The sequence below is a fragment of the Pinus tabuliformis genome, chromosome 8, assembly GCF_031772625.1.
Source record: "Pinus tabuliformis cultivar Carrire ecotype Pingquan chromosome 8, CPIR1, whole genome shotgun sequence".
NCBI classification, from domain to species: Eukaryota; Viridiplantae; Streptophyta; class Pinopsida; order Pinales; family Pinaceae; genus Pinus; species Pinus tabuliformis.
In genome coordinates, this window is record NC_142294.1 from 1,951,531,247 (window position 1) to 1,951,819,604 (window position 288,358).

General features: G+C 40.3%; 2 protein-coding genes across 3 annotated transcripts; both read right to left on the reverse strand.

Annotated features, from left to right (window-relative positions):
- Positions 1 to 5,056: 5,056 nt before the first annotated feature.
- Positions 5,057 to 230,880, reverse strand: LOC149244273 (preprotein translocase subunit SCY1, chloroplastic-like). 2 transcript variants are annotated; one of them, XM_089374782.1, is made up of 8 exons: positions 230,409 to 230,880; positions 165,413 to 165,582; positions 118,769 to 119,154; positions 77,987 to 78,290; positions 77,815 to 77,900; positions 6,187 to 6,310; positions 5,653 to 5,816; positions 5,057 to 5,318 (listed from the first exon to the last, which is right to left on the reverse strand). In XM_089374782.1, the coding sequence occupies exons 1-8, from the start codon at positions 230,594 to 230,596 to the stop codon at positions 5,082 to 5,084; spliced, it is 1,659 nt and encodes a 552-aa protein (XP_089230908.1). In that variant the 5' UTR covers positions 230,597 to 230,880; the 3' UTR covers positions 5,057 to 5,081. The 2 variants fall into 2 exon arrangements, with proteins under 2 accessions (XP_089230908.1, XP_089230907.1); XM_089374781.1 differs by having other exon boundaries at positions 77,815 to 77,904; positions 77,991 to 78,290; positions 230,409 to 230,875.
- A 39,684-nt stretch (positions 230,881 to 270,564) lies between these two features.
- Positions 270,565 to 273,995, reverse strand: LOC149244274 (uncharacterized). Its single transcript, XM_089371489.1, has 3 exons — positions 273,648 to 273,995; positions 272,272 to 273,515; positions 270,565 to 272,101 (listed from the first exon to the last, which is right to left on the reverse strand). The coding sequence occupies exons 1-3, from the start codon at positions 273,993 to 273,995 to the stop codon at positions 270,565 to 270,567; spliced, it is 3,129 nt and encodes a 1,042-aa protein (XP_089227615.1).
- Between the last annotated feature and the right edge of the window lie 14,363 nt (positions 273,996 to 288,358).

A 288,358-nucleotide genomic window follows, 5' to 3' on the forward strand; every position in this document is an offset into this window, starting at 1 on the left:
GCACCTCACGCACATGAAAATGGATACAAATATATGCCCTATATTAGTTCATTTAAATGTGTGAAGATTTATATTTTAATTATTTTTATATTTGAAATAAGCTAATTTAATTTAATTTATTAAATTAGAACAAATATATTATATTTTCTATTAAATTATAATAATATTAAAACAAATAATTTTAAAATATTTTCTCCCAACTTTATAACAAAAAAAATGTGAAAATAATGTACTAATCTCAAGGAATCTCGGGAATGTTCTAATCTCATATAATATACCTGATGTCATAGAATGTTTTTAATCCAACGGAAAGGTTTTGATCTTAGGGAGGTTATATATTTGTCACAGATATGATTAGTTAGAAAGATAATGTTTCAATTATATATTGGTCATAGATATGATTAGTTAGAAAGATAATGTTTCAATCTAGCAGAAGTTCTCATTTTCTGGAGTTCGCAAACCCTCAAAAGATTATCTAAGATTTGAGTTTTCCCCAGGGTATTGATCTCATAGAGATTTTGACTTGGCATCTTCAACAATCTTATAACTGTTATCTACAATTAATTTTAATCTCACAGAGATTCTAACTTCATATTTCTGTGATCTTATAACTGGTATCTACAGTGAATTTTAATCTATGGTTGACTTAAAATCGCAGGTTATCATTGTTTTTATTTATTTTTCAAGTATGAGTAGTTTGTTATATATGTCAAAACATGAAGTTATATATAAAAAATTTTGCATCTTCCAGTATGAAAAAACCCAGAGTTAAGATGGATCTAGGGTGGTATGTAATTTGATCGAGTCAAATTGTTTGATAGAATAAGACAGGGCATTACAATATCTCTTCCATAATGGTTGGAGAGTGCCTCTAGGTGCAATCATTTTTAATTTTATTATTTTAATTTAATTTTTTAATTCTATTTAATTTTTATGTCATTTGACTGAGTCAAAATGTTTGATAGGACAGGACAGTACAACATCTCTTCTATAATGGGTTGGACAACGCCTCTTAGCACAATTACCTAATTTTTATTATTTTTATGAAGCTTCAAAATAAATGCTCCTAGCTTCTTGAAAAACCTGTCGCTAAATAGATTATCCCAAGAGCTAATTGCCAACATATCTGCGTAACTTTCCGTGTTGTCTTTGAAGGCCTCACATTCTAAAATGAAATGTTTTTATGTTTCCACTTTTCCGGAAGAACAAAAAATGCATACTCTTTCCTCCCACACTTCCTTTGGCCTTTTACAGTGCCCTGTTTCACAACAGAGTTGATGAGAATTAGTCCTTAACTAACCAATAAGAATTTTGGCTCTCCAAGAGATATTGGCCTCTATGTATGCTTTTGGTTGATGACTATGAGTGGGATTAAACATTTCAATATAGTAATTTTTCTTTCTTCCTAGCTCCTTATCCCAAGTACACTTGTGGAACTTTTCCATAACAAAAGGGTTTATCTTTTTGTTGTTTATGGGACACACATTCAAGCAAATACCCCATTTACTAAATCATTTGTTATTTTGTTGCATCCAAGTTTTTTTGCTCTTGCACAATCTATCATTAAAGACAACCTTAGGCCATCTACCCTCTTCCATTTGCTCAATTTTTTTTAAATACCTTATGACTCACACCATAGCAATTGCTTCAATAGGAGCAGTCCCTGTTTCACTTAACAAGATATCATAAGGAACTGCACTTTTAATCTTAAATTTGTTTGTAATCAAACGCTTCTGAATTTTCTCAGTTTGTCTCCACTGCATGTCAGATGTACTGCTAGCCCATAGTTCACAAGCATAGAGAATCACCAGAATCACTAAAAATCCAAAAAGAGTTTGAATGGTTTTCCAGTCCCATAACTCTACCTCTCTACCCCTATTTTGAAAAGCATAAAATGCTTTCCAACCCCCCAAAGTTATTTTCTTTCTACAACCATTCCAGCTTATATTTTTGTTGAAGTCAATTCCGAGGTATTTGTAATATGCAACTTCTTCCAGAATGTTGCCTTCAAAGTAGAACTTATTCTGGTTATGTTTTCCTTTTTTAGAGAAGACCACTACTTTCGTTTTGCTAATATTGACTTGCATCCCCACACTTTTACAAAAATGCTCAAGGGATACTAAGTGCTCTTGCAAACCAAGAGTCGATTTAGCAATCAAAATAAGGTCATCTGCATACAAAAGAAGCCTCGTAACAAACTTTCCCAAATAGATACCATCAGCCATTTGCGAATTTAACCACTCTTCAAGCTTGTCGATATATAAACCAAAAAAGGTAGGAGAGAGTGGGCAACCTTGCTTGACCCCGATATCGCTTCTAAAACTTTCAGAAATATCTGTTGAAGTTATAATTTCGACTTTCACCTCTTCATACATCCTATGCACAATTGCTCTCAAATGTTTAGGAACCCCAAGTTCCTCCATTCCATGCCAAATTTTATCCCTAGGAACCAAGTCAAACACTTTTCTGAAATCAACAAAGCAACATAAGACTTCTTCCTTTTTCTCCCAAACTTTTTCAATGATGTACCTTAAAGTTATACAATGATCAACTGTGAAATGTTTAGGTCTAAAACTTGCTTGCCCTTTAGCATGTTTATCTCTTTCTTCTGCCCACTTGCTAATTTTGTTTTCTAGCATGCTTCCAAATAGCTTTGCAAACAAAGGGTTTATCATGATGGTCCTACAATTGGAGAGATTATTGACATCACCGCTCTTGAAAAGAGGTATTGCCAGACTAGTTGTCCAATCTATGGGGAGCCCTTGTTGTATGATGTTGTTGAAGATTTTTGTAATGTGAGGTGCAATAATCTTTGAGCCCCACTTTAGATATTCTGCTTGGAGTTTAGTTAAGGCTTTTGCTTTTCCAACACCTAACTTCTTGATACCCATCTCTACCTCTTGTACCGTGAAAAATTCAGTATCAGTGTTGACCAAGGGGGGAAGGTCAACCTTCGGAACCTGCTCATAGAGTTGTCTTGCATAGTCAAACCATTTAGAAGCCGTAATATTATTTCCAATTTGTATCTTTTTCGGTTGGAGCTCCTTCCAAAATAATTTGGGATTATTTTTCCCAAGGAAGATTAGTTCTTCCCTCCTTGAAACCATGAAATCGACCTTTTTCTTGCTTAATAACTGCTTGTAAGCTTTACGCTTTATGTTACCCTTGTTTGACTCTTTCCACATTCTCCTTGCCTTTTTGCATTCCTCGTCAAACCAAGCATTAACCGGAAAGCAATTTGTTTCAGAATTTTTAATTTTTGCTCTTTTGCACTTTGAAAGTGCGCGTTGAATTAAATGTGTTAATTCATGACTATGAAGGCTGTGAATTGTACTTTTTTCCTTCTCGAAGAACCTCTTTAGCATCATTTTGAAGGTATTGCAATTTTCTGGGGTCAAAAGAATTCTGCCCTGTGGGAGATTTTGTTGGACAAGCTACATTTTTTACTCTAATTATTTCTTTCCAATCCAAGAGAAACATAAATAAATTGGCTTGTGATCTGCTTTCAAGTCCCACAGCTGATCTCCAATCAAAACTTCCTCCATTTTCTCACACAAACCATGTGAGCAAATTACATAATCTACCACACTTGCTCTATTGTAAGTATTGCAAGTGAAATTACCGGACTTTCCCCATCTAGTCAAGCCATTACAAATGACTAAATCAGAGGCCCCACATAGAGTAAACAATTGTTCACCAAAGAGATTGCAGCCCTGGTCCTCTAAAATTCTTTCCCACTGATGATTACTTTCTTCTGTAAGCCAAATAAGGTCACAATCATCTTTACAACAAAGAATGCTAGCTTGCTCACCTACAGTCCTAGCATTGAAATCACCCACTATAAGGACTTCACCTAGATGTGAATATGTTGCAATATCTGTTTTTAAGGATGCAAATGGATCTTTATGGTCAAGCCTTCCACCTTTGTAGTTTTTTGAAACCTGCGGTGCAAAATAGCATGTTGCAATTCTAATGTGGTTTCCATTTTCTGATATTTTAAACCAAATGAATTCCTTATTTGAGTTTTCTTTTTCTAACTGAATGAGACGAACTTCTTTCTCCCTTACTAAAACCATGATACCCCCATGCCCTTTGCCATTCCCTGCTGCCTTGTTCCACACTGCCATCTTCCAGTATTCTTCAAATAGAGGTGTCTTGCACCCTTCATGCTTATGTGTTTCTATGAGGCAAATTATGTCTCTATCTTCCGCAATAGGCTCCAACCCTAGTCCTCGTCTCCATGGGTAACCTCTGCAGTTCCAACAAACTAATTTTAAAGAAACCTGGGTATGACTTGATTGTTATTTATATTGACATGCAAGATTCACATTTAAAACTTTGTCCCTGCTTTCCCATACTGACCTTGCTTTCTGATTTCCTTTTGAAGAGTTTGTTGCTTCACTAGTTTACTAGTATCAACACCCTGCCAAAATGACCTGCTATCTATTTATACATTGCTTATATTAGCTGTCAGTTTAGAATAAATGCATTTTACCATCAGATATTCCCAAGACATTAACATGCAATCCTTCCAAATAAATAGTCATGAAACAAACAGATCCTTGGGCAACAAACATGCTACAATGGTTAGTACAAAGGTATCAATTTCAATCTATGTTGCTAATTTTACATAAGATCTAAGGTATATTGTTTATGATGATGTGTTTCTGCACATCCATACACACCTAACCCCACAACTAGCTACGTTGGTAAATTATCAAATTTTCTGTCCATTAAAATGGGACTGGTGACTTCAGAACTTTCTGCAATTTAAGAAATGCATCAACAGTTTCTCTGAAACTAGTCAGGCAGAGTCGTCAAAAATAATATACATAAATTTACAATGTGAGATTCCTCTCAACGCTAATGTAGATAATAACACTTAAAACCTTTTACATCATAAACCAAATATTGGCCTTTGCTATCTTAAGATTACAATTAGACTATATTTTGAGACTATCAGCTACCCTTTCTCCATATAAATTCAAAGTGAAAATAATATTTTGAAACCCTGAAATGTTAGCATTATTTTACAGTTGGAAAAAATCACAGAAAATTATCTTCAAAATTCATGTTGCAGATTATCTGAACCCACCATCATCATCAATGTTATAGAACTCTATATTCTTGTACTTTTGCGATATTATTTCAGCCTGAACTTTTCGTGCTGTATCCGTAGCACAACCAACAAGGATGAGAACAGATGTGCCAGCAAACCCACGAAATGCAGTCAGGTGTGTCACTTGTTCAACTACAGCAGGGCCTGCTGCCATTACTGCCAGAAAAGCAGAGCCCAAGACAGATATGCGGGCAAGCACCTGAAGAACAATATTTGAATCAGTGTTCTTGGATAAGACATTGTCAAAAGTCAAAGCCACAAGACAATACGTTAATTTCTCCCAGATATCACAAATTTTACATTGCATTGACTGCATATATATAATTTTTAAATTATGCTATTACTTTTCTAACATAAAAAGAAGACATTTTATCGCTTTCTTGATATAGCTATATTGTATTATGTTGAGCAAATCGTATCATCTGAAATGAGAAAGGCAAGTATTCTTTTCAATCTGGAGCACATGTTCTAATGAACCTTGAAGACCTACTAGAGTGACAATTTTATCTCTACAAGTTTCTTACGCTGCTTACATTTTGTAGGAACATTGCAGTGGTTTTCCCAGGACGAATTGAAGCAATGGAGGCACCTTGGCGCTTTAGCTGTTCACTAACATCATCAGGATCTAGCTGAAGGAAAGTATAATAGTAATTGAAAAATGCAATAAGCAGCACATTTGTTGGGAGATATAATGGACCTGTAAAAAGGTAAATAATATTAGTGGCATGAACATAGTCTCTCTGTTCAACATGAGGATTAATGTAGTACAAAACACTTGGTGGACGACAGAGTGGTGATATCATAGCCTACACGTTTCATCTTTATCTTTCCATAATGTTAAATGTGCCATGGCTTAAAAATATACAACACCCTTTTCCAATTTAGACATTTAGCCTACAAACAATTCATGACAACTCGCCAGGTATTTGATGAATAAAATCATGTTCTAATCTCAAAATGATTAATTTGATTTTTAAAAAAGGCATAATAATTTTGAACAGAACTACAATAACAAGATGCAAGATAACCCAAAAAAAACTTGAGTGATTAAATTTGGCAGACTATACCTCCAGGAGCTAAAGCAGTGGCAGCATTTTTCAGAACAGCAAGACCAGTAAAACGTGCTAAAGTTCCTGGAAGGGCCAATGATGAAGTTGAAAAGATTATCGGCATCACTCCTGAACTATTCACCTGTTAACAAAATAGAAATTGAAAAACAAACTGTCAGTGAGGCCTCCTTTTAGTTCTTTCCTTGGATATATTTTAAGGGTTTGTTCTTTCCTCTTAACAGTCGGACCCTCCAGTATGTTTTCTTTTACCACTTGGTGGCACAAGTCGTATATGCATGAGCTTGAAGGCATCGATTTCTTCCATTTCAAATTCACTTTGACACATGTAAATGAAATCAAACTTCACATTCTCTTTGATATGGGCATCTCAACATTTTCATTTGTTTCTCATAAACATATGGGAGAAAGAACTCAGATAAGGTATGTTAATACAGAATCCTATGCAAGAATTAAGATCCAGAGAAAATAAGCTATAAACCAACCAATGAAAAAATTGTTGCAATACGTCTCTCTCTCTCTCTCTCTCTCTCTCTCTATATATATATATATATATATATATATTGCTCAGAAATTCACTTACATAATGGCTACCCAGTGGTTATTTCTTCTCGATGACGTCTTGATGGTGTATATTTACTGTATGGTCCATATATGATTGTGCTATTTTGTTCTACTGAGGGTATCACTCATCTGTCCCAAGTTCTTGAGTAATGGAATTAATAGAAAAGAATAGCTGAATGAAGGCTCGCTATATGACGGTGATATGCTGTAATTCCTCAAAACAACACAATTCCCTTCTGTTAATATTTTCTCCCCTTTCATGCCAATGAGTTGTGTAACTTCAATACAGTGCTAATAGTGGAGTTCAATACTAGATTTGGTGAAACTGTATAAATTGATCCTAGTATAGATTCTCCAGGCCCCTGGGATCATTACTATAGAACTAAAGTATGTTGCTTCATTGTACGTGTAGAAATTTTCATTCTATCCAAGTACAGATCCATCAAGACAGAAAAATTAATTTTCAAACCCTATTATCAAAATATTCACTTCTTGTTGTTTCATAGGTAAAAGTCAAATAATGTGATGAACCTGTTGAACCTCAACATCCTCCCCTTAAAATTTTATACAAATTTTTGGTGATCTCACTTTTCAATTTTATTTTCATCAAGTTATAATATTTAACTTGCAATTGATTGTATTTTTTAACATTTCTAGATTTATTAATAATCAAAATTGTAAATGTTTTCTTTTAAAATGTATTAAAATACCAAAAAAAAATAGCACCAAAATTTGCACATATCAGGTATCAGTTTCCCAACTTAAACTTGTTCTTTTTCCTTGCAAATATTCAATATCCAATAAAGCAATAAACAGAAATTCAACGTTAATAAACAGAAAGTTTTCCATCATCACCAATATCATTTTGCTTGTATCGGCTCAATCATGAGCTATCCACTCTTGGATTCTCAGGACATTGATTCTTGTAATGACCCATCTTATGACAGTTGTAACATTCAATTTTGGATAGGTCAAATTTCTTATTTCATCCTTTGAACTTCTTGAAGGATCCTTTTTTTTTTGTGATGAGCAAAATAGGCATTAGAGGTATTTTCTTCTTCATCTTCCTTCTTGTTGTTTACTAATGATATTCAAGCTTCTTCTTGACTGCATGCATTCCACATTTGTTCAAATGTTGGAGTATCCTTCCAACTGTTAATTCTTGATGCAAAAGCACTCCAAGATTTTGGTAGTCCTAGAAGAGCAGTAATTACGAGCTCTTTTTCTGGTACAACTTCATCTATTGCTTGGAGTTCATCTCTGATTCTAGATATCCTTATAAAGTAGGATGATACAGTATCATCTTTCGTCATCTTAATAGTTCTTAATTCATTCTTGAGGCTTGCTATTTGACCAATGTTCTTGATGGTGAATAATTTGGAGAGAGCCTCATACATTTCTTGAGCGAAATCTATGTTGGATATGTATGGAATTAGGTTGTCCTTTACTCCATCCACTATTAGGTTCATGGCCAAGATTTCAGTTTCTCTAAACTTCTCTTTCTCTGCTTCATCAATAAGCTTCTTGAATTTTCCTTGAACAAGATTCAAAAACTTTGTTTTTTTTTTAGGATAAGATCTATCCTCTTTTTCCATGTCCTATATTTGGAAGCTCCTTCTAGCTTGTTTTCTCCCCTCATTGAAGTTGACATAGTTCCTGTAGACAGTAGGCTTCTCTCCTTATATAATCCATTTTCTTAATGACTTTTGTTTGTCCCCTTTTCTTCAATAGATCTTCAGTGTGCCTTTTTCCTTCTTCTTCACCTTAGCCCTGATACCATGTCAAAAAATCGGAAAGGCAGAAAGATTTTCTTAGGTTGATAATTACTTGTGTATTATGCTCTTATTAACTTCTTTATATTCTTCTCTTATCTTCTTCTCATCAAAGCAAAAAAGTGAAGATCAGGGACACCAAGAGTAGGCAGTCAGCCAAGGCTAAAACCCCTATATAGAGGAAAACTCAGTCAAACTCTTCCACTAACAAATTCAAGTTGAGATAGACCAAGAACCTAGAGTCATCAACCACCATGGTCCAAAGGGTCATTTTCTTTTAAAACATTAACTTTTCCCTTGCTAGAGGACCTCATAAAATTGATTTTTTTTGGACCAATGAAACTTTTATTAATTTTGATGATTTTCCACTTGGAGGGTAATTAATTTTCCCTTCATTTTATTTTTTGGATAATTTCTGGTTTAATTTTAATTTTATTTTTGCCAGAAATTAAAATTAAAAAGACTCAAGATGGGATTAATTATTTTTCCACCCTCTAAAAATATTTTTAGCAATGGAGTCTAAATATGAATAATCATTCACCCAAAAAAAGTATTACATCAAGATATTACAAATTCAACCCTTAGAAGGGGAATACACATAGACATAGACCCTTGAGACTTAACCAAATTCTGCGACGAGACACGGTTGATTTGTGTAGCTTGGGAGGTACTCCAAGCCCTAGGGTTCAGGGTTTGGAGGGAAAATCATCACAAGGCAAGCTTGTGGGCTTGGAACCCAAGTGTTGGGTTTTTCACCCATCGATGTTTGAGCCAAAACCATGAAGGATTTGTGACATGTGATGGATGACAATGACAGTGCTCAGCAATATGAGTCTAACGCATCGAGAATCGTCCAAATCCAAGTTGTCATTAGAGAGAAATGAATTTTTGAAGTTGACAAGGTAATTGTTGGTTACCAAGTCATGTAGGCTTGGTGTAAAACAACTCCAATAGATGTGTCTCTTCAAGATTCGTTGGAGCCCTTGTATGTGTATAAAGACAAGGTGTATTAGAGTCATTTTCATCATCCAAGTGTGGGCAATACATCTCATAAAGAGTTCTGAAATTTCGTGGAGGAAGTCGCAGTGGATTAGGAGGCCAAGGAGACTTAAGGACAGTGTGGTACATCTGTACATCTACTACAGGAGTTCGCCGAGAAAGAGATCAAGAAGCCAATTGACCCTAAGGAGCTGGAAATATATGAATATTTGGATGCGAGGACGAGATTGATCATCCTAGATGGTGTGAAGGATGCCCTAATACCTCATTTTTCCGAGAAGAACAATGCACATGAGATGTGGATGGCTCTTCAGAATTTGTTCCAGAATAAGAACGAGAACCGGGTATTGGTATTGGAGGATAAGTTGAAGTCCACCAAGATGATAAAGGGTGAAAGCGTGACCTCGTATCTGACGAGATTGTCTGAGGTCAAAGATGAGATTGTTGCCATCAATGTGTTTACCTCAGATGGAGATATGGTAAGGATTGATTTGAAAGGGTTCACCAAGGATTGGAAGCTCTTCATCAAAGGGATCATTGCCAAAGAGACGCTGCCAAACTGGGATAGGCTGTGGGATGACTCCATTCAGGAAGAGTTGTAAGATAAGGATCTTCATCCCAAGAAGAAAGCTTCAGATGATTGCATGGAATTTGCATCGTGAATGAAGGGTAAGCAAAAGAAGGACTTGAGTGCTGGAAATAATGAGAGGGGGGTGAATCAGTATTTCTTTTCAATTGTTATTTTTACCAATTAGATCACTTATAATTAGAACACAAAATGAACAATGATAGAATAAATAATTTTATTAATCATATATATCGAGTACAATAATAGTGTAGGGCTCCAACCCTAGATGTAGACATCAATCTTCAATCCTTTCAAGCACCAACCTGTACTTTTCCAAGCACTAACTTGGACTTCACAAGGCTCCAACCTCTAGGGCTCCAACCCTATCTTCCCAAGGCTCCAACCTTGTCACTTTGAGGCACCAACCTCTAGGGCTCCAACCCTATCTTCCCAAGGCTCCAACCTTGTCACTTTGAGGCACCAACCTCTAGGGCTCCAACCCTATCTCCAGTACAAGCTCCAACCTAGTTTTCTTGAGGACTCCTATCCTCTAGGGCTCCAACCCACTACTTCAATTCGTCGAGATAAGTTTAACAGTTCTGCAAGGCTTCCAATATCCTCTGCAATAAGCCTTCATAATATCTTTGCTAACACTGCCCTTAATTGATCTCCAAAGCACTTAGCTCATCAATGACAATTTTGTCTTCTCATGAAGGTGTCTCCACAACTCTTCATGGTACCCAAAGAGAAGCTTCGGTCACCTCATGATGGCTTCAATAATGTATCATGGTCTCCAAGGGTGTCTCAAAGATCAGCTTCTACACTGCTTCCCAACAAGATGTCTTCAAGTCTACAGGGGTCTGTCCAAAACTGCTCCAAGTCTACTCCAACAGCGTTCAATAATTCTTCTCAAAGGCTGCTCTAAAAGGGTTCAATTAATATTCCTCAAGGGATGCTCAAACCTTATGTTCTTCAAGTCTTCAAGGGTTGAATAACCACAGGTTTGAGAGTTTATGTTAATGTGGTTTCAAGCCTCCTTACTTATCCTTCCGCAGGCCTAACAAATACTGCTCCAAAGTCTGCAGTTCCACAGGTCACTGTGGTATCCTAGCTGTAGTGATAATTATCACTGGTCCGAGCTCCTTTGCACAAGTCTGCAATGTAGTCTGAGCTTGAGACTGAGGTGAGGTGAGGTACCTAGCTTACTGTCCTTGATGTTTGCTTCTCAAAACTTCAACAATACTGTTACAAAGAATTCTGTGTGTCAAATCCAACTGATGCTATTCCAAAAGAACTGTCTCAAGACTCCAAGTAGCCACAAACGAATTGCCCAAGTCCAATTTTTTATGCTTTTATAATCTGAATTTAATTGTCTCCACAGTCAAGATTAAGATGCCTCAAAACTTCTTAATGTCAAGACTTCAAACTGCTCTAATGATGTTTGAACAAGTCTTTAACATGTCTTCAAAGACTGCTTCAACAAGGGGCCTTCAATTGTTTCAAAGACTTCCAATACTACTTCAAGACATCATCCAAATATCTTCAATCACAAACTGCTCCAAAGATCTCCACAGGCTCAGAAATGCAGTCATAGGTCTGAGATGTTTTTCCTTAAGGTAATCCAAGCTTCACAAATGTCACAGTCACAATAGATCTACTGCAAAGGTAGTATGTCCTCAGAACACTGATCTCCAAATGATGAATTTGTCACAGTCGCAATTCTTTTCCACAGATCAACCTTCTAACAGGTCTGAGGTACTGAGGTCTGAGTCTTGTTTTACCACAGGTTACTGTCCATAGATGCAGATGAGCCTCTCCACAGGTGGCTGTTCGAGCCTCAAAAAGGTCGAAATTGCAGTGGCTAGAGGGCCGAAATTTCAGGCCTGAAATAGGCCGAAATTACAGTGGCCACAGGGCCGAAATTTCAGGCCTGAAATAGGCCGAAATTGCAGATGTTACAGAGGCTGGAATTCAGAAATTAATGCACAGAAAATTCCTTAATAAATTTGTCCTTGTCTCCTTGTTCTGTGATTTCTTTTTGTCTCTGCGTTCTGCACTATAACTCTGGTTGTCTCAACCGAATTCTGATAGTCAAAATGGGGAGTACGGACTTATATTTATACTGATTTTGACTTTTGACAAAGAGACATGTCTCTTGGTAGTGAGGCCGACACATACAGGTAGGCTTTGGTCAGCTAAAAAAGAAAATACATTATTCCAACTTGTAAGTTCGTTTTCTCTCAATCTATAAGGAGTTAGAGGGCGAGTGGCAGCTCATTGGAAAGAGAAAAATATTCTCAATAAAATTAATTTTGTGAAAATGTCATCATGGTAGCCTATAAAATTTTATGTCTTTGGCATTTAAGGTAAAGGTTCCTTCATTAAGGCATCATCCAACAAGGCTAGGGCTTAGGTCATCCTATTTGCCAATCAAAATTTATTCATGCATCATATAAGGACAAGGACTTTCATCAATGAGTAGAAGGGTTTCATGGTAAGGGTTTCTTCATTCATCATTAGATCATGCATCAACAATTGATCATGTATCATTAGATCATGCATTGACTATTTAGGGCTTGTCATCATATAGATAGAGATATATAGCTAGGGAATTTACATCATCTCATGCTTAGGGTTTTCTCTAGGGTTTGCACGAGGTTAGGGAAACAAGGTTATTCATGTATCACAAGAATATTTGCCATCTCCAACAATGCCATATTGACATCAATGACAACCTTGATTAACATTGAGAAAAGTCAAGCACTTTAACTGTGGCGATGTTGTAACATATTTTGGTACACTGAAAATTACAAATTTTAAGTGATAAATTGCCAATTTCTTTCTTGGCCAAATGCTAAGATATATTTTGATTAAATACTTTTGAATGATTTAGAATTTTTTAATTTTAAAGTACCATGATATTTTTATAAAAATATATTTGAATATTTTTATATAAATATCTCTTTAAAATAAAAGTTGTATTTTTAATCATAAGTCCTATACTAATCAAAGCAAGGGAGGAGCACGCCTTTACAAATATTGAAATACAATAACACATGGGATAAATATGGAGCAGTTTTTAATGGTCAATATTAGCTCTTATAAGTTCAGCGGCTTTCATTTCACTTCGGACCCCCCAAGGTCATCCAAGCTTTAGCAGCTAGGGGGGTCCGAAGTCTTGTTTTGAAAAATAAACCACTTTTCCACATGACATATTCCAGTGCATTTCGGACCCCCCAGATCCAAAACCATTTACCAGTAGAGACCCCCTCCGAAATCCGCTGGTGGTTTCAATGACAGCGCAAGGTTAAAGGTGGCAGCAAGGTTAATAAGTGGCATGTCTCAGATGCACAACGTCTATCTTCTCCACGAGAATGATAACTACTACAAAAAAAGATGTTTGTAATAAAATTGGGATGGCCTATACTCAATTTATATCTGGTTATGTGAGCGAAGGACTGTATTCATGTAATGGTGGCATTTATTTCTTTCCCTCTAGCACTCTTTGGAATGGTTGTTGAAAGGAATTGGAGCAGGCCTCCAAATAATTCTTACAATGTAAAGACCCTTCCTAGCTCAATCCCAGTGATGATACTTAGTCTTTATTAATTGAGACATCTGAGTTACGATCAGGTGCAAAGTTAAACCACCTTCCAGTCCTTTTTGAGCACATTAGCAGGAGAATTGATGTTTGTAAAGGGAGTTGAACAAATGATACAGAGATGCTCAACTATGAATCAAAATTTGTAATCCTTTTCAGGCAGCGGATTTCGGGTACAGTTTCTGAACAATTGAAGTCGAATTTCAAAAATCCAGAACATGGGTTTTGTGCACAACGACATCAATTAGATTCCCTGGGGGAATTTCTGTCAACTTTTGGGCATTTTGGGAGATTTTCTCGGATCTCTGAAGGGTATACATCCAGATTTCTTGATGAAAAAAAACACACTGAAAACTACTTTCATGTGTCCTGGAATCGTTTTCTGCATTTTCTTTGTATTGAATGCATGAATTGGGGTGAGAATTTTTCTGGTGCTGTACCTTTTAGGACTATGTTTGCCTTGGTATTTTTATGGTTTGGAATTTCCCTGTCCTTGGTTTTTATTGGCAGCTACTTTGGTTACAAGAAGCTTGCAATTCAAGATATAGTGAAAGCAAACAAATTCCCAGGTAAATTCCTGAATAAGCTCCACACATACAAAGAAATTGTTTACAAATGGAGATGCTGCAAATGAAACTAACGTTGCTGAAGCTGACGTTATTAAAATAAATAAAGGATGCTGAGGAACGATTGTTTGGGAAGAATTCCATGACAGCTATGCAGGTTTCGAGCATTTCTTCTTTAAATACACAAAATTTTAAAGGCTAGAAGTGATGGCACCAGCTGGAGAGTAAAGGGATAATGTTATTGGATGAATAGTGAGTGGTGAGGATTGCTTCAGCTTGTGTGGATCGGGGTTCCATGGCGATTCTATGCAGAGGCAAAAAGTCAAGAGGAAGAGGCAGAAAACAGTGGCTAGGACATTTTGTCCAATGTCGAGAAGTTGAGGAATGCTAGCACATTCAACAGAAATCAATGGTATGGCTGCTGGTAAGGTATATGGGGAGAGACTAATTTTAGCTATAGGATTTTCATGGAAGAAAGAGATTTCAATCTACTAGGAACATTCTTCTACTCATTATCTATGAGTAACATGCACAAACTTGCAATCTAAGAATCTTCAACAATGATATTCAATAATTAGGGCATGAAAACTATAGCCAGTTGCATAATTTCCACATATAGACATTATTCATAAGCAATTTAACAAAATTCACTTACAAGATATCAAGAGACATATCCAATCCAATGTCAAGATAATCGCTCCAAGAAGAAAACCAAACTAGCCTTCAAAGATATCGAAATGCATGAAAGAGTCTCCAATAGTCATCCAAGAAGAAATGTGAATTACTCAAGAAGAGCTAATCCAAGAATGATGATGATCCAATACAATGAGGCTCTCCTTTATTTGCATGAGCCATAAGGAGTTTGATTTAGTCTAATTAGCCTAATGAGCCCCTAAAAATAACTTTAATGAGAAAAATAACAATCCTATTGGTGACAAACCCACCAAATAGTTCAAAAATATAAAATAAGCCTTCCTAGTGAGGCCGAAATGATAAAATAGTGGTGTAAAGGGCCACTGGAAGGCCAAGATAAGTCCTCAGTGTGCCATGATAAACAGGAGGGCTCCTAAATTGATCAACAAGGGGGTGGCCCCTTGGTTTCCAATCAAAACATTTGTGGTGCTCCCAAGTAGCTGAGGGGCACAATGAATGGTCTCATAGGTCTCCAACTGGATCACAAATGTCGTTGCTCCATCAATAAAGGCTAGAATGATGATACAAGCCCTCCCATGTCTCTCCGGATGAGACAACACCCCATTTGGGCCTTGGATCAGCTGCCATGTGTAATGTGTACATGTGTGGGCGGCTGGGCAATGCGGTCCAAGTGCATCATCATCTTTGTATGGTTGGGGAACAAACAAGTAATGTGGGGTACTGAAGATGCCCATGGCATTGCCATAAATGCTTTGCTGTGGTGGAGGCCCATGGCTCTCAATGCTCACCTTACAAGTGCCATTATGACCCTCTAAAGGGCTTGGAACCCGTATAGGGAGGCCAAACCCAAGATGAAGACCCACCTGCAATCTTATATAAGATCCAATGTGTCTCATCACCTTCTAGCACAACAAGTCATTAGAGCAATTGAGTAAATAATCTTGTTAATCAGGGGCAAAAGTGCACTCTTCATAGTGGCATGCCCTTCCAAATGGGCTTTAGAGTGCACATGTGTCGCTAAGCTCAAGAGAGAGGTTAATAAAGGACCCTATTAGGTGGTATCAACCTTTAAGGGAGTAACAGGTCCATGGTACATCTGTCAAATGGTAGGTGTTATGTGAAATGATGGCGGAACGAAGTAGGGCAACCAGGAAGGCTCCAAGCGACATGCCATGGTACAAGGGTAGCTATGATAAGGGAAGTCCACACACTGGGCGTATAGATGTAGGAGGGAGCAATCGTGGTACATGAGTTACCCTGGCCTTTGTTTTTCCACCCTTCTTCATATGCCTTTTTCCGTTTATTAATTTTCTTTCTTTTAACTGCTCAAGGCTCCAGGGGATGAGAGCATGATGTGTACGGTACAGCAGTGAATACACCCTTAAGGTTGGGCAATTCGTCGCCCACCAAAGGTTGGGACAATCATGGGTTCTTTAATGATGCAGGGGGCTCACATAGGGGCCCTAAGAACCAGGGTGATGGCCATAATGATAAGGGATAGACCTCATGTTCGTCTTTTGTCTGCGTGTTAAATTCCTATGTGCTAGCCATTTTTTGCATTTTGTGGTACATTTCATGTTGTAAGTGACCAAATTATGCTTGTAACTTTCTTTTTATCTGCATCAACCTCTGGGGCATCGTTTCGGGCCCGACCCAAAGTGTGGACAAGGGGAGGGGGAGGCTAACTCCTTGTTGACCCAATGGGAAAATGTGGACCCGGATGGGAAAAGTGTGAAACAAAGTTATAATGAGAGGAGGGGAGTGAGACATATGGTGTTGGGAATGTGAAAATCCGAAAATTTCAAATTCTACTTCAGCAACTGATAATATTTCTTCTATTTGTTAATTTACTAAACAAATTATTTGCAGTGGTCTACGGCAAATATTGAAATACATACACTGCAATATTCACAAATTAATTACTGCGAAAAATAAATGTAAGGAAAATACTAGCACAACAATAACACATTAACACAATTATTTTTGGACAATTGTCCCCGGAAAAACCCAATGTGGGAAAACCAGTGCAGCAGATGAGGGTTTCTTTTATTATTCTTCAACAAAATCTCATGTACAATCTACGGATAGCAGAATAGAAGAAGAATCACTGAGAGAAATTTTACAAACAAATTTCTCCACTCCACAGTGAATTTCTAACACCTGAGAGGACCTGCTGCCCTCACGCTAGCCACATTGCGTCACCCTCTGTGTTGTCCTTGTGTCACTGCCTCTGTGTTGTCCCTGTGTCACTGCCTCTGCGTAGTCCTGGCATCACTACCTCTGCGCTAGCGATCTACGTCCCTCTTCTGCGCTGCCTCTTCCTATCATTTCCTGCACTCTCGACTATTGCTAATACCCTCTCTCTCTCTCACCTGCAACTCACCCTCTGATTCGATTTCCTCTTGCCGAACTTCAGCCAGTGAGAAAATCGATCTACTTGGGCAACTGAGTATCTGCCTAGTGTATTTTCCAAATGCCCATCGAAGTCCTTCTTATAATCTTCTCATTGAATAATCAACGACCCAGATTAAATTCTAATCAATGGCTCAGATCATATTGACTCGATCTTCGTCTTTTTCTAGAAGATTCACACCCAGTTTTATTAATACCCTTTAATTATTTTAATTTCCTAAGTTTAGACTTAGGCATCCATTAAAAATAATTAATTATTTTAATAAAATTGTCTCCGGGTGGAATTTCCCAAAATGATTTATGGGTATTCTGGAATACATGTGTCCTAGCCTCCCTACAAATTTTGAGGCTTAAAGCACATTCGATGCTACCCAAAATCAACACTCCCTCTTAGCGATGAATGTGCTCTAGTAATGCAACCCGCTGAAGCATCACTCTAACTCTATATCATCTCCCTCTTTGTTGTTGATGTCTGACATCACTATCCACCCACTACTACGCAAATGTTGCATCTGTGTTGCTGCTATCCCTGCATATTACTACCATCTACTACAACTCCCTCTCATCTGGTGCTGCTGCAAATGAGAAACCATCTGTTTTTGCTAATGAAACGTGTTAATTTTAGGTATCTTCTATGCTAGAGCAATTTATTTAAATTTTCACAGTTAGCAATCTCATCAACATTAAAGTAAACTGCAGATAGAACATAAATATAAATCGCAAAAGACAAGCGAAGACAAGAGGACACAAGATGTGGCGCCAGTAAGGGACAAACCCCAATGTGGGGAAACCCTTGATCAATTCTTCTTTTATGTTCTTCAAAGTTCAGTAGAGAAAGTGAGAGAGATAGTACATTTACAATAGAAGTCAATATTTTGACTTTTGATATCGCATGAGATCAGTTGAAGACATATTGCTTCAACTGATTCTCTAAGGTGACTCCTTCACCTATCAGAGAGTTGCCTTTCGTCCATTTGTTGTACCATACACGTTGTGCCTCTCCAAGACCAAGATATCAATCCTCCTTTCTGTTGCTGCTGAGGTCATCCTCATTGCTGCACCATTGAAGCTATTACATCATCACTGAGATCCTCACTGTTGCTTCTTTATCATATCCATGAGATCTACCTGAAAGTTTGATCTCCATGACTATACTTTAACTAAACTGTAACAGTGGAACCTTATTCCGATATAGTGAGGGTTCTGGGCTTCTTTTCATCATATATGTACAAGGACTATTGAGAGATAAGTCCACTAAGACCATGGTAACGTTCCTTTTTATGTTGGGATTGTCTCTAGGATCATGATACCCATCGAGAGACAACAAGTTACAGTTCTCACTGAGGTTTCATATTACTGTACTTCTACTTAACCACAAGTGCTTGAGCCATTGTACTTATCACTGAGACTATTATAATGATACCATCTAGATCTTCTCCATGACTGGTATGCCGAGACTGTAGTATGCTGGGAGAGAATGTTGAGACAGAGATAGTGACATGCCCAGACTACAACCATTCTTTGTTGCCATTCTTTATGCGAGAATGTCGAGACTCCAACTCACTGCGGTGACACCATCCACTGCTCCATGAGGTTGTGACTGCACCTTAAACCCAAACTAGGTGCAGTCAAACCCTACTACGGCTCCTTTCTTCGTGATTGTGGCTCCTGCGGCTTCCCTCTTTATGACTGTGGCTCAGTGCGATTCACTGTGGCTCCTCCATTTACTGAATGCAGCTTACTACAGCGCCTTAATACAACTTCATTTGCGTCAGTATTCAAAAGAATAACTTGATGAATTTAAAATCAAGTAGGTGAAGTAGATTCAGATTTGCTGCAGTAGGGGTTCCTTCAAGGTGTAGGAATTTTCACATGGTATCAAAGCGTTGATTTTGAAACAGGAAGAGCAGATCAAGTGCTGAGCAGTGAGGCGAGACGTTGCACTTGGCAACAATTAGAATCTCCTTGAAGGGATTGTGCAGTCCTTGTTGGGAAGCAGATCCGAGGAAATCTCTCTCTGAGTGAGACGACAAAGAGGTACAATTTCCAGTTCATGAGTTTGCATAGGTAGAGGGAGTGACACAGAGCCTCCGCGTAGTGCTTGAAGGGCGCAATTTCTGTCGGGGTAGAAATCCAATGGAAAAGAAGGAAGACACGTAGAAGGGGAATTTTCTCCTTAGAGAACTTTCTGTTGGAATTTCTAAGTCTAACTATTAGAAATCCTTCCTGTAGTTTCTGATTTATTTCTTCCTACTTGTTCTGTTAATTAACAAGTTATTTACCATGTAAATACTGAAAATAAATACAAGTACAATCTCAACCAATACAGATCATCAACTGAAGGAAAAACAAGCACACAAGTGACACCGTTATTTTGGACTAATGTCCCCGGAAAAACCCAATGCGGGAAAAACGATGCAGCTATCTGAGTGTTTTATTATTAAGCAGTTTCAGAATACAATATGGGTGCCAAAAATGGCTCACCCAACAGAGAATGCCCTCGGATGTAGTACCTCTCAGTCAGAGATAGATATCTGCCCCACGAAATCTCCCAGTGTCAACCTCTAGGGTCTACGTCAGCCTCTCTGGCCTAGCGTCTGCCCAACGTCAACCTCTCTGGCCCAGCGTCTGCCCAATGTTAGCCTCTCTGGCCTAGTGTCAACCTCTCTGGCTCTACATCATCCTCTGGAGCCTCTACATCTCCCACGTTGGCCCTCCTCAGGCTCTACGCAGCTCCTCGCTGCCTATATGTGGCCTCTAGCTGCTTCTGCGTGGCCTCTAGGTAGCTCTGCGTCAACCCTCTCCCGGCTTCTACGTTGATGCTCCCGGTACTATCTTTTCCTCTCTGCTACTGCATTCACTGCCCCTCAGCTACAACTCTGATCACTCTTTCGATTTCCTCAGTAAGCCTTGCCCCAAAAAATCGAATTCTTGATCAACTCGGTGTGTTCTCCAAGTGACCCTCAAGCCTCCTCTTATACTTTTCTCGTTGACAATTCAACGGCTAAGATTAAATCCCTAATCAACGGCTAAGATTAGATCTGGCTTGATCCATGACTTTTGAACCATTCTAACTCAGTTTTCAATTAATTCACATTAATATTTTATTTTCCCTAAGTTTAGACTTGGGGACTTCATTAAAAATATTAATTATTTTAATATCTCCCAAACTGGTTAGATTCCGCCCAAACCATTTTTGGGTATTGGAGATCTCATGTGCTTTAGCCTCTCCACCAATTTTTGTGGCTAGAGCACATTCGATGCTACCCCAAATCAACACTCCCTCTTAGCCAGGACTGTGCTCTAGTAATACTCCTCACTGAGCATCATCCTGATCATTTGGCATCAATCCCTGTGCTGATGCTAGGCCTGTTGCCCAACATCCTCTGCACTGCTGCATCATGTATTGCTACCCATGGCCCTGCCACTGCCATTGCTGCATCTGTATGACAACTCCCTCTGCATCCATGCTGCTGCCCATGGCCCTGCCACTGCCACTGCTGCATTTGCACTGCAACCCCTCTCATCATGCTGCATCGTGTTGCCCATAGCACTGCCACTACTAACTGTTGCACTGCAACTCAGTTACTAAGAAGTAAGTAACTGATCTCCCAACTCTGACATCTCCGTCAGGCAAAAAACAATCCCGATGTTGAAGCTCCCTCTGTCATTGACAAGTGCTCTCTCTCTGACCTCTGCACTACTGCAACAACTCTGTGCATCTCGCACTATTGCCTCACGTTGTCCTGGGACTCCTGCATTGTAGCTCCCTTTTTCGCTCCATCTGCATCCGTCTCTACCGACATCTACTAGTCCTGCTACTCCTCTTCGAGGCTCTCGTAGCAAGGTATAATCCAAGAGGTTCGGTACCTCGACGATCCTGCCCCTCATCCCCTGTAGTCTGTTTGACTACAGCTCGATGTCTCCCCACTTCCTCTCAAGTGGCGCATGAGCACTCATGGCACAATCATCATTTGTCTCCACTTCTTTCTCCGCCCTTGCTGGAAAAGCCTTGGTCTCAGAAGCCTCTCCGTTGCTCTTCTTCCTCGGGCACTGGCTCGCATAGTGACCCAGTTCCCCACAGTGGAAGCATTTGACCTTGGAGAGGTCGTTCTTCTTCCGTTTCTCCTGCTTTCCCTCAGATGCTAGGGAAGCATCCTCCTCTTCCTCCTTCTTGATTCTAACCCCCTTGTCGCTGCTTCCCGCCTTGGTTAGCCTTATGATCTCTTCTTGATGAAGAGCTGCCCATAGTTCCTCCCAATCTAGAAGGGTCGACCTGCCCAGTATGCTCTGGACAAATACCTCCCAATCCTCTGAGACTGCGTTCAATGCGATTCTCACTAACATCTCCTCATCTGGCGTTGCCCCTATGGAAGTCAATTGATCCCGGATCTCCTTCAATCGACTGAGGAAGGTGTTTATCTATTCTCCCTTTTGCATCTAGTATGACCACAACTGATTTTCTAGTAGCATCTTCCTCTGCACAGAAGTATGCTGATACAATTTCGTCAGGGCCTCCCACATCGCATTTGCTGTGTCCTTTTCGGCAATATGTGGTACTACATGGTCCTTGACCTCGTCAAGGATGATGCTCTTGGCCCTCGCCATTGCCTCCTCATACTTTTCGTTCTCAGCCAGGTCAACTAGGATCATTATCAAGTTCAAGGCGAAGTGCTTGAGACAATTCTTGTCTAGAACAGACAAGATCATGGCCTTCTAGACTACGAAGTTTGAAGTTCCGTCCAGTCTGTCCTGATCTCTTACCCCATTCACTGCCATTTCGCTGCTCCTCTTTCGACTCTTCTGAGTCTCTCTATTTCCCTCCTGGAAGTTCTCAATGTGACTCCCTCTGAGCCTTGATTTCCCTCCTGGAAAATCCTCTGCCAATGTCAAGATGCCCCCACTCCAATCGTTAGTGCAGCTGCACCACTAATCCGGATTTCTTGGCTAGAAATCCTCAACAGCAACTCCCTCCTCCTTGGTCTTGCCCTGTTAGGTACTTTTCTAACCACAGTACCCCACCAACTTCACTCCGCAACTTACCCACAGCCTCCTATGCCCCAGCGAACTAAAGGTTAGAGCCTCTAGGCTCTGCGCAATCTCGGCACCACCAAAATCTGCACGTCTTGGCCACGAGCGTCAATTCTTCCAGACTGAGAAAGATGTCCGAGCACTGCGTAGGTCAGGTATGCTCCTCTCTACCACTGCGTTGATGCTCTTCCCGGCTCGAACTGATGATGCAAGCACTGTGTTGCCCCTTCCTTGCTACTTTTCCGCTAGGAATAGCTTTTGTCACTCGGGACAGTTGTTTCTGTTGTTGCTGCTCTGCTCAGTTGATGCCCTCAGTTATCCTATGATCTACAACCTTCCTCTGATACCATGTTGGAATTTCTAAGTCTAATTGTTACAAATCCTTCCTGTACTTTCTAATTTATTTCTTCCTACTTGTTCTGTTAATTAACAAGTTATTTACCATGTAAATACTGAAAATAAATACAAGTACAGTCCCAACACATACAAATCATCAACTGAAGGAAAACACAAGCACACAAGTGACACCATTATTTTTGGACTAATGTCCCTGGAGAAACCCAATGCGGGAAAACCGTGTAGCTATCTGAGGGTTTTATTATTAAGCAATTTCATAATACAATCTAGGTGCCAGAAATTGCTCACCCAACGGAGAATGCCCTCGGATGTAGTACCCCTAAGTCCAAAACAAATATCAGCCCCAATCTGCCCCACAAAATCTCCCAGCGTCAACCTCTAGGGTCTGCGTCAACTTCTTTGGCCCAGCGTCAGCCTCTCTGGGCTTTATGTCAGCCTCTGGAGCCTCTGTGTCTCCCACGTTTGCCCTCCTCAGGCTCTGCGCAGACCCTGGTTGCCTCTGTGTGGCCTCTGGCTGCTTCTGCGTGGCCTCTAGGCTCTGCATCAACCCTCTCCCAACTTCTGCGCTAATGCTCTCGATACTATCTCTGCCTCTCTGCTACTGCATTCACTGCCCCTCAGCTACAACTCTGATCACTCCTTCGATTTCCTCAGCAAGCCCTGCCCCAGAAAATCGAATTCTTGATCAACTCGGTGTGTTCTCCAAGTGACCCTCAAGCCTCCTCTTATACTTTTCTTGTTGACAATTCAACGGCCGAGATTAAATCCCTAATCAACGGATAAGATTAGATCTAGCTTGATCCATGACTTTTGGACCATTCTAACTCAGTTTTATATTAATTCACATTAATATTTTATTTTCCCTAAGTTTAGACTTAGGGACTTCATTAAAAATATTAATTATTTTAATATCTCCCAAACTAGTTAGATTCTTCCCAAACCATTTCTGGGTATTGGAGATCTCATGTGCTTTAGCCTCTCCACCAATTTTCGTGGCTAGAGCACATCCGATGCTACCCCAAATCAACACTTTCCACTAGAAAGTTCGAATTTCTCACTTGTTGAGCAGCTGAGCAAGTACTAAGCAGTGACTAGAGGAGTCAGTTTGATAGTTGGGTGAGATGGCATCGCATGGGCTCAGAGATCAGGACAAGTTGGAAGGTGCTTCCAACTATGTCATATGGAAGACCATAATCTTAGTTGTTCTAGAGGAGTATCATCTCGAAGCCTACGTCAAAAGTGTTGTGGTTGTTCCTGTTGACAACGATCAAAAAAAGAAGTGCAAGGTCGAGCAGGGGAAGGCAAAGAGGCTCATTCTCGACGGAGTTCGAAATCATGTGGTCTCATCCTTGCAAGGCAAGGATACAGCCCGAGAGATGTGGGAAGCCTTGTCTTCTCTGTATGAAGGCACTTCCGAATAGTGGAAAATGTATTTGGAGCACAAGTTGCAACGAACTTTGATGCAGAAAGGAGAAGGGATGAACCTCTATCTTCAGCGTCTTCAGGACACTAGAGACCAGTTTGTTGCAGGGGGTCCACTCCTCAACCAACCGCGATGGTGAGGATAGCCCTAAATGGAGTCTCAGATGAATGGCAATTTTTCATCCAAAGCATATTGGGCAGAGAAAAACTACCTTCATGGGAGGAGATGTGGGCAGCTCTTCAACAGGAGAAGTTAAGGAGGGACCTAGTCAAAGTCAATCTCAGTGGAAGCAGTGGGAGTGGCAGAAAGACGAAGGAGAATGAGGAAAACGCAGCTCTAACATCGAAGGGACAGCAAAAGACGAAGCGAAAGGAGGACATTTCGAAGGTGAAATGTTTCAGTTATGGCGAGATGGGCCACTATGCATCCTAGTGTCCTTTGAAAAAAAAGGACAAGGATGAGAAACATGATCCTAAGGTTGCTTCAGCAAAGATTGACGAGGTTGAATTTGCCATGAGTGCCCACGCATCTCCAGGTAGGAGATGGGGCAATATTGAGTTATAGTCAGGAAGACTACATGTGGACAAGATCCCTGAGGAATCCACCCCTTGGATCAATTCCTTGCTACATGAGCCCAAGATTCAGCAGTAGCAAGATGGACTTAGTGTCATATGATGCAATGGATTGTTTGGAGGACAAATGCAGTAGCTTGGGACCAGCGACTGATCAACGCAGAGCAAGGTTCGCAGCAGTGCAGTTGGCACAGTGCAGGAGTCAACAGCAGCACAGAAGATTCAGAGGGTTAGAATCAGCAGCAGTCAGATTCCAACATTCATTGTATTATGTTGAACTAAGTTAAGTTAAGCTAATTTTGGATGTTTTTCAGTTGCTTCTCTCAGCAACTGAGTTGTAGTACGGATGTAGTGTTAGCAGTGGCAGTGCTAGCAGCATAGCAAACGCAGCGTTTGAGAGGGAGCTGTAGTACAGATGCAGCAATGGCAGTGTCATGCGCAGCAGTACAATGGCAGCAGCAGCACAGTGTTGGTAGCAGCAACAGTGCAAAAAGGAGGTGCTTCAGAAACAAAGCAGCATGCAAGTGGACATTGTTGCTAGAGCACTTTCCTCGCTAAGAGGGAGTGTTAGTTTTTGGTAGCATTGGAAGTGCTCTAGCCTTGAAAATTGGAGGAGATGCTAAGGTACATGAGTTCTAAAGAACCCAGAAACCGTTTGGTGAAATTCCACCCAAATTGTATTTTATTAAAATAATTAATATTTTTAATGGAGTTCCTAAGTATAAACTTACGAAAATTAAAATATTAATGGGTATTAATCATATTTTTAATGGGGTTCTTAAGTCTAAACTTAGTTAAATTAAAATATTAATGGGTATTAATCAAAATATGGGTGAGAATGATCTAGAAGGCGAATCAAGTCATGTTTTAATCTTAGTCGTTGATTAGAAACTTAATCTCGGTCGTTGAAGACTCAATAGGAAAAGTATAAAATGGACTCTGGAGGCTTGGGGTTCATTTGGAAATACACACACAGAAAGAGAGAATTGATCTGGAGTTTGATTTCTTGGGCTACGAAGCTGAGAAATTCGAACTAAGTGATCATTTAGCAGCAGGGGGGTAGTGAGAATTCGGGAGGAGGACTTTCGGGAGAATACTGACAAAGAGGCGGAGAGAGCTTGCAGAGAGGTAGCGCAATAGCCGAGAAAGGCCGACGCAGTCCTGACGCAGAGCCAGAAGGGCCAGCGCAGAGGCAAAAAGTTCTCTGTCACGCAGAATCCAGAACTGTTGGAACAAGCTAAAACTGATGGGAACTACCGGAACAGCCGGGAGAGCTGACGCAGAGGGCAGAGAAGCTGACGCAGAGCCTGAAAGGCTAAGGCAGGGCCAGCGCAGAAATAGCGGGGGCCAGCCAGCCTTGTGCTGAATCAGCCGGAATTTTGTCAGGTGAAGTGACGTAAAACTCACTCAGATTTTCCGCCAGTAATTTCTCTGTAAAGGATTGCTAGATGAGCATCCAAGAATTGTATTCAGATATTTCTCCTACATAGTAATAAAGTTATAAACCCTCAGAATTGTTGCACTGGTCTTCCCACATTGGGTTTTTCGGGGGAATATTGTGTCCAAAAATAAGTGTCCTATGTATATTGTTCTTTGCTCTGTTTTCTATTTCATGAGATCAAATAATTAATTAGTGTAGTTGCAAAAGTAATTTGCTTCAATATTCAGAAGAATAACTTGATGAATTTAAAATCAAGTAGGTGAAGGAGATTTAGATTTGCTGCAGTAGGGGTTTCTTCAGAGTGTAAGAATTTTCACAGATATCCATCTGGTGAATCTCCCATCCCATTTGAGCTGCTAGGGATATAACGGATCTGATAAAGGTATATCTAGCTACTGGGACGAAGGTCCCCTCATAGTCTATTTCTTCCTATTATGCGTACCCCTTTGCCACAAACCTAGCCTTATACTTCTCTATACTGCCATCTGCAGTGTACTTGATCTTGTAGATCCACCTTGATCCTACAACTGATCTATCCTCTGGTCTAGGTACCACTTCCCAGACATCATTCGTCATGATAGAACTGTACTCTTCTACCATGGCATCCACCCAAACTTGGTGTTGTACGGCTTCCTGAAAACTGGAGGGTTCTTCAACCTGTGCTACCAAGGCTTGGTACCTTTCAAGCTGTCTACGACTCTACACTAGGGTTGCGGGGGAGTAACCCCCCACGATCCCACTCCCAATTCGTGCTTCGGGTGGGAGCAGGTCAGGAGCGGGCTCCCGACAAAAAAAATTTGCTCCTTGTTTTTTTCGGGAGCATTTCTCCTGCCGCTCCTTGAGCGATTTTTTCAATGGGGAAGCAGTCGAGGAGTGACCGTTCCTTACTACCCCATTGAAAAAATCGCTTCCATCCGACAGAAAGGAAGCCCACGCGGCTGAGAGGGAGGGCGATGTGTGAAAATTTCTGAATCTAATACATCAGAAACCCCTACTGCAATATCTGGTTTATTATCTCCTACTTATCTTTTACATTAACAAGTTATTTATATGCGTATATCGAAATAAACACAATTGCAACTTTCACAAACATACAGATCAACAACTGAAATAAACTAAGACAACACAAGGGACACCATTATTTTTAGACAATTGTCCCCGGAGAAACCCAATGGAGAAAACTGGTGCAGCAGATAGAGGGTTTTATTATTAAGCAGATTCTAAATACAACTAGGGTGCCAGAAATGGCTCACCCTTCAGAGAATTTCCTTGGTAGCAATACCCCTATCTGGAGACAGATATTCCGATTGATCATCAACCGAATGAACGATCCCCACCGCGACTCCAGCTGTTCCTTATGCTAGACAAGCGAAATCTGCTCCACGCACTCTCTAGAACTGCGTCACCCTCTTAGGGACTGTGTCACCCTCTCTGGCTCTGCGTCAGCCAGTCAACTCTCAGTGTGTCCCAATAGATCACCTCAGCGCAACCTCTGAAGCCCTCTGTGTCAACTACATCAGCCTCTACGGCCTCTGTGTCAGCTCCTTTGGCCCTCTGCGTCCTCTGCGCTAGCCTCCTTAGCCTCTACGTCAACCCTTGTTGCCTCTGCATCAGCCTTCCTAGGCTCTGTGTTGCCTCTTCCAGCACTCTGCTACCTCTCTGATATGTATTCCTCGGCCTCCTGCCGAGCTGCCCCTCACTGCAACTGATCACTTGTTCGATTTCCTTAGCAAACCTCGCCCCAGAAAATCGAACTGACTAATCTCTCTTGGTGTCTTGGTGTGTCTCCAATTGACCCTCAAGCCTCCTCTTATACTTTTCCTGTTGACAATTCAACAGCAAAGATTAAGTCCCTAATCGATGGCTAAGATTAGATCTTGCTTGATCCTTGTTATTTAGAACTTTCTCACCCATATTATATTAATACACATTAATATTTTAATTTTCCTAAGTTTAGACTTAGGGTCTCATTAAAAATATTAATTATTTTAATATCTCTCCATCCGGGTGGAATTTCCCCAAACAATTTCTGGGTCTTGGAGATCTCATGTGCCTTAGCCTCTCCACCAATTTTCATGGCTAAAGCACATCCAATGCTACCAAAAATCAACACTCCCTCTTAGCGAGGAATGTGCTCTAGTAATGCTTCATCATAGAAACATCACACTAATCCTCCACATCGGTACCTATGTTGATGTTTGGCCTGCTGCCTCACATCCACTGCACCACTGCTCCCTGTACTGTTGCCCATGACACTACCACTGCCACTGCTACATCTGTATTGCAGCTCCCTCTCAACATGCTGCATCATGTTGCCCATAGCACTACCAGTGCTAACTATTGCACTGCAACTTAATTATCGAGAAGTAACTGACTTCACCCAAATACTGACATCCCGGTCAGTCTGGAAGCCTCATGATGCTGAAGCTACCTCTGCTACTATCCTATGCTCCCTTTGTTGCCACTGCATTGTTGCAAACACCTTTGTGCCTCTCGCACCGCTACAACCTCCATTGCGCTGCTACAGACTTTTGCACTCTAGCACTACCTTGCCGCTCCACCACACTTTGCTCCACCTGACACCTATCATCATGCTACTGTCGTTAAGGGCTCTCGTAGCCGAATGTGATCCAAGAGTTTGAGCACCTCAAGGATCCTTCCCCTGCATGTAGTCCTCTCGACTACAACTCGATGTCTCCCCACCTCTTCTCTAAAGGCACATGAGCACTCATGGCACAATCGTCATCAGTCTTGACATCTTTCTCCGCCTTAGCTGGAGCTGCCTTTGAATCGGAAGCTTCTCCCTTGCCTTTCTTCCTAAGGCACTGAGATGCTTAATGTCCCAGCTCTCCAAAGTTGAAGCATTTGACCTTGGAGATGTCCTTCTTCTTCCTCTTCCCTTGCTGTCCAGATGCTAAAGCCGCATCCTCCTCCTCCTCTTTCTTGACCTGAACTCCCTTACCACTACTCCCCGCCTTGGTCAGCCTCCTGATCTCTCCCTTTCAAAGAGCTGCCCACATCTCTTCCCAACTGAGGAGAGTCGCTCTGCCCAAGATTCTTTGGACAAACGTTTCCCAGTCCTCGAAGATTGCATTCAAGTAGTCCTAACCATAAACTCTAGATCCGGTGTAGACCCTACGGAAGTAAGTTGGTCGCGAATTCCTTGCAACTAGAGGAGGAAGTGATCTATCTCCTCTCCTTTCTGTATCTAATATGACCTCAGCTGATTCTCCAATAGCATCTTCCGCTGCACGAAAGAGCCCTGGTATAAGGTGGTCAGGGCCTCCCACATCTCCCTTGTTGTGTTCTTCTCAGCAATATGTGGTATGACGTGATCTTTGACCCCGTCTAGGATCATGCATTTCGCCTTCGTCTTGACCTCCTCATACTTCTCATTAGCATTCGGGTCAACTGGGACAACTACAGTTTTCAAGGCATAGTCCTTGATGCGATGTTTATCTAGGATTGCCAGGATCCTGGCCTTCTAGATGACAAAATTGGAAGCCTCATCCAATCTGTCCTGATCCCTTAATCCGTTCACTGCCACATCTGCTCTTCTTCTAGACTCCCTCTGAGTCTCGACTTCCCTCTTCGAAATCGGCCAACTGTCGAATCACTCCTCTCCAATCTTCCTTTGCTGTTGCAACTCGGATCTGGATTTCTTGGCTAGAAATCCGTCGAGGTAGTGCTTCCCTCTACCTTCGTTCCGTCTATTTAGACATTGTCCTGCTCAAACAGAAACAGCATCCCACCAGCTCCTCAAATCACAATCTGCACAGCTCCCTTAGCCCTAGCAATTGAAGAATCTAAGCCCTTCAGGCTCTTCGCAGTCACAACGAAGGTTGAATCTGCTCCTCTGGCCAGCTGCGCCAATCCTACCTGGCTGAGTAGGTTGGCGTGGCTCTGTGTGAGCCTCTTCTACCTCTCTCTGCCTTTGCATTGGCCCTTCCCTTGGCTCAAAATGTTGACGCAGGCTCTGCATGAGCCTCTGCATCACTGCATCCCCTCTTTTCTTGTTGCTTCAGCTCTGGAATAGCGCTATCTCTCGGGACAGTTGCTTCTGCTACAAATTTTCAGATTTCTTCTGCTGGCGTCTTCAGTCATCCTATGATCTGCAATCCCTCTGATACCATCTGATAATTTATGAATCTAATACACCAGAAACCCGTACTCCAATATCTGGTTTATTATCTCCTACTTGTCTTTTACATTAACAAGCTATTTATATACATAAATATCGAAATAAACACAATTGCAGCTTTCACAAACATACAGATCAGCAACTGAAAAATAAACTGAGACAACACAAGGGACACCATTATTTTTGGACAATCATCCTCGAAAAAACCCAATGCGAGAACGCCGGTGCAGCGGATACAGGGTTTTATTACTAAGCAGATTCTGAATACAATTGGGGTGCTAGAAATGGCTCACCCTTCAGAGAATTTGCTTGGCAACAATACCTCTATCCGGAGACAGATATCCCGGCTCATCAGCAACCAGATGAACGATCCCCACAGCGACTCTGGTTGTTCCTTATGTTGGACAGCGAACGCTACTCCACGCACTCTCTGGAACTGCATCACCCTCTTAGGGATTGTGTCACCCTCTCTGGCTCTGCATCAGCCAATCAACTCTCAGTCTGTCCCACTAGATCACCTCAGGGTAGCCTCTCAAACCCGTGTCAACTGCGTCAGACTCTAGGCCTCTGAGTCAGCTCCTTTGGCCCTCTGTGTCTTCTACGTTGGCCTCCTTAGCCTATGCATCCTCCGTGCCGGCACCCTTAGCCTCTGTGTCAACCTTACTAGGCTCTGCGTTGCCTCTTCTGGCACTCTACTGCCTCTCTGATATGTATTCCTTGGCCTCCTACCAAGCTGCCCCTCACTGCAACTGATCACTTGTTCAATTTCCTCAGCAAACCTCACCCCAGAAAATCGAACTGACTGATCTCTCTTGGTGTCTTGGTGTGTCTCCAACTAACCCTCAAGCCTCCTCTTATACTTTTCCTGTTGACGATTCAACGGCCGAGATTAAGTCCCTAATCAACGGCTAAGATTAGATCTGGCTTGATCCTCTTTATTTAGAACTTTCTCACCCATATTATATTAATACACATTAATATTTTAATTTTCCTAAGTTTAGATTTAGGTCTCATTAGAAATATTAATATTTTAATATCTCTCCATCTAGGTGGAATTTCCCCAAACGATTTATGGATCTTGGAGATCTCATGTACCTTAGCCTTTCCACCAATTTTCATGGCTAGAGCACATCTGATTGAAGGCCAAAGAGGTAGGATCTACACTCTAATCTAACAAGTTTTTTTATGTTCATTGCTAAATAAATAAATAAATAATCTCTATTTCCCATTCTCATTCATCCATTTTTTTGCAAATTCAAAACTTCAAATTTCAAACATCATGTTTATATGGCTCGACATTTTCTTCTTCTTGGTTCCTTTTTTGGTTATTATGGTGTTGGAGAGTAGAAAAAGGAGGGTTGAACATGAAGAAGAGGATACAGAAGTGGGTTATAGTGGATTTGATGAAAACCCCGAAGAGTAATTTGGTGAGGAGGAAGAGAGTGAACATGATTCAACCCAAAAAACTAAACAAGACCAAAACCCATTGTGGAAATAAGTTTCTAGGCCTAAAACAGGGAAAGGGGGTGGAACCACTAAATTTCACTACCCCCATTGCAACAATACTTACACAGGTTCATACACCCATGCCAAAAGGCACCTCTGTGGGAAAAGGCCATGGGATGGAGATAAACAAATAGGAATCAAAACTTGTGCAAGTGTGTCAACAGCAAATAGAGCCAAATACATAAGGGAAGAGGAGGAAGCCCAATACAAATCTAACAAATCAAAGGGTTTCTTTGAACATAGCTCACAATCACATCAACATGCACAAAGAACTCCTTCAGCATCCTCCCATGGCAGTGGATATGGAGGCACAGGGTCACCAAACATCTCTTTAAGGCGTAGAACCATATCAAATTTCCTTGATGAAGGGTGTAAGAATGATGTAGATTCAAAAGTTTACCGGTTTCTCTATGCATGTGGGATACCATTCAATGTTCTTCAATCACCTTATTGGCATGAAATGGTTTCTGCCATAAATGATGCCCCTAAAGGATACAAGAGCCCTGGTATGACAAGGCTAGAACCGTTGGACTTGATCACAAAAAAGCAAAAATATCACAAAATTTGGGTAGAATGACAAGTTCTTGGACTAGCATGGGTTGTCCATTGTATCTAATGGATGGACAAATGTAAAAGGCAAGCCATTGATAAGTGTTCTGTTGTGTTTGTTAGTCGTGCCATCTTGCTTTTAGCATATGATTATTCAGATAAGTTCAAGACCGCCATCAACATTGCAGAACCTCTACTTGAAACAATTGAATGTATTGGGCCATACAATGTCATCGAAGTCATCACTGATAATGTCACTGATTGTAAGGCAACGGGAGAAATTATTGAGGATAAATACTCCAACATATTTTGGTTTAGGTGTTTGGTTCACACAATGAACCTTTTGTTGCATGATATTATTAAGAGAAAAAACCAACAATACAAATAAATTGGTGATTTGTACAAGAGAGGCAAACAAATGATAAAATTTATTACAAATCATAGCAATACCCATGGGCTTTTCCGCAGTCACTCAAGATTGGAGTTGTTGAAGATTGCGAAGACTAGATTTGCTAGCTATTACCTCACCTTCAAATGCCTTTTGAAGGTAAGAGAGTCATTGGCTAGCATGGTGTCAAGTCCACACTGGTAGGTATTAAAGGACAGGGCTACAAATGCAGCTGACAAGCGAGGTTTTGAACAGGTGGAGGAGGTCGCTCTTGATGGTCTGTTTTGGGCATGTGTGAGGCGAATAATGGAATTCACCAAGCCCATTTATCACATGATTCGTTTTGCTGATATAGATAAGCAAGTAATTGGAGAGGTGTATGAGCAAATGGATACCATGTTGGGGCAAATAAAAGATATTCTTCAGAAACATGATCCCAACTTGTATACACTAATTCACAATTGTGTGTGTACACGGTGGAATAAACTTAATGTTCCACTACATGCTTTGGCGTATATCCTTACGCCAAAATAATACTCTCCATCTTGGTTGGGCCAACCTGCACCTAGGGGTGGGACTAGGGTCAAACCCCATATAGATGAAGAGGTATCTACAGAATATTTGAAAGCATTAGACAAGTTGGTACCTGACAGGGTGGAGTGTTCTAATGTGCGTCTCGAATTAGGCAGATACTTCAGTTGCACTGGTTTGTTTGGTTTTTTGCATGCAATGGAAGATAGAGACAGATTTGATGCTCTCACATGGTGGGAAGCATATGGTGGCATGGGACTTTTGCCAAAATTGGCAAAAAAAGTTTTCTCACAGGTTGTAAATACTTCTTCTGCAGAGAGGTGTTGGAGCACCTACAGCTTCATAGATAATGTGAGAAGAAACAGACTCAATGAAAATCAGGTAGAAAGTTTGGTTTATGTGCATAATTTAGAGGATGGAACTATACATCTTGAAGAATTGGAAGAAGAGCTTATGAGAGATGAAGATGAAAGAACAACAACCATGCCACCCCCACCATCTAGTAGTAGTGTCAGTGCTCGAGTTCCAAGTATTGTTCCTTTGCTTCCACTGCCTCCTCCATCTACATCCTCACATGGAGGGCATGTGGCTTCTGGTTTAGACATTTCTCGTGGCGACAAGAGGGCGCTGTAGATAATAGATTTACTTGTCTTTTGAATTTTCTAGTTTCTAGTAGTTTTAATAATTGTTGACTCTTTCATATTTATTATGATATTTTTTGTAAACAATTTATGATTATGACAATTTAAGTTTGAAGTTGGCAATTATAACTCATTGGTAGTGAATTATGAATATGATGCTTCGTGAAAGTTGAAAGTTATTTCATTTCATTTTAGATATTCTTTGTTGTAATGGTTACACTTACAAGTACAACTTTGGTGATCAATTATGATAAATGTTATATATTGAATTTTGAAAGCTTGAAACTTTAAGATTGATGAATCATGAGACTCAATATGTTGTATGTTACTAACTTGTGGACGTGGTTGATGAAGATTATAACTTCTAGATGATTGTTGTTATATGGTTCAATCTATGTTTTTTATATCTAATTCATCATTCTACATGCTTTTGTTGACATATATGCATCAAAATATATAAAATATAAAAATATATATATTATATAAAAAATCGCTCCCCGAATCGCTCCCAAACCGGGAGCTTCTGAAAATGTCATTCCCGCTCCCGCTCCCAAGTAACCTTGGTCTACACTACCTCTTGTCGGTTCTAGGAGCTCCGACAAACTCCTCTGCGTCCCTCAGAATCTGTCGTACTTCCCTACTTGTTCTACCACTGGTGATGGGAGGCTCAATCAAATCCTCCCCCTATTCCATCGCTGAGAACTACCTAGATCTCCTACTGCTAAGGAAACACTAGTGTTGGTTATGATACTCGATCTTGATATTTATCCTCCTACTTGTCCTTCCTGCTACCCCTGCTGCTATTGGACTAATGGAACATCTGCTGGCATCTCTCGAGATTTCCTGAAAGCTCTATCTTCCATGAACTTTGCATCTCATCTTACTACAATTTTCCTACTGCTTGGAATGTAGATTTTGTATGCTTTTGAGGTCTCGCTATACCCTACGAGGTACCCCTTTTCTGCAGTTTGATCCAGCTTACTACGCTTCTCGTCTGGAATGTGACAATATGCCACACTTCTGAATATCCTAAGATGACTCACCTCCGACTTTTTCCCTGTGAAGACTCCTTCAGGCGTTTTCTTCCCCAATGCTCTGTGAGGAGTTCTATTCTGGATATACACCATTGTGTTGCATGCCTCTACCCATAAGAATCTAGGCAAGTCCTGGTCATATAACATAGCCTTTGTTGCCCCGACGATTGTTTTGTTCTTCCGCTCTGCTACTCTATTCTGTTGTGGATTGTATGGAGTTGTCCACTCTCTTTTGATGCCCTCCTTTGCGCAAAAATCTGTAAATTTTTATCTGTATATTCTCCACCATTATCTGAACGCAATACCTTTATCTTTTTCCCTATCATGTTTTCTACGAGAGCCTTAAACTCTCTAAACTGATCAAAGACCTCATCCTTGGTCTTTAAGAAATAGATCCAAGTTTTTCTAGAGTGATCATCAATAAGGTGACAAAGTACTCGCCACCGCTAAGAGCTTTCGTGGACATCAGGCCACAAATATCTGAGTGTATCAATCCCAACATGCCTCTTGCTTTGTTGTCACTCTTGGAAAATATGCCTTAGCGTATTTCCCTAGTACGCGTCCTCTGCATACACCATCATGCTCAATACTGAGGACTAGAACTCCTGTAATAGCCTCTCTAAGCATCCTCAGTGCTCCATGGTGTAAGTGTCCCATTCACCTGTGCCATAGTTCATTCAGTTCTTTTTCACCATTATGATTACTCCCTATCAATGCCATTGGAGATTCGAGCTGCAATCTATACAATCTGTTGCTTCGACCTCCAATTTGTCTCATCTTCTTCCAACTGGGATGTTTGACATACACCTTCCTTCCAATGAAGTATACATCATACCCTTTGTCCTGTAATTGGAACACTGAAATCAGAGTACACTTTGTTCTGTTTCCCATAGTGATATGGAAGTCCATCTGCTCTTCTTGATAGCTAGAGAAGTACTCTCGTACTCCATTCATGTGAATTGAAGCCCCACTATCAATATACCAAACACTGACTAATGTTGAACTTCACAAACATGCGAATTCTTATTCCAATCTGAAAGATAATACATCTTGACTATCCATGTTGTTCTGTGCTACTCTCCTTCTCAAAGTTGTACTTACTACTGCAAGACACTGCGTTTTAGCTAGAGATCTGCTCTGCAAAAGAACCACAGTTGCTCCCTCTGCCTCTGACAACCCTTCGATCTGGAGATTGATTCTCTGCCGACTCACTCAGAGAATTAACTCTCCCTCGAAATCTTACCTGCCTGGCCCAAGGACTACACAACCTTCTGGGGACTTCAAGCAACTGCTTACGCAGTGCTACGCTGCTCCCTTTTCTTTTGCACTAGATCTCTCCTACCTCCTGTCTATGCTCTGATACCATGTGAAAATCCGTAAATTCCAAATCCTACTTCAGCAACTGATAATATTTCTTCTATCTGTTAATTTACTAAACAAATTATTTGCAATTGTCTAAGGTAAATATCAAAATACATACGCTGCAGTCTTCACAAATTAATTACTGCGGAAAATAAATGCAAAGAAAATACTAGGACAACAATAACACATTAACATAGTTATTTTTGGACAATTCTCCCCGGAAAAACCCAATGTGGGAAAACCAGTGCAGCAGATGAGGGTTTCTTTTATTATAATTCAGAAAAATCTCATGTACAATCTACGGATAGCAGAATAGAGGAAGAATCATTGAGAGAAATTTTACAAAAAAAATTCTCCACTCCACAGTGAATTTATGACACCTGAGAGAACCTGCTGCCCTCATGCTAGTCACCCTCTGTGCTATCCCTGCGTCACTGCCTCTGCGTTGGTGATCTGCATCCCTCTTCTACGCTGCCTCTTCCTACCATTTCCTGCACTCTCGACTATTGTTGAAACCCTCTCTCTCTCTCAACTGCAACTCACCTTCTCAATTCGATTTCCACTTGCCAAACTTTAGCCAGTGAGAAAATCGATCTACTTAGGCAACTGAGTATCTGCCTGGTGTATGTTCCAAATGCCTATCAAAGTCCTTATAATCTTCTCGTTGACTAATCAACATCCCAGATTAAATTCTAATCAATGGCTCATATCATATTGACTTGATCTCTGTCTTTTTCTAGAAGATTCACACTCAGTTTTATTAATAACCTTTAATTATTTTAATTTCCTAAGTTTAGACTTAGGCATTCATTAAAAATAATTAATTAATTTAATAAAACTGTCTCCGTGTGGAATTTCCCAAAACAATTTCTGGGTATTCTGGAAACAATGTGTCCTAGCCTCCTTACAAATTTTGAGGCTTAAAGCGCATCCAATGCCACCAGAAATCAACAGGGAAGCGAGACTTTGCAACCAAAATCAAGGTTTCCCATGCAATGCCTCTCCTAAAGCTAGTAGCCAATAGAGGAGATCCCACGGGACTATGATACAAGATTAACCACCAAGTTGGGACAAGGGAACAAGAGCCAAGCCCATTCTTTCCATTGAATCCCCCCACTAATTCATGTCCAAATGTGTCCAAGAAAAGCAAGCAAATATACCCAATTACATAATGAAAGTCATACCTTCGGGGTTGGAAGGCCCACCTTCAAACATACGATCATAACAGATAGGCGAGGGCACATAATGGCTAGCTTAAGTCGCAGAGAATGGTGGCACATCGAGCTCTCTAGTGGCTGCAAGAGGTTATTGACTATCGGTTGAAGACAACTCTAGGAGAAAAATTCTCCTATAGGGTTCACCCACTAGTGGTGGGTAACATTTGGCTCCAACTAGGACATGAACTCTCAGTAGAGTGTGCTGAATTTCCACGATCTTAGGTCTAGGATAGAATCTTGGAATCTCTGACGCTACCAAACCAAGAATCTCAACAGAACTACTTTGCACAGCGGAACAATATAAAGCAGTAAATCACACATGCACAAGTATAGACACGTTTTTTTAAAATATTGTACAAATATGTACAACAACCCAATCTTCGTTATATTAAGCCAACTGAGTAATTCAACAGTCTAGGGCTCCCATACAAGGGATACAAGATACAATGGCAATCTTATTGCAACCTCTATGTCGTATCTCGTCCTACCGGTCCTTCTCTTTCGTTCTACTCTCTAGCTACCCCTTAGTCCATCAAAGGACAACACATAGAGTCTCCAGGAGGGTTGTCACCTATCACTGCTGCAAGTCACTTCCGCTACAATGAACACAGACTAATCCAATTTTCTCTTCTAGGTTGGCCAACACTTGAGCTCCAATCTACCAATCTAGTAGCCTCTTCCGTCCATCAGAGATCTACACATTAGGCTCCAAACTTCACCCAACCTTCAGTTGTCAAGTTCTTGTTATGACTGCTTGTTAAGGGCTACTTTGGGCCATCAACACACTTCCCTCCACCAATCCAATGATGCCCAATACTCCACGGTGAAATCTGCTCCTAGGAGGGGCTTTCAACCATCAAGACAAGTACTCCAAATGGCTCCCACAGGCTACACATAAAACTGATCCACAAAATAGGATCCAACACTAGCAAACATACCCAAGTCTGATGTACATATTGTTGTATGATTGTTTCCTAGTTAGGGCATGACTGTGACCCACCTCAGCCCTACTACACACCCTAACACTCCCTTTTCCAGCTGTGGACTTCCTCCACAAGTATTCCCTACCCACTTGCTGTTGTTATCGGCACAAACCAGCCCTTTACAGGCCCAAGCTGCCACTTGTGCAAGGCTTTAAGGCCTACGGCCTATTATGTCCCACAAAACAGCCTCTCGACCCCCTGTCCCAATCAGAAATAGGCCTGTAGCCTCTCCACAGAAGTCTCCAAGGGTTGCAGCATGCTCTTTGTAGGAAAACCACACCCTAAAAATGCCACAACTGACCCAGAACTTGGCTCTTCTTACTCAGCCTTCCTGCAAGATAGTTTTGGTCCCCAAACAGTCATGAAAAGGAACCTCTCCAACCCTTTTTTCTCTTCGTTGGTCCTCCACTTCCTATTTGCAGCCAAACAGAAATATTCTCCTCTTCAACAAGTTCCTTCTTGTTATGTGTTGCACTCTTAGATGTGCTCAAATGAAACACAATCACCTTCTATTTATATGCATAAGAAGGGCTCCACTAAATTCTTGAAGAGACACATCTTTTCGACATTTCCACTTCAAGCCTACATGACTTAGTGCCCAAAAATTCATTGTCAACTTCAAAAATTCATATCTCATCAAGGACATCTCGAAATTCAACGATTCTCGAAGCGTTGAATTCTCCCCATCGTCCTCTATCATCTCCATCCATCACATGTCCAAAATGCATCATGGTTTTGGCCCAAACAACGATGGGTGCAAAACCCCAACATTGGGTTTCAAGCCCATAAGTGACTCTTATGGTGCTCCACCCTCCAAACCCCGAAACCTAGGGCTTGCAGTACCTCCCAAGTTACTCAAAAATCAACACTCCCTCTTAGCGATGGAGGTACTTCCAAGACTAGGAAGTAACTCATCATCATCATCACTACTCGCAACACTCACCCAACTCTTGGCGCTCTCGAAAGTGTCGCTATCATTGGAAGCATCTTGCTTCTTATTCTTCTCCTGTATTGCTTTCCAATCCCTCCATGATTCCTTCTTAGCAAATGTGGAAGCACCCTTGCTCCCCACTGACCACGCGCTCTTCTTGGGCTGCAAAGTCTCCCTCTGAATCATGTAGCTCCCGCTAGAACTCGACTCCCTCCGAGTCTCTGGAACCTATACCTGCACCCGTAACTGCTACACTGGAACCTACACCTGGTCCACCTGCCTCTTCTTTCCATATCTATAAGCTTGTCAGTCAGCCTGTATAGACCATGCTCTCTAACTCCAAGTACAATACCTACAGAGCTAGAGCCTCTGGGTCTAAGTCTTGCCTTCCCATCCTGGAACAAGACCTCAAATCTCTTCTTCTCAATCATCGAAACAAATATCACACTATATCTGAGTCCTGATACAAATAGTACATCCTGGACCCGCATCACCCATCCTATCTCCATCCTGAATGGCATAACTCCCAATCCTCGAATCTCCTTCTAACTCTTGTCGCCCAACACCATGTGCAACTTCGAGTCCCATTCAGCTAGAGTCTCAAAAACCTCCTGTGACCCTGTCATATGTTTCGACACACCACTGTCCACATACCATCCATCCTCATCGATAGTACACTGCGAGAAATGAGAGATCATAACAAAGTGCTCCTCCTCCATTCTCCTAGTGACAGCGTCTATCTCAGCAGAAGTGGCAACATCGACGACCTGCTTCTCTTTCTTCTTCTCGTCATCTCCCTTCTTCTTCATCGGACATCGACAAAAAATGACCGATCTTGCCACAATTGAAACACTTGACTTTACTCAAGTCCTTTTGCTTACCCTTCATTCGTGCTGCAAGTGCCATGTTATCATCTTAAGCCCTCTTCTTCAGATGAAGATCCTTGTCTCGCAACTCCTCCTAAATGAAGTCGTCCCACAACCTATGCTAGTCTAGAAACTTCTCTCTGGCAATGATCCCCTTTATGAAGGGCTTCCATTCCTCAGTGAACCATTAGAAGCAATCCTCACCATATCATAATCTAAAATAGTCACATTGACGACAGCAACCTCATCTTTGACCTAAGACAATCTCGTCAGATACGAAGTCACTCCTTCACCCTGTATCATCTTAGTGGACTTCAACTTATCCTCCAATACCAATACCCGGTTCTCGTTCTTATTCTGGAACAAATTCTGAAGAGTCATCCACATCTCATGTGCAATGTTCTTCACGGACAAATGAGGTATTAGGGGATCCTTCACACCATCTAGGATGATCAATCTTGCCCTCGTATTTAAATCCTCGTACACTTCCAACTCCTTTGGGTCAGTTGGCTTCTTGATGGCTTTCTCAGCGAACTCCCAGATCTTGTTGACCTGCAAGACCAACTTGATCCTTTCCTTCCATGGACTATAGTTGGACAATCCTTCCAACCTGTCCTCATACCAGAGACCAACCTGCAACTTCGACATTGTAGTGAGCCCTTCACCTACAATGTGACCAACTCCCTCTTAAGTTGTACTTTGTTATGTACACTCTGATTCACTGTCTTCCAAAGTAGCTCAGACACACTCTGATACCATGTTGAATTTCCATGATCTTGGGTCTACGATAGAATCTTAGAATCCCTGACACTACCAAACCAAGAATCTCAACAGAACTACTTTGCACAGTGGAACAATATAAAGCAGTAAATCACACATGCACGAGTATAGAACACTTTTCACAAAATAATGTACAAATATGTACATAACTCAATCTACATTATATTAAACCAATTGAGTAATACAATAGTCGAGGGCTCCCATACAAGGGATACAAGATACAATGACAATCTCACTACAGTCTTTATGTCATATCTCGTCTTGTCAGTCCTTCGCTTTTGTTCTTCTCTCTAGCTGCTTCTTAGTCCATCAAAGGACAACACATCAAGTCTCTAGGAGGGCTACCACCTATCACTGCTGCAAGTCACTTCTGCTACAAGTCGCTTCTGCTAAAATGAACACGGGCTAATCCAATCTACTCTTCTAGGTTGGCCAACACCTGACCTCTAATTTGCCAATCTAGTAGCCTCTTTCATCCATCAAAGAGCTACACATTAGGCTCCAAAATTCACCCAACCTTCAGATGTCAAGTTCTTGTTATGATTGCTTGTGAGGGGCTACTTTGGGCCATCAACATGCTGCCCTCCACCAGTCCAACGATGCCCAGTACTCCACTGTGAAATCTGCTCCACGGAAGGGCTTTCAACCATTAAGACAACTCCTCCAAATGGCTCCCACAGGTTGCTCATAAAATTGATGCAAAACTGATCCACAAACAAGGATCCAACACTAGCAAACATACACAAGTCTGATGTACACACTGCTATATGACTGTGTCCTAGTTAGGGCATGACTGTGACCCACGTCAGCCCTACTACACACCCTCACAGTCCCTTTTCTAGTTGCGGCCTTCCTCCACAAGTATTCTCTACCCACTTGTTGTTGTTTTGGGCACAAACTATCCCTTTATAGGCCCACGCTACCACCTGTGCAAGGCTTTATGACGCATAGCCTATTCTATCCCATATAACAGCCTCTCGGCCCCCTATCCCAGTCACAAATAGACCTGCGGCCTCTCCACAGAAATCTCCAAGGACTGCGGCCTGCTCTTTGTAGGAAAACCACACCCCAAATATGCCACAACTGACCCAGAACTTGGCTCTTCTTAGTTGGCCTTCCTGCAAGATAGTTTTGGTCCCCAAATAGTGATGAAAAGAGCCTCTCCAATCTTTTTTCCCTTTCGTTGGCTCTCTTCCTATCTGCGGCCAAACAAAGATACTCTCCTCTTCAACGAGTTCCTTCTTGCTATGTGTTGCACTCTTGGATGTGCTCAAATGAAACACAATCACCTTCTATTTATATGCATAAGAAGGGATCCACCGAATTCTTGAAGGGACACATCTTTTGGACATTTCCAATTCAAGCCTACATGACTTGAGTGCCCAAAAATTCATTGTCAACTTCAAAAATTCATATCTCATCAAGGACATCTCAGAATTCAACGATTCTCGAAGCATTGGATTCTCCTCGTCATCCTCTATCATCTCCATCCATCACATGTCCAAAATGCCTCATGGTTTTGGCCCAAACAACGATGGGTGCAAAACCCCAACCTTGGGTTCCAAGCCCACAAGTGACTGTTGTGGTGCTCCATCCTCCAAACCCCGAACCCTAGGACTTGGAGTACCTCCTAAGCTACTCAAAAAGCAATAGAGTGCACGACCATGTACTCGGACAGGGAGGTCATGAGAACACCAGCAATCTCTTGGTACTGCAAACCTATTACCTACACATCAAAGACTAACCATGTTGTTTTTCCACGATCTTGATGTCTGGGATAGAATCTTAAATCTCTTACGCTACCAAACCAAGAATCACAACAATACTACTTTGCACGGCGGAATATAAACAACAGTGAATTTACTAGTGCACAAAATATGGACAATATTTTACAATTTTCAACCCAACTTCGTGATATTAATCAACATAAAATACAACAGTCTAGGGCTCCCGTACCAAGGATAATGGCCCTCATACATCCAGTAGTACAAGAATACAAAACTAGGGCTTGGTGTCAATCATTGACAACCAATCTACCCTCAACAAGATATTTTGACCATCCGGTTCATGTAGTCGACTCTCTCAACTCCTCTTGGTCATACCCTGTACCGGCCTAATCCTTCGGCTCTCGATTCGCAACTCCTACCTCTATCAATGCTCCAAGTTCATCTAGCCACTAAACCTCAGCTATCAATTGTGCCTTAGTTCATCAACGGCACAACACATCGAGACTTTTGTCGAGTTGTTCACAACTCCGTTTGTGAATAACTCTCAATCTGCCCACTACTGCTACTTAGCTACTCAGGGACTTCAACCCACAATGGTCTCCCTGTATTTGCTTTAATGAAGACCAACATAGGGAACACTAATACTATCACTACACCTATCACCACAAGATGTCCATATCTCACAATGAACATGAGCTAGGAGGACTACCCATCATCTGTTGTAGAAGTCCTTCTCCACACACAAGTCTAGGGTTGCTCAACTACTCCTCTGGCTTATCAAACCTTGAGCTCAACAACTGCCACTCTAGCAACCACCTAGGTCCATGAAGATGGTGCACACCAGGCACCAACTTGGCCACTATCACACTGTCCTCCAACAGACCATACATGCCCAATCATTATCCACATTTGGTCAACTCTCATGTTGCCCTCCAACATACCATGAGTGACCAATCTTGTTGTAGCCATAATTTTAAAATTCGGCCGATTCGAAACGGAAACGGCCGAGTTGATCAGTTTCATTGCCCAGAAATGTGACTCGGCCAACTCGGCCGTTTCCGTATTGACTCGGCCGAGTCATAACCAGTGGCCTATAATCCCATCAAAACAGCGATTTGACATTTTTTTAATGAAATTTTGAAGTGTTTGCTGATTGGTTTGGACTCCAATGTGTTTTATGAATTAGTTAAATGTTATTTGGAGTCCATTTCCCCCTCCCAAACCCTATTTACACACTCAAATGCTCTCTACTATTGATATGCTATTCAAATTTCATGGTAATGTTAAATTCTTAAAGTAAAAGTGACATTCTCTTTAATCTTCATTTTCATCCTTTTACTTAAATTTTTAACATTACCATGAAATGACTCAGGATGTTTGAGAGTGGTTTCAGCCTCATTGGATTTCATATGGAGAAAGTAGAATTTTAGATTTCATTCAAAATCCAGCAGACTTATCAGTTTTTCAGGATTTTAGGATTGGAGGATTGCAATGTTTCCATCGAATTTGGTCATGTATTAGGGTATGGAACTCGTATTTAATCAAGAGTACCAATCCCTCTATGTACCTTGATGTTAGTGACATTGGTTGTCGAACTCCTCTGGGATTCGCTCCCAAACCAGGAGCTTCTGAAAATGTTGCTCCCGCTCTCGTTTTCGCTCTCGCTCCCCACTTTCGCTCCTGCTCCCAAGTAACACTGAGCCAGATGATGTTGGCAACTCTAGCAGTAGCCAGGGCCCAGTAGTACTGGTCACAGACTTTTGTTGTAGAGGCCATTTATAGCCTCCTTGGTTATGTGTTTTTGTTTTGATCTTTATATCATCATCGTGTATGTATTGGACAATGCACTGGGTGCCATTTTGATATAATGGATATATTCATGAGCCTACTTTGATCATATGTTGTCTTCTATTTATATTCTAATGTTGTGTGTTTGGAAACATGAATGAAAATCTTTAAAATTATGTGTTTTTATAAAAAATAAATATTTAATGTATTTTTTACAATGACCGAGTCATTGGAATTGAGCCGGCCGAGTCGATACTGAGTCGGAGTCGGAGTCGGAGTCGACCCTCGACCGAGTCGGAGTCGGATTCGGAGTTTTAAAACATTGGTTGTAGCATCTGCTCCTAGTTAGGGCATCCAATACCTATGGAGACCTTTCCACATGGCGGCTCACAGACTCCTATAATTTGTCCTTTCCTTGGACACCCATCTCATGAGCTGATGTGTCACCGCTGCTAGGTCTGCAATCTGGTTAGGGCTAATAACAGTCCACATCAGCCCTAAATCCTTGCCTCTAGACCTCCTCTACAGTTGTGGTTGTCTTCTCACTGTAAGTTGATCCCTTTGCTGCCACAAGGGGCAAGTTTGGTGGTTTTGGCTACTCCAAATAGCCACTACAACTTTTGTCCTCTCTACAATTTGGTTGCCCACAAATCTGAGACAAAACCACACCATACATCAGCACAGAATTGCCTAATACTTGGGATCTCCAACCTGCATCTCTTCTCCATAAACTGCTCTTCCAATTCCTTGAAATCTAAGTTGTCTCTTCTGAAGAACTCGGCCCTGGTTAGGGCACCTATTCCTGCACAAAACCACCCTTCCTCCCACCTGTAAGCCTTCTCCTTGTTTCGTTCTTGCTTGAGACAGTTGTGGCTTTGTTTAGGGAGCCTAGTAGACTACTCGGCCTCCGTAAGCAGGCCCTCCTTCCCACCTACGGTCACACAGAGGCACACGGCCTAATACAAGGACACAATATGTAGGTTGTTGTGCCTAGAACAACCCTTAAACATCCACAGCCAAGTCTCGTCTTCAATGTTGCCATCCCCTGCAAACACCACAGCCCTAAACTAGACCCAAATCTATCTTGACCTCCTCCTTTTCTTGGCTGCGGTGACATCAGGGAATTCGGCCTCCATTTCAGACCTTTGCATGAGAGAGAGAGAGATATTTTGGATGATCTAATGAGGCTCCTCCTCATCTTAATTTATATGACTCTTTTGGCAACGTCTAGCCCTCTTCGAGGGGCACCTCATGTAAAGGTTGACTTGACTTCTCTAAACAATTTTCCCACACTTAACTTCAAAAATTAATATCTATTCAACCACAACTCGAAATTGGATGATTTTTGATGTGTTGGATTCATCTCAACGTGCGCTATCATCCTCATCCATCAGATGTCGAAATATCTCCATGGTATTGGCCCCAACATCAATGGGTCCAAAACCCCAAGCTTGGGTTTCAAGCCCACAAGGCCACTTGTGAAACTCATTCCTCCAAACCCTCGATCCTCAAGGCTTGGAGTACCTCCCAAGCTACAAAAATCAACACTCCCTCTTAGAGAGGGAGGTACTTCCAAGACTAGGAAGTAACCATCATCATCCGGCGACATTAGCCTATCTAGCGTCCATCACTGCAGCATACCCTGTGTTGACCACTACGTGTCAACTACCCATAGCAGTACACCCCCTTTTTCGCAAAAAGGGACAACGCTGGATCGACATGTCCGTGCCATTCGATTGTCATCATCAGCCCAATCATGTTATATTGTAAACTCAGTCTGCTTGTGTAAATTGTAAATAATCTTAGCAGATCTGAGTCATGTATGTAAATTGCCTAGGTAAACCTAATTTTCTAGTGATAATCTACGTTCCGGAAGGTTTTTTGTCTCACCGATCCATGATCAGCAGAGTTTTCCTTCAGCCTAACCCCAAAGCCAGAATGAATTTTGTCATTAGAATCTTAGGGGAATCCCAATGTGCTTAGAGTCTATGTAAAAGTAATTTGGAAATAACTCTAACTATTTGGTTAGGTTATTACAAATTGCTTGATCTGCTAGATTATAGTTGTGTCGCAAAACTGGGTGGTCTATGAGGGTCTATGTCAAATGGGTTTTCCCCCTTAGATGTAAAGTTGTAAAAGTCATGATGTAAAGTGTCTTGAGGGTTAGAAAATGTTTTAATCCCCTCATAAGTCCTAAGTCCTAGGTCCTAGGTGATTTTTCCAAAGGGCTAAGTTCGAGGATCCAAAAATAAAAAAATAATAAAAAGATATAAATAATAAAAAATAAAATTAAAAAAATTAGAAAAAAAAAAATAAAAATTTAAAAAATAGATAAAAAAAAATAATAAAATTAAAAAAAAAAATTGAAAAAAAAAAATAAAATAATAATAAATCAAAGTTTTGAGTAAGTAAATGCAGAATTTCATTTTTTTAATAGATTAAAATGCATTTAAAAATTCAACGGATGAGATTAAAAAGGATTTTGATCCTCATCGACGGTCGAGATAATTTTAACATGGATCACTCAAACTAGTGGTTGGGAAATTTTCCTTTAAATAGGGTGTTAGTGGTCATTTGAGATCAGATTTGATCTGAGAGTCTGGTGCTAAAGAAAGCTCTCTTGTAGTCATTTTTTGCAGTGTTGATAATATCGGTATCGGGAAAATATCGGCGAGGGTCCAGAAAATATCTTATCGACAATATCGGCGAAAATATCGGCAAATATCGGCAAGCATAAAAAATGCATAATATATTCATTTTTTTCAGATTTCTAAACATATGAAGCAATAACAACATGGACTAAACACATTGGCACATAAATATGAAGAAGGCACTGATATATATGATGTCAAATAGAAATGATACATCAAACTTCAAAGGCGATACCAAATCCTGTTGATCCCTGATAATTGTCCAATCAAGGACTCAAACAAAATAAGTTCACATATATAAAACTTTAAAAGTATTTCATCATCATGAGTTATAAACTTATATGTAGCAAAAGTTGCAAAACAAATAAAACTAGCAGCTATCTATCTGAGACCATTGGCCTCTCCCTAGCAACTTTCTTTCTGTCTTGTTCAGCAATTGCTTCACGAGCTTTTTGTGTAACCTCTGCACTAGAAACCATACAAGGCATTACATTTGCATCATATGCAGAGAGTCTAGCCAGATGGTATTTCAATCGTGTAACCCCTCCTGACATCTTGGTCCCACACAAGTTGCATGATATATGTGCCTGATTTGCCCCACCAACAGCGTCCCCATACTCCCAAAATGGATCCAAGGCTTTTGGCATATTTGACATTTGTAGTGAACTAATTCAAACCTAGGGCACAAAAAAAACAAAAAATTAGCATTAAACCCCCCAACTCAAAATGAAAAAATAATAAGTAATAACCACCTCATTCAAAAAAAATTACTACATTATTTGCATTTTGCAATGTGAATGAAAAATGGCAATAAGAGGGTGCATAAGAAAGTCGAAAAAAAAAATGAAGCTTGCTATCCAAATATGGAGAAAACCCTTGCATTGGTTCATGGGCATGAAAATCATAGCAAATGGAAAAAAACAAAGAAACAAAATGTTGTTAGGCAAAGAGGCAAGCAAGCATAACTCTAAATCTATGAAAAAATCATTAACATAAGGGTTTATAAGAACATACCTGTTAATGGAAGAAATGAAGTTTGTCTCACTATTCTTCAATCTTTGATCCTCAAAAAAATCTTAATTGGTGGTGATAATCGTTGTTTGATCCTCAAACCCTCCTTGACAAGCACCACAAAACTCTTTCCCTTCCTTCTCCAACACTCAGAAACAGAAATGAAGAGAAAAAAAACCAATTTTTCCTTTTTGTAGCCGCGGAAAAACACGCCCGACGATATTTTATATCGTCGCGCGATATTTTGCCGAAATATCGCCGATATTTCGGAAATATCGCGATATTTTCGGGAGCTGAAAATATCGCGATATTTTCTCGGCGATATTTCGGCTCGCCGAAAATATCGCGATATTTACGCTATTCGGCGATATTTCGCCGATACTATCTACACTGTTTTTTTGTGCAATAAAGAAAGACTTTGGGGTTAAAAAATCTTGTTGGTGTTACTCTTCTGGAAATGCTATAAGATCTTTTATTTTTCTGCATAATTTTATTTTCAGTCATCGATAATAGCTTGATGAAGATTGATTCAGGCACAGGTATCTTGTCTGATCTCTGGGGTTTGACTGATAGTTTAGATTCTGAAACATAATGGCAGGTATCTCCATTTGATCTGGATTTCACTATCGTTTTTTTCCTCTATGTTAATGGTTGATTTTAAGTTGTGCAGGAAATCTTAGTTTTGAGTTTACCGGGCGTTAGGGGAAGTTCTCGGCTGAACCAGCCAACTCCCGGATTGTGTTTTCTGAAAAAGCCTAGCCAGTTCTTGATCACGGGCTTATCATTTGAAATTTTTTATGAATGCATGAAGGGTTTTTTGAAGTATCTCACATTAAAATTATATTTTGAAAATATTACTGTGGATTATTGACAAATCTAGCTGCTTAAGAGTCGAAAATTTGTAAATATTGTAAATTTTTAGCTAGTTTTAGGGTTTTCAGTTTGTTTTTTGGCACATTTTACTTCTGGGTTTTCTATTTTTACCATTGCAAGTCGCAGGTACAGATCTTGAAAATTTTCGGGGTTTTCATTAGGCAGATCTAAATGTAGGGCAAATTTAAAATTTACTGGAGAATTTGCAGGGTTTTTCTGGAAAATTCGAGGGTTTGATTAGCTACCTGATGTTGCTCAGGGATTTATTGTATTACAGGAGCATTTTGAAATTTTTTTAGGGCAAACTGCGTTCATAACCACGCAGCCCTCATCAGCAGCTCCAAATCTACACTCTGTTTTGCATATTTCCGCAGCCATCCACTTCTCCCATCGTTTCTCCTCTTTCCTCCACGTATTCCTTCACCTGCAGCAGAACTCACTTCCTATCGCCCTTCGAACGTGGTTTGGCCATCACACAACAAACTTGTTTCCTACCTATCGAGCATCGAAGCCTACTCCAGCCTCCCGCATCCCGCAGCAGCACGTAGTCACCATTTTTTCTTGTGTATCTCCTCTCTGCCTTACGCCCCTCTCTACACGCTCGTCCAAACCTGCAATTGCAAACAAAAATCAAAATATATATATACGTATAAATAAATAAAAAACGCAGTTCCCTTCCCAAGCCACCATTCTTCCTGTGTGTTGCCTCCTTTCTTGCGCGTCTAATCCCATACCGCTGCCATTATTGCATTTCCCTACTCGAGCTTCATAACTTGCGTAAATCTTCCGCCCCTGCGTCTGCCGCTGTCTACTATCGAACTTTCAACCCCTGCAAAACGCATGAGCTCTTATTCAAACTCCATGCAATCCATCGAGCCCTCAACATCTACAAAACCTGCATTCCTATGTCAAACCCTCCACCATCGAGCTCCTTACGTCATGCCTTTGCCGCCGTCGAGAACCTACATTTGCCCAGCATAACCAAACATTCGATATTTTTAATTTTATTATGATTTCTCGGGTTTTCATGGTTAGAGTTAATTTTATTTCAGCGTAACTTTTTTTTGATTTCATATGTATAATGCTTTTCCTATTTAGCTTAGGTTAGTCTGTAAAAATTTCAATGTTGGTTTAGTTTTAGGCTTTATATCATATTTGATTTAGATTTAAGTTTAGATCATTTTTAGATTTATTTAATAATAAAAAATGATAAAAATCATAAATCATAAAAAAATATAAAATATAAAAAGTCATAAATCGTTTAAAGAATTAAATGGTTCCTTTTCATTTTTAGAACTTTAGTTTAGAATAGATTCTGATTTTAAATTTTAAAATATAAAAAATTATTTCATGGTTTTAGATCAGACTGTAATTTAGGATTTTGTTCTATTTTGATTTTTTTTTTTTAGGCTTAGAATCATAAAAAATATATAAAAATTAAAAAAATTTGAAAAAGGCTAATCAAAAATTGGAAATTCTTTTTAAAGTCTTTTTTCTGTTGTGTTGAAGTTAAATGTGCTTAAAATGTTTATATCTAGAGAGTAACTATTTGAAATCTGGTCAGCATTTAAATTTCGTGGTTGTTTAAAGCATTAAATCTTTAGAAATTTAATTGTTGGATCATTATTAAAGCATTGTGTGTTTATTGAACATCTTGCATTGCTTGGGTTTGATGATAAATGATTGTTTTATAAGGTTCATACTTCTGCAACATTTAATCATTAGCTCCATCAGGCACTAGTACATTAACTTCTAAAATCAATCAAGTGCTATTTTGCCTTGTTGTGTCTCCCAACCCAACTGGTCCACAGTTGGTCATCCTTTGTCCCATAATGTCTACCGCCCTTAGCCGCGGGAGATGGCTTAAACGGAGAGATCGGGGATCAAGGTGATAGCCCCTGGTCTGAGCGTTGTCGTGACAATATGTGCGACAACATCTTTTGGCGCCGTTGCCGGAGACATTGTATTCTCCGCATTTCAATGACATTCATCCTTCTCATTTCTCATCTTTCTCATCTCTCATTTGAGCTGGCAGATTCAATATTTTTTGGCATCATTTGGATCTTTTCATCACCTTATCTTTTGTCATATCAGCAACTACTCTTTGTTTCATTTCTTGTTTGGGTGGCAACTCCATTTCTTTTATTTTTCGCAGGCAAGAAGCCTCTCTCATATCAGCTTGTTTGTTGCTTTTTGGATCCTAGAATTAGATTATTTGTTCAAGTGGCGACTCCACTTCTTTCATCTATTGATTTTCTTGAGCAGAGATCTCGTTCTATCATCCATTTGGTCCCTTGTTATTCATCATGGATTATTCATTTAAACCATGTCATTTTATTGATAATCTCCATGATTTTCCGGAAGAGACCATTTCTAAATTATTTTTGTTCTCAAGTGGTGATTCAGTCGTTGTTATAAAGCATTTAAACAGGTTTACTTGTGTAATGATCATATATTGTAGATTTCCTCAATATAATCATGAAGATGTCAAAATGTGTCTATTTGTCCGTTCTTTAGAGGATGATGCTTTGAATTGGTTTAATAATTGCCCTGAAGATTCTTTCACTTCTTTACAAGACACTATCGATGCTTTTAAAGATAGATATGGTGATCCAGATAGCTCGCCTTATGCCCCTAAAATTGTGCAACGGAATGAAAGTAATCTTATGAAAGGTTCATCTGTCGATAAAAGATTTCAAGACAATTCTTCATATCAGAATGTGCCATCCACCTGTACCATTGTAGATCAAATCCATGATAGTGGAAAAGCAGGGACAAATTGTAAAATCAGTGTCGACAATGAAAAGGAAAATCAGAAGCAAATTATACAATAACTAATGCGGCTAGTAAAAAATATGGAGATCAATCAAACTAATTACGCCAATGATGTGAGAACTTTATGCACCCACTTGGAAAAACGTAATAAGGAGATGGAGATCATGAAAATTAAACACTCTGATTACATAACCGACATGCAAAATCAACATGCTAAGGAAATTGAGGCCATGAAAACTAATCATGACACAGAAATTAGTTTTATGCAAAGCAATTTATTAGGCTTGGAGGAAAATATGATGACCATGAAGGCTAATCATGATAAGGAAATTAATTCTATGCAAAATAAATTATTGACCATGGAAGAAGACCATGCCAGGGAAATCAGTGCTATGAAGGTTGAACACTCTAGTCATATGGATGCCATTAAAATACAGGTTCAGAAATTTCAACAGTTGTAAGAGGATGAAAGAAACCAGGGAACGTCAATCGATCAGGAGCCTCCTTATCTGTTACAGCAAGCTCCATCTTATTATGAGGTCCTTTGTTCCATTAAAAAATGGATAATTGAAAGTGACCTGGATAAAAGGGAAATTAATAACAAGGTTGATGCTCACACGGTTAATCCACCAGTCATTGAAGATCAAGTTATAACTCATGGCACCTGTGAGATTGATCCATCATCCTTCACAGGGCAGATATAGAATGAAGAAAGACATGTCATGCATATCTTACATACTTCATCTAAGAGCTTTGAAGCAAAAAGTTCCATGTCATCAGTGATACAGCCTGCCACGAAGAAAAAGCGCAAGTAAAAGAGAACGAGAAGAAGATTTGATGCATCAGACGTCCATGAGCAGCTTGATTTTTGGATAGGAAAAAGTCCTACCATATGCAGAATTGGACATGGCACATCTGACAAGCAGCCGACAGATTTGCCTGAAAGCAGTGAAATGCTCAGTATACACTACATTGAACACATCTGATGCCATGGGGCATCCTTTGTATTTCTATCCTTACTCCTTGTTTTTTCAGCATTTTCATTTCTGTTATAGGATTAGATTTACTTTTCCAGATAGTTAATGAAGAGCTTATATCTTTCATGTGCTTAATGTTATATGATGATTTTTGAATGGACGCTACTTATGTTTTATTGTGTTGCATGGATGCAGATTCTGGATTCTCACATTCCTATAGTGCAGCAATGTATCCCCAAGTAGAGCCAGATGTTGACCACTACGTGTCAACTACCCATAGCAGTACACCCCCTTTTCCACAAAAGGGGACAACGCTGGATCGACATGTCCGTGCCATTCGATTGTCATCATCAGCCCGATCATGTTATATTGTAAACCTAGTCTGCTTGTGTAAATTGTAAATAATCTTAGCAGATCTGAGTTATGTATGTAAATTGCCTAGGTAAACCTAATTTTCTAGTGATAATCTATGTTCCGGAAGTTTTTTTGTCTCACCGGTCCATGATCGGCAGAGTTTTCCTTCAGCCTAACCCCAAAGCCGAAATGAATTTTGTCATTAGAATCTTAGGAGAATCCTAGTGTGCTTAGAGTCTATGTAAAAGTAAATGGAAATAACTCTAACTATTTGGTTAGGTTATTACAAATTGCTTGATCTGCTAGATTATAGTTGTGTCGCAAAAATGGGTGGTCTATGAGGGTCTATGTCAAATGGGTTTCCCCCCTCAAGATGTAAAATTGTAAAAGTCATAATGTAAAGTGTCTTGAGGGTTAGAAAATGTTTTAATCCCCTCATAAGTCCTAAGTCCTAAGTCCTAGGTCCTAGGTGATTTTTCCAAAGGGCTAAGTTCGAGGATACAAAAATTAAAAAAATAATAATAAAAAGATATAAATAATGAAAAATAAAATTAGAAAAAGATTAGAAATCTAAAAAATAGATAAAAATATAATAAAATTTTAAAAAATAATTAAAAATAAAAAAATTTTGAAAAAAATAAAATAACAATAACAATAAATCAAAGTTTTGAGTAAATAAATGCAGAATTTCAATTTTTTAATAGATTAAAATGCATTTAAAAATTCGACGGATGAGATTAAAAGGGATTTTGATCCTTATCGACGGTCGAGATCATTTTAACATGGATCACTCAAACTAGCCATTGGAAAATTTTCCTTTAAATAGGGTGTTAGGGGTCATTTGAGATCAGATTTGATCTGAGAGTCTAGTGCTAAAGAAAGCTCTCTTGTAGTCATTTTTTGTGCAATAAAGAAAGACTTTGGGGTTAAAAAATCCAATGTTCCACCAAGTCTCCGGGACGGGGAGACGCGGGTGCGGGGAGACGCACAAAGGGGACGTGTGGGAGAACCCTGAAATTTTAGGGAAATTTAGGGGAGACGGGGAGACGTCGAGGTATATATAATATAATTTTTAATTATATATATTATAAATTTATATATATGTATATAATTTTGAAATTTTCATGTTCATATTCATTGTTCAATAATGTTAATTCATCAAGATTCAATACCATAAGATTCAATAATAAAATTCAATATGAAATTCAAATATTCAAATACAATGTACATTGATCCATATCAATTATCATTCATCAATCATCATTCTATAATTTACATTGAAAACCAAAATAATAACTGAAACTAACATATATTCCAAACAGTTGTTTCTATATGATTAAATCAAAAAGTTATAAATAAATTAACTTCTAATATATCTGACCAACCTCTGCTATTTCGCTTTGGTTTTCACTAAAAGAATGACGATAGATGAACCACATACCTGTAATCTTACAATGCTCTTAATTTGTTCACGGTCTAGAGGTTGGAAAACAATATACTCATCAATGCGATTCATGAACTCAGGGCGGAATGTCGTTTGAGCCACTTCCATAACCCTGTTCTTCATTCTCTCATACAGTTCCTCTTTTGAGCCAGGTTCATCATCAAGCCTACTTAGAATGTACTGAGAACCAATGTTTGAAGTCACAATAATGACAATGTTGGTGAAGCTTACAGTTCGACCCTGAGAATCAGTGACCCTTCTGTCATCTAAAATCTGAAGTAGAATATTGAAGGCATCTGTATGTGCCTTCTCAATTTCATCAAACAGAATAACTACATAAGGCCTTCTACATATAGACTCAGTCAATTGTCCCCCTTCTTCATAACCTACATACCCTGGTGGTGCTCTAATCAGCCTTGAAACTGCATGCTTCTCCATGTATTCACTCATGTCAATCCTCACTAGAGCTTCATCAGTATTAAATAAATAGGATGCAAGAGCCTTAGCTAATTCTGTTTTGCCAACACCTGTTGGGCAACGATTGCTAAGTGCTAAAAGCAAGCCGCTGCGTGGAGAAGAGTGAGGATGCGCTGAAGTTCTCATGGGCGCAGTGAGAGCAGATGGAAGAAAAAAATGCGTTGAGGTAAGAGCATAATGAATGGCGGCAGAATGAAAACTTGAAAAGTGGAGTTAACCCTAACTTGTTCATGTAATTTTTTATTTGTAATTGTTAATTTAGTTTATTTTTATTTTTTATGTTTTTTTAATAAATTAATTTTCATTTTTTTTTTATTTTTTTTCGTTTATAAAGGGTAATTAGACAAAAATGAAGGGGGGACGCCCAGAAGAACCCCATTTTCGGGGGGACGCCCAGAAGAACCCCATTTTGGGGGGGACGCCCAGAAGTACCCCTTTCGGGGAGTCGAGTCTCCCACATTGGGGAAACGCACCCCCTTGCGTCTCCCCGAGTCTCCCCAAAAGGGGGACGTGGGGAAACGCACCCCCGAGAGTCTCCCCGTGCCGGGTGCGTGGGGTGCGAGGGGTGCGCGCACCCCACCCTGGGGGACGCGTCCCCGTGGAACACTGAAAAAATCTTGCTGGTGTTACTCTTTTGGAAATGCTGTAAGATCTTTTATTTTTCTGCATAATTTTATTTTCAGTCATCGATAATAGCTTAATGAAGATTGATTCAGGCACAGGTATCTTGTCTGATATCTGGGGTTTCAATGATAGTTTAGATTCTGAAATATAACGGCAGGTATCTCCATTTGATCTAGATTTCACTATCGTTTTTCCCTCTATGTTAATGGTTGATTTTAAGCTGTGTAGGAAATCTTAGTTTTGAGTTTACTGGGCGTTAGGGGAAGTTCTCGGCTGAACTAGCCAACTCCCGAATTGTGTTTTCTGAAAAAGCCCAGCCAGTTCTTGATCCCGGGCTTATCATTTGAAATTTTTTATGAATGCATGAAGGGTTTTCTGAAGTATCTCACATTAAAATTAAATTCTGAAAATATTACTGTGGATTATTGACAAATCTGGCTGCTTAAGAGTCGAAAATTTGTAAATATTGTAAATTTTTAGCTGGTTTTAGGGTTTTCAGTTTGTTTTTTGGCACATTTTACTTCTGGGTTTTATGTTTTTTCCATTGCAGGTTGCAGGTACAGATCTTGAAAATTTTCGAGGTTTTCATTAGGCAAATCTGAATGCAGGGCAAATCTAAAATTTACTGGAGAATTTGCAAGGTTTTTCTGAAAAATTTCGAGGGTTTGATCAGCTATCTGATGTTGCTCAGGGATTTATTGTATTACAGGAGCATTTTGAAATTTTTTTAGGGCAAACTGCGTTCATAACCACGTAGCCCTCATCAACTACTCCAAATTTGTGCTCTGTTTTGCATATTTCCGCAGCCATCCACTTCTCCCATCATTTCTCCTCTTTCCTCCACGTATTCCTTCACCTGCAGCAAAACTCATTTCCCATTGCCCTTCGAACGTGGTTTGGCCATCACGCAGCAAACTTGTTTCCTACCTATTGAGCATTGAAGCCTGCTCCAGCCTCCCGCAGCAGCACGCAGTCACCATTTTTTCCTGCGTATCTCCTCTCTACCTTACGCCCCTCTCTACACGCTCGTCCAAACCTGCAATTGCAAACAAAACTCAAAATATATATATATATATATATATAAAACGCAGTTCCCTTCCCAAGCCACCATTCTTCTTGTGCGTTGCCTCCTTTCTTGCGTGTCTAATCTCATACCACTGCGATTATTGTGTTTCCCTGCTCGAGCTTCATAACCTGCGTAAATCTTCCGCCCCTGCGTCTTCCGCTGTCTACTGTTGAACTTTCAACTCCTGCAAAATGCATGAGCTCTTATTCAAACTCCATGCAATCCATCGAGCCCTTGACATCTACAAAACCTGCATTCTTGTGTCAAACCCTCCACCATCGAGCTCCTTACGTCGTGCCTTTGCCGCTGTCGAGAACCTGCACCTGCCCAGCATAACCAAACATTCGATATTTTTAATTTTATTATGACTTCTTGGGTTTTCATGGTTAGAGTTAATTTTATTTCAGCGTAACTTTTTTTTGATTTCATATGTATAATGCTTTTCCTATTTAGCTTAGGTTAGTTTGTAAAAATTTCAATGTTGGTTTAGTTTTAGGCTTTAGATCATATTTGAATTAGATTTAAGTTTAGATCATTTTTAGATCTATTTAATAATAAAAAATCATAAAAAAAAAATATAAAATATAAAAAGTCATAAATCGTTTAAAGAATGAAATGGTTCCTTTTCATTTTTAGAACTTTAGTTTAGAATAGATTTTGATTTTAAATTTTAAAATATAAAAAATTATTTTATGGTTTTAGATCAGACTTTAATTTAGGAATTTGTTCCATTTTGATTTTTTTTTTAGGCTTAGAATCATAAAAAATATATAAAATTAAAAAATTTTGAAAAAGGCTAATTAAAAATTGGAAATTCTTTTTAAAGTCTTTTTTTTGTTGTGCTGAAGTTAAATGTGCTTAAAATGTTTATATCTGGAGAGTAACTATTTGAAATCTGGCCAGCATTTAAATTTCGTGGTATTTAAAGCATTAAATCTTTAGAAATTTAATTGTTGGATCATTATTAAAGCATTGTGCGTTTATTTAACATCTTGCATTGCTTGGGTTTGATGATAAATGATTGTTTTATAAGGTTCATACTTCTGCAACATTTAATAAATAATCATTTAATCATTAGCTCCATCAAGCACTGGTACATTAACTTCTAAAGTCAATCAAGTGCTATTTTGCCTTGTTGTGTCTCCCAACCCAACTGGTCCACAGTTGGTCATCCTTTGTCCCATAGGGTCTACCCCCCTTAGCCGCGGGAGACGGCTTAAACGAAGAGATCGGGGATCAAGGTGACAGCCCCCAGTCTGAGCATTGTCATGACAATCTGTGTGACAACACCCTGTAGAATGAACCGAGCAATCTCGATAGTGCCTCTGCCTCATCACATTTGAACCTGAAGATCCCAAACCTCCATAGGGTTGCTCCCTCTGAGGCTAGACTCCCTCTGAGCCTACACGATCTCCACTGGCTTTCCTGCAAGCACTCATCATCCAGGATCAAATACCATATGTGCAAATCCCTCCTATCTCGAATATGCAACATCACGATCCAATGAAGACTCTAGCCTGCCAATATCCAGCCCATCATACTGATCTTGTCCATATCAAAGTAATCCTTGAGTTGTCCCAACCATCCATGATAAATCAATGGAAGTCCATGATCAGCGATCTGGAATACAACAAACTGTTGTTTACCAGGCTCTCCACCAATCCACCAGAACTCCCAGCCAATCTCGCTGCCAAGCCAGTCAAGACCACATCTCCATATCTTCAATTGAACCATTTGCTACATGATCTAGACACCCACAACTCCCTCTGAGTTGCTTTGTTTTGCACATTCTGATTCAGTGTCCCTCAAAGGAGCTCAAATATTCTCTAATACCATGTTTTTCCACGATCCTGCTATCTGGGATAGAATCTTAAATCTCTGACGCTATCAAACCAAGAATCACAATGATACTCTTTGCACAATGAAATATAAATAGCAGTAAATCTACTAGTGCACAAAATATGGACAACTTTTTACAATTTTCAACCCAACTTCATTACATTAATCAACATATAATACAACATTCTAGGGCTCCGATACCAGGGATAATGGCCCGCATACATCCACTAGTACAAGAATACAAAATTAAGGCTTGGTGTCAAACCATCGACAACCAATCTACCCTCAACAAGATGTTTTGACCATGAGGCTGATGTAGTCGACTCTCCCAACTCCTCTTGGTCGTACCCTGTACCTGTCCAGTCCTTCGGCTCCCGATCTACAACTCCTGCCTCTATCAACGCTCCAAGTCCATCTGGCCACTCAATCTACTCACTAATTGTTCCTTAGTCCATCAAGGGCACAACACGTTGAGTTGTTCACAACTCCATTTGTGAACAACTCTCAATCTACCCACTACTACTACTCAGCTACTCAGGGACTTTAAACCACTATGGTCTTCCTGCGTTGCTCCAGTGAAGACGAACATAGGGCGCGGAGGGCTGCCACCTATCACTACAAGATGTCCATCTCCCACAATGAACACGGGCTAGAAGGATTGCCCATCATTTGCTGTAGAAGTCCTTCTCCACACATAAGTCTAGGGCTGCTCAACTGCTCTTTTGGCTGATCAAACCTTGAGCTCAACAATTGCCACTCTAGCAACCACCTAGGTCCATGAACATGATGCACACCGGGCTCCAACTTGGGCACTATCACACTATCCTCCAGCAGACCATAAATGCCCCATCACTATCCACATTTGGTCCACTCTCACGTTGCCCTCCAACAGACCACGAGTGACCAATCCTGTTGTAGCATTTTCTCCTAGTAGGGCATGCAATAGCTATGGAGACTCTTCCACATGGCTGCTCACAAACTCCTACAATCTGTCCTTTCCTTGGACACCCATCTCATGAGCTGATATGTCACTGCTGCTAGATCTGCAATCTGGTTAGGGCTAATAATAGTCCACATCAGCCCTAAATCCTTGCTTGTAGACCTCCTCTACGGTTGTGGTTGTATTCTCACTATAACTTGATCCCTTTGCTGCCATATGGGACAAGTCTGTGGTGGTTTTGGCTCCTCCAAACAGCCACTACAACTTTTGTCCTCTCTGCAATTTCGTTGCCCACAAATATGAGACAAACCCTACATACATCAGCCCAAAATTGCCCTATACTTAGGACCTCCAACCTACATCTCTTCTCCATAAACTGCTCTTCCAATTCCTTGAAATTTGAGTTGTCTTTTCTGAAGAACTCGGCCCTGGTTAGGGCACCTATCCTTGCACAAAACCACCCTTCCTCCCACCTATAAGCCTTCTCCTTGTTGCGTTCTTGCTGGAGACAGTTGGGGCTTTGTTTAGGGAGCCTAGTAGACTACTCTACCTCCCTAAACAGGCCCTCCTTCCCACTTGCGATCACACAAAGGCACACGGCCTGCTACAGGGAGACAATTTGTAGGTTGTTGTGCCTAGAACAGGCCTTAAACATCCACGGCCAGGTCTCATCTTCAATGTTGCCTTCACCTACAAACACCATAGCCCTAAACTAGACCCAAAACTATCTCGACCTCCTCCTTTTCTTGGCTACGGCTACCTCAAGGAACTCGGCTTCCATTTCAAACCTTTGCATGAGAGAGAGAGAGAGAGCTATGTTGGATAATCTAATGAGGCTCCTCCTCATCTTAATTTATATGACTCTTGTGGCAACGTCTAGCCCTCTTCTAGGGTCACCTCATGTCAAGGTCGACTTGACTTCTCTAGACAATTTTCCCATGCTTAACTTCAAAAATTAATATCTCTTCAACCACAACTCAGAATCGGATGATTTTTGATGCGTTGTATTCGTCTCGACGTGCACTATCATCCTCATCCATCACATGTCGAAATATCTCCATGGTTTCGGCACCAACATCGATGGGTACAAAACCCCAAGCTTGGGTTTCAAGCCCACAAGGCCACTTGTGGAAATCATTCCTCCAAACCCTTGATCCTCAAGGCTTGGAGTACCTCCCAAGCTACAAAAATCAACAAAGCACACAAGGCAACATGTTTTTATGGCGTCGTTTAATCACCCATGCTTTTATTAGTCCATAAAAATCAATAGGAAACAAAATCTAATTCTATATGCAATTTTAATTTAAATGCATCTAATCTAGCATGATAACATAATATGTTGTTAGTTCTAATGCAAAAATCAATATGTGGTGCATCCTACTCTAACATGCATATGATACAATGTCAAGTATGAAGGAAAGGGGTGATACGACTTATTTTGACTGGCTCCGGCCAAATTTCGCCATCAAGTATAGCAATGCAATAATATCCCTCACAAACCTTACCATGAATCTTGACAAGGATAGGGCTTTTGTCAACCAACACAACATCCTCAACCTTGAATTCCTTTCTAGGTTTTTGCACCCACTTCTTACTTTGTTTTTGAATAAGTTGTTGGAGGATGCAGACTTCTTGAGAGGGAAGAAAAGGGGAGGGGTCCTTAGCCTTAGGCATTTTATAATATGGGATAGGGCCAGGCTTTACCACATGAGTCGGATATAGAGGCTCCCTATAAAGAATGAAAGGGGTTTCATCGGGCTACAGGATGGTGGCATAAGATAGATCCATTTGGAATTGATCTCCCATAGTGGCACCCCACTTTTTAGACAATAACATCCCCCACACATCAGCTATATCAATGACCACAACATCCATGAGTAATGATATGCCCTTGTTCATGGCTAATGATACCTCAAGGTCCTTGATAAGACCTTCAACCTCAACGGATTTAGAATCAAAACCACATATGTTCTTATATTTGCGAGTGATGTTGAGATTAAGTTGCTTCATGACTTTTAATGGTATGATATTTGCAGAAGCCCCAGAATCTAGCATGCAGTTATGAAGAAAGAAGTCATTAATGGCTAAGGTGAGAAAGAATGGCTCATGACCAAGATTAGTGTTAGAGAGGTGTATATTTTGTAATGTGATAGGTGGGTCCTCTTCAATTCCTAAAGCTTTCTTTAAACACCATTGATGGGATGGGAGCTCGACAATTTCTTTGATAGGAACCTACATGGCTTTGAGCTTAGGTTCCCCCTTAGGAGGATCCCTTTTTATCGTATCTTTCTTACTAGGATCCTTCTTCGAGGGCTCCTTTGGAGGTTTCTGAGGAAGAGATTGCTTAGGAGGAGGTTCCTTCTTTTTCGATTCTTCAAAGCTTGTAGAAGGGTTCTTATCATTCTTCCTTGAGTATTGGACCCCTTTGAATCTCCCACTATCATCAGTATTAAGAATAGGCTCATCCTTTTCATCCTTAAGTGTCACTTCACTAATCAGAGGATGGGTGTATGTGTCACCTAACATGATGTTGAAGGCTCAAGTTTCAACTATATTCGCTTGATCACCACCCTCCTCATCTTCACTTTCTTCATCATCACTTTGCTCATCTTTGGAAGATTCTTTTTGTTCCACAACATTGGTTGGGGCCAATGTGTTAGGAACTTGGAGTGGACCCTGCTTGCCTTCATCATTAGCTTTCTTGACAAAAGGCTTATTCTTGGGAACAAAACTTGATTTTTGAGCCTTTTCAAGAGTAGCGAACTTATTCATATATAACCTATCCCTAGATTTCATGTCATCAGGTAACTTGTCAAGCTTCTTAAGGGCGATGACTAGGGTTTCCTCAACCTGATCTTTAGACTTGCTCTTTTTAGTTTCTATCTTAGCCCTAGGATGTTCAAACATCTCAATTTTAGAAGCATTCAAATTTTGCTCGACCTCTATGACAATTCCCTTGGCCTCAGCAAGATTTTTGGCATTTTTATCATTTAATTGATATATTAGGTGTCCTCCAACATCTTTAATGAATTTTTCAAGTATAAGCATTGTTACCGCTCAAACTAGCAGGGATCCTAGAGGGGCACTTGCTAGGTCAAGAGCAACAATGAAGCTAAAGCCCACTATCACCACAACTAAAGCTTCCTACTCTTTACGGACTTTCACCGATGGGAGGAGACCCGATATATAGAGAATCACTTATGAAGGATAGATCAACTAAGATGGATGTGAAGTGATCTCGATGACCCTTTCCTAGGAGAGACTCAAGAGTGGGATTTGCTTGCTTCTTAAGCAAGGTGCAAGGTTCTCTAGGATAGGGGAATAGGGATTTGAGGGATTGGCTTAGGGAATGTGACTTGCAAAGGAGCTTCCTAAACCCTAAAATCCTTGTGGAACTTGGTTTCCCAAGTGGTTTTTGAAGAGTTGACTTTGATAAGATATGGGACCACATGGGACCAAGTGGACCCAGGTTAGGTCAAGAGGAGGGAGTTTAGCAACCAATGATGAGTTTGACCTAAACAAGGAAGAGAAGGGGATCAAAGAAAGGATCTTTACTTAAAGGTGCTAAAATGATCCCTATGAGGTACTAGCCTAGGGAAACCTAGAGCAAAAATCAGTCTCAAGGCTAGGGCTTGGGATATCTCACAATCCCACTGTCGGAATTCCTTCAAATTTGGAGGAGATCTAGGAGACACACTAGCGCAAAAATGCCCAAGAGAGCGAAGCTTTTCTATGGGAAGTTTGTCTGGAAAATAATGCCCTGGGATCCAAAATGTGGCTAGACCTAGAATAAAGAAGGAAAGGTGAAGAAAAATGATTCCTAAAATGATCACCTTATAATAGACCAGTGCCTAATCCTTTGGGGAGATTGGAGTCGAGAAGAATAAGGAGAATGGACTTCGTTTCTAGGTCAAGAAGGCTTCAAGTACTACTTCACTTAGCATTAGGGCAAAAGAGAGTGACCTTAAAGCTTTATACTTTGTTTTGCAAGATGAGATGGCTTATCAAGATGAATTCAACCATAGAATTATCCCCAGGAAAATTCGTTCAATATATATGGCCCATGCATAGAGAGATGCTATCTAGAAACAATAATTCCACAATTTCGCAATAATGCATGTAGCAATTAACCCTAATATAGCAAAAATCCCATTATCAATGCATGTGACAAAGTAAAAGAAAGAATAACATTAAATTTGTACTTACATGTAAGAGAATATATCCAACCATCAACAAATTGCCAATCAAGAAGCTCCAAGACAAGAATAGATAATCCAAACATCAAAATTCATTCCATGCTCCAAAATTTCATCCACCAAGAAGGAATAGCGAAAATCTCTAAAGAGATACAAGTCAAAACCAAGTGATGATGATAAATGAACTCTCATCACTTGTATTTATACACCTCTAAGGAGTTCGATTTAGTTATTTAGGCCTACATTAGCCCCTAGGATAAAATAATGTGCAAATAACTAATTTTTGGTGACATAACACCAAACTAGCTTATAAACATAAGAATAAGTCTCTCAAGAGTTCGAATGATCAATAATACATGCTGTTGGGCCATCTAAGAAGCTTTATGAAGTCCATAAGAGCCATAATGATGAATAGGACTCCCAAAAGTAATGGACAAGGGGTTGGCCCCTTGTTCTCCACATAAGAAACCTGTGGTGCTCCCAATGGGTGTGGGGGCACACAAGTAACCTCATGGGTCTCCAAATAGATCGAAGATGCATGTAGACCATCTGCAAGGGCTTAGATGATGGTGTAAGTGATGCCACATCAGCATACCAACTGCCAACTGCACTGCTGCCCTACGCTGCTCAGTCTCTGGCAATCCTAGCCACTACAACTTCGGCATTCCTCGGCACCAATTGACGCTGGTCCATCCTGCTACTTCTGATATGGGCTCCCGTAGCAAGGTATTGATCCAAGAGGTGGATTCCTCAAAGATCGTGCCCATCTGCAGTTTTTTCGAACTACGGTACTAGATCACCGCACCTCTCCCCTGGAGGTATCTGGGCAATCATGGAAAACTTCTCCTCGATCCTTGTGGTTGCAGCCTGCGGATCATGTTTCTCGTCCTTGTTCCTCTCCTTGAGAGTACACTGCGTAGCGTAGTGACCAAATTCACCACACCGAAAACATTTGATCTTAGAGATGTCCTTCTTGTGCCTCTACTCCTCCTGTTGCCCCTTTGATGCAAGGGTTGCATTCTCCTCCTCCTCCTTTGGCTTCATCCCACTGCTGCTGTTACCATCAAGTTTACACTTGACTAAGTCTCTGTGAAAATTGTATCACTGCAGCAACTGATCTATTTCTCCTACTTATTCCATAATAAGTTATTCATGAAATTACTTCAATAAACATTAAAATAAATACTGTTGCAGATATCACACCGCAATACAGAAACAAACATATGCACAAGACTCAACTCATTGACACAGTTATTTACAATCCTCGGAAAAACCCAATGCGGGAAAACCGGTGCAGCAAGGGAGGTTTTTATTATTCAGCAATTCTTCAGTACAACAAGGCACCAAACTCGCTTATCCATAAAGAGAAATAATTCTCCAGCACTTCTCCATATCCCAACGTCAGCCCGGCTGACCTCTGCGTGGCTCTCCAACCCTCTATGTCAGCCCCTGCTTGACTGCATCAGCCCTGGGTCTCTCTATGTCACCCACGCAGGCCCAGCTAGTGACTGTGCAGTGTTCTGTTGCCTCTGCGTCTACCTGAAAATCCCTGCATCTGCCTCTTCTGCCTCAGCGCTGATCTTCAGTCGTTGATCCCGCCTCTCTGCTCCATATTTGCTGCCTCTTGAATGCTCACCATACCACTGGTTCAATTTCTCAGCTAAACCCGCTCCAGAAATTGAACTGACTGGTCTCCCTCAGTGTGTTCTCCAAGTGACCCTCAAGCCTCCTCTTATACTTTTCTCGTTGACACATCAACAGCCGAGATTAAGTCTCTAATCAATGGCTAAGATTAGAACTGGCTTGATCCATGACTTTTGGACCATTCTAACACAGTTTTATATTAATTCACATTAATATTTTCTTTCCCTAAGTTTAGACTTAGGGACTCCATTAAAATATTAATTATTTTAATATCTCCCAAACTGCTTAGAATCTACCCAAACCCTTTCTGGGTATTGGAAATCTCATGTGCCTTAGCCTCTCCACCAATTTTCGTGGCTAGAGCACATCCGATGCTACACCAAATCAACATTCTTGCCTCATCTCTTCTTATTGAAGAGCGGCCCACATCCCTTCCCAATCTGGCAATTTCTCTCTCCCCAGGATACTCTGGACAAATACTTACCATTCTTCTGATACTGAATTCAGGGCTAACCTCACCATCTCTGTACGCTGAGGCGCTGATCCTACAGCTGCCAACTGGTCTCAAACATCCTGAAGCTTTGATAGGAACGAATCAATGCATTCCCCCTTCTCCATCCTCGTGGATCTCATTTTCTCCTCCAAGTACATCTTCCGCTACTCGGAAGATCCTTGATACAATGTAGCCAAGGCATCCCACATCTCTTTGGTTGTCCCTTTGCCAACAATGTGACATACAACGTGATCCCTCACTCCGTCGAGGATCAACCGCTTGGCTTTCACCATCTCAGCCTTGTACTTCTTGAGTGGATCTGCATTGGCGGGTACAACTACCACACTATCAACATAGGCTTTGAGATCATGCTCATCTAGAAGGTAGGAGATCCTAGCCTTCTAGATCACATAGTTGGATGCTCCATCCAATTGATCTTGATCTCTCAACCCATTAGCTGCCATCTTTGCCAACAAAAGTCGAACTGCTCCCTCTCTCCTTTGCGCAGCTACTAGGCTGGCCTACGCACTCCCTGCTGGAGTTAGTAGATTTGCTCCTCGCTATTGCTGCTCAGCAACTGAGAAATAGAATTCCTTGGCTCAGAATTCACTAAGGAAGAAATTCCCTCAAAAAGTGTCTTCTTCCTTCTTCTGACACTTTTCTGACCCATCAAACGCTGTAGGAAACTGCGTCCCACCTAAAGACTACTCTGCTTTGAATCTGTTGCTCCCTCTGCCACTGACAAATCATGAACTAGAAATCTTACCTCTCTATCAACTCACTCAGAGAGAGATTTTCCTTGACAATCTTGCCCTCCTGGCCTGGACTGCACAATCCCTCTGGGGATTCGATCTGCTGCCTACGCAGCACTTCGATCTCCCTCCTCCTCTTCAACGTTGGGCTCTTCCGGTCTGCTCTCTTGCTTCACCTACGCTCTAATACCATGTGAAAATTTGGAGACCCAAATCCCTACTGCAACAAACTAATATTACTTCTCCTACTTGTTAATTCATGCAAGTTATTTATTGTGTTACACTGTAAATATCAAAGAAAATACAACTGCAACCTTCACTAATTAAATTATATGCGGAAACAAGCACTGAGCAAGAAGAAACAACCACACAGACAATTGACACCGTTGTTTTTGGAAAACGTCCCCGAAAAAACTCAATGCGGGAATGTTGATTTGGGATAGCATCGGATGTGCTCTAGCCACGAAACTTGGTGGAGAGGCTAAGGCACATGAGATCTCCAATACCCAGAAAGGGTTTGGGCAGATTCTAAACAATTTGGGAGATATTAAAATAATTTGTGTAGATTTTCTTCCGGCTCCATCGCATTCAATTTCTTTTTAGATCGACGTTTCGAACCAGCGACGGTGGTTCATCTTTAGGATGTGAAAGAATTAATTGAAACACTGGTCTTATTTGTCAAATATATATAGAGATGCAAGAGATGCTTAGCCGACAAATCTTTAAATTATTTTTAATTGTTCTATTTAATTGTATTATTGTTAATTTTATTAATATTAATTATTTCATGTTTTAATTCTATCTATTTTAATTATATTTGCTTTAATTAATTTAATTATATTTGTTTCTAAATTAATTGTTTCTTTTAATTATTTTAATTTTAATTAATTTATTAATTAAAATTAAAATACATATTCATGTTTATTTATTAATTAATTAAAATTTAATATGTATATGTACATATACATATTAGTTTATTAATTAAAATTAAATATGTATATGTATTTAATTAATTTATTAATTAAAATCAAAATACATATATATGGGTTATACTTGTATTTATTTATTTTATTATTTTAATTTATTATTAATTTTAATTGTTTATTAATTTTAATTGTTATGATCCTATTTGTTTATGTTTTAATTTTAATATGTCTCAAGATGCGTTGTCTTATTCTAATGAATTATTATTTTAATTATTTTAATTATTTTAATTTCAATTAATTTATAAATTAAAATTAAAATACATATCCTTATTCTAGTTAATCAATTCTTTAGTTGATTCAAATTATTTTAAGTTTAATTAATTTCTTAATTAAAATTTAAATACATGTCCATGTTTATTTATTAATTAACCCTTAAGTTATTATGTTCGATGAATTATTATTTAATTATTTTAATCCTGGTTAATTTATTGATTAAAATTATTATAATTCTAATTAATTTATTAATTAAAATTAAAATACATATCCATGTTAATTTATTAATTAAAATTAAATATGTCTATGTACATATACATATTTATTTATTAATTAAAATTAAATATGTATATGTATTTTAGTTAATTTATTAATTAAAATTAAAATTAAAATACATATGTAACGGTTATATTTATATTTATTTCATTATATTTATTTATTTTATTATTTTAATTAATTATTAATTATTAATTATTATGATTCTACTTGTTTATGTTTTAATTTTTAATTTGTTTTAGGAGGTGATGTTCTATTCTAATTGTGTTTCTTCTTGTCCAAAGGGTTAATTAACACAATTAGAATAGGACATCACCTCCTAAAACAAATTAAAAATTAAAACATAAACAAGTAGAATCATAACAATTAAAATTAACACAAATAGAATAGGACATCACCTCCTAAAACAAATTAAAAATCAAAACATAGACAAGTAGAATCATAACAATTAAAATTAATAATTAAATAAAATAAATAAATATAATGAAATAAATATAAATATAACCCTTACATATGTATTTTAATTTTAATTTTAATTAATAAATTAACTAAAATACATATATATATTTAATTTTAATTAATAAATAAATATGTATATGTACATAGACATATTCTCCTTATAGAAGCAGGTCTTTCTCCTATTGAGAGCCTAGCTATGCTCAGGTTTCTGTTGTACAAGCACAAGTTCAATAACATAGACAATCATAGACTTCCTAAGCTAGCTTTAAATTCCAGCCAAAACCACCTAAGGCTTAACCGAGGATGGCATAAGGACACAAGGGCCTGGCTAAACTATTGGGAGATCAATGAGAATGATGCTTTGCAAAACATAAATAACATTAAAGATATTGTTACTTCTAAGTTCAAAGAAAAATTGTGGTGCGAGAAAGATTTAGCGTCTAAAAGAAAATTAAGTTATTATAAGAAGGTCATCAACCCCACCCTTGAAGATCAAAAGTATCTCTCTATTCTAACTAGCTCAAAGAAGAAAATTAATATAGCAAAGATTAGAACGAATTCTCATGAGCTCCATAGTGAAACTGGCCGCTGGGCAGTTCCTAAAACGCCATGGATGGAAAGGATCTGCCATATTTGTGAGAATAGAAGCATCGAGGATGAAAACCACTTCCTCTTAGAGTGCCCTGCATACAACCACATTAGATCTCAATTTCACAACCTTTGTTACAATACTGACCTTCCTAGCCTTTTACAATGCCAAAATTATAGTGAACTCGGGAGGCTTCTCTCCAAGCTTTTTGAGCATAGGAATAAAATCTTAAATCAAAATAAATAATTTGTCTTTTTAGGTCCGATAGATCATTATTTGGTCTCAGCGGACGTTAACCATCATCATCATCATCATTTAATTTTAATTAATAAATTAACATGGATATGTATTTTAATTTTAATTAATAAATTAAATAGAATTATAATAATTTTAATCAATAAATTAATTAGGATTAAAATAATTAAATAATAATTCATCAAACATAATAACTTAAGGGTTAATTAATAAATAAACATGGACATGTATTTTAATTTTAATTAAGAAATTAATTAAAATTAAAATAATTTGAATCAAATAAAGAATTAATTAACTAGAATAGGGATATGTATTTTAATTTTAATTTATAAATTAATTGAAATTAAAATAATAAGTCATTAGAATAAGACAACTGAGACATATTAAACTTAAAACATAAACAAATAGGATCATAACAATTAAAATTAATAATCAATTAAAATAAATAAATAAATAAATATAAGTATAACCCATATATGTGTATTTTAATTTTAATTAATAAACTAATATGTATATGTACATATTAAATTTTAATTAATTAATAAATAAACATGAATATGTATTTTAATTTTAATTAATAAATCAATTAAAATCAAAATAATTAAAAGAAACAATTAATTTAAGAACAAATATAATTAAATTAATTAAAGAAAATATAATTAAAATAGATAGAATTAAAACATGAAATAATTAATACTAATAAAATTAACAATAATACAATTAAATAGAACAATTAAAAATAATTTAAAGATCTGTCAGCTAAGCATCTCTATATATATTTGATAAATAAGACCAGTCTTTCAATTAATTCTTTCACATCCTGAACATGAACTACTGTTGCTGGTTCGAAACGTCGATCTAAAAAGAAATTGAATGCGATGGATCCGGAAGAAAACCTACACAAACATGTGACTCGCAGAAACCTCAAAGATTAAAATAATTAATATTTTTAATGTAATCCCTAAGTCTAAACTTAGGGAAAATAAAATATTAATGTGAATTAATATAAAACTATGTTAGAATGGTCCAAAAGTCATGGATCAAGCCAGATTTGATCTTAGCCATTGATTAGGGACTTAATCTCGGTTGTTGATTTGTCAACAAAAAAAGTATAAGAGGAGGCTTGAGGGTCACTTGGAGAACACACTAAGGGAGACCAATCAATTCAATTTATGGAGCGGGTTTAGCTGAGAAATTGAACCAGTGGTCTGGTGAGCAGTCAGGAGGCAGCAAGTACAGAACAAAGAGACGGGAGATTAGTGCAGAGGCAGAAAAGGCAGATGCAAGGCCAGAGGGAGCCACGCAGAGGCAACAGAGACTGTGCAGAGCCAACAAGCCTGTGTCATCCACATAGAGGCTACAGGAGTGACGCAGAAGGCCAGAGAGGTTGTGCAGAGTCTCAACAGGCTGACACAGAGGGTTTCAGGCCACGCAGAGGTTAGTGGGGCTGACGTTGGGTTCAGAAGAAGTGCTGGAGAATTTGTCTATCTATGGGTAGGCCAGTTTGGCACCCTGTTGTCCTAGAAAACTGCTGAATAATAAAATCCTCCCTTGTTGCACCAATTTTCCCACATTGGGTTTTTCCGGGGACATTAGTCCAAAATATTTGTGTCAATGTGTTGATTCTTGTGCATATGTTTGTTTTTGTATTACGGTGTGATATTTGCAGCAGTATTTATTTTGATGTTTATTGAAATGATTTCATGAATAACTTATGGTGGAATAAGTAGGAAAAGTAAATCAGTCACTGCAGTGATAGAATTTTCACAGGGAAAACTAGTGCAGCAGCTAAGGGTTTGTATTATTATGCAATAGTTTCTGAATACAAATTTTGGATGCCTTTCTGGCTATCCGATACAGAAAATCTAATTGGCAGAGAAATTGGTGAGAAATACCTCACACTATCACTAGAGAACCGACACTAATCTAGGCCCTAGATGGTTGGCCCCACGCTAGCTCTATGCAGCCTCTACGTCAGCCTACGCAGATCTGCGTCAGCATCTCTGGGGTCTGCATCACCTCTTCCACGGATCTTCTGTTGTCTGGAACTTCATTCCTTTGGCCCTCCGATCTCACACCCTGGCTTTTGGCTCTGGAACGCGACTTCCCAGCTGAATCTTGGACTCCCTCTGAAGCTCTGCGTGGTACTGCGCTACCTCTTTTGGATCTCTCTCTACCTTCTTTGCAATGTATCCCCGGATCAGGAAACTCTCCAACCGGAAAACTATCCCTGCCCCTCACTACAAGAAATCTCCTCAATGACTTCTCCAGCAAATGCTACACTTGTCTCTTGAGAAATCAATCTCTTGATCTCACTCGATGTGTCTTTCAAATGCCCATCAAAGTCTTTCTTATAATCTTCTCATTGAGTAATCAACGGCCCAGATTAAATTCTAATCAATGGCTCAGATCATATTGACTTGATCTTCGTCTTTTTCTAGAAAATTCACACCCAATTTTATTAATACCCTTTAATTATTTTAATTTCCTAAGTTTAGACTTAGGCATCCATTAAAAATAATTAATTATTTTAATAAAAGTGTGTCTGGGTGAAATTTCCCAAAACGATTTCTGGGTGTTCTGGAATACATGTTTCGTAGCCTCCCTGCAAATTTTTAGGCTTAGAGCACATCTGATGCTACCAGAAATCAACACTATAGGCCCTAAATGAGCCTCCTTTATCATTCAGGAACCCATGATTGTCCCAACCCCTTGAAAGCAATGAACCACCCTACCTTAAAGGGGGTATTCACTGCTATACCTTACACATCATGCTCTTATCGCTTGAGCCCCAGGCAGTTAACTAAAGAAAAATCATAAAAGGCAAAAGGCATATAAAAAAGGGTGGAAAAATAATAGAGCACATCTGATGCTACCAGAAATCAACACTATAGGCCCTAAATGAGCCTCCTTTATCATTCAGGAACCCATGATTGTCCCAACCCCTTGAAAGCAATGAACTACCCTACCTTGAAGGGGGTATCCACTGTTATACCTTACACATCATGCTCTTATCGCGTCAGCCCCAAGCAGTTAATTAAAGAAAAATTATAAAAGGCAAAAGGCATATAAAGAAGGGTGGAAAATCAAGGTTGGGGCACCTCATACATCACGATTGCTCCCTCCTTGCATTATATACACAAGTGTGGGCTTCCCTTTTATTAGCTACCCTTGTATTCCAGCACGTGGCCCAGGGATGCCCCTTTCATTCCCTACTCCACTCATTTCTTTATCACATGCCACCACCCTTTGAAGGATGTACCTTGGACATACTATCCCCTTTAAAAGTAGAATTCACCTAATAGGATACTCGGTTAACCCGATATGGAGCTTGGAGACATTAGCACATGCCAAAGCCCATTATGGAAGGGCATGCCATTATGAAGTGCCCACCTGTTGTCCATGGTTTGTAGGCTCTTTGACTCGATTTCCTTAAATAACTTGTTGTACTGGAAGGCTAGGGGACGCATTGGATCTTATGTAGGATTGCACATGGTCTCCATATTGGGTTTGGTCTCCCTATACGGTAACCCTCCAGAGGGCTACATTGGCAAATGTAGGGTGTATGTTGAGAGCCATGGGCCTCCACAGTAGTAGACAGCACTCTATGGATCCCCAGAGATGTTCATAGATTACTCGAGATTCACTTATTGGACGAGGAAGATGCACCTAGTTCACCATGCCCAATCGGCCCCACAGTTGTACCATCCACTTGGTAGATCACCCAGGACCTGTATGTTGATGTGGCATCACTTATACCAACATTTGGGCTCTTACGGATGGTCTACAAGCATCTTCGACCTACTTGTAGACCCATGAGGTTACTTGTGTGCCCTCACACCAATTGGGAGCACCACAGGTTTATTATTTGAAGATCAAGGAGCCAACCACTTGTCCACTACTTTTGGGAGTCCTATTCATCATTGTGGCACTTATGGACTTCATCCGACTTCTTAGAAGGCCCAACGACATGTATTATTGACCATTCGACCTCTTAAGAGGCTTACTCTTTTGTTTATGAGCTAGTTTGGTGGGTTTGTCACCAAAAGTCAGTTATTTTGCACATTTTTTTTATTTTAGTAGCTAATGTAGGCCCAAGTAGCTAAATCAAGCTCATTATAAGTGTATAAGTAGAAGTGATGAGGATTCATTCTTGCATCATCACTTGGATTTGGAACTAGTATCTCATTAGAGATTTTCTCTATCCTTCTTGAAGGACGAATTTTTGGAGCATGGAATGAATTTTGATGTCAGGATAATTTTCATATGTCTTGGAGCTTCTTGATGGCAAGTTTTTTGGATTGCTGGATATATTCTTATACATGTAAGTACATTTTAATGCTATTCTTTCTTTCTAATTTTGTCACATAAATTGTTGCTGGGATTTCGCTATACTAGGGCTTATTTGTCGTATCTCTTATGCAAAGTTGTGGAAATTTTGTTTTTGGATAGTGAATGCTTCATGTATGGGCCATGTATAATGAACAAATGTTCCTAGGGATGTTTCATTACTAAAATTCATCTTGACAAGCCATTTACCTTGCAAAACAAAGTATAAAGTCTTTGAAGTTGCTTTTGTTGCTACCCTAGTGCCAAGCAAAGTTGTCTTTGAGGCCTCCTTGACCTATATTCAAAGGTCCATAGTCATAATTCTACCTGACCCCAATCTCCCCAAAGGATTAGGCATTGCTCCACACAAAGGTGATCACCTTAAACCTATTCTCCTTCTCCCCTTTCCTCTTCTCTAGGTCTAGTCCTCTAGGTCACCTAGGGCATCAATTATATCACGATCTAGCCATCAAAATATTTCGATTTTTGGTCAACAACTGTGCTAGTGTGTCCTCAAGAAGCCCTACAAATTTTATGAGATTCCAACAGTGGGATCTTGAGATATCGCAATCCCTAGCTCGAAGACCAGTTATTGCCCTTGGTTTCCCTTAGGCTATAAATCTCACTGGGATCCTTCCATTGCCTTTTATTGAAAATTCATTCCTTGATCCTTTCCCCTCCCTAACTAAGTTAAGCATATCATTGGTTACCAAATCCCATCCCCTTGACCTAACCTCGGGTCCACTTGGTCCCGTGTGGTCCCATGCACTATCAAGGTTAATTCTTCAAAGATCACCTAGGACCCAAGTTTCCACAAGAATTCTAGGGCTTAAGGATCTCCTTTATAAGGCACATACTCAAAACCTAACCCTTGAAATTCTCCCCAAGCCCTTCCTTGAGAGCCTTCCATCTTGTCTTCCAAGACAAGCGAGCCATATATTTGAGCCTCTCTTGTGAATAGGCTTCTAGGATCACCCCTCACCCTATCATTGGTCCATCCATTTCGTGATCCTTATCATAACGGGTCTCCTCCCATCGATAAAATTTCGTAAAGAATAGGGAGCCTTAGCCGAGGTGACCATGGGCTATTGCTCAATTGTTGCCCTTAGCCTAATAGTAGCCCTTCAAGGATCCCCTTTAGGACCCCTGCTAATTTGAGCAATGACATTTGGCACCATCGTCAAGGACACAAAACATGTGTTTTGTTCCCCATACGACATATTGACATAACATTATTCACAATTCCATTGGAAGAACGAAGTCCTAGTTCTTCATTGAACTTTAATGTCGATGTTTGTAGGGTGAAGCAAGCATTTTTCTAGGCATCTTTAAATTCACCCTGGTGACTCCTACATATTTTTCATGTATATCTCAAATAGGTTGTCCTTTGATAAATTTCCTGCTTTGGACATTGCTAGCACCCCTCGTCACCCTAATCATGTCACGGGAAGAATGGTGATCCACTCTTCGCAATTGACCACGTAGAAAGATTTAATGCACATGCTTCAAGAGAGGAGGTTGTTCACCAAGATGTCCTTATGTTGTTGTTCATGGGATCTCTCAGTGGTCATAACTCATGGTTGTATGATCATGAACCTAAGAGCATCTCATCTATTGAGTTCATTGATGGATTTCTTAGACATTTTCAAGTATGCCCCACATTAAGCATCCAAGAGGAAGCCTTCATTGACCATCATCAAGACATTGAGAATTTAAGAAATGAGCAAGAAGATGAGTCCTCCTCGGGTCCACATGGCGAAAAGGATGATTTTAAGAACACATGCGTTGGGAAGGATGAAGTTCAAACTAACCTTACCTTTCTTGAGGATATTACTCCTGATGACTCTCCTTTTGAGAACCTTATTTTCCCCTTAGAAGACGACATTGGAGATTAGTTCTATATTAAAAAAGAGAAATGGGAAGTTGTTGGTCCTCAATTTGATTGTGCTCCCATTTACGACACCGACAAGGAGGATGAGGCTGAAATCGGTCCTCCCCTTCTCTCAGGTATAAATTTGCTGAAAATAGAGTTGCGAAATATAACTAGTTAAAACTCACATTTCTGCAAATATAATTAATTAAAAATTAGAAATATGTTTAAGTGGATGGTATCTGATGGAATGGTTGTTACAGTTTGCCCAAATAATGTTGTTGGTCTCTTAAAATTAACTAGGAATTGAATTCTTTTTTCTTGTACTAGTCAAAATAGCAAATAAAATTTAATAAATTTCACACATATTTCAATGATAAAGTGCAATTTTAATGCTCATGGTGAATAATATGTCATTAAATGGCTACCTTTCACTCCTGCCAATTTATTACAACAGTATATCATTTATAGTCCTGATGATTTAATTGCAGATTAACGTGTCGAATTTAATATTTTTAAGGTGTGCAATTTATGGACATAAAAACAAACATTTATACACATAATATGGAGCACAATTGAACATTTTAAGTTAAATTTAATTGATGTATTCCAAAACCAACGGGGAACATTCTGTTGTTTTAAAAGACAAATCTAATGATAAATGTTCATACTTAACACATGTAAATCTGTGATTTTTATTGCTGTTACACACTTAGATTTTTCTTAGTTCAGCCAGCATTCTAAATCATAATGATTAGATTTACTTAAACATTGTTCATGGTTAATAATATCACATTTTAAATTGCTGCAAATTCTTAAATGGATCTTGAATACATGTTACGATACATTGAAGAGATTTACATTTACATGTTCATAGTTCATCCAATTTATTTTTTCTCTCATGGTATATACACATAATTGCAAATCTCATTGTGGTATTCATTTTATGTTGAAACTTTGAGCAATTCATTCCTAGTTATGTTATATATGTCTGCTTGTATTTAAGCTAATAATTGGATACACACTTACCACATTAAGTTTCAAATAAATTTAATTTGGGCATTGATCACCTCACATTAAATTTGCATTAGAACCAAGCATAATCTCCAATCTTACCACCTTCCCTTTCCTGAGAGTTCTCTACCATTGCTTCCAAAACTACCCCATTAATCCAAATCAGGTGAACTTGGTCTAGCATTGTCAACATTCAAGTGGGTTGCTTAAATGGGTTGAAAGTGGGTTAGTTAATCCTAGGTTCTTAGATCACCACCTACCTTAACGACAGATCCTAGGATTAGCCAAAGGGATTCCTCCCTTGTATATCCAATTCTAAAGTGAGGAGTGAACCTTTCCGGTGACAGTGTTGCTTCACTTGATAGTTGCCTTAGGCATTTCCGTTTGATGAGGCTAGACTTTTCCTCGAAGGAGTGTCCGAGAGCTAACAGGAGGAAAAGTAAAACAAGACAGTGGAATTGGTGTATTTTTCAACAGAAGACCAACTTGTAGATATATGTACTAAAGCATTGATCAAGGAAAAGATCAAGAGATTTATAGAACTTCTTGGAGTTCAAGATAATAAATTGAACATTATGAGGGGGGTTGTTGGAAATAATGTTTAATTTACTGAACATTATGACATTTTGTTGTCATGGTGTAATGCAGATGTAGATTTTATACTTTTTAACTCACAGTAATGCAATTCCTCAATGAATGCAATTGAGTTAAATAAATGGGGATACCATGCAACTGCAATTATGAGCCACTGAGTGGGTGGTCCATCACTTGTTTAAATATATGTAATGTTTTGTATTGCTTTTATGTAGTTTAATAGACTGTGCAACTGACTCTTCTTCATAAACTTCATGTCCATAGTGTTTTCTTCTCTGAAAAAGCTTTCAGACCTGAACTACATAGTTTTATTTCTATTTTCTCACACTTTCTAAACTCAAAAGAAAATACTTAAATTAAAATAGAAGAATAAGAATCAGACCAATAAAGCTAATATGAATTTCCTTTCTTTAGAAAACATAACAGAAAAATGTTTAACAATTGTAAACATAGATGTGAAACAACAAAAAATATCGGAAAATCTGAGAGCAGATAATCACCAAGGTTTTATTTAGCCACTAACCTTGAAAGGTAGATAGGCAGATTTCTGAAGCCCTCCACTTTTAACAGTATACCTCGAGGCATAGTTGATTGGAAGTTTTCTCTCAGCTTCCTGCAAGCTAACATTTTATTTGATATTGTACTACAACTAGTAACCTCAAATCATAAACTTAAGAATGTGACAATACAAAAACTTGCCTGAACATAGACTATACCCAGCACGAGCAAGAAGAAAGAAAGGATAACAGCAGCAAGACCAATATAATTCCCATCTTCAAGTGCCTGTGCCACTGTTCTTCCAAATGATGATGGTAAGTATGAAAGAATGCTTGTAAAGATTAAGAGGGAGGTCCCATTTCCAAGCTTCAATTCAGAAATCTTTTCGCCTATATACGTTGTAACAATTGCACCCAGAGTCAGCAATGTGACTGATGAAAGCACCCATTCTGTATTGAAGTCATTTACATAAGGGCGAATGTAGAGTACTTGCCCTATTGCCTGCCATTAAAAATTGACATAAATTGATAAAATAAAATGAGTTCCTAGTAATAATGTTATAGCTGAATATATCGATAACCAGCATAGCATATTCAGTTCAAAGACTTGACCAAAAATAGGAAAAAATAGCATTCATGTGAAGTTATATCCTAGAAATCATTCTTTGACCTCTCTAGCCAGCATGTATACAGGAAATCGAAGATAACCAAAATAATAAGATGATCCATCCATTTAACAACAAAACACAAAAAGAGTTGTAGCATAGAGACAAGTCACAATTGATTGCTCGTCTTGTTTGTAACAGTGTCAGATAAAATTTGGCAAACTATTGATTTCTAAAATTCAGATAAAAATATGAAAATTTTAAAGGATTTGGGGCTATCTTCTTGACTGGTTTACTGAAAGAAATGGGACAAGAAGGAATACCAATCAATTTGAGCTCACCACAAAATAGTAGAGTTATGCCTCTAATTTGAATTGTACATTTTATTAGCCTACAATGAAAGCCATTTTGATTGCAGAAAGATATTCCTAATTTCCTAGAATACTTAGGATTAGAGGGCAGAACTCAGCCAGGAAGGTTGATGACTGAAAGGCTTTCTTACTTGCCTATTGTTAACATGCAAAGAGCCATCCATCTGTATTCAAAATGACTTGAGGCATAAAATCATAGATCTTGCAAACAAACTGCATTGAGAAATCATCAGACTAGGTCATGGCCAAAAAGCAGGTCATTCCTTGACATGCATGGACAAACATTACATCAAACATGATGTAAAGCATGCTCCAAACAAAACCCAAATGCCAACATCCATCAATCAAGCAAGGCATACCTAAGAGTTAACCTCATTTCCAATTCTCACTTGGCAAGAATCAAGTGCGCCTAGAGGTAACGTCCCAGGTCCAAATTGAGCAAGTGATAGCTCATTGGAATCCTTGTGACATGGCCTAACTACCTCAAGCAAAACATTGGACAAAGCTGGTAGGGCGTTTTATCTATAAGGCAGTTTTTGGAGCTAATCAAAACACATGCAAACTGACACACAAGGTCAAAAATGGCAAATTAGGTTCCATACTTGATATGCAGAGACAAATTCTACATCAAAAGGTATGTAATTTTTTCTTGCAGACAAAACCCATGTGTCAAATTCTTCAAATCAGCAAAGGCATTGAAGATCTAGCCAATCACGCATCCATGCAAGTTGACATCCCATCCAAGCCACACGTGTGTATGGAAACTCGCCAGTGGAAAGTCAAAACTAGCTGTTAGTAGTCAAGTAGATGTTGAAGATGATCAAAAAAGTCAAGGAACGTTGAATCTTCAAGTCAAAAAGGTGGAGGACGTTAGAGATCTAGTTACCAAAAGCAAGTCAAACCCCTCAAGTAGTCATTTCCTCCTCCAAAGTGAATGTTGAGGTGGTTAGGGTTAATCAAGTGGAACGTTGGACCAAGACTGCTTGGGAGCAGGAGTGGAAGCGGGGAGCAACATTTTCAAAGCTACCGAGTCGAGAGCGATTTTGGGAGCGATTTTTATATAATATATATTTTGATGCATATATGTCAACAAAAGCATGTAAAATGATGAATTAGTGATAAAAAAACATAAAAACATGGATTAAAACATATAACATCATTCATCAATAGTTATAATCTTCATCAACCACAGGTCCACAAATTACAAGTTCTCATTTATATAGCATGTAAGCGTGCACATAACCAAAATAGCATCGAGTGCAATCCATTTCTAAACCGAAAATGCATCAAAAAATAGGCTCTAGATGGCTTCTAGCAATCAAAAAAATCATGCTACAACAAATACCTACATATCATCAAAATCGTTGCCTATCTTGGGATCTTTGTCATTAATATCACCCTTTAAGCATTAACATAAGAGAGAAAAAACATAGCATGTCAAGTCAAGATTTTGTTTGAGTGATGGGTACAATTTTAGTAGGGTCATGATAGAGGAGTTCGACAACCAAAGTCACTAACAATCAAGGTACATAGAGGACTTGTTGTTCTTGATTAAATACGAGTTCCATACCCTTGTACATGACAAAATCCAATGGAAACATTGCAATCCCCTCAATCTTGAAATCCTGAAAAACTGATAAGTCTGCTAGATTTTTAGTGAGATCTAAAATTCTACTTTCTCCATATGAAATCCAATGAGGTCGGAACCACTCTCAAGCATCCTAAGTCATTTCATGGTAATGTTAAAAACTTAGTAAAAGGATGAGAATCAAAGATAAAGGAGAGTGTCACTTTTACTTTAAGAATTTAACATTAACATGAATTACATATGGCCATAGGCTTGAATATTAGGCTACCCAACTCAAAAATTATAGTTCTCAATCTTCAACAGCTCCCTCTATCGCTCCTGAATTTCTAGGGAGCAAAATCTTTTTTAGGGAGCGCACTCCTGGGGTCACTCCCAATACGCTCCCACTCAGAGCACGCTTCAGGAGCAGATTTGAGGGGGTGGAGGGGCACCATACCTCCTATGGATGCAAACTAGCCATTTGAAGGTGAAGTGAACCCTCATGCAAGGAAATCATTGCTCACCAAATCAAATCAACCCTCATCACTAGCTGCTTTCTCTCATTCATGCATATCAACTCCATCTTGTGGGCAAATTGCAATGCAAACAAATATTTTTTCAAGAAGTGACTTAGTCGTCGAGTTGTCAATGATAAGTCGAATAATTATTTTCTTTGGGAGAGGTTTTTCAACTAGCTTTTATGAGAAAACTATAGAAGGCTAGTCTCTCCTCCCATTATGGTTGTTGTTGAACTATGAGATCATTATGCCATATTAAGAACTTTCATTTCATTTGCAAACATTTTGTGGGTTGATATTTCTATTCTTCTTCCTTTTATTTTTTACAGAAATCGTGCTTTAAAAGATATTTGCGAGTACACCAAGACACGCAAAGCTTCTTGGGTTGATCCATTGAGAGGCTACAAGTCATGTGGAAGGGAAGGCTAGGGCACTAGCCCTTATCTTCTTCTTTGTTGGTGATTAGGTTTATCAAATTCATTTTGTTGGACAAACCCTTATTGAGGGTTCTTTCAATAAGGATAAGATTTCACTCAATTCCATAGTGGACCCAATGGTCTGTTGAAAAGTGTAACTAGATTCGGCCTTCATAATGACATGTAATTATGATTTTATGTAATGAGATGTAAAAAAGAAAAATAAAATTACTATATTAACTTGCTTCACGGGTTTCATGAGCAAGAGATTTTGTTTTTGAGTCAAGACTTCCATTGAGAGTCTTTAGGAATTAATTGTCATTTATTCATAAAATGATAAGAGTCATTGTCATGTAAGGAAGTCATGTTACACTTTGTAAAAGGTCAATATTGTATATGTAAAGTATCCTCCAAGACCTTGTCACTTATCCTCTTCACGTCAGCCTACATCGATGAAAGAACATGCTGAAAGAAGTCGGCCTAGCCTCTAGGGATCATGTTAGCCTAAAGGACATGTGTGGAGGACCGGAGGTGTATATATAGCCACACTCGTCCTCACTTAGAGGCAAGAAACTCGACAAGAAGAAGTGCGAAGTAGAGTCCAAAAAAGAAGTGCAAAGAAGGTATAGCGAAAAAGAGATTCTTCTGGGGTAGTGAAGAAGAGGTTTCTTCTTGGATCAATGAAGAGAGGTTTCTTCTAGGGCAACGAAAAAGAGATTCTTTTGGGGCAGCGAAGAGGAGGTTTCTTCTAGGATAGTGAAGGAGGTTTCTTCTGGGTAACTAAGATAGAGATCTAGAGACCGAGATTCTCTAGAGGAAGCCAGTGAAATATTAGAGACCGAGTTTCTCTAGGAGAAGTTGAGAAGAAGCAGTGTGCAGGATAGAGACTGAGTTTCTCTAGAAGGAGCCGAGGAGAACAGCACTGGATCAAGAAGGAAGTTGAAGAGGCAGAGAATCAAGGATAGTGACAAGGTTCTTAGGACGATACTAGAGTCAAGGGTCTGTGTCATGGTCTTGGTACTCACCAATTGAAGATCTAGAAGACAAATTTTGATCGGGTTTTCCTCTCAAGAGGTGAGAGGTTTTGGCCCTGGCTGACAAGCTTACATACTGTGTCACTTGTCTTTTATAGTGCATATTGGTAATTGTCTTGATGAAAAGAACACAATAATAACATAAAGAAGAAAAGATTATAAGCCAAGAAGTAAAAGTATATCACAAGCAATTATCAAGCAGAGAAATCTTTTAACTATCCATGCCCTAGATTTCTCAACATGGTCGGAGGTACTTCTTATGAAAATTCCTTAAACTCGGAAATTCCTACTGTAGAACTGATGATATTTCTCCTACTTGTAAAATTTACATGAACAAGTTATTTGCAGTTTCCTACTGCAAACATCAAAATACATACACTGCAGCCTACACCAATTAAATTATATGTCGAAACAAGAAACTGGTTACTGAACAATAGAGAAAGATACACACAAATGACAGTTATTTTTGGACAAATGTCCCCTGAAAAACCCAATGCGGGAAAACTGGTGCAGCAGCTCTGAGGGTTTTTAATATTATGCAGTAATTTTCTGAATATAACTCTGGATGCCCTCCCGACAATCCGGTTACAAATAAATGCAACTAGCAGAATAAATTTGTGAGATTACGTCACTCTACCTGGCAAGTCCCGCCTGATCCAGCAGTTGAACCAACGTGTCCCCGACTATTTCTGCGTTGCCCCTGCATCAGCCTCTGAGGCTCTGCGTCAACTCTGCGCTGGGTCGATTTTCTCTCTCAAAGCTCTAACGTCAACCCTCCTGGCTCAGATGTCAAACCCCAGCAATTTTTCGAACTTCTGCTTGGGAAGACTGCGCTGCCTCTGCGTGAGCCCTTCTGGCTCAGCGTCAACCCCTCCTAGGTCCTGCGTTGCCTCCTTCTGGTGTCTCTTTGCCTCTCTACTGCGTATCCTGGCTCAGGAGAAGACTCTCCAACCAAACTATCTCTGCCCCTCACTGCAAAAGCTCACTATCGATATTCTCCCGGCAGCTGCTTTACTTCAGAAAATCAAACTTCTGAACTCACTTTGTATGTTTTTCCAAATGACCTTCAAGCCTCCTTAAATAATCTCCTCGTTGACATTCAATGGCCTAGATTAGAAGCTAATTAATGGCTAAGATCATTTTTGCTTGATCCTCGTCTTCTTCTAGAAGTTACACCGACAGTTAGATTAATACCCATTAATTATTTTATTTTCCTAAGTTTAGACTTAGGGTCCCATAAAAAATAATTAATCATGTTAATAAAACTGTTTCTGGGTGGAAAATCTCAAAACGCTTTCTGAGTTTTGGAATACATTTGCCTAAGCCTCCCTGCAAAATTTGAGACTTAGAGCACATCCAATACTACCAGAAATCAACACTTCTAAGGAAATCGCTCCAAGTTGGATTTGGAGACCAATATTATCTTTGATTGGAGTGGGTGTCATATTCTTTTCAACTCATAATCTCATTTCTTAGTCCAAATCACAAGGATGATCTAAAAGGAATTATGATTGCAATTTGACACTCAAAAAGGTAACTTGAAAGGCCAAGGTAAGCCTCACCACAATAACCAATTTATTTTAAATCAAAAACTTCCTTTAATTTTTTGTTTATAAAAAATAAAATACCAAAAATATTATTACTAGATTGTGGTTTAAATCTATCTTTTAGCTAGTGTAATCAATTTGGTATTGCTAAAATCTGATCCATTAGGCCCAAGGAAAGTATGGATTTCATGTTGTGAAGGGCAACAAATTTAAAGGGATTTCAAAGGGTTGTCCAAGGGTACTGTACTTGGGTATTGTACTCAAATTTGCCATCATGATTGTCAAAACTCAGGGTATTGTACTCAGACTTGCCATCATGATGATTTATATTATTGTATCATGATCAACCAAAAGTGTGACCATTGTATCTTATTGTGCCGAGAAGCGCATTCTATAGCCCAATATGACCCCGATGTGTAAGTATGTCACGTCCTCAAAAAATAATAAAAATAAATTTAGCTAATGTCAGCCAATCTTAAATTATATATAACTTTTTAATCTTATTAATAGACTAAGATTAATTATTAAAATATAACTATGTATTTCAATGGATAGTAAATTATCTCATGCTTTTAATAGTTCCTTTATCATATACGTGAATTTGAATGGATCATAAATTTACCTTTAACAAAAAAAATTACTACATTAAAATTCCAAATTAAGTAAAATTTTAAACAATTTTACTCTTTACTAAAGTCAATATCATTTTTTAAATCAAAGGGAAAAACGTTAATTCAACACAAAGAATCAAAAATCTTGCTCCAAAATCTTTGATCTCACGTAAACATGTAAACATAAATGTGAACATTTAAGATTTGACATTTTTAATCTAATGTCGGCCCTATTTAAAAATCAATCTAATTATTATTGTGTATAACAAAATATAAATTTAAAATATAAAGAGGTTTACGAACACTCAAAAAAGAGATATGGTAAATAAATATATAAATAAATTGGAGGTATGGTAAATAAATAAAACCTCTTTTTATACTTACTCTAGAGGCATGGTAAATAAATAAAAATATAAATAAACTAGAGCTATGGTAAATAAATAAAACCTCTTTATATTTACTCCATAAATCTCTCTATATTTACGAAAACTCAAACAAACGAAAAATTATTTAGGTGAAGCCTATGGGCCAAAACCCATTTTGATACTATGGGCTAAATACCATGGTCCAAATACCATATTTATAAAAGAGGTATGGTAAATAAATAAATAAGTATAAAAGAGGTATGTTAAATAAATAAAAATATATCAAATAGGATTAGAAATCAACATCTAATTATATACTAAGTCAATGGGCCAAATACCATGGTAAATAAAAGAGGTATGGTAAATAAATAAAAATAAAAATAAATCTATTTTTATAATTACTCCATAATCCACTTTATATTTATAAACACTCAAAAAAGATGTTTTATTTAGGTGAAGCCTATGGGCCAAATTATTATTAATACCATGCAAAAAAAAACATTATTAACCCTAATATTAATATTAAAAGATTATTATTATTATTATATCTAATATTCATATTAATATATTATAATATTAATATAATTAAATTTAATAACTTTAAATTAATACAACATTAAATTTGTTATATTATAATATATATTAATATATCATGATATATATTAACTCTATATATATGTGGGAGGGAAGAACAAAGACATAGAGTGATAGAGGTGGAGAGATAGGGAGAGTCACAAGGGAGAGATGGAGATAAACTAAAGGAGAGGGGAGAGGATGAATGAAGAGAGAGAGAGAGGGAGAGGTGTGAGAGAGGTAGAGAAGGGTAAGAGATGGAGAGGGAGACATAAAGATGGAGAGAGGGGGGAGAGAGGAGAGAGGGAGGGAGATAATGAGAGAATTGGAGGGCAGAGAAAGAGAGAGAGATGGGGGGAGAGAGAGGGAAGTAGGAGAGAAAGGGGGAGAGAGGAAGGACAAGAGAGAGGACTTGAGAGACAGAAGGGGAGAGGGAGGGATAGAGAGATGGAGTTGGAGCGGGAGAGAGGGAGGGAAGAATAAAGACAGAGAGTAATGAGTGGAGAGAGAGAGAGAGAGAGAGAGAGAGAGAGAGTGACAAGGGAGAGATGGAGATAGAGTGTATGTTTAGGGGTGAGATAAAGAGACAAAGAAGGAGAGAAGGAGGGATAAAGTAACATAGTTGGAGAGAGAAAGAGAGAGAGCGAGTGATGGGGGAAGAGAAGGATTGGAGGGAAAAGAGAGAGAGAAAGAAAATTGAAGGGAAAAGAGAGAGTGATGGGGGAAGAGAGAGGATTGGAGGACAAAGAGAGAGAGAGAGAGAGTGATGGGGGAAGAGAGAGGGAGGTAGGAGAGAAAGGGAAAGAGAAGGACGACGAGAGAGAGGAGGAGAGAGGGAGCGAGAGAGGAGCAGAAAGGAAGGGACAGAGAGATGGAGTTAGAGGGGGGGGAGGGTAGCGAGAGAAGAAGAAAAACATAGAGAGTGAGAAGTGGAGAGAGAGAGGGAGTGACAAGGGAGAGATGGAGAGAGTGTGTGTATGTTTGGGGGTGAGATAAAGAGACACAGAAGGAGAGATGGAGAGAAGGGGGGAGAAAAGGAGAGAGGGAGGGATATAGTAACAGATTTGGAGGGAAAAGAGATAGAGAGAGGGAGAGAGAGAGGTGGGAGAGAAAGGGAGTGAGAGGAAGGAAGAGAGATGAAAGGGAGATGAAGTTGGAGGGGGAGAGAGAGGGAGGCAAGAAGAAATACATAGAGAGAGAAAGGTGGAGACAGAGAGAGAGGGAGTGATAAGAAAGATGGAGAGAGATCGAGAGAGGACAACAGGAGGAAGGAAAGAGAAGCGGGGGAGAGGGAGAGAAAGAGAGAGAGAGGAGGGAGAGATAGATAGATAGATTGGAGAAAGAGAGTGTATGTTTTGGGGGTGATATAGAGAGACAAAGGGAGATAGAGATATTGATGGAAGGTGAAGAGAGAGATGGAGAGAGGGAGGGACAGAGAGATTGATAAATATGGAGTGAGAAAGTGTGTGTGTTTGGGGGGGTGAGATAGAGAGACAAAGAAGGAGAGATGGAGAGAGATATAGATATAGATGGAGGGGGGGGAGAGGGAAGAATATTTCTTGCACTAGATGCATTGATTTCAGTGTAGATGGTGATTTCTAATCCTATTTGATTGCTTGCACTAGATGCATTGATTTTAGTGTAGATGTTGATTTCTAATGATATTTGATTGCTTGCACTAGATGCATTGATTTCAATGTAGATGATTTCTAATCCTATTTGATTGCTTGCACTAAATGCATAGATTTTAGTGTAGATGGTGATTTATAGTACTATTTGATTGATTGCACTAGATGCATTGATTTCAATGTAGATATTGATTTATAATTGTATTTGATTGCTTGCACTAGATGCATTGATTTCAATGTAAATGATTTCTAATCCTATTTGATTGCTTTCACTAAATGCATTTATTTCAGTGTAGATGGTGATTTCTAATCCTATTTGATTGCTTGCACTAAATGCATTGATTTCAGTGTAGATGTGTTGAGAAATCTAGGGCTTTGATATATTAATGATTTCTTGATCTAGATAACTGCATGTGAAGTATTTTTAACCTTTTTACTTATTCAAACAAGATTTTTCTTATGTGTGTGTTTGTTAACTTCATCAACCAGCTACCATGAACAATAAACAAAAGAACAAACACAAGATATAGACAGCAGCCAGGGCAAAACCTCTCCAACCTGAGAGGAAAACCCACGGTAATTCTTCTTATAGAAACTTCACTTGACAAAATCTCCAGACCTAGACAAAGACCCTTTGACACTTGTGTCTCCAAGATCAAGGCAAGTACCTTTTGCTACTGTTGTCCTCTTACTGTTGTACAATGGACCCAACCTGTCACTGTAGGTGTTGGGATCAGCTTATTTCTGCCTTCTTCATCCCTCCAGATCTTACTTGCATCAAGAGCAATTACTAGACAATTTTGTACACAACATTTGTCCTTAAACAAGGGAGATCTGCCTTCTTGATTAGGACTGTCTTGCTGTTCTAAAGTCAGACCTGCAACAAAGTGTAGATCCTTCTTTTGCACTTGTGGGAAGACTTGAGGTTCTTCTAACCTCCTTTCCTCTTCGCTATACTTGGATCTTCCTTGTAGGTGAAAGATCGAACTTTTAAGCCAAAGATCGAACTCTTTTAAGATGATGAACTTGGACTGTAATGCAGCCCTAATCTGCAGCCCTGTCTTTTCTTGTCTCTTCGCACATGTGAGTGGATCTAGGGCTCTTCTAGCCTCTTATCCCTTAGCTGCACTTGAAGACTCCTTCTAGGTGAAGGACCGAATCTTTTGAGATCAAAACCGAACCCTTTTGAGGTGATGCACTTGCACTGTTATGCAACCCTAAATTTGCAGCCTTGTCTCTTCACACGTGTGGCAAACTTGACCCAAAAACAGATCCAAAGATGCACCGAAATGTTTCTCCTCTTCCTTGCTAGATCAACTCCTCTTCTTCACACTTCTTTTTTGAAGAAATTTCAACCCCCATTCCGATTATCAGTTTTCCTTAGTTTTAAATCCAAGCATGATAAAAATTCTAAAATCTGGAAATGACAATATTTTCTGAAAACACAAATTTAGAGATTTCACAATTGCTGAAATTGCAAAAATAAAACACAGCAAAATTATGACAGCCACACAGAAAATAACACAGTGATTTTTTGTCAATGTGACCTTGGAAAAACCCCCTACAACTCTTGGGGAAAACAAGTTTGAGAGCTCTTCTTTATTTCTGAAAATGTTTTACAGAGAAACTGAAATACACAGTGAAAATTCCACCAACCACAAATTACAACTTATCTCGATTTCCGTGCTTGAACTCCACCTCGAAAATCGTGACAATCAATAAACAGCCGAAACAGAAATTTTTCTAGCAATAAAACAACATTAAATGTTGTACGGATTGCCTCGAAAAACGTGCCCAAAACTTGTTGTATGGACCATATGGCTTTCAGCAGTACGGCTGCCTCAAAATTCATGCCCTTGCTAGTATCCCTCTTCCTCGATTTTTGTGTTGTCCTCTTCCTCGATATCTGTGCCTTTCTCCTGTTGTACGGTTTTGCTTTGGGATGCGTGCCAATAAATGTTGCTGCCCAAATTTGCTAAAATATCTTCCTGTTGCTCTCCTTCACTTCCTCACTACTCAGAAATTTTCTCCTACCTCTCTCTTCTTTTTCTCTCAAATACTCATGAAAGAATGAATTGATCCTTTCGTCTTTTCTTCTCCTTTTATTTTCTAAATGACCCTTTGGGTTACCCTAAAATCTAATGGCTAAAATTCATTTAAATGCAGGGATGAGAATAAATGTGCATTTAATTCTCACTTTCTATTTTTTAACTCACTCACTAAGCCTTTTATTTCCATAGTCACTTTTTCACTTTCTAATTCTTCATTGATTTTAATAAAGTCACATTTAAATTAGAATGTAATTTTACCACTTATAAAGTCACTTTTAAATTAGAATGTAATTTTACCACTTATAAAGTCACTTTTGGAAAAAAGCACAAATAAATTTGGACACTTTTCTCTAGCCCAAAGATCAAAGCCTTAGGGAACCACTTGTCCTTTGGTACCCAAATTTTAACACTCCCTCTTACCGAAGAAAGTGTTCCTCACCACTCCCATCTTGTCTCTGAAGTAGACATGCTTGCCCCGCGGTAAGGCTTTGGTGAAAATGTCCACTACTTGCTCATTTGTGGAAATGTACTCAAACTTGACAGCTCCCTTTTGGACATAGTCTCTAATGAAGTGATACTTGATCTCAATATGCTTTGACCTGTCATGAAAAACTGGATTCTCCGTGAGTTTTATGCAACTCTGGTTATTAGAATAAATTACTGAAGGTCTCAATGCTTGACCAAATAGACCAAACAACATCTTGCGAAGCTATATGGCCTCACAACTAGCCAAACTAGCAACCATATACTCTACCTCAGCTGAGCCCAATGCAACTAACTGTTGTTTCCGGCTGATCCACGACACAACTATCGAACCCAACCCAAAACAGCACCCAGAATTACTCTTCCTATCTGAAGCACACCCTGCCCAATCTAAATCCGTGTACCTTGCTAGTCTCACTCCATCACCCTGTCTATAATCCAAACCAGAATCCACATTCCCCTGCAAGTAACGAAGAATGTGTTTTGCAGCCACCCAGTGCACTCTCCTGGGCTCACACATGAACTTACTCATAGTGTTAACTGCAAAACATATATCTCGTCGAGTGTTGAACAAATACATCAAACAACCAATTAGCTGTCTATATAGAGTAGGATCCACCAACTCGGAATCAGAAGCGTGAAGCTTCTTCTAGTTAGTGATCATAGGTGTAGACATGGGTTTGCAGTCCTCCATGTGAAATCTGCTAAGAATATCCACAATGTACTTTTCTTGTCCAAGGAAGAAATGCCCCTCCTTCTGCCACACCTCCAATCTCAAAAAATAATGCATCAAGCCAATATCCTTCATCTCAAACTCTAAAGCAAGATCTCTCTTGCAGCCCTCAATGAGTCTCTCTGCACCAGTGATGATCAAGTCATCAACATACAACACTAGAATGAGAGGCTCCTCACCCACCACAATGAAGTATAGGTTCAGATCAGCTTCACTCTTTGTGAAACCCAAACACTGCAAGTATGTATCAATCCTCGAGTACCAAGCTCTAGGATCTTGCTTCAGGCCATAGAGTGCCTTTTTCAATCTACATACATGGGAATCCTTCCCATGCACCTCAAAACCATTTGGCTGCTCAATATAAACCTCATTTTGAATGAAGCCATTGAGAAATGCGGTCTTCACATCCATCTGGTGGATCTTACAACCCATCTCTGCTGCAATCGATATAATGGAGTGAAGAGATGTATACCGAGCTACGGGAGTTAAGGTCTCCTCATAGTCAACCCCCTCTACCTGTGAGAACCCTCTCGCCACAAATCGAGCTTTAAACTTCTCGATGTTGCCATCTACAGCATGCTTTATCTTGTAGAGCCATCTGGAAGTAACAACTGATTTACCTTCAGGCCTCGGCACTACCTCCCATACATCGTTCTTCATAATAGAAGAATACTCCTCTATCATGGCCTCTCTCCAAACCTGTTGGCTGGCTGCCTCCTCATAACTAGAAGGCTCGGAGTCAACAATGCTTGTTACCAATTCCATGTAACTACACAACTGCTCAAGTGGTTTACTCTCTATAACCTGTCTCTTTGGCCCAGCAACTGATGTGGCCTCGCGCAAGGTATCTTGAATCCACTTGGGCTTCCTCTTCCCTGAGCATACTTCTCTCACTGGAGTGAAAGAATCCTCATCATCATCAGAATCCTGAACTCCTGAAGGCCTGCCAACTGACCTTATGCCTGAATCTGTGCCTGTAGATGCTGAAGTACCATGCGAAATGTCAATTAGTGGACTACTCTACATGCTACCTGAAGAACCACCCACCTGACTCTAAGAGCCACTGCTAACTGATGGACCTGACACTGTAATCGATGTACCTTTTGATCCTTGACCACTGGATCCCTGTGACTAACTCAGCTACTCCTGAGGGTCTGGTAACTCTAGATACTCTAACTCTCGTGACCTCCTGAAAGCTCTCTCCTCCTCGAACTTCACACCCTACTTGACAACCACTTTCCTCTGTGCATGAATATAAATCCAATAAGCTTTCGAGGTCTCGCTATAACCCACAAAGATGCCCTTGTCTGTCGTAGGTTCTAGCTTGGTCCTGTTCTCCTTGGGGACATAGGAATATGTAAGGCACCAAAAGATACGAAAGTGCCCAACATCAGGCTTCTTCCAAGAAAAAGCCTCCTCCGGAGTCACATTCCCCAAGGCATGATGTAGACTCCTGTTCTGCAAGTACACAACATTGTTGCAGGCCTCTGCCCACAAAAATAAAGGTAACCCCTGGTCATGAAGCATGGCTTTGGCAGCCCCTGCAATGGATCTGTTCTTCCTCTCTGCAACCCCATTCTGCTGGGGCTAGTAAGGAACTGTGAACTCCCTCTTAATGCCTGCCTCAGCACAAAAATCAACAAACTCACCAAGGGTATACTCCCCTCCCTTGTCCGACCTGAGGACCTTGATCTTCCTACTTGTCTAGGTCTCCACAAGAGCTTTGAACTCTTGAAACCGCTTGAAGACCTCACTCTTGGTCTTCAAGAAATAAATCCAGGTCTTCCTGGAGTGGTCATCAATGAATAAAACATAGTACTCATAGCCACTCAAGGATACATGAGACATCCGACCACTCACATCGGTATGAATCAAGTCAAGGATCTTAGTCGCTCTACTGTCACTGCTGGGAAAAGGGGATCTGGCAAACTTCCCCATAGCACATCCTCTGCATACATCAATGTGATCAAAACTGAAATCTGGCACACCAGTGGTGATCTCCCGCAATGTACTCAAGGCCCCATGATATATGTGCCCCATCCTGCGGTGCCAAATCTCACACAACTCTGAACTGCTAGACCTGCTGTCAATCCTGTCTAGGGTGTTGCTACTCAATGCCACCAGGGGCTGGAATGAGAACTTGTACACCTTGGCATGGTGCACACCAATCACTCTAGCTAAAGAAGTTGGAGTTCCCCTAGGATATATAAGCACCTGCCCTCTCCTGAACAGCACATCATCCCTCTGTCCTCGAGTGCTGAGATGGATATCAGCTTCTTCTTCATTCCAGGCACATATAGAACATCTGACACTTTCAAGGGAGGTTTGGGTCCCCTATCAAATGTCAATGTCCCCACGCCGACTGCTCTAACAATGTTGTCATCATCAAGTACTACCTCCATATCAGTATCACCCTCTGAAAGCTCTGAGAAGTACTCTCTGACTCTTGTCATGTGGCGGGAAGTGCCACTGTCAACATACCAAATGCTAGAAGATGCTCTGCAGTACCGGGGAATGCACACTCCCTTTGGACCTGTATGGCAGGTGATCCTGCACTAGGGCCTCACAAGCTATGAACCTAAACTCCCGATCAAAGCTCTCTGAGAAGCTCTCTATCTCCGTAGAAGCTACCATGGGTTTGTCTTTCCCTTTCTCGTTCTTCTTCTCCGGACACACAACAGCATATTGTCCCAACTTTTGACAATTCCAACATTTGACTTTGGAAGAATTTTTCATTGATATCAAAGGGTGAATGGGCCATTAATATAATGATGATATACTTACAAAAAGATAGTGAATTTGGATGCATGTCTATCCTATATTGATAGCCCTCATGTGATAGGTTGCATGCTTTGAGGGTCATCTTCATTGGAAAGATATTAAGGTTTGAAGTTTGATGCCCCAAATGGGTGGGTGTATTTCCAATTCATGCCCCAAGGATCCATGGTCTTAAAAGTTTCATTATTGCCCCTCAAAGAAGGTCCAATTTGTAAATCAATTTGCTCCAAGTCAATTTGTCCAAATCGACCTTGAAAGGAGCCATCTTGAAAGACAAAATTAAGTTTTAAAGAAGCCTAATCCTCCTACTCTGAGTCAGCCCTAATTCGTTTAGGTCGGCTCCAATGAATAGACATGTCTTTTAAAAGAGAAATTTTTTATATTTGGATCAGGTCGGCCCTAGAAATTGTTGGAAATTGTAACTAGGTTCGGTCTTCATAAGGACCTTTTGTAAACATGACATTGTATATTTTGTATAAAGAAAGAAAAAGAATTTTATTTTAATGAAAGCATGGGTTTCATGCTCAAGTCTAGGTCAAAAGCATGTTCTTTGTGCTTATAGGTCTTTCTAGGACAAAAAAGAATTTGTGTCATGTATTATAGTCCCATTAGAACTCTTTGTAACACAAGAAAAGCCATTTATTCCTCCAAGACCACGTCGGCCTAAAGGAGGGCTACTCAGCCCCTCAAGAAGGCTATAAATAGAAAGAGCTTGAATCATTTGAAGCACCATCTCATCTCAAGTTTGATCTGCAATAGCGAAGGAAAAAGAGCAAGAAGGATGAAGAAAGGAAGAAGAAGTCGAAGTCTCTTGGGGATCATCTTTTTTTGTCCACAAATGTAAAGCTGCTAGGATTACTGTGAAGTTGCAAGTTGCAGGAGGCCGAAATTGCAGGGTTGATATTCTGAAGTGAAGCTGCAAGGCCAAAATTCTAGATGTGAAGTTGCAGGGTCGAAGTTTTGAAGTTGCCTTGAAAAAGATCTTGCTGGTGAGCTAACTTGGTGCTTGAGAGGATTTTGGGCTTGGGTCGTTGGGTCATGGAAGTCTCATTGTAAGAAGATTCTATAAGAAGAGAAGCTTTCTTTCTGGATTTTCCCCTTGGAGAGGTTTTGCCCTGGCTTGGAGCCTATATCTTGTGTACTTTGTCTCGTTGTGATCTTCATTATTTTGGTAATTGCTTGATGAACAAGATATAATAAATAAGAAAGACCAACAAATATCACAAGTAATTATCAAGTTAAGGAAAATCATTTATAATCTATAAGTCTCTTGATTTTCCAACATGGTATCAGAGCTAAGGTGCAAGAAAGAGACTACAAATCACATCCTAGTTGGCACTATGGAAAGGGTTATGAAGAAGGGTTTCAAGTTTCTTGGGAATCTAAAATATTTCGAATATGAGAATGCAACCGAGAAGAAAAGGATCAAATTTGCAATGACCAGATTGAAGGGACACTCCTCGGTATGGTGGGATAAATTACAGGCAGAGCAAAGAAGTTGTTGCAAGAATTTGTCATTGATGTCAAAGGGTGAATGGGCCATTAATATAATGATGATATGCTTACAAAAAGATAGTGCATTTGGATGCATGTCTATCCTAGATTGATAGCCCTCATGTGCTAGGTTGCATGCTTTGAGGGTCATCTTCGTTGGAAAGATATTAAGGTTTGAAGGTTGAGGCCCCAAATGGGTAGGTGTATTTCCAGTTCATGCCCCAAGGATCCATGGTCTTAAAAGTTTCATTATTGCCCCTCGAAGAAGGTCCAATTTCTAAATCAATTTGCTCCAAGTCAATTTGTCCAAATTGGCCTTAAAAGGAGCCATCTTCAAGGACAAAATTAAGTTTTAAAGAAGCCTAATCCTCCTACTCTGAGTCAGCCCTAATTGGTTCAGGTCGGCCCTAGTGAATAGACATGTCTTTTAAAAGAGAATTTTTATATTTGGATCAAGTCGGCCCTAGAAATTGTTGGAAAATGTAACTAGGTTCAGTCTTCATAATGACCTTATGTAAACATGACATTGTATATTTTGTATAAAGAAAGAAAAAAAATTAGTCAATGCCTAGGTTTCATGCTCAAGTCTAGGTCAAAAGCATGTTCTTTGTACTTATAGGTCTTTCTAGGTCTTTCTAGGACAAAGAAGAATTTGTGTCATGTATTATAGTCCCATTCGGACTCTTTGTAACACAAGAAAATAATTATTTTGAGCCAAGAAAAGCCATTTATTCCTCCAAGACCAAGTTGGCCTAGTCAAGATGAAGTCGGCCTAAAGGAGGGCTATTCGACCCTTCAAGAAGGCTATAAATAGAAGGATCTGACTTATTTGAAGCACCATCTCATCTCAAGTTTGATCTACAATAGCGAAGGAAAAAGAGCAAGAAGGCTGAAGAAAGGAAGAAGAAGTCAAAGTCTCTTGGGGATCATCATTTTTTGTCCACAAATGTAAAGCTACTAGGGTAATTGTGAAATTGCAAGTTGCAGGAGGCCGAAATTGCAGGGTCGATATTCTAAAGTGAAGCTGCAAGGCCAAAATTCTAGATGTGAAGTTGTGGGGTCGAAGTTTTGAAGTTTCCTTGAAAAAGATCTTGCTGGTGCGCTGACTTGGTGCTTGGGAGGATTTCGGGCTTTGGTCGTTGGGCCTTGTAAGTCTCATTGTAAGAAGATTCCATAAGAAGAGAAGCTTTCTTTCTGGATTTTCCCCTTGGAGGGGTTTTGCCCTGGCTTGGAGCCTATATCTTATGTACTTTGTCTCGCTGTGATCTTCATTATTTTGGTAATTGCTTGATGAACAAGATATAATAAATAAGAAAGACCAACAAATATCACAAGTAATTATCAAGTTAAGGAAACTCATCCATAATCTATAAGTCTCTTTATTTTCCAACATGGTATCAGAGCTAAGGTGCAAGAAGGAGACTACAGATCACATCCTAGTTGGCAATATGGCAAGGGTTGTGAAGAAGGGTTTCAAGTTTCTTGGGAACCTCACTATATCCATCAAGGATCACATATTATAGATCATCTCCAAGCTAGTCAAAGAAGTGATGGATGGAAGTTTATTTTCTGCTTTGTCTAGGACTTTCAAGGACGAGAATGTATGGGTTATTGATAGTGGTGCTTCCAAACATATGATAGTTGAATGCAATCAACTTTAGACTTTATCAAAAGGAACCTCCTCTCATTAGATCGAACTTGGAGACAAGAAGAGCTATCTGGGGAAAGGGATTAGATCTGCTTTGTTGAAGCTCAAGTCCAGTGGAAGTATTCACCTCAACAATATTCTATATGTTCCATGTTTGAAGAAAAACTTACTTTCTATTCTTATCTAGAGGATAAGGGTGATAAAATTGCTTTTGTTGATGGCAAGGTTTCGGTTTGGGGTAAGGACTCTAGTATTGATAATGCTAGGGTAATTGGGATTCGTAAGGGAACATTATACAGAGATTTTAGACCTCGATCCTAAGCCTTAGCTCACCTAAATGTGAGCCCTTCCAAACTATGGCATAGAAAGTATGGACACCTTGTGGAAACAACACTGAGAGGGGGGGTGAATCAATATTTACAATTCAATAACTTTTCATTTCATAATCAGATTTATATACACTACTTCAGTGAAGTGAACTTGTGTGTGCACGCAACTGTTATTAAGGAAACTAGCGTATATCCAATGAACTTATGATTCAGTTAATTCATCATGTGTTGATCTTTAATCAGTGCATCAGTACTTTATTAAACAGTAACTATGTGTAGTAATAACAGAATAAACCATCACACATAAGCAACACACATGAACACCAAGATTTTTAGGGGAAACCCAATGTGGGAGAAAAACCACCTGATGTTGTCGTCTCTATCTTCTTTTTAATACAAAGAAAATATATTTACAATCTTGTACTGGTGCAGACTCATACTAGTATGCACGCACCCACCTGCAGAAGGCTACAACCTTCTCTCGTTCTCCAGCTTCTACTGAAAGGGAGCTACAACCCCCTAGCTCTTGTACTAGCTGATATGTTTACTAGTATGTAGGCATCGGCCTACAGAAGGCTACGACCTTCTCTCTTCCTCCAGGGACCACGTTTCATAAATTTTCAGACTGGATACTCCTAGTACACAACAACACAATATGAAGGCTATGTTTCATCAAATTTTCACACTAGATCCATTAGTAACATTGAAGCTCAAACTCAATAACAATAACTACATCAACCAACAATCAATCAATCTGAACAGTTAGATCATTGTCACCAGAACACTGTGTTGAACCCAGAAACCTGCATCATCATCCAAAACCAACTGCAACTTCAAAAATCATATGTCAGAATGTATACACTACTTTAGTGAAGCCAACCTGCGTGTATACGCTACTTCCTTTAACCAAACCTGCGTATACCTCCAAAATTATTGAATCATAAAAACCTTTGAATCAAAACTGTACCAACCAGTAACATTCTGAAGATCTACTATCAAATTACAGAGATCTAAACAGACAGCAGCAAAGATCACCCTTCTCACTTAATCAATCAATCAATCAGACTCAATCTCCTTATGCATTTAGTTCTACTTTCAGATCTAAGAAGACATCATTGACAGACAGCACTTAAACTGCAGCACTGATCAAATAGATCAGTCATTTTTGAATAACAGGTTTTTATTTTTCATATGCTACTTGGAAGAGTCGAACCAGCGTGTATACGCGCCTTCACCAAGGCGAACCAGCGTATAGATCTGCAAATACTAACTTAAAACTTCACAGCTATTCCAGACTTTAGTCATACCCAGATCATAACATTTATAGGATAAAACATGCGTCAGTATTCAGATCTAGCCCAGCAATTATCAGATCATACAATGATAAGTCATTTCAGGTCTCATGATCCTGATCCAACATTGTATCAAAGGTGCACAAGATATTTCAGATCATATCATATCCATAGTCCTTACAACATAAGATATACTTCAGATAGAAGTATTCATGAAAAACCCTTTCATTTACACACCTGGCCCTTTGATCTTCTCCTCCTTATATAGTTTTAGCCTTTCTCAATACCTCATACCAAAACAACACTTAGAACCTGTGGTATTCTTGGACGGGATCAAATAATTGTTACTCTGCTCAATATTGTGGGCTAATACCATGGTATTGACACTTGGTATTCTTTAATCTTAAATTTCCTTGATTTTCCAATCCATACGCATTTTTCCTCTTGTGAAAGTGCTTGCATACGTGTACGCTCCTTTTATACAGTGAACCCGCTTGTATACGCTACTTTGACAAGGTGAACCTACGCATACAGCTTAAACTACCTTAAAACATCCTTTTCCTTCAACTTCTTGATTCTGATCAGTAGTCCTCTGTTCCAACCTCCTGTTCTTCTGTACCATTGTCTTGTTACCTCTGAATTGACCTGTTATATTGTGAGTTGCCCTTTATCAAATCTGTGTTAACCTTTGAGTGAGTTGCCATCAAGGACAACACCTGTACCATAATGCCAACACACCTTCATTACAGGATTTTTCCATCTCTAAATCAAACAGTCAGTAGCATCCCCAAATTGAGGAAGAACATGAAGGGACCTATAAGGGTTGTGCTCTAGGCAAGAACATGAAAAAGCCATTTGTAAAAGTGATACTAGACTTAAGGACGTTTTAGATCTCATACACTCGAATATATGTGGTCCTATGGCAGTAAAATCTCTTGGTGGGCATCAATATTATGCGACCTTCATTGATGATTTTTCAAGGAAAACGTGATTATATCTCCTCAAGAACAAAGATGAGGTATTCGAGAAGCTTCAAGAATTCAATAATGATGTATAGAATCTGACAGAAAGAATGATCAAAACTCTGAGGTTCGACAATGGTGGAGAGTATACCTCCAAAGAACTTATAGCATTTTGCAAGAGGCAGGGATTAAGAGAGAGCTAATTGTTCCTTATAATCCCTGAACAAAATGTTGAGGTTGAAAGGAAGAACAGAACAATTGAAGAATGTGTCAGAACCATGCTAAATGATTAAGATCTCCCTCAATTCTTATGGGGAGAAGCATGTGTAACAATTGTCAACTTGCAGAACTGAATTCCTCACAAGATTCTCAACAACATGACACCGGAAGAAGCATTTACAAGAGAGAAGCCAAGTGTGGATCATCTTTGAATATTTGGATGTCCTATTTATATGCATATTCCAAAGGACAAAAGAAAGAAATAGGATGTCCTGTTTATATTCATATTCCAAAGGACAAAAAGAAGAAGTTGGATCTTACCAGTCTAAATGTAATGTTCCTTTTTCTGGTGTTCCTCACGACATGGTTAGGATGGACTTCCAGAGCTGGGGAAGACAAGTCACAGGTGTAGATTTACTTCATTAACGGACCCAACGGCTCCATGAGGTGTTTCATGGGGTTTTGAGGAGTTTTTATGAGGTCCGATGGCATCTTCTTGGTATATTCCATCATCCACACAATGTGTCTTTCGTTCCGTTGCATTCCGATAACTTTCTAAAAACTGAGTTATTAATGGGTCTGACTCAAATAATTACGCTTAAGGTGGTATTTCAGGAGGAATACTTGGCAGAACACCTTAGTGTAATAGCTCGTTGGAACCGAAACGAGAAGATCTATAGGATGGGATGGATAGAAGTGATTTTCGGAGGCTTGAATAGGCATAGTGGGCAATTTACCATTTTCCCACATTAAAAAAATATTTTAATTAAGGGAAATGTGCTAAATGATTAAAATAATAATAAAATAGGAGTTTCTAGAGGGATCCATCTAATCTATAATAAGAGGAGGAGGAGGCCATTAGAGGACATCTTGGATTTGATATTTCTTCTTGTATGAGAGGTTGAGAACCCGGTTCTCTACTCTAGCAGTAGCCCCAAGACGAAAACCCTCGGGTGATTCAGTGAGATTGGGCGAATACCCATCTACGCTTGGTGAATTCATCCAGAATTCACAGGAGAGCTCAGCAGTGATATTTCAATTCAATTTTGGAGGGCCAACACAGTATGGGAACAGATTCTTAAGGCCAGTTTCCCCATCTTAGTTATTTTATTGTATCAGCATGTAAACCCAGTTTATATTATAATAAAGCTTAGATTATTTTTTGCCTATTGTTTCATGGAATTGCATGCACTTATCTATTATATTTTACATGGTAATCTTCTGTTAATAGAATGGTGATTTTACAGCAAAACTATGGTTGAGTTAAATTTCTGCATATTTAGTTAAAAACTTGGCAAATTTGGCAAAATACCCGAAAGGGATATTACAGTGGTATCAGAGCTGGTGTTCTTGCCAGCCTGAGGGTTGTAATTGCAGATACATTCGTGGGCTCGAAAATTTATATTAAATGTGCCAAAATTACTGAAGACGTCTTCGTGTAGACCATGTGAAATTATCTTCTGATCAACAATTTCCATTTCAATTGTTGAATTGTTGGCCAGAGTTTATTATACAAAAAAAGGGGGCAAGAATGTCCTTAGTGGAAAGGGCTGACGCCATGATTTTAAAAGGAAGAAATTAACTTTATGAGGACCGAAAATCAAAATGCAGTCGTCCAAATTATTAAAAGAGGTCGATAACGAAATTAAATAAGTGGGCCTACTTTTTTTTAAAGGGAATTAATTTTTTTTAAAGCCAAAGGTGTTGGCATGAAATATTATCAAAAGTCGTGAGTGTTTTTTTTGAAAGAGTCGCATTTGTATTTGGAAGGCCAAATCATTTGTGCCCGGTCAATGAATTCCTGTGGGCCGAGTTTCACCTTCCAGAACAATCAATCTATCTCTGTGGATGGGCGTGGGACATTACAGTGGTAGTTTAAAACACAAATTCTGGAAGCCATTTATTGTTCAAAAATTGGAAGGTCGCATTTCACTGCAATGAGAATGGCCTAAATTTGTGAGGGCCTCAGCTGGAGCCGAATTCATCTGTTAAAAGTCGATTTGCTAGCCAAATCTATTAGCTGAGAGCCATTAACCCAGGAGGCCGAGAGCAAGTTTATTAAAGTCGAATTATATGACCGCATTACTCTAGGAAAGTTTGCGTGGCATTTCAGTTTGGTCAATTTCATCACTGCATAGGGAGCCACGCTGATTGTAATTAGTGAAGGGTTTATGGCTAAATAGAAGTGTTGATATATCATCTCAGAAGGTCGAGACAATCCCGAAAGAAGGACCGAGAATTATTTTTGTTGACAGGATGAATTTATATTCAAAGAAGACCGATTCTGTACTTTGGGCATGAATCTTATACGGCATTGACTGTCATTTGTACGACTCAACCAGTGCAAATAACGACCTGGAAATTAAAGCAGTTGGGAAAATGTTATCAAGTCTTTTTGCAACCAAATTAATCATTTGTTAAACCCGAGTAATATTCTTCTGCTCCAACCGAAATAAATAGCCAATGTATGATGTATCCTTCAGTTTTTGGCCGAGTCACATTAAAATAGGAGGCCGCATTCAGAAAAGGGATTTGATACATTCTTGTTGAAGATTAGTAAAGTTGAGGTCGAATTACTAGATAAAGAACATCAGTAAGCTGAGATCAATTTTCCTGAGGATGAAATAGAGCACAAATTTCCTGGATTGTTTTCACGAGTTCTCTTGTAAACAAAGGGGGGAACTAAATTCCTTTTATTGTTGTTGGACGAACCATCACACGTTGGAGATAAATTGTTGGACTCGTGTCACGGTTTCTGGGTGTACCTAGACAGGTTGTGGGTGAAACAAATATGTTATATTAGTCTCAAAGTAGACCATGAGTTTCCCACATGCTGGACACAAATCTGTAACTTATGGACCACCGGAATCTTACTACGTTGGGAGAAGAACGCATAGTATATCCTTGCTAGAGCTTATCATATATTGATGGTTGCATAGTTGTAGCGGAGATGAAGGGCAGAGAGTTTACACCTGAACAACCAAACACTCTTGCAATGAGCTATTTATAAGCTCCATGTCCTAACTACCTCTAATTATGGATCACTTATTAAATAACAAGTGTCCATTTTGCAAGAGTTTACACCCGAACAACCAAACACTCTTGCAATGAGCTATTTATAAGCTCCATGTCCTAACTACCTCTAATTATGGATCACTTATTAAATAACAAGTGTCCATTTACATTAAATGCTATTCAAACCAACTAGCTAACTAATCTCCTAAAATAGAGCCTAAGATACGACACATTTGGAGAGTCATATCTTGTTACAACAATATACTAATTTCTAATTGTCTCCATTAAATAATTAATCATTCTAGAATAATAATTATTAATTTAATATCTTAAATTAATAATTATTTTATTCTAATTTTATAAAAATTGTACTTTTGGATCATCTAACATTCCCCCCTATGATCCAAAGATACATTACAACAGATACCAAGTTCATCCCTGAACTTAGTAAATTTTATTCTGCCAAGCGGTTTCGTGAAAATGTCGGAGATCTGATCTTCGGAAGGACAATAAACTGGCTTGAGGACATCTTTGGCAATGAGAGATCTGATATGATGATACTTGGTGTCCACATGCTTTGTCTTTGAATGAAAAACTGGGTTCTTGGCAAGTTTGATGGCTGACTGGCTGTCAATGAATAATGATGTAGCTTCTGCCTGAGAAATGCCCAAGTCCTGCAAAATTCGGCGCAACCAAACAATTTCACATGCTGCTTCCCATGTTGAAATGTACTCTGCTTCTGCTGAAGAAGTGGCCACTGTAGCTTGTTTCTTACAACTCCAAGAGACTGCTCCTGACCCCATGTTCATTAAATAACCTGATGTTGATGCTCGATCATCAATACTCCCAGCAAAGTCGGCATTGGAATATCCACCAAGTACAAAATTTTTAGTCTTTGTGTAAAGAAGACCAAAATCTTTTGTTCCTTGGATATATCGAAGAACTCTTTTGGCTGCATTCCAGTGGTTGTCTCATGGTTCTTGCATAAAACGTGAAAGAATACTGACTGCATAAGATAGATCAGGACGAGTATTTATCAAATAAATCAAGCTGCCAATCAACTGTCTGTAAGTTGTACTGTCCACCTTTCCCCCCCTTCAAATTTTGAAAGTTTCAAGTTTTGCTCCATGGGGGTAAGAATGGGCTTGCAATCCTGCATGCCAAATTGCTGAAGAACCTCTGCTGCATACTTACTCTGAGAAATGAAAATATGATGTGGACGTTGGAAGACTTCAACTACAAGATAGTAGTGAAGTAATCCCAAATCTGTCATCTTAAAACCTGCATGTAACTCCTTTTTCACCTGTGCAATATGATCATCATGATTGCCAGTGATGATCAAATCATCTAGATACATAACAAGAATTACCAGATATTTTCCCTGTTGTCGCACATACAAAGTATCATCAGATTCACTTTGTTGAAAACCAACTTTCTTAAGGTATTCATCCATCTTTGCATACCAAGCTCGGGGAGCTTGTTTTAATCCATATAAAGCCTTGATCAATTTGCAGACTTTATGTTCTTGTCCTTCAACTTCAAAACCTGGTGGTTGGGTCATATACACTTCCTCCTGTAAATCCCCGTTGAGAAAAGCACTTTTCACATCCATTTGATGAACTTTCCATCGTTTTTGAGCGGCCAATGCAAGTGTTAATCGGATGGTGTTCCATTTAGCTGTTGGAGCAAAAGTTTCTTCATAATCAATGCCTTCCTGCTGCGCAAAACCCTTTGCGACAAGTCGTGCTTTATACTTTTCAAGTTCACCCTTCTGATTATACTTAATTCTGTAAACCCATTTACATCCTATGGGTTTAACATTTGCTGGACAATCAACAAGTTTCCAAGTGTTGTTATCAATTACTGCTTGATATTCTTCAACCATAGCCTGTTTCCATTCTTTATGTTTTACTGCCTCTTTGTATGTGGAAGGTTCACTAAAATCATTTGCTATCAAGGCAAAATTGCCTTCACTTCTATGTGTCCTTCTGGTGCCAGTTTTATTCTATTCATCAGGCTTTACATCTTTCAAAAGTTGAACTGCCCATTTCGAAAGTTGGTGCTCACTTGCTTGCGCTTCTGTAAAGTCCCCATCATTGTAAAGAGGATTAATATAAACTGATGTTCGTCGTTCAGGTGAAGAATGTGGAGAATCACTGTCAGAAGAACTGTTGCTGCTTGGAGATGCAGATGAACTGCTAGAAGACCCAAATGACGTTATTGATGTAGATGGACTGGAGGACTCATCTTCAGAGGAAGGAAAATCAAGTTCATACCAATTTGGTGAAGTTGGTTGACTTTGCATTTTTCCATTTCTTTTACTTGCCTTAGTTTCTAACTTGTGAAGAAGATTTTCAATTTCTTCAGCACTCTTACTCTCAGTTTCATCAAAAATGACATCCCTGCTCACAATGAATTTTCCATTGGTCAAAAGACGATACCCTTTCTTCTCATCAGAATAGCCAATCATTATGCATTTTAAACTTCTTGAGTCAAGCTTAGTTCGTTTTTCTTTCGGAACTAAGGCATAACACACTGACCCAAAAACTCGAAGATGTTTAACTCGAGGTTTGAAACCAAACCAAGCTTCATAAGGTGTGATTCCGTCTAAAGAAGCAGTTGGAGATCTGTTTCTTAAGTAGACAGCTGTATGGATTGCTTCTGCCCAATATGTTGGACTTAACCTTTTGAAAGTTAACATGGATCTCGCCATTCCTAACAAATTGCGGTTCATTCTTTCGACTACTCCATTTTGCTGTGGAGTGTAAACATTAGTAAGATGTCGTCTTATGCCATTTTCACTGCAATAATTTTTGAATTCATTTGAAGTGAATTCTTCCCCATTATCTGTCCTAAGAGTACCTATCTTTTCTTTGACTTCATTTTCAACAAGTTGGGGAAAAGTTTTAAACTTATCAAATGCTTCTGACTTGTTCTTCAAGAAGTAAACCCAAGTCATTCTGCTGAAATCATCAATGAATAGTAAGAAATATTTGCAACCACCAAATGAAGTTTGTAGTGGTCCACAAACATCACTGTGAACTAGTTGTAGCCACCTGTTTGCACGCCATGAACTTGTTGGAAAACTTTCTCGACTTTGTTTGCCATAAATGCAAGCTTCACATTTTGCATTTTCCCTTTTGAATGTGGGAAGTCCTTTAACCATTCCTTGTTTCTGCAATTGAGAAAGACTGTCAAAATTCAAATGTCCATATCTTACATGCCATATAGGTGAAATACCTGTAGTCACTGCCCCTGCAAAATCAGAATGCCTTGGAATAACTGTCCCTTTCATCCGTAACAGTTTTCCATCTTCATAACGTGTCATAACTGTTTTCAAGTTCTGTTTCACTGAATTAATCTTCACTAAACCATCTTCCATAATCACCTGATGGCCTGCTTGTCGAATCGTGACTAAAGAGAGCAAATTTTTCTTGAAACTGGGTACATACCATACATTGGAAATAATTTTTTATCCAATACCAGGGAGAAAAACTTTTACTACTCCTTTTCCATAAGGAATATGTTTTGTATCAACAGCAAGAAAAATGGAATTAAGTTGGCAATCTTGAAAATTCCAGAAAAAATCACGTCGACAAGTCATGTGCTGAGTTGCCCCGGAATCCAAGATCCAGGCATCTTCGTAGTCACTTCTAAGATAGGATGAAATTTGTGATGCTGGTGAGGATGTAAAAACATATTCGGAGTTATCTTCATCTTGATCATTTGCAAATTGTGCCGAATGCTGCTGAAACTTGGGAATTTTATTAAGTGATGTTCGACAATCTTCAGCATAATGTCCAACTTTGTTACATCTTCGACACACAATTTGACTTAAGTCTCTTCCTCTTCCTGAAGATTGTCCTCTGCCTCTGCTTTGACCTCTATTTTGAGATTGTCCTCTACCTTGATTATTATATCCTTGTCCTTGAAAATTGCCTCTTCCTTGGTTGTTTCCTCTACCTTGAAAATTATTTCTTCCTCCTCTGTTAAAATTGTTTCCTCTGCTTTGGCTTCGACCTCGATTATGTGCTGCTTGATTCTGATTCCATCTGCCTCTGCCTCGAGAACTATCGGCTAATGACTTACTAGTGATGGCCTCTGTGAGAAAAACATCTTCACGAACTTTCTTCTTCTTCCCAAAAGTTTTATCATGTTGACTCAACATTTCACAAAGCTCATCAAACTTTAGTTTCTCTAATTTCCCAGTTACTTGTAGAGTCTCTAAAAAATGCGTATAGGAAGAAGGAAGCCCAGCAATTACAATTGTGACCATAAAGCTATCATCAATTGCGGGAAAACCAGCATTAATAATTTCTTGCCTGATATTCTTAAGTCTTGAGAGATATTCAAGAACATCACCGCCTTCAGTTAATTTTTGTTGCAACAATTTTAATTGTAGATCGACTTTCTTTGATTCAGGCTGAGTATCAAAGAGGTCTTTAAAAGTTTTCAAAGCAGTCCATGCATCTAAAGCATTTTCTATATGGACATACATTTCATCATTCACAGAAGATTTAATAAGAGCTAAGGCTTTAGCATTCTTGACTTCCCATTTGGCTAGTGCAGCTGCATCTGTGGGTTTATTCGGCTTAACATCTCCATCACATATTCCTTGCCATAATTCATTGTAAATGAGTGTGCTTTCGATGAGACGATGCCATGTCTTATAAGATTTGGTGCCTTCAAGTTTGTCGGAATCAGAAAACAAATTAATCAACTTAGACATTTTAGCGTTGAAGCGTCGCACCAAGAATCAGAACAGAAATGACAAGATAGTCAACACAACAGCAACACACGACGCAAAAAACGAACTATCGGGGCTTGGCCTTGACCCTCGAATAGTCGTCAAAACAGGAGAAAATTGACTGAGCTTTGCACTTGGCTCTAGTCAATTTCTCAAATGTTTACAAGGCAACTTTCAAAATTTGATTTTTACAAGGGTGCTTTTGCACAATCTGGTAAAAAAAAAAAAATTTACCCCCCCTCAAAGTAAAAATACTTTGAGTTACAATGTGATGATCCCAATTAAAAAAATAACTCCTTGAAAACAAATTTACCCAACACACCTTATTTCTCCAATTTACAAATTACAAATAAAACTCCTTATTACTCCAAAAAATTACAAATCACCTTATTGCTCCATAAACAATAAATTCCCCAAATAAAATAAAAATCACCATAATTTACAAATTGGATTTCACTTCCATGAGTTCAGCCTTGCACTTTAATTATGGACTGGTCCTCTCGGTTTGAATGACACATAAATGGGTATGTATTACATCGCCAGCGCTGCTTCTGCTTGTCTCTCTTGGTACCAGGAAAACCTCGACATCAAATTTAGTGGCAATATGAAGTAACCTTTTCCTTTGAAGCTTGAGATTTTTCGTGGAACAAAGTACAAAAGAAATTTTTTAATGCCAATTCAAAGCTTGGCATCTTTGCATAGCCTGGAAAATAGTTGTTGTCAATACCAATTTTTAACGCTACTGTCCCGATTGACATCAAAATTGAACAACCACCCGCAGATCATTCGCAACAACGTATATGAATGCTCCTTGACTTGAATTTTTTGTTTGATGTATCATTTTGAGCTCAACTAATATTTAAACACAGTGAGTTCAACACAATTAAAGCCGGTCAATCCATTTCCTTTGTCGCACAATTCTAGAGATTCATTTCAGCAGCTGAAAATATAACTATAACCATGCAATTTTATTGTCGATTCACAGGAACCAGCGAAATTATTTGAGGAATCATGTCCTGATCCAGCCTCCTATGTCTACTAACAGATGAAGCCAACAAGATAATCACGCAGAAAACATTAAGTGGTAGATTTTAGAAACGTCTTCTTCTCTGCCTGATTACGCTATTTGTTTGCACGTTTTAACGTGCCAGAGGTTGGATGTTGGCTGGAATCAGAGCTTAGAGTCCTAGTTCAGAACGATTTAGATGGCTTAAATTGATTGAACCAAGGGCAGGTCACAATATCAAGATTTGTTGATATTTCAGTCAGTGAAATATGGTAAAATACTTGTGCTGGATGGGGTAATTCAAGACAACGATTTTCACACAAGTCGATGTGATTTCAACACATATATTGATCATCTTTGAAAAAATTACGCTTGAAAAAATTCATTATTGCCTATCTTGAAGAAATACGCTTGAAAATCTGGTCCCAATTTTGCTCTTGGGCCCAAAATTCACGCTGATTGACCTCCCAGAAATGTTGGGAATGTAAACGCTTCAGAGGAAAGAGCATTCACATCGGGTTTATGACTATGCGGAATTACAGCAATTTATGAACATCGCAGAGCCTTTTCAGTTCAGCACAATAGCCAAACAGATTTTGCATATTTAATTTTTGATAATAATAAATGATTTTAGGATTTACAAATCTAAAATCAATAATAAAATTTATGTTCCAAAAAACATTGAACAAATTCCATACCAATCATTTGCTGATCAATTCAATGGAGTTGAGTTTTCCACGATCTGATAGAGCTGGAATCTCCTCTTCAAATCAACTGCAGCATTACTGAAGCTCTGATACCACAATAATGGCAGAAGTGTCCTCAGACACGTAATTTTATTAATCAGAAAAAATAATTACATAGTTGATTTTGCAAGAGTTTACACCCGAACAACCAAACACTCTTGCAATGAGCTATTTATAAGCTCCATGTCCTAACTACCTCTAATTATGGATCACTTGTTAAATAACAAGTGTCCATTTACATTAAATGCTATTCAAACCAACTAGCTAACTAATCTCCTAAAATAGAGCCTAAGATACGACACATTTGGAGAGTCATATCTTGTTACAACAATATACTAATTTCTAATTGTCTCCATTAAATAATTAATCATTCTAGAATAATAATTATTAATTTAATATCTTAAATTAATAATTATTTTATTCTAATTTTATAAAAATTGTATTTTTGGATCATCTAACATCTAAGGGTCAGAACGCACTGCTAAAAGGATTGTCCAATATATTGAAGTCTACTGGTTGCTTTATAAGCCAAGTTCCATTTTATATTTCCTGCGTGTATATTTCTTAATATATTGAGGAGGATGCTATGTCTTGTCCAGAATATCATTGTTATGAAGTTTTATCAATGGTTGTGCTAATTTTCTGAGCTTAAAATATAGATATCAGTTGCTGGGAAGAGTTGAATACTTCATGTGCATGCCATTGTTTCTTGGAAATTAGCAACAATAAAATATTTCACCTACAATGGTGTATTTGTGACAAAGGACCACACTGGGAGAGGGAAACAAACTCAGAAAATTATTGGGCATCCTATGGACATTTTGTAGTGGGTCTTGTCAATTTCCAAAGTATGGCATTACTTGAGTCTTGTTCTGGCAATATTGCTAAGTCGAGCTATTGCATAATGTCATTAGTTATATAGTCTGTTGTAATTCTTGTTGCAAGGCTGGTATAATTTTCCAATCACTATTGAGTAGGTGAGAGGTCTATGCATTGAGTCAATTGCTATTTTGTTATTTTGTTGAGCTGCCAGTCAAAGTAATGGATGAGACCTTCAAAAATACCCTTAATAAACTAGCAGCAACAATCAACATAACTTTTTCTAAGGGGATAATTTCTATGCTACAACAAAAACAGCCATAGGAAAAACATGAATTGGGATACAAAACTTATGCACTTGGGTCAGATTTGAGATGCATGGGGGGTACAACAAAAGCCCTTCTCAAACTAGAAGAATTTGTTTCACTCCTCTCCAAGGTGCATCAGTCAGATGGGAAAAACTTAATTTGGTCTCTCAAACTAGCCATGCTTGCCTTAGTACAACACAAGTATTTGGAGCACCCTTGCATAGGAGTTAAACTTCTAGTTGCCTCTTGTCTCAGTAGTATCATGATGTTGACCGCACCTACACCCCCTTACAGTGATGATATTATGAGGAGAGTCTTCAGGCTGATAGTGGAGACCTTTCAGGATTTGGATAACAATGAGGGCCCTACCTTTGGGAAGAGGCTAGAGATTCTAGAAGTCATGGCCTTGGTTAGATCTTATGACCTCATGTTTGAGCTAGGATGTGACGAATTGATCCTACAGATGTTCCAATGCTTCTTCAACATTAGGAAACATCATCCTGATACAGTCATAACACACATGCAATCCATTTTGTCCTCATGTATGGGAGGCCATGATGCCATTTGTAGGACGTTGCAGTCTCAGTTGTTGGCCATTTGGAGGGAGGAACAATTGGTTTCACCTGTTGCTTATGAACTAGCTGAAAGGTTAGTTGAGCAAAACATTGGACTGTTCAGGAGACGGTTGACCCAGGAGGAGTTGCAGTGGATTTATGGTGACCAACCATGCAGCAAGAATGAGCTGAGGAAGAGTCTGTTGTCGCACAGAATGTCTAGGCACCACGACAATGGCTTTGATCGGGGGCTGTCACCCTGATCCCTAATCTCTCCATTTAAGTTGTCACCCTACAGCAAGCTAAGGGGGGTAGACCCTATGAAAATGGAATGAAGGAGAACTAGTTGGAAACTAGCCAGTTTGGGAGACATAGTGAAGCGACCAAGTACTTGATTTAGATTTAGCAAGATTTATAAGATTTGATTAGATTTTAAGCAATTGATGTCAGTGCCTTATGGATTCAACTATATTGCTAGGAAATTTAGGACCAAGTAATTGATTTGCAATTGTTACTTGGATGAATGACTATCTTATATGAAGTGCACATCCTAAAGCTAATATGAGATGCAAGAATCTTGGTTAATTTTAGTTAAATGCCTATCTAAGTTTTAACCCTTCGATCCTTTCTATATTGAGCCTGATTTCGTAGTAATTGGCAGAAAGAAGATAAGGTGAAGCACACTAAGGTGTGATTAACGATACCTCTCCTGAAAATCTAACATACCCGGTGCCTCCGGCACTGCAGAGAGCTATGGCTCTGACGACTACAAGGTCACCGTTTTAAGTACTATTAAAAGCAGGCTTCTCAAGCAAAGATGGATGGATACCTATCTCTCTATCGACCAAGCTTATGCTTGGAAGTAAATTTTAGTTATGCAGAACTAACTTAATATGCAAGCGCGCGAAATGATTAGAAGATGAGATGAAATTAGATTCAAGGATGAAAAGTGCTTATGATACAATCTCATTCAGAGTTATATATCAAAGCCCTTAATTGTCAAAATGAATGTTCACTTCACTAGACAAAGATTGAAAGATAAACTTCTTAGTAATATCATAATTAAACCACAAGCTTACTTCAAATCTTCTAGATTCTTTCAAATGAAATTATAGCTCAAAGAGAACAAAAGCGTCTTCACAAATTAATATTAGATGCTCGAAAAATACTTAGTTTATGAAACAAAAGATATGCATTTTATCACAATTCCATAACAAAGTACTTAATTTTCAAAAATGAGTTTTTAGGACAGCAGTAAGAAAAACTTTATGACAACAGCAATATGACAATGAAAACAGTAAGCTATCAATGATATCTTTATGCCAAAAATTTACCGAAAAGTTTCCAAACTTGCCCACATGAATTATCAAAAAATTTCAGCCTGTTATGATGTGATTTCCATAATTATATCAAATCTGATATACTTATTACAGCCAGCAATTGAAACATAAAATAAACCTAATGATGAATGCCCAACTCAAGAAATTAATTCCTTAATGTATTAGACAACTTAGGAACTGATTTTAGGCTAACCCACATGAAATTTTTCCATTGTTATATTTCAAACTTTAGAAACAGAATTATTCAGAGATAACAGTCACCCAAAATGTAGATCTAGGCCAAATTTTTTATACACATCAAACATAAATGACTTATTAATGTATTTAGCAATTTTTTTAGTTAATTTCAAACCACTTAGATGTGTTTTTCACCACTATTAGAAAGGTATATGACTGTTGTAGAAAACAGTGAGGAAAAAGATGGTTTAGATATCAAACTCTTAGGCCCTCAGCCTTGAAGATCACTTGCCCAAGTTGCCAAAAAAAAAATCAATACCTGAAACACAAATTTTTACCAAATTTTCTCCAAAAACCCACCAATGATTAGCTTCAGAAAATCAAATATTCAAATCAGAAATGGAGGAAGGGGAATCTAGGGCCAATGAGAGCCAGCACTAGGCCCAATAGAACTAGCGTTGGGCTAGGAGAAGGCAGATATGGGCTTAGGAGCCCAAAAACTTGAAACCCATATTCTAAAAAAAAATTATTTTGCTTCAGATCTTCAAATTTATTGCAAAATCTTTAATGGTTGGCATTGCAAAAATATTTGGGACAAGATATTGCCCTCCAGGGCTTAGATCTGTCTCAAACCCCCAGATTTGCTTGAAAAAATCTCAGATTTGAAGATTTACTTGGCTGATTTCCCAGATCTATTCCTGCAAACAAACTTTGAGCCCAAATCTTTCCCTCCAGGGTCTAAATCTAGTTCAAATCTGAAGATTTTCTTAGTTGATTTCTCAGATCTATTCTTGCACAAGTGAAAAGAGAAAAGCCCAATGCCCAATATGTACAAAAATAGAGAAAATCCCAAAAACCCAAGTGTTAAAATTCAAAATTATGTTACAAAATTTCAGATCTACACAAGTAAATAACATATCTATACAAATAATTTACAGATCTATCAGATCTGAGGAGTATGAGTCTAACTCCGCTCCCTAATCTGATAATATAAGACTCTTAATAGCCAAATATATCAAAATTTCAACAAAATATTTAAAAGATTTTGAAATTTTAGAGAGTTACTAGCCCAAAAACACTCTGCAGAACAAACAAACAAACAACAAACAAAAATATCGTTAGATAAATCTTGAACCTTATGTGAAGTAGGCTCTTCAGAAAATATGTGTTGAGAGTTGGTTGGTCCAACCGAAGACTATCCCCAAACGCTCAATGAGAAGCTGAGAAATCTTCTGCAAACACTAGATCAACCATCAAATCAAGTAGAAAAATAGAACAACAATAAAATTCTGAAAAAATAGAGATACCTGCTACTTCAATCAAAATTAAAAATGTTACCCTAGATCCAACAAACTGAATAAGATACATGTATTCAGATTATTCTAAGAGAGCTATTGATTAACAGTTTTCACATAATATTAAGCAGAAACTAAAACAATGTTACCATAAATTCATGAAGAGAAACACTACAACACGTTGAAACCCCAAAGACTTTTGCATTAATTCAAAAAAGTATACAAGAGAGCTTGAGAGCTTAGTACACGATTCAAAGATCGGTTGGATCAACTGACAAATGACCTCCTATTTAAAGATAAATCTTCCAACGGCTAGTTTGAGTGATCTTCGTCAAAACAATCTCGACCGTTGATGAGGATTAAAATTTCTTTTAATCTCATCTGTCAAAATATTAAATTCTTGAGGAAAATCGAATTTTTCAATTAAATGCAATTTAATTAACTCAAAAATAAAAATTTTGAGTTAATTTCTTCAAAAATTTGACTTTGACTTAAACCTCAGGGACCAAAAGCTTAAAATTTAGCAAAATAATTAATTTACCTTAGTCCCAGGACCTTTTAAAATTTGAATTTTAAGGACCGACGAATTTTGCCTTTGAAAAATTTAAATTTACCTAGGACCTAGAATTAATTAAATTTTTGGCTTAAGATTTTAATTAATTTTTTGCCAGAAAATTTAATTAATTAACCTATGAGGGGATAAATGATTTTTCCAACCCTCAAGACACTTTATATCATAATTTTCATATCTTTTACATCATAAGGGGAAAAACCCATCTATAACAGACCCTCACGGACTACCCATTTCTGCGACACAAATATAATCCAGCAGACCAAGCAATTTGTAATAAAATAACCTAACCAAATAGTTAAGATTATTCTCAAATCACTTTTACATAGACTCGATCTATAACACTAGGACTCGCCTAAGATCCCAGCGACAAGATACATTCCGGCTCTAGGGTAAGACTGAAGGAAAACTCTGCCGACCATTTGAGAATGGACTGGTGAGACAAAAAGCCTCCTAGAATGTAGATCATCACCAGAAAAGTAGGTTTACCTAGGCAATTACATACACGACACGGATCTGTGGATATTATTTACATTATATACATGCAGAATGGTTTTACATTATAAGATGATGATCAAGTTGATGATGATAGGTGGATGGCATGAACACATCAATCAGGCGCTATCCCTTTTGCGGAAAAAAGGGGTGTACTGCTATGGGTCATTGACATGTAGTGGTCAATAGGGTCTTTGCTTCGTCTGCAAGGAACCTTGGGGACCTGATCACTCATGCTTGAGTGATGTGGAGGAGACGACAGGGGCAAAGCAGGGGGAGATCCCTTCTGACTTTCAGGGTGCGGATTCTACTTCTATGGTTGAGTCCATGAGTTCATATGAGGATACCCTTGAGGATCATGAGCAGTCATGTGGAGTTGTTGACAACAGGCCAGATCTATATTCCAATTTGTATGCTGAGCAGTCAGTGGACCCTATGGGAGACATTCGGGATGAAGAGTCACCAGCGATGATTCAACAGGAGCAGCATATGGTGGAGCATGAGTCAGCTGAGGAGGATGATATGCATAGTATGCATGATGAGCCCATGATGGAGGACGATGAGCTGCTATCCTTGGGGCCAGCGATCGATGAGGAGTAAACAAATATACAGACAACTCACAGGGTGGTAGTATTTGCAAACAAATGTCCTCGGGAGGTGCAAGGGCTTGACGGGATAGCTTTGCATGAGGTTGGTAGATTGGAGGAGCATGGAGTTTCGAGCCAAATGAGGGTGGATCATTTTGATATGGTGGTGCATCCATCTTTGGGCCGACCCACTGATAAGGTGCAGGCGCTTGCACAAGTAGTGGGCAAAGTTGTAGTACTTTCAGGGAGAAACCCTCTCCAAGGGCACATGGATAGGGCTTGCAACACAGTTTGGCCACTTGTACCCATTACAGGGAGAGAGGCAGGGTTTTCTCGATGGATATTGTTGACTGGCTAGGCAGAGTTGCATGAGTGGGGCACGATGTAGCATAGGGGACTTATCACATATATAGATGTTTGTGCATCTGATCCTTCCCACAGGATGGATTGGCGAGAGATCATGACTTGGTATCCTATTGATGGTGTGATGTCCTTCAGGGGCATAGTAGAGCAGAGACCCCCAGACTTTTCAGAGACTACATGCTTGAGTTGGAAGTGGGATACAAGTTGACAACTCTTCAACATTCCATCCTGACATCAGGAAAGCAGGATTAGCATTGGATTGAGTCAAGGGTTGGACTAGAGAGAGGTGATGAGTTGGTTTACAGTTGGTGGGGCAGCATTCACAGTCAGAGCTATAGCACCACAGGGGTCGTGGTGCATTGATGCTTATTCTTGGTGGCATTGGTATTTAAGAGGGTTTATTGATGACAGGTTCAGGCAGAGATTGGTTTGGGATCTGGGCATTGAGGGATCCGTTCTTGGTGAGTCGACACATAGGCATAGCCTCACCCAGCGATTTGTATGGGATCCGGGCATTGGGTCTCAGTTGCATTGGGCCACTAGACTGGTCCACAAGTTTGGATTGCTTGAGGGCAAGCAATCTTGGGGCGGGAGGACTTGTAATGTTCCTTTTTCTAGTGTTCATCACGACATGGTTAGGATGGACTTTCAGGGCTGGGGAAGACAGGTCACAGGTGTAGATTTACTTCATCAGTGGACCCAAGGGCTCCATGAGGTGTTTCATGGGGTTTTGAGGAGTTTTTATGAGGTCCGATGGCATCCGCTTGGTATATTCCATCATCCGCACAGTGTGCCTTTCGTTCCATTGCATTCCGACAACTTTCAAAAAATTAAGTTATTAATGGACCTGACTCAAATAATTACGCTTAAGGTAGCATTTCAGGAGGAATACTTGGCAGAACACCTTAGTGTAATAGCTCATTGGAACCGAAACAAGAAGATCTATAGGATGGGATGGATAGAAGTGATTTTCAGAGGCTTGAGGAGGCATGGTGGCCAATTTACCATTTTCCCACATTAAAAGAATATTTTAATTAAGGGAAATGTGTTAAATGATTAAAATAATAATAAAATAGGAGTTTCTAGAGGGATTCATCTAATCTATAAAAAGAGGAGGAGGCCATTAGAGGACATCTTGGATTTGATATTTCTTCTTGTATGAGAGGTTGAGAACCCGGTTCTCTACTCCAGCAATAGCCCCAGGACGGAAACCCTTGGGTGATTCAGTGAGACTGGGTGAGTACCCATCTCCCCTTGGTGAATTCATCCAGAATTCACAAGAGAGCTCAACAGTGATATTTCAGTTCAATTTTGGAGGGCCAGCGTAGTATGGAAGCAGATTCTCGAGGCCAATTTCCCCATCTCAGCTATTTTATTGTATCAACATGTAAACCCCAATTCATATTATAATAAAACTGAGATTGTTTTCTACCTATTGTTTCATGGAATTGCATGCACTTATCTATTATATTTTACATGGCAATATTCTGATAATAGAATGGTGATTTTACAGTGAAATCTTGGTTGAGTTAAATTTCTGCATATTTAGTTAAAAATTTGGCAAATTTAGCAAAATATCCCGACGGGGATATTACACTAAAGGGCATCTTTGTTGGGTATAGTGCTTCATCTAAAGCATATAGAATCTACATTAAAGAGGATCATCGTATTGAAGTAAGCTGGGATGTCATCTTTGATGAAAATATGGCTTACAAGAAATCAAAAGATGTTCCAGTTGATTCTGATGAAGAAGAGGTACCCATTTTTTAGGATATCTCTAGGGACAACAATGGTCAAGATTCTACATCAAATCAAGAAGATGTTGAAGGACCTAGTGAACCTGTACAACAAGTTGTTGTTCCTAAAATTTGTAAGAGACCTGCTTGGTTGAGGACAACTCTACAAGAAGCAGAAGGACATACAGCAAAAGGAACAGTCAAAGAAAGTAAAAGACCTAAGAGGTATTTTGGATATGCAACATATATGACGAAGCTCATTGAAGTTGAACCTTCCTCCTATGAAAATGCAGCTAAACATCAAGAGTGGAGGAATGTGATGCAGGAAGAATACCAATCAATTATGAAGAATGATGTCTGGGAAATTGTTCCTAGACCAAGTGACAAATCGATAGTCACTTCAAAATGGATATATAAAATAAAGCATGCTTCAGACATGAGCATTGATAAATACAAGGCAAGGTTTGTAGCAAGGGACTTCTCACAGAAAGAAGGTATTGATTACGAAGAAAATTTTGCTCCTACAACTAGATATACAACAATCAGATCTCTTATCTCTTTGGCTACTATAATGGGATGGAACATCCATAAAATGTATGCTAAGACAGCTTTTCTAAATGGGACTATTGATGAAGAGATTTACATTGAGCACCTCAAGGATTTGAAATAAATTAGAGGGAGACTCATATTTGCAAACTGAAGAAAGCTCTATATGGCTGAAAGCAAGCACCTAGAGCTTAGTATGCAAGAATGGATGCATATCTATTGAGACTTGGTTTTTCCAGGAATTCTGCAGATCCTAACCTCCACATCTGGGCAGTCTAGGATGAACCAGTCATCATACTATTGTATGTGGATGATCTTCTTGTTACATGTGTAGAGCATTGAATTCAGGAATGCAAGAAGCAATTAGTATCCGAGTTTGATATGAAGGATCTAGGGATTATGCATTATTACTTGGGACTCAAAGTTTGGTAGAAGCTAGGCGAAATATATCTTGGTCAAGGAAAATATGTGATCAAGATTCTACAAAAATTTGGCATGATGGACAGCAAGCCTATAACAACTCCTATGATCACCAATCTAAAGAAGTTGAGGAGTTCAGACTCTAATCTGGTGGATCCTACTTGCAATAGGAAATTGATTGGGTCCTTGATGTTTCTCGTAAACAATAGACCTGACATTTGTCTTGCAATAAATGTCCTCAATTCCAGATGGAACTGTTGTCACTCAGATTGTACAGGCACTGCAACAACGACTTAGGTTAGGGTTGTCACTCTGATCCCCAACCTCTTCATTCTAGTTGTCTCCCAACAGCAGGGAATGGGGGGTAGTCCCTATGGAAATCTGAATATGAAGGACAAGTTCGAAACCGATGAGTCCGGGAGACATGACTGAGTGGCCTAGCTACTTGGTTAATTTAACCAAGATTTAAGGATTAGATTAAATTCACTTGTGAGACCAGTGCCTTATGGAGTCAACTTCTTTCTTATTATGAATTAAAGACCCAGTAACCGGATGGACAATCATTGCTTGGATGCTTATAATGGAACATTGAAGTAATTGCTATAAGAATAGAACATACCATTGTTAACTAAAATTAACACCTTGAGTTCAAAGTACTATTTGTTTTCAAATCCACTATGAGCATTGGCTTCCATCTCAACTCAAGGATATTTATATAACAATATGTTATTAAATGATTCATGTGTAAAATGCACATGCATGTTTATGTATTTACCAACAGATGAATGGATGTATGTATGTGCATCTATAGTTTGTACACAAATTGTGTATGGACAGCCAAAGCATTTCATTCTCACATCTTTATTGTATAACATTAAGGAAATCGATCTCCCCTGCATGTTTCTCATATAGTAGCAATAAATGTTATTGACCATGTTCAATAAAACATATCTTTGCAATATGTTTCAAAAGAAAACGTCTATATAGAACTTTCTATTCAAATCATAACAATGGGTTCTCGTAGTGCTTACTTGTACGATAGCAAAACCAACAGAAGCATAGCGGGTCCACTGAAGAACCTTCTTTCTTCCGGCTTCACCCTCTTTCCTCTGAAGTTCCTGCAATTTAGGGATGATCTGACCAAGAAGCTGAAAGACAATCTGTGCATTAATGAAGGGAACAATACCAAGGGAGCATATCCCAAGCCGCCCAATACCGCCTCCTGAAAATGAATCCAGAGTGCTCAACAGACTGTTCTGATCCAAGTTGCCCAAAAAGGCTTCCCTGTTGACTCCACCTAAAGGAATATACGTCCCAACACGGGACAAGGCAAGATATCCTAGAAGCTTCAGGAACTTTCCCGGAAGTGGCCCTTTGAAAAAGTCACCCACATCAATGGAACTGTCTTCAATTGAAGCTGTAAAAATCAAATCATATCTCCCAATAAAGTTAAACTTCAACATGATGTTGCACATTAATAAATAGAAGCCACTTTGCTTCAGAATTCACTAAAAGAAATGTAATATATTGAAATAGCGGATGAGAGACGAAAGTGCAAGGTTGTTGTAAAAATTAGGTTATGTAAACCAAGATAAAAAATCAGAAAACAAAAGTACAAGGGAATGCAATAATTTTATTCATATTTCAACAGAAATATTCCTTGGAAAGTCCTAGAGGAAGATAGCAGCTTTACAAGAAAAATCAAGTGCAGTCAATCAAGTTCTCAAAGGTGTTAGAGGACAAGTTCTTGGTTGACAGAATTGTGGGCCATTTGATCCAAGAAAATGGCACCTAATTAAACTGAAACTAAATGAGTCCTCTGATTTGACAAGTATTATCTATTTGCTACTAAAGAAAATTATTCGTTATTTTAGTAATTCGTATAATTAGCTATCCGCCTTCTTTACTTGAATGTGCTGCCTTCTGACACAGGTTAACAAATAGTAAACAGGGCTGTGAATCGGATGTCTAAAAGTAATTTGAATACTTGATTCCATTCCAAATCTCATAAATTTACCTATATGACTCATGATACCAACATCAACCTTACTGAGGTTATCATAATAGATGTATTTCAGCTCTATTGCAGCCATTGTTACATTTGTCATTATCGGCAATTTATCGCTGGGGGTCAAATTTAAATTATTGGCAATATTGGGGAAAATATCAGAAATTATCGGAAACTTCAAAAAGTACAAAAATAATCATTTTTTCAAATTTGTATTCTTTTAAAGCAACATCAGCATCAAACAAACACATTGTCACACAAATATGAAAATTAAACTACAATATAAAATGTATAAGACGTCAAGTGGTACATCAATCATTGATACTAGATAGTAGATACTAAAATATGATATTTGTTCTGAGCCCTGACATTTTTTCAATTTTTTATTCTTTTAAAGCAAACATCAACATCAAACAATTAACAAACACATTGTCACACAAATATGAAAATAAAACTACAGTATAAAATGTATAAGATGTAGATATTGAAGTCTAAAATATGATATTTGTCATTTTGTCTCGACTCCTCAGTCATAAGTTCTGAGTCCTGACAAGATAAGAGTTAAAACTTGATATAAAATCACATTAAAACAAAAATAATGTATCTCACGAGATGATCATCACGAGTCATCTAGATTCTAGATACTATAATTCTATAACGATAATTCGATAAGCTTGTGGTTCCCATGAAATTCCTTAGTTCCTCCCTCTAATCTCTCTTTCTAGTAGTATCACGCATTGAGTTGTTGGAAATAATACTGAGAGGGGGGGTGAATCAGTATTATCAGATCAATCAAACTTTTTCAATTTCATGCTCAGAAACATATACGCTACTTCAATTAAGTGAACCCGCGTGTACACGCTACTGTGTCTAATGAAACTCGCGTATATCCAGAGATCTTATAATTCAGTTAGCTTAATCTTCAGTAAATGCATCAGATCATTATTAAGCATATTAACAGTAAACAGGTGCAGAATAACAGAACAGAACATCACACAAGAGCCACACACATGAACACCATGATATAAGGTGGAAACCCAATGTGGGTGAAAACCACCTGCTGCAATTCGTCTCTTTCTTCTTTAATAAGAAACTTCTTTTACAATGCACTGGTGCAGTCATTTACCAGCACGCAGGCTGCAACCTGCAGAGGGCTACAACCCTCATAGCTCTTGTACTAGCCGATCCATTTACAAGTACGTAGGTACCAACCCTACAGAAGGCTACAACCTTCATAGCTCTTGTACTAGCCGATCCATTTACTAGTACGTAGGTGCCAACCCTACAGAAGGCTACAACCTTCACTCGTTTTCCAGCTGCTCCTGGAAGGGAGCTACAACCCCCTTGGCTCTTGTACTGGCTGATATGTTTCCCAGTACGTAGGTGCCGGCCTACGATCTTCCCGGGGCCACGTTTCATACATTTTCATACTGGATCCATGAAACAACCATCATTGTAGAACAACCTGCATCATCAAACACTGAAACACCCAATTCTGAATCACTGTAACCCTGTCAACAACAACCAGACAACATAACAACAACCAGATCCAACTTCATCTTCAAATATCATACTTCACATTGTATACGCTACTTGGATGAACCCAACCTGCGTGTATACGCTCTTTTACCAAAGCCAACCCGCGTACAGATCTGCAAATTCTAACTTATAACTCTGCAGCTATATCAGACATCAAAACATATCCAGATCATAATAATAAACATGCGTCAGTAGATCTGATCTATCCACAGGCAAACCATATGAAGATAATCATTCCAAGCCTTGAGATCTCGTTCCATCATTCATCATCCTCCACATGAGTGAAACCTTGGTTCAGATCACCAACCCATAACCAGCACTTGGATCTCACACTTCCTCAGATCTTCATCACTCACACACTCTTGCACCTTGCTTACATACATTTGCCTAATGATCTTCTCCTTATATAGCCTTAGGCCCTTTACAATACCACGGTCCAAAACCATAGTAACACAATACCATCAACTTCAAAACTAGGGATCAACACGTCCGTCGAGACGCCATGGTCCAAAACCATAGGCACAACTTCCAAGGACTAACCGCCATGGACCAAAGGTACGTTTTCACATACACGCGCTTTTACTGAAGCCAACCTGCGTGTACACGCGACTTGGGCTTAACGAACCTGCGTGTATGAATTGTCTTGGCCTGCTATACTCAGATCTGTCCTCTGATTAAGTTGCCATCACCTGTACCACCTGTACCAACCTCTGAGCACCTGTACCAGCCTCTGAGTGAGTTGCCATCAAGGACAACACTTGAATCATAATGCCAACATGAGTTCTTTGCAATAAGGACAATGTTTGGGGTAGCTCTAAGGAAAATATGCACATCATGCCCTGGGATTTTGGCAATGTGGTATTTAAAGCAGGAGATTCCGCCAAACATTTCCATTCCACAAAGCTTGCACCTCAGCTTTGCTCTATTATAATCCTCACATGGCTCCCTCATTTGATCCAATGGTTTTGCCATTTTGTAGAGCTCTGATTAAATTTTCAAGTTTTGGACCTACCACACAAAACAAATGTGCAAATTCAAAAGAGGGTGAGAAGAGGTAGACTCAAAATTATAGTATATACTAATCTTGGAAAACAAAGAGAAGAAAGGCAATTTTTTTTTTACATACATGGAAATAATAAATATGGATATCGTATACTGGAGTAAATCTCCACTCCAAAAATGCTCAGCTGATGGCAAAGAAAACCATGGATTTCCCCCTGTTTGCTTGATGAAAAATGGTCAGGAGACTCACACAACCCACAGAGCTCAATCTTAGCACAAAAAAACAAAAATGACCCAAAAAAAAACCCAAACCACAACTTAAATTCGCGTTTTCTTTCTAGCAAGCCGATAATTCCCCACTGTGTCGCGATAATTTCCAGCAATAATATTGGCAGAGGACCTTTCAGCGATAATATCGCGATAATTATGATATTATCACAATATGTGAAACGCTGTTAATATGCCCTTAACATCCAAGTTTGGTCCACTTAGATGTTTATATGATCTTAGTCTCTAATGAATGGTTGCTTTCACTTGAGTTTATGTCAGTCTTGTCAAGTGGTCCACAGCAGCCCGGGCATTGAGGGCACCCACTCCACAAGTACCTAGGCCTTTTCAGAGAGGTAGATGAATTAGCAAATGCAACGTTGCCTACTTACATCAGAGCGTTGAGTAATATGATGACTTGAGTAGTTGATGCACATCCCAGAGTACCCCCAACACCTAAGACACTGATATTCTTTGGTCCAACACAAAAAATTCTTGATGACTGCACTACTGTTGGTCCTCATAGTGTAACGCAAATGTCCTATTATATTCATAGTGTAACTCAAATGTACTATTAGTCAAAGGGATTGGATCTACCTCCTTGGAGCTGGAATCCAATGGGAATATTCATCTCAACAATACCCTCTATGTTCTAGGTTTGAAAAAGAATTTTCTTTAACAAACCTAAGGCCCATGGTCGTTTGGGGCTTCACGGCCCTGAAACCCTCAATAGAGTTTCGAGGGAAAAACTTTGGTGGAGGTGGCTTAAGGAATCGGCAACCCCTTGGGCCAAACTTTGGAAACAGAAATATGCAAATAATTGGCAGAAGAGGGATCATATCTGAAAGTCTGGGCTTATCAAGGGCTCCCACATTTGGAATCTTCCTTGGGAAAATAGAGCCATTGTCTAGTAGCATAGCTTCTAGGAGATCCAAGTTGGGAACTTGGCAAGATTTTGGGAGGATAACTGGTAGCAGGAACCAAACTTATTTAGGAAAGAACTAACCGCTCTCAAGAATGACACTGACAACAAAGGTTTATGTATGGTAAGTGACTTTTGGGATCAGGCAAGGAAAAATGGTAAATGGAGAATATGGAAGGATCTGGGCTATAGTGAAGAGAGCCCTTTGAAGGCCCGGGCAAGCTCTCTTGCTCTAGACTTGGAACAAAGGAAGATTTTGGTATCATCCTCGTCTGACCAACTGAGATGGGGAAGAAACACAGAAGGTAACTTTAACCTCAAAGAAGCTAAACGATTGGCCCTAGGGTTTGATTATCAAAACCCTGATAAGGTATGGAAAGACCTTTGGCAGAACCTGCATTGGATGAAAATAAAGTTGTTTGCGGTTGGTTCAACAAAAGAAAATTCTAACTTGGGAAAATCTTTTGAAAAGGGGTTTTGTTGGCCCATCCAAATGCCATCTATATGGTTTACAAGAGGAGACAATGGAGCACTTACTCAACCTCTGCCCATTCACTTCAACCTTGTGGGATTGGGTGGCCTCAATCTTCAGGCAAACTGATAGGGACAAACTCAGTATCACCAACACTTTGAAGAATTGGAGAAAAGACTTCTCAGGCAACGAAATCATCAACAAAGCTTGGACTCTGGTTCCAGGCTTTATAATCTAGGATGTCTGGAAAGAACGCAATGGCAGGATTTTCAAGAACAAAACCGGCTCAACCCAGAACATTATTGCACAAATATTACGACAACTCAATGACACTGTTGGAGCCCTTTTGTGGAGACCTCCTGAGGACCCTACTCTGCCCAGGATGCCCGCATACTGCTGCAGTTGGGTCTCCATTTGCTAGTTCCCCAGAGCATAAACAAGGGTGTGAGCCAGATAACTGCTGGTAAAGACTTCTGGCAACCTCCTCCTCATGGTTTCTTGAAAATCAATATAGATGGAGCCTCTAAGGGTAACCTAGGGATGGCTGGATTTGGCGGGGTCATCAGAGATGAGCAGGGGCGCATAAAGGATATCTTTCATAGTCATTTGGGGACTGCCACTAATAACATGGTGGAGCTCATGGCCTTAGAGCAGTGCCTGGAAATACTGATCGAGTCAAATTTACACAATGCCATCATTGAAGCAGACTCTGAATTGGTAATTAATGCGGCCAAGAAGATATGTAATGGAACGACACCTGGAAAAGTTTCAAAACATTGGCGGCTTTTGCAGGTCTTTCAGCGTATTCATTCCCACCTGTGAACCCTGAGAACGGTCAGCTTCGTTCATGTGCGAAGAAAAGCCAATATGCTAACTGATCATCTGGCAAATGGAGTACTTTGCAAGGAAAGTTGTAGTAGGTATGCTTGGGGTTCGACACCCTTGGGGAAATTGTGTGATGATTGCCAAAGGCAGGCGGCCAAAGACATGGAGCACATCGAGACCATGAGGAACAAACAGAAGGAAGACTAGTGGAAGCAAGAAAAGCGGAAGTAGAAGTCAATCATAACTGTTGAGCCCACATAGAATGATTAAAATAGAGTTAATTACAGAAGAGGGACACTTGGTAAATAGCGGGCTTGTTGGAAGGTCGCCAACCACAGATTTTGATGGCCTTCGTCATCAAATGGCTACGAGATGGAAATTGATCGAATGTTAAATCTTCAAGCGGAACTGAAGATTTATAGATCAACGGTTTATAATCCTCATCGGATCCATAAAGAGGGTAAAGATCGTGCTAGTTTCCGTTCTGATATCTCGGAGGACCGTCAGTTCAACAAGTGCTTGATCGTTTGGATATCGGGTTTTCAAAGTGTTCTGAGGTTAAGTCTTAGACCGGACCCGAACTTTTATATACCAGTGGCTTATAATCCTTATCGGATCCGTGAACCAAGTAAAAGGGGCGCATGTTGCCGAGGCGATATCATTAATGACCGTCAGATCTTACGGGATCTTGATCGAAAGGATATCGAGTTTCAACATGGGAGGAGGTTAATTCCAAGAACAGACCCAAAGCTTTTATTCATTGACAGTTTATTTCTCTGTTGATTCTGTTTAGCAGGTAAGGGTCGCGAAAGTCTCCGAAGCAATTTCTTTAAGGAACATTGGATCACTGGGGTCTTCTAGAATAGCCATTGGGCTGGATAATGGGCGGAGGTTTTTGTGTAAGATTATGTGTAAGGTTTCGGGTTTGTTTCGGGTTTTGTTGATGGTTAATCATCAACGAGTTTGCCCTCGTTGGTCTTTAAACTTGTAAAGACATGTAACATATGTAATCTTTCCTGCGGTTAATAGAAGGCCTTACTTGACCAAAAAAGAAAAAGAATTTGCTTTATATTTCTTTTATAGAAGATAAAGGTGATAGGGTAGCATTTGTTGATGGCAAAGTTATTGTTTGGGCAAAGGGATCTAGCATTGAAAATGTAAGGGTTATTGGGATTCAAGAGGGGAGGTTATATAGACTTTTAACTCCTCCTCAAGCTCTAGTACATTTAGATATCAACCCTTGTGAATTATGGTATAGAAGGTATGGTCATCTCCATTACAAGATATTGCCATCATTAAATCAAATGGTCACTAGTATAGCCCAATTAAAAGAAGAGCATGAAGGAGTCTCTGAGGGATGTGCCCTTGGTAAGAATGTAAAGAAACCATTTACTAGCAGTGATACAAGATCCAAGGAAATTTTGGACCTCATACACTCCAATATTTGTGGACCCATCTTAGAGAAGTCACTTGGTGGTCATCAATACTATGTAACATTTATTGATGATCACTCCAAAAAGGTTGGGATATACCTCTTGAAGTTTAAAGATGGAGTCTACTGGTCAACTACCCATGCAGTACCCCCCCCTTTTTCTTTGCAAAAAAGGGGCAGCACCTGAACGACGTGTCCGTGCCAGCCTGCAGTCATCAGCAGCTTAATCATTTTAATTGTAAACCCAGTCTGCATGTATGAATTGTAAATAATCTTAGCAGATATGAGTCGTTTATGTGAATTGCCTAGGTGGACCTAACTTTCTAGTGGTAATCTACGTCCCGGAAGGTTTTTCGTCTCACCGATCCATGGATCAGCAGAGTTTTCCTTCAAACCTGACCCCAAAGCCGGGATGGATTTTGTCATTGGAATTTTAGGAGAATCCTAGTGTGTTGATCTGCTAGATTATAGTTGTGTCGCAGAACTGGGTGATTTGTGAGGGTCTATGTTAAAGGGGTTTTCTCCCTTAAGATGTAAATTGTAAAAGTCATGATGTAATGTGTCCTGAGGGTCGAAAAATGTTTTAAATCCCCTCATGAGTCCTAAGTCCTAGGTCCTAGGTGATGTTTCCGAAGGCTTAGTTCGATGATCCATTTTAAAATGAATTAAAAAATTAAAAAATGAATAAAAATAATAAAATAATAAAATAAAAATTAAAAAATTAAATAAAATAAAAATTAAAAAAATAAAGCAAAAACCCTAACTAATAAAATAATAATATTTTAAGTGAATAAATCGACGGATGAGATCAAGAGATGTCTTGATCCTCATCAACGGTCGAGATCATTTCTACATGGATCACTCGAACTAGCCGTTGGGATCATTTCCTTTAAATAGGGTGCTAGGGGTCAGTTCAGATGAATGGGATCTGTGAGTCTAAGACTGAAGAAGCTCTCTTGTAAATCTGTTTCTGGTTAATAAAAGAAGACTTTGGGGTCCATATCTTGTTGGTGTTACTCTCTTGAAATGCTGTGAGATTGTTTAATTTTCTGCATATGTTATTTTCAGCCGTCAATAATAGCTTTTTGTAGAGTATTGTGAGCACAGGTATCTTGTTCACTTGCTAGGGTTTGGGTGTTGTTAGGGTTTCTGAAGTAATGGCAGGTATCTCCATTACTTTCTGAGATCTAGCAGCATTTTTGCCCTCTTTACTGATGGTTGTTCTGAGCTGTGCAGAAAACATTTTCTGAAGGAATTTTGTGGGCGTTCGGGGAAGTTCTCGGCTGAACCAGCCAACTCCCGCAAGCATTTTTTGCTGAGCCCAGTTGGATTTGATCCTGGGTCTATCATTCGGTTTATTTTTCTAATTTGCATGAGAGATTTTCTGAAGTTCTTCACAGTGAAAATCTGAATGCTTTATTTCTTTAAAATATTCCTGTGCTTATTGCCGAATCTGGCTGTTAAGGGGCCAAGTTTGTACATTAATCAGCTGATCTAGGTTTTTTTAGATTTTTTGCTTTATGCAGTTTTGATTAGGGTTTTGTCTTTTCTGCAATTGCAGGACTACCGTCAAGGTTGACACGCCAACACACTGTGCATAAGCAACAGATTTCAACGAGAGGCATTCCTTGGTTGCTGGTTTATATATGCACGAACACCAGTTTTCCGCTGTCAGCTCCATTGTATCTACACTATCAGGCATTGAAAACTCTGCAGTAAGCCGTCAACAAGTGATTTACTCCAAGCATCGTTTACCAAATTACCACCACCTGACGGTCTTACACTTTCGATCTCGGCTGAAAACGAGTATCTCTGAGGTCAAATCGATCTGGTAAATCAAACTGATGTCAGAGGCATATATCAGGTAACCCTGCAAGTAAAAGCGTTTTTTTGTTGGGACCATCTGCAAACCTGCGTGGGCCTTTTCACGCTGCTTCTCTTTGCTGCTGCCGTCAAAGCTACTGCAGATCCGCATGCACACTCAGAAAACGATTCGAGTGCACCCATCGTCTTCACATATGCCTGCGTGTTATCATTAGCAGATGATTCCCTTCAGAAAAGCTAAGATCTGTATATTGATGCAAGCTTAAAAACGATTTTCCTCCTGCCGCCGTTTCTCTTCTGCGTCCAAGTGTGGCTATTCCGGGTGGAAAGGGTTCAGGAGCTTTGATGCGATTTCGTCATTTTAATCAGGCAACGCAAGCTGTCCAGGTAAATTCTTACACGCCTGCAAAATCGATTGCCGCCCAGCCGCCGTCTGCTATCAAAAAAATGTCCAAGTAATCTGCGGCTCAGACCTCAGGTAAGTATAAACTCGCTTCATTATTTGCTATCGACCGTGTTCAAAATCCGCTGGCGTAGGGTTTTCACGTTTTAGTCACAGGTAAATCGAATGTTTGCTGTATGATACATAAGGGTTCACGCATATTTAAATAAACTTTGATCGTATTTTTTTTAGAGTTTTAGCTGGTTTCGTTTTTCTTTAACTTAGCATAATTTTGTGTAAATAAAATAAAAAGAGTTTTGTATAGTTACGATTCTATAACGTTTTAGATTTTAATTTATTCATTTTTATTTAGATCTTAATTAGATTTGAGTTAGAATTTTTTGATTCTTGTTTTAGTTTGGTTTCAAAATGAAAAAAAAAAAAAAAAAAAAATTAATCTTTGGTTTAAATTTTTTTGCAATTTTTAGATTTTAGTTTTTTTTAGATTTTTCTCTTTTTAGATTTTTATAATATAGAATATAAAAAAAAAAAAAAAGACTTTTGGTTTAGTTTAAATTTTTTTTTATTTATAGTTTAGTTTTAGATTAACTTTTAGATTTTTATTTTTAGATTTTATTTAAAAAATTAAAAATTAAAAAAAAAAAAAAAATCGAAAAAATATAAAAATTTCGTGGAAAATTTATTTTTGCCAGATTCAGTTGTTTTCATGTTATATCTTTCATGCTGAATTTTCAAGTCGAGATGCGAAATTGATATCTGGTTAATGGTTTATGATTCGTGGTGGTTTAGAGCATTCATTTTTTCGGTTGCTGGATATCGTTTTGGTCATTCTAAGAGCATTGTGATTTAGCTGATGATAGATGATTGTTGTTCATGGTTCATGTTTCTATATCATTTAACAAGTAATCGTTTTTACAACAATCTCTTAAGGCACTGGTCTGCTAAATTAATCAAATCCATCGAGTGCTTTTTTATTGTGTCTCGTGTCTCCCAACCAACTGGTCTACAGTTGGTCTCATCATCTCACAGGGACTACCCCCCTTAGCCACGGGAGACAGGCTTAAACGGAGGGATCGGGGATCAGAGTGACAGCCCCCGATCTGAGCGTTTCGTGCCAATCCGTGCGACAACATGGAGTATTCAAGATGTTACAGTAGTTCAAGGCAAAAGTGGGAAATATGACAGAAAAGAAGATCAAAACCCTAAGATTAGATAATGGTGGAGAATATACCTTTAAAAACTTGTGGCCTTTTGCAAAGAAGCATGAATTAAGAGGGAGCTTATAGTCCCCTACAATCCTCAACAGAATCATGTGGTTGAAAGGAAGAATCGATCCATTGAAGAATGTGTAAGAGCTTGTTGGAATTTCTAAGTCTAAATGTTAGAAACCCTTCATGTACTTTCTGATTTATTTATGCCTACTTGTTCTGATTAATTAACAAGTTATTTACCATGTAAATACTAAAAATAAATACAAGTACATGATCAACACATTGCAGATCATCAACTAAAGGAAACAAAACAAGCACACAAGTGACACCGTTGTTTTTGGACAAATGTCCCCAGAAAAACCCAATGCGGAAAAACCATGCAGCTATCTGAGGGTTTTATTATTATGCAGTTCCTGAATACAATCTGGGTGCCAAAACCGGCTCACCCAACAGAAAATAATCTCTACAGTAGTACCTCTCTACTCGGAAGCAGATATTCCCGCTGAAACCCCAGATAAACACTCTGATAGCTCCTAGCTCCAATCTGCCCCACGAAAACCCCAGCGTCTGCCTCTAGGGACTGCGTCTGCCCTTCCTAGCCCAGCGTCAGCCCAATAACCCTTCCGTCAACCTCTGGAGACTGGAGGCACTGCATTAGCCTCTAGAGCCTCTACGTCACCCACGTTGGCTCTCTGAGGCATTGCGCAGCTCCTGGCTGCCTCTGCGCGGGCCCTAGCTGGCTCTGTGTGATCTCTAGCTGGCTCTGCGTCCCTCTCTCTCGGCTTCTGCGCTGATTCTCTCAGTACCATCTCTGCTTCTCTGCTTCTGTAGTCACTACCCCTCGCTGCTGATCACTGATTCTATCTCTCTTAGCAAACCCCACTCTAGAGAATAGAATGATTGATCACTCTGGTGTATCCTCCAAGTGACCCTCAAGCCTCCTTATATACTTTTCTTCCTGACAATTCAATGGCCGAGATTAAGTCCCTAATCAACGGCTAAGATTAATCCTGGCTTGATCCATGACTTTTGGACCATTCTAACACAGTTTTATATTAATACACATTAATATTTTATTTTCCCTAAGTTTAGACTTAGGAACTCCATTAAAAATATTGATTATTTTAATATCTCCCAAACTGTTTAGAATCTGCCCAAACCATTTCTGGGTATTGGAGATCTCATGTGCTTTAGCCTCTCCACCAATTTTCATGGCTAGAGCACATTCGATGCTACCCCAAATCAATAGAGCCATGCTACATGACCAAGACCTTCCCAAGTTTTTATGGGGAGAAGCTTTTGTGACAGCAATCTACATACAAAATAGAATTCCTTACAGAATTCTTGATGACATGAGCCTAGAAGAGACATTTACAAGAAAGAAGTTGAATGTTGATCACCTCATAATCTTTGGATGTCCTGTTTACATTCACATTCCCAAGGAAAAAAGGAAGAAGTTGGACTCGACAGGAATGAAAGGTATCTTTATTGGATATATGTTATGAATAAAATATTCATATATATATATATAATAATTATAAACTAATTAAATTAAGTTGCCCATTAATTATGAAAGGGCACTTATGTCAAAAGACATGTTATTTGATCCTTGTGGCCAATGAAACTCCTATAAAGGAGAACCGCCCAAGGACTTGTAAGGCATCATTTGAATATTGAATAATAAATATATAAATTGTTTATGCACATCAATGTGTCTGCGACTGGCAAATTCTAGTGAACAAAGGTTTAATTTGTTCCAGTGGTATCAGAGCCATTGAATCCTCCCTGTGTTGGTTTCACTCACCATGGAAGGTTCATTGTTCACTCACCCATCTGTCCCTTTTGACGCTCGACCTCCTGTCCATGTCCGTTGTTCGACTCCCTGTCCATACTCCACGACCAACATAACACCGCCACCCTTGTTTTGCGCTACTCTCGGTCCATGTCATGAGTAAAGTGCTCAGTCACGTCCATGATCCTCCAAGTGTTGCTACCTGACAGCCCTGTCACGGCTAGGCATCCGCTGCTCCCTATCCGCTATCGATCTGCACCCTGCTCCGTCGTTCCTACCACCGCATGTAGCCACTCTCCACGACCATGACACCCCACTATCACCTTCATCCGAATTCCGCTCATTTTTGGCTGACAGACCGACACACTCTGACAGCAGTTTTGTCCGCCCCTTTGTTTTTACCGTAGTCAAACCGCTGCAGCACCTGGTCAAAAGATGAACTCTCAAGTCACATCTTCAAAATAAACGATAATCTTACATAGATATATTATTTAAAATATATATATATATATATATTGGGTCTACTAAGAAAAAGAAAAACAAAATGGGGAGTAGCAATGACAATGCGAATTCAAGGAAATTTCAGGAGAAACTCGATAGAATGCGCCAACGTCTTGATAATGTCGAAAAGAAGCAGGATAAATTTGGAAAAGGCCAAGATAGGATAATTAGTACTCAAGACCAAATGGCAAATAATATCAAAAAAATAGAGAACATGATGAGCCAGTTAATGGGAGGAGTCAATCCATCTTTTAATCCCTTAATCACTCAAGAATCGCCACAAAGTCCCAAGACTCCAGAAGGTGAATTTTTTAATAGTCATGAATTTTCGTTGATGCACGAAGTTCCACAAATACCACATCTACAGTTCCGAGGAAGTTAGTACTATACAAAGTTTCACGAAAGAGACTACAAAAAAATTAGAAGGGAATTACTTAAGTACGATGGTAAGGACCATAGAGGCGCCATTGTGTGGGTAAATAAACTAGATGCCATTTTCGGGGCAAACCCACCAATAGGAGAACAAGAGAAGGTCATTAGCGCATCCAACAACCTGGAAGCTGAAGCATACAATTCGTTACTATGGTGGTTCAATAGATGTGAGGCTCATTTGTTCAATTGGAAAAATTTTGTGGAAGCCCTGCCCAAAAAATTCCATGACGAAGAAGAAGACGATGTTTACAAAAAAATCGTTCACCTCAAACAAAAAAGATCTGTAAGTGAATACACCCACGAGTGGGAAGTGTTAGCTATAAGCCAAAGGAGGTTCTCCGACAAAGAATTATTAAAAAAATATAGATGTGGGCTTAAAGGGTATATTCGAGAAGAATTAAAACTATATAACCTAAATCCATTGAAGAAGCTAGACATGCAGCAATAATTATTGAACGAAAGTATAAATTCCATAAAACACCATATGTCAGTAATGAAAAATCAAGCAACTACTCAAAAGGAAAGTCAAGTAAGTCTTCTTCAGAAAACACTGGTAAGTACATTCCACCACCGATGCGTGAAGGAGGAAAACAACAGTCAAATTTCGAAAGAAAAAAAGATGGCAAATGTTGGACATGTGGAGATAAATATTCTCCAGGACACAGATGCACTACGCAAAAACTTTACAACTGTGAAGCAGAGCAAGAAGAGGAATCTTTAGATAGTAACTCTGACGAGGAAACCAACAAAGGAAACGAGACTCCTAATCTAGATCCAAAAGAAGAAAATATGCCAAGAATTTCTCTGGCAGCTATCACAAGGATAGCTCAACCACAAACATTAAAGCTTAAAGGACATATTAAGAAGCAGAACATTATTGTGTTAATAGATTCAGGAAGTACACACAATTTTATAGATGTCAATGTCACAAAAAAGCTAAACATTTTTGCCTATCCTGTAGCAAATTTAAAGTTATGGTGGCAGATGGGAAAATAATAGATGGAGTAGGAAAGTGTCATAAAGTTAAAATGCAACTAAACAACTACGAAATGGAATCCAGTTTTTATACAGTTCCCTTAGGAGGTGTAGATGTCGTCTTAGGAGTACAATGGTTACAAATGCTAGGGACGTATTCTGCAAATCACCAAAAACAATTCATTAAGTTCAAAATGGATGGAAGAAAGTATAAGTTGTTTGGATTCCAAGCCCCTCCTACCCAAATCATTTCTGCTCAGCAAATGAAGAAACTTATTCGCAAAGGAGCTCCGGTATTCGTCACACAATGCCAACAGTTAGAGTTATTATTGATGGAAGGGATTCACCAACAGTCTGAAGTTACATCCCTAATCCAGAAATATGACAAAGTATTTCAAGAATTGCTGATGAAATTACCTCCTAAAAGGAAAATTGAACATATCATTGAAGTCAAACCAAATTCGACATCAGTAAATGTAAAACCATATCGCTACCCCCATCATCATAAAACAGAAATAGAAAGGTTGATACAAGATCTGTTAAAGTGTGGAGTCATTATGAAAAGCAGAAGTCCATATGCTGCACCAGTAGTGTTAGTCAGGAAGAAGGATGGATCCTTCCGGTTATGTATAGATTATCGAGGATTAAACAAAATTACTATTAAACACAAATTTCCCATTCCATTTATTGATGAGTTGCTAGACAAACTCCATGGCACAGAATATTTTTCAAAATTAGATTTGAGGTTAGGCTACTATCAAATTCGAGTAAGATTAGAAGACGTCGAGAAGACTACGTTCAGAACTCATGAAGGGCACTACAAGTTTAAGGTAATGCCATTTGGTTTAACAAATGCACCAGCCACCTTCTAGGCAACCATGAACGAACTCTTCCACCCATACTTGCAAAAATTTGTATTGGTCTTCTTTGATGATATCCTCGTCTACAACAAAACATGGAAGGAGCACCTCAAGCATCTAGAAGAAGTACTTTTTGTATTGGAGAAGAATCAATTTTATGCAAAGTTATCAAAATGTACCTTTGGGCAGAAGGAAGTTGAATACCTAGGACATGTCATATCCAAAGGAGTCAAAGTGGATCCCAGCAAAATTAAAGCGATTAAAGAATGGCCAAAACCCAAGAACATATCAAAACTAAGAGGATTTCTAGGTTTAACTGGGTATTACATAAGGTTCATAAAGAACTATGCACATTTGACTGCGACACTTACAAACTTGTTAAAAAAGAACGTTTTCCAATGGAATAACCAAGCAGACAAATGCTTCGAAAATCTAAAAAATGTAATGTCAACCACAACGATACTAGCAACTCCATATTTCTCCAAACCATTCTTAGTCGAATGTGATGAGTCAGGATTTGGAATTGGAGCAGTATTAATGCAAGACAACCATCTTGTACCCTTCGAAAGCAGGAAGCTTAACAAACGGAAAAGCTTGAAGTCTACTTACCAAAAGTAGATGCTTGCCATCATACATGCATTAACTAAATGGCAACAGTACCTACTCGGAAGTAAGTTCTCAATTCGAACCAATCACAATAGTCTTCAATTCCTACTTCAACAAAAAACATTATCAACATAAAAACAAAAATGGATGGAGAAACTTTCGGCATTCAAACTAGAAATACTCGAAAAAAAGGGAAAGGAAAATGTCGTAGTTGATGCACTCTCACGAAAAATGTGAAATTTTCAAAATAGAAATCCAACTGCATTGACTAATATTATTTCTTCTACTTATTAATTCAGAAATAAGTTATTCACAGTGTTTCTACGGCAAATATCGAAATAAATTCTACTGCAGCCTTTGTTGGAATTTGTAAGTCTAACTGTTAGAAATCCTTCCTGTACTTTCTGATTTATTTCTTCCTACTTGTTCTATTAATTAACAAGTTATTTACCATGTAAATACTGAAAATAAATACAAGTACAGTCTCAACACATATAGATCATCAACTGAAGGAAAAACAAGCACACAAGTGACACTATTATTTTTGGACTAATGTCTCTGGAAAAACCCAATGCGGGAAAATCGGTGCAGCTATCTGAGGGTTTTATTATTAAGCAGTTTCAGAATACAATCTGGGTGCCAGAAATGGCTCACCCAACAGAGAATGCCCTCGGCAGTAGTACCTCTCAGTCGGAGACAAATATCAGCCCCAATCTGCCCCACGAAATCTCCCAACGTCAGCCTCTAGGGTCTGCATCAGCCTCTCTGGCCCAGCGTCAGCACAACGTTAGCCTCTCTGGCCCAGCATCAGCCTCTCGAGGCTCTGTGTCAACCTCTGGAGCCTCTGCGTCTCTTATGTTGGCCCTCCTCAGGCTTTGCGGAGCTCCTGGCTGCCTCTGCGTGGCCTCTGGCTGCTTCTGCGTGGCCTCCAGCTAGCTCTGCGTCAACCCTCTCTCGGCTTCTACACTGATGCTCCTGGTACCTTCTCTGCCTCTCTGCTTCTGTATTCACTGCCCCTCAGCTACAACTCTGATCGCTCCTTCGATTTCCTCAGTAAGCCATGCCCCAAAAAATCGAATTCTTGATCAACTCGGTGTGTTCTCCAAGTGACCCTCAAGCCTCCTCTTATAGTTTTCTCATTGACAATTCAACAGTCGAGATTAAGTCCCTAATCAACAGCTAAGATTAAATCTGGCTTGACCCATGACTTTTGGACCATTCTAACTCAGTTTTATATTAATTCACATTAATATTTTATTTTCCCGAAGTCTTCCCTAAGTTTAGACTTAGGGACTCCATTAAAAATATTAATTATTTTAATATCTTCCAAACTAGTTAGATTCTGCCCAAACCATTTCTGCGTCTTGGACATCTCATGTGCTTTAGCCTCTCCACCAATTTTCGTGGCTAGAGCACATCCGATGCTAACCCAAATCGACACTCCCTCTTAGTGAGAACTGTGCTCTAGTAATACTCCTCACTGAGTATCACCCTGATCATCCAGCATCGGTCCCTGTGATGATGCTAGGCCTCCCTGCCCAACATCCTCTGCACTGTTGCACCATGTACTGCTACCCATGGCCCTGCCACTGCCACTATGCATCCATACGGAAGCTCCCTCTGCATCCGTACGACAGCTCCCTCTGCATCCGTGCTGCTGACCATGGCCTTGCCACTGCCACTGATGCATCTGCATTGTATCCCCTCTCATCATGTTGCATCGTGTTGTCCATAGCACTGCCACTGCTAACTGCTGCATTGCAACTCAATTACTGAGAAGTAAGTAACTGATCTCCCAACTCTGACATCTCCGTCAGGCTAGAAACACTCCCGATGCTGAAGCTCCTTTGTCACTGACAAGTGCTCCCACTCTGACCTCTGCGCTGCTGCAACAACTTAGTGCATCTCGCAATGCTACCTTACACTGTCCTGGGACTCCTGCACTGTAGCTCCCTATGTTGCTCCATCCGCATCCGCCTCTACCGACATCTGCCAGTCCTACTACCCCTCTTCGTGGCTCCCATAGCAAGGTATAATCCAAGAGGTTGGGTACGTCGAGGATCCTGCCCCTCATTGCTTGTAGCCCGTCTGACTACAGCTCAATGTCTCCCCACCTCTTCTCTCGAGGTGCATGAGCACTCATGGCACAGTCATCATCTGTCTCCACTTTTTTCTCTGCCCTTGCTGGCATAGCCTTGGTCTCAGAAGCCTCTCCCTTGCTCTTCTTCCTCAGACACTGGCTCGCATAGTGACCCAATTCCCCACAGTGGAAGCATTTGACCTTGGAGAGGTCCTTCTTCTTTCGTTTCTCCTGCTTTCCATCCAAGGCTAGGGCAACATCCTCCTCTTCCTCCTTCTTGATTCTAACCCCCTTGCCGCTGCTTCCTGCCTTGGTTAGCCTTCTGATCTCTTCTTGACGAAGAGCCACCCACAGTTCCTCCCAATTTGGAAGGGTCGACCTGCCCAGTATGCTCTGGACAAATACCTCCCAATCCTCTGAGACTGCATTCAATGCAGTCCTCACCATCATCTCCTCATCCGGCGTGGCCCCTATGGAAGTCAGCTGATCCTGGATCTCCTTCAATCGACCGAGGAAGGTGTCTATCTATTCTCCCTTCTACATCTGGTATGACCGCAGCTGATTTTCTAGTAGCATCTTCCTCTACACGGAAGTATGCTAATACAATTTCGTTAGGGCCTCCCACATCGCATTTGTCATGTCCTTTTCGGCAATATGTGGTACTACATGGTCCTTAACCCCATCAAGGATGATGCTCTTGGCCCTCGCCATTGCCTCCTCGTACTTTTCGTTCTCAGTCGAGTCAACTAGGATCGCTATCGTGTTCAAGGCAAAGTGCTTGAGACAATTCCTGTCTAGAACGGACAAGATCCTGGCCTTCCAGACTACGAAGTTTGAGGCTCCGTCCAGTCTGTCCTGATCTCTTACCCCATTCACTGTCATTTGTTGCTCCTCTTTCGACTCTTCCAAGTCTCTCTACTTCCCTCCTGGAAGTTCTCGGTGTGACTCCCTTTAAGCCTTGATTTCCCTCCTGGAAACCCCTCTGCCAATGTCGAGATGCCCCCACTCCGATCGTTAGTGCAGCTGCACCACTGATCCGGATTTCTTGGCTAGAAATCCTAGGCAGCAATTCCCTCCTCCTTGGTCTTGCCCTGTTAGGTATTGTTCTGACCATAGTACACCACCAGCTTCACTCTGCAACTTACCTACAGCCTCCTATGCCCCAGCAAACTAAAGGTTAGAGCCTCTAGGTTCTGCACAATCCCGACACCAGCGAAATCTGCACCTCCTAGCCACGGGTGTCAATCCTTCCTGACTACGAAAGATGACCAAGCACAGCGTAGGTCAAGTATGCTCCTCTTTGCCACTACGTTGATCCTCTTCCTGGCTCGAACTGATGACGCAAGGACTGCGTCACCCCTTCCTTGCTGCTTTTCCGCTAGGAACAGCTTCTGTCACTCAGGACAATTGTTTCTGCTACTGCTACTCTACTCAGCTGATGCCCTCAGTTATCCTGTGATTTGCAACCACGCTCTGATACCATGTTGGAATTTCTAAGTCTAACTTGTTAGAAATCCTTCCTGTACTTTTTGATTTATTTCTTCCTACTTATTCTGTTAATTAACAAGTTATTTACCATGTAAATACTGAAAATAAATACAAGTATAGTCTCAACACATATAGATCATCAACTGAAGGAAAAACAAGCACACAAGTGACACCATTATTTTTTGAGTAATGTCCCCGGGAAAACCCAATGTGGGAAAACCGGTGCAGCTATCTGAGGGTTTTATTATTAAGCAGTTTCAGAATACAATCTGGGTGCCAGAAATGGCTCACCCAACAGAGAATGCCCTCGGCAATAGTACCACTCAGTCGGAGACAGATATCAGCCCCAATCTGCCCCACGAAATCTCCCAACGTCAGCCTCTAGGGTCTGCGTCAACCTCTCTGGCCCAGTGTTAGCCTCTCTGGCCCAGTGTCAGCGTCTCGAGGCTCTGTGTCAACCTCTAGAGCCTTTGTGTCTCCTACGTTGGCCCTCCTCGGGCTTTGCGCAGCTCCTCGCTGCCTCTGCATGGCCTCTAGCTGCTTCTGCGTGGCCTCTAACTGGCTCTATGTCAACCATCTCCCGGCTTCTGCGTTGATGCTCCCGGTACCCTCTCTGCCTCTCTGCTTCTATATTCACTGCCCCTTAGCTGAAACTCAGATCACTCATTCAATTTCCTCAGCAAGCCCTACCCCAGACAATCAAATTCTTGATCAATTCAGTGTGTTCTCCAAGTGACCCTTAAGCCTCCTCTTATACTTTTCTCGTTGACAATTCAACGGCCGAGATTAAGTCCCTAATCAAAGGCTAAGATTAGATCTGGCTTAATCCATGACTTTTGGACCATTCTAACTCAGTTTTATATTAATTCACATTAATATTTTATTTTCCCTAAGTTTAGACTTAGGGACTCCATTAAAAATATTAATTATTTTAATATCTTCCAAACTGGTTACATTCTTCCCAAACCATTTTTGGGTCTTGGAGATCTCATGTGCTTTAGCCTCTCCACCAATTTTCGTGGCTAGAGCACATTTGATGCTACTCCAAATCAACAGCCTTCACAATTAAAATACTGCGAAAAGTAAATGCACAGAAAAATACTAGCACAAGGATAATCACAATGACATAGTTATTTTTGGAAAATCGTCCCCGGAAAAACCAGTGTGGGAAAACCAGTGCAGCAGATGAGGGTTTCTTTATTAATCTTCAGCAAAAATCTCATGTACAAGATGCAACTAGCAGAATAGAAAATATATCTCTGTGAAAAATTTACAAACAACTTTCTCACACTCCTTGGCGAGATTTTGATCTAGGAGAGGACCTATTGCTCCCTCTGTCACTTACTGCGTCAGCTTCTGTGTAGGGACTACATAGTCCCAGTGTCTTAGCTTCTGCGGTGTCTCTCTGCATCACGGCTTCTGTGTTGTCTCTTCTCTGCTTTGCTTCTTCTGCTCCTGCCTCTCGACTGTTGTTGATACCCTCTCTCCTCCTCACCTGCAACTCTCCCTTTGAATTGATTTCCTTTTGCTGACCTTTGACCAGTGAGGAAATCGATTTTACTCGGGTAACTGAGTATCTGCCTGGTGTATTTTCCAAATGCCCATCGAAGTCCTTATAATCCTCCAGTTGAATATTCAACAGCCCACATTAGATTCTAATCAATGGCTCAGATCATATTGACTTGATCCTCATTTTCTTCTAGAAGTTTCACCCACAGTTAGATTAATATCTTTTAATTATTTTAATCAATGTTGTTAAAAGCGCGAGCGGGATTAAATCGGCGCCGGGAATAAAGCGGAAAAAAATCGGAAAAAGCGGGAAAAAAGCGGAAAAAAGCGGGAAAAAGCGTTTGGTACAAAAATATTCATTTTTTTTCATTTTTTTTCAATTTTTTTAATATCTAAACCATCTACAACATAAAATAAATACATTGACACATAAATATGATAAAAAAACTAATATATAAGATGTTTAATATCATTTCTAGCGCTAAAATCACACATAACATTGAATCATGTCCTGAATAGTAAGTCCTGACTCCTGAGTCCCAACTCAGCCTCAAAATATCAACAAAAAATATGATAATGTATCTCATCATGTCATAATGTCATATACAATAAAATAAGGTTTAATCCTATTGATTTCCTCTGCCCCTCTTGCGAGAAAATGCCACAGCTTTCCCTTTCCCTCTAGATATAGATGCTGGTGCCTGTGCTGGTGGAGATGGCAGTGGAGTCTAATGTGCTCTAGAAGCTGAAGAACTAGAAGTAGGAGCTATAGGAGGTAGACCACGTCCTCTACTGGTGGCAGGGGTAGCCCGAGCAGGTGGTGTCACCTGGAAACATTACAATCTCCCAATCCTGAAATCCTGAAAAACTGATAAGTCTGCTGGATTTTAAATGAAATCTAAAATTCTACTTTCTCCATATGAAATCCAATGAGGCTGGAACCACTCTCAAACATCCTAAGTCATTTCATGGTAATGTTAAAAATTTAAGTAAAAGGATGAAAATGAAGATTAAGGAGAATGTCACTTTTACTTTAAGAATTTAACATTACCATGAATAGCATATCCATACTAGGGCATAGAATTGATCATTAAGCTGCCCAACTCAAAAATTATTTGTTTCTTTCCAAAAAAATTGCATGAAAAAACCCAAATGACCAAATAAAAAACCAAAATTTTTTTTATAAAATCGTGCTGTCCTGGCAACCCAGCGCTTTTTTCAGAAAAAAGCGCGCTTTTTTCGAAAAAAGTGCGCTTTTTCGAAAAAATCGGCAAAAAAAATTTTAGCCGCTTTTTTCCCATAAAACGCGCGATTAAATAGGCTTAGGGAAAAAAGCGCGATTTAATCGCGCTTTTAACAACACTGATTTTAATTTCCTAAGTTTAGACTTAGGCACTTATTAAAAATAATTAATTATTTTAATAAAACTGTCTCTGGGTGGAATTTCCCAAAACGATTTTTGGGTATTGTGGAATACATGTGTCTAAGCCTCCCTGCAAAATTTGAGAGTTAGAGCACATCCGATGCTACCAAAAATCAATAGAAAGATGATGACAACACAACATGCGTCAGCCCCAAGGGTTAGCTCAATCGGTCAAGTCGGGGCCTCGCCAATGGGAGGTCACAGGGTCGAAACTCGAAAGCCCTTGGGGTTAGGTCTGTGATGGCCGAGGGGTGTGACCCCCTTCGGGTGGGGTCCACTCTAGAGACTTTCGATCCTGGACGTAGCGGACCACTGACCATGGTATCCGTGAACCAGAAGTTAAAAAAAAAACACAACATGCGTCGTCTTCATAGTTGTTCCTGACTGGTTAGACAATATACAAGCTGAGTATGCCAAGGATTTGGATTGTGGTTCTATGATTGAAAATATCACTCAATATGCCAACTTTGAATGGAAAAATGACATATTATGGTACAAATGTAGAATTTATCTAACTCCATCATCCAAATTTAGAATGAAAATTCTAAAAGAATCTCACATTTCTCCTACAGCTGGGCATTTTGGACAAGCAGAAGTTGGATTTTTAATTTATTTTCACTCATGTAAAAATTGTTAAGGTCAACTTCAATGACATGTAGGCTCAGAAGCCCAAAGGACGTGTCTTTTCATCCACTCGGATTGGTATAAATACAAGAGGCCTTCATCCTCATTTGGCACTTCATCATCACACATATCTTATCTCACCTCCTCTTATTTGGTTCGTACAACTCAGAAATAGAAGTCTTCTCTCTCTTTAATGTAAAGTATCGGTGGCCGAATTACATGGTTGACTGTAGGTCCGAATCACAAAGCCGAATTTCAATCAATTGCAGAGCGTTGACCTAGGATAAATTGACATCATTTGACTTCGGTTTTGGGTGGAAAAATTCAATTTTTGCAGGCCGCATTGAAGGACACCAAAATTAAGGAATTCTAAACAATTTGACTGTCATTGACTTTCTAGTTTGACCGAAGAAAATTGCAAACTGTAACAGCAGAGTTTCTCTCTCCTTTGTCTGGGTTTGACAGAAGCTTTTGGGACAAGTTTTGACTAATTCTTGACCAGCAAAAGAGGCCGCATTGACTGCGCTTTGACCGAATTAGATTGGAGCATATTTGTCCATGATTTGACTGTTGTTGACTTGACTGGTTAGGGCAGTCAATTGTTGTTGACTTTTTGCAGATTTGACAGTGAACTTAATTTGTCTTTTCGTCATCATTTTGGCATAGATTTGACTTTACATTGTTGGGATATTGGATATGGATGATGTACTCTCTACGAAACATTTGAAGACAATCTAATAAGAAGAAGATTTGTAAGGGTTTTCCCCATAGAGGGTTTTGCACTAGTCTTTGACCAAATTTGTGTCTCTTGTCTCTTGGCTATCTTTTATTGTACATTTGCTTAATTGTTCTATCTACTATTGCTCTACTGCTATTGGATAATTGAAGAAGTGAAATTGCTAAATTGGATGTTATTGAACTTTGTTGAAGTAATAGTTGCAACATAGAACAAATTGATGAAAAATTAACAACGCTTACCCTACAAGTGCCATTAAGACCCTCTGGAGGGTTTGGACCCTGTATAGGGAGACCAAACCCAAGATGAAGACCCACCTACAATCCTGTATAAGATCCAATGCGTCTCCTCACCTTCCAGCACAACAGTTCATTAGTGCAATTGAGTAAATGAGCTTACAAATCATGGAACCAAGTGGACACTTCATAGTGGCATGCCCTTCCATAATGGGCTTTAGAATGTACAAGTGTTCCCAGGTGCAAGAAAGAGGTTAATCAAGGACCCTATTAGGTGGTTTCAGCCTCCAAGGGAGTGACAAGTCCATGGTACATCCCTCAAATGGCAGGTGTCATGTGACATAATGATGGAATGGATTGGGGGCATCAAGGGGAGGCTCCAAGCCACATGCCATGGTACAAGGGCAGAAATAATGAGGGAAGCCCACACATGGGTGTATAGATGAAGGAGGGAGCAATCGTGGTACATGAGTTACCACGGCCTTTGTTTTTCCACCCTTCTTCATATGTCTTTTGCCTTTTATTGATTTTTCTTATTATAATTGCTCGGGGCTCTAGGGAATGAGAGCATGATGTGTAAGATATAGTAGTAATTGCCCCTATAAGGTTGGGCAGTTCATCGCCCACCAAGGGTTGGGACAATCATTGGTTCTTTAATGATGCAGGGAACTCATATAGGATCCCTAGGAATGATGGCCATAATGATAAGGGGTAGAGCTTATGTTGGCTTTGCCCACGTGCTAAATTTGTATGTTCCTAATATCTTTCGCATTTTATGGTACATTCCCTGTTGAGAGTGGTCAAATTATGCCTTTTATTTTCTTTTTAGCTGCATCAACCTTTCGGGCATCATTCCAGGCCTGACCCAAAGTGTGGACAAGGGGAGGGGGAGACTAACTCCTTATGTACCCAATGGACAAATGTGGACCCGGATGGGAAATATGTGCAAAGGTGTTATAATGAGCAAAGGGGAGTGATGTATTTGGTGTTGGGAAGTGGGACCATGCAGCCAAAATCGGGGTTTCCCATGTAGTGCCATTCCTAAAGATAGTAGCCAATAGAGGAGATCCCACGGGACTAGGATACAAGACTAACCACCCAATTGGACAAGGGGACAAGAATACAGACCAAGCCCATTCTTTCCGCCAAATCCCCCCACTAATCCACGTCCAAATTTGCCCATAATAAGCAAGTAAAAATACCCAATTACATAATGAAAAAGCCATACTTTCAGGATTGGAAGGCCCACCTTCAAACATACAATCATGACAGAATGGGCGAGGGCACATAATGTGAAACTTCGGCAAACCCCGAATCCTATTGCAGCAATTGATATTAAGTCTCCTAATTGTTAATTCAATCAAACAATTTACTTGTTGTTTGCTATGGCAAATATCAAATTAAATACACTGCAACCTTCACAAAATAAATACTACGGAAGAAATAAAAATGTTGGAAGAATAAATGCACGAACACATAAATATGCAGTTATTTTTGGACTAAGTCCCCGGAAAAACCCAACTTGGGAAAACCGGTGTAGCAGCTAAGGGTTTTAATATTATGCAGTAGTAAATCTGAGTACAAGACTATGGATGCTCAAATCTAGCAATCCATACAGAGAAATGACTGACAATAAATCTAGTGAGAAAAATCTCACTCCCACTGGCGATCTGACACTGACCTTGGCTCAAGTTGAGCTGCTCTCTGTTGCCTCTGCGCAGTCACTACGTCAGCCTACGCAGTACTGCGTCCCACAACTCGGAACTGCTTCCCTCTCGCTATCTGATCAGTTGTTGTCTGGAAGATGGATCCTCCTGGCCTCTAGACTCTCTCTTCAGCTTCTGGCACTGAATCACTGCTTCTCCCCAGCAAAATACGGAATCCCCTCTGAAAAACTGTGTCACCTTTCTGTGGCACTCACTGCCTCTTTGCAAATGCACTCACCGGAGCTGGAAAATCTTCCTTCGGCCTTACTATCCTGCCCCTCTCTCATTGTTTCGAGCTCACTAGCTCTCTCTCCGGCAACTCAGCATTGCTACTCTGAAATTCGATCTGCCAATGAAATCGAACTACCGGTGTGCCTTCTACAAGCCCCATCAAGTTTCTTCTTATAATCTCTCATTGAAACATCAATGGCCAAGATTAAAACATAATCGATGGCTAAGATTAACTACAACTCGATCCATGTCTTTTTCTAGAAGATTCTCACCATGACTTAATTAATGTTGATTTGGCGTAGCATCGGATGTGCTCTAGCCATGAAAATTGGTGGAGACGCTAAAGCACATGAGATCTCCAAAACCAAGAAATGGTTTGGGCAGATTCTAACCGGTTTGGGAAATATTAAAATAATTAATATTTTTAATGGAGTTCCTAAGTATAAACTTAGGAAAAATAAAATATTAATGGATATTAATATAAAACTAGGTTAGAAGGTTCCAAAAGTCATGGATCAAGCCAAATCTAATCTTAGCTATTGATTAGAGATTTAATCTTGGTCGTTGAAGGACCAACAGGGAAAGTATAAGAAGAGACTTGAGGATCAGTTGGAGAACACACTGAGGGAGACCAGTCAGTTCGATTTCTGGAGCGAGGTTAGATGAGAAATTCGAACTAGAGGTCTAGAGCGCAACAAGAGGTAGCGGGTATGGAACAGATAGTCATGAACAACACCAAAAGATCAACGCGGAGGTTAGAGAGGCAGATGCAGAGCCTCTCAGGCAGACGCAGAGGTAGCAGAACTGCGCAGTCACTGTAGGGCCTGCATGGGTAATGCAGAGAGGCCCAGTGCTGATGCAGAAATGCAGAAGTTGACGCAGAGGGTCTGAGAGCTGCGCAGAGGCCAGCAAGGCTGACGCTGAGACCAGGAGAAGTGCTAGAGAATTTTTTTCTCTGTTGGGTAAGCCAGTTTGGCATCTAGTTATACTGAAGAATTGCTAAATAATAAAATCCTCCTCTGTTGCACCAGTTTTCCCGCATTGGGTTTTTTCGGGGACAATTGTCCAAAATATCTGTGTTGATGTGTTTGATTCTTGTGCATGTGTTTGTTTCTGTATTATGGTGTGATATTTGCAGCAAAATTTAATTTAATGTTTACTGAAGGGTTTTTCGTAAATAATTTATTGGGAAATAAGTAGGTAAAATAAATTAGTTGTTGCAGTGATAGAATTTTCACATGGTATTAGAGCAAGTAACCAGAGACAGGAAGGGAAAATCAATTATCGGTCGAGACCATGATGCAGAGGCATCTACGTCAGGAAACTCACACAGATTTTCAGAAAATTGCATAAGAGAGTAATTTCGATTTCTCTATGTTGGCTTCCAAGCTGGAAGAAGAAGTGGCTTGTGTGACCAGCTCTGCATCATCAGAGGTATGGTATATAGACAGTGGAGCCTCTTGGCATATGACGGGAATCTGGGAATGTTTCTCAGATTATCAGGAGGAAAGGATGAACTTTCATATCACCATGGGGAACAAGGCAAAGTGTACTCCAGTAGGGAAGGGTACCATAGTTTTTCAAACAGAAACGGGAGAGCGGCTCCGCGCTACCAATGTGTTGCATGTACTAGGATTGGGGATGAACTTACTTTCCGTGTCACAACTTCAAGGCAAAGGCTATGACGTTTTCTTCATCAAGGAGAAAGTATACATCAAACACCCTAGCCGGAAAAAGAAAGTCCAGATTGGGATCAGAAGTAACAGGTTGTACAGACTACAACTAGAATCACCAATGGCACTGATAGGAAATCATGGAGACAAGGATTTGAACGAACTATGGCACAGAAGAATGGGACATTTGCACCATGGGGCTCTAAGAATTCTCAGGAAAACTGTAACAGGAGTTCCAAATCTTAGTATAGAACGAGATGATATATGCAAAGGATGCGCTCTGGGAAAGTATGCCAAGGCAGCGTTTCCTATAAGTAAAAATAGGGGCCAAGAGTGTACTAGGATTGATACACTTAGATATTTGCGGACCTATGTCCACTAAAGCTCTTAGTGGTGCCGAGTACTTCGTCACCTTCATTGATGACCACTCAAGGAAAACTTGGATTTATTTTCTGAAAACCAACGACAAGGTTTTATGTCAATTCAAAGAGTTCAAGGCTCTAATGGAGAATCTGACTTGGAAGAAAATAAAAGTTTCGCGCTCAGATAATGGTGGAGAGTATGTCGATAAGGACTTCACTGACTTTTGTGCTAAAGAGGGCATCAAAAGAGAGTGGACAACTCCTTACATTCCGGAGCAGAATGGAGCACCAGAAAGAAAGAATAGGACTATCGTAGAAGCAACTAGGGCCATGATGTATGATCAGGATATGCCAAAATTCTTGTGGGCAGAAGCATGCAACGCGGCAGTCTATGTTCAGAATAGAACTCCTCATCAGGCATTGGGCAAGATTACTCCAAAGAAAGTCTTCACAGGGAAGACGCCTGAAGTCAATCATTTCAGGATATTTGGGAGCTTAGAATATTGCCGCATACCCGAGGAAAAGAGGAAGAAGCTTGATCAAATTGCAAAGAAAGGATATCTAGTGGGATATAGCGAGAACGCTACGGCATACAAAATCTATCTTCCAAGGAGCAGGGAGGTAGTAGTTCGACAAGATGTGAAGTTCATGGAGGACAGGGCTTTCGGAAAATCTCAAGAAATACCTTTCAAGGAGTAGTCAAAAGAGGAATTGTTGGTCAAACCTCTTCAACCAACGGAAGTAAAGAATTCTTCCTCGGATCAGGAGAATCACAAGAGGAGGAGCTAACAGAAGCACCTACTGGCAGAAGAAGAACGAGCAGGGAACATCGTCAGATTCTGCGAGATGCAGAGGATTTCATCGGTGCACCAAGGAACAATAAGAGGGAGCGAAAACAACCAGATAGATATCAGGCATTAGTAGCTCAGGATGGGGAGCCTACCAATTTTCAGGAGGCTTCTCAACATCAGGTTTGGTTGGATGTAATTGTAGAGTAATACAACTCCATAATGGTGAACGATGTTTGGGAGGTAGTGCCAAGGCCTCAAAACAGATCGGTGGTAGGTTCGAGATGGATCTACAAGATTAAATACGTTGCAGACGGTAGTGTGGAAAAATACAAAGCCAGGTTTGTGGCTAAGGGGTATGCTAAGAAGGAAGGAATTGACTACGAAGAGACCTTCGTCCCAGTAGCCAGGTATACATCTATTAGAACCATGATATCTCTTGCAGCATAGATGGGATGGGAGATTCATCAGATGGATGTCAAAACGACATTTCTGAACAGGGTGATAGAAGAAGAGGTATACATTGAACAGCCAGAAGGTTTTGAGACACATGAGAAGAAGTCTCATGTATGCAGATTGAAGAAAGCCTTGTATGGGTTGAAACAGGCGCCTAGAGCATGGTATGGTCGAATTGATGGCTACATGCAGAAGATGGGATTTGTTAAGAGTGACGCAAATCCAAAACTCTACTATCTAGTTGTAGAGAATGAGCCTCAAATCCTAGTATTATATGTGGATGATCTATTCCTGACAGGATCATCCAGGCTCGTCGAGGACTACAAGAAGAATCTAGCCACAGAATTTGACACGAAGGATTTGGGACAAATGCATTATTTCCTGGGGTTGGAAGTTTGGCAGCAAAAGGGGGAGATTTTCCTTGTGCAAGGGAGATATGCTACAAAAATTCTGAAGAGATTCAGGACTAAGCATTGTAGACCCATGGCTACTCCAATGATCACCAACTGGAAGAAAATTGATGGGTCAGAAGACAAGGATGTTGATCCTACCTTATACAGGCAGCTCATAGGGTCCCTGATGTATCTAGTCAATACCAAGCAAGACATTTGTTACACTGTCAACACCCTCAGTCAGTTCATGGTGGAACCAAAGAGGGCACACTGGGCAGCAGTCAAACATGTTCTCAGATATATACAAGGAACAGTTGATTATGGACTCTTGTACTCCAGGAGGAAGGACATCAGATTGAGTGGATTTACTGATACAGATTGGGCTGGAAGTTCAGTGGATCGAAAAGTAACTCTGGGTACTGTTTCAATATTGGATCGAGAATGACCTCCTAGTGCAGTAGAAAACAGAAATTTGTAGCTCTGAGCTCAGTTGAAGCAGCATATATGGCCGCAAGCACAGCTTCGTGTGAAGTCATATGGCTTAGAAAACTGCTTGTGAACCTATTCAGAAGAAAGATGGAGGCGACCAGGATCACGTGTGATAATCAGAGTTGCATCAAGCTCTTTGAGAATCCAGTATTTCATGATCGGTCAAAGCATATTGATATTCAGTGTCACTTTGTTAGAGACTATGTCCAACGAGGAGCTGTACAGTTGAGCTACACTCCTACTGGAGAACCAGTGGAAGACATCCTTACCAAGGCCCTTGGAAGAACCAAGTTTGATTATTTCAAGGAGAAGATGGGGATGATAAAGAATCCATTTCAGTAGCAGAAATGGGTAGGATGTTGCAATGTAGTAGCAGCCAGCAGTAGCACGATGTAGCCTGATGAGAAGAGGTTGCAATGCAGATGCAGTGTTGGGAAGAAGGACCAGCAACAACACGGATGCAGAGGGAGTTGCAATGCAGATGTAGTGTTGGGAGAAAGGACCGGCAGTAGCACGGATGCAGCAGTGGCAGTGGCAGAGCCATGGGCAGCAGTAGAGGATGCAACAGTGCAGAGGATGTTGGGTGGGGGAGGCATAGCATCAACACAGGTACCAATGCTGTATAATCATAGTGATACACGGTGTGGAGTATTACTAGAGCACAGTTTTTGCTAAGAGGGAGTGTTGATTTGGGGTAGCATCGAATGTGCTCTAGACATGAAAATTGGTGGAGAGGCTAAAGCACATGAGATCTCCAAGACCCAGAAATGGTTTGGGCAGATTCTAACCGATTTGGGAAATATTAAAATAATTAATATTTTTAATGGAGTTCCTAAGTATAGACTTAGGAAAAATAAAATATTAATGGGTATTAATACAAAACTGGGTTAGAAGGTTCCAAAAGTCATGGATTAAGCCAAATCTAATCTTAGCTGTTGATTAGAGATTTAATCTTGGTTGTTGAAGGACCAACAGGAAAAGTATAAGAAGAGGCTTGAGGGTCAGTTGGAGAACACAATGAGGGAGACTAGTCAGTTCAATTTCTGGAGCGGGGTTAACTGAGAAATTCGAACTAGAGGTCTGGAGCGCAGCAAGAGGTAGCGAGTACGGAACAGAGAGTCATGAACAGCACCAGAAGATCAGCGCATAGGTTAGAGAAGCAGACAGAGAGGCAGGAGAATTGCGCAGTCACTAGAGGGCCTGCATGGGTGACATAGAGAGGCCTAGTGCTGAGACACAGAAAGGCAGAAGATGACGCAGAGGGTCTGGGAGCTGCGCAAAGGCCAGAAAGCCTAACTCTGAGACTGGGATAAGTGCTAGAGAAAATTTTTCTCTGTTGGGTAAGCCAATTTGGCACCCAGTTGTAATGAAGAATTGTTGAATAATAAAATCCTCCTTTGTTGCACCAGTTTTCCGGCATTGGGTTTTTCCGAGGACAATTGTCCAAAATATCTATGTTGATGTGTTTGATTCTTGTGCATGTGTTTGTTTCTGTATTATGGTGTGATATTTGCAGTTGACTTTATTTTAATGTTTACTGAAGGGTTTTTCGTAAATAACTTATTGGGAAATAAGTAGGTAAAATAAAGGAGTTGTTGCAGTGATAGAATTTTCACAATTAATGTTGATTTGGGGTAGCATCGGATGTGCTCTAACCATGAAAATTGGTGGAGAGGCTAAAGCACATGATATCTCCAAGACCTCGAAATGGTTTGGGCAAATTCTAACTGGTTTGGGAGATATTAAAATAATTAATATTTTTAATGGAGTTCCAAGTCTAAACTTTAGGAAAAATAAAATATTAATGAATATTAATATAAAACTGGGTTAGAAGGTTCTAAAAGTCATGGATCAAACCAAATCTAATCTTAGTTGTTGATTAGAGATTTAATCTCAGTTGTTGAAGGACCAATGAGAAAAGTATAAGAAGAGGCTTGAGGGTCAGTTGGAGAACACACCAGAGTGATCAGTCACTCATTTTGCTAGAGCAGGGTTGCTAAGCAAAAGTGAATCAGTGATCAGCAGCGAGGGTCAGCGAGTACGAGGCAGAGAGGCAAGGACAATACTAGGAGACCAACACAAAGGCGGAGAGAGCGAGAGCAGTAGTCAGTCTAGGCTACACAGAGCCCAGCAAAGGCAGCGTAGAGCCCAAAGAGACAGCGTAGAGGTATTGTTGCCGTATATTTTTCTTTGTTGAGTGAGCCGGTTTAGGCACCCAGTTGTACTCAGATAAACTGCATAATAATATAACCCTCTGAATAGTTGTACCGGTTTTCCCGCATTGGGTTTTTCCGGAGACATTGGTACAAAAATAACAGTGTCACTTGTGTGCTTGTTTTCTTTCATTTGATGATCTGTAGTTGTTGATACTGTACTTGTGTTTATTTTCAGTACTTACATGATAAATAACTTGTTAAGTAATTAAACAAGTAGGTGAAATAAACCAGATAGTACAGGAAGAATTTCTAACGGGTTAAACTTAGAAATTTCAACATGGTATCAGAGCATGGTTGCAGATCACAGGAACACTGAAAGCATCAGCCAAGCAAAGCATTTGCAGTAGATTCAACTATCCTGAGTGACATCCTTGCAGAAGGCAACAGAGGAAGGAGTGATGCAGAGGGACTGTGTCATCATTCTGGGACAGAGAAAGGCAGCACAGAGGCTAAGGGAGGCAGAATCAGGCTCACGCAGAGCCACGCAGAGGCCAGGAGGGCTGACGCAGTTGGCTGGGGGAGCTGATTTGTCGGTGTCGGGATTGCGCAGAGCCAAGTGGCTCAATCCTTCAATTGCTGGGGTATAGGAGGTTGTCGGTAATTTCGGAGCGACGTTGGTGGGGTACTGTGGTTAGAACAGTACCTAACAGGGCAAGACCAAGGGGGAGGGAGTTGCTGCCAAGGCGGATTTCTAGCCAAGGAATCTGAATCAGTGGTGCAATTGCACAAACGATCGGAGTGGGGCAACTTCATGCTGGCAAAGGGATTTCCAGAAGGGAAATCAAGACTCAGAGGGAGTCGAACCGAGAACTTCCAAACGGGAAGTTGAGAGACTTAGCAGGAGTTGAACAGAGGACTTCCAGGAGGGAAGTAGAGAGACTCGGAGGAGTCAAAAGAAGAGCAGCGAGATGGTCGTGAATGGGCTGAGACATCAGGATAGGCTGGACGAAGAGTCCAACCTTGTGGTCTCGAGGGCCAAGATCTTGTCCATTCTAGACAGACATTGCCTCAAGGGCTTCGTCTCGAGAGTGATAGCTATCCCAATTGACCCGGTAGCTAATGAAAGGTACGAGGAGGCAATGGCTAAAGCTAAGTGCATCATCCTTGATGGGGTCAAGGATCATGTGGTACCACATATTGCCGAGAAAGAAACGGCAAAGGACATGTGGGATGCCTTGAAGACATTGTACCAGCATACTTTCATGCAGAGGCAGATGCTCTTGGAGAATCAGCTATGGGCATATCAAATGTAGAAGGGAGAGCAGATTGATGTCTTCCTCGGTCGGTTGAAGGAGATCCGTGACCAGTGATGAGCCCCAGAAATGAGTAATTATATGGGCTCATTCAGCCTCCTAATTTGACTTAATCCACCATTCTCATTAGTTTATTGTATGTTTTTTATTATATTTATGCTAATAGAGTGAATTGGGTTAGTCATTATGCCAACAAGTCTAATGTGTGCTTTATGCAGTCTTTTTGGTCAATTTGGAGACAAAATCAAAGGTTTAAATGAGCATTTGGCAGCCAAATTCGTGGAGAGGATTTGTAGGAAGGTGTCCCCTTCATTTATGAGCCTTTACCTCGAATTCTCCACCAGCAGCTCTGTTGGACACCTAATCCTCAATGGGTTAGTGTGGAAGCCGAATGGACAAAAGGAGTCCAAGAGACCTTGGGATGTGAAACCCAACGGTCACATATTGTACTATAAATGTATATCTCTTGTTAATAAAAATTGTACTCACATGATTTATCTTTCATATTGTTCTTGCTCCCATGTGTGTTTAACAAGCTCAAAGTTCAAGGGCCACCACATCGATTATCACAAAGGCAGTCGAGCAAGGACTAGTAAAGTTGTTGTTAACTGCAAGTTTTGGCAGCCGAGTCCCTAAAGTTTAGGAGGACTGTTGGGATCCTCAATTTGTATAAATAAGAGGGCTTAGGGCCTCATTTTAGTTAGCTAGTTGGCAGTTCGATTTTAGTCATTTTTTAGGCAGTAGGTTAGCTCTGCATTTCAGCACATTTTCAAGCTTTTTCTTGTGGACAGTTTTTGGGATGTAACTATTATTTCTTGCTCAATAAAGATGAATCCAGCTTTGCACCAGCTCTAATCTTCCTTAGGAGGCTGTAGCTCTTGGGGTTGGGCCCAACTCAAGTGTCCAATACCTCCTTTGTGTACTTTGATGTGTCTTTGCTGCATTCTTAGAATAAAATTTGTTATTTAGAATAAGATCTTGCTTTGTTACTTAGGTTGTTTTTGATGATTAAAATAGATTTTCATGCTTCAGGTTGATTTGACAGTTTGGTAAAGGAAAATATCTTCAAAAAAGGCCATCAAGCAACCCTTGATCTCACCTCTCCCTCCTCGGGACCATGAGTTGAGACCAAGGTGTCCTTGCTGCCATAAAAACACTGTCCTTGCTTCTTCATGCAATTTCTAGTGTTAGATTCTTAGTTGCAAAAGTTAGTACCAATTGTGATTACATGGTTAGATCCATTCTTGCTTGGTTTCCATAGTTGTTTTACATGATTTGCTGCCAATAAACTTCTGTTCATCATGCTTATGGTTTCTAGGTCAAAATAGCTAGATCTTTGGTTTTCTTAGTCTTTGTTGATTAGTTTTGGAAAATAACGTGCAGAGCACCTCTGATACCTCATCTCTTACCCCTATCCCATCAATGCAACCTGCTTCATCCTCTCACTCAGAATCTTGCCTCTCATTTGCCATGTTTTCTCACTTTGCCCTAATTTCTACATTCTTGTGCATCATTGCTTCTCCTATATTCGAACCAACCTAGTCGCCCTAATCACTCCTTAGCCTCATGCACCACGTCCTAGACCTCTTCACAGCCTCATCCAACCGCCATTTCCACTTTCCCACCGGTTTTTCCTCCATAAACCCTCAAAAATCCTCTCTCGGCTCTTCTTGTAGAAACATCCTGTAGAACCCCTGCAGACTTCCTGTAGAAGCTCACGAAAGCGGTTTCTTGAGATCTGATCACTGTGAAACTCTCTGGAAGGGTGCTAGGGACCCCTTAGGCCCTCTTCTAACCTTCCCAACCTCCTGCAAGCATTTCCTTTCGCCAATCCACCTCTGCACAGTCAAAAACAGTTAAAGCACATGCATAATAATTCTGCCAACTTACTCAAAAATACAAAAAGATGTTTCTTTTCAGATTTCACTTCAGAAGTAGCTTAGACACATGCACTTAACCTTCCAAAGAATCAATGGCATCTTTTTCAATAGCTTTCATCCTTTTTCTTGCATCAGTAGGGCTAGTTGGTAAAACTAGGGTTTGCTAGGGTTTGCATTTCCATTCAGCTTTTTAGTTTCTTTCTACAAGTAGATTAGCCTCCTTCGAGTTAGCTTTCATCCATCAGTTAAAAGCTTCTTCTAAGAGCTCATAGAAGTTGGCTTAAGCTCCTAGCGGACTTGTGCCAGCTGATCAAGTGACAGCCGCGGCAAGAGCTAGTACTTGTGCATATAGCACCGTCGCTTCCAAGTTTGTTACGAACTACCAGGTTGATAAAATTAAAGAAGGGAGTTCCAGGAGTTGCAGCATTATTGCTGCAATACTGGGGCCCACCAACCAGCTAACTTCAATAGGGGCCACCCCGAATGAGGAACTAATGCTGAGGACCGCACTGAACGCAGTTTCTGAGGATTGGGAGGTATCTGTCCAAAGCATACCGGGCTGTACGAGTCTTCCAGATTGGGAAGAACTGTGGGTGGCTCTTCGTCAAGAAGAGATCAGATGGCTGACCAAGGCGGGGAGTAGCAAAAAAGGGGTCAAGATCAAGAAGGAGGAAGAAGAGGATGAAGCTCTAGCATCTGCGGGAAAGCAGGAGAAGAGGAAGAAGGACCTCTCCAAGGTCAAGTGTTTCCATTGTGGGGAACTGGGTCATTTTGCGAACCAGTGTCCTAGGAAGAAGAGTAAGGGAGAGGCTTCGGACTCGAAGGTAGTGTCTGCAAAGGCAAAGAAAGAAGTCGAGGAGGAGGACGATTGTGCAATGAGTGCTCATGTACCAGTTGAGAAGAAGCAGGGAGACATCGAGCTGCTGTCAGGAAGACTACAGGCGATGAGGGGCAGGATCCTTGAGGTACCCAACCTCTTGGATTATACCTTGCTACGGGAGCCCCGAAGAGGATGTGGATGAAGCGACGAAGAGTGCTACAGTGCAGGAGTCCCCGGACAACGTGAGGCTAGCAAATTGCAACAGTGCGAGAGGCACAGGAGTGTCGCACCAGTGCAGGATGGCACAGAAAGGTGTGCAACGGCGCGAGATGCAGGGAGTTGTTGTAGCAGCGTAGAGCTCAGTAGAGGGAGCATTTGTTAGCGGCAAAGGGAGCTTCAACATCGGGAGTGTTTCTAGCCTGACAGGGATGTCAGAAGTTGGGTGGATCAGTTATTTACTTCTCAGTAATTGAGTTGCAGTACAGTAGCAGTATGCAGTAGCATGATGCAGCATGATGAGAGGGGATGCAGTGCTGGGAGGATGGACTAGCAGCAATACAGATGTAGAGGGAGTTGTCGTACAGATGCAGTAGTGGCAATGGCAGGGCCATGGGCAGCAGTACAAGATGCAACAGTGTAGAGGATGTTGGGCAGGGAGGCCTAGCATCAGCACAGGGACCAATGCCGAATAATCAGGGTGATGCTCAGTGTGGAGTATTACTAGAGCACAGTCCTCGCTAAGAGGGAGTGTTGATTTGGGGTAGCACTGGATGTGCTCTAGCCATGAAAATTGGTGGAGAGGCTAAAGCACATGATATCTCCAAGACCTAAAAATGGTTTGGGCAGATTCTAACCGGTTTGGGAGATATTAAAATAATTAATATTTTTAATGGAGTTCCTAAGTCTAAACTTAGGAAAAATAAAATATTAATGGGTATTAATATAAAACTGGGTTAGAAGATTCCAAAAGTCATGGAGCAAGCCAAATATAATCTTAGCTGTTGATTAGAGATTTAATCTCAGTCGTTGAAGGACTAACGAGAAAAGTATAAGAAGAGGCTTGAGGGTCAGTTGGAGAACACACAAGAATAATCAGTCATTCATTTTGCTAGAGAGGGGTTGCTAAGCAAAAGTGAATCAATGATCAGCAGCGAGGGGCAATGAGTACGAGGCAGAGAGGCAGGGACAATACTGGGAGACCAGCACAGAGGGGGAGAAAGCGAGAGCAGCAGTGAGTCAAGGCTACGTAGAGCCCAGCAGGCGCAACGTAGAGCCCAGAGAGACTACGTCATCCATGCAAAGGGTAGAGGGAGTGAGGCAGAAGGTCCCAGAATCTACGCAGTGCCTCAAAGGGCTGACGCAAAGGGGCCTGGCGCTGGCGCAAGTCAGCAAGAGGCTGACACAGTGGCCAGAAGGGCTAGCGTTGACCTCCAGTTGTGTCGGAGAGGGTTTCATGGGACAAGTTTTCTAAATACCTGTTTCCGGATATACAGGTATTGTTGCCGTATACTTTTCTTTGTCGGGTGAACCGATTTAGGCACCCAATTGTACTCAGATAAACTACATAATAATATAACCCTCTGAATAACTGCACTGGTTTTCCCGCATTGGATTTTTCTGGGAGCATTGGTCCAAAAATAACGGTGTCACTTGTGTGCTTGTTTTCTTTCGGTTGATGATCTATAGATGTTGATATTATACTTGTGTTTATTTTCAATATTTGCATGGTAAATAACTTGTTAAGTAATTAGACAAGTAGGTGAAATAACGCAAATAGTACATGTTGGAATTTCAAAGTTTAACCCATTAGAATTCTTCCTGTACTATCTGATTTATTTCTTCGTACTTGTTCAATTACTTAACAAGTTATTTACCATGTAAATACTGAAAATAAATACAAGTACAGTATCAACACATACAGATCATCAACTAAAAGTAAACAAGCACAAAAGTGGCACTGTTGTTTTTGGACTAATGTCCCCGGAAAAACCCAATGCGGGAAAATCGGCGCAGCTATTCAGAGGGTTTTATTATTATGCAGTTTCAGAATACAACCTGGGTGCCAGAAATGGCTCACTCAACAGAGAATGCCCTCGGCAGTAGTACCTCTCAATCGGAGATAGATATTTCGGCTAAATCACTGGATGAACGATCCCACAGCAACAATGCAGCTTTTGTTGCTCTGTGTCACTCTGATAGGGACTGTGTCACCTTATCCAACTCTCCAGCTCTCAGTCTATCCCACGAAATTCTCCGAGCGCTGCCTCTAGGCCCTACATCAACCTCTCCAGCCTTGCGTCGGCCTCTCTGGGCTCTGTGTCAGCTTCTAGAGCCTCTGTGTCAGCCCCTAGACCCTCTGCGTCTCACACGCTAGCCCTCTCTGGCTCTGCACAGCTCCTGGCTAACTCTGCTTGGTCTTTGGCTGCCTCTACGTAGCCTCTAACTGGATCTGCGTCAACCCCTAGACCCTCTGCGTCTCACACGCTGGCCCTCTTTGGCTCTGCGCAACTCCTGGCTACCTCTGCTTGGTCACTAGCTGCCGCTGTGTAGCCTATAGCTGGCTCTGCGTCAACCTCTCTCGGCTCTGCACTGATCCTCCTGGTACTAACTCTGCCTCTCTACTATGTATTCACTGCCCGTCAGCTGCAACTCAGATCACTCGATTTTCTCAGCAAACCCTGCCCCAAAAAATCGAATTCTTGATATCTCTTTGTGTGTTCTCCAACTAACCCTCAAGCCTCCTCTTATACTTTTCTCGTTGGTCCATCAACAGCCGAGATTAAATCTCTAATCAATGGCTAAGATTAGATTTGGCTTGATCCATGACTTTTGGACCATTCTAACCCAGTTTTATATTAATACCCATTAATATTTTATTTTTCCTAAGTTTATACTTAGGAACTCCATTAAAAATATTAATTATTTTAATATCTCCCAAACCGGTTAGAATCTACCCAAACCATTTCTGGGTCTTGGAGATCTCATGTGCTTTAGCCTCTCCATCAATTTTCATGGCTAGAGCACATCCGATGCTACCCCAAATCAACACTCCCTCTTAGCAAGGACTGTGCTCTAATAATACTCCTCACTAAGCATCACTCTGATTATACGGCACCGGTACATGTGTTGATGCTAGGCCTCCCCGCCCAACATCCTCTGCACTCCTGCATCCTGTACTGCTGCCCATGGCCCTGCCACTACCACTATTACATTCGTATGGCAGCTCCCTCTCCATCCGTGTTGCTGCTAGTGCATCCTCCCAACACTGCATCCCCCTCTCATCATGTTGCATCGTGCTACTGCACTGCAACTCAATTACTAAGACTTGAGTAACTAATCCACCCAACTTCTGACATCCCTGTCAGGCTAGAAACGCTCCCAACGCTGAAGCTCCCTCTGCCGCTAACAAGTGCTCCCTCTACTGACCTCTGCAGTGCTGCAACAACACCCTGCCTCTCACACCGTTGCACACCTCTCTGTGACTTCCTGCACTAGTGCAACACTCTCGTGCCTCTCACATTGCTACAGCCTGCTAGCTTTGCACTGCCTAGGGACTCTTGCACTGTAGCACTCTCTGTCGCTTCATCCGCATCCACCTCTACCGACATCTGCCAATCCTGATGCTCCTCTTCAGGGCTCCTGTAGCAAGGTATAATGCAAGAGGTTGGGTACCTCATGGATCCTACCCCTCATCGCCTGTAGTCCTCCTGACTACAGCTCAATGTCTCCCCACTTCTTCTCAAGTGGTACATGAGCACTCATGGCACAGTGGTCATCCTCCTCGACTTCTTTTTCCACCCTTGCTGGAGCTGCCATGATCTCAGAAGCCTCTCCCTTACTCTTCTTCCCAGGACACTAGTTCGCAAAATGACCCAGTTCCCCACAATGGAAGCACTTGACCTTGGAGAGGTCCTTCTTTCTCTTCTCTTGCTTTCCCGCAGATGCAAGAGCCGCATCTTCTTCTTCCTCCTTCTTGATTCTGACCCCTTTCTACTACTCCCCGCCTTGGTCACCTGTCTGATCTCTTCTTGACGAAGAGTTGCCCACAGTTCCTCCCAATCTGGGAGACTCGACTTGCCCAGTATGCTCTGGACAAATACCTCCCAATCCTCTGAGACTATGTTCAATGCGGTCCCCACCATCAATTCCTGATTTAGCATGGCCCCTATGGAAGTTAGTTGGTCACAGACCTCCTTCAATCCACCGAGGAAGACATCTATCTGCTCTCACTTCTGCATCTGGTATGACGGCAACTGGTTTTCAAGTAACATCTTCCTCTGCACGGAAGTATGCTGGTACAATTTCATCTGGGTATCCCACATCTCATTTGACATGTCCTTCTCGGCAATATGCGACAGTACATGATCCTTGACCCCATCAAGGATGATGCACTTCGCCCTGGCCATTGCCTCCTCGTATTTCTCATTTTCAGCTAAGTCAACTAAGATCGCTATTGTTTTCAAGGCGAAGTCCTTGATGCAATATATGCCTAGAATGGACAAGATCCTGGCCTTCTAGACCACGAAATTGGATGCTCCATCCAACCTATCATGATCTCTCAGTCCATTCATGGCCATTATGCTGCTCTTCTTCCAACTCCTCCAAGTCTCTCTACTTCCCTCCTGGAAGTCCTCGATTCAACTCCCTCTGAGTCTCGATTTCCCTTCTGGAAATCCCTCCTCCTTGGTCTTTCCCTGTTAGGTATTGTTCTAACCACAGTACCCCACCAGCGTCGCTCCGCAAATTATCCGCAGCCTCCTATACCCGGCAACTTGAAGGACTAAGCCTCTAGGCTCTGCGCAATCCCGACACCGACAAAATCTACACCTCCTGGCCACAGCGTTGATCCTTCCTGACTAATAAAGATGATCGGGCACTGCATAGGTCAAGTCTGCTCCTCTCTGCCTCTGCGTTGATCCTCCTCCTGGCTCGAACTGATGACGCAGACCCTCTGCATCACCCCTTCCTTGCTGCTTTTTGCTAGGAACAGCTTCTGTCACTCGGGACAGTTGTTTCTACTGCTACTGCTCTACTAGGTTGATGCCTTCAGTTATCCTGTGATCTGCAACCTCGCTTTGATACCATGTTGGAATTTCTAAGTTTAACCAGTTAGAAATTCTTCCTGTGCTATCTAATTTATTTCTTCCTACTTGTTCAATTACTTAACAAGTTATTTACCATGTAAATATTGAAAATAAATACAAGTACAGTATCAACACATACAGATCATCAACTGAAAGTAAAAAAGCACACAAGTGACACCGTTGTTTTTGGACTAATGTCCCCGAAAAACCCAATGCAGGAAAACCGGTGCAGCTATTCAGAGGGTTTTATTATTATGCAGTTTCAGAATACAACCTGGGTGCCAGAAATGGCTCACCCAACAAAGAATGCCCTTGGTAGTAGTACCTCTCAGTCGGAGACAGATATTCTAGCTAAATCACTGGATGAACAATCCCACAACAACAATACAGCTTTTGCTGCTCTGCGTCACTCTGATAGGGACTACATCACCCTATCCAGCTCTCCAGCGCTCAGTCTGTCCCACGAAATTCTCCCAGTGCTGCCTCTAGGCCCTGCATCAGCCTCTCTGGCCCTGCGTCAGCGTCTAGAGCCTCTGCGTCAGCCCCTAGACCCTCTGCGTCTCACACGTTGGCCCTCTCTGGCTCTGCACAGCTCCTGGCTGCCTCTGCGTGGCCACTGCCTGCCTCTGCGTAGCCTCTAGCTAGCTCTACGTCAACCTCTCTCGACTCTGCGCTGATCCTCTTGGTACTAACTCTGCCTCTCTGCTATGTATTCACTGCCCCTCAACTGCAACTCAGATCACTCGATTTCCTCAGCAAACCCTGCCCCAGAAAATCGAATTCTTGATCAATCTTGGTGTGTTCTCCAACTGACTCTCAAGCCTCCTCTTATACTTTTCTGTTGGTCCATCAACAGCCGAGATTAAATCTCTAATCAACAGCTAAGATTAGATTTGGCTTGATCCATGACTTTTGGACCATTCTAACCCAGTTTTATATTAATACCCATTAATATTTTATTTTTCCTAAGTTTAGACTTAGGAACTCCATTAAAAATATTAATTATTTTAATATCTCCCAAACCAGTTAGAATCTATCCAAACCATTTCTGGGACTTGGAGATCTCATGTGCTTTAGCCTCTCCACCAATTTTCACGGCTAGAGCACATCCGATGCTACCCCAAATGAATAGTACAGGAAGAATTTCTAACGGGTTAGACTTAGAAATGTCAACAATTAATATCCTTTAATTAATCATATTTCCTAACTTTAGACTTAGGAAACATTAAAAAAACTGATTAATTATTTTAATTAAGTTGTCTCTAGGTCGAATTTCCAGAAACAATTTCTAGGTTTTGGAGAATACATGTTTTCTAGCCTCGCCTCTTCACCAAATTTCGTTGCTAGAACACATCTGATTCTACAAAAACTAACACTCCCTCTTAGCAAGGAATGTGTTCTAGCGCTGCAACCCACTGAAGAAACACCCTGTCACTGCAACACCTCGTGTCACGCTGCTGATGTCTGGCTATTGCTGCCCACCAATTACTGCGCAACTCTGATATATGTTGTATTTGTGTTGATGTTGGCCCTGTTGAACTATTGCTAACACTGCATCTGCATTGCAACTCCCTCTCCATCTATTGTTGCAACAACTTCAACTGAAAAGCATCCAAAATACTGAATCAAACGTGATCGGTATGATGCATCTGTCTCCCGAGTCTCTAACTGTTACAAGTCTCTGCGCTGACGCTGAAGCCTCTATGCTGCTGTTGATTCTGCTCTGTGCCAACTGCACTCCTACCAACTCTGCACTGCGTTGCCCAGTATCTGACCGTTACTAGCCACTGCATTTGTCACTTTGGCATCTAACTGCACCATCTGCCACTAATCCATCCTGCTACTGCATACTATGGTTTCCCATAGTGAGGTATTGATTCATGAGGTGGACCTCCTCAAAATCCTTGCCCATCCTGTAGCTCTCTGGGGCTACAAAAACAAATCACCCCAACTCACTCCTGGAGGTATATCAGTGATCATGGCAAACTCTTCCTCCAATCTAGAGGACAGCCTATCGATCTCTGCGAATGCAGCCTGCTGATCCTGCTTCTCCTCTTTGTCCTTCTTCTTTCTAAGTGGACATTAAGTGATGTAGTGGCTAAGCTCACCACATCTGAAGAATTTGACCTTGGAAAGGTCCTTCTTCCTCCTACGCTGCTCCTGCTACCCCTTTGATGCGAGGGCCACATTCTCTTCTTTCTTCACTTGCTTCATCCCACTGTTGTTGTTGGTGCCACTGATGGTGCTCTTCACCAAATCATGCCTCATCTCCTCCTGTTGCAAATCAGCCCACATTCGATCCCAATCAAGCAACTTGTGTCTACCCAAAATACTTTGGACGAAGACCTACCAATCTTCGGAAACGTTGTTTAGAGCTAACCGCACCAATTCTATAGGTTGGGGCATCGACCCTACTGCAGACAGCTGGTCTCGAACATCCTGAAGCCTAATGAGGAAGGAGTCTATGCGCTCCCTTTCTGCATCCTGGTACATCTCAGCTTCTCCTCAAGATACATATTTCATTGCTCAGAAGATCCCTGGTATAGCGTAGCAAGAGCTTCCCACATTTGCCTGGCAGTATCTTTGCCCGCTATGTGAGACACCACGTGATCTCGAACCCCATCAAGAATCAACCTCTTTGCTTTCGCCATCTCCTTCTTGTAGGTCTTCATCTGATTTGCATCTGTGGGGATAGCTACCACTGCATCAATGTAGGCTTTGAGTTCATGTTCATCTAGAACACACGAAATTTTGGCTTTCCAGATCACATAGTTGGAGGCTCCCTCCAACCGATCCTGATCTCTTAGCCCTGTTGATGTCATCTCTGCAAAAATTCAAACTCCTCTTCTCCTCTGTGGAGCTGCTGACTGGCTCTACGCACTCCCTGATAGAGTAGGCAAATCTGCACACAACAACTGTTGCTCTACAATGAAAAATCAAACTTTTGGACTAGAAGTTCCCTAAGGAAAGAACTCCCTTAGTGTGTGCCCTTCCTTCCTCCTGATGTTATTCTGCACCAGCAAACTATTGCAAAATAACCACGTCCTAGCTGAACATCTACTCTGCAAGGAAAACATCGTTGCTCCCTCTATCTCTGGTAATCTTTGATCTAGAAACTTTATTCTCTGTCAACTTTCTCAGAGAAATAATTTTTTCCTCAAAAATCGACACTCCTTGCCAAAGGAACTGCAATGCCTCTGAGGGTTTTGAACTGCTACCTACGCAGAGCTTCAAAGTTCCTCTTCCCTTCTGCCACTGAGCTCTCCAACTTCCAAGCTGTGCTCTGATACCAGGTGAAAATTCGGCAAACCCCGAATCTTATTGCAGCAACTGATGTTAATTCTCCTAGTTGTTAATTCGATTAAACAACTTACTTGTTGTGTGCTACGGCAAACATCAAATTAAATACACTGCAACCTTCACAAAATAAATACTACGAAAGAAATAAAAAAGTTGGAAGAATAGATGCACACACACATAAATAAACAGTTATTTTTGGACTAAGTCCCCGGGAAAACCCAACTCTGGAAAACCGATGCAGCAGTTGAGGGTTTTAGTATTATGCAGTAGTAAATCTGAGTACAAGACTATGGATGCTCAAATCTAGCAATCCATACAGAGAAATGACTAACAATAAATCTAGTCAGAAAAATCTCACTCCCACTAGTGATCTGACACTAACCTTGGCTCAAGTTGAGCTGCTCTCTGTTTCCTCTGCGCAGTCACTGTGTCAGCCTACGCAGTATTGCGTCCCACAACTCGGAACTGCTTCCCTCTCGCTATCTGATCAGTTGTTGTCTGGAAGATGGATCCTCCTGGCCTCCAGACTCTCTCTCCGGCTTCTGGCACTGAATCACTGCTTCTCCCCAACAAAATACAAAATCCCCTCTGAAGCACTACGCTGCCTCTCTGTGGCACTCACTGCCTCTCTGCAATGCACTCACCAAAACTGGAAAATCTTCCTCTGGCCTTACTATCCCTGCCCCTCTCTCACTGCTTCGAGCTCACTAGCTCTCTCTCCGGCAACTCAGCACTACTACTCTAGAAATCGATCTGCCAGTGAAATCGAACTGTTGGTGTGTCTTCTCCAAGCCCCATCGAGTTTCTTCTTATAATCTCTCGTTGAGACATCAACGACCAAGATTAAAACATAATCGATGGCTAAGATTAACTAGAACTTGATCCATGTCTTTTTCTAGAAGATTCTCACCATGACTTAATTAATATCCTTTAATTAATCATATTTCCTAAGTTTAGACTTAGGAAACATTAAAAAAACTGATTAATTATTTTAATTAAGTCGTCTCTAGGTGGAATTTCCATAAACGATTTCTGGGTTTTGGAAAATACATGTATTCTAGCCTCTCCACCAAATTTCATGGCTAAAACACATCCGATGCTACAAAAACTAACACATAATGGCTGGCTCAGGTTGCAGAGATGGTGGCACAGCAAACTATCTGGGGTCTGCAAGGGGCTGCTAGCTACCATCTGAAGACAATCTAGGAGAAAATTTTCTCCTATGGGTATCACCCACTGGTGGTGAGTAACAGTGACCAATACCAGAAACTTGAAAGCCTCCCTTGTGGTGAAACTCCACAAAAGAGCAGGAGGGGGAGTATTGTGGTGACAGTGAGCCTCCACCTCATTGTTGTCCCTTGGTCTAGTTCTTGTCACGTGAGGCTCTCACAAGGCCTGCTAGATTTTGAGTCAACAAGGAGCTAACAATCCCCAAAATAGATTTACTAAAAGTTGTATGGATTCTTTTGGATATTAGTTGAGGAAGCATGTTCAGGATAGTTTGAAGAAAAATTAACCCAATTTGTAATGCATATTTATTACAGAAGCATTTTTAGTATACATTTTAAAGATAGAAGACCAATGGAAATTGCCAGGCCATTGCTGCAGTGCAATTCAGATAGAGTAAAACAGGTGGATTGCCTTCATTACTTAAATATTGTTCAAAACTGAATTGAAAATAAAAGAGTTTTCGATGAACTCTCTAAAACTAGAGAACTAACTAAAAATATACATTTTTGGCCCTTTAAAGGAAATAACCAAAAAGAACAGTTAAAACAACAAAATATAGAGTCCGTACACATTTGAGTAAAATGGAAATCCAAATGATAGCCCAATAACTTACAGAACCCATACGGACCTGTTAATCCCCTGGTTGACGAAGATCTCTCCTGTTTGAGGCTTAAACTATTTTCCATTGCCTGCATAAACATTGCAACAAAATACTCCGATACACTACGAATATCACCATGTGTCTCCTTATTGAGGCCTAGTGGATCAAATACTGCATCTTCTAGCTGCTGATTTTTGCTGCCAAAAACTACAATTAGCTATGCTTATAAGAAATCAATTGATAAAACGGCAACGACCATAGCTAGTCATAAAATGATTTATGCATATTTTTTCAAATTTTTCAACTACCGATCCAAGATATGATTTTGTATCTGGCATAAAACAATGAATTGGATTAAGAAAATTCCACCTTTGACTGTTGTCTGATCTGAACCCTGAATAATACTTATTTCAGGACAGGCTCAATTAAATGTCTGATCTTCATATAAAGAGGATAAATAACAAGATAATCAACTGATCTCAATCACAAATCAAAATCAAATCTTCAATAACCATAGCAGACAAAGAGGGATCTTCATAGGACAACAGAAAATATATGCCAAGGGCAGGAGAAGTGATTCTCAAGTCTTAATCTGTAGGCCTTTTCAGCTTATAAATAAGCATATTATCATGCCATATGCATAAGACCAAACATAATTCACCAGCAGTATTCAATGAAGAGAGTCATCGGGAAATAAATTTCAAAGAACAAGCTAGCATATGCATCTTATCAATATATATATAAAAAGTCCAGTACAAAAGTCATCCCACGAGTAAATAAGAAACTGTTGCATAATAGAAGCCTTGATCTCTTTGAGATCAGCTATCATCAAAAACAGGTACAACTTTTGTAGCTTCTTAAAGGGAGAAACAAGTAAAAATGAACACAAAAGAAAGCTATAAATGATAACATCATTAATCACTTTCCAGGTGTTCCTCAAAATTCGTGTGAGCCACGTCCTAGAACAAACATAATGCGTATACATGTTGACCTAATAAAACCAAATACAATTCACCAGGACCATCCAATTAGAGTTCCAGAAGTAGATATCACAGAAACCACTAACCCATATCTTATCCAATTCTACATTTATGAAAAGTCCAATATGGAAATCATCCCAATGGTAAATATGAAGCTGCTTTAAAAAGAGAAATCTTAGCCCACAACATATGTACTTCATGTTTGAGATCTTCTTTTTTAGAGTGTATAACATGGATAGCCTCCCATATCTACTTGTCCCCAACTTGTTCATCAGTGTTATTCCCCAGGGTAGCTTCCCCATTGGGTACTAAAATATTGAACGCCAACTTCTCATTGTCAACAGATGTCTAATTCTGGGAGGACTAGTTGTTAATTTTAGGTATGTTCAATGCTTAGAGCAATTTATTTCAATTTTCACAGTTAGCTCCATATCTTTTCCAGATTAGCAATCACATTAGCATTAAAGTAAACTGCAGATAAAACATAAACATAAATCGCAGAAGACAAGCCAAGACAAGAGGACACAAGATCAATTCTTCTTATATGTTACAACAGAAGTCAACACTTTGACTTATCTAGATAAGAGCATAGATCATCTCTAAGAAGATGATACATGAGATCAGTTGAAGACATGCTGCTTCAACTAATTCTCCAAGGTGACTCCTTCACCTATCATTGTGCTGCATTTCGTCATCACGCTGCACCTCACCGCGCTGCACCATGTTGCACCCATCATCACTATGCTACATCTCATCACGCTTCATTAATCATGACTGTACCCAACAATATACTGCATTATGTGCCATTGTTGCACCATGTTGCCATCCTGACCTATGTGTTGGCTGCACCTTGCTTGCTTGTTGTCCCTTGCTTGTTTGTTGTCCCTAGCATGCTTGTTGTCCTTATCATGCTTGTTGTTGCATGCTAGTTGTCCCTTGATGCTAGCTATAACATTGCATGCTTGGTGTATTTGCTGCTAAGTACCATACAACTGGCCCAATGTTAGTTAGTTGTCCCTTGCATGCTGCTCTCCTTCAGAGATAGATGCTCCAGCTGTTTCGGTAGTTCCCGGCTGTTCTGGCAGTTTCGGCTGTTCCAGGCAATTCCGATAGTTTCGGTTGTTCTCGGCAGTTCCGGCTTTTCCAGCAGTTCCAGCTTTTCCGGTAGTTCCGACAGTTCCGACATTTCAGGGATTTTCAGTTTTTCCGGCTTTTTTGGTTGTTCCGGCTTTTGCGACAGTTCCAGCTTTTCTGGCAGTTCCAACTTTCCGGCAGTTTCGGCTTTCTGCCCTCTGGATCAGGGCACGTTATTCCTTAGGATCTCTCCTCCTACTAAAACCCAAAGACAAGTAGAGAGAGGAGGAGATCCCAAGTGTGTTGAAATGACTTGAAGGCCACCTCTATTTATACCAAAACATTGAGCACATGTGGGGTTTATTTGGTTGCTGGCCAACCTTGACGAATTGTCTTATAACACAAATAAATTCATAACTCCATCAATACTTATCGAAATCGGATGATCTTTAGATCAATCCTACACCTCTCAATGAAAGGGATCCAAGAAAAATATCAGCTGCCATAAATAAGATGACCCACATGGATTTTGGCCCTAGTTGCCAATTTTAACACTCCCTCTCAACTAGGGAGAACTCCATCTGTTGATCCATATGTCCGACTGTACTATCTCTGCCATCAGTGCCCTGCACTGCTCTGCTCTGCTCTGATCTGCTGAGCTCTGCTCTGCTTTGATCTGTTGAGCTCTGCTTTGCTCTGCTGAACCATGAAGAAGAAGAATTGATCGAGAATGTCTCATACCATTTTCTATTGAACAGAAGTCAGTTTCATCTTAAGAGAGTGTCACATCACTCTTATTGACCCGAAGTCAGTTTTATTGATCCCATATCAATATCGCAAGAGAGTGTCTCAATCCACTCATATTGATCCCAGATCAGTTTCATTGATCCCAGATCAATGTCACAAGAGAGTGTCTCAAACCACTCATATTGATCCCAGATCAATTTCACAAGAGAGTGTCTCAAACCACTCATACTAATCCCAGATCAGTTTCATTGATCCCAGATCAATGTCACAAGTGAGTGTCTCAAACAAGGTTGCACGAAACGGGGAAACGGGTACGAGTTTCCGAAACGGGAAGCGATACGAAACGCGACCTCCCCAAATTTTGGAAACGAGGAAACGCGAATATATATATATATATATATATATATTAGGACATTTAAGAAATATGTGCAATCATAAAGCATATATGATACATTCTAATTTATTACATTATGATAAAACTGTCAATTGTCAATGCATAAACTATAAGTATCTAAATTTGCATCACATTTACTCATGAATAATCACATAATGAAAATAGAAATATCCAAAATCAGCCACGAGAAATTTCTAATTTCTTGTCTCGTGCTTGATTGGGAGTCTCCTCCTACATAGTCGAACAACCTTAATGCTCTTGATTAAATACAAGTTTCATACCCTAGTACCCTACATTCTCTTGATTATTGGGAGTCTCCCCTGCATAGAGGGCTTGGTTCTCTTGATTAAATACAAGTTCCATACCCTAGTACACGATAAAATCCAATGGAAACATTGCAATCCCCCCAATCCTGAAATCTTGAAAAACAGATAAGTGTGCTGGATTTTGAGTGAGATCTAAAATTCTACTTTCTCCATATGAAATCCAATGAGGGCGAAACCACTCTCAAACATCCTGAGTCATTTCATGGTAATGTAAAAAATTTAAGTAAAAGGATGAAAATGAAAAATAAAGGAGAATATCACTTTTACTTTAAGAATTTAACATTACCATGAACTGCATATCAACACTAGGGCAAAAGTTCACTTTTATAACTTTAGACAGGCATCTGGAAGCAACTAGAAGTCACTATGCTAACGTAAGAATAGATTAGAAAACAAATAAAATAAAATAAAACACAAGTAAATGCTGAAACGTGGGTCATACGGCCCTGAAACGCGTTTCAGGCCGTACTGGCCACGTTTCAGTTTCGTGAAACGTGGCAGTACGGCCTGAAACGCATTTCAGGGCCGTACCAAACGCGTTTCAGCGTTTCGTACCCGTTTCCCTAGGAAACGCCCTTCTGCCCCACGTTTCCTGCAACATAGGTCTCAAACCACTCATACTGATACCAAATCAATGGAGGTCATCCTACCATAGGGAGTACAGTAGATACAGCGATGTGTCCATCGATAGTACTACTATGGTCCCTATCCTCATTTCCCTACTCATTGATCAGATGAGAGGTACTTCCCATGATTCCCAGACTGCATGGGTAGGATGCCTCGACAGGAGAACTAATCATCCTGTCCACAGGAGAACGAATCATCCTATCAGTGGATGCCATGGAGAACTAATCATCCTGGCCCACAGGAGAACTAATCATCCTGTTCCACAGTCGCCACGAAGAACAAATCATCCTGGCCCACAGGAGAACTAATCATCTTGTTCCATAGTCGCCATGGAGAACAAATCATCCTAGCCCACAGGAGAACTAATCATCCTATTCCACAGTTGCCACGGGAGAACTAATCATCCCGGCCCACAGGAGAACTAATCATCATGTTCCATAGTTGCCACGGGAGAACTAATCATCCCGACCCACAGAAGAACTAATCATCCTGTTCATAGCGCACCACCAGGGGAGGGTGAGTCGCCCTGTGGTCATATGTTGCTCCAGTAAGTACCCCAAGCCCCCCAGAGCTCCCAAAGCTCAATGCATGCAACATGCAGGACCCTTATAAGAAGGTCTCTCAATGACTCCAAGTCGTTCGGGAAAGTCACAGATTTGACCTTTCCCCAGGGCTTTGACAAAATTTCTGCGACCTGTACATCAATCTCAATGCGATGGAGCCTCCTCATTCATCGACTTACCATATCGCAGATAAGGCAGTATCTGATGTCTATCTGCTGGAGCAATCATCAAATACGGGATTCCTCAATAATTGAATCCCCCCTCTGGTTGTCACAGAGAATCACAGTGGTATTCATCATGTGTACAAACAGCTCACTTAAGAGCTTCTGCAACCATGCAGCTTCACACGAGATCATACTCGTAGCTATGTATTCGGTCTCGGTAGTGCTTATAGCAACCGACTTTTGCTTCCTGCTCATCCATGATATCGAAGCAGAATCCAAAGAGAACCAACACTGAGAAGTGCTCTAGTGATCCTCCACACTGCCTGCCCAATCAGCATTCGAATAATCATGCAGTTTCATATTTCCGGCAGTGTATCTCAATCCATGAGAGATTGTGCCCCGAAGATATCTCAGAAGATTATTGGCACCAATCTAGTGAGGCTCAACCAAATATGAGCTCACCATGCTAACTGCAAAACATATGTCCGGACGGAAGTTCACCAAGAACATCAACGCGAATGAGTTTATGAAACTCGAGGCATTTCCCAAATCTAGTCCGACATCACTACCATATAACTTCAGAAAGTTAAGATCCTCGAGGTAATCACAGGCTTGCAGTTTATCATTCCTCATCTGGAATCCAACTCCCTCTTACATCTGCAAATGAGAGGGTCTGCACCTGTCAAAAATAGGTCGTCCTCATAAGGTGTCGGTATGAGAGGTCTATCATCCACAACCTTCGGGTAATGGTTTGGATCGGTTTCACTCCTAGTGAATCTCAGCTTCATCAAACAGCTATCAATCCTCTCATACTACGCCCGGGGTGTTTTGCTTCAAGGCATAGAGGGATTTCTTCCACCTGTATACATGAGGTTCCCGATCATGAATCTCAAACTCCTCGGGTTGTTCCAAACCTGTGGACCTGCTGCATGAGGGGAATGGTCCCCTTATAAAATTTTCCTTCGGTACATCTCAGACATGTACCTTCATGCTCTACTTGAATTCAGCATCCCATCACCATTTGACTCACATTAGGTAGGGCCCCATAGGTAGACCTCCGGTGTTATAGATGCGATATGTCAATTGACATGATCCCCAATGGACCATCCTGCAACTTGATACAAATTGCCAACCTTGATCCCATGAGAAAAAGCATCTTTGAAAATTATATTTTTTTAACACGTACCTTTCCATCGATGAATGCCAACCTAAAACCTTTGACTTCCATTTCCGAGAGGGACACCAGGTTCTTCTTACAATCAGGTACATAAAAGAGATTCTGTAAATGAATCGAGTTACCCTTATTCAATTGAGAGTTAACATTCCCTACACCCTTTCCGGGATAGGTGGCATCGGCTCCAAGTATAATCCCACAATTGTTTCCATCTCTACCAAATTAGAGAGTGCACCCATCTATTCGATGAAGTGCCTTGAAGAACTACAATCTATAACCCATATTCCCAAAGAATCTGAAGGAGAGGGCCAATACAAGATAACGCTTCTTTATCTTATCAGAAACAACATTTGATTCTTCATACCTGGGGTTCCTTGCTTTCTATGAAGAGTTAGCCATTTCCTTGATGACCTGCATTACCTGTCATTCCTTTGATCATTGAAGATGTCCCTAGAATGATTGTTATCATCATCAAGTGATGTGTCCCTGCCATTCGGACACTCCTTCGCATAATGGCCGAACTAGTTATCTGCCTTTCCTTCCACCCTGAGATCCGGTCTTCCAATGAAGTGATCTTTAGGTAGGCCATATTCCGCTGCGCCATTCTGATAATATTCCCTGCTTTGACTTCACCCTTGGTGAATTTTAAGAGGGATGAGGAATCCACTGATCCTTTTGTCCTTTCCCAACTGTCTTCGGTGATTGCTCTTTCACTCTTGCTTAGGCATTGTCTTCACCTCAGCTCCGATACCATGTTAATTTTAGGTATGTTCTATGCTTAGAGCAATTTATTTCAATTTTCACAGTTAGCTCCATACCTTCTCCAGATTAGCAATCACATTAGCATTAAAGTAAACTGCAGATAGAACATAAACATAAATTGCAGAAGACAAGCCAAGACAAGAGGACACAAGATGTGGCGCTAGCTAGGGACAAACCCCAATGTGGGGAAACCCTTGATCAATTCTTCTTATATGTTCTTCAATAGTTCAGCAGAGAGAGAGAGAGATAGTACGTTTACAACAGAATTCAACACTTTGACTTATCTAGATAAGAGCATAGATCATCTCTAAGAAGATGATACATGAGATCAGTTGAAGACATGCTGCTTCAACTAATTCTCCAAGGTGACTCCTTCACCTATCGTTGTGTTGCATTTCGTCATCATACTGCACCTCACCGCGCTGCACCATGCTGCACCCATCATCACTATGCTGCATCTCATCACGCTTCATTAATCATGACTGTACCCATCACTGTACTGCATTATGTGCAATTGTTGCACCATGTTGCCATCCTAACCTATGTGATGGTTGCACCTTGCTTGCTTGTTGTCCCTTGCTTGCTTGTTGTCCCTAGCATGCTTGTTGTTACATGCTAGTTGTCCCTTGCATGCTAACTATAACATTGCACGCTTGGTGTATTTGCTGCTAAGTACCATACAACTGTCCCAATGTTAGTTAGTTGTCCCTTGCATGTTGCTCTCCTTCGGAGATAGATGCTCCAGTTGCTTCGGCGGTTCCTGGCAGTTCTGGTTGTTCCGGCTGTTCCCGGCAGTTTACGCAGTTTCAGTTGTTCCCTGCAATTCCAGCTGTTCCCGACAGTTCTAGCAATTCCGATTGTTCCCGGCAGTTCCGGCTTTTCCAGCAGTTCTGGCATTTCCGATTTTTTCGGCTTTTTCGGCTTTTCTGGCTGTTCCGACTTTTCTGGTATTTCCGGCTTTTCCGACATTTCCGGCAGTTCCGGCTTTTCCAGCATTTCCGTCTTTTCTGCCAATTCTAGCTTTTCCGGCTTTTCTGACAGTTCTGGCTTTCCAGCAGTTCCGGCTTTTCCAGCTTTTCCGACAGTTCCGGCTTTCTGCCCTCTGGATCAGGGCAACGTTATTCCCTAGGATCTCTCCTCCTACTAAAACACAAAGACAAGTAGAAAGAGGAAAAGATCCCAAGTGTGTTGAAATGACTTGAAGGCCACCTCTATTTATACTAAAACATTGAACACATGTGGGGTTTATTTGGTCGCTGGCCGACCTTGACGAATTGTCTTATAACACAAATAAATTCATAACTCCATGAATACTTATTGATATCGGATGATCTTTAGATCAATCCTACACCTCTCGATGAGAGGGATCCAATAAAAATATCAGCTGCCATAAATAAGATGACCCACATGGAGTTTGGCCCTAGTCGCCAATTTTAACACTGGTGCATCTTCTTGAGCACCTACGACAACATGGCATTGTCATCAACGGTCCTCCATTTAAGGCAGCAATGAACTACCTCCATAGTTCATTCCAGTGTTTTGTCTTGTGCATCTTTTCCTTATAGTAACAATTGTATTTGAAACCAGCAATGTAAGTGAGAAGCATGTGTTGAATTTTCTACAATGATGAATAGTGGAAACTGATCTTCTCATCTGATAATTACTTCCTAATGATTTTCAGTCAACTTATCTTATGCCACTTATATCATTGAACAATTATACATAGAAAATCTGAACAGTAATGCAATGGAAACAGTAAGATCATAAAGAGACAGCCATGCACAATAGAGACAACAAATTTGCCTTGGGAAACCCAACCTTGGGAAAAACCCAGCAACTTTCCTTCTTACGAGAAATTATTCTTCAGTAAGGTTCACAATTACAAAAATTGTCTAGAAATTTGTGCCAAAATCCAAGTCCAAGATACCAGTCAAACCTGGTCAAATACCAGCCAGTCAATGCTGGTCAAACCACCCAAGAACAGAATAGTCAATGCTGGTCAACTGTCAAAATTTCGTCCCTGCAGTCAACTTGGCCTGCTGTCAATGATCTGCAGTCCAATCCCTATTGCAGTCAACAGTCAACTCGGTCAAAGTCAAGCTCGGTCAAACTTCTGAAAAATAGGTCAACTTTGTCCTCTTATCTGTTCCTTTCTATAGCTTCTTTAGAAGATGTTGTGTTGTGGTTGGTCGAAATGAGAATGTCATATGTATATATATACTTGCCAAATGTGGAGGATTTGACCAAGGGTCACGCCCTTTCATGGTGGAGCCGATTCGACAATTTGGAGCCTATATGAACCTCAAAAATTAAAATTTTCATAATTTCCTTGGCTGACTTGGGAGGCCTCTTAGCATGCGGGAATACCTCCCAATGATGCACAAAATATCAGCAGTATGCTAGTAACTATCTGCTCTATTGTCCCAAGTTGTTCAATCTACTGCTGCTTAATATGCATTAATTGTTGCAGATGCCACAGTCTTTCCACTCCATAAAAGCCACAATGTTTTTTTTCCCTTGATCTTATTGGACACGGATAAGAATAATGCCTTTATCTTATCTCGTGACAATTCCGAGTTGGGTATGAAGTGTGCCATCCACCATTGGTACGGTATCATTCCCAGTTTTAGTGGGAAATCCTTTATCTTTTGTTCTTTGGTGAAGAATCTCAATCTATTTTCAATTCACTAAATGTGTTTCATTGGGCCTTGATCTTTGAACTGCATCATTGGCCATGTGCATATGCTTTCTCACATTTGTTTTATACTTTTTTCACATTTTCTTTTTTGGTTTGTCTACTTCTATATTTAAAAATTCAAAAGAAAATCATTTAACTAAAACAGGAATATGCATTTAAAAGCATATCTAGGGTTCTTTCAAGTCCTTTTGTTAAAACTCACATAATCCAAAAGCATCTCATAATGGCCTTACTTTTAATTAGCTCCTACTTAAGTATCCATGAACAAACCTATTTGATAGGAATTCCCTTAAATTATGGCGTGGCAGATGTGGGAGGTTGGATTGTGTTGGGGGGAAATGTGGGAGGGCAGGTGGGAGAATCAGAGCAACAACTGAGACTTCCTTCACATGGGGACTTGATATTATGTCCAACAATGAAGCAGAAGCCTATGCACCATGGCAAGGATAGAAAATAGCTAAAGGTTCTTGCGCTCAATCGTTGGTGTGGTTGGAGATGACAATCATCAACCATATGGTCTTCAACTCTGTGCTGGTTGATCATTCCTTCGCATCTATTATTGCATGAAGCAAACAAGAGGCGAGCAACTTCAGCAAAATCTCATGCTTTCATGTTATGTGGCAGAACAATAGTAAAGTAGATTGGTGTGCAAATTAAGCCTCGTCATTAAAAGAGGGGGTTCTTATGGTTAATGGGCATCATTAATTAACATTTCATCCCTTAATTCATTACAGGTACAAGGACACGTATCAAGCATTCAATCCTTCACATGGTTCGCAGCCTAGAACTTCACACTACGCATCGAGATAGTAATGAGAAGGGACATAAGTACCTCCTTCACCTGTTTGAAGCCATGAATGCACATGATTATCAGCTCTGGGAGGTCTGGTAACAACCCATGCCAAATTAACTTGGTTCGTGTTTGTTTTGTTTCTGGTTTGCTATAAGTTTTCAGGGAAGCCCCCTCGTTGAAATCTTGTTTGCTAAGAGGGTCTCTTGAGCACTCAAGTCACCTCTGGTGTAACCACCAAGGAATCAGGACTCTCCTTCGCATCTTCTTCTGATAGTTTGCAGTCTTTTAACTTGCCATTTGGGAAGCATACTCTGCTTTGGAAGACAAGGACTATAGTCTCTTCCATAGACCTGAAACTTGAAAGTGTGGCATGAAATTTAGACTTTCAACAGAGTAGTGTATCAGGAATTGGTAGGGGGTATTAGTCTGTGTATTCCTGATAGACCTTAGAGAGATTCAGGAAATTTAGAGTTCTCAAAAGCCATGAGGAGCATATCCATTACAACAGAGCCTCCATACTATCACTTCAAAAATTCAAGAGATAGAAGAACAAATCACTTCCCAAATCATCTTTTGATATATATAGTATATATTTGCTCTCTGCGAAGAGCATGACATCAAATTTTGCTTCTTTTTTTGACTGTTATAACATGCTCCCTGCGTGGAGATATAAACAGCAATAGTGAACTCGACAGGCACACTGCCTGCATTTGAATATGCCTCGGCATCTGCAGAATGTAATTTTCTTAATCACTAATGGAAATTACGACTTTTTCCCAGGGGAAAAAAATCACTTCCCAAATAGCAAAAATTACAGGCCCTCTGGTGGAACTGAAGCAGCAGCTGGCTGTACTAGAAGCAGAATTTAATCTTTGCAGAAAACTGGCCCTCAATCTGAGTAAAGGAGTGTAATGTCCCTAGGTAAAATTTTCCCTTGGGGTTTATTTTTGACTGGAATTTTTCCAATAAATCAGAAAAGATTACGTAACAGATGCACATTCATACAACAGTAGGTATTCTTCTATGTATGCACGAATATAAAGATTTCCACAGCAATATGATTCTTCAACCAAATCACAATAAATTAAGGTTGACTACCCAATGAACAGTGAATGTATCCAACCAATAATTCACCAGCACAACACTGGTTTGTAATGTCAACAATTTAGTAAACCAGCATTCAACTGTAACTATGCTAATACTATCCAATCCAAGTGTTACTATACTAATTAATTCACTGTCAACTGTGCTGTTCTGAGCTTACTGCAACAAAAGTCCGAGTCTTCTCCCTGTGGGTGGCTGCAGAGAAAATTATTTTGCAGTAAGCTCAGAACATCATTTGAAGGTGATCCATTTCCATTTGTTAAGGTACCATATTCTATGTCATTTACTAACTTCATCCTTGTGCAAGTGAAGGGCCAATCAACCTTTGAAGGATCAACTGAAGTCTTCGAAGCCATTGAGTCAATACATCTTCCTACAGCCTTGAGATCATCTGACCAAGGCAAGAATGATTTGGCGGTTTGCAACACAATAATGGAACTTTCCAGCTTCGAAATAAACTTGGGCTGAGAAACACCTCCATCTTATAGGCCAGATTTCCTCTTCCCATAACTTTTGTCATCTCAAAATATTTTGCAGCACAGCAGGTTGTAGCAACATTGTAGGTATTGAGTGCAACAATGATTTCATAACAGAATTTGGTACATAGCTCAAAGGCATGAGGTCCTCCTAGAAAATCAGCATATTTTGCTACCAAACTCATTTCTGTTGCCACATATCCTTTTTCACATTCTTTAAGGTGCTCCTTCTAGCCAATTTGTCTCATGCCTCCTCCCTTTATAGAACCACCCAGATCTTCGGGAGAATCTGCTTCTACAATCTGATTTTCCTTGTGGTCCTTGTCATTAGTCTTGACCCTGCTTTCACCAAAACTTTGTCCCCTATTCATTGTTGTGCAACCCTTAGATTGAGGGTTAGACTCCAATGTGACTTCAGTTGTTTTGCCGTGCGAGGACCTAAGGAGTTTTTCCCTGAGTGTAGATTTGTGGACAAAATATATCTGGTCTTCATAGAAAATGAACTCATCTTCTACCTTGTGCCTATCATCATGGATGAGAATTTCAGAGTACTCTACTAAGAGATGGGCCGCCAATTTCTCAGGAGCATGCACATGCCAAGTCCAATGTCCTTTTTGTATTCCAGCTTATAACCTTGTAAGTTGCTTCTTGACGACCTAGGTTTTGCACTCATACAAGTTGCCATGCAAGTTACCTTGTCCTGCTTATGTGATACAATTTGTTGAGCTGATTGAACTTCATTCTTGGCAAACTGTTCAATTTGTTCCTCATTTTCAACTACGGAGTCTCGATACCCTTCAGTGATTTTCAAATTATTCAATTCTAGACCTTCATCATTAGCAAGTGATATGGGAATTTTCTGAACATTGTATGAAGCTAAGATATACTTTTTACTGCATTCTTCATCAACTTGAGCTTCATTGTTTGATGTTTGCTACACTAGGAGTTTTTCATTCATTTGGATGGTACCCATTTCATGAGCTCTGCTACCCACCATTTGTGGGTGACCCTTATAGGAGAAATTTTCTCTTTGATTTGTCTTCAGCCTGTAGCCCCTTGCAGCCACCAGATAGCTCAATGTGCCACCATTCTCTACCACCTAAGCCAGCCATTGTGTGCCCCCACCCATTTGTTATGATCGTGTGTTTGAAGGTGGGCCTTCCAACCCTGAAGGTATGACTTTTCATTATGTAATTGGGTGTTTATGCCTGTTTTTCTTGGACACATTTGGACATGGATTAGTTGCGAGATTCGGCGGAAAGAATGGGCTTGGATTGTATTCTTGTTTCTTTGTCCCAACATGGTGGTTAATCTTGTATCCTAGTCCCATGGGATCTCCCCTATTGGCTGCTAGCTTTAGAAGTGGCACTACATGGGCAACCCTAATTTTGGTTGCGTGGTCCCGTTTCCCAATACCATATCTCTAACTCCCCTCCACTTATTATAACCCCTTTTCACACTTTTCCCATTTGGGTCCACATTTTCCCATTAGGTCCATAAGGTGTTAGCCTCCCCTTCCCCTTTTCCACACTTCGGGTCAAGTTTGGAACGATGCCCTAGAGTTTGATGCAACTAAAAAGAAAATTAAAAGCATAATTTGGCCACTTACAACAGGAAATGTACCACAAAATGCAAAAGACAATCGGGATATAAAAATTTAGTGCATGGGCAAAAGGCAAACATGATCTCTACCCCTTATCACTATGACCATCACCCTGTTTCTCAGGGCTCCTATGAGTGCCCCCTGCACCATTTAGGAACTCATGATTGTCCCAACCCCTGGTAGGCGATGAATTGCCCAACCTGAGGGGGGTAATCACTGCTTAATCATACACATCATACTCTCATCCCCTAGAGGCCCGAGCAGTTAAAAGAAAGAAAAATCAAAAAAAGGAAAAAGGCATATGAAGAAGGGTGGAAAAACAAAGGCCATGGTAACTAATGTACCACAATTTATCCCTCTTACATCCATACACCCCATGTGTTGGCTTCCCTCATTATAGTTACCCTTGTACCATGGCATGTGGCTTGAAGCCTTCCCTGTTGCCCCACTTTGTTCCACCATCATTTCACATGACACCTGCCACTTGATGGATGTAAAATGGACTTGTCACTCCCTTAGAGGTTGAAACCACTTAATAGGGTCCTTTATTAACCTCTCTTGTTGAGCAAGGTAACACTTATACTTTCTAAAGCCAATTTGGAAGGGCATGCCACTATGAAGTGTCCACTTTTGCCCCTGATTCAAGCTTATTTACTCAATTACACTAATGGATTGTTGTACTAGAAGGTGAGGAGACGCATTTGATCTTATACGGGATTGCAAGTGGGTCTCCATCTTGGGTTTGGCCTCCCTATATGGGATCTGAGCCCTTCAAAGGGTCATAATGGCACTTGTAGGGTGAGCATTCAGAGCCATGGGTCTTCACCACAACAGAGCATTGATTGCCATGCCATGGGTTTCTTCAGCACCACATATCGCTTGTTTGTGCCCCAACCATATAGAGATGGTGATGTACTTGGACCACGTTGCTCAGCTAACCACACACTTGAACCCAACACTTGGCAATTGATATAGGGCCCATATGGGGTTTTGTCTCATCCGAAGATACATGGGAGGGCATGCATCATCTTTAATCCCTCACTTATGCAGCATCGATTTGTTGTTGAGACGTTGGAGACCCATGAGACCATTGATTGTGCCCCACAGCCACTTGGGAGGACCACAAGATGTTTTTCTTGGAAATCAAGGGGCCACCCCCTTGATCATCATTTTTGGAGCCCTCCTCTTCATCATGGCACATTAAGGACTCATCTTGGTCGTCCAACGGCCCTTTGCATCATTATTTTATCATTTCAGCCTCATTAGGAAGGCTTATTTTACACATTTGAGCTATTTGGTGAGCTTGTCACCAATAGGATTGTTATTTGCACATTAAAATATTGATTAGGGGCTTAATTAGGCTAATTAGACCAAATCGAACATGTGAAGGCTCATATAAAAAAGGAGAGCCTCATTTTGTAACTCATCATCATTTGGATTGGGATTTCTCTTGTAAAAATAATTCAGACCTGCAATTGATGGACAAAATTGGATGTTTTTGATGCATTTTGATGTATGGGATTTTCGTTATCTTGTTTTGGAGCTTCCACTTACAAGTTTGATGGATGGATATACTCGCATTATCTTGTAAGTGCCATTTAATGCTATTGATTTACATTGTTGCATGTCTAATGTATGGAATATCTTGTCATGATCTTATATGTGCCCTAATTTAATGTGAATTCATGAAAACACTGGGATTATTGAAGTATTGAATGCATTACTCGTTAGATAATGTGAATGAATGTTCCTAGAGGCTCGTTTTGCACCTTGCATCCTCGAATCTCCATCAATCCTTGCCAAGCGAAGTATAAATATCCATTGTGGCCGAGTTGCTGCCTCCTTAGAGTTAGCGAAAGCTGCATAGATCTCCTTGATATAACGAAGTTCTTAAATCAAAGGGAATCTCGACTCCATTTCTCCCAATTAATAAGGCACTGGGTCTTAATCCTAGGTGATCAACCTTTAGTCCTTTTCTTTTCACCCTTTGTGAATTTTGCCCTAGCCCTAGAAGGTCAACTAGGGCCTAGTGCAAATTGCTTTAGGAGGGGTATTTTTGAGAGCGAGTTGGTAGGCTATTGCATTATTGTGTCCTCTATTAGCCCTCCAAATTTGAGGCAATTCCCATGGCTAGTTTGAGAGAAATCTCAAGTCCTAGCTCTCATCCTAAAATTGGTTTAGAACCTCTCGGGTTAGTGACTTTCCAAAGGTCATTTGCTCTTAAAAACTCAAAGGAAGTTAATCATTTTTTTGGCCTTTCTCATCCTTGCTTGACCTAGTAATCACATTGAAGATCATCCTCTTGCAATCATTGCAAGCCCTAGGCCTTGCTTGGATTTTCCCCTAGGTCTCTCTATTGGTGTCAAACCCTTATATGGTAATCATCTTACAAACCCTTTAGAGAGGTCTTGCCTCCTTACGAAACCTTAGGTCTAGGAATATCCATTGTAATTGAATAATCTTTCTATTGAGAAATCAATGCAAGTAGATTAGGGTTTGATTCCTCTTTCTTGATAATTACTAGCGAGTTATGTTGGCTTCTTTTACTTCTTTATTATCTTATCTTTCATCAATCAATTACCATATTATGTGTGTATGAAGATCACAAAACAAGAGACACAAGATGTAGGCACTATGCCAGGGCAAAACCCCCCTCGAGGGAAAACCCAGTCAAAAATTCTCTTCCTTCAATAGTATTCTTTGAGACTCTTCAACCTAGACAAAGACCAAACCTTCCCTCCACGCCAAGTCAACCTTCCAAATCTTCGACCGCTTTGTAGCAACACTTTCACCCCAGCAACTTCGACTATGTAGCGACTTACGGCATCAGGCCACAACGCTAGGAAGACTTCGATCTGCCAAACTAGTGCACGAAACAGAGAGAGAGTAGCTCCAAAATTTTGATTTTATTCTCTTTCCTTAGACTTGACCCAACTCGCACTTCCTTTAACTTCTTGTTACCCACTTCGCACTTCTTCAGCTTCCTTAGAGATATCGAACTAGATTGAGATGAGATCCTCCAAATGAATTCGACTTCCTTCTATTTATAGGTTCCAAGTGAGGTCGAATTGGTGTCCTTAGGCCGACTTGATCTCTTCTAGGCCGACTTGGTGTGGAGGTTACATAAATTATATTTGACTCAATAGTAAACCTTTTTACATGATTCAAAAGCCCAAGAAGGGTCTCTTTAAATGTACAATGACTCTATAGACTGAATATTAATCCTATAAGTCCACAATGGGGACTTTGACTGATATAATGATGACCCAAGAATGAAACCCGTGCTTTAATAAGTCATTGATACAATAATAAAAATTATTTTCTTCATTCTCTTGACAAGTACATTTCATGATGACTCAAATACATTAATGAAGACCAAACCTAGTTACATTTTCCAACACTCCCTCTTAACTAGGGAGGTATCTATAATATCCAAATACAATGGAAGATCTCAAACTATATGAACAGTGAAGAGTTTAGGCGCCACAATGCCATGGACTAGATTCCTAACCAAGGCAATCTAACCATTGGTCTCTTGTCAATTTAGGCACTGCAATGCCATGGACTAGATTCCTAACCATGACAATCTATCCAAGTGGGAATAAGGTGGAATCAAGCTTTCAGCCTCTCTAGGTACCATCAAGCTTACTTGCTAACCACCAACCAAGGGACTTAGGTGCATATCCACAGTCAGAGCTCTACGACCCATGCCACCCTCCCTACTTTGGTACCTAGACATCAACACAAACTGTCGGCCAAATGTCCTCTCAGGCAATGATTCACTCGCAAAGCCTCAACAAATCTCTTCCAATCTCTTAACATCAATACAATCAACAATATCTACTAAACCAAGCATGTTCCTTATATATTCAAACTTCTTATTAGGAAAAGCCTTTTTAGTATGTCTGTTACCTGTTCATTTGTCGAGACATACTCCAACTTCACTATCCCATCCTGCACCAGGTTCCTAATAAAATGGAACTTATTGTTGATATGTTTCATTCTAGCATGAAATACGAGATCTCCATACATCTTGATACAACTTTGATTGTCACAATTAATCACAGTAGGACTCAGAGACTTCTCGAACAAATTTGTTAGAAGCTTCCTTAACCAAACAACCTCGTTCCTACTTCACATGCAGCCACATATTCTGCCTCAGCACTACTTAAAGCAACGAGATATTGCTTCCTACTCATCCATGAGATCATAGCAATGCCCAGACTAAAACATCCTCCAGTAGTGCTCCTTCCATCGGTCTCACTGCCACCCCAATTAGAATCTGTGAAGCCAATTAGCTTGACTTCCTTACTATCATAATTTAGGCATTGATGTATAGTGCCATGAAGATATCTCAATATGTGTTTGGCAACTATGCAGTGATCATGACGAGGCTCCAACTAAAACTGACTAAGAATATTTATTGCAAAACATATATCTGGCCTAGTATTTACTAGATACATTAGGGAACCCACCAACTAACGATAGGAGGTAGGATCCACGAGACTAGAGTCAGAGCCCCTCAACTTCTTGAGATTGGTGATCATACGAGTAGTCATCGGCTTGGAAACCATCATCCCGAATTTCCGCAACGACTTGATGATGTACTTTCCTTGCCCCAAATATATCTCCCCAGGTCTCTGGCATACTTCTAAAACCAGCTAATAGTGCATCAATCCTAGATCCTTCATTTCAAATTCAGCGGCCAACTTCTTCTTACGTTCTTGAATTCTTCGCTCCACACCTGTGATGAATAGATCATCCACATATAGTAGAATAATGACGGGCTCATTATTCACAACCTTGATGTAGAGATTTGAATCAACAAAACTCTTTATGAACCCAATTCTAAGTAGATATGCATCCATCCTTGCATACCATGCCCTAGGTGCTTGCTTCAAACCATATAGGGCCTTCTTAAGTCTGCAAACATGAGAGTCCCTGCTATTAACTTCAAAGCCTTCGAGTTGTTCGATATACACTTCCTCATCAATGGTCCCATTCAAAAATGTGGTCTTCACATCCATTTGATGGATATTCCAACCCATTGTAGCAGCCAATGAAACCAAAGATCTAATGGTAGTGTACCTTGTTGTGGGTGCAAAGGTTTCTTCATAATCAATGCCTTCCTTTTGAGAGAAACCCCTTGCAACGAATCTAGCTTTGTACTTGTCTATACTTCCATCAACAGCATGTTTGATCTTATAGATCCATTTGGAGGTGACAACCAATTTGTCACTAGGTCTAGGAACGATTTCCCAAACCCCATTCTTCATGATGGATTGATATTCTTCCTGCATCACTTTCTTCCAAACCTCTTGATGAGCAGCTTCCTTGAATGTAGATGGTTCAGCTTCAATTAACTTTGTCATGTATGCAGCATAACTAGAATATCTTTTCGGTCTCTTACTTTCCCTGAAGGTTCCTTTCACAACTTCATGTCCTTTAGCATCTTCTAATGTAGCTTTTAACCAATTTGGCCTTTTCCTTGTGGTTGGGATGACCACCGATTGAATAGGCTCACTTGGTCCTTCTTCTTCTTCTTGATTTGTAGTAGGGTTTTCATGATGATCTTCTTCTTCTTCAAATATTGGAACTTCTTCGTCATCAGAATCAATAGAAATATCCTTTGATTTCTTGTAGGCTTCATTTTCATCGAGTATGATATCCCTGCTTGCTTCGATATGTCTTCCTTTCTTAATGTAGATTCTATATGCTTTTGAGGAGAGACTATATCCAATGAATATTCCCTTGATACTTGTAGAATCCAACTTCTTTCGCTTGTCCTTTGGAACATAAATGTATGTTGGACTTCCAAAGATTCGAATTTGATCCACACTTGGCTTCTTTCCTGTGAATACTACTTCGGGTGCTATATTATTAAGACTTCTATGAGGACTTCTATTTTGAATGTACACGATTGTCATTGTTGCTTCTCCCCATAAGAATTTTGGTGGGTCTTAACCAAGGAGCATTGTTCGAATGCCTTCTTCAATTGGCCCATTCTTCCTTTCAGCCACTCCTTTTTGTTCGGGATAATAGGGAACAATGAGCTCCCTCTTAATTCCTACTTCCTTACAATATGCAATCAATTCCTTAGAAGTGTATTCCCCACCATTGTCGGACCTTAGAGTTTTTATCTTTCTTTCGGTTAGGGTTTCCACTTCGGACCTAAACTCCTTGAACTTTTCAAATACTTCATCTTTTGTTTTGAGAAGGTAGATCCATGTCTTTCTAGAATGGTCACTGTTACATAGTAGAGATGACCTCCAAGTGATTTGTCAAACATGGGCCCACACACATCAGAATGGATGAGGTCTAATATCTCTTTAGACCTAGTTTCACTATTCAGAAATGGCTTTCTTGTATGTTTTCTCAAAGATAATCCCTTGCACGCACCTTCATGATCTAGCTTCATATTGGGGATGCCATGAACCAATTGACTATGAGTAGGGATGACCTTATAATGTAGATGACAATACCTCCTATGCCATAGCTCAATGGGATTGATTTCCAGGTGAACCAAAGCTTGACAGGGTGGTGTAATAAGTAATAACCCTATAAAGGCTTCCTTCACGAACTCCAATAACCCTAACTTTATCAATGCTAGAGTTTTTCCCCAAACCAATACTTTTCCATAAACAAAAGAAACTCTATCCCCTTTATCTTCTAAACAAGAAATAAAAAGCAAATTCTTTTTCAAACCTGGGACATATAGAATGTTGTTGAGGTGCAGCGTTGATCCATTTTCCTGCGTCAACGATGTTGATCCTAGGCCTCTAACAGCATAGCTTTTGTTGTCACCCAATTCCACTGCATGAGAAGATGGCTCCTTTGATAGTGTATGGAGTTGTTTACTTTCTCCTATCATGTGTACTGATACTCCACTATCAATGATCCATGCATTGTCATCACTAAGAGAACTTGTAAGAGCAGCCAAGAACCCTTGACTTTTGACTTTGTTGAATAAGTAGTAGATGACCTTCTTGATGCAGCTTCCAGCAATGTTGATAGACATCTTCATGTAGTTTATCAAAGAGGGAGAATCCATGCCAACAAAGTGATCTTCAACTTTTCTTTACCTTAGCTCTGAAACCATGTTGAGAAATCAACGCAAGTAGATTAGGGTTTGATTCCTCTTTCTTGATAATTACTTGTGATTTATGTTCGCTGCTTTTACTTCTTTATTATCTTATCTTTCATCAAGAAATTACCATATTATGTGTGTATGAAGATCACAAAACAAAAGACACAAGATGTAGGCACTATGCCAGGGCAAAACCCCCCTCGAGGGGAAAACCCAGTCAAAATTTATCTTCCTTCAATAGTATTCTTTGAGACTCTTCAACCTAGACAAAGACCAAACCTTCTCTCCACACCAAGTCAGCCTTCCAGATCTTCAACCCCTTTGTAGCAGCACTTTCACCCCAGCAACTTCGACTATGCAGCAACTTACGGCATCAGGAAACACTTCGAAGACTTCGATCTGCCAAACTAGTGCATGAAACCATAGTTTTAAAAACCGGTGGAAAAAACCGGTAACCGGCCTAACCGGCCGGTTGGAGGCCTGGCCGGTCCGAACCGGCCCATCTAACCCGGTTTGCACGAGGATTCGCCCAAAAAACGGCCCTAACCGGTAAAAACCGGCCGGTTTAGGGCGGAACCGGCCGGTTCCGTCCTAAACCGGCCGGTTTATGGACAGGCCGCCGATTAAAAGAAAAAGCGCTGCGGTTTTGGCTTTTAGTGGTGGTTTAGGGGTTTTGGGGGGCAGGGAAAGGTGTTTTCCCTCCAAAAACACCCTCACACTTGCTATAAGACACCCCTCTCACTCTCATTTGTCTCACACAACTGATTTGGAGTGTTTGTGAGTGTTTGTGAGTTTGTTTGTGAGCTTGGAGAGTGTGGAGTTTTTGCTGAAGTAGTCATCTTGGAGTTGGAGTTGGAGCTATTTTGGAGATAGTGTGTAGCTGTGAGTGGAGTTGCCATCTTCAAGAGGAGGCTAAGGGAGCTACTTTGCATTTCCAGGTAAGGATTTGCACTTGATAATTCCTCATTTGAGTCTGCTGTCCATGAATTATTTTTTTTATGTGCTATAAACTTCTCACTTCAATGATCTATCATCTATGCTATGAACTCTCTAGCTCTATGCTATCAAATTTTGTAGCTTGCATGTGCATTTTTTTTCCTACATTTATCATTGGTTTTCCATGTTCCTTAGCTGCAATTTTTTTTTTAAATGGCAGATTTCTTTGCAAATTGTTATTATTTCAAGCAAACATGGTTCCAAAAGGAAAGGACAGTGCATGGGTTCATTGTGATGTAATTGAGGGAAAAATGATATGCAAATTATGCCATAAATCTATTGGAGGTGGGGGTATTCTTAGGTTGAAACAACACTTGGCTGGGGTAAGAGGCCAAGTAAAGCCATGTGATGCACCAAAAGAACTGTTAGGTCCTATTAGGGCAGAATACATTGCCAAGCTTGAAAAATTTTATGAGGAAAAGGCTAGGGAGAAGGCCATCCAAGATGAAATTGCAAGGAAGAGGGAATTAATGGAAGCCATGAATCTTATGAAAGAGAGTGGGTATGATGATTATGAGATTCAAGACTCCACTTCTATCCCTTCCACCAATGACCCCTTTCACTATGTTCATCCTTCTGTTGGAGTTGGCCAACCATCAAAAGGAACAAAGAGACCAAACATCCAAAGTTATTTCTCATCTTCTGCCAACATTGCCTGTTCTAAATCTAATCCCACTTCCTCCCAGCCAAGTTCTCAACCCACTTTGGATCAGCATTGGAAAAAACAATGCAAAGAAACTTCTCACCAATACATTGCTAGATGGTGGTATGATTCAGATATCCCATTTAATGCTGCTCGCTCACCTTATTACCAAGCTATGTGGGACTCTGTTATAGCTGCAGGAAAGGGCTTCAAAGGCCCTAGTATGCATGACTTGAGGGGAGCTCTTTTGCAAAAAGAGATATCTTCCATTGATGAGTATTTGGTTGAGTTTAAAGAGTCATGGCTCAAAACAGGTTGTTCCATTATGTCAGATGGATGGACCGATGGAAAGAACCGCACTATCATTAATTTCCTTGTTTCTTGCCCTCAAGGAACCATGTTTTTGAAATCAGTTGATGCATCTGATAGGGTAAAGGATGCAAGCCTTCTGTTTGAGCTTTTGGATAACATTATTCAGGAAGTTGGGGAGCATCATGTTGTGCAGGTCATCACTGATAATGCCTCAAACTATGTTCTTGCTGGAAAGATGCTTGAGGCCAAATATAAGACCATATTTTGGACTCCATGTGCTGCACATTGCATAGACCTCATGCTTGAGGATATAGGCAAGGTGGAGTGGGTAAAAAACACTGTAGAGCATGCCAAGTGCATTACAAAATACATTTACAACCACTCATGGGTATTGAGCCTAATGAGGAAACACACTGGAGGCAAAGAGCTTGTTAGGCCTGCAATTACGAGATTTGCAACTCACTTCCTCATGTTGCAATGTCTCAATGGTCAACATAGAAACTTGCAGAAAATGTTTTCCTCTGAAGAATGGTCTGAATCTCGGTGGGCTCGTAGACCAGATGGAAAAGACACCAAAAAGAAAGTGTTAGACACTTATTTTTGGAAAAGGTCTGTAGAGCTTGTGAAAATTACCGAGCCCCTTGTTAAGGTGCTAAGGTTGGTGGATGGGGAAAGATTGGCCATGGGCTACATTTATGAAGCTATGGATCAGGCAAAGGAGCAGATACGGGCAGCTTACAATGACAGGTTAGCTAAATATGGCCGTATATGGGAGATCATTGATAACAGATGGAACAATCAACTCCATCGTCCTATACATGCAGCCGGGTATTTTTTGAACCCAAGGTATCACTATAAAAATCGGCTAGGAGATCAGCATGATGGGGAGGTCAGAGCTGGATTGATTGATTGCTTGGAGCGCATGGTCCCTAACCATGTAGACCAGTTGGAAATACATAGACAGCTTACTATTTTCAATCAAGCAAGTGGTACTTTTGGCAAAAACTTCGCAAAGATGGCAAGAGATGTGGACCAACCAGGTAAGCAATTCCAATTTCCATTTTGTTTTTCATTTCAAGTTAAAATTGTTTACGTTCTTTACAATTCAAATTATAAACTAAGTTACTAATTATTGTCTTTTTCTTTGCAGCACATTGGTGGGAGTCATTTGGTGGCCAGTGTCCTCAATTGCAAAGGTTTGCAATTAGAGTCCTCAGTCAAACTTGCAGTGCTTCAGGTTGTGAGCGCAATTGGTCTGTTTTTGAGCGCATACACACGAAGAAGAGAAACCGTTTGGAACAAAAACGGTTAAATGATCTTGTTTTTGTGCAATACAACCTTCGACTGAGGAGGAACCAAATGATGAGCAAGTCACCTGATCTAGATCCCATTGTGTTGGACGATATTGATCCAACATCAGAATGGGTGGAGGAGACTGAAGATCCTGTGTTTGAGGCTGATTTTGATATCGACATGGCTTTAGCGGAGGATGAGGCAGATTATGTGGCGGCATCAGAACCAGGATCAGTAGCGGCATCAAGGAAAGGCAAGGAACCAATGGAAGGCACTAGTCGTGCAGGTCGAAAAACTCGTGCTTCCATTAGGTCCACTTCTATTGTCATTGGTGGCATTGATACTGATGTTGCAGATGAGGCAGAGGCATCCTCAGACTCTGAACCAGATGATGTCTATGTAGCTCCTGATGATGATCCTGTGTCTAGTAGTGGTGATGGACTTGATGATTGATCATGTGTACACTGTAGACTTGTAGTAGACTGTAGGCCAATGGCTTCATAGCTTGCAGCATTGTTTTTGGACTTTATAGGCCATTTAGAGCCTCATTTCTTATGTATTTTGCTATTTTGTCGATGATATGTATTGCACTCGGTGCCATTTTGATATATTCACCTTTGCATGGTATATAAATGAGCAAACTTTGCATACTTTGTCTCTATTGGCTTGGAATCATGGTTTTACATCTTAAAAATAGTTTTGTTTCATTAAAAATTAATTATTTAATGTATTTTTTAAAAACCGGTTCGTTTAGACCAAACCAGTCCCGGTTAGACCGGTTCCGGTCGGTAAACCGGTTCATTAGGTGGACCGGTCCGGTCACCGGTTCCGGTTTTAAAAACACTGCATGAAACAGAGAGAGAGTAGCTCCAAAATTTCGATTTTATTCTCTTCCTTAGACTTGAACCAACTCGCACTTCCTTTAGCTTCCTTTTACCCACTTCGCACTTCTCCAGCGCCCTTAGAGATATCGAACTAGCGTGAGATGAGATACACCAAATGAATTCAACTTGCTTCTATTTATAGGCTCCAAGTGAAGTCGAATTGGTGTCCTTAGGCCGACTTGGTGTGGAGGTTACATAAATTATATTTGACTCAATAGTAAATCTTTTTACATGATTCAAAAGCCCAAGAAGGGTCTCATTAAATGTATAATGACTCTATACACTCAATATTAACCCTAAAAGTCCACAATGGTGACTTTGACTAATATAATGATGACCCAAGCATGAAACCCATGCTTTAATAAACCATTGATACAATAATAAAAATTATTTTCTTTATTCTTTTGACAAGTACATTTCATGATGACTCAAATACATTAATGAAGACCGAACCTAGTAACATTTTCCAACACTCCCTCTTAACTAGGGAGGTATTCATAATATACAAATACAATGGAAGATCTCAAACCATATGAACAATGAAGAGTTTAGGCACTGCAATGTCATGGACTAGATTCCTGACCAGGGCAATCTATCCATTGGTCTCTCATCAATTTAGGCACCACAATGCCATGGACTAGATTCCTGACCAGCGCAATCTATCCAAGTGGGAATAAGGTGGACTCAATCTTTCAGCCTCTCTAGGTACCATTAGGCTTACTCGCTAACCACCAACCCAGGGGCCTCGATGTGTATCCACGGTCAGAGCTCTACGACCCACGCCACCCTCCCTACTTTGGGACCTAGACATCAACACAAATTTTCAGCCAAATGTCCTCCCAGGCAATGCTTCACTCGCAAAACCTCAACAAATCTCTTCCAATCTCTTAACATCAATACAATCAACAATATCTATTAAACCAAGCATGTTCCTTAGATATTCAAACTTCTTATTAGGAAGAGCCTTTGTCAATATGTATGCTACTTGTCCATCTGTTGAGACATACTCCAACTTCACGATCCCATCCTGTACCAAGTTCCTAATAAAGTGGAACTTATTGTTGATATGTTTCGTTCTAGCATGAAACACAGGATCTCCATACATCTTGATACAACTTTGATTGTCACAATTAATCAAAGTAGGAACCAGAGACTTCTTGAAGCTTCCTTAACCAAACAGCGTCATTTCCTACTTCACATGCAGCCACATATTCTGCCTCAGCACTACTTAAAGCAACGGGATCTTGCTTCCTACTCATCCATGAGATCATAGCAGCTCCCAAACTAAAACATCCTCCGGTAGTGCTCCTTCCATCGGTCTCACTGCCACCCCAATCAGAATCTGTGAAGCCAATTAGCTTGACTTCCTTACTATCATAATTTAGGCAGTGATGTATAGTGCCACAAAGATATCTCAATATGTGTTTGGCAACTATCCAATGATCATGACGAGGCTCCAACTGAAACTGACTAAGAATGTTTACTGCAAAACATATATCTAGCCTAGTATTTACCAAATACATTAGGGAACCCACCAACTGATGATAGGAGGTAGGATCCACGAGACTAGAGTCAAAGCCGCTCAACTTCTTAAGATTGGTGATCATAGGAGTCGTCATTGACTTGGAATCCATCATCTCGAATTTCTGCAACAACTTGATGATGTACTTTCCTTGCCCCAAATATATCTCCCCAGGTCTCTGCCATACTTCTAAACCCAGCTAAAGTGCATCAGTCCTAGATCCTTCACTTCAAATTTAGTTGCCCACATTTTCTCGCATTCTTGAGTTCCTCGCTCCACACCTGTGATGAATAGATCATCCACATATAGTAGAATAAGGACAAGCTCATTATTCACGATCTTTATGTAGAGATTCGAAAAAGCAAAACTCTTTACGAACCCAATTCTAAATAGATATGCATCCATCCTTGCATACCATGCCCTAGGTGCTTGCTTCAAACCATATAGGGCCATCTTAAGTTTGCAAACATGAAAGTCCCTGCTATTAATTTCAAAGCCTTCAGGTTGTTCGATATACACTTGCTCATCAATGGTCCCTGTTCTCACCCAAAGTGTACACCTAAGGCGCAACGCTCAAAGTAGGGGTTGTCACCCTGATCCCTACTCACTCCGTTTAGACTCTCTCCTAGCTAAGTCAGGGGGGTAGTCCCTAAGGGTAGATGAAAAGGAAAACTTGTTGGAAAAACAAGTTCGAGGAGACTTGAGGCAAGGCAATCACCTTTCTAAGTGGCTTGAATGAGATTAGAAGGCAAGTTACATTATTAAACTGAGCAAGGTGAGATAGATAACTTTACTTGGATCAAAGATCAAACAATAAGAGACCAATGCCTTGATACAATGCCCAAATAAATTAAAGATACTTGCGCAATAATATATGATATATCAAGCTACTCAAACAAGTAATGCTGCAAAGAAAGATGTTAGTACAAGAAAATGACACAATATTAAAATATGAGTAATGATATATAACTTGCAAGAAACAAAAGGAAGTTTGTGCTCATTTTTTAAGAGAAATGCTCAAATCAAGACAACATTATCAGAGACAATGAGCAATATGGTTAAAAGATAAGTACAAGAGCAATATTATAGCTTTGCAAGTGAAATAAATATGCTCAAAATTTAACAATATGCTGAAGATAGATGCAAGTTAGGAGAATGAAATGCAAGCCTAACTAGGTAAAATGCAAACTTAGTTCTAGGATGCAAATGCAATTGCTTCACGAGAGACAATGATAACAATGATTTCCAATTACTTATGGTGCCTATTAGAATTTCTCCTCTACCCTCATGATATATGGAAACTAGGAAACAAAGAGAGAGATCTCAACACATCCAAACAATAAGATTGCTGAAAGTGAACTGCAATGTCAATTAGAACAAGTAAAGCTTGAAACAAGCACAACTGACAAATAGTTGAGACTGCTAACAGTGATTTTTTGATGTGAAAATAACCCAAAATCTAACCATGCTATGCAATTGGAAAGCAAAATGGTTAGTATCCAATAAGGAAAAGACACTTTGAGATCACAAGAGAAACGTCAATGGAGCTCTCAAACTGATATCCCTATAATTGCAAGAATGCACAAAAGGGATCAATGAAAAACATTATAATGAGTGCACCAGACCCTGCTGTAAATATATATCAGCCTACAGCAGTCACTGTCAGACAAGATAAGTCATAATATTGCCCACAAATGAACAACAAATACAAGGAAGAGAAAACAATGACCAAGATTAATGCAAAGATGTTACTTGTAATGCCACTGTAGGATGAAAACAGACCTCTGCAAGTTGAGATCAGCCAACTGAAAAATGAAATCAGACTTCTGAAACAATGAAATCAGTTAGCAAATAAGCAAGTGAGGAGATCCAGAACACAATTGCTGCAATTCTTATAATTATTATGTGAAGAGCCAGGATTAATTTCAAATGTATTTAGACTGTAAATGCTTATTAAGGATGGATTTGCTCTTGTGATGTACAGGTGACCAAGGAAGAACTTGGTTAGACATAGGTGAAATCTTAGTGCTGCAAACACAAATAACTATGAGACTACCAACAGTAGTAAATTATGCTATGAAAATCCCAGTGAAAGCAGAGAGAGAGTGTCTAAGCTAGGAAAGAGAAGAAAACAGAGGCTCCTTGTAATGCCTTGATTAGATTGCAATGAAGATAAGCAATTCTACTCTTAATCCACCATTTTTCTAACAATCAAATACCACAGATTCAATGAACAATTTTGCACCAGACTTTCAGAAATGAATCAGACCTCTGTCAGGTTAGCTCACAGCTAAACCAGTACTGCTAGATCAAAAAAAAAAAAAAATGTAATCAAGCCTTCCTAAGAATGAGAAGAAAATTATGTAAAACAGTGAAGTTTAGATGCTCCTAGAGCTAGGCTTCCAGTTATGCTTTCTTATGAAATATTATCAATCAATTTTAAATCAGCCTACTGCAAATATGAAACTTCAGCACCAGATCTCAAGAAACCACTTGTACGCTCAGAAAACACCACTGGAATAGTGCAACCAATCACTGTAGTAATGTTACCAGTCACCCAATATCAAGACCTGTCACTGTGATGAATGTTGCCTCATATCTGAAGTGCAGGTACCCAAATTTCAATAGACAGGGCTGCCGTGAGGGAGATAGGAAGAACAACAGGGAGTTGGGACTGTGGCAGGCCTAGATTAGGCTGCTATAGCAGTGGAAGAGAGCTGCGAAAGAGGCTGCTACAGCAGGCTAAGGAGCAGGAGGGAGCAGGAAAAAAGGGCCAACACATGGGTTCTAAAGGAACAACGTTAAGTAGAGGGCTAATAAGGCAGGCCGCACCAAGGAAAGAGCTGGATTGAAGGATAGGAAAATGCAGAGAAGAAGGAAGTTGGGCTGAGAGGGCTTGGGGATCTCCAGCCTAAAAAAAAATTAAACTTTGACCTTAGAATCTTGCCTTTAAATCGATCTTCAGAATTTATTCTATGAAACCCCAGATCTGAAATCTTTGTCGAATGATCTTTATCGTTTCTTCCCTGCACACAAATTTTGAGCTCAGATCTTGCCCTCCAAGGTCTAGATCTAGCTCAAATTTGAAGATCTCCTTAGCTGATTTCTCATATCTATCCCTGCAAACAATCTTTGAGGCCAAATCTTGCCCTCCAGGATCTAGATCTGACTCAGATCTGAAGATTTCCTTACTTGATTTCTCAGATCAATTCTTGCACAAGTGAAAAGAGAAAAACCCAATACCCAATATATATAAAAATAGAGAAAATCCCGAAAACCCAAGTGTTAAAATTCAAAATTATGTTACAAAATTTCAGATCTACACAAGTAATAAATCTATACAAATAATTTACAAATCTATCAGATCTTAGAAGTATGAGTCCAACTCCGCTCATAGATTTGTAGATCTAAGGCTCTTTCTAGCCAGATCTAGCTATTTAGCACATTTTTTTCAGAGAAATAATTTTAAAAGAGTACTAACTCAGAAAACCCTGCAAGAGAAGCTTCGTTAGATAAATCCCGAGGTTTCAATCAAGCAGGCTCTTCAGATCTTTTGCTTTAGGAGTTGACTGGTCCAACAGAGGACTTCCCCAAACACCCAAATTTTAAATCCGAAATATTTTTGCACACTTAAAGTTAAATTGTTAAATCAATAGAGAAATAAAATAAAAATAAAAAATTTCAAAGAAGTAGAGATACCTGCCAATTCAATCCAATTAAAATTCTTATCCTAAATCCAGTAACCTAAGCAAGCTACCTGTGCAATAGATTACTCTACAAGAGCTATTAATCAACAATTTATTGAAATAACTACCAGCAAAATAATAAGAACAAGATTACCATAAAACACTGAAAAGGAACATCACCATCAAGTAAAACCCCAAAGACTTTGTTTGTATTATTCCAAAATAGTGTACAAGAGAGCTTCGAGAGCTAGTACACGATCTAAAAGATCGGATGAAAAATAGACTAACACTGACCTCTAATTTATAGATAAATTCTCCAACAGCTAGTTCGCTTGATCCCCGTCAAAGTAATCTCGACCATTGAAAAATATTTGATTATCTTTTAATCTCGATCCGTCGAAATTATTTATTTTTTGAGGAATTTCGAATTTTTCATTTAATTCCTTTTTAATTAACTCAAAAATAATAATTTTGAGTTAATTACCTCAAAAAATTGACTTTGACTTAACTACCAAGGTCCAAGGGTCCAAGATTTCTTAAAATTTTCAATATTCCCTTGGCCCAAGACCTTTAAAAATTTATTTTTTAAGACCCACGAATTTTTCCTTTGGAGAATTTAAATTTACCTAGGACATAAAATTAATTAAATTTTTGGCTTAGGATTTTTAATTTAATTTGGCCAAAAATTTTAATTAATTGACTTATGAGGGGATTAATTATTTTTCCAACCCTCTAATACTTAGCCATGGTGTCTAATTATGAGGGACCATGCACTAAATATTTTTTACATCAAGATTTTACATTTTAATTCATGAAGGGGGAAAACCCGTTCATTATAGACCCTCAAAAAAAATACCAATTTTTGCGACACAAAATATAATCCAATAGACCAAGTGACCTGTAATAAAATAATCTAGTCAAATAGCTAGGATTATTCTGTTGAATTTTCTAAGTCTATCCGTTAGAAAATTAATTTGTATTCTACTGGTTTATTTCTTCTACTTGTTTAAATTCGAACAAGTTATTTAATACATTTAAATACCAAAATAAACACAATACAGTCACAACATCTACATATCATCAACTAAAAGAAAACAAGCACACAAGTGACACTGTTATTTTTGGACAAATGTCTCCGGAAAAACCCAATGCAGGAAAAACAGTGCAGCTATTCAGAGGGTTATATTATTATGCACTTTATCTTAGTACAACTGGGTGCCTAACCAGCTCACCCGACAGAGAAAAATACACGGCAACAATACCTCTATATCCGGAAACATGTATTCAGAAAACCTGTCCCACGAAACCCTCTCCGACACAACTAAAGCTCAGCGTTGGCCCTTCTGGCCTCTATGTCAGCCTCCTGCTGACCTGCATCAGCCCTCTGACCCTCTGAGGCACTGCACAGCCTCTGGGACCCTCTCCGTCACTCTAGCAGCCTCTACGTGCATGACACAGTCCCTCTAGCATCTGCACTATCTCTGCTAGACTCTGTGTAGCCTGGACTGGCTGCTGCTCTCGCTCTCTCTGCTTCTACGCTGGTCTCTCAGTATTGTCTCTGCCTCTCTGCCTTGTACTCACTGCCCCTCGCTGTTGATCACTAATTCAACTTTCCTTAGCAACCCCGCTCTAGCAAAATGAATGATGGATCACTCTGGTGTATTCTCCAACTGACCCTCAAGCCTCTTCTTCTACTTTTCTCGTTGGTCCTTCAACGACCGAGATTAAATCTCTAATCAATGGCTAAGATTAGATTTGGTTTGATCCATGACTTTTGGAACTTTCTAACCCAGTTTTATATTAATACCCATTAATATTTTATTTTTCCTAAGTTTAGACTTAAGAACTCCATTAAAAATATTAATTATTTTAATATCTCCCAAACCGGGTGCAATCTATCCAAACCATTTCTGGGTCTTGGAGATCTCATGTGCTTTGCCTCTCCACCAATTTTCATAGCTAGAGCACATCTGATGCTACCCCAAATTAACATATTCTCAAATCACTTTTACATAGACTCAATCTAAAACACTAGGACTCGCCTAAAATCTTAGCGACAAAATCCATTCTAGCTTTGGGGTAAGAGTGGAGGGAAAATCTCTGTCAATCATTTGTGTCTAGAGACACAGATGAATCAGTGAAACAAAAAACCTCCTAGAATGGAAATCATCACCAAAACCATAGGTTTACCTAGGCCGTCACATACATAGATGGTCATACTAGGATTATTTACATTATACATATGCAGAATGGGTTGACATCTTTACAAAATTGCCGACTGATGATGAAATCTGAAAGGCGTGAACACTCTAACATGATAGATCTCTTTTGCGAAAAAAGGGGTGTACTGCTATGGGGTCGTTGACACAGAGTGGTCAACATCTGGCTCTACTTGGGGACACGTTGCTTCATCAAAGGAATGTGAGAATCCAGAATCTGCATCCAAGCAACACACAAGATTATATAAGTAGCGTCCATCCAAAATTCATCATATAATATTAAGCACATGAAAATAGAAGCTCTTCATTTATTAACTATTCTACTAACATGAAATGTAAATCTAATCTAACTAGAAAATGAGATACTTAATTAATAGGGTTTAGGGTTAGAGATTCAATACAAATGATACCTTGTGGCATCAGATGTGTTCAATATAGTGTATACTGAGCATTTTCTTGCTTTCTGGCAAATCTGTGAGTTGTTTTTCGGATGTGCCATGTCCAATCCTGCATATAGTAAGACTTTGTCTTATTCGAAAATCAAGTTGCTTGTGGCCATCAGATGCATCAAACCGCTTCTTTATTCTTTTTATTTTTTGCTTCGGGCTTTTCTTCGTGGCAAGTTGCATCGTTGATGATGTGGAACATTCTGCTTGAGAACTTTCGGACGAAGTATTTAAGATATTTGTGACATGCCTCTCTTCATTCTGCATTTGTTCTATGATAAATGATGGATCAGTTTCACAAGTGTTATGAGTTATAACTTGATCCTTTCCAATTCCTTCTCTGATCATGTCATCCTCAGCTAAATCTTCGTTAATGGGGTCAGCCACTTTCTCAAGATATTCACAACAAGACGAGACTTGCTTTAATGGATTAGGAGAGTTATGATCTGTTGAAAGCTCCTTGATTTCTGACATCTATCATCTGGATCAGATTGAAACTTTTGTACCTGTGATTTCCTTTCTTCCAACCTCTTATGTATGGAACTCATTTCTCTGGCATGCCTTACTATTAATTTCGCTTGATTGAGCTCAGTTTTCACGAATCTGTCTTGCAGAGTGATATGATTGGCCTCCATAGTTTTCATTTCCTGAGTGTGCTTTGCTTCCATTGCAATCATATGATTTTGAATAATGGACATCTGATTAGAATGATTAACTTCCATTATCTTTAATCTGTTCTGAAGAGATATTTGACTAACTTCCATGTCCTTTATAATTTTATCATTCTTCGCTTTCATGCCCATGAAGCAATTTTGCATATAGTTTATCTCTTTCTCATGATGATTCTGCATGTCGGTCCTCATAGCCTCCATCTTCTGAACACACTTTTCTACTACGGTGGCTATGTGATCGGATTGATTAATTTCCATGATCTTCATTTCCTTAATGTGTTTTTCTTCTATAGCCAACAACTTATTTTGCATAGAACTCATTTCCCTAGCATGATCTTTTGTTAATCTAGCTTGGTTAAGTTCCATGTTCTTGATTAGTCGAGCTTGGTTGTCTTCCATATTCTTGATTACCTGCGCTTGATTTAGTTGCATATCCTTCTCATGGCCAAAGTTATTGATACTATAGGAAGATGTAAAAGGTCTAATTTCTTGACTATGCTCTTTAACTTCTGCCCAATTTTCCTGAGACAAATGATATTCTTTACCAACAACATTGACTTGATTACTTGTCCCTGCCATTCTACTATCTATGATTCTTTTGACAACATGGAAAGTAGCCTCTTCATGAAAAGCATTGCATGACCTGCAATGAGGCGGAGCCTCATTTGCTTGATTTGCAGATCCAAACGGATTGGGAGGTCTCTGCTCACTAGATTGACCTGTTCTCTGCCAAGTATTATTGCTTTGATCATTATTGTTAATCCTAGGTTGAAAATTTTGTGCCTGAGCTCTTTCCATTTGGATCAACCTAGATTGCAAAGTACTTATTTCCTTAGCATGCTTAGAGATTAATTTCGCTTGGCTAAGCTCCATGCTTTCAAGTTTTTGCAGTAATTTTTGCACAGGGTCGTCTTCAAATTCTTTAACCTCTTTTCCTTTAGATTCTTTCAATTTGGTCGAAGCCCTATCAAAACCTGGGATTTCAGACTTCCCAGATGCCTTCTTATCTTTTTCAAGCTCTATAGCTAAAGTCTGAGCAACTTTATAATCACAATTCTTAGCTCGTCTCAATTCATAAGATGTATCAGGATTAAAAGCATCGATATAAAAATCTAGAAGAGATTTATCAGGAGGCTTATAATCTGTAGATATTTCTTTAATAATATCATTAAATCTCTTGTTGAACTCTTCAACTGTCTCGTTTTATCTTTTTTTTATGGTATTGATAGCTTTTACAAGATGTCCCTCTTCTCTCTTATCTCCATATTTTTCCTTAAAGACATTAATAATTGATTGCAAAGAATCAAATGAATTATTAGGCTTTTTCGTAAACCAATCCAAAGCATCTTTCTCCAAGGTAAGAACAAAGAGGCTCATTTTAACATCTTCATGATTATAATCAACAACCCTTGCATACTTACCTACCCAAGAACCAAAAGCTTTCAGATGAGCATCAACACTAATTGCATTATTGCCCTGAAAAGAAGGCAATTTATCAATCCCATTCTCTGGAAGATCATTAGGATAACCTTGAATATTAGCAAAGTTACAAGGGGCGAACACATCCATGATGACTTGCTTAAAGGGAAACAAAGGGGCCAAATAGATGTTAGAGAGAGAGATCCTTGCTCAAGAAAAACAAGAGATCCACAAGAAGTGAGCTTCTAGCAGAAATTCTTGTAAGAAATGAAAGAAGTGGAGTCGCCACTTGAACATGAATCTATCTCCAAGATCCAAAAGGCAAAAACTGAAAGGTTAGTCAGGGAGAAGCAAGATGGATATCAGGGAGGGCTTCTTGTCTGAGGAATAATGGATGAATAAGTGGAGTCACCACCCAAACAGGAAACCAACCAAAATGTCCAGGTGCTAAAAGTGTAGATGAAAGGATTAACGAGATGACGAAACATAAGGTGATGAAAAGATGAAGAAATATAATAGCACTAGAAAATATGGCGTTGATGGGATAAGAAATGATTAAAAGACTGAAAAGATGAAGATGAATGTCGTAAATCCAAGGTCCAATAAATTGGTCCCCGGCAACGGCACCAAAAAATGTTGGCGTTGCCGGCTAAAATGAAAGATGAAGATAAAATGTCGTTGAAGCGGCGAGAATAAAATATCCCCGACAACGGTGCCAAAAATTGTTGTCACCCAAAATGTACATCTAAGGCGCAACGCTCAGAGTAGGGGTTGTCAACCTGATCCTTACTCACTCTGTTTAGACTCTCTCTTAGCTAAGTCAAGGTGGGTAGTCCCTAAGGGTGGATGAAAAGGGAAACTTGTTGGAAAAACAAGTTCTAGGAGACTTGAGGTAGGGCAATCACCTTTCTAAGTGGCTTGAATGAGATTAGAAGGCAAGTTATGTTATTAAACTAAGCAAGGTGATAGAAAACTTTACTTAGATCAAAGATGAAACAATAAGAGACCAGTGCCTTGATACAATGCCCAAATAAATTAAAGATACTTGCAATAATATATGATATCTCAAGCTACTCAGACAAGTAATGCTGCGAAGAAAGATGTTAGTATAAGAAAATGACACAATAATTAAATATGAGTAATGATATATAACTTGCAAGAACCAAAAGGAAGTTTGTACTCGTTTTTTAAGAGAAATGCTCAAATAAAGACAACACTATCAAAGACAATGAGCAATATGATTAAAAGATAACTACAAGAGCATTATTATAGCTTTGCAAGTGAAATAAATATGCTCACAATTTAACAATATGCCCAAAATAGATGCAAGTTAGGAGAATGAAATGCAAGCCTAACTAGGTGAAATGCAAACTTAGTTCTAGGATGCAAATGCAATCGCTTCACGAGAGATAATGATAACAATGATTTCCAATTACTTATGGTGCTTATTAGAATTTCTCCTCTACACTCGTAATGTGTAGCAACTAGGAAACAAAGAGAGAGATCTCAACATATCCAAACAATAAGATTGCTAAAAGTGCACTGCAATGTCAATTAGAACAAGCAAAGCTTGAAACAAGCACAACTGACAAATAGTTGAGACTGCTAACAGTGATTTTTTGATGTGAAAAGAATACAAAATCTAACCATGCTATGCAATTGGAAAGCAAAATGGTTAGTATCCAATAAGGAAAAGACACTTTGAGATCACAAGAGAAACGTCAATGGAGCTCTCAAACTGATAACCCTCTAATTGCAAGAATGCACAAAAGGAATCAATAAAGAACGTTAGAATGAGTGCATCAGACCCTGCTGTAAATATATATCAGCCTACAGCAGTCACTGTCAGACAAGATGAGTCATAAGATTGCCCACAAATGAACACCAAATACAAGGAAGAGAAAACAATGACCAAGATTAATGCAAAGATGTTACTTGTAATGCCACTGTAGGATGAAAACAGACCTCTGCAAGGTGAGATCAGCCAACTGAAAAATGAAATCAGACTTCTGAAACAATGAAATCAGTTAGCAAATGAGCAAGTGAGGAGATCCAGAACACAATTGCTGCAATTCTTATAATTATTATGTGATGAGCCAGGATTAATTTCGAATGTCTTTAGACTGTAAATGCTTATTAAGGATGAATTTGCTCTTGTGATGTACAGGTGACCAATGAAGAACTCAGTTAGACATAGGTGAAATCTTAGTGCTGCAAACACAAATAACTATGAGACCACCAACAGTAGTAAATTATGCCATGAAAATCCCAGTGAAAGCAGGGAGAGACAGTGTCTAAGCTAGGAAAGAGAAGAAAGCAGAGGCTCCTTGTAATGCCTTGATTAGATTGCAATGAAGATAAGCAATTCTACTCTTAATCCATCATTCTTCTAACAATCAAATACCACATATTCAATGAACAATTCTGCATATGTAAAATGTAAATAATCTCAATATGACTACGTTTGTATGTAACAGCCTAGGTAAACCTATGGTTTTGGTGACGATCTCCATTCTAGGAGGTTTTTTGTCTCACTGATTCATCTGTCTCTAGACACAAATGATCGGCAGAGTTTTTCCCTCCAACCTCACCCCAAAGCTAGGGTGGATTTTGTCGCTAAGATCTTAGGCAAGTCCTAGTGTTTTAGATCAAGTCTATGTAAAAATAATTTGGGAATAATCCTAGCTAAATGGCTAGATTATTTTATTACAAGTCACTTGGTCTATTGGATTATATTATGTCGCAGAAATGGGTAAATGTTGAGGGCTATGTTGCACGGGTTCGCAAACCTGAGGGTGGGGTTCTCGAACCCGTCCCGGGTTCTCGTCCTGAAGTACTAGATTCAGGTACGGGTGCTTCTGAAAAGAACCCATAAGAACCAGGTTCTTCTATGAAGAACCGGGTTCTCCATTAAAAAATATTCGTTTCTTTTGTCTTGATGGGTACGGAGAACCCTGATGATGGGTACTTGGAACCCAAAAATCGGGTTCTTTAGGGTTCATTTTAGTTTTTATTTTTAAATTTTTAATTAATTTAATAGGTTTCCCCTATTATTCTAAGTAACTAGTTCTTCATCTTGTGAGAGGAATTTGAGTACTTATGCCTTTATCCATCCAGTAAAGAAAAATAGTTTGGGCTCAAAGAAGGCAGAGAACTTAGTGTACATTCATAGCACATTTCATCTCATATCTCTAAAAAACCCTAGGTATAAGGAGGGTCCTTTCAAGAGATGGGACCAATAAATAGATGATGTTATGTGTGGATGAGGAGATACAACCAAATGCCCTTTTTGAGCTACCTCCAGTTGCTATGGATGAGCAGATGAGAGTGATTCCTACTTGGAGAGCATGCTAACTGAAGATCTAAGTGATGCTGATGACATGGCTTGAGGAAGCCATTGTTCACTATTAGCTATTTTTATTTTAGTATTTTAAAATTTCCTAGTTCTTGTTTGGAGATACCTCAAGGCAAATTTTGAATGTAGTATGACAATGGACATATATCATGATCCTTATTAATATGTAAACTCCAATTTGCACTTGATATCAAACTAGAAATTTTGAAATTTCATTGTGAAAGTGGAATGTTCAATGATGTGCATGTGTAAATATTTAAAGTTTAAATCATAAATATTTTAGTTTTCTTGTTTAAAGTTGAAAAATATACAAATTCATATATATTATAATTTATACAATATAATATTTATTTATTATATATATAAATTATAATATACCCTCGACGAACCGATGCTTCCAGTTTCAAAAAATGGCATACCCGTCCCCGAACCCACGTTCCCTGGGAACATAGGTTGAGAGTCTATAATGAACGGGTTTTCCCCCTTCATGTATTAAAATATAAAATATTCATGTAAAAAAATATTTGGTGCATGGTCCCTCATAGTTAGACACCATGGCTAAATATTAGAGGGTTGGAAAAATTATTTTTTTTTTCTCAATCTGTCTACTTCTATTATTATACAAAAAGATTCAAAATGTTACAGCAAGGCCATGGCCTTGAAAATCTTGCCATGAGATTGACAATTAGCACAGCTGAACACCTTCCAAAAATGGTGGACTTCCATCTGTTACATCTTCTCCTAAGACTCTAAGTCTTGCGAAACATACAAGCTGAAACAAACAACTATTGCACTGTTGGGCAGCGCTGAACATGGACAAATAGACATAGATCCATACTGTCGACACAGAGACATATAGACACATACTATGACCTGACACAGGCAGAATTGCAAGTTCCAAAAACAGAGTAATGCGCCTACTTCTTAGGCTGCCGAGAGCAGAGTGCCATCCAAGATCAGTCGTCATCCGTAGTGTAGGGTTCCTCCACTACCCTGCACCCAAATTGCAAAGAGTCTTCCGAGTCTGAGCGAAGGACCACCGAGCCGGTTGGGACTCCCGGAGCAGGCTCGCTTGGACCATCAGGGGCGGCTTGAGTCGCCAAGGAGGAACTTCCCGTGACCGGGCGTTGAGTGTCAATTGGAGGCGCTGTCCCTTGTTCTGGCAGAATTGCCTGATGAGCTGCTGCCTGGCCGCTGAGATTTGCACAATTTTCTATAGTAACTGAGACTAAGAAAGTGGAATTGGCAAGAGTGCAGGGGATACGATAGCGGACTGTTGGATGCGCCGCATGCTCACAGTCAACCAGCCTTCCACGCCCATGACCTCTGCCTGGGCGATTTTGCTCAGGTGCCAACTCGACCGAGGAGGAGGGAGAGATGGGGGCAGACCTCTGTGAGGTGGTGCGCCCACGGGAGCCTCCGCGTCTGCTACCCATTCTTGGACGCTCTCTCGGCATTGCAGTATACAATGTATTAACCAGCGCACAAATGCATGGAGGGGAGCAACTAACCAGCACGTGAGCGCGTTGAACTAGAGCTAAAATCCTGTGAAACACTCTCAAGCCTGAGACGGAGACGGACTTGGGCACAGAGAGTGAATGCCCTTGAGCTACCAACAGCGCCTCAGAGGAGTGCGAAGTGGCAGCAAAGGGATGCGAGGAGGCCGCCGAGGAATGCCAAGAAACCGCAGAGGAATGCGAGGAGGTCGCTGGAGCACAGACATTATGAAGCGCCATTGCACAATTTACCAGGAGGTAGATGGATGAATTAACGAACCACATTAATAACCCTGCGTGAGACCAGCTCACTTGATCTGCACGGTTCCTCGTGGCGCGCATGGGCTGACACCTGCCCATGTGAAGCGCCACCTTCGTACCCTTACTCTGATTGAACACCCGCATCCGGGAGAGAGAGATCTTTCTGTGCCAAAGAAGCGCAATCATGTTTGAGTTGTTCATCGGCTGCCATTTCAAGAGATCCAGAGAAGTAGGGAAGTTGCTGAGTGGCGCCCTGGTTGGCCAGTCTATCTGCAACTTGATTCGCTGTTCTTCTAACATGCTGAAAGGTTATGCTTTGGGGATTCCTTAGCTTTTCCTCCAGTGATTCCAATCTACTGAGCAATCTCCAGCTGGATGCTATTTTGACTGCTGTAGTACCGGCTTGTATTCTGTTGGCTGCGGCTATTAGGATGGATGAGTCTCCTTCAACCTCTAGAGGGAAGAAGTGCTTTTGTTCTGCAATGCAGATCCCTTTCCAAAGTCCTTCCAACTCAGCAGCATTGTTAGTGTCCTTGCCAATCGATCCATAATATATATGCAATATAGCTCCCGTATGGCTTCTGAAGATTCCTCCAAATCCCGTCGGCCCAGGATTACCTTTGGCTGCCCCATCAAAATTCAGCTTGTAAGAGTTGATTGCTGGAGGGGACCAGGATAGCGGAGAGGTTGTGCATGTTGGAGAACGAGCTGTAACATTTGCTAAAAAGGAGAGGTCCAGATTCCAGTCCTTCAGAACGATGCATTCCTGCGGAGAGTCTGGCAAATATGTGTCATACCAGGTTCTGATAGCTAGAGTTTCTTGAAGATTTTGTTTTAGGAGGAGCCACATAGCTTCTATTGGCCGGTGAGTGTTGTTGAAGATTCTGTAGTTTCTTTCCTTCCAGAGAATCCAATAAAGAAAGCCTGGTATTAGACTCCATAGAGAGTTAAGAAGCTGGCTTTTAAAAGGGTTCTTGGTCCATTTCCTTATGGTTTCTGTAACGTCCTCCATCCGAGCTTCCGATCTCCTGTTGCATTTTTCAATTCTCTCCCAAAGTTGCGTTGCTAGCGGACAAGTTTCCATTAGGTGTCTGATTGTTTCAGAGTGGAGATTGCAGTTTGGGCATCTTGATGGGCCAATGAATCCACGCTTTTGCAAATTGTCCCAAGTGAGTATGCGCCTTTTACTTAAGAGCCATAAAAAAGTAGAGACTTTAGGCCAAACTCCTGGTTGCCAGACTTGTTCCCAGATTTGGTCCTTGTCTGTCTGGATCAGTGTTGCGGGGGAGCGCCCCCCCCCCTCGCTCCCGCTCCCGATCCGCGCTCCGGGCGGGAGCGGGTCGGGAGCGCGCTCCCGAAATCGGGAGCTCCGGGCGGGAGCGGGTCGGGAGCGCGCTCCCGAAATCGCTCCCGATTTCGGGAGCGCGCTCCCTAAAAAAAAATTTCGCTCCCTGCCTTTTCGGGAGCGTTTTCGGGAGCGTTTTGCCTTTTTTGCATTTTTTTTTTTGTAGTAATGTTCGAAATGCAATTTTTTTTAAAGAAACAAATAGTTTTTGAGTGGGGCAACTTAATGATCAAGTCTAGGCCCTAGTATTGATATGCTATTCATGGTAATGTTAAATTCTTAAAGTAAAAGTGACATTTTCTTTAATTTTCATTTTCATCCTTTTACTTAAATTTTTAACATTACCATGAAATGACTCAGGATGTTTGAGAGTGGTTTCGTCCTCATTGGATTTCATATGGAGAAAGTAGAATTTTAGATTTCATTCAAAATCCAGCAGACTTATCAGTTTTTCAGGATTTCAGGATTGGGGGATTGCAATGTTTCCATTGAATTTTGTCATGTATTAGGGTATGGAACTCATATTTAATCAAGAGTACCAATCCCTCTATGTACCTTGATGTTAGTGACATTGGTTGTCGAACTCCTCTATCATGACCCTTCTAAAAATGTACGCATCACTCAAACAAAATCTTGACTTGACATGCTATGGTTTTTCTATCTTATGTTAATGCTTAGAGGGTGATATTAATGACAAAGATCCCTATACAGATACAAAGGTAATGACAAAGATACCTCTGGATATTAATGCTTGGAGGGTGATATTAATGACAAAGATCCTGATTTTGCAACAAGACTAAAAAATTAGACATTTCTCGTGGTGCAAGAGGCCCAAGCATAAGAAATAGATAATAGATTTACTTCTCTTCTCTAGTTTCTAGTAGCTTTTATAACTATTGACTCTTTCATATTTATTATGATATTTTTTTAAACAATATATGACAATTTAAGTTTGAAGTTGGCAATTATAACTCATTAGTAATGAATTATGAATATGATGCTTCATGAAAGTTGAAAGTTGTTTCATTTCGTTTCATTTTATAACATTTCATTTCATGTTAGATATTATTTGTTGTAATGGTTACACTTAGCTTACAAGTACAACTTTGGTGATCAATGATGATAAATGTTATATATTGAATTTTGAAAGCTTGAAACTTTAAGATTGATGAATCATGAGACTCAATATGTTGTATGTTACTATGTTACTAACTTGCGGACGTGGTTGATGAAGATTATAACTTCTAGATGATTGTTGTTATATGGTTCAATCTATGCTTTTTTATGTTTTTTATATCTAATTCATCATTCTACATGTTTTTGTTGACATATATGTATCAAAAATTAAAAAATATAAAAAATATATATATTTTTAAAAAATCGCTCCGGGATTCGCTCCCAAACCGGGAGCTTCTGAAAATGGTCGCTCCCGCTCCCGCTTCCGCTCCCGCTCCCCGCTTCCGCTCCCGCTCCCAAGTAACATTGGTCTGGATAGCTGAGTAGCGCAATTGGTGTGCTTCTTTGGTGGTGAATGTTCCTTTTGGCATATGTCCCCATCTTAGTTTGTCCTGCTGGTTGGAGAGTCGAATTCTTCTGTAGTTGAGTTCTTGATCTATGTCAGTATGCGTTTCTCCTTGCCAGTCAATCTGCCAGAGGCTAGCGGGTTTCCAGATTTGGAAGTCATGGTGCGTGGGCTGTTGCCAGAATTGATGAACAAATGTGAGGTTCGCCTGCTGCATGTGGGTTTGCCATAGTGGCTTTTGGAATAAAGTTGCCAGTTTCGGGAGTTGTTGCCATGAATCTTCCCAGAACCTTGCCGTTGTGCCTGAGTGAATTTCCCAAAAACTATGCTCTTGTATGAAAGCACTGTGGAGCTTTGCGGCATTCCATATTAGTGACCCCTGGGTTGTTGTACTGATTCTGATAAGATCATTACAATGGCTGCCTGGGGCATATTTTGCTTGCCAGAGTCTTGCCCATGGTGAGTGTGGCTTGGAGATCCAGTTCCACCATATTCTAGCTCCCATTGTGTTGTTACTTTGGAGAGGATCTCTTAAGCCCAGGCCACCTTCAGATTTGATTTTGCATACTTCTTTCCAGTTGACAAGAGCCCATTTTCTGTTCAGGCCTGAGGAGCCCCATAGGAAGTTGCGCTGAAGGTTGCGGATTGCTTTGAGAACCCATTTTGGTGCTGCCATGATGGAAAAAAGATACAAAGGCATTGCCTGGAGAACCGATTTGATCAAGACAAGTCTTCCGGCCATGTTTAGAGAGCGGAAAGTCCAAGACGAAAGCCTTGATTCTAATTTGTCTAGGAGAGTCCTCCAAGAAGCATGCTTGATGGCGGAATCAGCTAAAGGAGCCCCCAGATATTTAGATGGAAGCTTGGCAATGGTGAATCCCAGAATACGAGCAATATTCCTTTGAGTAGAAGGGGGAGTATTGAAAAAGAAGAGCTGAGATTTAGAAGCATTAATAGAGGTGCCTGAGGCGTCAGAGAAGAGGGAGAGCAGGGATTTGAAAACAGAGGCCTCTTGAGAGGATGGATGACCAAATAACATTGTGTCGTCTACAAACTGTTGATGGGAAAGAGGATTAAGTCCATGGAGGGAAATTCCTTTTAGAGCCTGAGTGGAGACAGCGGATTTGAGCAGTCTGCTGAGTCCTTCTGCCATAAGGACAAAGAGGAATGGGGAAAGAGGATCCCCCTGCCTAATACCACGGGATGGGCGGAAGGGCAGGGAGGGGGAACCATTCAGCAAGACAGAGATGCTGGGAGAGGAAATTAGATTCATAATCCATCTGGTCCATGTTGAATTGAAACCAAAAGCTAATAACATCTTGTGAATGTAATTCCAACTGAGTTTATCAAAGGCTTTAGAGAGATCCAGCTTTAGAATCATACCTGGTTTTTTTTGAAGCTTTAGAGAGTGAATAACCTCATTCGATAGTATTATACCGTCCATGATCTGCCGCCCTTCTACATAACCCGTCTGCTCAGGAGAGATGAGTAGAGGAAGGAGAGGTTTGAGCCTGTTCGCTATTACTTTTGAGATGAGCTTATAGATGACATTGCATAGCGCTATTGGCCGGTATTTATCAGGCTTATTTGGTTCTTCACCTTTAGGTACCAGCGCTAAGAAGGTTGCGTTGAGGGAAGGAAGAATCCAATGCATAATTCTTGATTCCTCTACTAGTTCCCATACCTCTGTCTTGATGAGCTCCCAAAACTCATGGAAGAAATTGGCCGTGAAACCGTCAGGCCCAGGTGCCTTGCCATCTTTAAGTTGGGCCATTGCTTCTTCAACCTCCCTGAGTGAAGTGGGCTGGAGCAGTTTGGTGTTGTGGTCCTCCGTTATGATTCTTGGAATGTGCTGCGTGATTGCTCTAATTGCCTGATCTCTGTTACCTATGGGCTCCCTGAGAATGTCCTGAAAATAATCTTTGAACTCCTTCTCCATATCTTCGTGTGCTTCTAATCTTGTTCCTTGTTGATTGTTTATAAATGCAATGTTATTATACATTCTCCTTTGGATGGCAGTTTTGTGGAAGAATTTGGTATTCTTCTCCCCCTCCTTGAGCCACCTAATTCTGGATTTTTGACGCCAGAGAATTTCCTCTTGTTGCCTGCGAGCTTCTATTTGGTTCCAGAGGATCTGCTCCTGATGTGTCTGCTCCTCTGTCCTACCTTCCAGGATGAGAGTTTGTTGAAGCGCGTTCATTTGCTGTTCCAACCTCTTGCGATTCTCCTGGATGTTGCCAAATTGTGTTCGATTCCAGCCTTTGAGGATTTGTTTTAAATTTTTAAATTTTTGTTGGAATTGATACATTTTGGCACCCTCTGGCGGGATGAAAGATTGCCATGCTTCACTTACCACTGTCTTAAAGTTCGGATTTGTGAGCCAGAAGGCTTCAAATCGGAAAGGTCTATTGCTGCGAGTACCTGGCCGAGACCATTGTAGCATTATAGGCCAATGATCGGATCCTCCTTGGGGTATGATAGAAGCGTGAAAGTCCCCTCCCAGATGTATTGCATTATCCGAAATGAGGAACCTATCGAGCCTAGAGGCTATATGATGTATGCCCTTGCGCTTATTGGTCCAAGTAAAGACTCCATTGGAGGTTGGGATATCCATGAGTTGATTGTTGTGAATGAATTCTCTGAGGCCATTGCTGTCACTTTCTAGCCTGATTCTGCCTCCTTTTTTCTCCTCCATTGATTTTATGATATTGAAGTCGCCGCCACCTATCCAGAGGGGGAACCGCCTGTTTTCATTGAGAATAGTAAGAGTTTCCAGAAGATCTAGTTTTTGCTGAAGGATCTGCGGAAAATACACATTTGAGAGATGCCCATGGATGTTGGTACCAATGAGATGGAATGATGCTTGGATGAGATGATGGGTGGCATGAAAATCATATAGAGTGAGGATCTGCGGATTCCACAAAATGGCTAATCCCCCTGAAGCCCCAGAGGAATCGACTGAAACTGAGCAGCTGCCTACCCAGATTTTGTTACAAATTCTTTCTATAGCAGTGTTGTTGCTTTTTGTTTCTTGAAGAAAAACTATTGACGGTTTTTCTTGTTGAATCAGGTTTTTTATCATACGGTGTTTTGAGGGGCTATTAAGTCCTCTCACATTCCAGGAGATGAGCTTCATGGACAATGGGGTTTGGGTTTATAGAACTTTGTCAACTTAGGGAATCTCCCTGATTCCATAAGTATTTCTCCTACTATGATAGTCCTTTGAAGGTCTGTCTTGCGCCCCCTTTTCTTAGTTTCTTTGAGAATTTTTTTTCCGTCCCAAGGGCTTCCTGCTTGTATACCAAGACTTTTGTTGTGCTGCGCTTTGGTTAAGACTCCTTCAAGCCTGTCGATTTGCCAAGGGGGTATTGAGTTATATTCTTTCTGTTTGCAAGCCGTTTCAAGTTTGAAGATATCTAGACCATCTAGGCTGACATGCTCCGGATCTTCCTCCATGATGATAGGGGAACTCTGGTCTTCCACATCTGCGACTTCCTGTAGACTGAGAGCAAGAGCTGCATCTAGATCCATAGCCGAGGGCTGCTGGTTGAAATCTAGAACAGATTTCCCCTGGGTAGAGGGGAAAGGGCCGAGGTCCGAAACCATTTTATTATCCAAAAGGGGACTGGTTGAAGGGCGAGAAGCGACTGGAATGGAGGACTGCATGGGGGCAGAGGGAGAATGGGAGGAGGGCAAGGAGGTGTTCTCCTGAGGTTCCGAGCTTGGTTTGTCCTGAGGATCAGGAGAGGAAAGCGAGATGAATCTGTTCTGGGTAACTGTTTTGATGGAGATGTCAGGGACAGCCTGGTTTTTCTTGGCATGCCTACGGCGGTTTGGAACTTTAGTGAATCCTTCCGAGTCTTTATTGGATTCATTGGTTGAAGATTTGGACTGTGAGTTCAGAGGGCAATCTCTGAAGAGATGGCCATGTTCATGGCATTTACGGCAACGAAAGGGGATATGCTCGTAATCTAAAGGCTGAGTCCATTCAAAATCATCGTGAAAGAGACTTACCGAGTCGGCTAGAGCTTTGGTCAGGTGCATCTGGACACAGATCCTGGCATACGAGGTATATTTGCGGGTTTTTGTTTCCTCTGCAACTTTGATGAAGGTCCCTAGTTTGTTGCCAATATCTGCTAGCGTATCTTCTTTCCAATATTCCACTGGGAGGGAATACATACGTATCCATACTGGAGCCCAGCTGAAATCTTCTTTGTCAGGATTGAACCTTGGCTTCCATTCCGTGAGATAAAGTCCTGAAGAGTTGAAGAAATACGGGCCGCCTTCAAATATGCGCGATTTGTCTTCCACACAATGGAAAATGGCTGTGAAGAAGCCTTTCGGTCCAAGCTGCAGGGTAACCTGTCCTTTGGGCTTCCATTTTGAAGCTATCCATCCCTGCAGCGCCTTTTCAGTGGGCCAAAACCCAAGAAACTTTCCTATTAGCGCATGATCCTGCATGTACTGGATCTCACCGTTAATGCGATGACTTGGAAGATCGACTTTGATTCTTTCTGCAGCCTTCGGGATGCAGGTAGCCGAGGTCGCCTTTGGCTGTGACGAAGAGGCTTTTTGTTGCGCATCTTGTTCTTTGTCAGCCGCATCGCTTTGTGCTGATGGGATCGCTTTGTCGTTCGTCCTTTGTCCTCCCTGATCTGTTTCAGGGAAACCGCCAGGAGGGGTCAGAGGAATTGCATTCTGTTCAGTGTCAGAGGCTGGAGTTGAAAAAGGAGGGGGGGAGGATCCCACCCCTCCTGCAGGCGCAGCCATTGAAGGCCGTCAGAAGGAGCCCGGCGGTGCGAGCTCGGAGGATCAGGGGAGTGCAACAGTTAGGGTTAACAGAGTGCTTGCGGGCGGGGCGTTTTTCATCAGAGCTAACTTTTGTCCATCAGTTCATTTTATCTTATGATGCAGAGTCTTCTATATTTCTTTATAGGCTGAGAATACACATGAAGATGTCAAGCTTCCGAGCCATAACATTGGGCTGAGTTGATGAGCTAAACAATACGTTTTGAGGCCATGTTATCTCCTCTGCTAGCCAAGTCTCATATTGTTGGAAGGGTCGAGTTCTTTTTAGGGTTGGAAAAATTATTAATCCTCTCATCAGTCAATTAATTAAATTTTCTGACAAAATTAAACTAAATCTTGAACCAGAAATTTAATTAATTTTGTGTCCTAGGTAAAATTAATTTCTCCAAAAGTGAAATTTGTGGGTTTTAAAGAAGTTAATTTTTGGAGGTCCCCATCCAAAGAAATATTGAGGAAATCAAGAAATTTTGGACCATTGGGCCTTGGTGGTTAAAATCAAAGTCAATGTTTTGAGGAAATTGACTCCAAATAATTATTTTTTAGTTAATTAAAAATCAATTATATGATAAATCCGATTTTTCCTCAAAAATTAAATAATTTCAACGATGATGATTAAAGATTAATTAAACTTTATGAACGGTTGAGATTAATTTGACAGGGATCAAGCCAACTAGTCGTTGGAGATTTTTACCTATAAATAAGAGATCAATGTCAGTCTGCGTTTTCATCCGATCTCTAAATCGCGTACTAAGCTCTCAAGCTCTCTTGTATACTTTTTGAATTAATGCAAAAGTCTTTGGGGTTTCAACGTGTTGTGGTGTTCATCTTCATGAATGTATGGTAACATTGTTTTAATTTCTACCAAATGTTATGTGAAAACTATCAATCAATAGCTCTTTTAGAATAATTTGAATACAGGTATCTTATTCAATTTGTTGGATCTAGGGTAACATTCTTAATTTTGATCGAAGTAGCAGGTATCTCTATTTCTTCAAAATTTCATTGTTGTTCTATTTCTCTACTTGGTTTGATGGTTGATCTAGTGTTTGCAGGAGATCTTTCAAGTTTTCGTTGAGCATTTGGGGATAGTTCTCGGTTGGACCAGCCAACTCTCAGCGTATATTTTCTGAAGAGCCTACTTCACATAAGCTCCGGGACTTATCTTAAGATTAAATTATTTTTCCTGCAGGGTGTTTTTGGGCTAGTACCTCTCCAAAATTTTCAAAATTTATTTTTTTAATATTTTGTGGAAAATTGGTAGATTTGGTTATTGAGAATCTTAGATTATCAAATCTAAGAGCGGAGTTGGACTCATACTCTTCAGATCTGATAGATCTACCATCTTTGTGCATAGATCTATAATTTTTTTTTGTTTTATGACTTGGATTTCTGGGGGTTTTATTTATTTTTGTATATCTGGGTTCTAGGTGTTTTGTTTTCGTTTTTGCAGGTGCAGATCTGAAGGAAAATTTTTATTTGAAGTCAGATCTAGGCCTTGGGGGGTAAAATCTAGCCTCAATATCACTTTGCAGGGACATTATTCAAAATTATTTTCAGTTTGATGGTTTCAAATTTAGATCTAAGAATTTTATGAGCTTTTCGAGGTAAAATCTGAAGCAGAGGCATATCATTTAAAAAAAAAAAAAAAAAAAATCTAGGAATTTTTTTAGTTTTTGGGCTACCATTTTCTGCGGCTTTTTTCTCCTCTAAAAAAATTCGAATTTTTCTTTGCTTCCTGCGTTTTTGTTTTCCTTCTCTTCATCTCTGCATCCTCCCTCTTACTTTCCTACAAAAAACCCTCGTTCTTCTATCTCCCGCCGTCCTCTTTTTCCTTGCGTTTTTTTTGCTCCGAGTTCCCTAGCTCCTCCCTTTTTCCTTGTTGCCCATCAGCTCTCTTCCTCCAATTTCTCGAGCTATATCTTCTCCTCGCTCAATCCTTCTTTTGCGTCCTCCATCCCTCATCCTTTCGTTGCCCCTTGTTCCTTGCTCATCAAACCTGTGCGCAGCTTTCTCCCTCATCGCAGCTCGAAGCTCCTCGTTGCTACCTTCTCTCCCCCGTCACCGTCAACCTGTGAAAACAAATAACATTCAATTTCCTTCCTTTTTGTGTTTCTTATGTTTTAATTATTCGCTTAGGTTAGGTTTTGGTTTTTCATATAATTCGATTTCTTTTTGTTTTATTGCTTTTCATTTTAATTTTTGTTGCGACTTTCCATTATATTATTTTTTTTAATTAAAAAGGGAAAACTTAAAACATTTTGATTTTAATTTATTTTTTTTGTGAATTTGATTTCTTTTTTTTAGAAATCGAATTTCATTTTTGTAATTTTTGCCTTTGCTTTTGGTTTTGATTTTTATTTGTTTTATGGCGCTTTGATTTTGTTTGAAACAAATAAACAAAAACTTGAAAAAAAAAAAAATCATTTCCATTTTATGTGACTTTAATGTTTCTAAAGATTTAAATCAAAAGAGGACTTTGTGCTTTCACATTAAAAATTTTTAATTTTTTATGTGGCCTTTGGCCTATTACAAAATAATTTATTAACCCTTTTGATTTTTTACTTTTGTCACATTAAGAAACTTAATTAATCATTTGCCACATTAAATTTGCTTCATAAAACTTAGCACATTAAAAATTGCCTAAGGAATAATTAATTTTTTTCCTTCTTGGTGTCCTTTTGTGTTATGGGTAAAATTTAAAGGGAAAATTTTGTGGTACTAAAATTTTAAATTTCCCTATAGTCAACCCTGTTTAAATCATTTTTAATAATTGACTATAAGCAAGCAATAAATTTTTCTAGATTTGGGTCACATAAGAGAAATCATTTTTTATTCTGGAATTATTTGAATTGCATAGCATTTAAAATTCATGGTTCTTCATGGTAATTAAATTTAATTGCTAGAGTATTTTGCATGCTAAAGTTTTGAGCATTTTTGACATCTATCGAAATTGCTCATCGTTAAATAACTTTAAATGTGGTGTTAATTGCTTGCATTATTTGATGTTTATTGCATGTTAAATATTTTGCGAATATTTTGAGTAATTATTGAAGTACTCTATCATGGAATTGTGATAAATTACATATGAGTATTTTTTGAGCATTTGATATTAAATTGTGAAGAAGCTTTTGTTCTCTTTGAGCTATAATTTTATTAAAAAGATTTGAAGTAAATTTGTGGCTTCATTGTGATATTGCTAAAAGGTTTATCTTTCAGCCTTTGTCTAGTGAAGTGAAAATTTCATTTTGATGATTAAGGGCTTTTGTGACATAAGCGTTTATAATCCTCGAGTCTATCTTCATCTCCTCATCTCATGCATTTGCATATCAAGTTAGTTCTGCATAATTAAAATTTACTTCCAACCATAAGCTTGGTCGATAGAGAGATAGTTACCCATCCATCTTTACATGAAAAGCCTGCTTTTAATAGTACTTAAAACGGTGACCTTGCAGTCGTCAGAGCCACAGCTCTCTACAACGCCGGAGGCACCAGGTATGTTAGATTTTCAGAAGAGGTATCGTTAATTAAACCTTAGTGTGCTTCACCTTATCTTCTCTTTGACAATTAGTACGAAGTCAGGGTCAATATAGAAAAGATCAAAGGGTTAAAACTTAAATAGGCATTTAACTAAAATTAACCAAGATTCTTGCATCTCACATTAGTTTTAGGATCTGCATTTCTTATAAGATAGTCACTCATCCAAGCAGCAATTGGAAACCAATTCGTTGGTCCTAAATTTCCTAGCAAGATTGTTGACTTTATAAGGCACTGGTATCAATCGTTTGAATCTAATTAAATCTTATAAGTCTTGCTAAATCTTAATCAAGTACTTGGTCACTTCACTGTGTCTCCCGAACTGGTTGGTTCCCAACTAGTTCTCCTTCATTCCATTTCCATAGGGTTTACCCCCCTTAGCCTATTGTACGGAGACAGTTTAAATGGAGAGATTGGGGATCAGGGTGACAGCCCCCGATTTGAGCCATTGTCGCGATGCCTAGACATTCTGTGCGACAATAATCCCATTCAAAAATGTGGTCTTCACATCCATTTGATGGATATTCCAACCCATTGTAGAAAGCAATGAAACCAAAGATCTAATGGTAGTGTACCTTGCTGTGGGTGCAAAGGTTTCTTCATAATCAATGCCCTCCTTTTGAGAGAAACCCCTTGCAACGAATCTAGCTTTGTATTTGTCTATACTTCCATCAACAACATGTTTGATCTTATAGATCCATATGGAGGTGACAACTGATTTGTCACTAGGTCTAGGAGTTATTTTCCAAACCCCATTCTTCATGATGGATTGATATTCTGTAAGGACTATACATAATTTGATGTAAGGACTGTACAGAATTTAACAACCATTGTAAACAAAATAAAGGATTTCTTAAAATCATCATGAACCTATGATAAAATTACATAAAATTTTACAGATCTAACTGACAGAATTGATGAGAGTACCTACCTGTATTCCTGCGGTTGATGATGCCTCAAGCTGCTCCTGCTTCTGTTACCAAAAGACCGAAACCACCCAGCCAAACCGAGTACAACCTAGATACTCAATCCAGTATGCTTCTCAATTGGTGCAAACTATTTCCCTCTTGCCCAGAAACTTCAGAACAAGCAAGGCTCAATTGTTCCTGATGATAAAATCTGTGTACAAAGTTTCCTCCTGTTTCTCCTCCCCTGTCTTCAGCTTCGACCTCTCCTTATGTATTGTTCCTTGGCGGTGGTCGCTCTCTCCACCAGCGAGCCCACCGCTTCCTTTCTCAATGACACCTCTTGAATGTAACGTGAGCCTTATCTTTCTTTTAAAGATATATTGACATGTGTGTTTTTGTTTTGATTAAAGATTTTATTTATTAATTAAAATGTCCTAAGTTCATACATAAGAACTTTATTTTGGTTTAATTTATCCTTTTAATAATTTATTAATATACTTTATTAAAATTTTGGGATAGATAATTATATAACCTTTTTTAAGAATTCACTTAATTTTTACATCTATTTCTTTTATAACCCTTTTACTTTATACTTTTTAACTTAATATCATTGGTAATTGCTCATTAATCATGATGCATTAAGTAATATGTGTGCTGATGGGTGAATGCGACTTTTCTATTTGAAGGAGTGTCAGGATATTTAATATTTTAGTTAATTTAGAATATAGTTACTAGTGCAGTGCATGCGATACATGCATATGTAGCTATCATATGCATGCTAATATTCTTGTGCTCTCTATATTAATGATGGGTCATTACATATTCTTCCTGCATCGTTTTCTTCCGAACCTCTTAATGAGCAACTTCCTTGAATGTAGATGGTCTGGCTTCAATTAACTTTGTCATGTATGCAACATAACTAGAATATCTTTCGGTCTCCTACTTTCCCTGAAATTTCCTTTCACAACTTCATGTCCTTCAGCATCTTCTAATGTAGCTTTTAACCAATTTGGCCTTTTCCTTGTGGTTGGGATGACCACCGATTGAATAGGATCACTTGGTCCTTCTTCTTCTTCTTGATTTGTAGTAGGGTTTTCATGATGATCTTCTTCTTCTTCAAATATGGGAACTTCTCCGTCCTCATAATCAATAAGAATCCTTTGATTTCTTGTAGGCTTGATTTTCATCGAATATGACATCCCTGCGTACTTCAATATGTCTTCCTTCCTTAATGTAGATTCTATATGCTTTTGAGGAGAGAGTATATACAACGAATATTCCCTAGATACTTGTAGAATCCAACTTCTTTCGCTTGTCCTTTGGAACATGGATGTATGCTGGACTTCCAAAGATTCGAAGGTGATCCACACTTGGTTTCTTTCCTGTGAATACTTCTTTGGGTGTTATATTATTAAGACTTCTATGAGGACTTCTATTTTGAATGTACACGTCTGTCACTATTGCTTCTCCCCATAAGAATTTTGGTAGGTCTTGATCAAAGAGCATTGTTCGAATGCCTTCTTCAATTGACCTATTCTTCCTTTCAGCCACTCCTTTTTGTTCAGGATAATAGGGTACAATGAGCTCCCTCTTAATTCCTACTTCCTTACAACATGCAATCAATTCCTTCGAAGTGTATTCCCCACCATTGTCGGACCTTAAAGTTTTTATCTTTCTTTTGGTTAGGGTTTCCACTTCGGACCTAAACTCCTTGAACTTTTCAAATACTTTATCTTTTGTTTTGAGAAGGTAGAGCCATGTCCTTCTAGAATGGTCATCAATGAATGTTACATACTAGAGATGACCTCCAAGTGATTTGTCAGACATGGGCCCACACACATTAGAATGAATGAGGTCTAATATCTCTTTAGACCAAGTTTCACTATTCGGAAATGGATTTCTTGTATGTTTTTCCAAAGAGCATCCCTTGCACACTCCTTCATGATCTAACTTCATATTGGGGATGCCATGAACCAATTGACAAAGAGAAGGGATTGTTGATTTGGGGTAGCATCTGATGTGCTCTAGCCACGAAATTTGGTGGAGAGGTTGGGGCACATGAGATCTCCAATACCCAAAAAGAGTTTGGGCAAATTCTAAACAGTTCAGGAGATATTAAAATACTTAATATTTTTAATGGAGTCTCTAAGTCTAAATTTAGGGAAATTAAAATATTAATGTGAATTAATATGAAACTGTGTTAGAATGGTCCAAAAGACATGGATCAAGCCAGATCTAATCTTAGCAGTTGATTGGGGACTTAATCTTGGCCATTGATATGTCGACAAAAAAAGTATAAGAGGAGACTTGAGGGTCACTTGGAAAGTACACTAGAGTGATCAGTCATTCTATTCTTTAGAGCAAGGTTTGCTAAGAGAGATAGAATCAATGATCGGAGTTGCAGCTGAGGGGCATTGAGTACAGAGAGACAGAGAGGCATAGATAGTGCTGGGAGAGCAACGCAGTAGCCGGGGAGAGTGACACAGTAGCAGCTAGAGCTCACGCAGGGCCACGCAAAGGCAGCCAGGAGTTGCGCAGTGCTTCAAAGAGGCCAGCATTACTGACGCAGAGGGCCAGAAGGCTGACGTAGGGCCTCCTGAGGCTGACGCAGACCCATTTAGGGTGACGCAGGGCCAGCGCTGGGCAAAGAGAGGCTGACGCAGTCCAGAAAGGCAGACGCTGGGGTTTCTGGGGCAAATTGGAGCTGAGGAGCTACCGGAAGGTGTTTCCAGGGTTTCAGCCATGATATTTGTCTCAAATTGAGAGGTATTACTGCCAAGAAAATTCTTTGTTGGGTAAGCCGGATTTGGCACCCAAATTGTACTCTAATATTGCTTAATAAGAAAACCCTCAGATAGCTGCACCGATTTTCCCACATTGGGTTTTTCCGGGAACATTGGTCCAAAAATAACGGTGTCTGATGCAGAAGCATGAGGCTTGAAGACAAAAGGCTTCGAATTTATTCCAAAAATACAAAAAAAGTTTACAAGCAAAGGAGTGGGATCCTTTAGCTGTCAATTTACAAAATTTTCTAGATAGGATTTGAGCTAGGATTTAGGATTGAGTGATTTTATAATTAATTCAAGCTATTTAGATTCAGTTGAGATTCTCAAGGAGAATATTAACCAGATTAGATATTGTCTAAGATTAGGTAGATTCGATCCATGGATTAAGAATCTGATTGTTAGAATGAAATGGTATTTAAGTAAGTTCTGAATGATTGTGAAGGGATTTTTGACTGATTTGGATTGATTAGGCCGTGTAAGATTAAGTTACAAAAACTGTATCTCTGTGTATTTGTGTATAGTTGGTCAATCCCGAAGGCGTTGTATTTCTTCGAAATATCTCTAAGTTATGTTGATTTGCAGTTTGGCTTTTGAATTAGAGTGCGAAAAACCTGCATTATATCGCCAATCTAAAAACATCGGAGAATATGGTTTGAGACAAGTTAAATGTAGCGGAGGCGTCAAGTTTGGCAGAACAGAGAAAATAAAACCTGGCAAAATAATGTTAACCCAAAGGAGTCTAGAACCGCCCGATCTATAGATCCAATAGATCTAACGGTCATCGCGCATCAATAAGCTCGTGCATTTAGTCAAGGAAGAAAGGCGGTTTTATCAGTGAAACTGTTTATCGAGTGAAAAAAAAGTGGTAAGCGGTCTTTCGAAATTCCAAGCGATTCCATTTATTGACCAACACGTAGCACTCAGGTGGAAAGAGAAAACCACTTTATTTGGTGGGTAAACATCGTGCAAGATCCCTGTCTGATATCGCTATTAACCGTTGGATCAAGTGTGTTTTGATTAACGGTGGAGGATCACCGATTTGTTTTGTTGATCGGGTGAACCAACAATCGTCGGATTGAAAGGTAAGATCAACGGCGGAGAGTTAGCGCGATAATATTTGTGGAAAAAGCAGACGTGATAAGGAATTAACCAAAAGTTTGAATTCCTTTTGATTCCGTGGAAATTGAAAGGTCATCATATTGTGGCTAAAATTAAGCAGTTCTGCTAATTTTAGCAGAATAGCCAAGTTTGGAGGTAGATGACTGATACTCCAAAGGAAGTCCAAGAAGAAGTTCCACCTGAACTCGCAGAAATCATTTCTGGATTTGAACGATTATCTATTACACCTGCCGATTTAATCCCGACTTCGACTTTTTCCACATTGGTTAAAACATATAACTAGTCAATCAAACAAAGTCGCAGATGCCTTAAGCAGAAAAAGCATTTTTGTTCAAGAAAGTCAAATTCAAATGTTAGGTTTTGATTTTCTTAAAGAGTTATATGAGAAAGATCTAGATTTTAAAGAGGCATTTGAAGCTTGTAGAAATCCTGTTTTGTTAGACAGAAGCAAGTGGCTGGATTATTTCCTGCAAGAGGGATTGTTGTTTAAAAGAAATCAACTGTGCATACCAAGTTGTTCTATGAGGGAGAATTTAATCAAGGAGAAACATAGTGGAGGACTTGGAGGACATTTTGGTGCAAACAAGACTTATGAACAGTTGAACAGGTTTTATTTCTGGCCGAAAATGAGAGCTGAAGTGGAAAAGTATGTGAAAAATTGTAAAATCTGTCAGTATGCAAAGGGAAGGAGCCAAAACACAGGTTTGTATGTTCCATTACCTATTCCAGATAGGCCTTGGGATATGGTAAGTATGGATTTTGTTTTGGGTTTACCAAAAACTCAAAGGCGGCATCATTCAATTTATGTAGTAGTTGACAGATTTTCAAAAATGGCACATTTTATTCCATGTTATAAAACCAGTGATGCTACTCACATTGCTAATCTGTTTTTTAAGGAGATTGTAAGATTACATGGGTTACCTAAGAGCATTGTTTCAGACAAAGACACCAGATTTGTTGGACATTTCTGGAGGACATTGTGGAAGAAGCTTGGAACTAAACTGAGTTTCAGTTCTGCTTATCATCCTCAGATTGATGGACAGACTAAAGTGGTAAACAGAAGCTTGGGTAATCTTCTGAGAAGTCTTGTAGGTGAACATCCAAAATAGTGGGATCAAGTATTGGCACAGGCAGAATATGCTTATAATGATTCTCCTAATAGGAGTACAGGGCAGAGTCCATTCTGTATAGTTTATGGAATGCACCCAAGGGGAGTGTCTGAATTGAGAGACTTGGGAAAAGCTGAAATGAGAAGTGCTAAAGGAGAAGATTTTGCTACAGAAGCTCAAGCAATACATGAACAGGTAAAACAGCAATTACAGGACAGCAACATAAAATACAAGAGCAAAACAGATTTGAAGAAGAGAGAAGTTAATTTTGAAGTTGGAGATTTGGTTTTAGCACACTTGAGGAAGGAAAGATTTCCAAAAAGGGAGTATAACAAGTTAAAGTTTAAGAAAATTGGACCATGCAGAGTCTTGAGGAAATTTTCTGCAAATGCATATGAAATTGAATTACCCCCTGATATTGGAATATCTCCAATTTTCAATGTTGCTGATTTGTATAGGTATGAAAGTGGAAATGCAGATGACACAACAGAGGATCAAGAAGAACAAGAGATTGATTGGGTAAAACAGTTACCTATAGCAAAGGAATTGAAGCCAGAGAGGATTTTGGACAAGAAATTGTTGAAGAAGACAAGAGGACATGAGTATTTTCAGTTTCTGATCAAACGGAAGGATCAACCAATTGCTGAGGCTACTTGTATGACGGATGCCATGCTACAGAAGTTGGGCAGTTCTATAGAAGAGCTCATGGACAGGAGCCCATGAAGAGTTTTGTCCTTAGGAGTCTGATGCAGGAGCATGAGGCTTGAAGACAAAAGGCTTCGAATTTATTCCAAAAATACAAAAAAAGTTTACAAGCAAAGGAGTGGGATCCTTTAGCTGTCAATTTACAAAGTTTTCTAGATAGGATTTGAGCTAGGATTTAGGATTGAGTGATTTTATAATTAATTCAAGCTATTTAGATTCAGTTGAGATTCTCAAGGAGAATATCAACCAGATTAGATATTGTCTAAGATTAGGTAGATTCGATCCATGGATTAAGAATCTGATTGTTAGAATGAAATGGTATTTATGTAAGTTCTGAATGATTGTGAAGGGATTTTTCACTGATTTGGCTTGATTAGGCCGTGTAAGATTAAGTTACAAAAACTGTATCTCTATGTATTTGTGTATAATTGGTCAATCCCGGAGGCATTGTATTCCTTTGAAATATCTCTAAGTTCTGTTGATTTGCAGTTTGGCTTTTGAATTAGAGTGTGAAAAACCTGTATTATATCGCCAATTTAAAAACATCAGAGAATATGGTTTGAGACAAGTTAAATGTAGCAGAGGCGTCAAGTTTGGCAAAACAGAGAAAATAAAACCTGGCAAAATAGTGTTAACCCAAAGGAGTCTAGAACCATCCGATCTACAGATCCAATGGATCTAACGATCATTGCGCATCAATAAGCTCGTGCGTTTAGTCAAGGAAGAAAAGTGATTTTATCAGTGAAGTTGTTTATCAAGTAAAAAGAAGTGGTAAGCGGTCTTTCGAAATTCCAAGCGATTCCATTTATCGACCAGCACATAGCACTTGGGTGGAGAGAGAAAACCACTTTATTTGGTAGGTAAACATCGTGCAAGATCCCCGTCCGGTATTGTTGTTAACCGTTGGATCAAGTGTGTTTTGATTAACGGTGGAGGATCGTCGATTAGCTTTGTTGATCGGGTGAACCAACAACCGTCGGATTGAAAGGTAAGATCAACGGCGGAGAGTTAGCGCGATAATATTTGTGGAAAAAGTAGACACGATAAGGAATTAACCAAAAGTTTGAATTCCTTTTGATTCCGTGGAAATTGGAAGGTCGTCATATTACGGCTAAAATTAAGCAGTTCTGCTAATTTTAGCAGAATAGCCAAGTTGGGAGGTAGATGACTGATACTCCAAAGGAAGTCCAAGAAGAAGTTCCACCTGAACTCGCAGAAATCATTTCTGGATTTGAACGATTATCTATTACACCTGCACCCAAACCACCAGTGTCATTTGGTGTGACTGTTTTTGTTTCCTTCAGTTGTTGATCTGTAATATGATGAGCATGCACTAGTGTTTATTTTCAATATTTACATTGTAAATAACTTGTTAAGTAACGAAACAAGTAGGTAGGAATAAATCAGATAAAGTGCATGGAGGGTTTCTAACTGGTAGACTTAGAAACTTCAACAGGGATGACCTTGATGTTGGAATTTCTAAGTTTAACCCGTTAGAAATTCTTCCTGTACTATCTAGTTTATTTCTTCCTACTTGTTTAATTACTTAACAAGTTATTTACCATGTAAAAACTGAAAATAAACACAAGTACATTATCAACATCTACAGATCATCAACTGAAAGAAAACAAGCACACAAGTGATACCGTTATTTTTGGACCAATGTCCCCAGAAAAACCCAATGTGGGAAAACCGATGCAGCTATTCAGAGGGTTATATTATTACGCAGTTTTCATAATACAACGAGGGTGCTAGAAATGGCTCACCCAACAGAGAATGCCCTCGAAAGTAGTACCTCTCCTCGGAGACAGATATTTCGGCTTATTAATCACCGAATGAACGATCCCACAGCAACAATTGCAACTTCCACTGCTATGTGTCACTCTGATAGGGACTGTGTCACTCTTCCCAACTCACCAGCACCCAGTCTGCCCCACAAAAACCTCTCAGCGTTGCCTCTTGGCCCTGCGTCAGCGCTGCTAGCCTCTATGTCAGCCCTTAGACCCTCTGCGTCACACACGCTGGCCTCTCCTAGCTCTGCGCAACTCCTAGCTGCCTCTGCGTAGCACCCAGCTGCCTCTGTGTCAACCTCTTCTGGCTCTGTGATGTCTCTCTGGTACCAACTCTACCTCTCTGTTGTGTATTCACTACCCCTCGCTGCTAATCACTGACTTTATCTCTCTTAGCAAACCCTGCTCTAGAGAATAGAATGACTGATCACTCTGGTGTGTTCTCCAACTGACCCTCAAGCCTTCTCTTGTACTTTTCTCATTGGTCCATCAACGGCCAAGATTAAATCTCTAATCAACGGCTAAGATTAGATTTGGCTTGATCCATGACTTTTGGAACCTTCTAACCCAATTTTATATTAATACCCATTAATATTTTATTTTTCCTAAGTTTGGACTTAGGAACATTAAAAATATTAATTATTTTCATATCTCCCAAACTGGTTAGAATCTGCCCAAACCATTTCTGGGTCTTGGAGATCTCGTGTGCTTTAGACTCTCCACCAATTTTCATGGCTAGAGCACATCTGAAGCTACCCCAAATCAACACTTGATGAAGGAGCATTATTCGAATGCCTTCTTCAATTGATCTATTCTTCCTTTCGGCCACTCCTTTTTGTTCAGGATAATAGGGAACAATGAGCTCCCTCTCAATTCCTACTTCCTTACAATATGCAATCAATTCCTTAGAAGTATATTCCCCACCATTGTCGGACCTTAGAGTTTTTATCTTTCTTTCGATTAGGGTTTCCACTTCAAACCTAAACTCCTTGAACTTTTCAAATACTTCATCTTTTGTTTTGAGAAGGTCAAGCCATGTCTTTCTAGAACGGTCATCAATGAATGTTACATAGTAGAGATGACCTCCAAGTGATTTGTCAGACATGGGCCCACACACATTAGAATGGATGAGGTCTAATATCTCTTTAGACCTAGTTTCACTATTCGGAAATGGCTTTCTTGTATGTTTTCCCAAAGAGCATTCCATGCACACTCCTTCATGATCTAACTTCATATTAGGAATGCCATGAACCAATTAACTAAGAGTAGGGATGACCTTACAATGTAGATGACCATACCTCCTATGCCATAGCTAAATGGGATTGATTTCCATGTGAACCAAAGCTTGAGGAGGTCATGTAATAACCCTATAAAGGCTTTCTTCACAAACTCCAATAACCCTAGCTTTATCAATGCTAGAGTCTTTTCCCCAAACCAATACCTTTCCATCAACAAAAGCAATGCTATCCCCTTTATCTTCTAAACAAGAAATAGAAAGCACATTCTTTTTCAAACCTGGAACATATAGAATGTTGTTGAGGTGCAGCTTCGATCCATTTTCCAGCTTCAACGATGTTGATCCCAGGTCTCTAGCAGCATAGCTTTTGTTGTCACCCAATTCCACTACATGAGAATATGGCTCCTTTGATAATGTATGGAGTTGTTTACTTTCACCTGTCATATGCGTTGATGCTCCACTATCAATGATCCATGCATTTTCATCATTAAGAGAACCTGTAAGAGCAGCCAAGAACCCTTGACTTTTGACTTTGTTGAATAAGTAGTAATATGACCTTCTTGATCCAACTTCCAGCAATGTTGATACCCATCTTCATGTAGTTTATCAAAGAGGCAGAATCCAAGCCAACAAAGTGATCTTCAACTTTTCCTGACCTTACATCTGATACCATGTTGAGAAATCAATGCAAGTAGATTAGGGTTTGATTCCTCTTTCTTGATAATTACTTGTGAGTTATGTTCGCTTCTTTTACTTCTTTATTATCTGATCTTTCATCAAGCAATTACCATATTATGTGTGTATGAAGCTCACAAAACAAGAGACACGAGATGTAGGCACTATGTCAGGGCAAAACCCCCCTCGAGGGGAAAACCCAATCAAAAAATTCTCTTCCTTCAATAGTATTCTTTGAGACTCTTCAACCTAAACAAAGACCAAACCTTCCCTCCACACCAAGTCAACCTTCCAGATCTTCGATCCCTTTGTAGCATCACTTTCACCCCAACAACATTGATTATGCAACAACTTGCGACATCAGGCAGCAACACTTGGAAGACTTCAATCCCCAAACTAGGGCACGAAATAGAGAGAGAGAGTAGCTCCAAAATTTTGATTTTCTTCTCTTCCTTAGACTTGACCAAACTCACACTTCCTTTAGCTTCCTTTTACCCACTTCGCACTTCTCTAGCTTCCTTAGAGATATCGAACTAGCTTGAGATGAGATCCTTCAAATGAATTCAACTTCCTTCTATTTATAGGCTCCAAGTGAGGTCGAATTGGTGTCCTTAGGCCGACTTGATCTCTTCTAGGCCAACTTGGTGTGGAGGTTACATAAATTATATTTGACTCAATAGTAAACCTTTTTACATGATTCAAAAGCCCAAGAAGGGTCTCTTTAAATGTACAAGGACTCTATAGACTTAATATTAATCCTAGAAGTCCACAATGGGGACTTTGACTAATATAATGATGACCCAAGCATGAAATCCATGCTTTAATAAGTCATTGATACAATAATAAAAATTATTTTCTTTATTTTTTTGACAAGTACATTTCATGATGACTCAAATACATTAATGAAGACCGAACCTTGTTACATTTCCAACACTTTCCTCCTAGGTCTAGGTTTCCTCATAAGCCTTTCTTGGAGAACCCCTAGCTTCTTCTGAAGCATTGAGCCATTATTTGAGTTTCTCCTATGAATGGGCCTTGGAAATCACATCATACCTTGCCATTGATCCTATCATTCAAGTGATTTCCCTTATACCGAGACTCCTCCCATCGATAAAAGTTCGTAAAGAGCAAGGGACACTGACTGAGGTGACAGTGGGTGTTTGTCCCTTTGTTGTCATTTGGTCTAGTAGTTGTCCCTTAGGTGCCCCTCCTAGGACCCCTGCTAGATTGAGTGGTAACAGATAGGAAAGGAGACAATAATCCACATAGATCACCAGCCATTACAGTACCTGCAGGCCCAAAGTAAGCTACAACAGACCATGGATTACAAGTGGATGGGTTCCTACAGCAATTACAAATAGTGATCAAGTACAAGAAGGGCAGCATAAACAAGTTGGCCGACATACTTTCAAGGCCACCTACATAAAAGATCACAGCTTTGGGAACTCTTATGCACATGGAGCCTTTCACCCATGATGCATACAAAGAGGCATACATACAGGATGAGGACTTCTAGTAGGTGTTTCAACATTTACAAATCCAGAGTCATTTGCATGATAGTGACAACACAATTGACTACCATCTCCAAAATGGGTTATACTCTAAAGGTTAGATAACTTATGTGTTCCTAAAGGCGAGCGACTGCAACTGATCCAAAAAGGCTCACACCTTCAAGGTTGCAAGGCAGTTTGGTATAACAAAGACCGTGGCCAACTTGTAGAGGTATGTGTATTAGCCAAGAACACAAGAAGAAGTAGCTAGGTTCATAAGAGGATGCATGCTTTGTTGTACCAAAAAACCTAATAACAGGAAATAGGGTCTATACCATCCCTTAACTGTACCAACTCATCCTTGGGAAAGCATTTCCATGGACTTAGTGAGGGGTTTACCAACAACCAGGAAGGGACATGACCACCTATTCATGGTAGTCAACAGGTTTAGCAAGATGTTTTTTCTAATGCCCTATGAAAAGACCATTAGCGGGCAAGAAGTAGCGAACTTCTTCTTTGGACAAGTCTAGTTGCACTTTGGGATACCAAGGAAAATCATTTCAGACAAGAGCACAAAATTTCTCAATGCATTTTGGACTACACTGTGGGAGAAGATGGAGACAAAGTTGAAGAGGTCTACAACATTCCATCCACAGATAGACGAGCAAACAAAAGTAGTCAACACGACTTTGGTGCAGCTTTTGAGGGTTTACAATCAAAAGCATCCCAAGACTTGGGACAAAAATCTAGCATATATACAACACTCTTATAATAAAGTAATTCACAATTCTACTGGTAAGTCCCTCTTTGAAACTTGTTTTGGATATTTGCCACCTTCACCTTTGGATATTACATATGGACAGCAAGGAGGAGTGAGGAAGGATCTTATAAGGGATGCCTTAAGGGCAAAAAAAATTGTTGAGAAGATCAGGCAAATCCATCTACAGTTACAGGAGACACTGTAGAAGTCACAAGAAAAATACAAGGCCGGGCATGATCAACATAGAACAGAGAAGCCCTTCAAGGAGGGAGACAAAGTGTGGTTACAGTTGAACAAGAAGAGGCTACAAGTTCTTGGTAAGCAAATCAAGGTTCTATGCTATGGCCCCTTTGAGATACTAGAAAAGGTCAGCGAAAATGCCTATAGACTTAGTCTACCCCATATATGTGCATTTACTCAGTGGTGAATGTAGAGAATATGAAACTCTATGAACCTTCCATGCTAGATCAAGAAGAGAAATGGGTCCTGCCTTCTGCAGATGATTTAACACCAGATGTTCACATAGAATTGACAAAGGACACAGTTTTGCATAAGAGGTCTAGAACTACAAGATAGTGGCAGCATGACCTTTAGCAAATTAGGTTGAAAGGACAGCTTTCGGGCAAAGCAAATGGTACACCCGAGAGAAGGTTTGAGAAGAATTTCCTCACCTCATTGAGTAGAAGCTTTTGGGAACCAAAAGCCTCCCAAAATGGGGAGATATGATCCAGATTGGATCATCATATTATTTGTCATCCATCTTGATGCTTTTAGAGTGGAAAAAGTGTAGGAATTAGCTCATAAGACCATTTTTACTAGTGGATCCCAATTTGGTGAATAAGGGTTTAAAACCTTCCAAAAGCAATTGAGGCATCAAATGGCATTTTTTGGGGGTAAAACTTTTCCACTTAACACCCCCTATTGTTATTATACACACATATACCTTTCCAAGAGGCACAAGAATCGCCTCAATCAAAGTCCGTCTGCAAAAGATATGCCACCTTGAAGTTAACCTTCCTATGTCGACCACCATGATTCGAGAGGATGCCACATCAGCCCTCATTATTCATGGCAAAGGGGCTAGCCATGCGATCATGATGAAGAAGACTCTAGAAGAGTCGATATTGTAACACTAGTTAAGGGTTGAAGAGTTCAAACTTAACCACTAGTAGGCTATCAAGTTGTATTATAACTGAGCCACTAGGAGAAAAAGGGGTTCTACTCTATTCGAGTGCATTTTGTTCCATAGATGAGCAAAGCATATATTAAAAGAAGGCATATCAGTGCCCTCGCAAAAAACCCATGCGTTACAGTAAATTCAGAAAAAAACAAACGATATTAAATGGCAGTATGCACTGTAAACCACATTTATCTTGAAATAAAATTCTGTGAGAAGTGCGTTGCAAGAAAATTAAACATGAGGGCTAAGAAATTTATTCTGGAGAGAAATTGGTCTTACCTGTTAAAAGGTAGACTGAAACCCCATTTAGTCCCCGTATTTTCCACTGTTAGAGCTGCTCTACAGGTTACAGTCTCCTTACGCGAAAACTTACACAAATTTCTCTGCAATTGATAAATTGGGAACTTGGGTGACAAGGGCGATGGAAATGCAGGCTGTAGACCATAAGTTTGCATCGTTAAAATCATGGTGTATTGAGATGTGTAAATTTGGGCCTATGAAGAAGGGACCAGAGTTCTGTCCCCAAAGTGAATGTGTTATCCTTTCATGAATGTAATGAATTGAATGCAATGTGTGTTTTAAAACAAGGGTGGCATTTGAGATTATTGGTTCATTTCAACTTTGTGGTCACTAACGCCGACACTCTGCGATCTTTTTAAGAGATAAAGGTCCTTTCCAGAAGTCACTCAAAATTATGCCAGAGGGCATTTTTGAACTGAGTGGAAGAGTCGTTTTGGGCCTAAAAGTGCATTCATTGTGATACCAATGGTTCCCAATGGTTTTTAGTTCGAGTGGCTATCCATTCGTGGTTAAGGAATTTTGCACTCTTTCCACTCTAGCTTAATCGTTGGGTCTTTCTGTTAAAAAAAACTCTGTATTCATGTTTATAAATAAATAAATTTGAGTAGAGTGGCTATCCAACCGTGGCTTGAAGAATTTTGCACTCTTTCCACTTTAGCTTAATCGTTGGGTCTTTCTGTTTAAAAAAACCTTTGTATTCATGTTTATAAATAAATAAATTTGAATAGTTTCATATAAATAAAGAAAATAAGAAAGGTAACAATAAAAATATAAATATCAAATTAATATTGAATTTTGACACTTACGATTAATTGCTAGGCTTAACCTCAAGGGTAGAGAATTGACCCTGTGACCTCTTCAATAGAGGGGCACTGATTTGACCAGTTGAACTAACCATCAGCACTTTAGTAAAATAATGTTATTAAAAAGATATATGATTTAAATGGAAATAGTTTCAAAGTGAAGGTTGAGAGGGAAATTAATTTTGTTGTGAATGATATTGAGGTTGTAAGTGTATTTTTTTCTTCAAACTATATTTATAATGACTTTTAATTGGCTAAGAGCTTATCTTCTTTGAAAGTAAGAAAATAAGTTAATTTCTCATAACCCAAACAGTAAATTTAAGAGAATAAGAAAGGTAATAGATAAAAATATAAATATCAAACTAACATTGAATTTCGAAAACAGAAATTGTTATTGTAATAAAATAATGTTATTAAAAATATATATGATTTAATTGGAAATAGTTTCAAAGTGATGGTTGAGAGGGAAATTAGTTTTCATGTGAATGACATTTAGGTTGTAAGTGTCTTTTGGTCTTCAAAAGCTTTTAATAGGCTAAGAGCTCATCTTTTTTTAATGCAAGAAAACAAGTTAACATCCCATGACCCAAAAGTGTTTGATAGTATTGAAACTCTAAGCCATTACAGATCACTGATGGATCATTTTAGTTGATGTGGTTTACCTTAAATAACAGAGATGAGTGAGTTTACATTCATAAATAATAGCTATGATGAATCTTCTCACTATTACTAGACAAATGACTTATAGTAAGTTTTGCCAAGCTAGCAATGAAAGTCCTCACTACCAGTGGACAAGTGAGTTATAATAGGTTTTGTCGCCTTAGGAATGTGTGCACTTTATAAGAAATGTGTGTGTGGATGTGCACATCCTATATTTTATATAGAGATAAGTGAGACTTACTCAAGTACTTTGACTTATGTTTAACTTGTGAGTCAAAGTGATATGAAATCAATTAACCTATGGTGAATTCTCACCATTATGGATTTTTATATTTTAATAAATTACTATGGCTAATTCCACTTTGTTAGGTCCTAAATTCACTCTGTTGTCTTATTTTTTCATGTATTATTTTACTTATTGTATTGTGTGAAGTGTGGAGATGTAGGAAACCATTGAAATCAAATCGTGAGATAATAATAGAATATCAAAAACATTCCACACAATGATTTACATTGGATAATTTTAGAGAAAAACAATGGTAACAAAATAAGAGGCTTGCTAAATTCTTAATAGATTCTCATAATTGTGAATCATGAAGGGCTCCATCAAACCTTATGTTCTTGTAAGAGAGATACTTCCTCTTGTTGCTTTTAGTACTCGATATAGGGTTCAAAAGGTTTTTAGTGTGATTTGTTTTTGTATAACAAACTCCAGGTAGCTACATATGCAAATATTTGTTTTGTAATGTTGCTTGAGATGTCACATTCTTCTTCCACAACTCAACTAGAGTCTTGGACTAGTATGGTTTTGAAACACTTGTCTACTCATAATTTTTGAACCAAACCAAATAATTAATGCCTTTCCTTTTTATTGGATAATGGACCATCAATCCAATTGGTGAAAGGAAATCTTCAAAAATCCATCAAATAGTGGTATTGTGGCTTGAATATAGCTTCTCATGTTTGTGTCTAACTAGCTTATTCTCTCTTGTTGTGGACTCCAACTAGCAAACCTTTCATTTCTTTATGTTCTATGATCCATTGTATTTTGGGTGTTTTTCATTAGTCCTTTCTTCATGCTTCATTGCACTAGATCAAACCCCCGCTCCAAGTCATTAAACTCTCCCTTTCAACAAAGCATTCTCTCCTCTTGTTGTGTAAGAGGATAAGATGGCATCCACTCTTCCCTCTTTTAAGAATTATGGTACCAGTTTAACAAAATACTAGGAGGTAAACAACTATATTCTATGAACCAAGTTTCCATTTTCTCCATCACTGAGCATTGCAGTGGCCTTTGGATATCTCCAGGCAATCAATCTGTTAAAAAATGAAACCCAACAACAATTAATAAATCTCCTAAAATAACCCCTAAACCAACATTTGTTGGTGTGTTTATCTCCTACTCTAAAAGGCCAAATGTTCACAGAGAAAGTATTGCATAATTTTAGGAGGCTATAAATACCATTGCACTCGTGGAGTTGAACCTGACAACCCTCTATTAGTTTTCTTCTAATTAGCAAAACAACTCTTCCTAAGTTACATTACACATTCAATCTTTATGAACTCACCTTGGTATTCATGGGTTTGTTGTGTATGAAGTAGTGATGTTAATGTGGGCTATGAGGTCACATATTATCCTTGTACAGATGCCATCTCTCTAGATGAAAACCCATCAAGTCATCAACTTGTGAGTCATGCTTAATTGTGGATAATCTCCACAATGAGTTTCTCAAACTCAAGCTCCTTTCCTTCGTGACATAAGTTGACCACCTATAGGTATGGGTTCCCATTTCCCTATGGCATAATTTTCCTTTGATGCAAATAGTGGAGGGAAGAAAGGTATCTATTGAGTCCTATTGATGTTGTCCACTTTGCCTCTGCATTAAACATGGTCCCAACCATCACTTAGTGATGTGGAAGTTGAAAATGCAACCATCTTCTTTTGAACATTGACAACCTCTACACTTTGCACTAGCATGGATTTACCTAACGATGACCTTGGCAACAAACCTACAACTCTAGGAGATAAATAGAACATGGACTTTGATCGATTCTCGCCATGAAGAATTATAAATTCCTCTTGGAGGATCATATCAAAGTTTCACCAAATTCTAAGTGGGATTTCACTCGGGCAAAGTAAGAGAGAGATTCATAGTTTTAGAAGTCATTTTAAAGTGTTAAGAATGGAATCAACCATTTGTTGGTTTACGTCAGTTGACCTTCTCACTCTCTTTTTTCAATGCTTTTGAACTTTTCTCCTTGTTCACAATCACTTTATGAATCCACTTCGTGGATCCATTTTGGATCACACCTTCTAGTTTTGGAGGCTTTTGATTGCTACAAAAACTCATACTCTTGGACTAGGATTTCTCTACGCTCTAAATTGGATGACTATGGGAAGTTTTCTTCTCACATCATGCTTCAATCTATCTTCAAAGGCATGACGTCATGAGTTTTGTACAAGGTTTCACATTATTTCTTATGTCTTCTTAGTTCCTCATAGCTCAAAAGATTCTAAGAATGGTGGTTGTCCTCTTTAATGTTCTTTGAGGTTTGCTCAATTGTAATCTAGTTGAGATCCCAAATATTTGTTTTATGGAGAAAATGAGTAACTTGTGTGAACTAATTTCTTCACACTGACTTACCTTGGTGGCACTCAATTCCCTTGTCCAACAAAAGAATTTGCATATTTTTTGTAACTAGACTCCACAAATGCATGGATCGAAAAAGCTATCAACCTTATATTCTCCTTCTTCCTATCTTTTAAGCACTTAGGATGCTACAACATAAAACCTTTGGATGTTGATCAACCAATATTATTTTTGGACATGCATGTGGAACTATATTAGGTGTGATATTCATCCATTTATCATTGCAAGAGCACTCGTGCTCAACTACCATTATCTTACGCCAAGATTTCCTATTTCAGTGGTCAGTCCTTTGGCATTCATAGTTTGTTTTTTTATAACTTTATTGGTCTTCATAAAATGAAAACAATGGTGCTAAGAAGAGATTTGTATCCCCGACTAATAAACAAGGCAAATAAAAGAATATTTCAACATTAAAACCAAGAATGAATTTGCCAATAGTCTTATTAGGCATGCATCTATAACAATGTTGTTGCTGAATCTTGAAAGACCTATTCATTCAAGCTCTACACAATAATGATATAATCTATCAAGCATGATTTCTTTATAACTATAGAGGTAATGATATAGATTTTTACTTTGAAGATGGCTCTCCCCTTCTAATCTCATCTTTGCTATGACTTTCATCATTCATTGATTATTGTTACTTTGAGTGCAAATGCAAGCATGCCCTATTCACCCCTAATCTTAGCTATGCACCTTCTCTTTGATTTGATTTTCCATTTATTAATATGAATTTGGGGATATAGCCTCTAACAATTGGAATCCAAGTGGCTAATTATGTCGTAGTAGCTACATTAGTTCTTGGCATTACATAGGCTACTTTGAACCTTTCCATTGTTCAAGCTCCTTTGAACTTTATGTTTCGTTAAGGAAGTGACCTGAAGGTCCTTCCCCATCTTGAAACCCATTGACCTTAAGGGTTATCTCTTCCACCGTAGAGCCACTTAATGGTCTCTTACTCCTAAAACAACACTTGGATTAGAATTACAACTATTATGAACCTTGTGGCCCTTCTTGTTACAACAAATGCAAATCAATGATGGCTTTCCTTTTTCATAACTTTGATTTTCACTTACACTCGTTGCTTACTTATATGGTCTTCCAAGTGCTTATGCATATTGAGTACTTAATGCTTCTCTTTGTTTCCCTTTGTTTAGTTTGCACAAGAATGATAGTGTTATGTATTGAAACTTTCTCTTATTAGGAATGTTCACTACTCTTTAGTCTTTTCCTAACTTTGGCTTATTTCCTAGCCTTCTTGTTGACCCTTTACAAAGGTGATTTTAATGGTCTTAGCACTGTTGGGAATGGGTCCCCTGCGGGTCAATTTTGGGGTTGAAAGCCCAAGTTTTGGGGCAGAAGGCCCGAAGCTTGTATAAGGAAATGTAAAGTCTCCACATTTTGTGGTCACAAAGCGCGAAGATATCAAGAGTCAAAAAGGGATTTTCGCCCTTAGTCTAGATAGGTTGTGTCAGTTTTAGAGATCCGCCCTTGGTCTGCGAACCATGGGATTGCATAAAAAGGAGGTCTTAGAGGAGTCTAAGGGGGTCAGTGGGTGAAGTAGAAGTACTTGATGAGTCTATAAAGAGCTAAGAGTAAGAGTCTTAGCATAGGAAGAGGCTCTGTAGTTGAGTGTGCAGAGGCCTAGGGTAGAAGTCCACAACTGAGTGTGTGGACCCCTGCAGCTGTGTGCACAGGGTAGATAGAGTCTGTATTGAGAATCTGAATCATCAATAAAGAGAAGTATTCTGAAATTACTGTGTACTTTTCATCTGTGTGTGCATTATTTTACTTCTGCTATGAATGTTGCGATTATGCTATGTTGAATACTAGGGTTATGAATTAATGCTATATTGATGCGCAAATCTATGTATTTTACTTTGTCATATGAACGCAAGTAAGAATATATGTTTACACGAAGATAATTGTAATGCATGTTAAAGTTAACCAATACTTAAGCTAATCTGGGTAGACACAGAAGTAAGGATAATTACAGAGGTGCGTAAGCACCTGATCTATCTATTTAGGGTCTGCAAAGGACGATCAGAGACTTTCGCGGAGGCTCCAAGGACGAATAAGAGAAGTACATTGATAAGCCCTAAAGGGATTATCGATCTGCGTGAAGGTAGAGTGAAGGTCTAAAAACCGACATCACAACCATCTCAGGGTGCGGAAACTTGGTTCCTGCATCCCCCCATACTACTTCGGGTGAGACTTCAGTTCGCACTCTGCGGATTGATGCCGAAAGGGCCAATAGTGTAGGGATTTGCTTGGTTACTTAACGTTGAACCTGGGTCAAGGCCCATCAAGCCAACAAGCACCTCTTACAACCAAAATTGGTTTAAGAGGTGGTGTGCATTCTTTTATCTTGGAACGCACATTACATTGTATAGCCTTGAAGCACTCAATTGTCTCCTCTTTTCTAGAACCATATCTTAAGGCTTCATGCTTTGGCCTAGATTTTATTATAATAGGGTTTTTAAATAATTAGATCATTTGTTCATTATATCCCATATGCTTCATCGTTTTGGAGCATATAATTTTGATGTGTACTTCTGTTGACGGTGTTGGACCCGCCAACATGTCAGGGGATCTCCCCGGTAAGAAGTCCCAACTAGACCTTAGACTGTTTGGAGTAGAAGTCCCAACAGTGGGTAGTACAATATCGCCTTGATTGTGGTTATGCGCAAAGCTAAGTAAGATGTCCTTGTTGGAAGCAAGGGTGTGACCTTGCAGCAAGTCAGGGAAGATGCATGGAAAGGCTCTAACACACGAAAGGGGAGAGGAGTGTGCCCCTTAGAAGCCTATAATAGTACGCAACTTGAAAGGGAACACACGAGCTGAAAGACATCACAAGATGGAAAGTAGAATAGTCGACAATCCAAAGTGATGAGTTAAACCAACAACATGCTTCGATAAGATTCATACAAACATATACGGAATAGTCCATACATACATGCGTAAGTTACAACTACATACATTGTTAGAGTAACCAGAATAGTCAAAATACAATAACAATGCATACATGAAACGTGTTGGCTCTGTTATATTAAAAGAGTGGAAGCTCGAATCATACATACAACCATGACAACCACTAGCCCCAGTAGTGGAATGTTACAGTCACTGCCGCTTGCTCCTCCAAAGAGATGCACTCGCTCTGCAATATGGAGAAGCCAAGGCTCGTTACAATACACTCCAAGCTTTCTCTAAGTTAGACCTATCAAAAGCTTGGATCCCAAAAAGCCTGTACAATCAGTTATAAGGTTCTATATATATTAAAGGGTGGGGTGACCCTTGACATTCCCCTTTGTGACTCTTCCACTACCCTCGTGAATCTTCAACTTACACATGATTGTTTACATTCCACTATTGGCACTTGGTCTTTCACTTTACAACATGTTTACAATACATTCTACACATGTACCCATGTGAGACAAAAATGGGCTTGAGTAAGCCATACATGACATCACTGAGACTCGGACAACTATAGGAAGACTAACTCGTCGACATTCTCTTAGTGATCGTTGGTGGCGAACTGATGCCAAACTTGGTAGTCTGTTATGGTGTCTACGTACTTGGTGGTGACATCCTTCTGAAAGCGAACTCTTTTCTCCATATCATTGGGTACACTAATCTGACACCTTTGTCGAACTCATCATGTAGCATGTGCATCATGGTCTTGAGTGCAGTCGGACCAACGACATACTTATGCACAGTGTCTGTGCTCATCTGCAAATCTGTGTTGATGGCTATGCACATTAACTGCTCGGAATACATGTCTAGCTCCAGTCGGTCTTGGTTCTTTGCTTTCACCTCGATGTGTGTGCCAATGGATGGGATCACATGCATGTGCACAATGACATCCATGCTCCTGAACGCTTGTGCATGTGAAGCTTGTAAGATGGTGATGAGCCGTGGGAGTTCCTCATAGTTCCGGATCTGACTCTGGATGTGTGCTTTCAACTCCACTGCCTTTGGCTTCATCATCTTTGGTAAGTACAACGGGGCTCCCTTGTACCTCATTGTCCATATCTGCATGTGATCAACAACAATGTGTATGTCTGTCAAGATGCATGCTCTCCTAGCATAGTGTTGCTACCAACCATTAAGATGGACAACTGACTTATGCACGGCGACGAAACTGAAGTACAGCTTCCGCATGACTGTCTTGAGAGACTATACTTCATCAAGTATCGCGTTCCTCCACTCTACTCTGGCGAATGTTGATGAAAATAGCAACAAGAAATGATAAAAATAGAATCCAGAATATTCCAATTTTAATTTGTCCTTGAATTAAAATTGTGAATTAAATTCGAATTTACTCTCACTAGTTGCTTGGAATTAATTAATTAATTCATTATGGATTAATTAGTTGGACAAATTCAAGTTAGAAGTCTTTCTGAAGTCATGCAACATTTATTCCTTAAATTAAGGAGATTATCCCTTAATTAAGGAGATAAGATTGAGTTATATTTGAGTTGTAATTAGTTAGCTCAGTTTACTGACTTAAGTCCAGTTAAATTAGTTCCAAACTATTTGAGGAACTAATTATGAGTTATCAGTCAGTTGATGCATGCATGCACTAAACCAGTGTACTCCAGATAATTGAAAATTCCCTCATCAGAAACTCATGCATGTCTATTACGAGAAAGACCCAGTTGAGCTAAATGTCAAGGACAGGTTACAATCATTTGCATGTGTTTTCCTATAAAGGAAACTCATCCATGCATTCAAGGTAAGGTTCCTTGAGGATTACGCAGTTCTGACAATGTGTTAGAGCAGGGTGTGAGAGCAGTGTTACACTGGGTGAAGGAGATCATCCCATAGGTAACTGCACAAGGAAATAGGAGCTTGGAGGGTAGAGGAGAAGGCTTGTGAGAAGCTTTGATTGCCTATGAGCATCCAGGAGGATTGTACTGAGATTTGGCTAGCTGTGAGAGCTACGACTTTGTATAATTCCTATGTATTTCCACCTTGTATGATAATACAGATAGTGGGGTTTTTAGCTGAGGCTTTCCCCAAAGTATTTTCATGTGTATTGTGCATTGATTCTTCTTCGTCTGGTTATATGTGTTTAGCTCTGTTCTTGCTCGATCTTTAAGCTTCCGCAAAGAAAATTGATAGTAGAAGTAGGTTATAATATTTTGCTTTGGTATTTTGCATTATCGAGATAATCTACAATCAGATTTTCTATATGGTCTCAGAGCGAGATTTGTAGAGAATTTGCAGAATTTCTACATGGTATCAGAGCTTGCTGATCTATAGAGAAATTTCTACATGGTATCAGATCCAATTTTATCGGAGCTGTGAACAGTATATGAAGAAGAGAATTCCAAGTTTAAAGTTCGGGGTTGCAAGCGCAAAATCGAATTCTTATCATACTTCAAGGTTGGCCAATGGCGTTCTATGGCTTGAGACTTGAGTATGCCTTGGAAGGCAGCTCGAATTACATAGCATGGAAAGATCGCTTGGAGACTGTATTAGAAGACAATAGCTTGAAGGATTTCATTGATCAAGAAATCCCAAAGCCATGTTCAACTAATGCACAAGAGTTGGCTGAGTGGAAGAAGTGTGTGGCGAGGGTGAGACGGATCATCCTTGAGGGAGTTCGAGACCATATTGTCTTGAGTCTCCATTGGAAGGATACTCCATATTCAATGTGGAAGACATTGAAGGACCTCTACCAAAACAGTAACGACCAAAGGAAATTGGCGCTCAAGGATAAGCTTCTAAGAATCAAGATGGAGAACGGCAATATTATTTCCACATATCTGAACATGCTCACCACTTGCAGAGATAAGCTTGGAAGTGTGGGAATAACTACTGCCGATGATGATATGGTGAGCCTCGCTCTCTTGGGCCTTCCAAAGAGCTGGAATTGTTGAAAATAGCAACAAGAAATGATAAAAATAGAAATGCTATAAATAACATTGCTATAGATAGCATTTTAGGATATATTCCAATTTTAATTTGTCCTTAAATTAAAATTGAGAATTAAAATTTGAATTTAGTCTCACCAACCGTTTGAAAAATAATTAACTGATTCATCTTGAGTTAATTAGTTGGTGAAATTCAAACATGAAGTCTTTGTGAAGTCATGCAACAATTATCCCTTTGATTGAGGAAGTTATTCCTTAATTAAGGAGATAAGGATGAGTTTTAGTTGAGTTGTAATTAGTTAGCTCAGTTAACTGAGTTAAGTCCAATTAAATTAGTTCCAAACAGTTTGTGGAACTAATTGTGAGTTCAGTCAGTTAATGCATGCATGCATGCAACTAATGTTCTCCAGATAGCTAAATATTCTCTCATAAATAACTCATGCATGTCATTTCAGACAAAGACCTAGTTGAGATTAAAGGCAAGGACAGTGTACTATTAGTTGCGAGAATATTCCTATGAGAAAATCTATTACATGCAGAAGGAATTCATTCCTTGAGGATTGTGCAGTTTCTACAGAGGTCAGAGCAGTGTGTGAGGTGAGAATCACACAGGTTACAACTGGAGGACCCAGGGAAAACTGTGCAAGGAAATAGGAGGCTTGGAGGACAGAGGAGGAGGCATATGTGTTGTCTATTTTGTCTATGAGCAGGAGTGAGGGATTGTGCTGAGAGCTGGATAGCTTGAGAGCTAAAGCTTTGTGTAATCCTGAGATATTTCCACTTGTATGATAATACAGATAGCGAGGTTTTTAGCTGAGGCTTTCCCCAGAGTATTCTTTTGTGTTTCATGTGTGATTGATTCTTCTTCTCTGTTATATGTGTTTTGTTTGATCTTGCTCAAATCGATTAAGCTTCTGCAAGTTTGATTGTAGAAGTAGATTAAGTATTTTTCTTTAGTACATTGCATAATCAAATTAATCTACAGTGAGAATTTCTACATGGTATCAGAGCAAAGGTGATCAGAGCTGTGAACAACATACTGAGAAGGGAAAAGTTCGAAGTTTGAAGTTCTTGATTGCAGGTACAAAATCGATTTCTTATCACATCTCAAAGTTCACCAATGGCGTTCAATGGCTTGAGACTCGAGTATGCCCTGGATGGCAGCTCGAATTACATAGCATGGAAGGATCACATGGAAGCGGTATTAGAAGACAATGGTTTGAAGGATTTCATTGATCAAGAAGTCCCCAAGCCAGCAGCAACTAATGCCCAAGAATTGGCGGAATGGAAGAAGTGTGTGGCGAGAGCAAGGAGGATTCTTCTGGAGGGAGTTCGAGACCATATTGTCTCGAGTCTCCATGGGAAGGAGACTTTGTTTTCAATGTGGAAGACATTGAAGTACCTATATCACAACAATAGCGACTAGAGGAAACTGGCGATGAAGGACAAGCTTCGGAAAATCAAGTGTGAAAAGGGCGACACGATTTCTACATACCTAAACAAGCTCATCACCTACAGAGATGAGCTTGGAAGTGTAGGAATCACGACTGTCAATGATGATATGGTGAGCCTTGCTCTCCTCGGTCTTCCTAAGAGCTGGCATAGCTACCAGGATTCAGTGAATGGAAGAGAGAAAATGTTGGATTGGGAATGACTGTGGTCGGATTTGATGCAGGAGGAGATCAGCTAAGCATGATGATGAAGAAAATATAGCCTTAGCAAGTAAGGCAAGGAAAGGGAAAGGGAAGGCTTCCCATTCCAAATCGATTTCTTCCCATCGTGGGAAGAAGATTAACAAATCTAAAGTGAGATGCTTTAATTGTCATGAGGTGGGCCATTATGAAACTAATTGTCCATTGAAGAAATCTAAGAAGGGATCCTCGAAAGGATCAGAAGGTGAGGCACTGACCTCTCAGTTCGAATTGGATTTTACCCTCATCGCATGCATGGTTTCATCGATGGTGGGTTGTGCTTGGTACCTGGACAGTGGAGCCTCATTCCACATGACTGACGATAAGAGTTTATTCAGTACCTTGGAGGAGAAAGACTCAAGATGTGCATAGAGATGGGAGATGATGAAAAGTAACGTGTTTTAGGTGAAGGTACGGTGGTTTTTTAGAAGGAGCATGGAGCTCCTCTCACCCTGATTGCTATAAAGTATGTACCTGGACTGAAGAATAACTTGGTATCGGTCACGATGTTGGAATACAAAGGCTATGATATAGTATTCAGTAAAGAAAAGGCGTTCCTGAGACACATAGCCACGGGTCAGACCAAGAGGATTGGGATTCGAGTGAAGAATCTCTACAAGCTAGAGGTAGATGATTGTGCTACATTGAGTTCCAAAGCAGAATTGGTGCAAAGCCAAGATTGGTGAGTTATGGCATAGACAGTTGGGCCACTTGCATCATGGGGCCTTGAAGATAATGTAACAAATCGCTACCAAACTTCCCAAAGGTAAACTTGAGAAAGTGGACACATGCAAAGGTTGTACCTTGGGTAAGTATGCAAAATCTTCCTTTCATGATCGAGACAGTCGAGCTGAAGCAATCTTGGAGCGAGTTCATACAGATGTGTGTGGACCATTCTCGATAGCCTCCATTGCTAAACAAAGGTATTATGTGATTTTCATTGATGATTTTTCTCGTAAATGCTGGATCTATTTCATGCAGAAGAAGGATCAAACCTTCTCAAAGTTTTGTGAGTTCAAAGCTTTGTTTGAGAAAGAATCAGGGAAGAAGATCAAGGCCTTGAGAAGCGACAATGGTGGAGAGTATGTCTCTCAAGAGTTTAAGGACTTCTGTGCAGCGGAAGGAATTAAACGGGAGTTTACGGCACCTCATAACCCACGGCAGAATGGGGTGGCCAAGAGGAAGAATAGAACGATTATGGGGGCAGCTTGGGCGATGCTACATGACCAAGGCCTACCACTTCATTTGTGGGCTGAGGCATGCAACACAGCAGTCTATTTGCAGAATAGAAGCCCGCATCGCATTCTTGGGATGAAGACACCAGAGGAAGCTTTCTTCGGGAAGAGACCAGATGTGGGTCACTTCCGGATCTTTGGCTCATCAATTTATTGCCATGTGACTACTAAGGATGCTTGGAAGAAACTTGAGCTGACAACTAAGTTGGGGATACTTGTGGGGTACACTGATACACCCTACAACTATTGGGTGTATTTGCCTACCAGTCGGAAGACAGTGGTTTGCAGAGATCTCAAGTTTGATGAGCAGAAGGCCATGTGAGTTTCCCTTGAGAGGGAGCTCCAACTATAGGCTGTGGAGGAACTTTTGGTTCCTAAGGAGGAGGAGCCTCAGACTAATGCGGAGCAGCCGCATGCAGAGGTTCTAGGAGTGGAGACATCCACTCAAGCAGAGTCTTCCAGAGATGGGTGGAAGCGCACGAGGGAAGCTGATAGATTATTGTCGGATGTGAGAGAGAATGTGGGAGAACCATCTTCTCAGTGCAGATAGAGGAGGCCATCTGATAGGTACACTAGATACATGGCCCTTATTGGGGAATGTGTTGAGACCGAGCCATCTTCCTTTGAGGAAGCAGTGCAGCAACCGATTTGGGTTGATGCTATGGTGGAGGAGTATGACTCCATAGTTCGGAACAGTGTTTGGGATGTGGTTCCAAGACTAGAGAACAAGTCAGTTGTGAGTTCCTGTTGGCTTTACAAGGTAAAGAAAGTTGTTGATGGTAGTGTGGAGAAACACAAGGCAAGGTTTGTTGCCCGTGGTTTCTCATAGGTCGAGGGGATCGACTATGATGAGACTTTTGCTCCTGTAGCAAGGTACTCATCTATCAGATTGATGTTGGCACTATCAGCACAGATGGGTTGGAAGATCCATCAAATGGATGTGAAGACTGCATTCCTCAATGGCAAGATTGAGGAAGAGGTGTACATAGAGCAGCTGGAAGGTTTTGAGACCTTCGATCGTGAGTCGCATGTGTGCCGACTCAAGAGAGCTTTGTATGGGCTGAAGCAAGCACCTCGTGCTTGGTACACCAGGATCAACAACTACTTCATCGAGTTGGGCTTCACAAAGAGTGAAGCAGATGCGAACTTGTACCACATCATGGTGGAAGGTAAGCAGTTGATCATTGTTCTTTATGTTGATGATCTGATATTGACAGGTGATGATCAGTTGATCATGTCTTGCAAGGAGGACCTTGCAAGAGAGTTCGAGATGAAAGACATGGGTCTCATGCACTACTTTCTAGGCATGGAAGTGTGGCAGAAGGATGGGGAAGTGTTTGTGTCTCAAGGCAAGTATGCCAATGAGATACTCAGGAGATTCCACATGGAGAAGTGCAAGCCCATGTAGACTCCTCTAGCAGGTAACTAGAGGAAGGAGGATGCTACTTCAGGAGTAGTAGAAGCTACTGTGTATCGACAGCTTGTGGGTTCACTGATGTACTTAGTGAACACACGACCAGATTTGTGCTATGCGGTGAACCAGCTGAGTCAAGCTATGGTTCAACCTACCAAGCTGTTTTGGAAGGTGGCTAAGCATGTTTTGAGATACCTCAAAGGCACATCTCAGTATGGATTATGGTATAGACGGTAAGAGGGAGGGAAGCTACAGGGCTTCACAGATGCAGATTGGGCAGGGAGTCCATCAGATAGGAAGAGCACAACAGGAGGAATTTTCAACCTTGGTTGAGTTGCAGTTTCTTGGTACAACAGGAAATAGAGGTTAGTTGCACTCAGCTCAGCAGAGGCTGAATACATGGCTACAAGTTAGGCAGCATGTGAGGCCATTTGGATGCGAAAAATTCTAGTTGGTTTGTTTGATCAGAGGATGGATCCAACTATGATATATTGTGATAATCAAAGTTGTATCAAACTCTTTGAGAATCCAGTATTTCATGATAGGTCCAAGCACATCGACATTTGGTATCATCATCTCAGAGACTATGTGGCGAGGAGGATCATGTTGTTGCAGTATATTTCGACCGAGGAGAAAGATGTTGGCATTTTGACTAAGGCATTGTCAAAGTGTAAATTCAAGTTCCATAGAGATAGGATCGGGGTGGCAAATAATCCCTTTCTTGTTGAGAGGGAGTGTTGAAAATAGCAACAAGAAATGCTAAAAATAGAAATGCTATAAATAGCATTACTATAGATATCATTTCAAGATATATTCCAATTTTAATTTGTCCATGAATTAAAATTAAAATTTCGTCTCACCAGCTGTTTGAAAAATAATTAATTAATTCATCTTGAGTTAATTAGTTGGTGAAATTCACACATGAAGTCTTTGTGAAGTCATGCAACAATTATCCCTTTGATTGAGGAAGTTATCCCTTAATTAAGGAGATAAGGATAAGTTGCATTTGAGTTGCAATTAGATAGCTCAGTTAACTAAGTTAAGTCCAGTTAAATTAGTTCCAAACAGTTTTTGGAACTAATTGTGAGTTCAGTCAGTTAATGCATGCATGCATACAACTAGTGTTCTCCAGATAACTGAATATTCTCTCATAAATAACTCATGCATGTCAGTTCAGACAAAGACCCAGTTGAGATAAAAGGCAAGGACAGTGCACTATCAATTGCAAGAATATTCCTATGAGAAAATATCTTGCATGCAGAAGGAATTCATTCCTTGAGGATTGCGCAGTTTCTACAGAGGTCAGAGCAATGTGTGAGGTGAGAATCACACAGGTTACAACTGGAGGACCCAGGGAAAACTGTGCAAGGAAATAGGAGGCTTGGAGGACAGAGGAGGAGGCATATGTGTTGTCTATTCTGTCTATGAGCAGCAGTGAGGGATTGTACTAAGAGCTAAAGCTTTGTGTAATCCTGAGATATTTCCACTTGTATGATAATACAGATAACAGGGCTTTTAGCTGAGGCTTTCCCTAGAGTATTCTTCTGTGTTTCATGTGTGATTGATTCTTCTTCTCTGTTATATGTGTTCTGTTTGATCTTGCTCAAATCGATTAAGCTTCTGCAAGTTTGATTGTAGAAGTAGATTAAGTATTTTTCTTTATTACATTGCATAATCAGATTAATCTACAGTGAGAATTTCTACAGGAATAGCTACCAGGACTTTGTGAATGGAAGGGAGAAACTGCCGGATTAGGAACGACTGTGGTCGGATCTCATGTAGGAGGAGATTGGGAGGAGCACTTGAGGTGGTCCTTCCCCATCTTGAAACCCATTGACCTTAAGGGTTATCTCTTCCACCGTAGAGCCACTTAATGGTCTCTTACTCCTAAAACAACACTTGGATTAGAATTACAACTATTATGAACCTTGTGGCCCTTCTTGTTACAACAAATGCAAATCAATGATGGCTTTCCTTTTTCATAACTTTGATTTTCACTTACACTCGTTGCTTACTTATATGGTCTTCCAAGTGCTTATGCATATTGAGTACTTAATGCTTCTCTTTGTTTCCTTTTGTTTAGTTTGCACGAGAATGATAGTGTTATGAATTGAAACTTTCTCCTACTAGGAATGTTCACTACTCTTTAGTCTTTTCCTAACTTTTTTTGACCCTTTACAAAGGTGATTTTAATGGTCTTAGCATTGTTGGGAATGGGTCCCCTGCGGGTCAATTTTGGGGTTGAAAACCCAAGTTTTGGGGCAGAAGGCCCGAAGCTTGTATACGGAAATGTAAAGTCTCCACATTTTGTGGTCACAGAGCGCGAAGATATCAAGAGTCAAAAAGGGATTTTCGCCCTTAGTCTAGATAGGTTGTGTCAGTTTTAGAGATTCGCCCTTGGTCTGCGAACCATGGGATTGTATAAAAACGAGGTCTTAGAGGAGTCTAAGGGGGTCAGTGGGTGAAGTAGAAGTACTTGATGAGTCTATAAAGAGCTAAGAGTAAGAGTCTTAGCATAGGAATAAGCTCTGTAGTTGAGTGTGCAGAGGCCTAGGGTAGAAGTCCACAACTGAGTGTGTGGACCCTTGCAGCAGTGTGCACAGGGTAGATAGAGTCTGTACTGAGAATCTGAATCATAAATAAAGAGAAGTATTCTGAAACTACTGTGTACTTTTCATCTGTGTGTGCATTATTTTACTTCTGCTATGAATGTTGCGATTATGCTATGTTGAATACTAGGGTTATGAATTAATGCTATATTGATGCGCAAATCTATGTATTTTACTTTGTCATATGAACGCAAGTAAGAATATATGTTTACGCGAAGATAATTGTAATGCATGTTAAAGTTAACCAATACTTAAGCTAATCTGGGTAGACACAGAAGTAAGGATAATTACAGAGGTGCGTAAGCACCTGATCTATCTATTTAGGGTCTGCAAAGGACGATCGGAGACTTTCGCGGAGGCTCCAAGGACGAATAAGAGAAGTACATTGATAAGCCCTAAAGGGCTTATCGATCTGCGTGAAGGTAGAGTGAAGGTCTAAAAACCGACATCACAACCATCTCAGGGTGCGGAAACTTGGTTCCTGCATCCCCCCATACTACTTCGGGTGAGACTTCAGTTCGCGCTCTGCGGATTGATGCCGAAAGGGCCAATAGTGTAGGGATTTGCTTGGTTACTTAACGTTGAACCTGGGTCAAGGCCCATCAAGCCAACAAGCACCTCTTACAACCAAAATTGGTTTAAGAGGTGGTATGCATTCTTTTATCTTGGAACGCACATTACATTGTATAGCCTTGAAGCACTCAATTGTCTCCTCTTTTCTAGAACCATATCTTAAGGCTTCATGCTTTGGCCTAGATTTTATTATAATAGGGTTTTTAAATAATTAGATCATTTGTTCATTATATCCCATATGCTTCATCGTTTTGGAGCATATAATTTTGTTGTGTACTTCTGTTGACGGTGTTGGACCCGCCAACATGTCAGGGGATCTCCCCGGTAAGAAGTCCCAACTAGACCTTAGACTGTTTGGAGTAGGAGTCCCAACAGTGGGTAGTACAGTATCGCCTTGATTGTGGTTGTGCGCAAAGGTAAGTAAGATGTCCTTGTTGGAAGCAAGGGTGTGACCTTGCAGCAAGTCAAGGAAGATGCATGGAAAGGCTCTAACACACGAAAGGGGAGAGGAGTGTGCCCCTTAGAAGCCTATAATAGTACGCAACTTGAAAGGGAACACACGAGCTGAAAGACATCACAAGATGGAAAGCAGAATAGTCGACAATCCAAAGTGATGAGTTAAACCAACAACATGCTTCGATAAGATTCATACAAACATATACGGAATAGTCCTTACATACATGCGTAAGTTACAACTACATACATTGTTAGATTAACCAGAATAGTCAAAATACAATAACAATGCATACATGAAACGTGTTGGCTCTGTTATATTAAAAGAGTGGAAGCTCGAATCATACATACAACCATGACAACCACTAGCCCCAGTAGTGGAATGTTACAGTCACTGCCGCTTGCTCCTCCAAAGAGATGCACTCGCTCTGCAATATGGAGAAGCCAAGGCTCGTTACAATACACTCCAAGCTTTCTCTAAGTTAGACCTATCAAAAGCTTGGATCCCAAAAAGCCTGTACAATCAGTTATAAGGTTCTATATATATTAAAGGGTGGGGTGACCCTTGACATTCCCCTTTGTGACTCTTCCACTACCCTCGTGAATCTTCAACTTACACATGATTGTTTACATTCCACTATTGGCACTTGGTCTTTCACTTTACAACATGTTTACAATACATTCTACACATGTACCCATGTGAGACAAAAATGGGCTTGAGTAAGCCATACATGACATCACTGAGACTCGGACAACTATAGGAAGACTAACTCATCGACATTCTCTTAGTGATCGTTGGTGGCGAACTGATGCCAAACTTGGTAGTCTGTTATGGTGTCTACGTACTTGGTGGTGACATCCTTCTGAAAGCGAACTCTTTTCTCCATATCATCTGGGTACACTAATCTGACACCTTTGTCGAACTCATCATGTAGCATGTGCATCATGGTCTTGAGTGCAGTCGGACCAACGACATACTTATGCATAGTGTCTGCGCTCATCTGCAAATCTGTGTTGATGGCTATGCACATTAACTGCTCGGAATACATGTCTAGCTCCAGTCGGTCTTGGTTCTTTGCTTTCACCTCGATGTGTGTGCCAATGGATGGGATCACATGCATGTGCACAATGACATCCATGCTCCTGAACGCTTGTGCATGTGAAGCTTGTAAGATGGTGATGAGCCGTGGGAGTTCCTCATAGTTCCGGATCTGACTCTGGATGTGTGCTTTCAACTCCACTGCCTTTGGCTTCATCATCTTTGGTGAGTACAACGGGGCTCCCTTGTACCTCATTGTCCATATCTGCATGTGATCAACAACAATGTGTATGTCTGTCAAGATGCTTGCTCTCCTAGCATAGTGTTGCTACCAACCATTAAGATGGACAAATGGCTTATGCACGGCGACGAAACTGAAGTACAGCTTCCGCATGACTGTCTTGAGAGACTATACTTCATCAAGTATCGCTTTCCTCCACTCTACTCTGGCGAATGTTGATGAAAATAGCAACAAGAAATGATAAAAATAGAATCCAGAATATTCCAATTTTAATTTGTCCTTGAATTAAAATTGTGAATTAAATTCGAATTTAGTCTCACTAGTTGCTTGGAATTAATTAATTAATTCATTATGGATTAATTAGTTGGACAAATTCAAGTTAGAAGTCTTTCTGAAGTCATGCAACATTTATTCCTTAAATTAAGGAGATTATCCCTTAATTAAGGAGATAAGATTGAGTTATATTTGAGTTGTAATTAGTTAGCTCAGTTTACTGACTTAAGTCCAGTTAAATTAGTTCCAAACTATTTGAGGAACTAATTATGAGTTATCAGTCAGTTGATGCATGCATGCACTAAACCAGTGTACTCCAGATAATTGAAAATTCCCTCATCAGAAACTCATGCATGTCTATTACGAGAAAGACCCAGTTGAGCTAAATGTCAAGGATAGGTTACAATCAGTTGCATGTGTTTTCCTATAAAGGAAACTCATCCATGCATTCAAGGTAAGGTTCCTTGAGGATTACGCAGTTCTGACAATGTGTTAGAGCAGGGTGTGAGAGCAGTGTTACACTGGGTGAAGGAGATCATCCCATAGGTAACTGCACAAGGAAATAGGAGCTTGGAGGGTAGAGGAGAAGGCTTGTGAGAAGCTTTGATTGCCTATGAGCATCCAGGAGGATTGTACTGAGATTTGGCTAGCTGTGAGAGCTACGACTTTGTATAATTCCTATGTATTTCCACCTTGTATGATAATACAGATAGTGGGGTTTTTAGCTGAGGCTTTCCCCAAAGTATTTTCATGTGTATTGTGCATTGATTCTTCTTCGTCTGGTTATATGTGTTTAGCTCTGTTCTTGCTCGATCTTTAAGCTTCCGCAAAGAAAATTGATAGTAGAAGTAGGTTTTAATATTTTGCTTTGGTATTTTGCATTATCGAGATAATCTACAATCAGATTTTCTATATGGTCTCAGAGCGAGATTTGTAGAGAATTTGCAGAATTTCTACATGGTATCAGAGCTTGCTGATCTATAGAGAAATTTCTACATGGTATCAGATCCAATTTTATCGGAGCTGTGAACAGTATATGAAGAAGAGAATTCCAAGTTTAAAGTTCGGGGTTGCAAGTGCAAAATCGAATTCTTATCATACTTCAAGGTTGGCCAATGGCGTTCTATGGCTTGAGACTTGAGTATGCCTTGGAAGGCAGCTCGAATTACATAGCATGGAAAGATCGCTTGGAGACTGTATTAGAAGACAATAGCTTGAAGGATTTCATTGATCAAGAAATCCCAAAGCCATGTTCAACTAATGCACAAGAGTTGGCTGAGTGGAAGAAGTGTGTGGCGAGGGTGAGACGGATCATCCTTGAGGGAGTTCGAGACCATATTGTCTTGAGTCTCCATTGGAAGGATACTCCATATTCAATGTGGAAGACATTGAAGGACCTCTACCAAAACAGTAACGACCAAAGGAAATTGGCGCTCAAGGATAAGCTTCTAAGAATCAAGATGGAGAACGGCAATATTATTTCCACATATCTGAACATGCTCACCACTTGCAGAGATAAGCTTGGAAGTGTGGGAATAACTACTGCCGATGATGATATGGTGAGCCTCGCTCTCTTGGGCCTTCCAAAGAGCTGGAATTGTTGAAAATAGCAACAAGAAATGATAAAAATAGAAATGCTATAAATAACATTGCTATAGATAGCATTTTAGGATATATTCCAATTTTAATTTGTCCTTAAATTAAAATTGAGAATTAAAATTCGAATTTAGTCTCACCAACCGTTTGAAAAATAATTAACTGATTCATCTTGAGTTAATTAGTTGGTGAAATTCAAACATGAAGTCTTTGTGAAGTCATGCAACAATTATCCCTTTGATTGAGGAAGTTATTCCTTAAGTAAGGAGATAAGGATGAGTTGTATTTGAGTTGTAATTAGTTAGCTCAGTTAACTGAGTTAAGTCCAATTAAATTAGTTCCAAACAGTTTGTGGAACTAATTGTGAGTTCAGTCAGTTAATGCATGCATGCATGCAACTAATGTTCTCCAGATAACTAAATATTCTCTCATAAATAACTCATGCATGTCATTTCAGACAAAGACCTAGTTGAGATTAAAGGCAAGGACAGTGTACTATTAGTTGCGAGAATATTCCTATGAGAAAATCTCTTACATGCAGAAGGAATTCTTTCCTTGAGGATTGTGCAGTTTCTACAGAGGTCAGAGCAGTGTGTGAGGTGAGAATCACACAGGTTACAACTGGAGGACCCAGGGAAAACTGTGCAAGGAAATAGGAGGCTTGGAGGACAGAGGAGGAGGCATATGTGTTGTCTATTTTGTCTATGAGCAGCAGTGAGGGATTGTGCTGAGAGCTGGATAGCTTGAGAGCTAAAGCTTTGTGTAATCCTCAGATATTTCCACTTGTATGATAATACAGATAGCGAGGTTTTTAGCTGAGGCTTTCCCCAGAGTATTCTTTTGTGTTTCATGTGTGATTGATTCTTCTTCTCTGTTATATGTGTTTTGTTTGATCTTGCTCAAATCGATTAAGCTTCTGCAAGTTTGATTGTAGAAGTAGATTAAGTATTTTTCTTTAGTACATTGCATAATCAGATTAATCTACAGTGAGAATTTCTACATGGTATCAGAGCAAAGGTGATCAGAGCTGTGAACAACATACTGAGAAGGGAAAAGTTCGAAGTTTGAAGTTCTTGATTGCAGGTACAAAATCGATTTCTTATCACATCTCAAAGTTCACCAATGGCGTTCAATGGCTTGAGACTCGAGTATGCCCTGGATGGCAGCTCGAGTTACATAGCATGGAAGGATCACATGGAAGCGGTATTAGAAGACAATGGTTTGAAGGATTTCATTGATCAAGAAGTCCCCAAGCCAACAGCAGCTAATGCCCAAGAATTGGCGGAATGGAAGAAGTGTGTGGCGAGAGCAAGGAGGATTCTTCTAGAGGGAGTTCGAGACCATATTGTCTCGAGTCTCCATGGGAAGGAGACTTTGTTTTCAATGTGGAAGACATTGAAGGACCTATATCAGAACAATAGCGACTAGAGGAAACTGGCGATGAAGGACAAGCTTCGGAAAATCAAGTGTGAAAAGGGCGACACGATTTCTACATACCTAAACAAGCTCATCACCTACAGAGATGAGCTTGGAAGTGTAGGAATCACGACTGTCAATGATGATATGGTGAGCCTTGCTCTCCTCGGTCTTCCTAAGAGCTGACATAGCTACCAGGATTCAGTGAATGGAAGAGAGAAAATGTTGGATTGGGAATGACTGTGGTCGGATTTGATGCAGGAGGAGATCAGCTAAGCATGATGATGAAGAAAATATAGCCTTAGCAAGTAAGGCAAGGAAAGGGAAAGGGAAGGCTTCCCATTCCAAATCGATTTCTTCCCATCGTGGGAAGAAGATTAACAAATCTAAAGTGAGATGCTTTAATTGTCATGAGGTGGGCCATTATGAAACTAATTGTCCATTGAAGAAATCTAAGAAGGGATCCTCGAAAGGATCAGAAGGTGAGGCACTGACCTCTCAGTTCGAATTGGATTTTACCCTCATCGCATGCATGGTTTCATCGATGGTGGGTTGTGCTTGGTACCTGGACAGTGGAGCCTCATTCCACATGACTGACGATAAGAGTTTATTCAGTACCTTGGAGGAGAAAGACTCAAGATGTGCATAGAGATGGGAGATGATGAAAAGTAACGTGTTTTAGGTGAAGGTACGGTGGTTTTTTAGAAGGAGCATGGAGCTCCTCTCACCCTGATTGCTATAAAGTATGTACCTGGACTGAAGAATAACTTGGTATCGGTCACGATGTTGGAATACAAAGGCTATGATATAGTATTCAGTAAAGAAAAGGCGTTCCTGAGACACATAGCCACGGGTCAGACCAAGAGGATTGGGATTCGAGTGAAGAATCTCTACAAGCTAGAGGTAGATGATTGTGCTACATTGAGTTCCAAAGCAGAATTGGTGCAAAGCCAAGATTGGTGAGTTATGGCATAGACAGTTGGGCCACTTGCATCATGGGGCCTTGAAGATAATGTAACAAATCGCTACCAAACTTCCCAAAGGTAAACTTGAGAAAGTGGACACATGCAAAGGTTGTACCTTGGGTAAGTATGCAAAATCTTCCTTTCATGATCGAGACAGTCGAGCTGAAGCAATCTTGGAGCGAGTTCATACAGATGTGTGTGGACCATTCTCGATAGCCTCCATTGCTAAACAAAGGTATTATGTGATTTTCATTGATGATTTTTCTCGTAAATGCTGGATCTATTTCATGCAGAAGAAGGATCAAACCTTCTCAAAGTTTTGTGAGTTCAAAGCTTTGTTTGAGAAAGAATCAGGGAAGAAGATCAAGGCCTTGAGAAGCGACAATGGTGGAAAGTATGTCTCTCAAGAGTTTAAGGACTTCTGTGCAGCGGAAGGAATTAAACGGGAGTTTACGGCACCTCATAGCCCACGGCAGAATGGGGTGGCCAAGAGGAAGAATAGAACGATTATGGGGGCAGCTTGGGCGATGCTACATGACCAAGGCCTACCACTTCATTTGTGTGCTGAGGCATGCAACACAGCAGTCTATTTGCAGAATAGAAGCCCGCATCGCATTCTTGGGATGAAGACACCAGAGGAAGCTTTCTTCGGGAAGAGACCAGATGTGGGTCACTTCCGGATCTTTGGCTCATCAATTTATTGCCATGTGACTACTAAGGATGCTTGGAAGAAACTTGAGCTGACAACTAAGTTGGGGATACTTGTGGGGTACACTGATACACCCTACAACTATTGGGTGTATTTGCCTACCAGTCGGAAGACAGTGGTTTGCAGAGATCTCAAGTTTGATGAGCAGAAGGCCATGTGAGTTTCCCTTGAGAGGGAGCTCCAACTATAGGCTGTGGAGGAACTTTTGGTTCCTAAGGAGGAGGAGCCTCAGACTAATGCGGAGCAGCCGCATGCAGAGGTTCTAGGAGTGGAGACATCCACTTAAGCAGAGTCTTCCAGAGATGGGTGGAAGCGCACGAGGGAAGCTGATAGATTATTGTCGGATGTGAGAGAGAATGTGGGAGAACCATCTTCTCAGTGCAGATAGAGGAGGTCATCTGATAGGTACACTAGATACATGGCCCTTATTGGGGAATGTGTTGAGACCGAGCCATCTTCCTTTGAGGAAGCAGTGCAGCAACCGATTTGGGTTGATGCTATGGTGGAGGAGTATGACTCCATAGTTCGGAACAGTTTTTGGGATGTGGTTCCAAGACTAGAGAACAAGTCTGTTGTGAGTCCCTGTTGGCTTTACAAGTTAAAGAAAGTTGTTGATGGTAGTGTGGAGAAACACAAGGCAAGGTTTGTTGCCCGTGGTTTCTCATAGGTCGAGGGGATCGACTATGATGAGACTTCTGCTCCTGTAGCAAGGTACTCATCTATCAGATTGATGTTGGTACGATCAGCACAGATGGGTTGGAATATCCATCAAATGGATGTGAAGACTGCATTCCTCAATGGCAAGATTGAGGAAGAGGTGTACATAGAGCAGCTGGAAGGTTTTGAGACCTTCGATCGTGAGTCGCATGTGTGCCGACTCAAGAGAGCTTTGTACGGGCTGAAGCAAGCACCTCGTGCTTGGTACACCAGGATCAACAACTACTTCACCGAGTTGGGCTTCACAAAGAGTGAAGCAGATGCGAACTTGTACCACATCATGGTGGAAGGTAAGCAGTTGATCATTGTTCTTTATGTTGATGATCTGATATTGACAGGTGATGATCAGTTGATCATGTCTTGCAAGGAGGACCTTACAAGAGAGTTCGAGATGAAAGACATGGGTCTCATGCACTACTTTCTAGGCATGGAAGTGTGGCAGAAGGATGGGGAAGTGTTTGCGTCTCAAGGCAAGTATGCCAATGAGATACTCAGAAGATTCCACATGGAGAAGTGCAAGCCCATGTATACTCCTCTAGCAGGTAACTAGAGGAAGGAGGATGCTACTTCAGGAGTAGTAGAAGCTACTGTGTATCGACAGCTTGTGGGTTCACTGATGTACTTAGTGAACACACGACCAGATTTGTGCTATGCGGTGAACCAGCTGAGTCAAGCTATGGTTCAACCTACCAAGCTGTTTTGGAAGGTGGCTAAGCATGTTTTGAGATACCTCAAAGGCACATCTCAGTATGGATTATGGTATAGACGGTCAGAGGGAGGGAAGCTACAGGGCTTCACAGATGCAGATTGGGCAGGGAGTCCATCAGATAGGAAGAGCACAACAGGAGGAATTTTCAACCTTGGTTGAGTTGCAGTTTCTTGGTACAACAGGAAACAGAGGTTAGTTGCACTCAGCTCAGCAGAGGCTGAATACATGGCTACAAGTTAGGCAGCATGTGAGGCCATTTGGATGCGAAAAATTCTAGTTGGTTTGTTTGATCAGAGGATGGATCCAACTATGATATATTGTGATAATCAAAGTTGTATCAAACTCTTTGAGAATCCAGTATTTCATGATAGGTCCAAGCACATCGACATTTGGTATCATCATCTCAGAGACTATGTGGCGAGGAGGATCATGTTGTTGCAGTATATTTCGACCGAGGAGAAAGATGTTGGCATTTTGACTAAGGCATTGTCAAAGTGTATATTCAAGTTCCATAGAGATAGGATCGGGGTGGAAAATAATCCCTTTCTTGTTGAGAGGGAGTGTTGAAAATAGCAACAAGAAATGCTAAAAATAGAAATGCTATAAATAGCATTACTATAGATATCATTTCAAGATATATTCCAATTTTAATTTGTCCATGAATTAAAATTAAAATTTGGTCTCACCAGCTGTTTGAAAAATAATTAATTAATTCATCTTGAGTTAATTAGTTGGTGAAATTCACACATGAAGTCTTTGTGAACTCATGCAACAATTATCCCTTTGATTGAGGAAGTTATCCCTTAATTAAGGAGATAAGGATAAGTTGCATTTGAGTTGCAATTAGATAGCTCAGTTAACTAAGTTAAGTCCAGTTAAATTAGTTCCAAACAGTTTTTGGAACTAATTGTGAGTTCAGTCAGTTAATGCATGCATGCATACAACTAGTGTTCTCCAGATAACTGAATATTCTCTCATAAATAACTCATGCATGTCAGTTCAGACAAAGACCCAGTTGAGATAAAAGGCAAGGACAGTGCACTATCAATTGCAAGAATATTCCTATGAGAAAATATCTTGCATGCAGAAGGAATTCATTCCTTGAGGATTGCGCAGTTTCTACAGAGGTCAGAGCAGTGTGTGAGGTGAGAATCACACAGGTTACAACTGGAGGACCCAGGGAAAACTGTGCAAGGAAATAGGAGGCTTGGAGGACAGAGGAGGAGGCATATGTGTTGTCTATTCTGTCTATGAGCAGCAGTGAGGGATTGTACTAAGAGCTAAAGCTTTGTGTAATCCTGAGATATTTCCACTTGTATGATAATACAGATAACAGGGCTTTTAGCTGAGGCTTTCCCTAGAGTATTCTTCTGTGTTTCATGTGTGATTGATTCTTCTTCTCTGTTATATGTGTTCTGTTTGATCTTGCTCAAATCGATTAAGCTTCTGCAAGTTTGATTGTAGAAGTAGATTAAGTATTTTTCTTTATTACATTGCATAATCAGATTAATCTACAGTGAGAATTTCTATAGGAATAGCTACCAGGACTTTGTGAATGGAAGGGAGAAACTGCCGGATTAGGAACGACTGTGGTCGGATCTCATGTAGGAGGAGATTGGGAGGAGCACTTGAGATGGTCCTTCCCCATCTTGAAACCCATTGACCTTAAGGGTTATCTCTTCCACCGTAGAGCCACTTAATGGTCTCTTACTCCTAAAACAACACTTGGATTAGAATTACAACTATTATGAACCTTGTGGCCCTTCTTGTTACAACAAATGCAAATCAATGATGGCTTTCCTTTTTCATAACTTTGATTTTCACTTACACTCGTTGCTTACTTATATGGTCTTCCAAGTGCTTATGCATATTGAGTACTTAATGCTTCTCTTTGTTTCCCTTTGTTTAGTTTGCACAAGAATGATAGTGTTATGAATTGAAACTTTCTCTTACTAGGAATGTTCACTACTCTTTAGTCTTTTCCTAACTTTGGCTTATTTCCTAGCCTTCTTGTTGACCCTTTACAAAGGTGATTTTAATGGTCTTAGCACTGTTGGGAATGGGTCCCCTGCGGGTCAATTTTGGGGTTGAAAGCCCAAGTTTTGGGGCAGAAGGCCCGAAGCTTGTATAAGGAAATGTAAAGTCTCCACATTTTGTGGTCACAAAGCGCGAAGATATCAAGAGTCCAAAAGGGATTTTCGCCCTTAGTCTAGATAGGTTGTGTCAGTTTTAGAGATCCGCCCTTGGTCTGCGAACCATGGGATTGCATAAAAACGAGGTCTTAGAGGAGTCTAAGGGGGTCAGTGGGTGAAGTAGAAGTACTTGATGAGTCTATAAAGAGCTAAGAGTAAGAGTCTTAGCATAGGAATAAGCTTTGTAGTTGAGTGTGCAGAGGCCTAGGGTAGAAGTCCACAGCTGAGTGTGTGGACCCTTGCAGCTGTGTGCACAGGGTAGATAGAGTCTGTATTGAGAATCTGAATCATCAATAAAGAGAAGTATTCTGAAATTATTGTGTACTTTTCATCTGTGTGTGCGTTATTTTACTTCTGCTATGAATGTTGCGATTATGCTATGTTGAATACTGGGGTTATGAATTAATGCTATTTTGATGCGCGAATCTATGTATTTTACTTTGTCATATGAACGCAAGTAAGAATATATGTTTACGCGAAGATAATTGTAATGCATGTTAAAGTTAACCAATACTTAAGATAATCTGGGTAGACACAGAAGTAAGGATAATTACAGAGGTGCGTAAGAACCTGATCTATCTATTTAGGGTCTGCAAAGGACGATCGGAGATTTTCGCGGAGGCTCCAAGGACGAATAAGAGAAGTAGATTGATAAGCCCTAAAGGGCTTATCGATCTGCGTGAAGGTAGAGTGAAGGTCTAAAAACCGACATCACAACCATCTCAGGGTGCGGAAACTTGGTTCCTGCATCCCCCCATACTACTTCGGGTGAGACTTCAGTTCGCGCTCTGCGGATTGATGCCGAAAGGGCCAATAGTGTAGGGATTTGCTTGGTTACTTAACGTTGAACCTGGGTCAAGGCCCATCAAGCCAACAAGCACCTCTTACAACCAAAATTGGTTTAAGAGGTGGTGTGCATTCTTTTATCTTGGAACGCACATTACATTGTATAGCCTTGAAGCACTCAATTGTCTCCTCTTTTCTAGAACCATATCTTAAGGCTTCATGCTTTGGCCTAGATTTTATTATAATAGGGTTTTTAAATAATTAGATCATTTGTTCATTATATCCCATATGCTTCATCGTTTTGGAGCATATAATTTTGTTGTGTACTTCTGTTGACGGTGTTGGACCCGCCAACATGTCAGGGGATCTCCCCGGTAAGAAGTCCCAACTAGACCTTAGACTGTTTGGAGTAGAAGTCCCAACAGTGGGTAGTACAGTATCGCCTTGATTGTGGTTGTGCGCAAAGCTAAGTAAGATGTCCTTGGTGGAAGCAAGGGTGTGACCTTGCAGCAAGTCAGGGAAGATGCATGAAAAGGCTCTAACACACGAAAGGGGAGAGGAGTGTGCCCCTTAGAAGCCTATAATAGTACGCAACTTGAAAGGGAACACACGAGCTGAAAGACATCACAAGATGGAAAGTAGAATAGTCGACAATCCAAAGTGATGAGTTAAACCAACAACATGCTTCGATGAGATTCATACAAACATATACGGAATAGTCCTTACATACATGCGTAAGTTACAACTACATACATTGTTAGATTAACAAAAATAGTCAAAATACAATAACAATGCATACATGAAACGTGTTGGCTCTGTTATATTAAAAGAGTGGAAACTCGAATCATACATACAACCATGACAACCACTAGCCCCAGTAGTGGAATGTTACAGTCACTGCCGCTTGCTCCTCCAAAGAGATGCACTCGCTCTGCAATATGGAGAAGCCAAGGCTCGTTACAATACACTCCAAGCTTTCTCTAAGTTAGACCTATCAAAAGCTTGGATCCCAAAAAGCATGTACAATCAGTTATAAGGTTCTATATATATTAAAGGGTGGGGTGACCCTTGACATTCCCCTTTGTGACTCTTCCACTACCCTCGTGAATCTTCAACTTACACATGATTGTTTACATTCCACTATTGGCACTTGGTCTTTCACTTTACAACATGTTTACAATACATTCTACACATGTACCCATGTGAGACAAAAATGGGCTTGAGTAAGCCATACATGACATCACTGAGACTCGGACAACTATAGGAAGACTAACTCATCGACATTCTCTTAGTGATCGTTGGTGGCGAACTGATGCCAAACTTGGTAGTCTGTTATGGTGTCTACGTACTTGGTGGTGACATCCTTCTGAAAGCGAACTCTTTTCTCCATATCATCTGGGTACACTAATCTGACACCTTTGTCGAACTCATCATGTAGCATGTGCATCATGGTCTTGAGTGCAGTCGGACCAACGACATACTTATGCACAGTGTCTGCGCTCATCTGCAAATCTGTGTTGATGGCTATGCACATTAACTGCTCGGAATACATGTCTAGCTCCAGTCGGTCTTGGTTCTTTGCTTTCACCTCGATGTGTGTGCCAATGGATGGGATCACATGCATGTGCACAATGACATCCATGCTCCTGAACACTTGTGCATGTGAAGCTTGTAAGTTGGTGATGAGCTGTGGGAGTTCCTCATAGTTCCGGATCTGACTCTGGATGTGTGCTTTCAACTCCACTGCCTTTGGCTTCATCATCTTTGGAAAGTACAACGGGGCTCCCTTGTACCTCATTGTCCATATCTGCATGTGATCAACAACAATGTGTATGTCTGTCAAGATGCATGCTCTCCTAGCATAGTGTTGCTACCAACCATTAAGATGGACAAATGACTTATGCACGGTGACGAACCTGAAGTACAGCTTCCGCATGACTGTCTTGAGAGACGATACTTCATCAAGTATCGCTTTCCTCCACTCTACTCTGGCGAATGTTGATGAAAATAGCAACAAGAAATGATAAAAATAGAATCCAGAATATTCCAATTTTAATTTGTCCTTGAATTAAAATTGTGAATTAAATTCGAATTTAGTCTCACTAGTTGCTTGGAATTAATTAATTAATTCATTATGGATTAATTAGTTGGACAAATTCAAGTTAGAAGTCTTTCTGAAGTCATGCAACATTTATTCCTTAAATTAAGGAGATTATCCCTTAATTAAGGAGATAAGATTGAGTTATATTTGAGTTGTAATTAGTTAGCTCAGTTTACTGACTTAAGTCCAGTTAAATTAGTTCCAAACTATTTGAGGAACTAATTATGAGTTATCAGTCAGTTGATGCATGCATGCACTAAACCAGTGTACTCCAGATAATTGAAAATTCCCTCATCAGAAACTCATGCATGTCTATTACGAGAAAGACCCAGTTGAGCTAAATGTCAAGGATAGGTTACAATCAGTTGCATGTGTTTTCCTATAAAGGAAACTCATCCATGCATTCAAGGTAAGGTTCCTTGAGGATTACGCAGTTCTGACAATGTGTTAGAGCAGGGTGTGAGAGCAGTGTTACACTGGGTGAAGGAGATCATCCCATAGGTAACTGCACAAGGAAATAGGAGCTTGGAGGGTAGAGGAGAAGGCTTGTGAGAAGCTTTGATTGCCTATGAGCATCCAGGAGGATTGTACTGAGATTTGGCTAGCTGTGAGAGCTACGACTTTGTATAATTCCTATGTATTTCCACCTTGTATGATAATACAGATAGTGGGGTTTTTAGCTGAGGCTTTCCCCAAAGTATTTTCATGTGTATTGTGCATTGATTCTTCTTCGTCTGGTTATATGTGTTTAGCTCTGTTCTTGCTCGATCTTTAAGCTTCCGCAAAGAAAATTGATAGTAGAAGTAGGTTATAATATTTTGCTTTGGTATTTTGCATTATCGAGATAATCTACAATCAGATTTTCTATATGGTCTCAGAGCGAGATTTGTAGAGAATTTGCAGAATTTCTACATGGTATCAGAGCTTGCTGATCTATAGAGAAATTTCTACATGGTATCAGATCCAATTTTATCGGAGCTGTGAACAGTATATGAAGAAGAGAATTCCAAGTTTAAAGTTCGGGGTTGCAAGCGCAAAATCGAATTCTTATCATACTTCAAGGTTGGCCAATGGCGTTCTATGGCTTGAGACTTGAGTATGCCTTGGAAGGCAGCTCGAATTACATAGCATGGAAAGATCGCTTGGAGACTGTATTAGAAGACAATAGCTTGAAGGATTTCATTGATCAAGAAATCCCAAAGCCATGTTCAACTAATGCACAAGAGTTGGCTGAGTGGAAGAAGTGTGTGGCGAGGGTGAGACGGATCATCCTTGAGGGAGTTCGAGACCATATTGTCTTGAGTCTCCATTGGAAGGATACTCCATATTCAATGTGGAAGACATTGAAGGACCTCTACCAAAACAGTAACGACCAAAGGAAATTGGCGCTCAAGGATAAGCTTCTAAGAATCAAGATGGAGAACGGCAATATTATTTCCACATATCTGAACATGCTCACCACTTGCAGAGATAAGCTTGGAAGTGTGGGAATAACTACTGCCGATGATGATATGGTGAGCCTCGCTCTCTTGGGCCTTCCAAAGAGCTGGAATTGTTGAAAATAGCAACAAGAAATGATAAAAATAGAAATGCTATAAATAACATTGCTATAGATAGCATTTTAGGATATATTCCAATTTTAATTTGTCCTTAAATTAAAATTGAGAATTAAAATTCGAATTTAGTCTCACCAACCGTTTGAAAAATAATTAACTGATTCATCTTGAGTTAATTAGTTGGTGAAATTCAAACATGAAGTCTTTGTGAAGTCATGCAACAATTATCCCTTTGATTGAGGAAGTTATTCCTTAATTAAGGAGATAAGGATGAGTTGTATTTGAGTTGTAATTAGTTAGCTCAGTTAACTGAGTTAAGTCCAATTAAATTAGTTCCAAACAGTTTGTGGAACTAATTGTGAGTTCAGTCAGTTAATGCATGCATGCATGCAACTAATGTTCTCCAGATAACTAAATATTCTCTCATAAATAACTCATGCATGTCATTTCAGACAAAGACCTAGTTGAGATTAAAGGCAAGGACAGTGTACTATTAGTTGCAAGAATATTCCTATGAGAAAATCTCTTACATGCAGAAGGAATTCATTCCTTGAGGATTGTGCAGTTTCTACAGAGGTCAGAGCAGTGTGTGAGGTGAGAATCACACAGGTTACAACTGGAGGACCCAGGGAAAACTGTGCAAGGAAATAGGAGGCTTGGAGGACAGAGGAGGAGGCATATGTGTTGTCTATTTTGTCTATGAGCAGCAGTGAGGGATTGTACTGAGAGCTGGATAGCTTGAGAGCTAAAGCTTTGTGTAATCCTGAGATATTTCCACTTGTATGATAATACAGATAGCGAGGTTTTTAGCTGAGGCTTTCCCCAGAGTATTCTTTTGTGTTTCATGTGTGATTGATTCTTCTTCTCTGTTATATGTGTTTTGTTTGATCTTGCTCAAATCGATTAAGCTTCTGCAAGTTTGATTGTAGAAGTAGATTAAGTATTTTTCTTTAGTACATTGCATAATCAGATTAATCTACAGTGAGAATTTCTACATGGCATCAGAGCAAAAGTGATCGGAGCTGTGAACAACATACTGAGAAGGGAAAAGTTCGAAGTTTGAAGTTCTTGATTGCAGGTACAAAATCGATTTCTTATCACATCTCAAAGTTCACCAATGGCGTTCAATGGCTTGAGACTCGAGTATGCCCTGGATGGCAGCTCTAGTTACATAGCATGGAAGGATCACATGGAAGCGGTATTAGAAGACAATGGTTTGAAGGATTTCATTGATCAAGAAGTCCCCAAGCCAACAGCAACTAATGCCCAAGAATTGGCGGAATGGAAGAAGTGTGTGGCGAGAGCAAGGAGGATTCTTCTCGAGGGAGTTCGAGACCATATTGTCTCGAGTCTCCGTGGGAAGGAGACTTTGTTTTCAATGTGGAAGACATTGAAGTACCTATATCACAACAATAGCGACTAGAGGAAACTGGCGATGAAGGACAAGCTTCGGAAAATCAAGTGTGAAAAGGGCGACACGATTTCTACATACCTAAACAAGCTCATCACCTACAGAGATGAGCTTGGAAGTGTAGGAATCACGACTGTCAATGATGATATGGTGAGCCTTGCTCTCCTCGGTCTTCCTAAGAGCTGACATAGCTACCAGGATTCAGTGAATGGAAGAGAGAAAATGTTGGATTGGGAATGACTGTGGTCGGATTTGATGCAGGAGGAGATCAGCTAAGCATGATGATGAAGAAAATATAGCCTTAGCAAGTAAGGCAAGGAAAGGGAAAGGGAAGGCTTCCCATTCCAAATCGATTTCTTCCCATCGTGGGAAGAAGATTAACAAATCTAAAGTGAGATGCTTTAATTGTCATGAGGTGGGCCATTATGAAACTAATTGTCCATTGAAGAAATCTAAGAAGGGATCCTCGAAAGGATCAGAAGGTGAGGCACTGACCTCTCAGTTCGAATTGGATTTTACCCTCATCGCATGCATGGTTTCATCGATGGTGGGTTGTGCTTGGTACCTGGACAGTGGAGCCTCATTCCACATGATTGACGATAAGAGTTTATTCAGTACCTTGGAGGAGAAAGACTCAAGATGTGCATAGAGATGGGAGATGATGAAAAGTAACGTGTTTTAGGTGAAGGTACGGTGGTTTTTTAGAAGGAGCATGGAGCTCCTCTCACCCTGATTGCTATAAAGTATGTACCTGGACTGAAGAATAACTTGGTATCGGTCACGATGTTGGAATACAAAGGCTATGATATAGTATTCAGTAAAGAAAAGGCGTTCCTGAGACACATAGCCACGGGTCAGACCAAGAGGATTGGGATTCGAGTGAAGAATCTCTACAAGCTAGAGGTAGATGATTGTGCTACATTGAGTTCCAAAGCAGAATTGGTGCAAAGCCAAGATTGGTGAGTTATGGCATAGACAGTTGGGCCACTTGCATCATGGGGCCTTGAAGATAATGTAACAAATCGCTACCAAACTTCCCAAAGGTAAACTTGAGAAAGTGGACACATGCAAAGGTTGTACCTTGGGTAAGTATGCAAAATCTTCCTTTCATGATCGAGACAGTCGAGCTGAAGCAATCTTGGAGCGAGTTCATACAGATGTGTGTGGACCATTCTCGATAGCCTCCATTGCTAAACAAAGGTATTATGTGATTTTCATTGATGATTTTTCTCGTAAATGCTGGATCTATTTCATGCAGAAGAAGGATCAAACCTTCTCAAAGTTTTGTGAGTTCAAAGCTTTGTTTGAGAAAGAATCAGGGAAGAAGATCAAGGCCTTGAGAAGCGACAATGGTGGAGAGTATGTCTCTCAAGAGTTTAAGGACTTCTGTGCAGCGGAAGGAATTAAACGGGAGTTTACGGCACCTCATAACCCACGGCAGAATGGGGTGGCCAAGAGGAAGAATAGAACGATTATGGGGGCAGCTTGGGCGATGCTACATGACCAAGGCCTACCACTTCATTTGTGGGCTGAGGCATGCAACACAGCAGTCTATTTGCAGAATAGAAGCCCGCATCGCATTCTTGGGATGAAGACACCAGAGGAAGCTTTCTTCGGGAAGAGACCAGATGTGGGTCACTTCAGGATCTTTGGCTCATCAATTTATTGCCATGTGACTACTAAGGATGCTTGGAAGAAACTTGAGCTGACAACTAAGTTGGGGATACTTGTGGGGTACACTGATACACCCTACAACTATTGGGTGTATTTGCCTACCAGTCGGAAGACAGTGGTTTGCAGAGATCTCAAGTTTGATGAGCAGAAGGCCATGTGAGTTTCCCTTGAGAGGGAGCTCCAACTATAGGCTGTGGAGGAACTTTTGGTTCCTAAGGAGGAGGAGCCTCAGACTAATGCGGAGCAGCCGCATGCAGAGGTTCTAGGAGTGGAGACATCCACTTAAGCAGAGTCTTCCAGAGATGGGTGGAAGCGCACGAGGGAAGCTGATAGATTATTGTCGGATGTGAGAGAGAATGTGGGAGAACCATCTTCTCAGTGCAGATAGAGGAGGTCACCTGATAGGTACACTAGATACATGGCCCTTATTGGGGAATGTGTTGAGACCGAGCCATCTTCCTTTGAGGAAGCAGTGCAGCAACCGATTTGGGTTGATGCTATGGTGGAGGAGTATGACTCCATAGTTCGGAACAGTTTTTGGGATGTGGTTCCAAGACTAGAGAACAAGTCTGTTGTGAGTCCCTGTTGGCTTTACAAGTTAAAGAAAGTTGTTGATGGTAGTGTGGAGAAACATAAGGCAAGGTTTGTTGCCCGTGGTTTCTCATAGGTCGAGGGGATCGACTATGATGAGACTTCTGCTCCTGTAGCAAGGTACTCATCTATCAGATCGATGTTGGTACTATCAGCACAGATGGGTTGGAATATCCATCAAATGGATGTGAAGACTGCATTCCTCAATGGCAAGATTGAGGAAGAGGTGTACATAGAGCAGCTGGAAGGTTTTGAGACCTTCGATCGTGAGTCGCATGTGTGCCGACTCAAGAGAGCTTTGTACGGGCTGAAGCAAGCACCTCGTGCTTGGTACACCAGGATCAACAACTACTTCATCGAGTTGGGCTTCACAAAGAGTGAAGCAGATGCGAACTTGTACCACATCATGGTGGAAGGTAAGCAGTTGATCATTGTTCTTTATGTTGATGATCTGATATTGACAGGTGATGATCAGTTGATCATGTCTTGCAAGGAGGACCTTACAAGAGAGTTCGAGATGAAAGACATGGGTCTCATGCACTACTTTCTAGGCATGGAAGTGTGGCAGAAGGATGGGGAAGTGTTTGTGTCTCAAGGCAAGTATGCCAATGAGATACTCAGAAGATTCCACATGGAGAAGTGCAAGCCCATGTATACTCCTCTAGCAGGTAACTAGAGGAAGGAGGATGCTACTTCAGGAGTAGTAGAAGCTACTGTGTATCGACAACTTGTGGGTTCACTGATGTACTTAGTGAACACACGACCAGATTTGTGCTATGCGGTGAACCAGCTGAGTCAAGCTATGGTTCAACCTACCAAGCTGTTTTGGAAGGTGGCTAAGCATGTTTTGAGATACCTCAAATGCACATCTCAGTATGGATTATGGTATAGATGGTCAGAGGGAGGGAAGCTACAGGGCTTCACAGATGCAGATTGGGCAGGGAGTCCATCAGATAGGAAGAGCACAACAGGAGGAATTTTCAACCTTGGTTGAGTTGCAGTTTCTTGGTACAACAGGAAACAGAGGTTAGTTGCACTCAGCTCAGCAGAGGCTGAATACATGGCTACAAGTTAGGCAGCATGTGAGGCCATTTGGATGCGAAAAATTCTAGTTGGTTTGTTTGATCAGAGGATGGATCCAACTATGATATATTGTGATAATCAAAGTTGTATCAAACTCTTTGAGAATCCAGTATTTCATGATAGGTCCAAGCACATCGACATTTGGTATCATCATCTCAGAGACTATGTGGCGAGGAGGATCATGTTGTTGCAGTATATTTCGACCGAGGAGAAAGATGTTGGCATTTTGACTAAGGCATTGTCAAAGTGTAAATTCAAGTTCCATAGAGATAGGATCGGGGTGGCAAATAATCCCTTTCTTGTTGAGAGGGAGTGTTGAAAATAGCAACAAGAAATGCTAAAAATAGAAATGCTATAAATAGCATTACTATAGATATCATTTCAAGATATATTCCAATTTTAATTTGTCCATGAACTAAAATTAAAATTTAGTCTCACCAGCTGTTTGAAAAATAATTAATTAATTCATCTTGAGTTAATTAGTTGGTGAAATTCACACATGAAGTCTTTGTGAAGTCATGCAACAATTATCCCTTTGATTGAGGAAGTTATCCCTTAATTAAGGAGATAAGGATAAGTTGCATTTGAGTTTCAATTAGATAGCTCAGTTAACTAAGTTAAGTCCAGTTAAATTAGTTCCAAACAGTTTTTGGAACTAATTGTGAGTTCAGTCAGTTAATGCATGCATGCATACAACTAGTGTTCTCCAGATAACTGAATATTCTCTCATAAATAACTCATGCATGTCAGTTCAGACAAAGACCCAGTTGAGATAAAAGGCAAGGACAGTGCACTATCAATTGCAAGAATATTCCTATGAGAAAATATCTTGCATGCAGAAGGAATTCATTCCTTGAGGATTGCGCAGTTTCTATAGAGGTCAGAGCAGTGTGTGAGGTGAGAATCACACAGGTTACAACTGGAGGACCCAGGGAAAACTGTGCAAGGAAATAGGAGGCTTGGAGGACAGAGGAGGAGGCATATGTGTTGTCTATTCTGTCTATGAGCAGCAGTGAGGGATTGTACTAAGAGCTAAAGCTTTGTGTAATCCTGAGATATTTCCACTTGTATGATAATACAGATAACAGGGCTTTTAGCTGAGGCTTTCCCTAGAGTATTCTTCTGTGTTTCATGTGTGATTGATTCTTCTTCTCTGTTATATGTGTTCTATTTGATCTTGCTCAAATCGATTAAGCTTCTGCAAGTTTGATTGTAGAAGTAGATTAAGTATTTTTCTTTATTACATTGCATAATCAGATTAATCTACAGTGAGAATTTCTACAGGAATACCTACCAGGACTTTGTGAATGGAAGGGAGAAACTGCCGGATTAGGAACGACTGTGGTCGGATCTCATGTAGGAGGAGATTGGGAGGAGCACTTGAGATGGTTCTTCATCTAAGGATGACGATGAAGAAAATCTGGCCTTAGAAAGTAAGGCAAGGAAAGGAAGGGGAAGGCGTTCCATTCCGAATCGATCCTCGGAAGGATCGGAAGGTGAGGCATTAGCCTCTCAGTTCAAAATGGACTTTACCCTCATCACATGCATGGTGTCATCGATGATGGGTTGTGGTTGGTATCTTAACATTGGAGCCTCATTCCACATGACCGGTGATAAAAGTTTATTCAGTACTTTGGAGGAGAAAGACCTCAAGATGCACATAGATATGGGTGACGACAAAAGGTTTAGTGTTTCAGGAGTGGGAACGGTTGCTTTTCAGAGGGAGCATGGAGCTTCTATCACCTTGACAGATGTGAAGTATGTGCCTGGACTGAAGAAGAACTTGGTATCGGTCGCAATGTTGGAGGACAAAGGCTACGATGTTGTCTTTAGTAAGGGAAAGGTTTTCCTTAGACACATCACCACGAGACATGTGAAATAGATCGGTTCACAAGTCAAGAACCTGTATGCTCTTAAGGTTCAAGATGCATGCAAAGCCTTGAGGAGCAAGGAAAATGTTAGAGACTTGGTGGTTGAGAGGGAGAGTAAATTACCTCTCAACATGCAGCCCCAGAAGAAGTCTCAGACAATTGTGGAGGAGCCACAATTGGAGAAGTGGGTAGAGGGATCACATGCAGCCATACCTCCAGGTGTGAGGTGGGGTGATGTGAAGTGATAGTCTCAAGAAGGCTGAAATTGGGCAAGGTCCATTGAGAGGTTTTATCTCATGGATCGTACCTTGCTACGGAAGCCCAAAGTACATAGTAGTGGGAGGAATCAGTGGGATTGATGTAGTCAGAGATCAAAGTGACAAAGGCTAGAGCAGTCAGATACTGAAGAGTGTAGAGAAGGATTGACAACAGTGCAGAAAGGCTGAGTTAGCAGGAGTGTAAAGTTTTCAGTTGACAGAGGCAATAGCAGTCAGAGACTTTGATGACAGATGCATCATACTGATTCAGTTTGGATGTTTTTTTTTTTTTGGAGTTGTTGGAGCAACAACACTAGAGAGAAGTGTTGCATGTAGAACATTCCAAAGGTTCAGGATTGGGATCGAGTTGAATTCCTTTCCTTTTGAGAGGGAATGTTGAAAGTAGCAACAAGAAATGATAAAAATAGAATCCAGAATATTCCAATTTTAATTTGTCCTTGAATTAAATTCGAATTTAGTCTCTTTTTTTTTTTTTTTTTTTTTTTTTTTTTTTTTTTTCCGCAGAAAAATCGAACCATCTATTGATATAAGAAGGTTACATAGCATAATGCAAAGCATTTTCGTTTCCCTTCTTTCAGAGAAACCAAAAACAACTGTTTGTGGAGATTTCCAGATATTCCTCCAAACAACCCTGTCAAAACCATTCTTTAGGACAACTAGATAAGCTGTGGTTTCCCCAACCCCCAGCTTCCTAGTAGGAAAACAACCGAAACAGGGTGAGGGACAAACCACCATGTCAAAAAACCAGATAGTAGGCACTGTGCTGGCTGTATGATAGTTTAGTATAAAAAAAAGACAGGAACTCAGGCCTCCAATGAGAGGGAAACAACACTGAGTCCTGTTACAGTTTATATAATAACAGAAAGTTTTTGCAGCAGTATATACAAAGAAATAGAAAGCTGGAAAGTGAAAGAGAACTGTGGGCAGCTCACAAGTTATGCAAAAACGGGAGGAGCAAGTCACCTTGCCACCCCGTCCACCACTTCTTCTACTGACCATGCGCCCAAATCCTGCTCAGTGCCTTTTTTAGAAAGGTTGTCTGCTTCTGTGTTTCTTTCCCTGAAAATATGACAAATTTGAAGCTCAGAAAAACAATTTTTAAGTCGAACAATCTCATTAAGAAAAGGAGTTAAAAGAAAATTCTTGCAATGATGCATTCCATTGGCCCACTTGATTGTATTCAGAGAGTCACCAAATATCTGAGCCTCACGCTCATTGCGCAAAGAGAGCCAGCAAAGAAGCAAATGTAAGGCTTTTAATTCAACAAAATTATTTGTTCCGGTGCCAAGTCCAATGGATGCTTTGAGGAGAATCCCTGAGGGAAAGTGGATAACCAGACCAGTGCCGCATTTCTTATTCATATCTGAGGCCCCATCGAAGTAAGCCCACGGGATGGAGCCCTTTATTTCTTCTATCTGAACAGGCCTGGTACGCTGAGAAGAGGAGGGAGAGGGTATGCTTTCATAAATGGCCACTCCCTCTGCTGCTAATCGGGCAATGGGAAAGAAAGTATCTGTGAAAATCAGGCGGTTTCTGGCAAGCCAGATTCCCCACACAACCAATAAGGGCAGCGTTCTAACTTTATCATTGGGAGCGTGCTGCCACCAGCTGTTCCAGGCCTCAGAAATCTCCTCCCCCTCCCAACTTAGGGGGATATTAGTCAATCGTAGCATTTCATTCCAGAGGCTTTTAGAAAAGGGACAGGCAAGGAAGATATGTTGGGGAGTTTCCTCGCTCTCCTTACACAAAGAACACCACCCGGGGCCATTTTTCCCCCTTTTTTGGAGAAAATCCCAAGTGGGTACTTTTCCTTGTAGAACACACCAGAAAAACAGCCGAGTCTTGGCTGGCCCTTTCAATTTCCACAGTGACTTGGCCCACCAATTTGGTTCCTCCCACCCCTTTTGGGACATAAGCCAGTCATATCCCTTCTTAGGAGAGTAGAAGCCCGTCTGTGAATGCACCCATCTCAGCTCGTCTGGCTCATTGGTAATACGAATGTGAGAGTTCAGCAGACCAGCACGGAAAGCCCTCCATTCCTCTTGCCATCTTCCTTCTAGGGCGAGGAAATCCCCTGATAACCACTCTTGTCGCCAAATAGATGAGTTTACAGGATCAGCAATTTGACAGAGAAAGAAAAAACCTTTGTTATTTAGATGTTCGACCAGATCCCGTGAGAGGGCGTATGAGTCTGGGCAGCCCACCCATGGATCTCTTCCAAGCCTTACTGAGCTGCCATCACCTACTTTCCATGCCAACCCTTTTTCAATAATCTGTATAGCTGCCACCAAAGCTTTCCAGATAACAGAGGCGTTTTTTGATGATTTGATGGGTTGTCTGATCCATTCCAAAGGAGAGATTGGGTCGATATACTTTCTTCTGGTCACAGCAGTCCAAAGATTGTCCAAAACTACCAACCTCCAGGCTAATTTAGCAGCTAATGACTGAGAGAAAGGAAACAAGTCGTTTATCCGCCATCCATCCCCACATTTTGGTCTGACAATTTTATCCTATGCGACCCAGGAGTAACATGGTCCTTCTTCTATCTAGTCCATAAGAACCTGCTGCAGATTTTATTTATTTTCAGCAGAATGCATTTCGACACCCAGGTGAGACTAGCCCAGTATACAGGGATGGCCAAAACCACAGATTTAATCAAAACTAACCTGCCAACCCTTGACAGCCATTTAAAGCTCCAATGTTTCATTTTGTCCTCAATTTTCGCCAAAAGCCAAGACCAGTCTTGAACCCTGTAGGAGTCAGGCTTAAGCAAAAAACCGAGATATTTGAAGAGGTCATGAAGGGACTTTGCTTCAAAAGAGAGTAGCTCTTTTGCTCTGTTCACTTCAGAAAGTGAGAGCCCTGCAGTAGTGATGGAAGATTTCTGATCATTTATGACCAGACCCGTGGCTTTTAGGAAAATGTCTAGAATCCTTCTAATGTAGCGGCAGTCATCCCGGCTCCCATCACAAAATAATAGAATATCATCTACGAATAGGAGGTGAGTTACCCAAAGATTAAGCCCAACTTCAATCCCTTTTAGATCACCCTGTCTCTTTGCCACTTTGATCATTAAGCTTAATCCTTCAACTGCGAGTAGGAACAGCAGTGGGGAGAGAGGACATCCCTGGTGCAGACCCCTTTGAGGATTGAAAAAATCCAAAGCAGCACCGTTGATTAGGATAGCAATCGAGGTTGAAGAAACACACCCCATAATCCATCTCACAAAGTCATACCTGAACCCAAGGTGCGTTAGGAGAAGCCTTAGATACATCCAGCTGATTCTGTCATATGCCTTAGAAAGATCTATTTTGATGATGGCCCCTTTTTTCCGACTCTTTTTGAGGCTGTGAAGGGTTTCCTGAGCTACTCCAACAGCCTCATGAATTTGTCTTCCATCCAGAAAGCCAAATTGTTCCAAGGAAATGTTTTTGGAGAGGAAAGGTTTTAGCCTGGAGGCAACAATTTTTGCAATAACCTTGTATAAGCAGGTGCACAGTGAAATGGGGTGAAAATCATTAAAGGAAGAGGGGTGGTCAGACTTTGGGATGAGGGTCAGGAAGGTAGCATTGAAGGGCTGGTAGACCAAACCTGAGACCCTGGATTCTTCCACCATCGCGGTCAGATCTTCGCCTAGGGCATCAAAAAAGTGAAGGAAGAATTCCACCGTCCAACCATCCGGTCCCGGGCTTTTCTCTTTTTGCATCGACTTTAGAATAGCTTCCACTTCATCTTTAGAGACCGGAGACATCAAAAGATCATTGCCTTCTTCATCAATGAAGCTTGGGAAGAATTGAGCTACTCTTATAACTTCAGCAATAGAAGCTTCTGCTGGAGCTCTAAACAGATCTTTGAAGTAGGCAACCCCAAGAGAGGCAAGCTCTTCAAAGGACTGAGCCTTTTCCCCATTCTCTTTTGGCATTTCCCAAATGGTATTTAAATTTTTCCTTCCTTTGGCATATTGCTGGAAGAATTTTGTGTTTTCATCCCCCGCTTGGAGCCAGATAGCCCTGCTCTTCAATCGCCAGCTTTCCTCCTTTACCTGAAGAATTTTCCTTCTAGCTGCTTCAAGCTTCCGGATTCTGTCTCGAGAGTCCAAGGTGGCATAGCCACCACCTTCCGGACCTTCCAAAAGCTCAAGTTCGGCATTTATAACCCTTAACTCCTCATCTTCCTTCAATGTCTTTTGAAGAACCCAGGCTTTAGTTGCAGTCTTCAAACGTTTTAGGTTATTCATGAAAGCCTTACTCCGACTCAGCCCCTCCTCATCAGCTGGCCCATCCTTCCTCCAAGTAGTATGAAAGAGAGTTTCAAAGGAGTCATCGGCAAGCCAAGAGGCATTGAATTTGAAAGGGGACCCAGGTTTTTTGAGAGTTCCTTTTGCCTCCATCAGAATTGGGAAGTGGTCGGACAGGCCCCCTTCACCCACCCAATGTCGAAAAATGGACAATTTTTCAGATAAATCTTCACCTATGAGAAAACGGTCCAATTTCTTACCCACCCAGTCATCACCCACTCTTTTATTTCGCCAAGTAGGTCTGGATTTGAGGAGCGTAAGATCGACCAGATGGGAAGAGGCTATCTTGGAAAGGAAAAAGTCTGAAAGAGGGTCCGCACGAGCATTTGCTCCCCAAGATTCCGAGACCCCCAGAGAGAAATTGAGGTCCCCTCCAATGATCAGATTAGGGTGGGCAAGAAAAGATTTTTGGAAAAATGAAGACCAGAACAGCTCCCTCTCCTGACAAGGCCCATAAACATTAAGGAGAAGAAGAGGTAGACAGAGCTCCTTAGAGTAAAGCTCCAACGCCAGAGAGTGATCATACCCCCAAGCAGAGATTTCCCTGAGATTTCCTGCTTTATAGCCTGTGACCACCCCCTAGAGTGACCATTTGCATCAAGGGCTTGAAAGAGCCAACCAGGAAGCAGTTTAGATAAAAGAGCTATAATTTCCTCCCCTTTACCAAGAGTTTCTTGAAGCATAAGAATGTCTGGGTTATTTTGTCTGATCAAATCCCTCAAAGCTAGTTTTTTGGGCTGACTAGCTAACCCCCTACAGTTGTAGGAAAGAAGGATCATTTCAAAATGTCAGGGGGTGGCTTTGCTGCTCTAAGCACCCCAGTCAGGGATTTTTGTTTTCCATCAACGATATCCATAATTGCCTTATGCTGAGCCTTTGAAATATTTGATTTCCTCCCTCTCGATTTTCTGGGCCCAATTGGCACCAAGTCCTGCTCTAGACCACCAAGAGTTGTGTCTTTCCCATGACGATTTGCCAGCGATCTCAGGTTGTAGGGGGGAACAACAGAGGAGGGTACCGACTCCAAAGTTTCGCAAGGGACCAGGGGTTCAACCGGGGAAGGAGAAGGGACACCAGAAGGCGAAGGCACCGAGACAACTAGGCTGTCAACCGGGTGGGAATTTAAGTTCAAAGAGGAGAACTCCATCTGAAGCTGCCTGGAGGGACCAGGCTCAGAACCAGCAGAGACAGAAGCTAAAACAGAAGAACATAGGGAAAAAGGGGGAGATAGAGGCATACCCGCCTGTGAAGCCCCTGCTGTCTCAGCTGCTGAAGTAGTCTGAGAGGCGGTCAACACAGGTGCGTTCTCAGGGAGCAGATCGGGAACAGGCTGCTGCATAGGGGCGCTTGATGTCACGATCTCCAAGCCGGCCTCTAAGTCTTCCTCCAAGGGTTCCTGTGGGGCATCCAAGCCTGGGTCAGGAGCAGGAAAAACCACCGGCTTTCTGGTCACTTTAAAAGGATTTCTTCTACGGCGATGTCCCAGAGGGCACTCTTTGGCCAGATGCCCATATTTATGGCATCTGTGGCATCGGAAAGGCAAATTCTCATAATCCAGCTTTTGAAGGAACTCCATCTCTCTGTATTTTAACGTCATGGCATCCGCAAGCCCTTCTCGGGGATTTAGACTCACAAGAATCCGTGCCACACTAAGATCATCAGTTTGCTCAAAAGACCTGTCAACCTCCAGAAACTTACCCAGAGTGTTCCCAATGGAAGTGAAAACCGAATCAAACCAAAACTAAAGAGGAAGCCCTAGCAATTTAACCCAGACTAGAGATTCGTTCATTTTTTCTGTCTGGGCATCAAACAAAGGAGTCCATCTGTGAAGGAGGACTGGACGTTTTCCAAAACACCAATTCCTATCAAGAACCCAATTAACATGATCTTTATGGGCAAAACATAGAGTAAACCAACCTCTTTCCAGGGCTTTAATCTCCACTGGTTTTCCTGGCGCATTTGTCCATTCCGATTGAACCCAGTCCCGGATATAATCAGTCGTGTATTTCCTCCCACGCACTCTGCCTACTAGTCTAGACTCAGAGGCTGCCATAGCTTCTTCTACCCGGATGTCCACTCCCAGGGTGCAGCAAGGCCGAAGCTCCTTTTTTCTGATAGAACTCTGCTTTTTGCGCTTCCCCCCCACCACCGTCGTCTGCACATCACCCACCCCTGGTTCCGTTGATGGCCGTGCTTCAGAACCCTCTACACCGGGCAGCCCCTGGCTCCTGTCCTCCTTATCACTATTTGCACTAATGTCACAATTCTCCGAACCCTCAAGCAAGGGCTCCTTTGCTTTCTGTCCCTTCTCAGCAGCTGTGGCGACCCCAGATTCGGGAGCCCCCTGAAAGCTCGCCTCTATTCCAACTCCCAATATCTCCTGATGGATTCCAATTCCAGGTCCATGGCCTGTATCTCCGACCTGATTATCCTTCTGAGACCGAGCCCGACTCACTTGAGCAGAGAGATCTGCCAAGCGCCTAGAGATTGAATCCGGCTGTTTTCTTTGATCTGGGGCCCTAAAATCACCTCTTGACACCCAGGGAAACCCTTCTCCTGTGACGGGCCTTTTTCCGGCCTTATCATTTGCAGCTAAAGGCCCTTTCGATACATGCAGCCCACGACTTGCCACCACATCCTCTAGTCCTCCTGTGAGAGGGGGAAAAACTGAGAGATCGGACCCCAAGGATAGGGAAGGAGGCCTGTGAACAACAATGCGATCCCTACCAAAACTTTCACCTCTGGAAGAGCCACCCCTTATGGATGAAACAACGAAATCAGCCTTCCGATCGTCAGCCAAGTTAGGGACAGTATCTTGTTCTTTGTTTGGAAAACCAACTATCGCAGTCACTTTGGGGAAATTCGAATTTAGTCTCACCAGATACTTAGAATTAATTAATTAATTCATTATGGATTAATTAGTTGGAGAAATTCAAGTTAAAAGTCTTTCTGAAGTCATGCAATAGTTATCCCTTAAATTAAGGAGATTATCCCTTAATAAAGGAGATAAGATTGAGTTATTTTTTAGTTGTAATTAGTTAGCTCAGTTTACTGAGTTAAGTCCAGTTAAATTAGTTCCAAACTTTTTGAGGAACTAATTGTGAGTTATCAGTCAGTTCATGCATGCATGCACTCAACCAATGTACTCCATATAACTGAAGATTTCCTCATAAGAAACTCATGCATGTCTATTCTGAGAAAGACCCAGTTGAGCTAAATGTCAAGGACAGGTTACTATCAGTTGCATGTTTCCTATAAAGGAAACTCACCCATGCAGTCAAGGTAAGGTTCCTTGAGGGTTGCGCAGTTCTGACAGTGTGTTAGAGCAGTGTGTGAGAGCAGTGTTACACTGGGTGAAGGAGATCATCCCATAGGTAACTGCGCAAGGAAATAGGAGCTTGGAGGGTAGAGGAGAAGGCTTTTGAGAAGCTTTGATTGCCTATGAGCATCCAGGAGGATTGTACGGAGAGCTGGCTAGCTGTGAGAGCTAAGGCTTTGTATAATTCCTATGTATTTCCACCTTGTATGATAATACAAATAGTGGGGTTTTTAGCTGAGGCTTTCCCCAAAGTATTTTCATGTGTATTGTGCATTGATTCTTCTTCTTCCTGTTATATGTTTTCAGCTCTATTCTTGCTCGATCTTTAAGTTTCTGCAAAGCAAATTGATAGTAGAAGTAGGTTATAGTATTTTTCTTTGGTATATTGCATTATCGGGTTAATCTACAGTCATATTTTCTATATGGTCTCGGAGCGAGTTTTGTAGAGAATTTGCAGAATTTCTACATGGTATCAGAGCTTGCTGATCTATAGAGAAATTTCTACAAATGTTTTAGCTTTCTCTTGTCTCTGCTTAGTCACTTACTCACACTTGAGATGGTGACTTCGACATATGCCTTTGTAGCATCAGCCAATGCAACTGGATGTCTGTGCACATTGGACACAATCACTTGTTCTCGAAATTGCGCAGGAGATGCATGGTCATCCGGAGTGGGCACTCTGTGTGACTGCACAACTCTGTGTTGTGACTCGTCAAAGGATATGTTCTGCACATTTTCTTCCAGATTGTCCTTAAGGAATGCAGTGTCTCCTTGATCACTTGGGACTTTCTCTACTCCCAGATCTGGTGAAGTCATTGGAGTTACCTCTGTGTCTTTGGGCATGATGTCTATATCCTGATCCTGCTCTCGCTGAACCAAATATGTGTCCCTACTCCTGCGATTGCTCACCCTGTTTGTTATCTGCTAGTTGTTCTGATTCACTAGCCTGTATTTGCATAGTTTCATCAACGTGTACACGCTGTGCTTCCTAATGTTCATGTTCATGCTGCACTTCCTTTTCCCTTCTGCATAGCTCTTGTTCTTCCCTTAGTTGTTGCTTCACCTCCTGTAACTTCTTCTCTGCCTCCTCCAGTTTCTGTTTCTCCCTCTGTCTTTGCGCAATCATTTTTTTGCGTTGTTGCTTCTTTGCTTCAATCTCCAAAGCTGCTCTTTCCACAAGTGGATATTCCTTGAACTTGTAGCTTTGCTCCATCTCTACACTGTCGACAATCTTCCTTTTTCCTTTGTCCAATATAGGTATGCTACTCTCTATTGCTATTGTAGTTGCTGCTCTGTCAAGTGTTGTTTCCTTGTGCAGTTCTAACCATTCTACAACCACTCTGACTGGTTCATTGAGCCTTGAGGAGTTATAGAAGTATCTCCATGGGTATTCCTCAGGCCAATGACATGCCCCATCGACCCAAGGATGACACACTCCCACACAGTGGTCCTTCACTAAGCAATGTTGGTCATATGGATTGAAACTCCTGATGTCGAAGGCGAATCTCTTGAATTCCTCTATCTCAGCCTCAACATTCTTGAGACTCTGGATCTCATACAACCCGATCCACAAAGGAAGAGCATGCCAAGGTGCCTTCTTCTTCCTATGCAGTCTTGTTGACAACCCTGTTGAGATGTGGTATGCAACCTCTTACATGACCAACTTGTCCATGGAAAACTTTGGTAACACATGCAGAGCCTTCTATGCACTGTACATCCGGATGAAGGTGCCAAGGGGTGAGGCATACCAATCTTCTATGTTAACCAATGCCTCCATCGTTGCCTGTGACATGCAAGGTGGATCTTGCTCAAAGATCATCCTATACATCGGGGCGACGAAGTGGTCTGATAGTTGTTGTAAAACTCCACAGAAGTTGCACTCAGAGAACAACCTGCAATAGATATGCACAAAGGTTTCCGAAGGTGTCCATACCCAACCCAAGCCAGGGAATCGTTGACGAGCAGAGATTGCATCAAGCATGTAAGCGGACATGAAGAGCTTTGCTTGCTGACCATTGGGCGGATGTCGGGCATTTTTTACTTTCCCCTTCAGCTGGAGAGCCAACATGTCAGACTAATTGAAAGATCTTCCTTCGTTTGCCAGCTGATCCAACACAATCACCAACCTTTGTGGGAAGGCTTTTGTACTCTCTTGGCCATACAAGTGACATGCAAAGATGACCAAGAACTGATAATCATTTCACGATGTATTTGTCTCGTATACCTGGTTGGGTGTCATCCTAAACTTAGATGGCTCTCTTACCCAACTCTTCAAGATGTCTCTTGAGTTCGCACTGTTGCTCTGATGGGTGAAGAGTGCATCCACTTTGTTCACCGACTACGACAAGTGATACATCTCATGAAATTTCTCTACCCTTAAGGTAGCAAGTTCTGTTCCACTGACACTACTTAGTACCATTGTCTCTGGATCAATATGTGATACAATCCAGTGGATCATGTCCGTACATGGAAATACAGGATACCTGCATTCAACCCGGTACAAGCCAAACTTGAGTATGTTGACATAGACTATGCGATCTTCCAGATTCTCCTCAAAGATGCTTGAAAAGATGTCATTGATGTCTTTCTATTTGATCTTGATCTCCTTGTCTATGAACGACTTAGTATCTTCATATATGGGCAAGCTTATAGACACTTGCTCGACCACATCTCCAGTTGTGCTCTCAATGGTGTCCTTTGACCCTCCTCTCTTTGAAGCCATTGTAACTGTATTACTGAGAGACTAATGAACACCTTTGATACTTGGAGACAGAAAAATGCTCATGGCAAGCGAAATGTTAGTTGAAAACCAAAAGCAACTTGAGGACTGGCATGCAACACACCTCATTGACTGCTTGGAAAAATTGCGTTGTTTTCTCTGGGAGAGTCTGGGAGACTACCTGCTGAAACTATGCAGAGCACAGTCTAGGCTGCTTGTGAGTTGACTGACTGTTGAAGCTACGTAGAGCACAGTCCAGGCTGCCAGTGAGCTGACTGACTACTGAAACTGCACTGAGCACAGTCTAGCTTGGCCTGCTGAGGACTGGAACTGCGCAATGCACAGTTTCAGTTAGCATGACTGCTACCCGGAAAATTGCACTGTGCAATCTCGGGGCCAACTGAGGCACTATCTCTCAAAACTTCGTAGAACATAGCCTAGGAGGACAGTGTGAGGCAAGCTCTCCATAATTCCTAGGAGCAAGGCAAATCCTTCCATCCCAGAAATGCGTAGTGTGAGGTGGGCAAGGAAAGGTACGGGCCAAGGTAGCTCAGACCTGCTGACGGGCGACTGAAAATTAGTAAGGACTAAAAGCATGTGCAAAGTTGGGTGCAAACATAAGTGAATAAACATGCATGCAAGCATCAAGTGTAGGATTTAGTAAGATGGGAAACAAAGAAGTGTGTGAGGCGAGTCGCTGCAACAATGACCGTTAGTGCAAAAACAATGTCATGCATTTGATGACAAGGAAATGCAATGAAAAACTCAAAAAACGACAACAAGAGTTCAATAAAACCAAGCAAACAACATTCACACAAACCGAAATGTAAAAAGCAATAGAAAAACAACAAAAGATATGAAAAGCGAACTTACCCGGAAAAAGTTGTGATGAGTATGCTGAAAATTCCTAGATGCATTGGGAATGCCAGAGCTCCAAGATCGAAAGTGAAGAATGAGCTCTGAGGCGTTAAATAAATAGTTTTGACAATATCAAGGCTTATGATGCGCATGCCACAATTCTAGGAAAAAGCGACACTTGGTGGGAGGTTTCTAAAACGACTTTTGCATGTAACCACAAGCTGTTAAAAATAGATCCCTACAATCTAGGGATGTGTTTTTTATTTTTGCTTTTTCCTTTCGGGAAAAACTAGCCATGCATGCAAGGCAAGGTTGCACAGTGCTAGAGGGAACCGGTCAACCTCTGAGCACATGCAACGGTCTGCAAGCCATGGGATGACTTCTATGCAGTTATTGGGTTGATTAGCTCTAGTTGCCCCTTAAGCTCTACGCAATTCTTGGATTGAAGCTAGGGCTGCCAACCAGAACTACGCAAATTCTGAGAGCAAGCTTGGTGATGGGTTGCTCTACACAATTTTATTAGGGAAGGCAGCCTGCCTACACTGCGGAATTTTGAGAGCAAGGCTGGTTGCCCTCCATTGTTGCACAGTTTTCCAAGTCAGCACAAGAACCGGGTTGGGACCAAGTCACGTGAGTTCAGCTCGCGGGTGAAAGACAAACAAGTTAGTGAACACAAGGTGTTATGACGAAGAAACTCAACTGAAATCATAAGTACTTGGGCAGTGCAAGACATGCTACTAAGGATGGTTGGTAGGGAGGCTCCAATACGAAGCTAAGGAAAAATTTTAGATGATGGTTGTAGCCGCTACAACATTGGTGACATAGTGGTAGAACTCCATCTCTCTGAATGGACCTTGTTTCATGAAAATCAAGTCTAACTCCTCTGGAAGTATTGCTCGATTCTTCAATCATCGTGGTTTCCACACTAGCTTGAGTGAAAGATGTAACACCTATCATTTTCTTGATCAATTTGCACACATTCCAAGTCAAGTCAACTTAGTTGTTTCGATTGGGGATGAGGGGTATATTGGTGCACAAGTAATATGACTGTCAGAGTTTAAGTTTCATCTCCGGTGCTAGCAGGCCTAGACAGTACCTTGGTGGAGTCATAGAGGAACACAAGCATCGCTTCACTGCCAGTGAACCTGGTCAGTACCTTGACGGAGTTACTTGCATCACCTCTCTGCGCATGAAGCCTTTCTCTTCTTTCGCCTTATTCATTTTTCATTTTTTATCTTTTTCATTGTTAAAGAGTTGTGCATATGTGCTTATTTATTTCATAGGCGGAAGAGGGATCCTAGTTTATTGAGAGCATAAGAGGTTGTTCCTTCAGAGAAGTAAGTTATATATATCTCTGACATACTTGTTAAGGTTTCCCCCCTTACCTTACTCTACTTGACTGGGTGTTGACGGTGTTGGACCCGCCAACATGTCATGGGATTTCCTCGGTAAGAAGTCTGTTGGTTTATTGGGGCTTGACCCAGGTTCAAAGGTGATTTAGCCAAACAAATCTTGGTACTACTGGCCCTTTCAGCAACAACGTGCAGAGTGCAGACTGAGGTCTCAATCAAAGCAGTATGGGAGGGTGCTAGAATCAGGTTTCCACACCCTGGAGATGTCTGGTGATTTCAAGTGGTTTGCAGTTCGACCCTGCGCACACATCGCTACACGCACTTACCCGTACTTCGCAGCCTGAGATGCTGCCTTCGCGCAGCCCGGGGGCCGAACATTGTTATTACCCAAGTCCTTACTAGTAACCCGATATTAGCTGATTAACTTAACTTATTTGTATGCTTTCAGTTATACTTAACAATATTCTTAATTCATACAAGTGTGCATAGTAAATAAATAGTATAATTGCAAATGATATCAAACATCTAATAACTCAGTACAGATGCACAGAATTGGTAACAAAATCTTTCTTTATTAATCTCTTCTTCGGTTACAGACTCAACTCTACCTTGCACACTCAACTGCAGGGGTCCGCGCACTCAGCTGCAGAGCCTATTTCTACTACTACGACCCAAGACACACTTAGACTCTTCTTCTATGCTGCGCTATCTCCTTCTATCCATTAGATTCTATGACATCTTTACAAATTAGAGCTCGCTCTATTTATACAATCCCATGGTCCGCGGACCATGGGTAGGCCAACATTACATTCACACTTAGGGCGGACAACCCTTGACTCTAACATGCATTTCACGCTCGCAATTCGCAGAGCTTTACAATAATATCAACTCAAAACTTGGGCTTTGAGCCCCAAAACATGTTGTGGGGGGATTCCATGCCTAGCAAGCCCCCAACACAAACATCATGACTCGCCCTCGAGTCACTCTATCAGCGTAGTGATCTTGGCGCAGAGTCCCTCCAACTATTCTCGAACGGTATTGATGTCCACAGTGCACTGAGCTGTTGCTTGCTGAACTTGTTGCATCCGTTCTTCTGAGACCTCTGTGGCTGGCGTGCTACCCTACATATGTGCATGCATCCCCTGAATGTGCACGAGCTTCCTTTCAATATTTGTCGTGATCGTGAAGGCCTCGTCAATCCATGGTTGAACGCATGCTTTGAGAACTGCTTCCTTATGGCGTGTCGCGTCCACTTGCTCCTTTATTGCCTTGGCTTGCTGCATCCTCGCAAGCCGCTGAGTGAGGACTACTATTTGCTCTGATACTGTCGTACTATTGCTGGAGTTCACACGCCTCTGTCTCCAGCCGCTGGATGTTGGGGTCCTCCTGCAAAGTTGTGAGGACCTCAAGTGCCTGTTCTAACATGTTGGTGCAGTCGCGCACTGCACCTCCAATTTCTTCCAACCCTTTCTGTGATAGTGCTAGCGTGCTATTCTCAGACTTCCAGGGGAGTGGAAGGCTGCACCTTCAACCGTAGATTGACGATATGAAGATTCAGCTCCAGTTGAACCTTTGTTGTCTCTTCTCTGACCTCGCGGACTCTAGTTGCCAAACTGTGGATTTGCACTTCTACCGGTAGATCTGCTGCGATGGCTAGCTCTGGGATGCGTTGGCAAGCGTCATCTACCATCTGCACCAACTGTTGATTCTGCAACACTAATTCATCGTGCTACAAGCTGAGCTATTCTATGTTTATTTTATACTCGCTAAGAACCTGGATCGCACGTCTCTCCCTAGCGTGCAGCTCTGTCGTTATCCCATCCTGCAACTGATACAACGTTTCCTAGGGAAGGGCAGCTAGATTAAGGCCGAGGCCTTTCATCATGCTAATCGACATTCGATCCATCACATTGGATGACACTAGAGCTCCCTCTGGCAACATTATTGTGTTTTCCATCCTTCCGTGCAACATATGCTCTGTTGTTGAAGTTCCTGCTGCGATGTGTGTTGAAAAGGTACCTTCCTGAGGGAGCCGCACCTGTAACTCCTGCGGCTGTGCCCTGAGGGCCCTCAACACAGTCTGATGCTCCTATATGAACTCCTGAAGCGCTTCACTTGTGACATCGCGGACCATCTCGCCGATGTCATGGAGATCACCTTTGGTTAAGGTGATCGTTTCAATGGCCAACTTCGAGGCCTTGACCTTCTTCTTTGGGCCCGATCTCTCTGTGATGCACGAGAGCTTTAACTGTGTGGATGCGGCCCCTGGGTCCGCTCTCCCTTCTGTTGTTTCGGTTTCCTCTGCCTCCTGACCTGAGGACGTTATTTGGCCCTCATCTGCCTGTGTTGTTGCTGCCCCTGCTACCTACGCTACTGTTGCTGCTTCTGCAGCCTTCTTCTGCTTCGCAGCTTTCTGTGTTGCCCTTACCTCAACTGCTACTTTTTCGTTCGGCCTTTTCTCTACCAATTGAGTGATGTGCGACTTAGCATCGTCCTTTTTCTTTTGGCCTGTCGCCTTCTCCAGTTCTGCCAGGTTTGGGGCACACCATTCGGGAGGCCATGTCTCCAAGATAATAAAATTGTGTCATTAGTGGCTACAAATGGTAGCTTCGTCCACTGCTTCGCTAGATCCTTTCGTGCCTTGATATAAATGTTGTGCATATCAAATTTGAAGTTTGCAAAACTCTGCAAACTATTGTGCACTGTAGGTGATAGGCGTGGCCTCCAATTGATCCACATCCAGATGCTCGCCTCCATGAGCACCCATAAAATTTTGGTGTCGTGAATCCATTTCGCGTCCTTTGTTGCCCAGAGCGAAGCGTACTTCGCGGCCTCTGGTAACTCTCTGTCAATGTTGGGGAATTGACTGTCCTCCAGCAGTTCTCCCACTACTAGCAATATGAATAATAGCAACCACATGTAGTGGAAGGTTTTACCCTGCTCCTGGGCTTCATGACAGTTTGTCAAACATTCCTCACAGAGGAATTCGGACCAGTTGAACTAGACCCCTTCCATGCACTGCTCAGCCAGTGCGAACACCGACGCTAGTACCTCATCCGCACGAAACTTTCTCATTATTTTACCGGTGAGGAGTTGAGTTGCTATGTGCACCCCTTTTTCCTTGATGTTGGAGATGGTGTAGCCCCTCTTCTTTTTCTCCAGCTTATATTTTGCCTTCATGGCTTCTGTAAGAGCCAAATCGCTACCTTTTCTGGCTATAGTCTCGGGGTCCTTTCCTTTATAGGGGAGCTGAGAAATACGGTGAATGGGGTTTTCCGTGATGGGAATAGGCTCCTCCAGCCATAGATACCCATCACGCACTAGGCAGAGCAGCGACCTGATGAGGAAAATGGTGATGGGTGCATGGTGGAAATGTGGTATCCATAATAAGTGCAGTAACCCGGCCTTTTCCACACCGCACAACCATTTCCACGGCTCTAATGTTATCACCGCCCCCTCAGTATTCTACTTCATTAGATTCATGGTCTCTAGGTGCGGGAACTTCTCGCAGTCAGCGAGGTCTCAGTCTTCAAATTTCATGGTTGGCACGCAGCCTAGGTGCGTTCCCTCAAATACAATGCCAACGGGGAGGAGCGGGGTTTGGAGTGAACTCTTCGTTTCGTCCAAATCCTTCGGTATTTTGGTTTTCCCTTTCCACGGAGGGACATACGCGGGTAGTTTTGTTGCAGAGCGCAACGGTTGGATATCCTCCTCCACGTCTTCTTCTTCTTCTACTGCGGCGATCAGGGCCTGCAAGTCTTCTTCTTCCTCATCTGTTTCTATTGTGACTGCTTTCCCCTTCTCTTCCATGGAGAGTTTGCTGTGCTGCGGATTCCTCGGGGACATGCGTACTGGACTGATTGCCTGTTTATCCTTCTTGGGCCTCGGTGTTTGCGGTGATTTGGGGATTTCTGTCACCACCCTGGCGCCTTCTAGAACATCCTCCACCATTTGGGTCTGCGTGGCCTCGCCGTTGGTTACTTCTTCAATTCCCAACCCATCCTTAGTGGCCGTCATCATAGCTAGGCTGTATTCTATCACTCGCGAACATAGGGTCTCAAATATCATTTGGCTGTCAATGCTCTATGCTCTGCTCAAGTGGTTAATTCTCAAATGACCAAGTGTTGTTCGCTGGCTAGCCCTTTGAGTTTTATAGCACCTTTCGAATTCGAATTCAACCGTTCCCCCTAATTTCTGGCCATTAATGCTTTCTTGCCCATAACTCATGTCTTAAATGCCCACCGCCCGCTCCATTTGGCCTCAAATCGAACATCCCATCATGAATAGTGACACCAATGGTCACTTCCTAGCCAACCCGTGCGGTAGCACAGCCCTCCATGCACGGTCGCGAACCCTGTGACGTTTTGATTCTGCACGCATTTCCAATATCGTACAGCTCCTAGGCATAATATTTTATAGTTCCGCGCTCCCTTTCAACTTCCTGGAGCGCTAAGGCTGTTCTTCCTACAGCTAGTCAGGTGGTCGCACCACCCGTGTGGGGTTCCATCCCGTCCTCCAGCATGGTTCGCGGAGAATCCCCATCTTCCATTGTGATGATCGACATCGCACACTCTACTATTTGCAATGTGCTACTCTGGTCACTACATTTGGCAATATGCGGTTTAAGCCAAGGCAACAGACTAACCAGTTCACGACGATAGTTTTCCAATTTGTCAATATAATTGTACGCACCTTGCCTTGCCATCCTCAGTTTTTTGACGATAAATGCTTCCTTTATTTTGTTTTCCAGCTTCTTGACCTCTGCATCTATTAAAGAGCTTTTCTCCCTTAGCCGTACCCAATCTTTTTCAAGTTCACGAAGTGTAAAGTTTCCCCGTCGGATTTCTTCCTCAAGTCTTATATGTTCTGTTTGTCGTAGTTGTGTGATTTCTTCGTTCCAGTCTGAGCGGACTGTCGTATCTACAGGTGATGTTACACACGGACTCGGCTTTGCATGCTCCATAGGGACTACAACCCTTGCTTCATACTTCAGCTTCAGAAGCGCTTGCGTGGTCGGAGTTTTGCACATGGCCCTATAAGCCCATACAACCGCTGGTATGCGTAGGTCCCAGTCAGTGTGTCTCACATGGTGGACCCTGTTCAACACTTCACACACCTTGTTAAAGGCTTCCCCGTGTATGATTTTTGGTGCTAGGTTTTATCATACTTCGCCATTCGCGCACTTGTCTTGCCTGATTTTGCTTGTTGTTCCTGTTTCCTATCGTGAGAGTGGTGTGCATTTTTGTAGGCTACGTACCATACGTCTGTACCCATCCGGAGAGGTGGGTGCGCAGGCTATTTCGTTCATCATGCTTGGCTTCCATCTACATCTTAGGCTTCCCAAATCATAAGCGCATCATGTTTTTTCATTCACGCAAACTCTCAATACTTCTATGATGTGTACCCCACCACCTTGCGAGCATAGCACGCAGTGCCCATTTCAGAGCATCGAACCACTGCTGTTCTGGTACTTCTCTTTCAAATTTGTTCAGGAATTCATTCGCCATTGTCAACCCATCATACATAGGCAGATCCATTACCTCTGTTGTCATGCAACGCAGTGATCTTACCATCATGTTGCAATTGAGCGTGGTTACCTCGTGAAACTGGTTCTGCTGTCATTCCATTTCCTCATCCGAATCTTATGTGCAGGATCTCTCGTACTCCCACGAAATCCTGCCATCTGTTGTAGGATTTACCCAATCCTGTTCTCGAGCGGTTATCTTGTAGATACAGTCTAGCTCGTCGTCGCTCTCATCGTCGCACACTGGCTCTATGTAGCGTGATCCTTCCGCAAGGTCTAAAGGTACCACTACGCGTAGTGATTTTATTTTCAAAAATTATTTTGCGCTTCTTTAGATTTATCACTCCATTCATATCAATGGCCCAATCTATTCCCAGTAGCACGGGATAGGAATTGTTGTCATCGACAATCTCTATCACTTCAAAATTTGCAAGCGCGGTCACACATTCGATGTCTACTGTTATCCCTTGCAACCTTCCCATCGGTAATATCTTTTGCTGGTTCGCCATTCATAATTGAATAGGAGACCACTGCAACGCGGGCTTGCCCATGCGTTCCCATGTTTATTTTGGTAGTACATTTGTGTCCAATCCTAGATCTAGAATCACTTGATCCATTTCATACTCTCCGATTTGCACAGTCAATCTCATTTCCCTTCCCGTTCGCGATGTATGTTTCCTGAGC

Coding starts and splice junctions, on each gene's coding strand:
- LOC149244273 (XM_089374782.1), bottom strand. CDS start 230,596: ATGATTTTAACGATGCAAACTTATGGTCTACAGCCTGCATTTCCATCG. Junction 6,311..77,814: donor CTGCCTATCTACCTTTCAAG/GTTAGTGGCTAA, acceptor TTTTGTTAACAG/GTGAATAGTTCAGGAGTGAT. Junction 5,817..6,186: donor CACTGCTTTAGCTCCTGGAG/GTATAGTCTGCC, acceptor ACCTTTTTACAG/GTCCATTATATCTCCCAACA.
- LOC149244274 (XM_089371489.1), bottom strand. CDS start 273,995: ATGGAGGCAAAAGGAACTCTCAAAAAACCTGGGTCCCCTTTCAAATTC. Junction 273,516..273,647: donor CTAGAAGGAAAATTCTTCAG/GTAAAGGAGGAA, acceptor ATGCCAAAAGAG/AATGGGGAAAAGGCTCAGTC. Junction 272,102..272,271: donor TGGCTGTCAAGGGTTGGCAG/GTTAGTTTTGAT, acceptor TAAAATTGTCAG/ACCAAAATGTGGGGATGGAT.